Here is a 212,313-nt window from a genome sequence, read left to right on the forward strand (position 1 = left end):
GCACGCAGCCATGGGAGTCTGTGCATCACTATACCTTGTGCAGCGGCTCTGGATGCAACATCAAAAGAGTCGTAAGCACCCCTGGACAGGAATTTACAACACACCTTCAGCTGCCTGACCACCTCCTGAAAAGGCCTGGCATGCTCCGGAGGGAGCTTGTCCACCAAGTCCGCCAGTTGCTTGACATTGTTCCGCATGTGGATGCTCGTGTAGAGCTGGTACAACTGAATCTTAAACACGAGCATGGAGGACTGATAGGCCTTCCTCCCAAAAGAGTTCAGAGTTCTAGATTCTCGTCCCGGGGGAGCTGAGGCAAAATCGCTAGAACTTTTGGCTCTTTTGAGAGCAGAATCCACAACCATAGAGTCGTGAGGTAACTGCAACTTCATCAACTCAGGCTCTCCATGGATTCGATACTGGGACTCAACCTTCTTGGGGATGGTGGGATTAGAGAGTGGTTTCGTCCAGTTCTTCAGCAATGTCTGCTTAAGGACATTATGCAGAGGAACAGTGGACGATGCCTTAGGTGGTGAAGGATAGTCAAGGACCTCGAACATCTCGGCCCTGGGCTCAACCTCAGATACCACAGGAAAGGGAATAGCCACAGACATTTCCTGTACAAAAGAGAAGAAAGAAAGCCTCTCCGGGGGAGAAAGCTTTCTTTCAGGCGAAGGAGTGGGATCATAAGGAAGACCACAAGACTCCTCAGAAGAGAAATATCTGGGATCCTCCTCTTCTTCCCACGAAGTATCCTCCTCGGTGTCGGACAAGAGTTCGCGAACTGCAGTCCGAAACCGGGCCCGTCTCAACTCCAAGGAACCACGTCGATGACGACGTTGAGAAGTCGACTCCTGTGCCGTGGCGATCAAGCTCCCTCCAGCGATGTCGACGGGGAATCGACCTGGGTGGCAGCCGAGGTCGGGGGACCTCACCACAGGCACAGAGCCAGCTGCCGCTTCTATCAACGGTACCGAGGGTGCAAGCACCCCCGGTACCAGAACAGACTGACGCAGCAGCCCCTCCAGGAAACCTGGCAGAATAGCTCGGAGGCGCTTGTCCAGAGCGTCTGTCAGGAAAGGCTGTGGGGCTAGTGTAGGAACCGGAGGCAGAACCTGTGCAGAGCAGGGAGGCGGTACCGGACTGTCTGAAGACCGACGCATTGACACCTCTTGGATGGTGGGTGAGCGGTCCTCCCGGCGTCGACGCTTCTCGGGTGCCGAACCCCTCGACGCCCCGGAGCTCCCGGTACCGTGTGTGGAAGGCGATCGATGCTGATGCTTCTTAGACTTTGTTTGATGCACGGCATCGGTACTCCTCAGTACCGACGAGGAGGACATGAAATCCACACGCCTCCTCGAGGTCGGGTCCGAAAGTAGTCGGTCCCGATGGACCTGCACTGCAGGAGCCGTCAAGACAGGTGGAGACCCACTCGATGGCTCACTGCTCCCAGCGCGTAGTGGTCTCCGGACAGGTATTACCTGCTCTCCTGATGTCAAATGCCATCTCCCGTGCCGATGTCACCGACCTTGGTACTGCTGTTGATGTCAACGTGCCGGGCAAAGCTCCAAACAGACGTTCCCGCTGAGCTTTTCTCGACGCCTCTGTCTGCTTTTTAAGGCTAAGATACAACTTACACACATCTGGGCGATAGTCGGGCCCAAGGCACTGGATATACCACGAATGGGGATCGGTACCCGAGATTGCCCGGCTGCACCGACCGCACTTCTTGAAACCACTGGGAATCCTCTATGTCATGGACGGAAAAATAGCGGCGGCGAGGTCAAAATTCTCGATGGTGCCAAGAAAAAAGGGCACAAAAAAGGGAGAAACGCGAACGCGCAGCCCAAAAGGGGCTGCGACGGCAGCGAAAGGAAGCTTAAAGAGGGTTCAACTATTAACTTAAAGAAACTTTTTTTTTTTTTTTAAATAAGAGCTCAACAGAGCGCAGAAGAAAAAAAGAAAACGAATAAAAAAGCGTGAAAACTCGCGAAAAAACCAAAGGCTCTTTCTCAGGGGCACAGAGACGGGAAAAAAACAACCGCTCCCTACTGCGGAAAGAGAAAAAACTGACGGGACTCGCGGGAAGCGGATGGCCGCGGTGTGCGCGCTCAAAGGCTCTAGAAAACGTTTGTTACTAGGAATATTTTCTGGTCATCGGGAGCTGCCGTGGACGTCACCCATCACTGAGAACAAGCAGCCTGCTTGTCCTCGGAGAATGAAAGTGCCAGCACACATCTGCATATGAATCAGAATGTTGTTCTGAACATATTAGCCTCACAAATATTTCTTCCACAAAGTTTTTGAGAGGTTAATATTTATGAGAACTACATGCGCAATTGTGTGCTAGTACATTTTTCTTTGGACATGTGCACAGTGAAGCTGATGCTACTTCCCTTCTTGTATTTTGAAGTTGCAGGAACTAGCTATGGTTGCAGAATAAAAGAAAAAAAAGAACTGACAGTAAATCTTCTCGACTAACCTTTCTACACTGCTATAAGCGAGGCTGCTGAGATACACAGCCAGGCCTGGGCCAGGCCTGCAGCACGAAGGCCCCCCCCCCCCCCCCCCCCCAGACCCACCTCTGCACCTTTCTATCTCCAAGTTACTGCTGTATTACTCCCTCGCTTTGTCCTCTCCTGCTCAAGTGCTCATGTGTGCTGGGAGTCAGGACCCAGATGATTGCATTAACACAATATTGCGTTAATGTAATCATCTGGGTCCTAGGCGGCATGGCACACAGGAGAGGGCAGACCTGGAAGCAGGCAGGAAGAAGCTTGCCCACCCCAGGCCACAGTCCGGACCCCCTTTGGAGGCCTGGCCCTTGGAATTTTGCCCCCCCCCCCCCCCCCCCCACACACACACACCTCATCGGCCCTGGTTATAGGCTTGGCAGTGAATTTCTTCAATAACCCCCGTTTACTTCTAGTCACTGTATAGAGGAATATCTAATGGTCTCATTACCATTCATTGCAATATACTGTGCACCCATGTATACTACACAAGTTAGCTGATGTGCTAAACCACTTTCTCCATTCTACAGCCAATAACATGCACACATACTTCTCAGTAACTGATGTGCACTTCTGCTTGTGGTGGCTTTCTGCATTGCTCCCTCAGTCTGATTCAGACTTCCTTCTGAAGGGGTAATGAGGCAACATTTGAACAGTACCTTGCACTGGTGAAGAATAAGCAGCTTGCTTCCTCTGGTTTCCCTGTTATCTACCAGCAGGTTCTAGGCAAACAAGCATGATGAATTCTCCACTTTAATAAGCAGCACTGCTCATGGAGCTCTCCTGCTGACTGGAGGATAATGCAGACAGGGAGGCAGAGTAGACAGACCTCTGCAGCCAGTGGTGGTTCTGGCCCCCTGCCCCTACACTTCCTTTTGTCAGCAGCTGACTTAGCAGGGTAAATTTGCCTTGGGATCCATTGAATTAGAACATCTAAAGAGGTTCCACCTAAATATCTAAGCTCTAAGCCAGTGCCTAGTTTGCCTATGCCATAATCATGCCCTGTCAACTAGAGGTCTTGGCTGAGTTATATGGAAAAATTAGTTAATTACCTGATAGTTTTCTTTCCTTTAGTGCCAAAGGTTCAGTCCAGACAAATAGGTTGTGACCATCCACCAGCAGGTGGAGATAGAAAACTCTGAGTTGTGCCTCATAAGCTCCTAAGCATAGCAATCAAGGCAGTATTCGATAACAAAGCAGTGAGAGTGACTTCCAGAGAATAAACTCCAGCCTCTAGACAGAAAAAGGAACTATGAAATAAAGAGCAAAACTTGTGCCTTAGAAATAACAGAGCCAGAACAATACAAACACCCGAAATTATAAAGAACCCGGAAAAACCGAAACCATCATAGAAAGGCAGGCTCTGGACTGATCCTTTGGGACTAAAGGAAAGAAAACTATCAAGCAATTAACTAATTTTTCCTTCCATTACGTCCCAAGGATCAGTCCAGACAAATCCTTATGAGGGGAGAGTCTGTGATATCCTTGCAGCGAGAACTGTGACCCTGAATGAAGCATCTGCTCGAGCAGACACATTCAAAGGGTAATGCTTAACAAAGGAATGAGAAAAAGACCACGTCGCTAGCTGATAGATCTCTGCCAACGAAACTGCCCTAGACTCTGCCAAAGAAGTTACTAAAGACTTGGTAGAAAGAGTCTTGATGTGCATGGGAGCAGATCTACCCCACAGAATGTAAGCAAAAGAAATAGGCAACTTAAGCCATCAAGCCACCATCGCTTTGGATGCCGGAGGAGGAGTAGCCTAGTGGTTAGTGCAGTGGACTTTGATCCTGGGGGACTGAGTTTGATTCCCACTGCAGCAAGTCACTTAACCCTCCACTGCCCTTGGTACAAAATAAGTACCTGAATATATGTAAACCGCTTTGAATGTAGTTGCAAAAACCTCAGAAAGGCAGTATTATCAAGTCCCATTTCGCCTTTCCCCTTCTGGGATTCCGCAAAGGGGATAAAACGATAATCAGACCACCTAAAATCGTTGGTAGCAGTAAAACAGCACATAAGAATGCACTTCACACCCAACAGTCACAAGGATGCATATTCTGAATAATAGACCTCCCTGGAAAAAGAAGGAATAAACACAGTCTGATTGACATGAAATGGAGATACAATCTTTGGAAACTCCCAAGTCACAAAAGCTGAGAAAGGGATCCCTGCAAGAGACAGCTTGAAGCACTGAAACTCTCTGGGCCAACAAAATGGCAACTAGAAATACTGCCTTTAAAGTAAGATCTTTGATCATTGCCGAACTAAGGGGCTCAAAGAGGGCTGACTGAAGAGCCCTAAGAACCACTTAAAGACTCCACTGAGGAAAAATATTGTGGAGAGGGGGATGTAGCTGAGCGACTCCCTTGAGGAATCGCACTGTATCAGGGTTAGCAGCCAATGAGGCATTCTGTATCTTGCCTCTATCACATACCAACGCCACCTAAACGTTGAGCGAATTGAGAGCCAAGACTTTTTTGAATCCCTCCTGAAGGAAGGATAAAATTTGAGACAAGGAAGCATGAAATGGAGAAACACCATTCTGTGCAGAACAGCTCTCAAAAGTTCTACACACTCTAGCATAAGGAGAAGTGGACTGCTTTTGGGGCTTGCAGCAAGGTAGTAATAACATAATCTGTGTAACCCTTCTTCCTCAATCGCACCCTCTCTAGAGCCAGGCCTGTAAAACCAAAGCGGGAGGAATCCTCCATAAGTACTGGACCTTGGTGCAATAAGCCCGTCTGTGGAAGAAGTCAACCAAGGAACAATTTGAAGATGGATGAGGTCCGCATACTGAGGACATCTGGGCCAGCTGGAGCTACAAGAACGACCTTTCCAGGATGACATGCAATCATGTGCTACTAAGTGTGTCAAAGTGGTTTATGAACAACATGGTAATAATTCTTATATGTAACGAAGGAAAAAGCCTCTGTAACCCTGGTCAAAATTTATAATCTTGTAACACACGAGGTGAATTCTTCATCGGCAAAAAACCTCCAAATTTTCTTTTCATTTACAAATTAATTTTCTGAGTCGAGTATCTAAGTTATACATCTGTCATTATTGTATTGAAGCATAAGCCTGTAGCACTTATCTTAGTCGTCCGACGGGGTCCCGTTTTGAAGTATGGGCTTTGTCAAGGAGACCAACTTCGTGCTTATGCTGATGTTTGGATGCAGCTTAAAATCTCTCCGTTTTGCCCACTGAAAAAGAAGACACACCTCCTGGGCTAGAGAAGCACTCTTTGTTCCTCCTTGTATGTTGATTTCAGACACGGCTGTGACATTGTCCGAGAGTACGTAACCTGGCCTCTCGCAAAGAAGAGGCTCAAAGTTCCAATCTGTTGATGGACCAGGAAGCCTCCACTTTCAACCGGTGGCCCTGTGCATAGTAGTGAAGATAATGGGTTCCCCATCCGAAGAGGTGGGCATCTGAGGTGAGAACACACCAACTGCAAGGACAACCCCAAGCCACCAAGTCAGAATCCATCTGGCTTGAGGTGTCCCTGGCACCAGGTTGTCGTAAGTCCCCGATACCAGAGACTTACGGCTCAACAGGGACAACATGTGGAACTTGGGTGAACATCCAAAGTTGCTGCCATAGAGCTGAGAACCCAAGTATAATCCCATGCCCGCGAGCAAGGAAGAGAGAGAAGCCTGAGAATTTGCTGTTTGAGCTTGAGTCGACAATGCTGAGGCAGGAAAACCTTCCCCACCTGGGTACTGAAGCACACTCCCAGAAACTCCAGGATCTGGGTTGGGGTGAGATGACTCTTGCTGTAATTCACCACCCAACCTAGCGCAAAAAGAAGAGAGGATTCTCTGTGTACTGTGAAGGCTCTCTTGATAAGAAGGTGCTCAAATCAGCCAATCGTCCAGGTAAGGATGTACCTAGATCCCTTGCCGGTGAAGAAAGGCTACCATCACCATCATAACTTTTGAAAGAGTGCGAGGTGAAGTGGTGAGTCCAAAAGGCATGGCCTTCGATTGAAAATCATCTCCCAGGATCGCAAAACCGGAGAAATTCCCATGAGGTGGCCAAATTGGGATATGAAAATAAGCCTCCTTGAGGTCCAATTAGATGAGAAACTCGCCTGGCTGGACCGAGGCTTTGACAGAACGAAGAGTCTCCATGAGTTAGTGCAGCACTTGTTCACCCCTCTGAGATCCAGAACCGGGCGAAGACAGTCTTCTTTCTTTGGGATGACAAAAAGATGAAATATGGACCCATATCCCTCTGCTGGAGGAACGTGCTGAATGCCCCCCCTCCCCAAATTAACACTGCCCAACTCTTTGCAGAGCTGCTGCATGGTGACAGCATGAAAAGATCTGCAAGTGGCTTTGAAAATTTCAGGTTGTTGCTATGACGAAGGATATCGAGGACCCACTGATCTGCAGTAATGGTGGTCCGCTCCTTGTGAAAGCGGGAAAGACGCCCATTTGTCTACTTACAAGGAGTGAACCTCGACCCAGTCATTGCAAGGGCTGCGAAGAGGGGGAGGGTCTTGAGGAAGCGGAAAGGGGCTTCTTGACTCCTGAAAAGGAAGACTGAGTGAGAAAAGTGAGATTTTTGAGGGAAGTACTAGCCTTCCTTGGCCTATACCTCGAAAATGCGAGCCTTAGCCACCTGGAAATGAGGCTTAGGCTTGTCCTCAGGTAGCTGCTGAACCTTGAAACCTCCTAGGTCTAACATTCTTCTCCAAATCTGCACCAAAAAGTAGTTTCCCCCGAAAGGGAACTTCACCAGACAAGATTTAGACACATCAGTGGCCCAATGCCTCAACCATAGCCAGTGTCACACCGAAACAGCCAAGGCCATATCCTTAGCTGACGCTCAGAGAATATCAAAGAGGGATGGACAAATAGGACAACCCTGCCTCTAAGGTAGGGAGAAAGTCTAGAGGTGAGTCCAACGTGGACAACTGTTGAATCCACAATTAAAGTAGCCCTGGCTAGAAGAAGAAATTACTACATGAGAATTTAACACAGCTAGTTGAAAGGCAAGCTTCAAGGAAACCTCAAGCTTGCGGTCATGCATATCCTTTAATGCAGGGCTGCCTTCAACAGGGGTAATGGTAAGTTTATTAACTACCGTAATAAGGGCACCCATCTTAGACAGAGCAAACTGCTGTAAATCAGATGGCAGAAGAGGACGTAGTGCAAGCCAGCTGACAAAATGGCCACCGAAGTCTTGTGGAGTGCAAGAGCCGTTGATGCTGAGCCCGCCAAAACCATCATCAGAGCGGGACCAGACAGAACTCCCAGAGATGGAATACTGATGGCCAAAGTAGGCAAAAGCGGCATGTCCACAGAAGTAAAACAAAACTTGCATGAACTGGTAGCCAAGAGCTTACCCCCCCCCCCCCCCCCCCCACAGTGCCCACAAGACTGAATAGGCTCAGACAGAGAATAATACTCACAAAAAACAGCCAGTCTCGTGACCTCCAAGGCAATGATGCCCCACAATCTTCCCACAGCACATGTGATCTCAAAAAGAACCGCAAAGGGAAATGGGACTTGATATACCGCCTTTCTGTGGTATACAGGTACTTATTTTGTACCTGGAGCAATGGAGGGTTAAGTGACTTGCTCCCAGTCACAAGGAACAGGTAGAAAGTGGCAACGGGGGAGCAGGGAGGGATCTAGATCTCTAGATTTCCACCTGAGGCATAGGATATTCTCAACCTCAAACGAACCTGCAAGCAGGACAGGAGGCCACACAGAAGTCACCACAGAACGCAGGAGCTGCTATTCCACCTGCTGGAGATAGAGAATACCGGCTTGGTTGCTAAGTGCAAGACCTTATAAGGCACAACTCAAAGTTCTCTATCTCCACCTGCTCGCAGATGGTCGCAACCCATTTGTCTGGACTGATCCTTGGGACGAAATGAAAGTAAGATTTACTTAAATGGCCATTTCACTATATATGAAAACATGATTAACTGAGAAGGGCTTCCTGGGCCTGATGCAAGGCCTAAGCAGCCATGCTGCACACTGTTGTGCAGAAGACCCATGTTTGATGCTTGGACTCGGCGTTTTGTTCCCTGGGTGTGCTTCAAATGTAACATTCACAGCCCATGGTGTAAAGGGAGTCTCAGTCATTGTAAAAAGTGAGGCTGAAGTTTGAGGGGTCAATAATCAGCTGGTGGCCCTCAGCATTTTGCTGACTGCTGTCTGTGTTATGCCTGGAATTCAATGTTGGGCCACATCTAAGCTGTAGCACTGAATTTCAGGGTTTACAGAGGCAGCTAAACCATAGCCAATTAAGTGAGATATTCAGCTCTTAACCAGCTATGGCACACCACATAACAACAGGACTGACTTTTATGCAGTCACCTTATCTGGTTAAGTGCTAAATATGGGCACTTAACCAGTCAACTGCTGACTCTACCCCCAAAATAGCCAAATTGAGCTGGACACCAACTGCTTAAGTGCTGCTGAAAATGAGCGGTTAGCCACAAATAAGCAACTTAACAAGCTAGGAGCCATTTCTGGCCAGTTAAATTGCTAGAGTGAATATGTACCAGGATCAGAATCTGGAGGAAACTACATTGTTTGTCTCCATGCCAAGGACTGTTAACTGCTATGAGTTGAATGAGGTGAGGCATATGCATAAAACAGGGGTAAAATCATGGATAGTTATGAAGGCACACAAAGCTGTAACCCAAAACGTTGGAGGAAACCTATAAAAAAAAAAAAATTCTTGTTGCCAGTACTGCTAGCTCTCTCTGAGCTGGAGAAGCTTTTCTAGATATTCAAAATATCCTTTCTCCTGAAGTCAAAAGTTGTTCTATTCATCTATGTAATGCTACCAAAAATATTTTCTTCTTTTCTAAATATGGATATGCTACTCTGCTCTCACATGATGCTGGAAGGGATTCTGCATCTTTGGATGGTTGCAAAGGACTTGACATACTGTCTCTGCTACTGCTCTACTCAACATGATTTGCTTACAATGCAATGGTCCATTAACAAAAATCACAAACACCAAAATCTGAACAGTAACCATGAATAAACAAGGAAGTCACTAAAATGACTGAAGCTCCTGTCAATTAAAGCAACAAGAGAACTTTTCACTAAGAACACGACCTGTCCTGCCAGAGGTGCCACAGCATCAGATGTGCTCCATCATTCTAGCTTCTGCTGCCGCTCACTTCTTCTCCTCACTGGATCCTGTTCTCTCTATTCACACTTCTTGGACAGTCTGTAAGATAGCTACTCAAATACTGTTACTGCCAGGGATCTGTCTGTTAGTTAGGGAATAGGGTTCAAAAGGTTAAGAAGAAACCCTCAACAGCAAGTGTGTGGGGTAACTGATACCAAATACCCAAAAGGTCAGGCAAAGGGAGGAAGCAGTAGCTGCCTAACCGATGGGGAAAACAGGGAAAAGCCAAAACGTTATCAAAAAGTCCGGATACCCTAAAAGGTGAAAAAGCATGACAGCATGTAAAAAGTGGAAGCTGGATTTTGACTACCACCTTTAAGTAGATGAATTTTCAGCTCACCTAGCTTTTAACTTTCATCCTCTTACCAAAAACTGCTGGAAAGTTAACTACTGAGCATCTTTAATATAATACTGTTTAAAGAAGATTATTCTACCAGGGAGGTGAGGATGGTAAAGCCTGGGATAGAAAAGGCATGCTTTCTACAGGTCTCATTGCTATATTCAAAGGACCAGCTAATGTCATTGGTGTTGGTAGATTCATAGGAGTTGTTATAGTAACCGGATGCGCTATATTGACTGGAGTGGTGACTGGGGTGGGTAAGTTGACAGGTGATGCAAGTGATAACGGTGAGGCCATGGATATGGGAGATGTGATAGTTACAGGATGCCCAAGATTCATAGGAGAAGCTAGATTGACTGCACTTGATACATTGACTGGACTTCTCATGCTCATTGCGGCTGCCACAGTGACTGGATTCGTCATTGTCCCGGACACAGCCATAGAGGAGGTAATGCTGAAGGGAGATGTCAGAGTTGCAGGTGTTGTGGCGGCGGTAGAAGTTTGGCACATGTTACCAGAATCTGGGGATGGAAAAAAAAGTAAAAGGTAAACAAATTTGTCATGTCGCAGTCAGTCAGTATGTACAATCAGAGAATGGACCAAGTGGTCACAATTTAAACAGACCCAACTCTCTTTCACAGACCAATATTTCCAAAAGAACCTTGCAATGCCAAGCACGGAACTCAGGGTTTATTTGCTTATTTCACTTTCCAAGGATTCACCCCCTAAGATACACCAATATTCTGGCAAGTAATATTAAACAGTGCTCTGAAAATAGCAGTTCACTTGTGCTTTTTATAGTTTAAAAACAAGAGATGTATACCCCCACTCTCCCATGTTGAAAATTTAGTTCCATATCCAGTATCACTTTATGCCATTATCACATTAATATAACATAGTAGATAACAGCATATAAAGATTTGCACGGTCCATGTATCAGTGTGGTACCTGCTTAAAGTTCTGGTAAAGATAAACATGTAGTTAGATTCATTTTAATTTACTAAAACTTTTACCCCACCTATTATATTAGTACTAGGCATGCTACAATATAAAACACACATAGCAACAAAAATACAAAAAAAAAATCAACAAAATATCATTCAATAAAAACTAAGACAAAATTCAAATTAAAACCTAACCAGACAAATCTTCAGGTTTTACCTATGGTTATTCTTATAACAATAGCATAAAAGGTTTCTCATTTAAAAGCCTCACTAAACAGGAAGTCATAATAAAAAGCAGCTAAGCAGGACATTCCAGAACCATAACTCTTAAAATCTCTTGAGAAATTAAAAAAAAAAACCCCAGAAAGTTAAAATATGATTTTAATGATCTTCCTTCTGACAGCTGAACTACTTACCAGGACTGCTGCTTTCATATAGAAAAATATCAGCTTATCTCATCCAAGTGTTGTGTATCTGTTTTTTGTAAGAACATGAAATGAAGGAGAAAAGGTGGCTGAGGGGAGATATGATAGAGGTCTATAAAATAATGAGTGGAGTTGAATGGGTAGATGTGAAGCATCTGTTCACGCTTTCCAAAAATACTAGGACTAGGGGGCATGCGATGAAGCTACAATGTAGTAAATTTAAAACGAATCAGAGAAAATTTCTTCACTCAACGTGTAATTAAACTCTGGAATTTGTTGCCAGAGAATGTGGTAAAGGCGGTTAGTTTAAAAAAAGGTTTGGACGGCTTCCTAAAGGAGAAGTCCATAGACCATTATTAAATGGGGAAAATCCACTATTTCTGGGATAAGCAGTATAAAATGTTTTGTACTCTTTTGGGATCTTGCCAGGTATTTGTGATCTGGATTGGCCACTGTTGGGAACAGGATGCTGGGCTTAATGGACCTTTGGTCTTTCCCAGGCAATACTTATGTACTTATGTAAGGTAAAATGAGAACAGAAAAAAATGTACATGACATTTCCTTAATGAACATTATGAATCTACAAATTTCCAAACATGCAGGAACCTGAATTTCAACCAGTGACTTCCTGTGCCTTCAGGAGCCAAATATTTCATACATCAGCTAATGAGGTTTACAATATATGCGTTCCAGCCAACAATACTGCATTTTAACACAATCACTTAGCATTTCCAGCACACGTGTAGTTACCGCTGGGCTGAACCACCTTGCAAAACAAGTCAATTTCCTGGAGGGAAGGGATGCCATTACTGTATTAGCATTATTACACAATTTCAGTTTGGTATAGAGAGGCAAGGGAGGTAGGGAGGTCATGCTTCCAATGAAGCTCAAACTCAACCACATCCAGGAAAGCTGAATCTTTCTAGGTTTAGCCATTACTGTATTAACATTATTATATAACTAGTAAAAAAGGCCCGTTTCTGAAGGCAAGGAAACAGGCCCTAGGCAGGCAATTTCTCTCCCCCCCCCCCCCCCCCGGTGCTACGGCCTCCTCGACCCCCCCCCCCCGTGCCGGCGAAAACCGCCCCCCCCCCCCCGCCGCCATTGTGGACTACCTGTGCTGACAGGAAACCCAAACCCCCGACAGCCGAGGTGCTGTTGTGCTCTTCGCGTTGCTTCCTCAATCATCTTCTCTGGAAGTTCCTCTGCAAGTTCCTCTGCGTGCGTCTGACCCCCCCCTTCCGCGAACCTGTCGACCCCCTTCCCCGGCCCGCCGAAAACCGCCCCCGCCGCCGTTGTGGACTACCTGTGCTGACGGGAGACCCAAACCCCCGACAGCCGAAGTGCTGTTGTGCCCTGCGTTGCTTCTTCAATCATCTTCTCTGCAAGTTTCTCTGCATGCGTCGGACGTCAGATGCACGCAGAGGAACTTCCAGAGAAGATGACTGAGGAAGCAACGCGAATGGCACAACAGCACTTCGGCTATCGGGGGTTTGGGTCCCCCGTCAGCACAGGTAGTCCACAACGGCGGCGGGGGGCGGTTTTCGGTGGGCCGGGGGTCGACAGGTTCACGGACGGTCTCAAGCACAGAACGTTGGAGGTGAGAATTATTATATAGGATTTCAGTTTGGTACAGAGGCAACAGAAGTCAGCAATAGAGATGCTTTCAATGAAGCTCAAACTCAACCACATCCAGGAAAGCTGAATCTTTCTAGGATTAGCCATTACTGTATTAACATTATTACACAATTTCAGTTTGGTACAGGGAGGCAACAGAGGTCAGCAACAGAGATGCTTCCAATGAAGCTCAAACAACAACATTCAGGAAAGCTGAATCTTTCTATTATTAACATTTGTATAGTGCTACCAGACGCACGCAGCGCTGAACACCTGACATAGAGAGACAGTCCCTGCTCTATAGAGCTTACAATCTAAAAATACAGACAAGACAATTAAGGGCGAGGGAAGTACTGGGTGAGAAGGAACAAGGGGAGAGGCAATTGAGTAGTAGCCAGGAGCTAAAAGCAGTGGTGAAAAGGTGGGTTTTCAGCATAGATTTGAAAATAGGTAGAGATGGAGCTAAACGTACAGGCTCAGGAAGTTTATTCCAGGCATAGGGTGCCGCGAGGGAAAAGGGACAAAGCCTGGAGTTAGCAGTGGAGGAGAAGGGGGACGACAAGAGAGATTTGTCCAGTGAGCGGAGTTCACGGGGAGGAATGTAGGGAGAGATGAGAGTGGAGAGGTAATGGGGAGCTGCAGAATGGATGCACTTAAAGGTCAGTAAGAGAAGTTTGAATTGTATGCGCAGGCGGACAGGGAGCCAGTGAAGTGACTTGAGGAGTGGGCTAGTGTGAGTATAACGATTTTGGCGGAAAATAAGTTGTGCTGCAGAATTTTGGACAGACTGGAGAGGAGGGAGATGGCTGAGAGGAAGATCAGTGAGAAGTAAATTGCAATAATCCAAATGAGAGGTGACAAGAGTTTGGATAAGGGTTCTGGTAGCGTATTCAGAAAGGAAGGGGTGGACCTTGCTAATATTGTAGATAAAGAAATGACAGGTTTTGGCGATCTGTTGAATATGTGCAGAGAAGGAGAGAGAGGAATCAAATATGACTCCAAGGTTACGAGCCGAGGAGACAGGGAGGATTTCAGAGCCATTAACAGAGATAGAGAAAGGGGAAGAGGGGAGATGGAATTAGGGGGAAAAATGAGAAGTTCAGTTTTAGTCATATTTAGCTTCAGATGCGTTGAGACATCCAAGCAGCAATGTCAGATAAGCAGGATGAAATTTTGTCCTGGATTACTGTTGAGATTTCAGGGGTGGATATGTAGATTTGAGAGTCGTCTGCATAAAGATGGTATTGAAAGCCATGAGATGAAATCAGGGCACCAAGGGAACAGGTGTAGATGGAGAAAAGGAGGGGTCCAAGGACAGGATTAAAATGTTCAAGTATCTAGCCAGTTTCCATATATTACATGGCAGCAGCAATTTAGAAAAAAAAAAAATCAGCTCAAGAACAAGGGGTTATAGTATAAAGCTAAAAAGATACTTCCAGGTTTGACGCTGGTTACTTGAATGTGCTGGCATTGATTAAAAGTATACCGAGACTTACGAGTAATGCAAGTTATAGAGAGTGCTACTTTCGGGTCCTGTACAGAGCCTATTTCACTCAGGTGCAGATGGCTCGAGTTGGAAAACTGCCCTCAGCGGTGTGTTCCAAATGTAAGCTATCAGATAATACATACTATCACGCTTTTTGGGGGTGTGAAAAGATTCAACGGTATTGGAAACAAATTATTAGATATCTCTTCAACGACCGCTGGCTTGTACCCCAGACATACTGGTGTTAGATAATCCTGGCCCAGGAGTGGGACGGGCAGCACTGCATACGTTGCTGCTTCGGAAAGCTTATTTATTGGCACGGAAATGCATCCTGCAAGCTTGGTTATTAGAGGGGCTGCCAGCATACTGGCACTGGCGCAACCAACTCCACCAAGTAATGGTCTGGAAGGCGAGGGGCTCAGATAAAAGAAAGGCGCACTTCTTGAAGCTTTGGGACCCATGCTTGTCAACCTTATCTTCTAGGGGGAGGAGCTTGGTGCTAAATGAGCTATGATTGGATGGGACTCTGTGTAATATGCTGGGATAAAGGAGGCATTTAATTATCATTCTTCATGCTGGGTAGGAAACAGGGAGGTGGGGGGGGCAATAGATATCGGTGAGGGGACTTATAGTTTAGGTCTCCTAAGGTTAAGAGAGGGTTATGTCAGGCACTGGGTTGAGGGTTGTGGGGTGAGGACCGGGTGCTAGTCCACACATTGGTCTTAAGCCGTCTAATCATGGGGAGTGGTGGGTGGGGGTGGCTATCCACCTTCACTCTTAGTAAGATGGGTGTGTCTCAATTTGATGCAATACCTCACTCGTACAGATGGCACACATGTAGGGGGGGCGGGGAAGGTGGGTTGGGGGGGCATGGTATATGTGGCCAAGTACTAGGAGAACTTAACAGCTGATTGACCTATTTCTTCTCATATGCTGTTCCATGAAAAGTAAAATGGGGCAGGTGTGGGAGGGTAAGTAATTAAATATAGTTGGTTGCTACCTGTTGGATGTTATGAGGGCTTGTTAATCACTTTAATTAACAGTACTATGTCTAATTTGAGGGGGGGGGGTTATTAGCGTAAGTTGGGGAGGGGAAAACATGGAAAAAATTTATTGATGGTGGAATATCATTTTGTCTCTGTTTGACATGTAGTATGTAACAGTATGTTGTGGAGTTTGTTGGCATGTTCACATGCTATATAATCAATAAAAATTGTTGAAACTAAAAAGATGCTTCCATCCTCTCACTAAAAAAGAAACCAAAATTAAAACAAAATTCAAGCATGACTGAGGCAGATACAGATGGCATTGGCAAAGGCAAAGAAAGGAGAGACACAAAGGATTTCATGGACTTTATTTCATTTACCAGTCTGAATTATGTGAATGTTATTGGTGGGAGACATTAATATTAATTTGGAAAAAGTAAATGATCCAGAGTCTAGAACTGATCTGTTACAAAATTTGGAATATGCTCTTTCTCCTACTGCAATCACTCACTAAGGGTCATCAGTTTGTAACCTGTATGCAAATAAATCTATCTTCAGATGGCAACTGTTGATGAATGCAACTGACAGCATATGGTCAGACCACTGTAGACTGCAGTTTACAGTTAAATGTAAAAAAAAAAAAAAATGTTAATACCTAGAAACAGGTTGTTAAATATAGGCGTTTTGCTACTGTTCAATTTGTCAAATTGCACCATTAAATCTTCCAGGTTTATAGAGATTTCATTCAGTTTCTCTGACTCATCAGTTTTGAATACCATTTCTGGTATTGGTATTTCTTTTTATACAGTGAAGACCGAAGCAAATAATTCATTTAATCTCTCTGCTATAGCTTTGTCTTCTCTGAGTTCCCCTTTTATTTATTTTACCTACTACTACTATTTAGCATTTCTATAGCGCTACAAGGCATACGCAGCGCTGTACAAACATAGAAGAAAGACAGTCCCTGCTCAAAGAGCTTACAATCTAATAGACAAAAAATAAATAAAGTAAGCAAATCAAATCAATTAATGAGAACGGGAAGGAAGAGAGGAGGGTAGGTGGAGGCGAGTGGTTACAAGTGGTTACGAGTCAAAAGCAATGTTAAAGAGGTGGGTTTTCAGTCTAGATTTAAAGGTGGCCAAGGATGGGGCAAGACGTAGGGGCTCAGGAAGTTTATTCCAGGCGTAGGGTGCAGCGAGACAGAAGGCGCGAAGTCTGGAGTTGGCAGTAGTGGAGAAGGGAACAGATAAGAAGGATTTATCCATGGAGCGGAGTGCACGGGAAGGGGTGTAGGGAAGGACGAGTGTGGAGAGATACTGGGGAGCAGCAGAGTGAGTACATTTATAGGTTAGTAGAAGAAGTTTGAACAGGATGCGAAAACGGATAGGGAGCCAGTGAAGGGTCTTGAGGAGAGGGGTAGTATGAGTAAAGCGACCCTGGCGGAAGATGAGACGGGCAGCAGAGTTTTGAACTGACTGGAGAGGGGAGAGGTGACTAAGTGGGAGGCCAGCAAGAAGCAGATTGCAGTAGTCTAAACGAGAGGTGACAAGGGTGTGGATGAGGGTTTTGGTAGAGTGCTCGGAAAGAAAGGGGCGGATTTTACGGATGTTGTAAAGAAAGAAACGACAGGTCTTGGCGGTCTGCTGGATATGAGCAGAGAAGGAGAGAGAAGAGTCAAAGATGACCCCAAGGTTTCGAGCTGAGGAGACAGGGAGAATGAGAGAGCCATCAACAGAAATAGAAAACGGGGGGAGCAGGGAGGTGGGTTTGGGGGGGAAAATGAGAAGCTCGGTTTTGGTCATATTTAATTTCAGGTGGCGTTGAGACATCCAGGCAGCAATGTCAGACAAGCACGCTGAAACTTTGGTTTGGATGCAAGGTGAGATATCAGGGGTAGAAAGGTAGATTTGGGAGTCATCAGCATAGAGGTGGTAGGAAAAGCCATGGGATGAGATTAATGAACCAAGGGAAGAAGTGTAGATAGAAAAGAGGAGGGGACCAAGAACAGAACCCTGAGGTACGCCGACAGGCAGAGGGATAGAAGTAGAAGAGGATCCACCAGAGTGAACACTAAAGGTGCGGAGGGAGAGGTAGGAAGAGAACCAGGAAAGGACAGAGCCCTGGAATCCAAGTGAGGACAGGGTATCGAGAAGTATGCTGTGATCGACAGTGTCAAAAGCAGCGGAAAGATCAAGAAGAATGAGGATGGAATATTGACCTCTGGATTTAGCCAGTAATAGGTCATTGGAGACTTTAGTAAGCGCAGTTTCGGTTGAGTGGAGAGGGCGAAAACCAGATTGTAATGGGTCAAGAATAGCATGTGAGGAGAGAAAATCAAGGCAGCGGCGGTGAACAGCACGCTCAAGTAATTTGGAGATAAAAGGAAGGAGGGAGATGGGTCGGTAATTAGAGGGACAAGTAGGGTCAAGTGAAGGCTTCTTAAGGAGAGGTGTGACCACAGCATGTTTAAAGGCAGCAGGGACAGTCGCAGTGGAAAGTGAGAGGTTGAGAATGTGACAGATAAAAGGAATAAGAGTAGGAGAGATGGCATTAAGAAGGTGGGTGGGAATGGGATCAGAGGAACAGGTGGTACATTTTGAGGAAGAAAGGAGAAGTGTAGTTTCCTCAATAGTAACTTCAGGAAAGGAGGAAAGGGAATGAGGGGAAGGAGAGAGAGGGGAACGGACTAGTGGAGGGAGAGCTGGTGAGGTAGAGAAAGCAAGGTTTATCTTTTGAACCTTGTTGTGAAAGAATTCAGCAAGGGTCTGAGGAGATAATGAAGGGGGAGTTGGGGGAGGGGGCACCTTGAGGAGAGAGTTCAATGTGGTGAAGAGAAGTCGAAGATTAGAGCCAAGAGAGTTGGTCAGTTGGATATAATAATCCTGTTTGGCACGTAAAAGAGCAGATTGGAAGGAGGTCAGCATGAACTTAAAGTGTAAGAAATCAGCAAGGGCCCGAGATTTCCGCCAGAGGCGTTCGGCGGAGTGGGTACAGGAACGTAGGTAGCGGATATTAGAAGTCAGCCAAGGTTGGGGTTTTGTACGCCTTACAGGGTGGGTCATCAAAGGTGCAAGAGTGTCTAAGGCAGAGGATAGAGTATTGTTGTAAGAGGAAACAGCCTCGTTGACAGACGTGGATGGTGCCACAGTAGAGAGGAGGTTTGAAACATGGGAGGATAGAGATGAAGGGTCAATGTCGTGAAGATTCCTAGATAAATTAGATAGGATAGGACGGGACTGGGAGGGAGGAGATTTAAGTGTGAAAGTTATAAGATGGTGATCAGAGAGGGGAAGATCGGAGGCAAGGAAACTAGAGGGTGAACAGTTGGAGGAGAAGATGAGATCAAGACAGTGACCATTTTGATGAGTGGGGGAGGTGGAGCATAGTTACCTCTAGGTCATCTAGCGGTTCAACTGATTCTTTTGCCGGCTTCTTGCTCGTAATATCCCTAAAATTGTTTTTACTATATGTTTTTGTCTCCCAATGGATTATTTTTTTTCAAAGACCTGAAGTGGTCCAGAGGATGGTGACAAAAGTGATATGGGGCTTGTGCCAAATGACATATGAGAAGAGTCTGGAAGACCTAAATATGTATTCCCTTGAGGAGTTGAGAGATAGGGGAAATATGATCCAGGCATTTAACTACTTGAGGGAAAATGGTAAAACTAGGGGACATGAATTCAGGTGGCTGTGGGGGGGGGGGGGGGGGGGGGGGGGGGAAGACCTAGGAGTAATGTCAGGAAACGTTTTCTTCATGGAGGGTGGTTGATGCCTGGAATGCCCTCTCAAGGGATGTTCAAAATTAGAAAAGGAATGGTGTAAAAAAACAGAACTTATGGTGTTGCATATATGCTTGCATGTCAAGGGGTGCTTAGGTGGCAACTCTGGCTGTAGCAACTAAGATTTGTGCTGGGCTGGCCTGTACGGTCTGAGTCCTGCATATAGCAATCCAGTTAGGTTGGGCTGGAGAGAGCTTTGTTGGAAACTCCAGTAATTTAGAGCTTGAGAACAGTGCCGGTCAGACTTTTACGGTGTGTCCTGCAAATGATAGGATGGATTTGGTTAGGTTGGAGTACGCTTTGATGGCAACTCCAGTAGTTAAAACAAAGGACAGAGCTGGGTGGAGTTCTACAGTCTACGTCCCAGAAACACTAAAGAAAGACCATGATCAAGTATATAATACCACATTCATTGTTGATTTTAATCTTGAATTGATAATGAATGTGACTGTTGGGCAGACTGAATGGACCGCTCAGGTCTTTATCTGCCGTCACTTACTGTGTTACTAATATGAAACTAGAGGCGAGATTGATGAACAGCAGTTCTGGGATAAGGCTCTTAACCATCAGACTGAATTACAGAACCCAGTAATACTGTGGGAAAAAATAAGTGGAGAGACCCTAGATGATATAGCTGGTTTAATGAGATACTAGGCTGGTTTAATGAGATACTGGTGGAGAAAAAAAAGTGTAGACAGCTGGAAAGGTTGTGGTGCAAAGTATCAACAGAATTACACAAGAGACTATGGAGGAAATCATTTAACAAATATAAAATATCTATCAGACAAGCCAAACTAGACTATTACTCAAGTTATGTAGGTAATGATTATTTAGATGTGAAGAAGCTTTACGCCCTTGTAAACAAAGGAGAAATTAGACCTTGCCTGCTAATTTGCTTTCCTTTAGTCCCTTCGGAACAGCCCAGATTGTGACTGATGGGTTGTGCACGCCTTCCAGCACGTGGAGACTGAGAATTCTGACTCTTTAGAGAGCCAATAAGAGCCCTTGCTAGCCAGATAAAGATCTAGTATATTGTACCAAAGCAGGGAAAGAAAGATCCCGTTCTATGCATCTGTGAACCTGAACAGCTGCCAGGCCACAGCCTGTGCAACAAGCTTTTTGTGCCTCTCCAAGAGGACACTGAAAGGACTGCATGAACATTATAATTTATTTTTCTGTTTTAAATCAAGGAAATAGAGCACGCAGCTTTCTCTGAGAAAAAGAACCTAGGCACATGCCAAAGAATACTTCTAAACAACAAACAAGCATATCCGGGTGGGTTCTGGGTTGGTCCGGAGGGTCTAAAGGAAAGCAAATTAGCAGGTAAAGTCTAATTTCTCCTTCCTTAGTGTCCCTCCAGACTGGCCCAAATTGTGACTGATGGGAGGTAACCGAGCAGTAACATCATGTGTGGGACCCTAGTAACCCCGCTGTGAGGACATACGCCCCAAAACTGCATCTTGACGACTCTGAACATCCAATCTGTAATGTTTAGAAAAAGATTGTGAAGAAGACCAAGTTGCTGCCTTACAGATCTCTAAAGGCAAAACTAGAGAATGCTCAGCCCAAGAAGCTGCCAAGCCTCTAGTGGAGTGAGTTTTCATTCCCGTAGGTACGAGATTATCCGCCAGAAGGTAAGAGGAAGCTATCTTCTCTTTCAACCACCTAGAAAGAGTAGGCTTAGAGGCCACTAACACCTTTCCAGCCCCACCAATCAAGACAAACAGACGATCCGTCTGTCGGAAGTCCTCCGTAACCTTCAAATAATACTTGAGAACTCATCTGACGTCTAAACACTTCAGACGACGCTGCTCCTCTGACCAGGAGGAAGAGCCCAGAACAGGCAAAATCACAGACTGAGAAACATGATAACACCTTGGGAAGAAAGGAAGGGACAGTACACACCACCTTGCTCTTAGCAAATTCCAAAAACGGGGACTGGCAAGGAAGAGCCTGCAACTCCGACATTCTTCTAGCCAAGGCAATGGCCACAAGAAAAACCACCTTGAGTGTCAAGTCCTTCAAAACCCTTCTAAGCAATTGAATATGGTGTCAAACTACAGGCCACTCCATTCCTTTATTTTACGTACAGTATTGTAGATGAACAACTAAATAGCCATCTGGCCCAACATAACATCTTACATGAGTCCCAATTGGGGTTCAGGAGTGGTTACAGCATGGAGGACAGTAGTTACTTCATTTAAAGCTAAGGTAAGGCAAGAAATTAACATAGGAAAAAGGATCCTCCTAATGCAGTTCGACATGTCCAGAGCTTTTGATCTGGTAGACCACGAGGTTTTGCTCTCTGTTCTGGATTATTATGGCATTGGAGGAGCTGTTTTATGATGGTTTAAAGGTTTTCTACCAACTAGATATCACAAAGTGAAAATGACAGGCGAGATGTCAGCTGCATGGAACCCAGGTTGTGGGGTCCCCCCAGAGTTCTATTTCTCCCATGCAATTTAATTTACTAATAGTGTCCCTGGGAAGGAAACTCACAAGTTGCAGCTTTCGGATTCTAATTTACACCGATGACATAACAATATTTAAGGAACAGCGAACGAGACGAGCACACAATGACTGAAGAATCAAAGTGTAGCTGTAGATCAACCAATACAATTTTATACAGCTACACCTCGATTCTTCAGTCATTGTGTGCTCATCTTCTTCACTGTTCCTGTTTTACGTCTGTGTAGTGTGGACTGTTCTTCTTTGTGTTTTGATGATAATATTTAACCCATTTATAGGAGATCTTTTGAATATTATTCCAAAAAGTAAAGATGGGACTGGAGGTCTTAGAATCCTGGGCATCAACCTTTCAGCTAAAACTGAAGAAAAAACACAATTCCTACTGTTTGCCTGTCCTTTTAAAATGACTGATGCTAAGCAACTGTGTGTTGATGGAATCATGTTCCTGACAGAGACCACTCTGAAAGACTGGTTTTCGATGGATACCTTACATTTGAGTCTCAGATTCAAGCAGTAACAACTAAAGTTTTTACAGTACTATGGAAATTGAGACACATGAGATCCAGTTTCACACCAGAAGTATTCAGGATGATTGCACAAACTTTGGTGTTGGCTCACATAAATTACTGTATTATTGTTTAATAGTAAACAAAGGCCCGTTTCTGAGCGCAATGAAACGGACGCTAGCAAGGGTTTCATGGCTGCATGGCTCGCCGCGGTTTTACCTGGTTCATGGCGTGCACCGCTGTTGTTTCCGTTGTAGCTCTGTGTGGGTGGTGGTTTTCGTGCCCCGCCCTCGACATCATCACGTTTTGACGCGAGGGCGGAGCACAGCTACAGTGTGGAAATCCGGAGTTTGTGGCCTGAGTAGATCGTTGGAGGTGAGAATCTGCTCCGCCCTCAATGTCATAACGTTTGATGCGAGGGTGGGGCCCAGAGACTGTGATTTTTTGTGGCTTCAAAGCTTCGAACATACGAACCTTGGCTTCAGTGATGTCAGCAGACAATAGAACGTTGAGGGTGAGTTTTATATATATAGATTTGGCTGTAAAGCGAATGCTACATACCTGTAGAAGGTATTCTCCGAGGACAGCAGGCTGATTGTTCTCACTGATGGGTGACGTCCACGGCAGCCCCTCCAATCGGAACACTTTCTAGCAAAGTCCTTTGCTAGTCCTCGCACGCCGATGCGCACCACGCATGCGCGGCCGTCTTCCCGCCCGAACCGGCTCGTGCCGTCCAGTCTCATATGTAGCAAGACAAAGAGAAGGGAAGACACAACTCCAAAGGGGAGGCGGGCGGGTTTGTGAGAACAATCAGCCTGCTGTCCTCGGAGAATACCTTCTACAGGTATGTAGCATTCGCTTTCTCCGAGGACAAGCAGGCTGCTTGTTCTCACTGATGGGGTATCCCTAGCCCCCAGGCTCACTCAAAACAACAACCATGGTCAATTGGGCCTCGCAACGGCGAGGACATAACTGAGATTGACCTAAAAAATTTACCAACTAACTGAGAGTGCAGCCTGGAACAGAACAAACATGGGCCTAGGGGGGTGGAGTTGGATTCTAAACCCCGAACAGATTCTGAAGCACTGACTGCCCGAACCGACTGTCGCGTCGGGTATCCTGCTGCAGGCAGTAATGAGATGTGAATGTGTGGACAGATGACCACGTCGCAGCTTTGCAAATCTCTTCAATAGTGGCTGACTTCAAGTGGGCTACCGACGCTGCCATGGCTCTAACATTATGAGCCGTGACATGACCCTCAAGAGCCAGCCCAGCCTGGGCTTAAGTGAAGGAAATGCAATCTGCTAGCCAATTGGATATGGTGCGTTTTCCCACAGCCACTCCCCTCCTGTTGGGATCAAAAGAAACAAACAATTGGGCGGACTGTCTGTTGGGCTGTGTCCGCTCCAGATAGAAGGCCAATGCTCTCTTGCAGTCCAATGTGTGCAGCTGACGTTCAGCAGGGCAGGAATGAGAACGGGGAAAGAATGTTGGCAAGACAATTGACTGGTTCAGATGGAACTCCGACACCACCTTTGGAAAGAACTTAGGGTGAGTGCGGAGGACTACTCTGTTATGATGAAATTTGGTGTAAGGGGCCTGAAGCTCACTGACTCTACGAGCTGAAGTAACTGCCACCAAGAAAATGACCTTCCAGGTCAAGTACTTCAGATGGCAGGAATCCAGTGGCTCAAAAGGAGGTTTCATCAGCTGGGTGAGAACGACATTGAGATCCCATGACACTGTAGAAGGCTTGACAGGGGGCTTTGACAAAAGCAAACCTCTCATGAAGCGAACAACTAAAGGCTGTCCTGAGATCGGCTTACCTTCCACACGGTAATGGTATGCACTGATTGCACTAAGGTGAACCCTTACAGAGTTGGTCTTGAGACCGGACTTAGACAAGTGCAGAAGGTATTCAAGCAGGATCTGTGTAGGACAAGAACGAGGATCTAGGGCCTTGCTGTCACACCAGACGGCAAACCTCCTCCATAGAAAGAAGTAACTCCTCTTAGTGGAATCTTTCCTGGAAGCAAGCAAGATGCGGGAGACACCCTCTGACAGACCCAAAGAGGCAAAGTCTACGCTCTAAACATCCAGGCCGTGAGAGCCAGGGACCGGAGGTTGGGATGCAGAAGCGCCCCTTCGTCCTGTGTGATGAGGGTCGGAAAACACTCCAATCTCCACGGTTCTTCGGAGGATAACTCCAGAAGAAGAGGGAACCAGATCTGACGCGGCCAAAAAGGAGCAATCAGAATCATGGTGCCTCGGTCTTGCTTGAGTTTCAACAAAGTCTTCCCCACCAGAGGTATGGGAGGATAAGCATACAGCAGACCCTCCCCCCAGTCCAGGAGGAAGGCATCCGATGCCAGTCTGCCGTGGGCCTGAAGCCTGGAACAGAACTGAGGGACTTTGTGGTTGGCTCGAGATGCGAAGAGATCTACCAAGGGGGTGCCCCACACCTGGAAGATCTGTCGCACTACACGGGAATTGAGCGACCACTCGTGAGCTTGCATAATCCTGCTCAACCTGTCGGCCAGACTGTTGTTTACGCCTGCCAGATATGTGGCTTGGAGCACCATGCCGTGACGGCGAGCCCAGAGCCACATGCTGACGGCTTCCTGACACAGGGGGCGAGATCCGGTGCCCCCCTGCTTGTTGACGTAGTACATGGCAACCTGGTTGTCTGTCTGAATTTGGACAATTTGGTGGGACAGCCGATCTCTGAAAGCCTTCAGAGCGTTCCAGATCGCTCGTAACTCCAGAAGATTGATCTGCAGATCGCGTTCCTGGAGGGACCAGCTTCCTTGGGTGTGAAGCCCATCGACATGAGCTCCCCATCCCAGGAGAGACGCATCCGTGGTCAGCACTTTTTGTGGCTGAGGAATTTGGAAAGGACGTCCCAGAATCAAATTGGACCAAATTGTCCACCAATACGGGGATTCGAGAAAACTCGTGGACAGGTGGATCACGTCTTCTAGATCCCCAGCAGCCTGAAACCACTGGGAAGCTAGGGTCCATTGAGCAGATCTCATGTGAAGGCGGGCCATGGGAGTCACATGAACTGTGGAGGCCATGTGGCCCAGCAATCTCAACATCTGCCGAGCTGTGATCTGCTGGGACGCTCGCACCCGCGAGACGAGGGACAACAAGTTGTTGGCTCTCGCCTCTGGGAGATAGGCGCGAGCCGTCCGAGAATCCAGCAGAGCTCCTATGAATTCGAGTTTCTGCACTGGGAGAAGATGGGACTTTGGGTAATTTATCACAAACCCCAGTAGCTCCAGGAGGCGAATAGTCATCTGCATGGACTGCAGGGCTCCTGCCTCGGATGTGTTCTTCACCAGCCAATCGTCGAGATATGGGAACACGTGTACCCCCAGTCTGCGAAGTGCCGCTGCTACTACAGCCAAGCACTTGGTGAACACTCTGGGCGCAGAGGCGAGCCCAAAGGGTAGCACACAGTACTGGAAGTGACGTGTGCCCAGCTGAAATCGCAGATACTGTCTGTGAGCTGGCAGTATCGGGATGTGCGTGTAGGCGTCCTTCAAGTCCAGAGAGCATAGCCAATCGTTTTTCTGAATCATGGGGAGAAGGGTGCCCAGGGAAAGCATCCTGAACTTTTCTTTGACCAGATATTTGTTCAGGGCCCTTAGGTCTAGGATGGGACGCATCCCCCCTGTTTTCTTTTCCACAAGGAAGTACCTGGAATAGAATCCCAGCCCTTCTTGCCCGGATGGCACGGGCTCGACCGCATTGGCGCTGAGAAGGGCGGAGAGTTCCTCTGCAAGTACCTGCTTGTGCTGGAAGCTGTAAGACTGAGCTCCCGGTGGACAATTTGGAGGTTTTGAAGCCAAATTGAGGGTGTATCCTTGCCGGACTATTTGGAGAACCCACTGATCGGAGGTTATGAGAGGCCACCTTTGGTGAAAAGCTTTCAACCTCCCTCCGACTGGCAGGTCGCCCGGCACTGACACTTGGATGTCGGCTATGCTCTGCTGGAGCCAGTCAAAAGCTCGTCCCTTGCTTTTCCTGGGGAGCCGAGGGGCCTTGCTGAGGCGCACGCTGCTGACGAGAGCGAGCGCGCTGGGGCTTAGCCTGGGCCGCAGGCTGTCGAGAAGGAGGATTGTACTTACGCTTGCCAGAAGAGTAGGGAACAGTCTTCCTTCCCCCGAAAAATCTTCTACCTGTAGAGGTAGAGGCTGAAGGCTGCCGGCGGGAGAACTTGTCGAATGCGGTGTCCCGCTGGTGGAGCTGCTCTACCACCTGCTCGACTTTTTCTCCAAAAATATTATCCGCACGGCAAGGCGAGTCCGCAATCCGCTGCTGGATTCTATTCTCCAGGTCGGAGGCATGCAGCCATGAGAGTCTGCGCATCACCACACCTTGAGCAGCGGCCCTGGACGCAACATCAAAGGTGTCATACACCCCTCTGGCCAGGAATTTTCTGCACGCCTTCAGCTGCCTGACCACCTCCTGAAATGGCTTGGCTTGCTCAGGGGGGAGCTTGTCCACCAAGCCCGCCAACTGCCGCACATTGTTCCGCATGTGTATGCTCGTGTAGAGCTAGTATGACTGAATCTTGGCCACGAGCATAGAAGAATGGTAGGCCTTCCTCCCAAAGGAGTCCAAGGTTCTAGAGTCCTTGCCCGGGGGCGCCGAAGCATGTTCTCTAGAACGCTTGGCCTTCTTTAGGGCCAAATCCACAACTCCAGAGTCATGAGGCAACTGAGTGCGCATCAGCTCTGGGTCCCCATGGATCCGGTACTGGGACTCGATCTTCTTGGGAATGTGGGGATTAGTTAAAGGCTTGGTCCAGTTCGCCAGCAATGTCTTTTTGAGGACATGGTGCATGGGTACTGTGGACGCTTCCTTAGGTGGAGAAGGATAGTCCAGGAGCTCAAACATTTCAGCCCTGGGCTCGTCCTCCACAACCACCGGGAAGGGGATGGCCGTAGACATCTCCCGGACAAAGGAAGCGAAAGACAGGCTCTCAGGAGGAGAAAGCTGTCTTTCAGGAGAGGGAGTAGGATCGGAAGGAAGACCCTCAGACTCCTCGTCAGAGAAATATCTGATGTCTCCTTCGCCTTCCCACGAGGCCTCACCATCGGTGTCAGACACAAGTTCACGGACCTGTGTCTGCAACCGTGCCCGACTCGACTCCGTGGAACCACGGCCACGGTGGGAGCGTCGAGAGGTAGACTCCCTCGCCCGCACCGGCGAAGCTCCCTCCGCCGACGTAGTCGGGGAGCCTTCCTGGGAGGCTACCGCAGTCGGTACCGCAAGCGGCACCGATGTCGGAGACCTCACCCCGGACAATGGGCCAGCCGGCGCGGAAGGGCGCAACAGCTCCCCCAGGATCTCTGGGAGAACGGCCCGGAGGCTCTCGTGCAGAGCGGCTGTAGAAAAAGACATGGAAGCCGATGCAGGAGTCGATGTCAGAACCTGTTCCGGGCGTGGAGGCTGTTCCGGGCTGTCCAAAGGGGAGCGCATCGACACCTCTTGAACAGAGGGCGAGCGGTCCTCTCGGTGCCGATGCTTACTGGGTGCCGACTCCCTCGGCGACCCAGAGCTCTCGGTGCCGACACGGGAAGGGGACCGGTGACGATGCTTCTTCAATTTTTTGGAGCGAAGCACGTCACCGGAGCTTCCCGGCACCGAGGAGGAGGACGTAGAATCCAGCCGTCTCTTCCTCGGGGCCGAGGCCGAAGAGGGTCGGTCTCGGGGGGGCTGTACCACAGGAGCCCTCAGGGTAGGGGGAGACCCCCCCGAAGGCTCACCGCCACCAGCAGGGGAATGGACAGCCCTCACCTGCACTCCAGACGAAGCACCACCGTCCGACGACATCAGCAGACGAGGAGGTCTCGATGCCACCGACGCAGCCTTCCGATGTTGCCCCGATGCAGAGGGCCGATGCCTCGATGCACTCGATGCAATCGGGGGCGAGGATGAAGGTCCAGGCGCCGACGACGTCGAAGCAGTCGATACTCCCGGTGCCGATGCCGACGAAGAGCCCGAGAACAAAATGTTCCACTGGGCTAACCTCGCTACCTGAGTCCGCTTTTGTAAAAGGGAACACAGACTACAGGCCTGAGGGCGGTGCCCAGCCCCCAGACACTGAAGACACGACGCGTGCCTGTCAGTGAGCGAGATTACCCGGGCGCACTGGGTGCACTTCTTGAAGCCGCTGGAAGACTTCGATGTCATGGGCGGAAAAATCGCGCCGGCAAGATCAAAACTCGAAATGGCGAAAATGGCACCACAAAAATAGGGAGAAGAAAAACTTCGACAGAGGCCTAAATAGGGCCTACCCCGACGACGAAAGAAAACTTACCGGGGCAAAAAACTCGAAGTACGGGAAGGGAGAAAACCAAGAGGCCTCCTCCCGACACCTTTTTTTTTTTTAAAGAACAAAGTCGATGAACGCGAGGTCAACTTTTTGGGGCGCGAACGGCGAAACACGACCGTACCGAGCGCGGACAAAAGAAGACTGGCCGGCACGAGCCGGTTCGGGCGGGAAGACGGCCGCGCATGCGCGGTGCGCATCGGCGCGCGAGGACTAGCAAAGGACTTTGCTAGAAAGTGTTCCGATTGGAGGGGCTGCCGTGGACATCACCCATCTGTGAGAACAAGCAGCCTGCTTGTCCTCGGAGAATGAATGTATTATAAAGATACTCCAAACACTGTTAAATACTACAGCCCGCATGATCTTTAGAGTTGCACGGGAACAGAAATCTAACCCACCCCTATGGGAAACTGACCCTCCCCGCCACAAGTAATCTCCTCCATTCCCACCCCCAGCCCACCCAACCCTGCACCCGCCATACCACACCTCACTAGTGCCACCTTGACCCCCCCAAGAAAGCCAGATTCTATAAACAATGATAAAAGTAACCTAAGTGTATTTTCTTCCACACTCTGCTAAATAAAAAATTTTAAAAGATGCACATTTCAAAAAAAAAAGCAAACATCCACGAGCAACATGTCCTGCTTTCCCCCCCATCTATGAACAGCATGTCCCCCTTTCCTCTCCATCATGCTCTAGGTTCCCTTTCCCTTCCCCCTCTCCATGAACGTCCCTTTATCAAAATTTTTTCAGCTGCCTCCCTCCTACCCCCACAAGCACGATTCCATCCATCCACATTCCCTTTCCCCTCCCCTCTAACCCTGGGTGCCCTCCCCGAATATACCTCAGTACACCCTGGTAGTCTAGTGCCCTCTTGTGGGCAGGAAGGATCCCCACTCTTTGCTGCCTGATGCCGCTGATCCTCTCACTGTCTTCGTTTCTTTAAAATGCTTGCGGAAACTTCAAGCAATGGCCTTGCAAGACTTCTGCGAAAGTCTTGCAAGGCCATCACTTGAAGTCTCGGCAGCCATTTTTAAAGAAACAGCAGCAGCAGGCAAGAAAGAGTGGGGATCTTTCCTGCCCATAAGAGGCCACTAGAACACCAGGATGTACTGAGATACGTTTGGGGAGGGTACCCAGGGCTGGAGGGGAGACTAGACTCATCTAGCCTACACTTCCGCAGGATCCCCGTAGGACCCAGGTCCATCCCTGCAGGATCCCCGCAAAAACCGCAGGATTCCCATGAATCCCGTTCCCATGCAGCTGTCTAAGTTTGAAAGAGCTACACCTTTGTTGCTGCAATTGCACTGGCTATGTTATGTTCAAATTGTGTTTGTTGTTGTTGGGTTTTTTTTTTTTTTAAATTTTGCATGGCTCTGCTTTGAGTTACTTAGTTCCTTTTATCCATCAGCTAGGAACTGTACCTCGGAATCAAGGAAGTTTCTGATAAAAATAAAAAAAATATATCAGAAACTTCCTTGATTCCGAGGTACAAGAAGAAGGTACAAGAAGGTAGAAGAAAGACAGTCCCTGCTCAAAGAGCTTACAATCTAATAGACAAAAAAAAAATAAAAATAAAAAAAAATATATATTTTTTTTGTCTATTAGATTGTAAGCTCTTTGAGCAGGGACTGTCTTTCTTCTATGTTTGTGCAGCGCTGCGTACGCCTTGTAGCGCTATAGAAATGCTAAACAGTAGTAGTAGTAGTAATACCGCATTTTCCTAATCCTAAGAGGGTTATTTATAGAAATGATTATAGACATCAGATGAATTATCTTAAATTTTGGAAATCACTGAAGACATTCCTGTTCAGGAAGTACATGACCTAATATTGGGGTTGTGTCTTGAATTTCTATTTTTATTATAATTTTCCTGGGAATGGCCAGCCTTTCTTATGAACTGTATGTGTGGGATGCAAATGTCACATAATATAATGTAACGTCTACAGGAAGGAATTAACTGGGCAAACTGGGTGAACCAAAAGGTCACAATCTGCTGATAAGCAGGTTAGGTTGATAATGGATTTCAAATCTAGATTGTGGAAAGCTCTGTGCACTGAGCAGAAAGTAGGTAACATTATTTCCTCTTATGTGGAACACTCAAAACACTTGAGATGAGCTGAAGACTTACTTTGTTATAATGAATCTCCTTCTCCCTTTATATTGTTTATGGAATATCCTTACAGACCATTTCAGCACTATTTGTATAGCACGGTGGGAGTCTGCAGATGGAGCTGCAGCAGGGTTGACACTTATCTGGTTAATGGCAATATTCAGTCCACTAACCAGATAAAGTCAGGGCAGCAACAAAGCTGGAGAGCAGGATGAATATTGCTGCTATGTGGATAGTGCCGACAGTCAACTTTGAATCCAGATACTAGCACTGAACAACTGGATTTAATTCAGCTGCAGCAGCTGGCATTTAAAAAAACAACAAAAAAAAAAAAACACTGATTGCCCCACCTGAATACCAACTCACTCAATTTCAGAATAAATTATAATCTTTCTTTTTCTGAAAAATAAATTTGCTCATGCAAAGAGGCATATCTAGTTTAAGAGGGCACATCCGAGAAATGTAACTGCAGATTAAGCCCATCTTTACCACAGCCTTTCCTAAAATATTCTATCCTGCTTTGTAAGAACAAGCATGGAGAATGCACATGATAGTCTGACCACTCCAAAAGTTAGTCTTCTGGTAGGGCAGTTCTATCTGATGCAGAGTCCTGGAGTTCTCTTTGCTGATGAAAAGCAATAGTAGTCTCAGTCTATGCAAAATCTGTACCATGAACCTATCTACAAATAGGCCACTAGTATGTAGTGGATCAAGAAGCAGAGATCTGTGCTGCATAGTTTAAGTGCTATAGGTACACAAAGGAACTTGACACGTCATAGTGCACAGTACTATCTGTGTACTCTGTGCAGGCCATTCCTGGATGTGGCTACTTGTGTAAGAAGAGTCTGGGACCAAAGAAATACATGCAGTTAACCGGAGCGGTATGTAGTGGATCAAGAAGCAGAGATCTGTGCTGCATAGTTTAAGTGCTGTAGGTACACAAAGGAACTTGACACGTCATAGTGCACAGTACTATCTGTGTACTCTGTGCAGGCCATTCCTGGATGTGGCTACTTGTGTAAGAAGAGTCTGGGACCAAAGAAATACATGCAGTTAACCGGAGCGTGCACTTACCCGTTGTGACCCAAAGGGATACAGTCTCCGTTAACTGACGTTAGGCTTACTTGAAGTAATCAGTCATAGTCCTCTGTACACTCTTGGGTCTGTGAGTTTCACAGACTGTCTGCCAGACGGTAAAAACTCATAGCACTGACATCCAGTGGCCTCCAGATAGGCCCACACGGTGTTGAAACTCTCCAGCGCTCTTGCAAAAGTGACAGGAGGTTGCTGAATTTCGTCAGCATGTGCCTCGCTGCTCATTTCATCATCATCTGTTTCATCATCAGCCGCCTGCGTGTAGGCGCTGGACATCAGTGCTGTCGTCAGCTGTTTGTAGATCATAATTAACAGCTACATAGTGATGAAACTCCTCTTCAGTAACACCAGCTAGGATGTCAATAGCCTGTTCATCTGACACGTTTGCAACAGCTGCATCTGTTTCGTCCCTCTCCACATCCCTAACAAAGCTTGCTCACTTGTAGCAGTTCACAATGGTTGCCTGTGTAACATGATTCCAGGCTTTTTTCTGCATATGTAGGGAATCCAACAGTGATAGATTACGAGCCAGTTCAACAGCACGTTTATCCTTGCCAGTCTGATCATCCATAACGCTCATCAGACGACGTAGCACAAGAGCCTGATAATGTTGTTTGAAATTAGCTATTATGCCAGAGAGGTAGTGTTTGGTGGCAGGAAGACCACCTTGACGTTAGACAGCCTGACATCATCACTGTGTGCTGCACAATTATCACAAAGCAACAAAATCTGACGCTTTTGTGCCCGCATTCTAGTGTCCAACTTCTTTAGCCACTGCGTCCAAATTTCACCAGTCATCCATGAATTTGAGTTAGCCTCGTATGACACAGGAAGTCGCTTAACATTCTTGAAGCAATGGGAATGTTTGCTCTTTCCAATGATGAGTGGTTCCAACTTTTCACTCCCATTCATATTGCTGCAAGGGAGGATCATCAGTCTGTCCTTCAATGTTTTACCTCCTGTAGTTTAGGCTTGTTTGAATGCAAGTATTCCATCAGGAATCGCTCACCAGTAGAGACCGTTTTCGTCAGCATTGAAAATGTCACGAGGTGCAAACTCGTTCAAAATGGTAGGAAGAACTGAAACAACCCAATTTTCAGCACTAAAGTCATCAGTGTCTTGTTTTTCACCATGCTGTTTCTTGAATTTTATGTTGTTTCTCTCCTTCCATCTTTCCAACCATCCAACAGTGGCTTTGAATTCAGTTAGTCCAAGACTTTCAGCTAGCTGATTAGCTTTCTCCATAAGCAGTGGACCACTGACAGGATACTGCTCCTGACTTGAGAAAACCACCAAAGAAGAGCATCTTCTACCTCCTGAGCTTTTCCCGCCCATTTTCGTTGCTGGTGTGGATTTGTATTGTTTTGCCAGTCTTCCAGAAGCTGGTCTTTCTACTTCAAGACAAGTGAAATTTGACTGGGATTTACACCATATTCTTTAGCAACAGATGCGTGGCTTTGTTTGTTTTCTAATTTTTTAAGAACTTCTATTCGTTCAGTCAGTGTTCAAAGTCTTACAGTTGTGCGATGACTCCAGTGTACACTCTAACAACATTCTTTTGCTCATTCTGCCTGTGGCAGTTAAAGGGGCAGTAAATTTGAAATCTCGTTGGTTGTCACGCCCCAATCGGCTTCCATATTCCGTGCGCGCGCTTATGCTGAATCTTTCCTGCAGAGGAGCGGTCTTAAACCATGCATATAAGCGAATCTTGCACTTATAAGTGGTGCGCTAAACCAGTTTGTCCCCATAGAAATTGATGGCGCCAAAAACGGGACCAAAAAACAAAAAACAACGTTGAAAGAAAAAGATAATTTATAGAAAAAATGTAACATTGGGAGAGCTTTATTTAGCATCTGTTCAGTTGAGGAGACTGCTGTGCATGAAAAAGACCGCACATACTAATAACTTCATACTGAATTTGAGAATGCAGTTCTGTCTCAAAGACAGAAGATACAAGTGGATAATGCTATTTCTGATTCAATCCTGCTTTTCAGACCCATTCCATACACAACTCGGCTTGAATGCCTTTTATTAATTACTTCTGAGAAGTCAGATGCTTCCCAGTAATAGTTTACAATTTTTGTTAAAAATAGATCTGACTGCAACTGCATGGATTGTTCAAAGCTTTGGCTGTGAATCACATCCAAGGTCAGCCCCAAACATCACATGTCATGTTCTTCTTCATGAGAGGAAAAATAAATTACAGCATCTGAAGGTAAGGTAGGCTGTTGTCATGACAAAACTAAAACTAGCCAGATAAGCGCAAAACATTTTTAGCTGCTGTATTTTGGTGTGGAAAATAGAAATATATATATATATATATTTTTTTTAAATGGAAATGACTAACTGCCAAGAAATACAACTTATGAAGGGCTTTCAAACCACACTATTTATCACACAAAAGGACATAACCCTTAAACACCAGTGTTTTCTGAGGGATGTCATAAAAGGTTAGAATACAAGAGAGGGTATTCAAGTGATTTATCTACTTCCTGATTTATTTTTTTGCTAGCTCTATATTGCAGATTTAAGGCTTCAAATGGTAGCTTGCTGCGTAATCAAATGTTTGCTGTTTGAATAGAAAATAAAACAAATTTGCTTAGCAGGAAAAAGAAAGAGCTGTGAGTGATAACCCAAAGGCCTTCTGGTTTGCAGAACATTAATTAGGGAAGAGCATGGTGTACTGGTCTAGTTACATTTTGTGAAGAATGTGAGAACAGTGCAAAATCAGAGATTTTGTTTTGCATTTTTTCAGTGTACCAATACCAATTAATTCATCCAGGCTGCTTTCTGCATACTGTTTAGTAAGTACATTATTTAGAAAACTCCAACTTAGACTTATTTACTTGCCTTTTCCAAATCCGAGGTCAAGGTAAGTGACAAGCAGGGACATAAGTCCTTCATGGACAAGCAGATTAAGTCTGCCACACATGATGACATCATCTGATGGCGCCACAAAAACAGAAGCAGTTCTTCTACAGCTCAGAAAGGCTTGAATTAGCCTCCCTCACGAGGTTTGCCCACCTATTCCCAGATCAGTTTGAAAATTAGCCTCCCTCACCAGGTTTGTCCAACCTGACCAATGGACTGAATTCTCCTGCTCTCCTCACTATTTTAAACTCTTTAAAAATAGAAGAAAATGCACAACACAACTGGTTTTAAAAATGGCTCTCACTGCTGCCACCAATTCACATGATCGCTGCATCTGATGCTTGGTTCTTCCCACCATGTGGATTACTGCCCACATTACATTAAGATGTCCCCACAGGCCCGCCACCTTTGACAACATGCTCTCCGGTACTTTCTCAGTGGGGCTACACCAGAAAATGACTCCTTCTCATACAGTATCACAGCCTGTACCCCAGCAGCAGGCATGGACAGCTCACCCTGAGCCTTATTCTTGCCCTCATGGTGGTGGTGGCAGCAGGGCAAGAATAAGGCCTTCTCTGCAGCCCAGGATATGCCTAATGCAGCCTTCATCCCCTGCCTGGGACCCGTAACAAAAAAAGGCCACTGCTGCAGCCTTACTCCAGGCCAGTTCCCATGACACAGCCCAATGCTCCCCATGGTTTCACCCCGGCGCAGACTACTGGTTGGTATCATGGCACCAAAGGAAGCCCTCTGCACTGAAGATCAGGGATATCCAGAGCAACGGGGGAAGCCTGTAAGGTCCCCTGTAAGTATCTCCCAGCCAGCTCAAACAAGGCAAGAGATTCCTGACATGGCCTAGAGCTAGCACATAGCGCACATAAGGACAAGCACAGAACCAGCTCAAGGGCTGCACTTTTGGAGGACACTCCTAGGTACCATCACACCAGTGAGGAACATGAGCCAAAGAGACCTCATCACCATAACTCTAACCAAATGAATCAGAGGTTCTGCTCACCCTCTTCGAGCCACTACTCCAAGCACGAGCTACACTTTCACCACCAGACTAGGAAGGGGATGCTGCAGCCACCCAACCTGGTGCCCTATACCCCAGTGGGAGGCCGTAACCACACTCCTGGATTTGTTCTTATAATTTATAACACAACACCTTACATCATCAACTCCAGAAGCACAAGCCACCCGGACTCCAGCCCTGTATGACATCACACCCGTGAAGGCAACTCCACAGTCAGCTACACTATCCATATCAGAGACATGGTTGCCTACTCCACCACCCCATCCAATCTTCTAATTAGAGCCCACACTGGATAGTGACTCCGAAGGAGCAGCCTCCATAAATACCTCCTGTGACTTGGAGCCCCTTCCCATCCCCCAACTCAGCATCTCCAGAATCGCAGAACATTCCATCCCATCTGAACTTTCCCTTCTCCACCACAGCTGGCCAAGCATTAGCCTTCCTACTCAATCTGTCGTTAAAATTGTCCATAGTACCTGAAGATTGGGTGGACAATGTGATGCCAATTTTTAAAAAGGGTGATCAGGGAATTGGTAATCCGACTGGTAAGCCCGATGTCGGTGCTAGGCAAAATAGAGGAAACTATTTTAAAGAATAAAATTATAGAACAGGAAGACAAACATGGTTTAATTTATTTATTTATTGGTCCACTTGTATCCCACATTTTCCCAGCTTATGCGGGCTCAATGTGGCTAACAAAGTTACAAAAATTGGCAAGGTAAGAGAAGCTGATGGAAGGGAAAAGAGTGGATAAACTAACAAAATGGGAAAAGAATAAGGGTGTTAAACAGCAATGTTGACTTTGGGGTAGGCTTTGTTAAACAAATGAGTTTTAAGCAGTTTTTTAAAAGTTTGATGATCCGTTGACTCTTTCAAAAGTCTCGGCAAAGCATTCCAGGTTTGCGGACTGATGAATGAGAAGGAAGAGGCGTAGACTGTCTTATATTTTAGATGCCTGCATGAAGGATAGTGCAGATTAAGATAAGTTTAAGATGTTACCAAGGAATTTCTCAACGGCAAATCGATCAAATCACACATGTACACAGGTGCTTCACCGTAAATGATCTTGTGAGTTAAGGCACAGATCTTGAAATCAATGCGGTCCTTAATGGGAAGCCAGTGAAGTTTCACACGAAGAGGCTGCGCACTGTCAAAGCGAGACTTACCAAAAAACAGTCTGGCTGCGGTGTTTTGAACCGTCTGGAGCTTCTTCAGAATATAGTGTGTACAACCAGCAAAAACACCACTGCAGTAGTCGATGTGACTTAAGACCAAAGAGTGAATCAGGGTTCGAAAAATATACTTAGGCAGGAGCTGTTTGATGCGTTTAAGCTTCTACAAAGAGAAGAACATTTTCTTCGTAATTTGCTTAACGTGACAATCAAGCGACAGTTGGCTGTCCAGCGTGACCCCAAGAATTTTCAAGCTGTTTGAGATTGGGAGAGTAGTGTCAGGAGTAACCAGAGCTGTAGGGAGAGACTTGTTATGTTTGGAAGAAAAAACAATGCAATGAGTTTTATCCACACGCATTAGCCCAGGATTCCAAAATGGAAAAACTGGCCTGGATTGTGCCAGTAATTTCAGACAGGGTAGACTTAAAAGGGATGGCGATGGTTACCATCATCTGCATAGATAAAAGGTGTAAGGGCCATGCTTGGATAATGCAGAAGCAAGAGGAATCATCATAATGTTGAACAGCGTCGGAGATAAAGGAGATCCTTGTGGTACTCCACAGATAGGTGTCCAAGGCGGTGAGAGAGTGGAGTTCACTTTGACTTGGTAAGACCTAGAGGAAAGGAAACCCTTGAACCAGTTTAGCACATTGCCGCCAATACCAAATTTATCTAAGATGCTGAGAAGGATGGCATGGTCAACCATGTCGAACGCACTGGACAAATCAAATTGTAGTAAAAGAATATTTTTGCCCACAGAAATGGTGTTTTTAAAATTGGACAACAGAGTAATCAGAACTGTTTCAGTGCTATGCTGAGTGTGGAAACCTGATTGAGATTCATGAAAAATATTAAATTGGTTCAAGTAATATGTTAGTTGAGTAGTGACCATACTTTCCATAAGTTTTACTAGTAGCGGGATAGAAGCCACCAGACGATAGTTAGTAATATTAGCCTTTTTCTTCGGGTCCTTTGGAATTGGGGTAAGCAGAATACTACCATGTTCCTTTGGGAAACTACCTTCCCAAAGCATAAAATTAAGGTGGTCCGTGAGATCAGTGATAAACCAGGAAGGAGGAGAGGTCAGGAGGGACAGAGTCAGCATGGGTTCAGCCGAGGGAAGTCTTGCCTCACCAACTTGCTTCATTTCTTTGAAGGTATGAATAAACATGTGGATAAAGGTGAGCTGGTTGATATAGAGGCATATTTTCAAAGCACTTAGCCTTCCAAAGTTTCATAGGTTTCTATGGAACTTTGGAAGACTAAGTGCTTTGAAAATATGCCTCTTTGTGTATCTAAGATTTTCAGAAAGCTTTTGATAAATTTCCTCGTGACAGACTCCTGAAAAAAATAAAGAGTCTGCAAGATTCTGGTGTGGATTAGGAATTGGTTATTGGACAGAAAACAGACAGTAGGGTTAAATGGTCATTTCTCTCAATGGAGGAGGATGAACAGTGGAGTGCCACAGGGATCTGTACTGGGACCGGTACTATTTATAAATGATATGGAAAATGGAACAACGAGCGAGGTGATCAAATTTGTAGATGATACAAAACTATTCAAGGTTGTTAAAAAACATGCAGACTGTGAAATACTGCAGGAAGACCTTAGGAAATTGGAAGACTGGGTGTCCAAATGGCAGATGAAATTTAATGTGGACAAATGCAAGGTGATGCACATTGTAAAAACTAATCCAAATTAAAGTTACCTAATGCTACCGTCCACCTTGGAGGTCAGCGCTCAAGAAAAAAATCTGGGTGTTGTTGCAGATAATAACGTTGAAATCTGTTCAATGTGCAGTGGTGGCCAAAAAAGCAAACAGGATGCTAGGAATTATTAGGAAAGGAATGGCGAATAAGACCAAAAAGACTATAATGCTTTTGTATTGCTCCATGGTGTATCTGCACTTTAAGATTGCGTTCAGTTCTGGTCGCCATATCTCAAAAAAAGATATAGCGGAATTAGAAAAGGTTCAAAGAAGAGCGACTAAAATGATAAAGGGGATGGAACTCCTCTTGTATGAGGAAAGGGTAAAGAGGTTAGGGCTCTCCAGTTTGGAAAAGAGAAGGATGAGGGGAGATATGATTGGCATCTACAAAATCCTGAGTAGTGTAGAACGAGAAGTAAATCAATTTTTTACTTGTTCCAAAAGTACAAAGACTAGGGGATACTTACATGGAAATACTTTTAAAACAAATAGGAGGAAATATTTTTTCACTCAATGAATAGTTAAGCCCTGGAACTCTTTGCCGAAGGAGGTGGTAACAGTGGTTAGCATATCTGGGTTTAAAAAAGGTTTGGACAATTTTCTGAAATCAAACAAAATAAAACATGGAAAAGAAAATAAGATGATACCTTTTTTATTGGACATAACTTAATACATTTCTTGATTAGCTTTCGAAGGTTGCCCTTCTTCGTCAGATCGGAAGCTAATCAAGAAATGTATTAAGTTATGTCCAATAAAAAAGGTATCATCTTATTTTCTTTTCCATGTTTTTGTTTGATTTCTATTGATAACTTTAAGAGTGGACTAACACGGCTACCACACTCCTGTGCTTATTTTAGAAACTCTATTTATGAAATTCACACACAGAATGCCAGCATTTATACATATAAACTGTGACTTAAGAATGAAAAATATCTTACCTGATAACTTTCTTTCTTTTAGTCGCAGCAGATGAATCTAGAGACTTGTGGATTGTGTCCATCTACCAACAGGTGGAGATAGAAAGCACTGAACTGCACTGCCATATATGATAGGATGCTCCTTTGTCAGTCAGTATTTCTCATAACAAAGCAGAATGAAACATACCTTCTCCACAGGGAAACATGCTAAACCAAGAACTGCAAACACAGAAACTGATCCATCTAAAATGTAAAAACATAAAAAGGTAGCAACATGGTCCAACAGAGAAAACCAACCAAGAACTGTCGCCAAAAACAGGGTGGGCTTCTAGATTCATCGGGTGGGAATCAAAATCTCCTGAGAATAGCACAGATACTCCAAAAGATACATTCAATGTAGCAGAGTATCCAAAAGGGCGCGACTGGAGTAGGCACACAAGGAAGACCCTGTCACTATTCAATTAATGTTCTCCATGGAAAACAGACAGGCTTCTTTCCAGAAAGGTGCCACAGTCCGCAAAAAGAGGCGCCCAGAACTCGGCTGGAAGAGGCTAACTTGCTAGAAGACCCACGGACACGGTAGCTCCCTTGACCTCCTGAGGAAAGCACGAACTAAAGATCAGAGCAAAGAACTTGTTGTCATATCCCAAAACTGTAGAAGTACACATTGAATACCTAAAAAGCAGGGAAAAGCAAAGATTAACAGAAATGAAAAGCAGAAATCCCCCAAAGAAGGACAAGGGGATTGGGCCACCATAGCAGAACTCCGGTGGAGCTTGACAGGGCGAAAACTGGAGTTCCGAAACCCTGCTTGAACTGAGATTGTGATCTCAGAAACCAATCAAGCCGAGCCAAACGATAGCACATGGTATCTCAAAAAACAAAGGCGAGTGAGAACCCCAATGGAAAGAACATCGAGACGTGCCCTCAGGAAGACGCCGAAACCATGAGTCACCAAGATCTACCACCAACTTTAGTAAGTCTGTACCAAACAGCCTGCCCATAAAGGGAGTTTAAACAACCATTATGTTATACTGCAAAAGCTGGCCAATGGTGCAACCAGATGAAACGACAGGCTGTGACTGCCAAAGACATCTTGTTCGGTTAAAACCTGAATCAAAACATACAAGGAACTGGAAAAGACACCAGCCCTGACTTTCCCCCTGGAATCTCAGGCAGAGGTTGAATGTCAGACTCCTGGAAGAATTTGAAATCTATTGCAGCTAGCTAAGGCACATCCTAGCAACATATGAGCTGCAGATAGGCACCTGCCGAGAAAGAAAGAACTTCTGAATTATCTGAGTAAGGAAGCGCTGGAACCACTACCTGTGTTCAAGTTTGGCTTGGAGGCACCAAGAAAGAGAAAAACCAACAACTGAGAAGGAGCCAGGGAAGTGGGATCTGGCCCATGGAAGAATGCTGAAAATAGAGGCTCTTGCCCTCAGACCTTGAACATAATCCCAGATCTGACAATCTGGTAGGGGAAGCAGACGCTGACCTGGGTGTGAATCTCCTGCTGAGAAACAACAGAAAGAAATGTGTTTCCCAAGCCTATGTTGACTATCACACCCAGATAATGCCAGATGCGGGCTGGAAAGAACAGACATGTGGAAAAAATGAACTCAAATCCATAGACAAAGGGAATAACTACCCAGGAAGAACTTGTAGACTATCAAGAGAGAAAGAGTCAGAAATGGTATAGGTGCGAGGCATGGAACATCCCGCAACCTATCCGTGCGAAGGAAGGTTGACAGTACTTCCATGGCCCTGAAAAAATAAATAAATAAATAACCCTGGAGAAGTGGAAATGGTGAATGACCTGGAATAACGAGAAAATGGCCTTGAAGGATTGCAAAGCTCCAAAATCCCGTGTGAAGGTGAAAGGAGAACAGGAAAACCCAATTCCGAGAGATACAGGGAGGACAAAATGTCCCTGCTGGAGAGAAACTATTAGAGAGAGCAACACTGCCACTGTAAAATGGAGAACCATAAACCTTCAGTGGAGTCTTCTGAAATTCACTGCCACGAGGAAGGAATTTCCCTTCTGTGGAACTATCCAGGAAAAAGAATAAGTTCCCGTGCTCCAGTTGCAACTAGGAACAGTCTCAAACGTGTCTAAACAACAAAGCATTTGCAAGGTGGCTATCACAGGCTGATATAAGGACTGGAGCTTGCATGAAGATTCTAAAAGAAATCCATAGAGAAATGTAAGAACTCCAGCATGGAACCATGCTTAAGTATGCTGAAGACACATCGGGCTGAGACAAAGGTGGTTAACTACTCATAAAAAACAGAAAAGTGTTCTGCTACTATGAAACCCGAGAAGGGAACCAGATTCCATCAGCTGGAGGCGAGAAAGACTTAGGGAGACCTACAGCTTGAATCTGAATTTATTTTGTATTTTTTTTTATTCTTAAACAGCATGAACAATGGTTTGTCTTGAGATGAAGTAAGAACCCTGAGTGGAGTGGAGGAGTGGCCTAGTAGTTAGAGCACCGGTCTTGCAATCAAGAGGTGGCCGGTTCAAATCCCACTTCTGCTCCTTGTGATCTTGGGCAAGTCACTTAACCCTCCATTGCCTCAGGTACAAACTTAGATTGTGAGCCCTCCTGGGACAGAGAAATATCCAGTGTACCAGAATGTAACTCACCTTGAGCTGAAAAAGGTGTGAGCAAGATCTAAATAAATAAATAAACCCTGAAATTTTGATTTGCCTGGTCTGGAACTCTAGACCTCAAGACACTAAGATGAGACTGATAGGATTTTAAGGCTTCCTAAGCCTTTAAACAACTGGACTAGATCCACACAGAACAAAAACAAAGTTAACCGAACTATGGAGCTTGCCAAACAAGACTGAGGTATTGGTATGAAGTGGTCTCTAAGCCAGAGGTAGCTGCTTGCTAAGAGTGCCAAGAAGTGGCTGGAGCAGCAGGCGACGGAGTCTCTAGGTGGCCACTGCCCTCTACACATCCACGGGAGGAAACGCAGTTCCACCCAGGACCCAGTGCCAAGATGCCACGAAACAGTCACTGTGCCTGTACCTCTCCCAGTATCGGAAAGGAAGCAGACACTCTCCTATACTTTGCCATTGTAGACTGTGATCCAACACTGCCCATGCGAGGCCTGGTAACCTAGTACATGGGATACCCTAGAACTGTACTCAAGATACTACTCCAGGTGTATAAAGGAGCAAGGACGCCCCACGGCTGTCATTAAGCCACCGAACCAACATGAACTCTGGCACTGCTGCAAGTCCTGAAAAGGAAGGCAGCCGCATAGGACCCTGTCATCTGAGGCTTCCATGAGGTAAAAGAAGTGGGCAAACCTGAAAAGGGCTGTGAAGCAAAACTCAGGCAACTGCTTATGAGTCCCCTGCGATACGGATGCAACACTGAGCACCTCTGGAAGATGTCACCGTCCCTTGAGCCCTGCCGCAGCGGGGCCGAGATAGTAGTCCTCCTCAAACACCCCCTCTGAAAGCAGCGGTGTACGAAAGACCAAATAGCTTCCACCTGATAAGAGTCGGCAGAAAAAAAGGCGGAAACCCCAAGGGCACTCCCTTTCATGGGGAACAGGCAATGACAAGGACCCCCCCCCCCCCCCTTGCTCTTCTTTTTTTTTTTTTTTTAACAGAAAACCAGGTGAGAAACGGGAGGGGGGAGGGGAAGAGACTCTCAGCTTGTGCTCTAACAAGATGGCCACCAAGGACCTGACAGCTGCCGAAACAGACCAGCCCGCGACCCACTTGAGCAGGAAAACAAACTAGAGGCCTCCGACTACAACAGCTGTATTTGGCAGAAAGCCTGCAGAGCCTGGATAAAAATCCTGCATTGCACGGCACTGCGGATAGCAGGAGTAGTGAGGAATTACCTTGCCACCATTTCAGGGACAGAAAAGAAAACCGGTAAAATATACCAACAACAATAAAATTCCACACTCACCCCGTGGCGCTGCTGGGAGAAGTCTGATGCCTCACAGTCACCGGAGACACACCGCTGCCCTCTCTTTTCCCAGCCCAGATACCAGGGGCACCAGCATCTCTCCAGGAACCAAGTGTAGGCCTTTTTTTTTTTTTTTTTTTTTTTTTTTTAACAGACTTAGATGTTGTGAGGAAGGAGAAAAGAGAGAGGCTGGAGAGAGTAGAAGGGTGGGGAAGGAACCTGGGTGACCAGGTGTACCCCCTAAAAGTGGTACCACTCAGCCGCACACCCCTAGCTCAACTGAACTGAGAAACCCAGAACAGGAGCTGCGTACAGATGAAACCAGAAGCTCATGACAGACCATCCATCTACCTGCTGGAGACAGAGAATACTGACTGACCAAAGAGAATTTCATCCTATAAGGCAGTGAAGTTCAGCGTTCTATCTCCACCTGCTGGTTGATGAACACAACCCACAAGTCCCTACATGTGGATGTGCTAGCTACATTCAGATATCACTGTATACAAAATAGGCAGGTTGTGGATGTGCTTTGGGAAGTGTACAGCAGTATACAAGTGGACAGAGCAAGACGTAGCATTTACAGCTACTATAAATCACGTACAAACATTAACCTTGCTTGTCTTTTGGGACCTCTTGCATTTGTGGTGACTGGAGATCTGATTAGAGGTTGTTGGCCTGACTGTCATCTGTTTCTTTACGTACCTTTACTCCTTTTCATTGTGATTTATTCTTTTTGTTGATCTATCCACATTTCCCAACTCCTTCTCCCCCATCCCATGGCTCAATGTCTATTTGTGTACTTTCCCTGCCCCATGGGGAGTCTGTCTAGGTGTGCTCTGCTTCCTGATAGCTGGCTGGTTAGCTAATGTTTGGTTCCCTGGGTTTGGCTAAGCATATATGAATGTGGCCTGCTACAGTGCTGCTGATGGTCTCACAGAATGATGGTGTAGGGAGCCATGAGTCATGAGTGACCTCAACGAATGGGCTGTGCAGGTCATTTTACACATCTCCCAAAAGCATTGTGAAGGATGCATCTATGACTCCTTTGTTTAATTCTTTATTCTTTATGTCCATAAGGAAATGTGTTAAAAGAAAAAACACATTAGGTTGGTTCAACAAAATAGCATCACCTTATGTTTTCTGCTAACCTTTATTTTTACATATTTAAATTTTGAAACATCAGTTATGGTACCACCAAAACCAAAACTTGCTTACTTGTTTGTTCCAATTGCTGCAACTGCTTTTTTTTGGCTTAGAATATCTTAAAGTCAAAAGACAACCTAAATAACACGACAAGCAACAGCTTGCTAATTACAAGTGACAAGTGCCCCTTCAAGCAATTTAAAAGTGACTTATCTGGAAGCACCACAGAAGTATTTATTGTTAAAAAAAAAAAACACCACCACCTTAGAGCCATGTGCTTACCTTGATACTTTTTACCTTGTTTACAGGTGCTGCAGTTGATGCTTTGGCTCTGCCCATGTGTTTTTAAGTGGCTGGTAATGTATGCTGCACTCAGGAGTTTCCCACAGATATTGCATGATACCTTGCCCTCATGGCGCACCATGTGTGTCCTCAGTCTGTCTTTGGTGGCAAAGGCCGCAGTGCAAGTCTGAAAGAGGGAAAACAAAGTTTTTACAGTACTTCTATAAAGCAAACGTTACTTACCTGTAGCAGGTACTCTCCAAGAACGGCAGGACAATTATTCTCACATGTGGGTGATGACATCCATAGAGCCTGGTGCAGAAACGCTGCCTAGCATACTATTTCTTTAAAAGCTTGAGACAGTGCTCTCATCAAGCATGCGTGGGTTTCCCACCTAACTCACAAGCGTGGGACCAGCAAAGCGAATGCTACATACCTGTAGAAGGTATTCTCCGAGGACAGCAGGCTGATTGTTCTCACTGATGGGTGACGTCCACGGCAGCCCCTCCAATCGGAAACTTCACTAGCAAAGTCCTTTGCTAGCCCTCGCGCGCCCGCGCGCACCGCGCATGCGCGGCCGTCTTCCCGCCCGAAACCGGCTCGAGCCGGCCAGTCCAGTATGTAGCAAGACAATACACTTCAAGGGAAGACTCAACTCCAAAGGGGAGGCGGGCGGGTTTGTGAGAACAATCAGCCTGCTGTCCTCGGAGAATACCTTCTACAGGTATGTAGCATTCGCTTTCTCCGAGGACAAGCAGGCTGCTTGTTCTCACTGATGGGGTATCCCTAGCCCCCAGGCTCACTCAAAACAACAACATTGGTCAATTGGGCCTCGCAACGGCGAGGACATAACTGAGATTGACCTAAAAATTTACCAACTAACTGAGAGTGTAGCCTGGAACAGAACAAACAGGGCCCTCGGGGGGTGGAGTTGGATCCTAAAGCCCAAACAGGTTCTGAAGAACTGACTGCCCGAACCGACTGTCACGTCGGGTATCCTGCTGCAGACAGTAATGAGATGTGAATGTGTGGACAGATGACCACGTCGCAGCTTTGCAAATTTCCTCCATGGTGGCTGACTTCAAGTGGGCTACCGACGCTGCCATGGCTCTAACATTATGAGCCGTGACATGACCCTCAAGAGCCAGCCCAGCCTGGGCGTAAGTGAAGGAAATGCAATCTGCTAGCCAATTGGATATGGTGCGTTTCCCTACAGCCACTCCCCTCTTGTTGGGATCAAAAGAAACAAACAATTGGGCGGACTGTCTGTGGGGCTGTGTCCGCTCCAGATAGAAGGCCAATGCTCTCTTGCAGTCCAATGTGTGCAGCTGACGTTCAGCAGGGCAGGAATGAGGACGGGGGAAAGAATGTTGGCAAGACAATTGACTGGTTCAGATGGAACTCCGACACAACCTTTGGCAGAAACTTAGGGTGAGTGCGGAGGACTACTCTGTTGTGATGAAATTTGGTGTAAGGGGCCTGGGCTACCAGGGCCTGAAGCTCACTGACTCTACGAGCCGAGGTAACTGCCACCAAGAAAATGACCTTCCAGGTCAAGTACTTCGGATGGCAGGAATTCAGTGGCTCGAAAGGAGGTTTCATCAGCTGGGTGAGAACGACATTGAGATCCCATGACACTGTAGGAGGCTTGACAGGGGGCTTTGACAAAAGCAAACCTCTCATGAAGCGAACAACTAAAGGCTGTCCTGAGATCGGCTTACCTTCCACTTGGTAATGGTATGCACTGATTGCACTAAGGTGAACCCTTACGGAGTTGGTCTTCAGACCAGACTCCGACAAGTGGAGAAGGTATTCAAGCAGGGTCTGTGTAGGACAAGAGCGAGGATCTAGGGCCTTGCTGTCACACCAGACGGCAAACCTCCTCCAATGAAAGAAGTAACTTCTCTTAGTGGAGTCTTTCCTGGAAGCAAGCAAGATGCGGGAGACACCCTCTGGCAGACCCAAAGAGGCAAAGTCTACGCCCTCAACATCCAGGCCGTGAGAGCCAGGGACTGGAGGTTGGGATGCAGCAGAGCCCCTTCGTCCTGCGTGATGAGGGTCGGAAAACACTCCAATCTCCACGGTTCTTCGGAGGATAACTCCAGAAGAAGAGGGAACCAGATCTGACGCGGCCAAAAGGGAGCAATCAGAATCATGGTGCCTCGGTCTTGCTTGAGTTTCAACAAAGTCTTCCCCACCAGAGGAATGGGAGGATAAGCATACAGCAGACCTTCCCCCCAATCCAGGAGGAAGGCATCCGACGCCAGTCTGCCGTGGGCCTGAAGCCTGGAACAGAACTGAGGGACCTTGTGGTTCACTTGAGATGCGAAGAGATCTACCAGGGGGGTGCCCCACGCCCGGAAGATCTGTCGCACCACACGGGAATTGAGCGACCACTCGTGAGGTTGCATAATCCTGCTCAACCTGTCGGCCAGACTGTTGTTTACGCCTGCCAGATATGTGGCTTGGAGCACCATGCCTTGACGGCGAGCCCAGAGCCACATGCTGACGGCTTCCTGACACAGGGGGCGAGATCCGGTGCCCCCCTGCTTGTTGACATAGTACATGGCAACCTGATTGTCTGTCTGAATTTGGATAATTTGGTGGGACAGCCGATCTCTGAAAGCCTTCAGAGCGTTCCAGATCGCTCGCAACTCCAGAAGATTGATCTGTAGATCGCTTTCTTGGAGGGACCACCTTCCTTGGGTGTGAAGCCCATCGACATGAGCTCCCCATCCCAGGAGAGACGCATCCGTGGTCAGCACTTTTTGAGGCTGAGGAATTTGGAAGGGACGTCCCAGAGTCAAATTGGAGCAAATCGTCCACCAATACAGGGATTCGAGAAAACTCGTGGACAGGTGGATCACGTCCTCTAGACCCCCGGCGGCCTGATACCACTGGGAGGCTAGGGTCCATTGAGCAGATCTCATGTGAAGGCGGGCCATGGGAGTCACATGAACTGTGGAGGCCATGTGGCCCAGCAATCTCAACATCTGCCGAGCTGTGATCTGCTGGGACGCTCGCACCCGCGAGACGAGGGACAACAAGTTGTTGGCCCTCGCCTCTGGGAGATAGGCGCGAGCCGTCCGAGAATCCAGCAGGGCTCCGATGAATTCGAGTTTCTGCACTGGGAGAAGATGGGACTTTGGGTAATTTATCACAAACCCCAGTAGCTCCAGGAGGCGAATAGTCATCTGCATGGACTGCAGGGCTCCTGCCTCGGATGTGTTCTTCACCAGCCAATCGTCGAGATATGGGAACACGTGCACCCCCAGCCTGCGAAGCGCCGCTGCTACCACAGCTAGGCACTTTGTGAACACCCTGGGCGCAGAGGCGAGCCCAAAGGGTAGCACACAGTACTGGAAGTGGCGTGCGCCCAGCTGAAATCGCAGATACTGTCTGTGAGCTGGCAGTATCGGGATGTGTGTGTAGGCATCCTTCAAGTCCAGAGAGCATAGCCAATCGTTTTGCTGAATCATGGGGAGAAGGGTGCCCAGGGAAAGCATCCTGAACTTTTCTTTTACGAGATATTTGTTCAGGGCCCTTAGGTCTAGGATGGGACGCATCCCCCCTGTTTTCTTTTCCACAAGGAAGTACCTGGAATAGAACCCCAGCCCTTCTTGCCCGGATGGCACGGGCTCGACCGCATTGGCGCTGAGAAGGGCGGAGAGTTCCTCTGCAAGTACCTGCTTGTGCTGGAAGCTGTAGGACTGAGCTCCCGGTGGACAATTTGGAGGTTGAGAGGCCAAATTGAGGGTGTATCCTTGCCGGACTATTTGGAGAACCCACTGATCGGAGGTTATAAGAGGCCACCTTTGGTGAAAAGCTTTCAACCTCCCTCCGACAGGCAGGTCGCCCGGCACTGACACTTGGATGTCGGCTATGCTCTGCTGGAGCCAGTCAAAAGCTCGCCCCTTGCTTTTGCTGGGGAGCCGCGGGGCCTTGCTGATTCGCACGCTGCTGACGAGAGCGAGCGCGCTGGGGCTTAGCCTGGGCCGCAGGCTGTCGGGAAGGAGGATTGTACCTACGCTTGCCAGAAGTATAGGGAACAGTCTTCCTTCCCCCGAAAAATCGTCTACCTGTAGAGGTAGAAGCTGAAGGCTGCCGGCGGGCGAACTTGTCGAATGCGGTGTCCCGCTGGTGGAGAGACTCTACCACCTGCTCGACTTTTTCGCCAAAAATGTTATCCGCACGGCAAGGCAAGTCCGTAATCCGCTGCTGGACTCTATTCTCCAGGTCGGCGGCACGCAGCCATGAGAGCCTGCGCATCACCACACCTTGAGCAGCGGCCCTGGACGCAACATCAAAAGTGTCATAAACTCCTCTGGCCAGGAATTTTCTGCACGCCTTCAGCTGCCTGACCACCTCCTGAAAAGGCTTGGCTTGCTCAGGGGGAAGAGCATCAACCAAGCCCGCCAACTGCCGCACATTATTCCGCATGTGTATGCTCGTGTAGAGCTGGTAAGACTGGATCTTGGACACGAGCATAGAGGAATGGTAGGCCTTCCTCCCAAAGGAGTCTAAGGTTCTAGCGTCCTTGCCCGGGGGCGCCGAAGCATGTTCCCTAGAACTCTTAGCCTTCTTTAGGGCCAAATCCACAACTCCAGAGTCATGAGGCAACTGAGTGCGCATCAGCTCTGGGTCCCCATGGATCCGGTACTGGGACTCGATCTTCTTGGGAATGTGGGGATTAGTTAATGGTTTGGTCCAGTTCGCAAGCAATGTCTTCTTCAGGACATGGTGCAAGGGAACAGTGGACGCTTCCTTAGGTGGAGAAGGATAGTCCAGGAGCTCAAACATTTCAGCCCTGGGCTCGTCCTCCACAACCACCGGGAAGGGGATGGCCGTAGACATCTCCCGGACAAAGGAGGCAAAAGACAGACTCTCGGGAGGAGAAAGCTGTCTCTCAGGAGAGGGAGTGGGATCAGACGGAAGACCCCCAGACTCCTCGTCAGAGAAATATCTGGGATCTTCCTCTTCCTCCCACGAGGCCTCACCCTCGGTGTCAGACACAAGTTCACGGACCTGTGTCTGCAACCTCGCCCTGCTCGACTCCGTGGAACCCTGTCCACGATGGGGGCGTCGAGAGGTAGACTCCCTCGCCCGCATCGGCGAAGCTCCCTCCGCCGACGTAGTCGGGGAGCCTTCCTGGGAGGTGGCCGCGGTCGGTACCGCACGCGGGTACCGACGTCGGGGACCTCAACCTGGGCGATGGGCCAGCCGGCGCCACGCTCGACGGTACCGGTGGCGCAAGCACCGCCGGTACCGGAGGGGTAGGGCGCAACAGCTCTCCCAGAATCTCTGGGAGAACGGCCCGGAGGCTCTCGTTTAGAGCGGCTGCAGAGAAAGGCTGAGAGGTCGATGCAGGCGTCGACGTCAGTACCTGTTCCGGGCGTGGAGGCTGTTCCGGGCTGTCCAGAGCGGAGCGCATCGACACCTCCTGAACAGAGGGTGAGCGGTCCTCTCGGTGCCGATGCCTGCTGGGTGCCGAATCCCTCGGCGACCCAGAGCTCTCGGTGCCGACACGGGGAGGAGACCGGTGTCGATGCTTCTTCGATTTCTTCCGAAGCATGTCACCGGAGCTCCCCGGCACCGACGAGGAGGACGTCGAATCCACCCGTCGCTTCCTCGGGGCCGAGACTGAAGAAGGTCGATCTCGGGGGGGCTGTACCGCAGGAGCCCTCAGGGTAGGCGGAGACCCACCCGAGGGCTCACCGCCACCAGCAGGGGAATGGACAGCCCTCACCTGCACTCCACCCGATGCACCACCGTCCGACGACATCAGCAGACGAGGTCCTGGTACCACCGACGTCGATGCAGCTATCCGATGTCTCGGCGCCGATGCAGAGGCCCGATGCCTCGATGCACTCGATGCAGGGGCGGCCGAGGAAGATGGTCTGGACGCTGACGACGTCGATGCACTCGAAGATCCCGGTGCCGATGCCGACGAAGAGCCCGAGAACAACACGTTCCACTGGGCTAGTCTCGCTACCTGAGTCCGCCTTTGAAGCAGGGAACACAGACTGCAGTTCTGAGGGCGGTGCTCGGCCCCCAGACACTGAAGACACGACGAGTGTCGATCAGTGAGCGAGATAACCCGGGCGCACTGGGTGCACTTCTTGAAGCCGCTGGAAGGCTTCGATGTCATGGGCGGAAAAATCACGCCGGCGAAATCAAAAGCCGAAATGGCGAAATTCGAAGCACCAAATTTAGAGGGAGAAAAAATCTCGACCGAGGCCGAAAAAAGGCCTACCCCGACGACGAAAGAAAACTTACCGGGGCAAAAAAGCTGGAAGTACGGGGAGGATTTACACGAAACCCGGCGGGGGGTTTCCGGAGCACTTCCCGACAGGACAAAGCTTTCCCGAAGGAAAAAAAAACACGTTCAAACAAATTGGACGCGCCTGAGGTCGACTTTCCGGGGCTCGACACGGCGAAAACACGACCGTACCGAGTGCGGACAAAAGAAGACTGGCCGGCTCGAGCCGGTTTCGGGCGGGAAGACGGCCGCGCATGCGCGGTGCGCGCGGGCGCGCGAGGGCTAGCAAAGGACTTTGCTAGTGAAGTTTCCGATTGGAGGGGCTGCCGTGGACGTCACCCATCAGTGAGAACAAGCAGCCTGCTTGTCCTCGGAGAATACAATTACATAGCTAAAAACTGAATTCAACTCCAAGGGGAGGTGGGAAAGTATGTGAGAATAATTGGACTGCTGTCTTCAAATACCTGCTACAGGTAAGTAACTTTGCTTTCTCAGAGGACAAACATGTCATAATTCTCATATGTGGGAATCCCTACCTACCAGGCTTTCTGAAAACAGGAACATTAAGACAATAGGGATTCACAACAGCGAAGGCAATTAGATCAATTAACCTGAAACCATACATACACTGTTTGTGAAGGTGCAGCTTGGAACAGAATAAACTGGACTTAGGAGGGTGGGAATTGGATTCTAGACCCTAAACAAATTCTGCAGGACTGTCAAACCAGCTACAAACTGGCTAAGGACTGCTGCCTTACAAATCTCTTCAATGGAAGCTGATCTCAAGTGGGCTACCGATACAGCCATGCCTCTGACATTATGAGCCGTGACCTGGCCCTCTAGAAAGAGATGTTTGTTAGTCTATTGGAAAGAATGTGTTACCAATAGCTATCCCCATCCTATTGGGTTCAAAAGAAACAAAAGACCGGGTGGACTGTCTATGGGGCTTAGTCCGCTCTAGGTAGAAGGCCAAGGCTCACTTGCAGTCCAAGGTGAGCAGTGTGGTTTCGACAGGATAGGCATGCGGTTTGGGAAAAAATGTTGGCAGGATGATTAATTGACTGATTAATATGAAATTCTGACACCACCTTAGGGTGAGTGTGGAGAACTACTCTGTTGTGATCAGATTTCATGTAAGGTGGATCCACTACTAGGGCTTGAAGCTCATTGCCCTGTGAGTAGTGACTGCTACCAAAAATAAGACCTTCCAGGTCAAGTACTTCAGAAGACAGGAATCTAGTGGCTGAAAAGGAGCTCTCATCAGCTGGGTAAGGACGACGCTGAGGTCCCATGACACAGGTGGTTTGACGCAAACCTTTAAAAATAAAATCGAACTAGAGACTGTCCAGAGATGGACAAGAACAAAAGAAAACAAGGATAGCCATACTGGGTCAGACCAATGGTCCATGTAGCCCAGTATTCCATTTCCAACAGGGGAAAATCCAGGTCACAAGTATCTAGCAGAAACCCAAACAGTAGCAACATACACGGTGATGGTAAGCACTACTCGCACTGAGGTGAACTCTTACAGAGTTGGTCTTGAAATCAGACTCTGAGAGATGCAGAAGGTATTCAAGCAGGTTCTGTATAGGGCAAGAGAGGTTCTAGGGCCTTACCCTCACATCATACAGCAAACCTCCTCCATTTGAAAGTATAACACCTCCAAGTAGAATCTTTCCTGAAGCCAGTAGGACCCTGGAGACACCCTCCAGACTATGCTCTCAACATCCAGGCTGTGAAGGCCAAAGACTGGAGATTGGGATGCAAAAGAGACCCCACATTCTGTATGATAAGTGTCAGAAAACAGTCCAATCTCCATGGTTCTTCAGAGGACACTCCAGAAGAAGTGGGAACCATATCTGCCTGGACCAAAAAAGGGCAATCAGGATCACGGTTCTCCAGTCGTGGCCTGAGTTTCAGCAAAGGGGAGGAATGGGAGGAAACGTATAAAGAAGACCTGTCCCCCAATGAAGGAGGAAGGCATCCGACCTGACTGAAGAAGTACTGAGGGACTTTGTGGTTGTATTGACTGGTGAAGGAGATTCACCAAAGGGGTGCCCCACTCTTGAAAAAAAATCTTGTGGGCAACATCTATGCTGAGAGACCACTTGTGAGGTTGCATCATCTGGCTCAGTCTGTCAGCTAGGCTGTTCAGTTTCCCTGCCAGGTATGTGGCTCCGAGAACCATCCAGTGTTGGATGACCCAGTTACACATACAGACAGCCTCCTAATACAGACAGTAGAAACCCACACCTCCCTCCTGGCTGATGTAATAAATTGCAACCCGACTGTCTGTTTGAATGAGCACAATTTCGTTGACAGCCAATCTCCGAAAGCCTTCTGGCGTTCCAGAAGATTGATCTGAAGATCTGTCTCTTGGGCACATCAAAGAACAAGTGTGAAGCCCATCTACATGAGCTCCCTATCCCAGGTTAGTTTCATCTATTAGCAGCACCCTCTGGGGCAGAGGAATTTGGAATGCCAATCTGAGGGTCAAACTGAACTGATTTGTCCCCTCCTATAAACTTTAATTCTGAACTGGTGGTAAATGGAACTTGGAGCAACTGATGACAAACCCTAGTAGTTCTAACAACTGAATAGTTCTTCACTTGGACTCCTGATAACCTTCCTTCAACATGCTCTTGACCCACCAGTTGTCCAGGTAGGGAAGCACGTGGAATTCCAGTCTGCGTAGCAACACTGCAAGACACTTGGTAAATACTCTGGAACCTGATTCAAGGCCAAATGGCACAAAGCGATACTGGAAGTGGTGTTTCCCCATATGGAATCAGAGATACTTCTTGTGACTGGGAAGTATAGGCATCCTTTAAGTCCAGAGAGTATAGCCAGTCTTGTTCCTGAATCATGGGGAGACGTGAGCACAGGGAAACCATCCTGAACTTTTCTTTACCAAGTATTTGTTTAGGGCCCATAGGTCTAGGATGGGACACACTCCTCCTGTCTTCTTTGGCACAAGACGTACCTGGAATAGAATCCCTTCCCTTCTTCCCCTGGTGGGATGGGTTCAACTGCACGGGCCTTGAGAAGGGCAGAGAGAGGAGGTAAGACACTCTCAGAAAGCAATTTGGTGTTTCTTTTTCCAATGCAAAGCATAACTGAGACGGACTATTTGAAGAACCCACCACTGGCTGGAAGTTAAAAGGGGCCCCCCTTTCCTAGAAAAAACACAGCTTCCCCCTACCAGAAGGGTGTCCGGAACAGTCACTTTGATGGCGGCTATGCTCTCCTGAAGCAATCAAAAACTCATCCCCTGCTTTGACTGGGGAGCCGGTTGAGCCTTTTGCACACGTTATTGACAAGAACAAACATGCTGGGGATGAACTGGTTGAACAGGGCAAGAAGAATTAGTGTACCCTACACCTTTGAGAGTAATAAGCACCTCCGACTTGCCAGAAAACCTCCTGGAGGAGGAGGGTGGAGGTGGTGTCTGCCGGGAGAGGGTATCGATGTTATCAGTGTGGTTCTTGACAAAGTCAGTGATCTCTTCCACCTTTTCCCCAACAAGGTTGTCTCCACTGCAAATGGCATCTGCCAACCTCTACTGAACTGCCAGGTCCGAGACACACAGCCATGAGAGTCTACTCATTGCTATACTCTGGGAAGATCCTGGATGCTATATCAGAAGTGTCAAAAGTCATACAGACTGCGCATCAAGGACCGCAAGTAAGGGCTCACATAGAGCTGGTACAATTATATATGAGAAGTGAGTATCAACGCCTGGTACGTCTTATGCCCGAACAAATCCTACCTAGGAAAGGCAAGTCAAAATCCCTGGAACTCTTGGCTCACTTGAGCACAGATTCAACCACTAAGAATTGATGAGGCAACTGCTGCCTATCAAATCCAGGTGAAATTTGAATCTGATACATGATGTCAATTTTCTTGGGGAGAACTGCAACAGACAGAGGGGACTCCCCATTCTTCACCTGAATGCCTCAAAGGATCTTATGAAGAAGGACAGTCGCAGCCTCTCTAGGTGGTGAGTCGTAGTCCAGAACCTTGAACATCTCAGCTCTGGGCTCAACCTCCTTTTCTAAGTTAATGGGGACGGCAGCTACCATCTCATTAACAAAAGCAGGAAGAGAGAGACTTTCAGGTGGAGAATTATGTCTCTCCTCAGGAGGAGAGGAGTCTGGTGGAATTCCATAGGACTTCTCCTCTGAGAATTACCATGGATCATCATCACCACACTCCCATGAATGAGCCGAGTTGGAGTCAGCAAAATACTCCGCATGAGAGGGCAGAGTCTACGTCTGCCTTGGACAAGAGGAACCATGGACACTCCTGAAATGGTGCCAAGATGCAAGTTCGCCTCTAAACTCCAGCAAAGCTTCCTTCACAGAGGTTGAAAGCATGCCCGCATGGACAGGTGTCAATGCTGGTACCTCGTGCAGCACCAATGTCGGTGACCACTCCACAGGTTGAGAGGCCTGCAGGGCAGGCAGAAGTCGAGTCACAGCTGGCATAAATGCTCCCAGTGCTGATGGACTCTGCTTCTGAAGGAGCCTCGCCAAGTGCTCTTGGAGTATGGCACGGATCCGCTCATCGAGGGCACCGGTTCAAAGGCAGCCTGCAGAGTTGTCAAGCGGGAAGGCACCCACCCACACATGCACACTGGGAGCACTGCCTCAAGCTTTTAAAGAAATAGTATGCTAGGCAGTGTTTCAGCACCAGGCTCCATGGATGATGTCACCCACATGTAAGAATTATATGGCTTGCTTGTCCTCTGAGAATTATCTTTCTAAATATATTTGAGGCACTTAATTCAACTGCATCACCTAATCACAGCAGCCCAAAATGAAGGCAATGGTTGCATGCTGATGGCATATGCAACCTGATGTAGAACAACCCATGATGCTACCAGCTGTGTAACATTTCCTTCTAATAGCACAGGAGAACAGCTTTAAGCACTGTTTATAAAACTATTGAAAACTCGCTGCATTGTTAAAGCTTTTTTAGAAGAGCAAGTTCTTCTGGGCTTACTGTTTTTGCATGTCCCTCTCTGAACACATAGGGATTTTCGGGTGTAATTGTATTAGATTTGTTATTCATTGTATGTTTATATTGTTTATGTATGTATATTTATAACCTGCCTTGTTAAAGGAGGGATATAAATTTTAAAATAAATCAACTGTACAGTCTTATACAACATCCATTCAGTAAACAAAACTGATCTAGGCTGTTAACAATACATACAGAGTCAAAAGTAAGACAATATACAATAAAGGACAAAATACAGCTGATGACACCTGAAAAAATTATTCCCCCCCCCCCCCATTCATAAAACCATACAAGAACAACGCATAACCCAGTACAAACAAAGTGAAATTTAGTAATACCTATTCATTTCCTTTCCTTTAGTTGGGCTGTACCATTCATAACAAGTGGGTGCTGTCCCTTCCTGACAGAAGATGGAGGTAGAGAAACTGAACTTTCTGAGTGACATCACCAGTATAACCTGCTGATGCTCAGTGGAAAGCTCCAGTACGTCTCTGCCAAAGCAGCGGAAGTTCCCCTAAACTACACCCCTTTATCCATCAACCACTGCAGCTATACTGAATCAATTTTCTTAATTTGAACTTTTTTTTAACTATCACTGGACAGAAAGACAGAGATCCCCTAAGAGTCCAGACAGAGAACTGTCAACTCTGCTCAGTTGCTGGCTCTCATAGGTCTTATAGCACCTGCCAGCTAGACCAGGATCTTGATGTTGCAAAAGCAGCCTTTTTTTTGTCTGTTTGTTTGCCTACAGCTGTGGGGGAGCCCAGATGAAAAGCACTCAAGGGTAGAAAAAGGTGTGTGTGTGGGGGGGGGGGGGGGGGGGGGGAGAACCCACTTCCCCTGTGGCAGAGCCCCACAACTCACCCAGTGGTCACCATCACAAACGGCAGCCTATAAGCTTGAAGCACCTGAGGCAATAAAAAACCAGCTTGAACAGCTGCTCCATCTTCTTCTCATGCACCTCCTCGAAAGCTGAGCCCTGGCAGAAGAGCTGAAGGCGATTTTGAACCTGGTCCCTTGGTTCTCAGCCTGCTGCACTAACTATTAGGCTACTTCTCAACTCTTCTTCTCGAAGTGTCATGAGAAAGCCATCCATATTGGATACTCTAGCATCTATCCACCTCCTCTGGCATGAAAGGATATAAACCTGTCTGAAACCTTGGATCCTGACAGCGCTATCCAGGGTCTTCCCCCTCCACCAACATCATGAGAAAGAATGCCTTATGGAGCGGAAAATGCTTCAGAGGCCTTGACAGAACCTTCAGAATAGGGTCTCCCCCGTGAATCACAAGCCTAATCCTGCCTTAAAAGCACTCTGAGAAGTTTCACTATTGTTTCCCCCGCCTCCCCCAAAGCTGGGAGGAGAGAGGAGCTCTGACATGTGTGTCACCTGATGAAATATTAACAGTGAAGAACTAAAGCAGTACAAGCGCTGTCATACCCGAGGATAGATACACAAACAGGAAAGTTCACGAAAAGAAAGAGAGAGAGAGAAAAAAAACCCAGCATGGTTCACAGTTTTTCGTTTGTTTTTTTAAATATGAAGCCGAAGCACTAATAAAAAGGCTAAAGAAACAGTGCCAGGTCTTATACCCCATACAGGCCACAGTCCAATACAGGGAACTTCTCCAGCCTTACTTTTTGGCTGGGTACTAAAGTCCCACTCTTGCACATTTGAAGAGAAAGAAAACAGAGTTATCTCCCTCTAAAATCTTCATCCAGAAGTGCACCTCCTCCACCAAGGCCTGCACCCAGAAAACTACCTCAGGTGTGTGGGCTGAGCTGCGAGGAAAGACCAGTGCTTCAATCTAGTCACTCTGAATACTGCAGAGTTTTCCTGTCTTAAGATGAGGAAGAGACTTCCCAGTCACTTATTTAAACCCCTTTCAGAAGGAAGAAAATGGCAAGGTACTCACACAGGCTTTGAAGCGTCAGTCTGTGGGCGTGCCTGGCCATATGTCCGCTCTTCCAGACCAACTGTAGCCTAGGACCCCAGTGATCTTGCCTCTCCCTGTCTCACTCTGTCTGGTGAGTGGGGATATTTTTTGTACTTGGCTGTTTTCCATATGCTACGGAATAAAGCTAAACCAGGCAACCCCACTCTAATTCTGTTTGCCTGAAGCTAAGGGGGAGCATCCAAAAAGTTGCAAGGAGGGAGGAGGGGACCCCCCCTCCCAATAGTAGTGGTCACCAACAGGTAATGACTGGGGACAGTGGAGCAGTACTCCACCCTCAACCAGGTCCGGTCCATTGATCCGGGAGCCTTGAAGCCAGCCATTGGGCTCTGAAAAGCTGTCCGGCACCTTCCTGCACTGCTGAGAGCTAGGCCTGAACAATCTACCATCTGATGGAGGTAGAGAAATACTGAAGCTTTCCAAGTTTATTCAGATTTTGATATACCACTCATTAGCAGCTTTTCTGAGCTGTTATACTGGTGATGCCACTAGGCAAGTTCAGTTTCTATACCTTCATCTGCTGGCAGAAGGGAAAACACTGCTTGTTAAAGATTGTACTGCCTAGATGCTAAGGAAATAAGATTTCATAAACTGCAGAAAGCCCAAGTAATCTCTTTCAATTCAAACTGTTACTGATAAAATCACTCCATATTAAAACCACCACCACCATATTCCTGAATTCCTATAGCTTTCTACATAAGGGTCAAAATTAGCATAATCCCTCTACTAGCATTTACAATGGAGTTTTAGTCTCTCTCTACTCAAAGTCCACTAAAAAGAACACAGATCACCCTATTTTACCGGCTTTTTTCCTACCATTATTACTGCAAATGTTTTTTTAACCTTAAATATCTCAGAAAATGGAATGATTTTAGCTGTTGGCAATTTATAATTCAAAGGGCACCCACTCAAAAATCAGGCTGATACTTACATAGTCAAGAAAAATGAACACATGAATAGTCATTTTATATGGAATTTGGAGTTGATAGGACGTTATTTGCATGTGTGGAGTGCCCTATTGTCCCTATCTCTGTATGAAGTTCTTCTGAGGATGCAGGTAAGCTCACTGCTATGTTGGTATCTGCTGGGTTCTCATGACCTCAACTGGCCACTGCCAGAGGAAGGATGCTGGGCTCAATGGACCTTCAAATGAATATAATACATCACATGATATTCAAACAGGGTCACATGATAAATTGAAGGCTGAATGATTGCCAAGAGTATTAGGTGTCATCCTTGATGCAAAATTGTCTTTTGAACCACAGATAGATAATTTGTTTCAGAGGGTGTTCTGGCAATTAAGGCAGCTTTCATCAGTAAGATCATATTTTCACAAAGATAATTTCAGACTGTTGGTTCAAAGTTTCATACTAGCCCAATTCGTCCTGTATCTGGGAATATCAACTAAATTAGAAATCATCTGCAGTTATTTCAGAATATGACAGCCTGTATGACATTTATGAATAAGTTACGTTGCTACATTGTATGGATCTTGTTAGTCCTTCGTTTAAAGGTGTTAAATTCCAAGCGTTTTTACAATCTTCATTCCTTTATCAATACCCTTGTGTATGGAATATGTTACCATTAGGTCTTAAGTATCAAGCTACTTAAGACTTGTTCAAAAGGGATTTGAAAACTATTATTTGATAGGAATATGAATTAAGCTTTCAGTATGTATAGTTTTTAGTCTATGATTTGTAAACTGCATTAACTTGTTATTGTTACCCGCTTTGAACCTCTATAGGGAGTAGGTGGGCTATAAATGTCAATTTAGATTAGATTAGATTTTATTCAGCACAGCTTTTCTCGTGTTAAGTTCCACAACAGCAGTTGGCCAATCCAAATATATTTTGCCGAAACTTTGTAGATAGTTTTTCTAACGGACCATCATCACCTGATGAAGACTGAAAAGGGAGGTAGAATACACTTTGCAGTTTGAGGATTGTGGGTATCTTAACCTGGCTGCAGGGTTATGATCATTATCAGTTCTTCTCTGAGGATGCTGCTGGAGTTAACAAGCTGGCTTCATACATTGCTCTGTTATAATCCTGTTTATCATGGAGGTCTTGAGCAAGAGGATTTTACAGAAAGGCAGATCAATAAAACAACGTGCACATTAAATGTTCAAGGGGTATTTGCTGTTCAATGCTTGCTCTGCAGTATGAGTCTGAATCACTAGGGTTTATCTCCCATTCTGTGGCTATGAAAAAACCCCCAAAAGTCTCCAATTAATAAAAGCTAGAAAATGTAAAGTCTGAATTCTGCTTCAGTAATAAAGTTTACCCATATTACTAAATTAGTCTTAACCATTAGCTATAGCAAGGACAGCAATTCTAAAAGTTAGCCTGAATCATTACATTCTTAAAGATTTTTTATTGCTCAAATTTTGCCGTCTGACCCCTTTTTTTTGCCATCTGTTAGCAGGGATGTTCAACACAAAATGTGAATAACTTTACAGGCAACCGTTGGTTTCTGATTTTGGCTTTTTATTTGGTTGCTAACACAACACTGGAAAAACTTATTTTCCTCCTTCAGTGTTATACATTAGTACACTTGCCCTACAGTGTTGGCAGCCAGACGATTACAGTCCTCATGAATATGAACCATTAAAAGTTCTAATAGATGTCTTTATCATGTAGTGCAAGAAGGAAAGCATTTCAGACAAATGTCATCAGCTTAAAAAAATACACACACACACACCAGCAACCCCAGCAGCCACCATATTTTTAAAGATCAAGATGAAGGCTTATTCATTTCTGATATGGTCTTGTTGCTGGAAAATGCTGACAAGATCATTAGCATAGCTGGGATTGAAAACAATGTAGACAAATTTCTGCAGAAAAATTCCATAAATTATCATCATTAGCCATGTATACTCGTGAAAGCCATTACTTGGGAGTGAGCAACAATGAATGATCTACTCTTTGGGATCCTATTGGGTATGCCTGACCTGAACTGGATACTGTTGGAAGTAAGATGCTGAGTTTCATGGACCTTTGGTCTACCCAGTATAGCAAATCTTATGTTATAACTTAAAACTGGTGCTGTAGTGCATACTGGGTATGGCCAGTGTTCCCCTTACTTGGCATTTGAAGGGTCTCTCTGTAGAATGGACATGCTTCACGTGACAACTTAAGTGGTCAGGCCTGTGAAGAGAGGGAAAAGAAAGTCACATAACATTTAAGTTAAGCATCAACTCTGCATCTACAAAATCTACATTTTTGATTTGCAAAATAAATTGCTACAAGCATCTTACCTGTCCAGGTATGCTCATTAAACTCAAAATAAAAGCTTGAATAGCTCAAAATGTATGCTAGACAAACCCCTGGTAATGTCACTATAGTGAGAAGAAATTTTACCCCAGTGTTCACAGGCTAATGGGAGGAATACGATAAAGTATCTGTGGCCTGAAGAACAGCAAGTAGCTTCAGCAGTCTATGCAGGTCAATGGCTGAGTAGGCATCACTGGCTCATATGGCCAAAAGGAAGGCATTGTCACTGGCCCTAACAGGCCAAGACAGCCCTGTTCATCATCAGGTCAGAGGAAGTGAGCTACTATTTCGTTCAGTGGTGGAACAAAAGAGTTAGATATAGCTAGAGAGGGGGTGGGTTTAAGAAAGACTTGGCTGAGGAATGTGGAGTTATTTGAGAGGGAAGAGTGGAAGTTTAGGGAGCTCCGAGCACTGGTTCTTATTTAGGCTGCTTTCCACCACAATTTACAAAGTGATCCCCTACTCAAGTACCTCTGCACCCTGCTTTTCTGACACTACTACACTTACATTAACAAAAACACACTGACTCGGGTAGGGCAGGCAATGTGGAAACTGAGAGGACTCATTGCCAAAAGGACTACAGAAGCACTGGAAGGAGCGGAAAGATCAAGTAGTACCGTGTGCGGGCTCCTATAGTTTGCTGGGAAGGAGATGTATGGGTTAATACACATGTTCTCAGAAAGGAGCTCCTGCATATTTAAAGGTCAGTGATGGTAACCCTTGTTGACAGCAAAGATGTGCTAATCTGGAACTGAGCATCAAGCAATGGTGATTTTTCCATGACAGGTCTAAAGATGCACTGGATGGGAAACGCTGCTCATCACAATGTGCACTAAGCCCACAATGGAGGCCTAGTAAGTAGTGACATTTTAGGCAACAATTAATGTCTTATTTTATTAACAGCACTAGTATTACTCAACTATTCTCAAAATGGCGTTCTGTACCTCTCTCTGCCATGCAGTATTTTCACAGAGCTGCCAAGGGGGCCGACCTTCTGAGCAGGAGATTTAAGGGCCCGTCCACAGCTCTGACCCACACCGTCTATAGCCCTGCCTACAGCTCTGCCCCTGGCAAACACCAATTCGAAGCCAGGGGCACCAGAAGTAGCCTCCCTTTCCAGTGGCAGTAGATGACGACATTTTAGGAAGGCATTTCCTGCTTTTGCTGGAAAGGCTGTTGAGTGGGAGATCCCAGCTCCCCGGAAGGACTGCAGGAGACAACCTGCAAATGCGGGAGGCTCAGCAAGTCCATTTTCAATTCTGTAGTCTTTATTGATTCATAGCTAGTCTATTTTTTCAGTTTATTAAAATAAAAAAAAAAAGGGGGGAGGTCACATGATGTGTTAGAGGGAGCAAGACGCGTGATTTGCTCTCTCTGAGGCGCCTGGGCCTTTTTGCTTAAAAATCTATCCCTAAATCTGGTCGAAATTGCCCGAAATTTGCTTCGAGGAGAGCAGAAAGACTATGGACAAATTTGTGGAGGCAACTCCAAAAATTATGGCCACCAGAACTAGCAAACATGAGAAAGAGAAGCCCCGGCAGGAAGAGTTACCGGTGGAACAAAAATGGCCACAGAGCGGGAGCGTGGGTTTTACTAAAGAACAACTTGTGCAGTTTACTACAGCAGTGGAGGCGGCAATGGAGCCAAGGCTGGAGAAACTTTCAAGTCAACTTACTAATTTTGAGACTACCCAACTCGAGCTGTTACGGCGTGCTGGTGAACTCGAGCAACGAGTGTCAGACCTGGAAGATGCTACCGCGCTAGCACCCTCACTTCTCAAACAATTAAAAGGATAAGATCGAGTCACTCAATGTTAAAATAGATGACCTCGAAAACAGGTCAAGGAGGGCTAATTTAAGGCTGATCGGTATTCCGGAATCGGTGGGAGATAGAACTCTGGCTACAGAGCTGGAAGCTTGGCTCAAAAACGAGTTTGCCTTGTCAGACCATGCAGGGACATTGAGCCTAGAGAGGGCCCATAGGCTGGGACGGATAAGAGAAGGCCGCCAATCGCCTAGGGCAGTGATCATGAAAGTCCACAATTAATTACATAAGGTGGAAATACTGAATGGCTATCGCTTGAAAAGGGAGTCCACAAAGTTTAAAGGCTGCTCAGTAAGGATTTATCAAGACTACTCGGTTTCCCTGCAAGAGAAAAGGAAGGCGTTTACCCCATTGTGTAGCCGACAGCATCATCTGAAAATTCAGTTCATGCTAATTTATCCAGCAGTGCTCAAAATTAAGCAGAACGGGACCTGGCGCTCCTTTACTTCGGAATCGGCTGCCAAGGGTTATGTGGAAAACTTAGAACGGAGCGGAAACAATAGTAGTCCAGGCTAAAATGCTGGCCTAATGACCGCATGGCTTGGAACCAGGATTGGTATATGTGGTTATAAGAAGAAGTTTGCGGGACTATATATATCTGGTAGAATGTAGGGTATTGTATGTTGATATTATGGGGCTCGGGGGGTCTCAACATGTAGGTGACTCCAATGATGTTTGCAAGGGGAGGGCAGGAGAGAAGGGAGGAGTTGAGTAAGGGGAGGGGGACGAGACATTAAGGATGGGGGCTGTAAGTGGAACGGGGGGGAGTGAAAGGGCAACGTGGTGTCTGTGATACGATCAAGCCAAACCACCACAAGGGTGGAGGTACACAAATTCCTACGAAAAGTAGAATCTGAGGAAAGGGGGAGTAGGAGGAGTAGGCTCTTGAGCAACACCAGTAGGCGACGTAGATAGGAACAATCTCTTTATTTAAATATACACTCGACTCAACACAGCCGTGTTTCGGCGCTACAGACGCCTTCTTCAGGAGTCTATGAAATAAAACCAAACAATGGTAATATAACAAACATGCAGAACAAAAAGTAAAATAAATGTAGAACGTTAAATGTGTGATAAACATAAATTCCATATAGAATTAAAAAAATAATAAAAACATTTTTTATTAAAAAAAAAATTAGTATTGCAGAAATGCTATAATATATATACAAATATACATATACAGTGGGGGAAATAAGTATTTGATCCCTTGCTGATTTTGTAAGTTTGCCCACTGACAAAGACATGAGCAGCCCATAATTGAAGGGTAGGTTATTGGTAACAGTGAGAGATAGCACATCACAAATTAAATCCGGAAAATCACATTGTGGAAAGTATATGAATTTATTTGCATTCTGCAGAGGGAAATAAGTATTTGATCCCCCACCAACCAGTAAGAGATCTGGCCCCTACAGACCAGGTAGATGCTCCAAATCAACTCGTTACCTGCATGACAGACAGCTGTCGGCAATGGTCACCTGTATGAAAGACACCTGTCCACAGACTCAGTGAATCAGTCAGACTCTAACCTCTACAAAATGGCCAAGAGCAAGGAGCTGTCTAAGGATGTCAGGGACAAGATCATACACCTGCACAAGGCTGGAATGGGCTACAAAACCATCAGTAAGACGCTGGGCGAGAAGGAGACAACTGTTGGTGCCATAGTAAGAAAATGGAAGAAGTACAAAATGACTGTCAATCGACAAAGATCTGGGGCTCCACGCAAAATCTCACCTCGTGGGGTATCCTTGATCATGAGGAAGGTTAGAAATCAGCCTACAACTACAAGGGGGGAACTTGTCAATGATCTCAAGGCAGCTGGGACCACTGTCACCACGAAAACCATTGGTAACACATTACGACATAACGGATTGCAATCCTGCAGTGCCCGCAAGGTCCCCCTGCTCCGGAAGGCACATGTGACTGCCCGTCTGAAGTTTGCCAGTGAACACCTGGATGATGCCGAGAGTGATTGGGAGAAGGTGCTGTGGTCAGATGAGACAAAAATTGAGCTCTTTGGCATGAACTCAACTCGCCGTGTTTGGAGGAAGAGAAATGCTGCCTATGACCCAAAGAACACCGTCCCCACTGTCAAGCATGGAGGTGGAAATGTTATGTTTTGGGGGTGTTTCTCTGCTAAGGGCACAGGACTACTTCACCGCATCAATGGGAGAATGGATGGGGCCATGTACCGTACAATTCTGAGTGACAACCTCCTTCCCTCCGCCAGGGCCTTAAAAATGGGTCGTGGCTGGGTCTTCCAGCACGACAATGACCCAAAACATACAGCCAAGGCAACAAAGGAGTGGCTCAGGAAGAAGCACATTAGGGTCATGGAGTGGCCTAGCCAGTCACCAGACCTTAATCCCATTGAAAACTTATGGAGGGAGCTGAAGCTGCGAGTTGCCAAGCGACAGCCCAGAACTCTTAATGATTTAGAGATGATCTGCAAAGAGGAGTGGACCAAAATTCCTCCTGACATGTGTGCAAACCTCATCATCAACTACAGAAGACGTCTGACCGCTGTGCTTGCCAACAAGGGTTTTGCCACCAAGTATTAGGTCTTGTTTGCCAGAGGGATTAAATACTTATTTCCCTCTGCAGAATGCAAATAAATTCATATACTTTCCACAATGTGATTTTCCGGATTTAATTTGTGATGTGCTATCTCTCACTGTTACCAATAACCTACCCTTCAATTATGGGCTGCTCATGTCTTTGTCAGTGGGCAAACTTACAAAATCAGCAAGGGATCAAATACTTATTTCCCCCACTGTATATACATACATGCATATATACATACATATATATATATATATATATATACACACATATACATACATATAAAATCCATACATGTAAAAATACATATACTCAAACATACATGCATATATAGTTTTCAAATGTATAATAAATACTTAAATTATTAAAAATATTAGATTATATATAACATACGATAAAGGTGTTGTATATTACCAATCAAAGAAGGATGACATCTAAAAATTAGCAGAAAAAACATCAAAATGAAGTATAACGAAAAAACTCAAAATACAGTGAAATAAATAAATAAAACACACTTACAACCAATTATAAATAATATATGATATATATGATGTAACCATATAAGTTAAGTATCATAGCTAAACTGACCTTGTGATATATATACGAATATTAAGCTCAAAGAGAATGAAAGCAAGGCTTCTGCTACAATTGTAATCCTATAGATAAAGCAGAAAACGCTCAGTTATTTATGGCAACATGGCAGGCTTAAAGAATATGTCTTTAAGCCTGCCATGTTGCCATAAATAACTGAGCGTTTTCTGCTTTATCTATAGGATTACAATTGTAGCAGAAGCCTTGCTTTCATTCTCTTTGAGCTTAATATTCGTACATCTATATATCACAAGGTCAGTTTATCTATGATACTTAACTTATATGGTTACATCATATATATCATATATTATTTATAATTGGTTGTGTGTTTTATTTATTTATTTATTTCACTGTATTTTGAGTTTTTTCGTTATACTTCATTTTGATGTTTTTTCTGCTAATTTTTAGATGTCATCCTTCTTTGATTGGTAATATACAACACCTTTATCGTATGTTATATATAATCTAATATTTTTAATAATTTAAGTATTTATTATACATTTGAAAACTATATATGCATGTATGTTTGAGTATATGTATTTTTACATGTATGGATTTTATATGTATGTGTATGTATATGTATATATATATATATATGTATATATGTATATTTGTATATATATTATAGCATTTCTGCAATACTAATAATAAATTTTTTTTTTTTTAATAAAAAATGTTTTAATTAATTTTTTAATTCTACATGGAATTTATGTTTATCACACATTTAACGTTCTACATTTATTTTACTTTTTGTTCTGCATGTTTGTTATATTACCATTGTTTGGTTTTATTTCATAGACTCCTGAAGAAGGCGTCTGTAGCGCCGAAACACGGCTGTGTTGAGTCGAGTGTATATTTAAATAAAGAGATTGTTCCTATCTACGTCGCCTACTGGTGTTGCTCAAGAGCCTACTCCTCCTACTCCCCCTTTCCTCAGTTTGTGATACGATAACATGTGGTACATGGTGGTTCCCTGCTCGGAGCGACAGTAGCATTTTCCTGGGGGAGGGGCTGGGCCTCCAGGGATTCTGTTGGCGGGATTTTGAGGGCGCTTTTGATGAAGACAGGATAGGAGATTAATAGATCTAATATAAAGATATTATCTTGGAACGTCTTCAGTGAAGCGTTACAAGATTCTGTCTCAAGCGTAAAGGCGCAACTATAGCTTGTTTGCAAGAAACAAAATTGTCCGATACTGACTATGGGAAACTGCGACAACAGTGGGTGGGTGAATGCCCCTTTTCCTCGTCAGGTAAAAGAAAAAGTGGAGTGGCCATATTATTGAAAAAAGGATTACCCTGTCAGTCAAGGCTGGTTTATAAAGACTCAGAGGGGCGTATTGTGTTGCTTCACCTTAATTATCAGGGACAGAAGTTTTACTTGTGCGCGGTTTATGGTCCTAACACCTATTGCCCTAGTTTTTTTCAATCTCTTCTAGCGTTAGGATTGCAATACGCAGATGCCCCCTGGGTATGGGCGGGAGACTTTAATCAAGTACAGAACCCGGCCTTGGACAGGTTATCTCCCAAGACCATCCCAGGAGTGGGAAGAGGGAGGGTGATGCCGGCGTTATGAAAACATCTCCATTTAATAGACCCTTGGCGGGCGCTCCATCCCACCACAAAGGATTATACACACCAGTCAAAAGTTTATCATTCCTGGTCAAGAACAGACTACATATTAATCTCCCAGTCCTGGTTCTTTAGAGTTAAGAAAACTAATATTGGCTCAATGGAGATTTCTGACCATAATATGATATGGATAGATTTGGATCTGGCAGTGGGAAACCCTATGGGCAGGCTGTGGAGTTTCCCCTCCTATTTGTTCCAGGATAAACACTTTCGGGAACATATTCATATGAAGTGGCAACTATATGTGGATACCAATATCTACTAATGCGAGTCACCACTATTCTGGGAGGCTTCCAAGGCAGTCATGATGGGAGAAGTGATAGCTTTTATGAGTGCAAGGGCGAAACATCTGGCAACAGGTATCTTGAGGTTAGAGGAAGCATATAAGACAGCGAAGAGAAGGTACCTTGCCAGTCCAACGTGGTAAACAAAGAGCTGATGTCATCGGCCTTGGTAGCGTTAAATTCACTTATTCACGAACAGGCTATGAAACAGCTGTTGGCAAGGCGACTGAACTTTCAGCGTTTTGACAATAAAGCGGGAGGGCTCCTTGTGAGGGTGGCTCGGGCGAGCTCACCCTGCCAATTTATCCCCTCGGTGGTGACTCCCTCAGGGGCTCGTGCCACTAAGTTGCAGGAAATACTAGATACTTTTCGTGCCCATTTCACAGAAATGTATTCCCCTAGGGATAGAGTCCCAGGGCCTCTGATGTGGGATTACTTGGAGGATGCAGGAATGCCAAAATTAACGGATGAGGCACAGCGGGCATTGTCAGCCCCTGCTCGGGCGCAAGAAGTGCAAAAGGTCTTGAGGGCTCTGCCGTTGGGCTCAGCACCAGGGTTCGATGATTTTTCAAGGGAAAATTAGGTTCTTACCTTGGCAATTTTCTTTCCTTTAGTCACAGCAGATGAATCCATTACGAATGGGTTGTGTCCATCTACCAGCAGAGGGCAATAGAGAACACTGAAAACCATAGTGCCTCTAGGACGGCTAGCTCCATCTGCCTCTCAGTATTTTGAAGCTTCCAAAGCAGAGTTAAACCGCAAAGTAGCATAACATGAACTTTCCTAACAGCAAACAAACACCCCAGAACAGGAGCAATAACAAAAGAGGGACGAACTCAACCTCCTGTAGTAGAACAGAAATCCTGAAGACTGTTTTCCAACTTCTCCCAATGAGGGAACATATCTGCAGGAAACAAAACAGAGTCAATCAGGGAGGGATCATGGATTCATCTGCTGTGACTAAAGGAAAGAAAATTACCAAGGTAAGAACCTAATTTTCCCTTCCTTGTCATCAGCAGCAGATGAATCCATTATGAATGGGATGTATCAAAGCAATCCCTAGATAGGGCGGGAACAAGCCACACCACGCGCCAGCGCTTGTGCTCCAAAACACGCGTCCCTCCTGGCAGCCATATCCAGCCTGTAATGTCAGGCAAAAGAGAGCTTCGAAACCCAAGTAGCCGCACCACATCTCTCATGAAGAGAGAGTGCTCTAGTTTCAGCCCAAGAAGAGGAAATCGCTCTTGTGGAATGTGCCTTAAAGGCGTCAGGCGGAAGCCAGCCAGCCAACAGATATGCAGAAAAAATAGCTTCTTTGAGCCAGCGGGCTATAGTGGCTTTAGACGCTGGAGACCCTCTGCGAGGACCTGATAACAATACAAAAAGATGATCCAAGGTCCTGAAAACATTAGTCATTTGCAGGTACTGCAACCGAGTCCTGCGCACATCCAAAAGGTGCAACTGCCCAAAGGATTCTGGAAACTCCTCCCTAGAAAAGGAGGGCAGAAAAATAGGCTGGTTTAGGTGAAACGCTGAAACCACCTTAGGCAGGAAGGAAGGCACAGTATGTACCGTTACTCCGGACTCCGAAAATTGCAGAAATGGGTCTCGACAGGACAGCGCCTGGAACTCAGACACCCGTCTCGCCGATGTGATGGCTACCAAGAAGACTGCCTTTAAAGTCATATCCTTCTTTGAAGCCCGCCGCAGCGGCTCGAAGGGCGAACCCTGCAGATCCTTCAATACCAGCCCCAGGTTCCAAGCTGGACAAGGTGCCCGCACGGGAGGACGGAGCCAAAGCACCCCTCTAAGAAACCGTGCAATGTCTGGATGCGCAGCTAAGGAGAGGTCAGTGACCTTCCCTCGAAAGCATGCCAATGCTGCCACTTGCACCCACAGGGAATTATAGGCCAAGCCTTTTTGTACACCATCCTGCAAAAAGTCAAGAATCGGCGAGACAGAAGCCCGCATGGGTGTGATCGCCTTTGAAACACACCAAGCCTCAAACTGGCGCCAAATCTGGGCATACGCAACGGAAGTGGACCGCTTGCGGGCCTGCAAGAGAGTAGAGATGACCTTGTTAGAATAGCCCTTGTCTCTCAATTGCGCCCTCTCAAAAGCCATACCGTAAGACCAAAGTGGCAGGGATCCTCCATGGTTACCGGGCCCTGCGTCAACAGGTTCGGTACCAGAGGCAAAGGAAGAGGAGCCTCCACCAGCATCCGTCAGAGGTCCGCATACCAGGGCCGCCTGGGCCAATCCGGAGCAATGAGAATCACCACTCCCTGGTGCAGCCGAATTCGGAGTACTCGCCCTATCAAGGGCCAAGGCGGGAACACATATAGGAGGCCCAGAAACCAGGGTTGAGCCAAGGCATCAAACCCCGTCGAGCGAGGATCTCTCCGTCTGCTATAAAAGCACGTGACTTTGGCATTTGTGTTTGACACCATCAGATCCGCTACGAGCGTTCCCCATTTGGCACAGAGTTGAAGGAACATTTCGTCTGCCAACTCCCACTCCGATGGGTCGATGTGGTGTCTGCTTAGATAATTGGCTTGCACGTTGCTCTGACATGCAATATGAGCTGCTGACAGGAACTGTAGATGCAGCTCGGCCCAGTGGCAAATCTGAGTGGCCTGTGCGGTCAGTGCTCTGCACTGCGTTCCGCCTTGACGATTTATGTAGGCCACTGCCATCGTATTGTCCGACAGCACTCTGACACCCAATCCCTCCAAGGTCAATTGAAAGGCCAGTAATGCCTGTAAAATTGCTTTTAACTCCAAGCGATTGATGGATCACTTCGATTCTTCAAGTGTCCACAGACCCTGGGCATGCCTCTCCTGGCAATGAGCTCCCCAGCCCTTCAGGGCTGGCATCGGTTACCACCAGGCAACAGTCGGGGAGCGCTAACGGCATTCCTTGCTGCAGCTTGCTGTCTGAGAGCCACCACTCCATGCTGAGTCGGGCCGCAGGGAGCCAACTGAGTCTGCACTGATAATCCTGGGAAATGGGAGACCAACATTGTAGCAGGAAACACTGCAGCGGTCTCATGTGCGCTCTCGCCCAAGGCACCACTTCTAGGGTGGCCATCATCGACCCCAAGAGCTGGACAATGTCCCAAGCTCGCGGGCGAGGCATCCTCAGGAGCAGACGGACCTGGGTCTGAAGCTTGCACTGCCTTTGCTCAGGTAAAAATACCAACCCCGAGGCCGCGTCTAACCGAACCCCCAAATACTCTAGAGATTGAGAGGGGGGTCAGGTGACTTTTAGGTATATTGACGACCCAGCCCAGAGATTGCAGTACTGAAACCACTCTAGCTGTTACATGACGACGCTCTTCTGCAGAGTCCGCTCTGATGAGCCAGTCGTCGAGGTACGGGTGAACCCGGATACCCTCTCACCTGAGAAAGGCAGCTACTACCACCATTACCTTGGAAAAGGTTCGGGGAGCTGTGGCGAGGCCAAAAGGCAAGGCCCGAAACAAAGTGTTTTCCCAACACCGCAAACCGGAGAAACCGTTGGTGCGGGGGCCAAATAGAAATGTGCAAGTAAGCTTCTTTCAGGTCTAGATATGTGAGAAACTCTCCTGGCTGTACCGCCGCAATGACGGAGCGCAGGGTTTCCATGTGGAAATGCCGTACTTTGAGTGACTCGTTGACTTTCTTCAAGTCAAGAATGGGCCGACAAGACCTACCTTTTCGCGGCACCACAAAATAAATGGAGTAACGACCGCAGCCGTGTTCGGCAGGAGGCACGGGGATCACCGCTCCCAGGTGCAACAAGCCTTGCAAGGTCTCCTCTACCGCGCCGCCCATTTGACGGCAGTGCCACATCGGGACTCCAAAAACATGTCTCTCACCGGGGCAGTTAATTCCAATCTGTAGCCGTCTCTGATCAGGTCCAAAACCCACTGAGCTGAGATAATCTTGACCCACTCCTTGAGAAAGAGGGAAAGACGTCCTCCAACTGCAGGAATCGAGGAGTGGGCCGGCGCACCATCATTGACAGGGTCGCCCATGAACTCCAGGTCTTGAATCGGCCGCTGCGGAGCGTTTGTCCGAGCGAAAGGAGTACTTCTGCTGAAAACGGGCACGCGAAGTAAACCCAGCAGAACGCCCCGGGCGGTACCTTCCAGCTTCACGGAAGCGAGGTCTGGAAGAGGAGGGAACCGCCTGACCCTTGGAAGAAGGCCGCGGCCTATCCTCGGGTAACCGCTGGGGTTTAGCATCCCCCAGGCCCTTGACAATTTTCTCCAACTCCTCACCAAATAGGAGAAGGCCCTGGAAGGGCAACTTCACCAACCTTTGCTTAGAGGCCATGTCAGCCGCCCAATGCCGTAGCCATAGAAGGCAGCGAGTGGCCACCGCCACAGACATCTGTTTAGCCGAGGCTCTGACCAGATCATAAAGGGTGTCAGCCAAAAATGACAAGGCCGACTCCATTCGCGGTGCCACCTCCACTGCCTGTTGCAACCAAATGAGGCAGGCTCGAGCAGCATAACAACTGCACACAGACGCCCGTAAGGCTAGGCCTGAAATTTCAAAGGACCGTTTCATTGCTGATTCCAGCCGTCGGTCCTGCATGTCTTTCAGAGCGACCCCTCCCTCTACTGGGAGGGTAGTCTTCTTCGTCACAGACTAGGGATCTACCTTAGGCACGGCCAAGTGTGCCAAGTGCTCCTCACTAAGAGGGTATAAGTGCCTCATTGCCCTGGCAACTTTCAAAGGAACCTCGGGGTCAGCCCATTGACCCAAAATAAGCTCTTGGATGGAGTCATGCAAAGGAAAGGCTCCAGCAGGCTTCTTAGTACTTGTCATCCTCGGATTACCAGAGGAGGCCTCGCCAAGCACAGGATCTTCAATAGAGAAGGCCTGCAAGGCGTCAGAAATAAGCGCTGGCAGCTCCTCGCGGTGGAAAATCCTAACCGCGGTGGGATCATCTGGATCCAGTGGCAATCCGGCACCTTCCTCTGGCTCCTCAGACCACTGAAGGGGAATTTACCCTTCTACGCTTGTCATGCGGCCAACTGTCTGGGGAAAGAATGCCTGATGGCAATCCCGGGCCGGCCTCCACCGGAGGGGAACCAGGTAGCAACGCAGAGTCAAACACCTGCGGCAGAGCCCTCTTTAACATGAACGCTTTAAATAAAAGCAACACAAACTCAGGGGAGAAAGGCTCACCCTGGTCTCCCAGTTCCAATCCGGGGCAAGCAGCTCCTCTGGTAGCCTCCCTCCAAGACTCCCCTCCGGCCTCAGACCCCTCCGCTCCTGCAGGGATCGGGCCATGCGGCGCATCCTAGATGGCGCCCGCTGCCAGCTCCACCGAGCAGGAAGAGACATCGTTCGCCATGCTTGTGCCGGCCCTGACGTCTGAAGAGCACATTTACAGAATCCCGCTGCTGATCTGCGCTTGCCACAATGTGAACAGCGCTTAACAACCTCTGCAGCCATCGCCAAAAACGGCGGAAAATTTCAAAATGACGGATTCGCGCCAAAAACGCCCCGATCACAGGCCCTCCCCGGAGGAGCTACAAGACGCTCTTACCTGAACAGACCAAGTCCCAGAGGTCCGGTCATGCTGCATAGACAGAAGATAGCCTCAGAATCGCAACGCTAACAAGCGCGTTGTGTTTTTTTTTTTTTTAACGCTGTGAGAAAAGTTAGAGGTAACAGCTACAGAGGCACTCCGGAGGTCCAGGAGAGTGGGAAAGGCAGGGAAACGAAGAACCAATATGCCTGCATCCACATAGGGGGAAGGGTAAGGCAGGGAAAGGGCTAACCTATGTGCCTTTAAAGTGGAGCTGCAATAGCCACAACACCCCTGCTACAACTGGCAAAAGCACAGGAGCCACCCCAGGCAGATTCTTGAAGGAGCTGAATAAGCTGCGTCCAACCCTGCTGGGAGATAGGAGTGGAGGAGTGGCCTAGTGGTTAGGGTGGTGGACTTTGGTCCTGGGGAACTGAGGAACTGAGTTCGATTCCCACTTCAGGCACAGGCAGCTCCTTGTGATTCTGGGCAAGTCACTTAACCCTCCATTGCCCCATGTAAGCCGCATTGAACCTGCCATGAGTGGGAAAGCGTGGGGTACAAATGTAACAGAAAAATAAATAAATAAATACTGAGAGGCAGATGGAGCTAGCCGTCCAGGAGGCACTATAGTTTTCAGTGTTCTCTATCTCCCCCTGCTGGTAGGTGGACACAACCCATTCGTAATGGATTCATCTGCTGCTGATGACAAGGAAGTTCTTATTATGTTGAATACATTGTTTTAAAACCTGGCATTAAAATAGCCTGTTTTTAAGTTTAGCTTAATATTAAAAGCAACTATACTATTACAAACACTTTTCAATGAACTTGGATCAACATAACAAAATTAAGATCTCCCTTTTCGAGTTCTATTTTTGTATCACTCTCTGGAAGAAATAAGTGTTTAGGGTTTAGAAAACTACCCTGCTAGCTACTTCCAGCATTATAAAGCCAATTAAAACAGGATATTGCTGGGCTGTCCATCATCAAAACCATGTGTCATTCACCTAACATTCAAATACAATACAAACAGATTATGAATGCCCATGAGAAAGATGCTTTATAGTAATTAAAATTTAAAAAAAATTAAAGGTAAAAGATAGATATTTACACCCATAACAAAATAAAAATACCACCAAAAATAACTTCTATGAAGTAAACTCTCTGTATAAAGAGAAAGCACAAGAACAATAACAAAAGATAAACAGGCAGGTTCTTATCAATGCCATCTTATAAAAAAGCCTAAGGCATGGGTTCTCAATGTCAGTCCTCGAGGGCCACAACCCAGTTGGGTTTTCAGGATTTCCCCAAGGAATATATGTATGAATCTATCTGCATACAATGGAAGCAGTACATGCAAATAGATTTCATGCACATTTATTGGCGAAATCCTGAAAACATGACTAGGTTGCAGCCTGCGAAGACTGACATTTAGCACCCCTGGCCTAATATGTATAATAAATATATATATTTTTACTTATTGTTACCTGGAGAAGCCTTTTCCACAAACACTGCAGGTGTATGGTTTGGTTATGCCTCCCTCATGAGATCTCACATGGTAGGTCATACGGTCCTTTCTCTTGAAGCGTTGATTGCAAATATGACATTCAAACGGCTTTTCATCTGAGTGAGACAGCTTGTGCCGATTGAGATGGTATACATCACGGAATGCCTTCCCACACATCTCACATGGATGATTCTTTTTCACTGGTTTGCTGGGCTTCTTCACGGTCTGTGTCACAGGCATGGTGGCTGGGGTGCTTGTAATACTAGTACTGCTGCTGCTGCTAGGATTAGTAGCTGAAGAAGATGTAGTGACAGTCGACAGGATTCCTGCAATAGTTGACACCAATGAAGTTCTGCTGTTGTCCCCAGCAAGAGTTGACATAAGGGGTACCACCGTTGTGGGTGTTTTCTTTGGTTGGGACACTAATTTTATTCCAGTATGGCAGGACTCGTGGCGTCTTAAATGGTAACTGTCCCTGAACGCTTTGTTGCAATAGGTACACACAAAAGAGGTTTTGGGTTTCTCCTTTTTCACCACGACCATTTCCTTAATTGGTTCTGCTGGCGGCTGCGGTTTCTGAGTTATAGGTATGGGCAGTATGGGTTTCTGGTCAATAGGCTCAATGGGAGAACCCAGGAGTGGCAGCAGGCTGTTCTGAGCTGTCTGCTGTTGATGGTGATGGTGGTGGTGATGGTGAGAGGCTTCATGTGCCTAAAACCAAACATTCAAACTTAAACACAAAATATGCTCACAGGCAGCATTCAAACATTTAAGTCCACATTAAGTGTTAAAAACTCAGAGCCTCCAGGCACATCTTCCAAACAAAGACCATTATGCTTTGAGTAAAAGAAAGTTGTATACCATTATATATCCTCCTTCATGTGCTAAAGTGCTGATCATTCACAAGCCCGTTTTTCTGATACTCATATGATCTGTTCATAGTTTTTCATTTTATACAAATATAGCACAGCTTATTTTTGCCAAAGGTGAAAAACAGGCTGATGTTTTAATCTCGGTGGCAATTTCTCCAAATGTGTTTTACTATGAGAAAAATCTCTTCTGTAGGGCTGCCAATGTTTTGATGCTATTCTCTCAGTCACCAATCATGTGTGTGTTCTACTGAAGGAATCACCATAAACATTCATGTGCCAAGAATGACCAACCTTTCATCCAGAAAGAGCCAAGGAACCAGTATCTCCCCCTCAATCCCTCTCTTTCCTTTCAATCCTTCCTTGTCTCATATTGCACCTTCATAAGTTCCGAACTTGCATTTTGGAATTGGCTATTTAAACATAAATTAAAAGATTATGGTGTTTCATAAAAAGCTAAAAGAACTGGTTATTTTGTATTTTTGAACATTAATCGAGAAAAGTTTCAGAAAAGTTGACTATGGGAGATATCTGGACTGTAAGAGAAAATAGATAAAGGGGGTTCACTGTTTATGGATCTGAAGCAAGAGAGTAAATGAACAAACGCTCAAATGTGTTTTGGTTTAAACTAGGTTGTTATTTTACTGATGTTTTATTACTGATATCTTTTAATTATTGTTTTTAATTGCTATAATCTGCCTTGTACCGATGCATGTTTGAAAAGCATAAAGTATAATCAAGGTATTCTCTATCAGTCCTCCCTCTTCCTTCAAACTCTATTCATAACCCCCTCCCTCCACAAGAAAGATGATAGCTTAGCCAGCCCAACACTTTGCACCAGAACAACAGAGGCTCAATGGAACTAATACATAACCCATCCTCAAGAATTACAGGGATTTGGTGGCTCCAGCCCTCGTGCTAGTTTGCCTTGCCAGTACCTTCTAATTTCCTCTTTCCACTTGCCCACCCTCTTTTTCCCTCCCTTTACCCACCTCACCCATTCCTTATGTCCAGCATACCTACCCACTCCCCCATCTGTCTCTCAGTCTTTAATCATTTCCCCCCATCTAATCACCATTTCTGGCTCTCTACCTCCTCTTTCATCCTCATCAGACCTGTGGCTTTCATTCTCACCCCTCCCCATCACAACTTCCAGCTCTGTTACCTGCTTTCTCCTTCTTTATAGTCTCAAGCTCTATCACAAATTCTACTTCTGCCTTTGTCTCACCTATCACTCTGTTTTTTTTTCCAGCCCCTCAGAATCCCCCCCCCAATTCTCAATTCCCCCAGGTTTAATCCTTTTTCATGCCACTGCCCCCAGAAGTATTCACCCACTGATGCACCATATCCTTTTCTACAAACGCTACTTCCTGAACAGTCCCCTCACCTGTCACTTATCACACTATCCACCCCTCCCAACACGTCACTTTTCACACTATTCCCCCCCCCCCCCAAAAAAAAAAAAAAGCAGCACACACTTCAACATTCCCCTCCCTTCCTTCCCTAAAAATCAGTATGGCTTGACTAGGCCTTTTGGCGACTTCCTCCTCCCCACATCTGTTCGCTGGACCCCATGTCTTGACAGCGCAATGATTTCTAGTCCCTTCCACCTGGAAAGCAAATAAGAAAGACCCCTCTATTTTGAGCAGTAGGCAGGCTTGGAGGAAAAGAAGACAGGGTTGCTGCAGCAGGGAGTTAATTGACTGCACTTCTTTCCCAATAGCTCTAACTTTTGATTCCTCTTCTTTCATCCATTGCTACTGGTTGTGAGAAAGGAGGAAAGGCCGACAAAAGCATTTACTCCCTTCTCTAGTTCCTTCATCCTGTCTCGGTGGCAGCCAGGTTCCAGGAGAAGGGAAGGGAGCAGACAGTAACATAGTAAGTGACGGCAGATAAAGACCTGAACCATCCAGTGACCAATAGTCACACTCATTACCAACTCATGATTAAAAATCAACAATGAATGCGATATTATAAACTTTATCACTAGTCTTTCTTTGGCATTTCTGGGACATAGACTGTAGAAGTCCACTAGTCTCTATCCTTATGTTCCATCTACTGGAGTTGCCATCAAAGTCCACTCCAGCCTATCCAAATCCGTCTTGTCATTTGTGAAACCTAGACCATAAAAGGCTACCCAGAACTGTCTTTGATTCCAGCTACTAAGTTGCCACTGAAGTCCTTTCCAGCTTATCATAAACCAGATTGCCATATACAGACACAGACCTACAAAGTCTGCCTGGCACCGGTCTTAGTTCTTTACAACAGGAATAGCCAGTTAAGGTTTTTGTTTTAATTTATTTTTGTTTTCTACCAACTATTTTCTAAATAGAGTTCCTCTGTGCTCAACCCACGCCTTTGTAAATTCCATCATTGTTTTTGTCTCTACCACCTCCCTTGGGAGGGCATTCCAGGCATTGACCACCCTCTCCATGAAAAAGAATTTCCTGGCATTACTCCTACCACCCAGCAACCTCAGCTTGTCCTCTAGTTTTATCATTTCCTCTTCCAAGTATTTAAACGTCTGTATCATCAGCTTTGTCCCTTCTTTCCATATTTAGGGCTTCTAATCTTCTCATACATCTTATGGCACAAGCCCCATATTAATTTTGCTGCCTTCCTCTGGACCACTTCTAGTGTTTTTACATCCTTAGCATGATACGGTCTCCAGATGGCAGAGATGGTGGACACTATGACTATCTGAATTCAAGAAAGCATGGGGCAGGCAAACAAGATTTCTGAGGAAGAAGGATTGACTGTAGAGCTTATTAATTGCTTGAACAGTCTCCAAAAAATCCAGGAGGTCCATCAAAAGCTGCTGCCGCCAACGCAAACACAAGGCCAGGAACTATGCAGGTCAAATATGTCTAATTATGGAAAGCTTATATAAATAAATGAGCCTTCACAAGATCCCAAACCAAAAATAAGAAAGCTTTGAACAAATATCAAGGGGGAAAGAATTCCAGAGAAAAAAAGGTGCCAAAGAGAAAGGCTCTTATTAATTGCTGGAACAGTCTCCAAACCTCCACATATGCCAGAGAAATGGCTGGTCCACATGTCAGCATGAGATGGGAGAAGAAGTGTGACCACTGGACCACTCTAAGACTTGAGAGCAATTAAATAGCTCTTGGCATAGTTCACTACCCAGCCTAGGTTCTCTAAGAAAAATCATCAATCATGGATGTTGCCATGTGAATCCATTTCCACTTGAAATCAGTCAATTGTCCAGAAATACACCAGGGGTTGCCAAGAAACATGTAGACTATAGCTGGTGTCCCAAGGGGCAAAGTTGCTCTGCACATGACTAAGCAAAGACCCGCAGACTCTCAGCCAAAGACTCAACCCTCAGCCCTGCAGCCTAGGGAGTCAGGCAAATCATCAGGGGCAACCAGGAAGCAGAAGATCATAGTGGACAAAATAAATACGATTCTTTCTTTCATTCTTTACCGAGGAGATACTCATGGTGATCAATCAGAAAAACAAATTTCAGTGGACCTGAAAGTTCTAATAGGGACAATCAATTAACTAAAGAGTAGCAAATCACCTGGACCAAATAATATACACCCCAGAGTACTGAAAGAAATAAACTGGAGACTGATTAGTAATTTGTAATCTATCATTAAAACCACCACACCTTAAGAATGAAAGGTGGACAATACAACATCTGTGTTTAAAATGGGTTCTCGGTGTGATTCAGGAAAACTACAGATCAGTGAGCCTGATATCAGTGCATAGCAAACTAGTACAAACTATTATAAAGAACAAACTGATATTAAATCTGCTATACTTTTTAAGGCATAAATAAATAAGTAGATAAAAAGGTGAGCTGGTTGATACAGAGGCTCACTTTCAAAGCACATAGACTTACAAATTACATAGGTTACTATGGGGCTCATTTTCAAAGCACTTATTATTATTAACATTTGTATAGCACTACTAGACGCACGCAGCGCTGAACACCTGACATAGTCCCTGCTCAATAGAGCTTACAATCTAAAAAGTAATACAGATAGACAAGACAATTAAGGGCGATGTCAATTAAGGGCCCAAGAGACAGGCAGAGCTCCAGAGTCTCAATGCGTGGATGAGACGATGGTGCAGGGAGGAGGGCTTTAGATTTGTTAGGAACTGGGCAACATTCTGGGGAAGGGGGAGCCTATTCCGAAAGGATGGGCTCCATCTTAACCAGAGTGGGACCAGGCTGCTGGCATCGGCGTTTAAGAAGGAGATAGAGCAGCTTTTAAACTAGAAATGGGGGGAAGGCCGACAGTCGCTCAAAAGAGCATGGTTCGGGATAAGGTATCTTTCAAAGATATCACCATAACAGGGAAGATAGAGTATCCTGATAGTGAGGTTGCAAAAGAGATTGTAGTAGATCGGGTATCTTTAAATAACAATAAAAATCAGACAAAAGATTGCCAATTAATACTGTCAAGTACTAAGCATGATGTACTTAGGAACAACAAACATAGTTTGAAATGTCTATATGCGAATGCCAGGAGCCTAAGAAATAAGATGGGGGAGTTAGAATATATTGCACTAAATGAAAAATTAGATATAATAGGCATCTCTGAGACCTGGTGGAAGGAGGATAACCAGTGGGACACTGTCATACCGGGGTACAAATTATATCGTAGTGATAGGGTGAATCGGATTGGTGGAGGGGTAGCATTGTATATTAACGAGAGCCTTGAATCAAATAGATTGAAAATTCTGCAGGAAGCAAAACACTCCTTGGAATCACTGTGGATTGAAATTCCATGTGCAAAGGGGAAAAGGATAGTGATAGGAGTGTACTACCGTCCGCCTGGACAGGACGAACAGACGGATGCGGAAATGTTAAAGGAAATCAGGGACGCAAACAAACTGGGCAACACAATAATAATGGGGGATTTCAATTACCCGCATATAGACTGGGGTAATGTAACATCTGTACACGCAAGGGACATAAGATTTCTTGATGAAATCAAGGACAGCTTCATGGAACAGCTAGTTCAGGAGCCGACAAGAGAAGGAAAAATACTAGACTTAGTCCTTAGTGGTGCTCATGATCTAGTGCAGGGGGTAACGATACGAGGGCCGCTTGATAACAGTGATCATAATATGATCGGTTTTGATATTGGCATTGAAGGAAGTGAAACTAGGAAATCAAGTACGCTAGCGTTTAACTATAGAAAGGGTGATTACGACAAAATGAGAAAAATGGTGAAAAAAAGACTGAAAGGAGCAGCTCGCAGAGTAAAAAACTTGCATCAGGCGTGGATGCTGTTTAAAAACACCATCCTGGAGGTTCAGGACAAATATATTCCACGTATTAGAAAAAAGGGAAAAAAGACTAAACGTCAGCCGGCGTGGCTAAACAGTAAGATAAAGGAAATCATTAGAGCCAAAAAACAATCCTTCAGAAAGTGGAGAAGAAAACCAACTGAAAGTAACAGGATAGATCATAAGGAATGCCAAGCCAAATGCAAAGCGGAGATAAGGAGGGCAAAAAAGGACTTTGAGAAGAAATTAGCGTTGGAAGCAAAAATACATAGTAAAAACTTTTTTAGATACATTAAAAGCAGGAAACCGGCCAAAGAGTCGGTTGGGCCGCTGGACGAAAATGGTGTTAAAGGGGCGATCAAGGAAGACAAAGCCGTAGCGGAGAAATTAAATGAATTCTTTGCTTCGGTCTTCACCGAGGAGGATTTGGGGGGGACACCGGTGCCGGAAAGAATATTTGAAGCGGGGGAGTCGGAGAAACTAAACAAATTCTCTGTAACCTTGGAGGATGTAATGGGTCAGTTCAGCAAGCTGAAGAGTAGTAAATCACCGGGACCTGATGGTATTCATCCCAGAGTATTAATAGAACTAAAAAATGAACTTGCGGAGCTACTGTTAGAAATATGCAATCTGTCCCTAAAATCGAGTGTAATACCGGAAGACTGGAGGGTAGCCAATGTTACTCCGATTTTTAAGAAAGGTTCCAGAGGAGATCCGGGAAATTATAGACCGGTGAGTCTGACGTCGGTGCCGGGCAAGATGGTGGAGGCTATTATTAATAAAATTGCAGAGCATATACAAAAACATGGACTGATGAGACAAAGTCAGCACGGATTTAGTGAAGGGAAGTCTTGCCTCACCAATCTAATGCATTTTTTTGAGGGGGTAAGCAAACATGTGGACAATGGGGAGCCGGTTGATATTGTATATCTGGATTTTCAGAAGGCGTTTGACAAAGTGCCGCACGAAAGACTCCTGAAGAAATTGCAGAGTCATGGAATCGGAGGTAGGGTATTATTATGGATTAAGAACTGGTTGAAAGATAGGAAGCAGAGAGTAGGATTGCGTGGCCAGTATTCTCAGTGGAGGAGGGTAGTTAGTGGGGTCCCGCAGGGGTCTGTGCTGGGTCCGTTGCTTTTTAATGTATTTATAAATGACCTAGAGATGGGAATAACTAGTGAGGTAATTAAATTCGCCGATGACACAAAATTATTCAGGGTCGTCAAGTCGCAGGAGGAATGTGAACGATTACAGGAGGACCTTGCGAGACTGGGAGAATGGGCGTGCAAGTGGCAGATGAAGTTCAATGTTGACAAGTGCAAAGTGATGCATGTGGGTAAGAGGAACCCGAATTATAGCTACGTCTTGCAAGGTTCCGCGTTAGGAGTTACGGATCAAGAAAGGGATCTGGGTGTCGTCGTCGATGATACGCTGAAACCTTCTGCTCAGTGTGCTGCTGCGGCTAGGAAAGCGAATAGAATGTTGGGTGTTATTAAGAAGGGTATGGAGTCCAGGTGTGCGGATGTTATAATGCCGTTGTATCGCTCCATGGTGCGACCGCACCTGGAGTATTGTGTTCAGTACTGGTCTCCGTATCTCAAAAAAGATATAGTAGAATTGGAAAAGGTACAGCGAAGGGCGACGAAAATGATAGTGGGGATGGGACGACTTTCCTATGAAGAGAGGCTGAGAAGGCTAGGGCTTTTCAGCTTGGAGAAGAGACGGCTGAGGGGAGATATGATAGAAGTGTATAAAATAATGAGTGGAATGGATCGGGTGGATGTGAAGCGACTGTTCACGCTATCCAAAAATACTAGGACTAGAGGGCATGAGTTGAAGCTACAGTGTGGTAAATTTAAAACGAATCGGAGAAAATTTTTCTTCACCCAACGTGTAATTAGACTCTGGAATTCATTGCCGGAGAACGTGGTACGGGCGGTTAGCTTGACGGAGTTTAAAAAGGGGTTAGATAGATTCCTAAAGGACAAGTCCATAGACCGCTATTAAATGGACTGGAAAAATTCCTCATTTTTAGGTATAACTTGTCTGGAATGTTTTTACGTTTGGGGAGCGTGCCAGGTGCCCTTGACCTGGATTGGCCACTGTCGGTGACAGGATGCTGGGCTAGATGGACCTTTGGTCTTTCCCAGTATGGCACTACTTATGTACTTATGTACTTAAGGTAATTAAGACAATTAAGTCAAGACAATTAAGGGTGCGGGAAGTATTGGGTGAGAAGGAACAAGGGGAGGCAAATGAGTAGTAGCTAGGAGCCAAAAGCAGTGGTGAAAAGGTGGGTTTTCAGCATATATTTGAAAACAGGTAGAGATGGAGCTAGATGTACAGGCTCAGGAAGTCTATTCAAGGCATAGGGTGCCGCGAGGGAAAAGGAACGAAGTCTGGAGTTAGCAGTGGAGGAGAAAGGGGACGACAAGAGAGATTTGTCCAGTGAGCGGAGTTCACAGGGAGGAATGTAGGGAGAGATGAGAGTGGAGAGGTAATGGGGAGCTACAGAATGGATGCATTTAAAGGTCAGTAAGAGAAGTTTGAATTGTATGCGGAAGCGGACAGGGAGCCAGTGAAGTGACTTGAGGAGTGGGCTAGTGTGGTGGGTATAACGATTTTGGCGGAAAATAAGTCGTGCTGCAGAATTTTGGACAGACTGGAGAGGAGAGAGATGGCTAAGAGGAAGACCAGTGAGAAGTAAATTGCAATAATCCAAACGAGAGGTGACAAGGGTTCTGGTAGCGTATTCAGAAAGGTAGGGGCGGATTTTGCTAATATTGTAGATAAAGAAACGACAGGTTTTTGCGATCTGTTGAATATGTGCAGAGAAGGAGAGAGAGGAATCAAAGATGACTCCAAGGTTACGAGCCAAGGAGACAGGGAGGATGTGAGAGCCATTAACAGAGATAGAGAATGGGGGAAGAGGGGAGGTGGATTTAGGGGGAAAAATTAGAAGTTCAGTTTTAGTCATGTTTAGTTTCAGATGGCATTGAGACATCCAAGTAGCAATGTCAGACAAGCAGGATGAGATTTTGTCCTGGATTACGGTTGAGATTTCAGGGGTGGAGATGTAGATCTGAGAGTCATCTGCATAAAGATGGTATTGAAAGCCATGAGATGAAATCAGGGTACCAAGGGAAGAGGTATAGATGGAGAAAAGGAGGGGTCCAAGGACAGAACCCTGGGGGACACAAACTGAAAGCGAGATGGAAGTTGAAGAGGAACTGCCAGAGTGAACACTGAAAGTGCGAAGTGAGAGGTAAGAGAACCAGGAAAGAACAGGGCCCTGGAATCCAATTGAGGATAGCGTATCAAGGAGTATGGTGTGGTCAACAGTGTCGAAAGCAGCAGATAGGTCAAGAAGGATGTGAATAGAATATAGACCTCTGGATTTAGCCAGCAGCAGGTCATTAGAGACTTTGGTAAGTGCAGTTTCAGTAGAGTGAAGAGGGTGGAAACCAGATTGGAGTGGGTCAAGAACAGGTCGAGAAGAAAGGAAATCAAGACAGCAGCAGTGAACAGAGTGCTCAAGTAATTTGGAGAGGAAAAGAAGAAGGGAGATGGGGTGATAGTTGGAGGGACAGGTAGGGTCAAGTGAGGGTTTTTTAAGGAGTGGAGTGACAACAGCATGTTTGAGGCCATAGGAACAGCTGACATGGAGAGTGAGAGATTAAGGATGTGACAGATGACAGGGATGATAGTAGGAGAGATAATGCTAAGTAGATGACTGGGGATGGGATCAGATGAACAGGTAGTACATATAGAGAAGGAAAGAAGGCGGCTAGTTTCTTCAGTAGAAACTTCAGAGGAGGAGGAAAAAGAAGGAGAGGAAGGAGAGTAGGGGGTACGGATTAAGGGAGAGAGAGGTGGGGAGGGTTTGGATGAAAATTCAAGGTTAATCTTACAGATTTTATCGTGGAAGTGCTCAGCTAGGATCTGAGGAGAAAGAGAAGGGGGAATTGGGGACGGAGGCACTTTGAGAAGAGAGTTCAGTCTGGCGAAGAGAAGTCGAGGGTTAGAGCCAAGGGAATTTGTCAACTGGGTGAAGTAGTCTTGTTTGGCCTGCGAAAGGGCAGACTGGAAGCAGTTAAGCATGAATTTGAAATGAATGAAGTTGGCAAGGGTGCGGGATTTAAGCCAAGAACGTTCAGCAGCGCAGGCACAGGAATGAAAGTGGCGGATTTTAGGGGTTAGCCAGGGCTGGGGTTTGGTACGTCTAGTAGGACGGGGGATGGCAGGGGCAAGAGTGTCTACAGCAGAGGAGAGAATAGTGTCATAGGAAGAAACGGCTTCATTGACAGATTTAGATGGAGTTGTGGAACAGAAAAGGTTAGAGACACAAGAGGACAGAGTAAGGGGGTCAATAGCTTGAAGATTCCTAGATGTGGGGGTTGAGATTGGGTGGGACTGGGGAGGAGGGTGCTTAAGTGTGAAGGTTAATAGGTGATGGTCAGAAAGGGGGAGAGCTGAGGAACAGAAGCTGGAGGGGAAGCAGTTGAAGGAGAGAATAAGGTCGAGACAGTGACCATTTTGGTGGGTAGGAGCAGAGGAACATAGCTGAAGATTGAATGAGGACGTTAAGGCAAGGAATTGGGAGGAAGTTAGAGGAATCATCAACGTGGATATTAAAGTCACCAAGGATAATGGAGGGGGATGTAGGTTCAAGAAAGAAGGAAAGCCAGGCGTCAAAGTCAGTGAGAAAGGATGAAAGAGCTTTATCAGGGGGTCGATAAATGACTGCCAATAGGTTACTATGGAACTTTGTAAGTCTATGTGCTTCGAAAATGAGCACCATATTGTGTCGAATATTTTCAGAAATTTCAGATGAAGTCACTAATGAGATACTCCTGAAGAAATTTAGGGCATTGTATTCCTGATAGAATACAATGCGCTAAATATACTTTACTACTTGTTAAAAGTACACTACAGAGAGCTGGGCTAAATGGTCAATTTGCTCAATGGGGAAAAGTAAGTACTGGAGTATTCGAGGGATCTGTACTGGGATGGAATATATATGAGAGGTTAAAAAAATACATATATAAAATATACAGATTATGAAAAATTGCAGGAGAGCCTTGCAGGACTGAAAGACTGCAAATCCAAGTGGCAGATGACTTTTAATATGAACATGTGCAAAGTAATATAGCTGTACTTTGGATTCTTCTGTTTAGTGCATGATGCTAGGGTTCCATATTAGGTCAACTCAAAGGAAAAGTACCCAGGATTCGGCGCAGACAATACACTGAAACCCTCTGTTCAGTGTCCAGCAGCAGCCAAATAAAATGGCAAATAGGATGTTAAGAACAAATGGAGAACATATGACTGCTGTATTGTCCATGGTGGACCTATACCTTGAGCACTGTGTGCAATTCTGCTCATCACATCAAAAATTATATTTAGGTAGACACAAAACTATAAAAGGTGACCAAAATAATGATAAAAGTAGATGGAACTATGAGCAAAGGCTAAATAGCACATAAGCACCGCCATGCTGGGAAAAGACCAAGGGTCCATCAAGCCCAGCATCCTGTCTCTGACAGCGGACAATCCAGGCTTCAAGAACCTGGCAACCCTCCCCCCCCCCCCCCCCAAAAAAAAAAAAAAAAAAAAATTAATAATGTTCAATGGACTTTTCCTTCAGGAATCTGTCCAAACCCCCCTTAAACTCCGTAAGGCCAGCTGCTGCCACCACATTCTCCGGCAACGAGTTCCAGAGTCCAACTACACACTGAGTAAAGAAAAACTTTCTCCTATCTACCATATTCTAAATTCATTTCTCCTCTCTCCCCTCCCCTCCATGTGCATCTCCTTCCTGTCTTCCCTTCCCTCCATCCATGTCCAGCATGTCTCCTCTCTCCCCTGCCCTCCCTTCCTATTCATGTCCAGCGATTCTCCTCTATCCCCTGTCCTCCATGTTCAGCCATTCTCCCCTCTCCCCTGCCCTCCACTCCTATCCATGTCCAGCAATTCTCCTCCTCTCCCATCCATGTCCAGCAATTCTCCTCTCTCCCCTCCATGCCCAGCGATCCTCTCCTCTCTCCCCCTTCCTTCGATGTCCACTGACTCGCCCCAGCCTCCACCTGCCCCCGAGATCATTCAAACCCCAGCCCCACCTGCCCGCTCCCCTCCGCTCACGCACCCGGCCGTGCTCCCCGCGCCGCAAAACCTCTGTTGTAGCGAACCGGCAGTGAAAGCAGCAAGGTTAGAGTTCTTTAGTTCTGATAAAAGATGGCTATGGGGAGATATGATAAGAGGTGCACAAAATCCTTGGTGAAGTGGAAAAATCAGTTATTTATCCTTTCAGAAAGTATAAAGACTAGGGGACAAGCACATTTAAAACAAATTGGAGAACATTTGATTTCCACTCAGTGCACAAAGTTTAAAAAAGGATAGCGCACATTCATAGAGGAAACATACATGTTAGCAAAGCAGACTTGAACAAAACCACTGCTTATCCCTAGTGCAGTGGCATAGCCAAAATGTGCAATTTTGGGTGGGTGAGTCCATAGTGGGTGGGCACATTTTTCCTCCTCCCTTGCACCCTGCAATCTCCAATTGCTATGACTAGTGGAGATCCCCAAGCCCCACCAGCTGGAAAGGTCCTCCTCCAGAAGCCAGAGCATTCCTCTATACCTTACAATAAGCAGCACCATACACTGGCTGCTGCGCTGCCCCCCCCCCCCCCACCCCCACAAGCATGTGCAAAACACAAGCATGTACAGGGAGGCCACTGTACAGCCAATTGTTGCGTATAGGGGAGTGTTCTGACCACCAGAGGACCACCTCTTTGCTGGCGAGGCTTGGGGATCCTCACCAGCCATAGTAAGGGGAACTGAAGTTTTTGGTAGGCCTGAGTACAAAGTGGGTGCCACCAGAGGTTATACCATGCCCTGGAGATATGCAACACGGTATTTATTTTGGGGATTCTACAAGGTACTTGTGACCGAGATTGGCCACTCTTGGATGCAGGATACTGGGCTTGATGAACCTTTGATCTGGCCCTATATGGCAGTTCTTAAATTCTTACATGTAATCACTGCAAGTGCATACTGCCAGAGGGACAGGCTGGGTGAGAAAGTTTGCATCTTTTGACAGATGTTATGCATTTATTATACCATACAGACTTAGGGGCCCTTTTACTAAAGCTTAGCGGCACTAAGTGCTAAGAAGTTAATTATAAACCTATGGGCTTCTTAAAATTTAGGAGCAATCCCAAGATAGCTGCCAGGACCTCCCATGGCAGTCTTGTGAGGCTGCCGCAGGACATCTCTGAACTAGAGGGCACAAGAGCGACTAGGGATCATTCTTGTCCTGAAGACCCACTAGACCACCAGAAGGTTTAAAGGTAGGCTCAGAGTAGGCTTTCAGGTGGTGGGAGGGGCAGGGAGAGGGTTTCATGTCAGCTGAAACTCGAACTGGAAATTTCGGGTCGGTTTTAGAGCCAAACCCGAAACTCAGCCAGGCTCTAATAGATATCTTCTTGTTTTCTACTCCCTCTGGGGTGCCCACTCTGTTAACAATCTTCGCATCATCTGCAAAAAGGCAAACTTTTCCTTCTAAGCTTTCAGCAACGTCACTCACAAATTTATTTGTGACATTTATATCCCACATTACCCAAAACAAGTTTGAGTTCAATGTGGCTTACAATAAACAGTATAGGATACATAAAGAATAATGCATAAGAAAGTAACTTGTTGCAAGAATCCAATTTTACAATACAGTATCATAAACGTACTGAGATAGCTATGGATGTTTAACATTTAGAAAATCTATTATGAATGAGAAATTGTACATGAAGCAAAGAGAAGGTTAATGGTAAACAGAGTAATAATAAATTCAGGTAATAATTAGTTGTTTGAGATATGATTGTTCTTTGTGAGGGTTTGTTTGAATAGGAACAATTTGAAGATTTTGCTGAATCTAGTATATTCCTGTATATTTCTTATTTTGTGTGGTAAAGAGTTTCACCATATGGTTCCTAGGTAAGTGAAGTTTGCAGAGTGGACAGTTTTGTAGATCACGTTTTTGCAATGTGGGAGGTGTAAAACAAATAATTTGATATTTAGTTCTGAATTCTAAGGGAGCTGTTGTGTGCCTAACTCAATCCTGCTTGTCAACAGAAAACCCTTACTACATTGGTATGCAACATTTACTCAGTATTTTCCTGCACTAAATCACCATGCTAAAGTACAGTGCCTCTTACTCCATTGGTCCTGTGTTTTCTTAGCAAAAGCATCAAAGAGCCTTTTCAGCAGCCAAACTTGCTGCAGTCTTGGCCTGTCCTTGGCTTTGTAACAAACTAATTTGCAAGCAATCTGAAGTACAGGTCCATGAAAGCCTTGATTAAAACCAAATTCCTTTTATGTTCTGTACGTATATGAAAACTATTTCTCAATCTGATATTTAAGATATTACTGTGTAAAGAAAATGTGCCAGGCACAAATTCCTATACATTCTGTACAATGTTTGGAAAATCTGATTTGAAAGACAAAAAAAAAGCTACAAATTTCTTCACTGGCTAAGAAAGAAAATACAATGTTAGGTATTAGGAAAGGAATGGAAAACAAAAATGAAGATGTTATAATGCCTTTGTATTGCTCCATGGTGCGACCGCACCTCGAATATTGTGTTCAATTCTGGTCGCCACATCTCAGAAAAGATATAGTGGAATTAGAAAAGGTGCAGAGAAGGGCAACGAAAATGATAAAGGGGATGGGACGACTTCCATATGAGGAAAGGCTGAGACCAAGTCAGCAGGGCTTTTGTGTGGGGAAATCTTGCCTGACCAATGTACTTCAATTCTTTGAAGGAGTAACCAAACATGTGGACAAAGGGGAGCCGGTTGATATTGTGTATCTGGATTTACAAAAGGCGTTTGACAAGGTACCTTATGAAAGGCTACAGAGGAAACTGGAGGGTCATGGGATAGGAGGAAAAGTCCTATTGTGGATTAAAAACTGGTTGAAGGATAGGAAACAGAGAGTGGGGTTAAATGGGCAGTATTCACAATGGAGAAGGGTAGTTAGTGGGGTTCCTCAGGGGTCTGTGCAAGGACCGCTGCCTTTTAATATATTTATAAATGATTTAGAGATGGGAGTATCTAGCAAGGTAATTAAATTTGCTGATGACACAAAGTTATTCAAAGTCGTTAACTTGCGACAGGATTGTGAAAAATTAGAAGGACCTTACGAGACTGGGAGGCTAGATGGCAGATGACGTTTAATGTGAGCAAGTGCAAGGTGATGCATGTGGGGAAAAAGAACCCGAATTATAGCTACGTCATGCAAGGTTCCACGTTAGGAGTTACGGACCAAGAAAGGGATCTGGGTGTCATAGTCGATAATACACAGAAACCTTCTGCTCAGTGTGCTGCTGCGACTAGGAAAGCGAATAGAATGTTTGTACGTTTGGGAAGCTTGCCAGGTGCCCTTGGCCTGGATTGGCCGCTGTCGTGGACAGGATGCTGGGCTCGATGGACCCTTGGTCTTTTCCCAGTGTGGCATTACTTATGTACTAAAGGCTAAAGCAGCTAGGGATCTTCAGCTTGGAGAAAAGGAGGCTGAGGTCTATAAAATAATGAGTGGAGTTGAACAGGTAGATGTGAAGCGTCTGTTTACGCTTTCCAAAAATACTAGGACTAGGGGGCATGAGATGAAGCTACAATGTAGTAAATTTAAAACGAATTGGAGAAAAGTTTTCTTCACTCAATGTGTAATTAAACTCTAGAATTCGTTGCCAGAGAATGTGGTAAAAGCGGTTAGCTTAGCGGAGTTATAAAAAGGTTTGGACGGCTTCCTAAAGGAAAAGTCCATAGACCATTATTAAATGGACTTGGAGAAAATCCACTATTTCTGGGATAAGCAGTATAAAATGTTTTGTACTTTTTTGGGATCTTGCCAGGTATTTGTGACCTGGATTGGCCACTGTTGGAAACAGGATGCTGGGCTTGATGGACCTTTGGTCTTTCCCAGTATGGCAATACTTACGTACTTATGTTACTGGAATGGAAGGCCCGCCTGTCCCCTCGAAAGGGCTGAGGCCTCTGAGAAGACCTTGCTCTCTGAAAAGAGGCCCCATGACCTGGATGGTAACGCCGTATATCCCTAAACTTAGGTCTAGGTCCCGCCGGTCATACAAACTTGGACCTGTCCTCTGGGAGGCGTTGGCCCTTAAGAGTCACCGAGGTCCTTCACAATCTGTTCTAAGTCTGTCCCAAACAAAAGCTTTCCCCTAAAAGAAAGCCTTGCTAAACGTGACTTAGAGGCCACGTCTGCAGCCCAATGCTGCAACCACAGCCAGCAACTAACGGTGACCGCTAGGGAAACCTCCTTCGCCGAAGCCCTCAAAATAATCATAAAGAAGATACGCAAGGAGGGCTAAACCGAATGCCAAGGCTGGCAAAACAGCCATGAGATCTTCTGGAAAGGAGGCTTTCTGTACCCACGATAAGCATGCCCGCGCCGCATAGGAGCCACAAACTGAGGCCTGCAGGGAAAGGGCCGCTACTTCAAAGGACAGCTTCAAGCAAGTCTCCAACTTACGATCCTGAGGGCCCTTGAGCGCTGTGTCACCCTCCACAGGGAGAGTGGTTTTCTTAGTGACCACTGTGATTAAGGAATCCACCGTAGGGACCTTCAGCAAGTCTAAGTCAGGAGCAGGTAGCGTGTAAAGACGCGACATAGCTCTAAGCAACTTAAAGCCCACTGTCCGGCGTATCCCACTGCGCCGAAATAAGGATCTTCATGGCCTCATGCACATGAAAGGAACGAGGTGGGCATTTGCTACCAGACACAATAGAGGGCACCGGACCTGCTCCCCCTGACGATTCAGGGGGGAAATGGCCAAAACCTCAAAAGCCCTAACAATCAGCGAGGGAATTTCTTCCCTGCGAAAAAGGCAGGCAGCTGTCGGATCATCACCCTCCTCAGAGGGCAGGGTGACCTCATCTGCCAAATCCAAAGATTCTGAGGGAGAGCCCGGAGACAAAACTGGGTCATTGTGTCAGATAGCTCCTCGGGATACAAAATCTCCACCCGGGAACATTTTGACAGGAAAGACTGAGAGGATGCAGCAACCGAAGTTTGCTGAGGAAGAGACGGGGCTTCCTGAAGAGAAGCTCCTGACTTCTTCAAAAGAAAGGCATTGTGCATTAATAAAACAAAATCCGGGGAAAAAGGAACTGAAAGGGACTCCCCTGCTTCCTGTACATCGCTTCCCTCCATCGGAGCCTGTGCCACAGAAGTGTGCTGCGCCTCTTGTCTATCAACCGCCATGTGCAGAGCGGGTCGCGCCTGAGAGGAAAAAATGGTGCCCGCCAACGCGCGCTACACTAACTGCTCTGAGGAAACCGCCAAAACTATCTCCTGCGTGTCCGACTCACCAGACGCCTGAGGGAAACCCCTGTCGCGCTGAACACCCGCTGCGGGCTGTCAGCAGCAGGGCTCACACTCCCCCGATGCTGCTCTCTGGCCCCCCAAACCGGGAGCAGCGCTCAGCCGCCTCAGAAGGCACTGACATACTCCACAAATGCCTGAACCAAAACTGACTCGGCAGAATGTCTAGTTTCTCTGTATTCTGTATGATTAAACAAAAACAAAGTCTCTTACCTTTTTTTTTTTTTAGTCAGGAGAGAAAGGAAACACCCGATCAGGCCAATAGCCCCGGGCAACGGAGGAAAGGTAGGGGGAAACCGGGAGGGACTTGGCACCACTAGGTGTACACCACAAGCTGCAAACAGCCACTCAACCCCTGTCTGTGCTAAACTAGGCCCAAAGGACACCAGTAGCCAGATCAAACCAGAGCTGCACAGAGATGTCCCTCCACCTGCTAGACAGAGAGAATACTGAGGTTCAGCTGGCTGCACAGGTCCACATATAGCAAACCTCGGAGGTTCTCTCTATCTCCACCTGCTGGTAGAGGGACACAACCCACAAGTCTCTGGATTGATCTGTGGGACACCATGGAATAAATAGTTAAACTGAAATCTCCCCTATGTCATTAAAAAAATCTGAAGCTTACGTTTTACCTCATTTTAGTTTCTGCGTACAAGTCCTGAATACAATCAAAGCGGTTCACATACTGTATCACAGAAAGGTGGTATATAAGTTTTTTTTAATGAATTCTGTATTGCATTTAAAGCAAAATACTTGTTCCTTTATAATCTTTATAGAAAATCTTGCATAAGATTCTCCCTTCAACTACAATTACAATTGTGAGACTAAAAGACACAGCGAAACGCTATGTAGATCATGATGAAGAAAAAGCCAATTTGCTAAATAGATACTTTTGTTCTGTTTTCACTGAAGAAAATCCTGGAGAAGGACCACGAGGGACTAGCAAAAGTACACCTGAGAATGGAGTGGATAGAGCACCGTTCACAGAAGACAGTGTGTATCAACAACTTGGAAAGCTAAAGGTGGACAAAGCCATGGGACTGGACGGGATCCACCCCAGAATATTGAGGGAGCTCAGAGAGGTTCTGGCAGGTCCTCTTAAAGATTTGTTTAATAAATCCTTGGAGACGGGAGAGGTTCCGAGGGATTGGAGAACGGTGGAGGTGGCCCCTCTTCACAAAAGTGGTGATAGGGAAGAAGCTGGAAACTACAGGCCGGTAAGCCTCACTTCAGTTATTGGAAAAGTAATGGAAGCGATGCTGAAGGAAAGGATAGTGAATTTCCTGGAAGCCAATAAGTTGCAAGTTCCAAGACAACATGGTTTTACCAGAGGGAAATCGTGCCAAATGAATCTCATTGAATTCTTTGATTGGGTAACTGAAGAATTGAATCATCGACATGCTATAGACGTAATCTACTTAGATTTTAGCAAAGCTTTTGACACGGTTCCCGACAGGAGGCTCTTAAATAAACACGATGGGCTGAAGATAGGTCCCGAAGTGGTGAACTGGATTAGGAACTGGTTGACGGACAGACAACAGAGGGTGGTGGCAAATGGAGTTCACTCGGAGGAGGGAAAGGTGAGTAGTGGAGTGCCTCAGGGATCGGTGCTGGGGCCGATTCTGTTCAATATATTTGTGAGTGACATTGCCGAAGGGTTAGAAGGTAAAGTTTGCCTATTTGCGGATGATACTAAGATTTGCAACAGAGTGGACACCCGGGAGGGAGTGGAAAGCATGAAAAAAGATCTGAGGCAGCTAGAAGAATGGTCTAAGGTTTGGCAATTAAAATTCAATGTGAAGAAATGCAAAGTGATGCACTTAGGGAGCAGAAACCCACGAGAGACTTATGGGTTAGGCGGTGAGAGTCTGATAGGTACTGAGGAGGAGAGGGATCTTGGGGTGATAGTATCCGAGGATCTGAAGGCGACGAAACAGTGTGACAAGGCGGTGGCTGTAGCAAGAAGGTTGCTAGGCTGTATAGAGAGAGGTGTGATCAGAAAGGAAGTGTTGATGCCCCTGTACAAGTCGTTGGTGAGGCCCCACCTGGAGTATTGTGTTCAGTTTTGGAGGCCGTACCTTGCGAAGGATATTTAAAAAATGGAAGCAGTGCAAAGAAAAGCTACGAGAATGGTATGGCATTTGCGTTCCAAGACGTATGAAGAGAGACTTGCTGACCTGAACATGTATACCCTGGAGGAAAGGAGGAACAGGGGTGATATGATACAGACGTTCAAATATTTGAAAGGTATTAATCTGCAAACAAACCTTTTCCGGAGATGGGAAGGCGGTAGAACAAGAGGACATGAAATGAGATTGAAGGGGGGTAGACTCAGGAAAGATGTCAGGAAGTATTTTTTCACAGAGAGGGTGGTGGATGCTTGGAATGCCCTCCTGCGGGAGGTGGTGGAGATGAAAACGGTAACGGAATTCAAACACATGTGGGATATACATAAAGGAATCCTGTGCAGAAGGAATGGATCCTCAGAAGCTTAGCCGAAATTGGGTGGCGGAGCAGGTGGGGGGAAGAGGGGTTGGTGGTTGGTAGGCGAGGATAGTGGAGGGCAGACTTATACGGTCTGTGCCAGAGCCAGTGATGGGAGGCGGGGAATCCTGCTGGGCAGACTTATACGGCCTGTGCCCTGAAAAAGACAGGTACAAATCAAGGTAAGGTATACACATATGAATTTATCTTGTTGGGCAGACTGGATGGACCATGCAGGTCTTTTTCTGCCGTCATCTACTATTACACATTAGGGGGTTCGTTTTTGAAACAGAAAAAGTCCAAAACGCAGCACAAAACAGCAGATGGAAGTTTTTGTTGCCAAAACATCCAAATCACTATTTTCGAAACCCATTTTAAGACGTTTTTCTATGCTGTCCGTTTGCACTGCATCCAAATCAAAAGAGGGTGTGTGTCAGGGATGGGATTTGAAGATTTCCAAAACTTGGACATGTTTTTGCCATAATAGAACAAAGCAAAAACATCCATGCCTAAAAGTTAGATGTTTTCGTCTAGACCTATTTCAAATCAGGACTAAGCCACAAAAAGGTGCCCTAAATTACCAGATGACCTCTGGAGGTCCCAATTGTGTTCTGACACTGATACCGACCTTATCATTGGCTTTACTTACCCCACCTCCCCATTCTCCCTATACTCATCCCAATCTTTCTTCTCCATCTCTCCTTTACTATATCCCTCCTTACCCTATTTCCCCAACCTATACTATCCTATCCTGTTTACTCTCCCTTATCCTAATAATTCATTATCAAGCTTCAACTTTATCATGTTTCATTACAGTTTGAAATTTTTTCTCTCCTTATTAGACTCTGTATTTCAAATTACTATGTAAGCCGCATTGAACCTGCATTTCATAGAAGTTTTGTAGACATTTTCTGCCAGATTCTATATATTGCTCTTAGCATTTTGTGCATAAATCTAAGCGTATTCCATAACACATGTAATTTAATTGACTTAAGCCAATTAGCATTGTTAGCAGCACTTATGAGCATTAATTGGCAATAATTAGAATTTACACACATAACTCGCTAAGCATATGCTGTAACTCACTGTGCCTAAATTCTAATTCACACATCCAAAAACGGGAATGGTCATGGATGGGGAAATGGGCTTTTCGTGGGTGTGCCCAAATTTACCCGCGTTGTTATAGAATATGGCTCATTTCGCGTAAATCTACATGTAGGGATTTACGCCACGTTTTTGGTGTAAATGGATGTGCTTAGTTTTAGGCATTGGGATATCAATTAAGCATATTCTATATACCCCGCCTAAATCTTATAGAATACGCAGGTGAAAATGATTTCCAGCAGATTTTCCAGGTGCCAAATATAGAGTCTCCCCCTTTGTGCTCTGTGCATTTTTCTTTTGTGACCATTTTTGTTTCAATCTATTGGAACATATGGGGTTGTTTCTCTATGTCAAGTGTTCAGCGCTGCGTGCATCTGGTAGCGCTATATAAATGCTATTAGCAGTAGTAGTAATGTTCACCACTTAATTTTTGGACTTTTTAAGCAAAACATCCAAAATCTGTTTTAGGCATCATATCAAAAATGCCCCTTCACGTCTGTTTTTCCATATAATAAAATTTAAATAAAAAGAGCAGATCTGTCGGAAGAATTGAAAGTTGTCAAACCTTGGCTTAAACTGTGGGGAAGTTTTGGTAAAAAAATGTTTCTTATAGTTTAAGAATTAGTTGTTTTTGTGTTAGTAATATTTTGATTTTATGTTTACTAAAAATTTGATAAAAATCGCTCATGTTGCAGAACAAATTAGAGCAATGTATTAAAAAAAAAAGAACAAAATCTAAAAGATAGAAAGGAACTATAGGACAGAGACCATCATTCATTACAGTCATTCAGAAAGAAAGAAAAAAAATCTCAGTTTTGCTAGCTTATCGCTTCGTACTCTTCGAAACTAAAATTAATCAAAAGGGATGGGTTTTTATGTAAACTGCTTAGATCATTCATTTGTACTGTAGAGCAATATATAAGAATTTTAACAAAAACAAATATTTGGATTTATAAAACTTTATATTGATCTGCTTCAAATTTCTGATCTCAAATGCACCTATAATGTACACACCATGTATTAGAATGTAGTTTTTTCATCTACAAAAATAAAAGGAATATTTTCAAAGCATTTTTAGTAAAAGGTTCCTTAGGGTTACCGTGGGACTCATTTTCAAATCACTTAGTGGGCCTTTTACAAAGGAACGCTAGCGTTTTCAGTGTTCGTTAAATGCTAGAGACACCCATATATTCCTGTGTGCTTCTCTAGAATTTAGCACAAGTTAAGCAATAGCGCAAGCTAAAAACACTACCGCGTCTTTGTACACGATCTCCTTAGACTTACAAAGTTCCACTGGTTAAAACAAAGTGCTTCGAAAATACACCTATAGAACTTTGTAAGTCTAAGGGGGGGGGGGGGTCTTTTACTAAGCTATGCTAGCATTTTTAGCACTACCTAAAAATAAGTGTGAACTAAAAGCTACAGCAGCTTAGTAAAAGACCCTCTAAGTGATTTGAAAATGAGCCCCTTAGTTTCTAAGAGCTTGCATTAGCTTTTTAAGCCTTCAAAGGCATCAGGAGAAATCAAACATCTGTATAAACAGAGAGAGCACTTGTATGCTTTTTTTTTTTTCCCTAACTATAGATAAAACCATGAGTTTATACAGTACAGAGTAGTTACTTACCTGTAACAGGTGTTCTCCGAAGACAGCAGGCTGCATATTCTCACAAGTGGGTGATGCCACGTCGGCCCCGGAGGATTTTAAAGCAAAATCTAAAAATCTCTTCTACGGCGTTCCGTCGCGCGAGCGATCGCACTGCGCATGTGCGCACACCTCTTCCCGCTCGCTGTGCGGACACGCCCCTCAGTTAAATCCAAAAGATGGAGGAGACAACTCCAAAAGGGGAGGTGGGAGGGTTTGTGAGAATATGCAGCCTGCTGTCTTCGGAGAACACCTGTTACAGGTAAGTAACTACTCTTTCTCCAAAGACAAGCAGGCTGATATTCTCACAAGTGGGGTATCCCTAGCTTCCAGGCTTACACAACACAACAAACAGTGGTCAATTGAGTCTCGCAACGGCGAGGCCAGAATAAAAATTGACCTGAAAAGAAGAAACATCTAAATGAGTGTAGCCTGGAACAGAACAAAAATGGGCTTAGGAGGGTTGGAGTTGGATTCTAAACCCCAAATAAGTTCTGCAGCCCCGACTGCCCAAACCGACTGACGCGTCGGCTATCCTGCTGAAGGCAGTAGTGAGATGTGAATGTGTGGACTGATGACCACGCCGCAGCTTTGCAGATCTCTTCAATAGTGACTGATCTTAGATGAGCCACCGACTCAGCCATGGCTCTAATTTTGTGAGCCGTGACATGGCCCTCTAGAGTCAGTCCAGCTTGGACAAAAATGAAGGAGATGCAATCTGCTAGCCAAGAAGAAATGATGCGGTTTCCGACAGCAACTGGCAGTAAAAGAAATAAATAACTGGGCGGACGTCCGAGGGAGCTCGTCTACTCCACGCAAAAAGTGCGCAGCTTGCTTTCGCCAGGGCTTGTAAGATGAGGGAGAAAGAATGTTGGCAAGACAATTGACTGGATCAGCTGGTACTCTGATACCAGCGCCAGTAAGATCTGCATGCGGAGAACTACTCTGTTAAGATGAGAAGTAAGGTAAGGCGCTTGAGCTATTGGAGTCTGAAGCTCACCGACCTTACGAGTTGAAGGAACAGCCACTAAGGAAAACGACCTTCCAGGTCCAATACTTCAGATGGTAGGAATCCAGTGGCCCGAATTGAGCTTGCAGCAGCTGGATGAAAACGACATTGAGACCCCAAGATACTGGATAAGGAGTGATAGGGGCTCTGACCGAAGCAGAAGAGCCAATTGTCAAAATTATTGGGGGTGCTAAGCCCAACAGAAAGAATCCCCCCTAGACACATACAAGGAATTCTCTCAATATTGGGGGAGAAATAAACCTGTCATGAAGTGGACAGCTAAAGGCTGACCTTTTACACGTTGATGATAAGCTCTTATTGCACGAAGATGAATACTGACAGAGTTGGTCTTGAGACCAGACTCAGACAGGTGTAGAAAGAACTCAAGCAAGGTCTGTATAAGACAAGAGGCAGGATCTAGGGCCTTGCTGTCACACCAGACGGCAAACCTCTTCCATGAAAAAGAATAACACCTCTTTGTGAAATCTTTTCTGGAAGCAAGCAAGAGTCGGGAGACACTCTCTGGAAAACTCAACGAAACCCACACTCTCAACATCCAGACCGTGTGAGCCAGAGATTGGAGGTTGGGATGTAGAAGTGCCCCCTCGTTCTGCGTAATGAGAGCTGGAAAACATTCCAACTCCAGAAGAAGAGGGAATCCTATCTGACGCAGCTAGAAAGGAGCAATCAGAATCATGGCTCCACAATCTTGCTTGAGAATCAGCAAAGTCTTTTCCACCAGATATATGGGAGGATACGCATACAGAAAACCTGTCCCCCAAAGAAGGAGAAAGGCATCCGATGGTAGCCTGCCGTGAACCTGCAGCCTGGAACAGAACTGAGGGACTTTGCGATTGGACTAAGTAGTAAAAAGATCCACTGAGGGGGTATCTCACTTCCGGAAGATCTATCGAAACTATAGGCATGCTCAACAACCATGACTGTAGCATTATCCTGCTCAGCCTGTCGGCCAGACTGCTGTTTACGCCAATTAGATAAGTGGCTTGAAGAAAACATGCCGCGTTGCGGGCCCACCGCTACATTTGCATGGCATCCTGACTCAGAGGGCAAGATCCAGTACTCCTTTGTGATCGAGTACATCACAACCCAATTGTTTGGTTGAATTAAAATAATTTGGTTGGATAGCCAGGATGGATGCAACCTTCGTCAGCAGTTGGATTATTATATCCAACTGACCAACTCTCTTGGCTCTAATCCTCGACTTCTCTTCACCACATTGAACTCTCTCCTCAAGGTGCCCCCTCCCCCAACTCCCCCTTCATTATCTCCTCAGACCCTTGCTGAATTCTTTCACAACAAGGTTCAAAAGATAAACCTTGCTTTCTCTACCTCACCAGCTCTCCCTCCACTAGTCCGTTCCCCTCTCTCTCCTTCCCCTCATTCCCTTTCCTCCTTTCCTGAAGTTACTATTGAGGAAACTACACTTCTCCTTTCTTCCTCAAAATGTACCACCTGTTCCTCTGATCCCATTCCCACCCACCTTCTTAATGCCATCTCTCCTACTCTTATTCCTTTTATCTGTCACATTCTCAACCTCTCACTTTCCACTGCGACTGTCCCTGCTTCCTTTAAACATGCTGTGGTCACACCTCTCCTTAAGAAGCCTTCACTTGACCCTACTTGTCCCTCTAATTACCGACCCATCTCCCTCCTTCCTTTTCTCTCCAAATTACTTGAGCGTGCTGTTCACCGCCGCTGCCTTGATTTTCTCTCCTCACATGCTATTCTTGACCCATTACAATCTGGTTTTCGCCCTCTCCACTCAACTGAAACTGCGCTTACTAAAGTCTCCAATGACCTATTACTGGCTAAATCCAGAGGTCAATATTCCATCCTCATTCTTCTTGATCTTTCCGCTGCTTTTGACACTGTCGATCACAGCATACTTCTCGATACCCTGTCCTCACTTGGATTCCAGGGCTCTGTCCTTTCCTGGTTCTCTTCCTACCTCTCCCTCCGCACCTTTAGTGTTCACTCTGGTGGATCCTCTTCTACTTCTATCCCTCTGCCTGTCGGTGTACCTCAGGGTTCTGTTCTTGGTCCCCTCCTCTTTTCTATCTACACTTCTTCCCTTGGTTCATTAATCTCATCCCATGGCTTTTCCTACCACCTCTATGCTGATGACTCCCAAATCTACCTTTCTACCCCTGATATCTCACCTTGCATCCAAACCAAAGTTTCAGCGTGCTTGTCTGACATTGCTGCCTGGATGTCTCAACGCCACCTGAAATTAAATATGACCAAAACCGAGCTTCTCATTTTCCCCCCCAAACCCACCTCCCCGCTCCCCCCGTTTTCTATTTCTGTTGATGGCTCTCTCATTCTCCCTGTCTCCTCAGCTCGAAACCTTGGGGTCATCTTTGACTCTTCTCTCTCCTTCTCTGCTCATATCCAGCAGACCGCCAAGACCTGTCGTTTCTTTCTTTACAACATCCGTAAAATCCGCCCCTTTCTTTCCGAGCACTCTACCAAAACCCTCATCCACACCCTTGTCACCTCTCGTTTAGACTACTGCAATCTGCTTCTTGCTGGCCTCCCACTTAGTCACCTCTCCCCTCTCCAGTCGGTTCAAAACTCTGCTGCCCGTATCATCTTCCGCCAGGGTCGCTTTACTCATACTACCCCTCTCCTCAAGACCCTTCACTGGCTCCCTATCCGTTTTCGCATCCTGTTCAAACTTCTTCTACTAACCTATAAATGTATTCACTCTGCTGCTCCCCAGTATCTCTCCACACTCGTCCTTCCCTACACCCCTTCCCGTGCACTCCGCTCCATGGATAAATCCTTCTTATCTGTTCCCTTCTCCACTACTGCCAACTCCAGACTTCGCGCCTTCTATCTCGCTGCACCCTACGCCTGGAATAAACTTCCTGAGCCCCTACGTCTTGCCCCATCCTTGGCCACCTTTAAATCTAGACTGAAAACCCACCTCTTTAACATTGCTTTTGACTCGTAACCACTTGTAACCACTCGCCTCCACCTACCCTCCTCTCTTCCTTCCCGTTCACATTAATTGATTTGATTTGCTTACTTTATTTATTTTTTGTCTATTAGATTGTAAGCTCTTTGAGCAGGGACTGTCTTTCTTCTATGTTTGTACAGCGCTGCGTATGCCTTGTAGCGCTATAGAAATGCTAAATAGTAGTAGTAGTAGTAGTACTTTTGACTGAGTAAGGTGGACGGGACGCCTCAGAATCAAAATGGAGAGAATTAACCACCTCTGAGGGGAATTCCGAAGACTGGCGAACAAGTTGGGTTACATCCTCTAGATACCCTAAACTTGATACCACTGGGAAGCTAGGATGCACTGAGCGGATGTCATGTGCAAAAGTGCCATGGGAGTTACGTGAACTGTGGAAGCCATGTGTCTAGAAGTCTCAATATTTACTGTGCTGTAATCTGTTGAGACGGGCAATCATTGTGTTAAGGGAACACATGCACTCCCAGTCCATGAAGATACGCTGCAACAACAGCTAGGCACTAGGAAAAACATACTCTGGATGCAAAGAGAGTATAAGTATCCTGTAAGTCCAGAGAGCATAACCAATCGTTTTCCTGAAGTATGGGAAGAAGGATGCCCAGGGAAAGCATCCTGAACCAAAATCTGTTTAGGCCCCTTATGTCTATGATGGGACGCAACCCACAAGGAAGGACCTGGAATAGAATCTCAACCCTTCTTGCCCTGGTAGAACGGGCTCGACTGCATTGGCGCTGAGAAAGGCAGAGAGTTCCTCTGCAAGTACTCACTTTTGATGGAAGCTAAAGGATTAAGCTCCCAATGAACAATGTGGAGGGTTTGATTCCAGATTGAGAATGTATCCTAACCGGACTATTTGAAAAAACCCACCGGTTGGAGGATAAAAGAAGTCACCTTTGGTGGAGAAAATTTAAACTTCCCCCCCCCCCCCGACAGGCAGATTGGCCGGTACGGACATTTTTTTTTTTTTTTATAGTGGCTATGCTGAATTGGAGCCAGTCAAAAACCCCTCTCTGGTTCCTGCGGAATAGCTGCAGGGGCCTGATTAGGTGCACGCCGCTGACTAGAACGAGCGTGCTGAGGCATAGCCTGAACCGGCTGTCGAGAAGTAGGAGTATAGGTACGACCCCTTAAGGCACAAGGAAAACTACTCTTCTCTCTAAAGAACTTCCGAGATGAGGAAGTGTATGCACAGCATATCTACAATTTTCTGCTGAGTCTCCCCCTCCAGGTGAGAGGCACACAGTCATGAGAGTCTGCGCATCACTGTACCTAGATCAGAAATCTAGGTGTTACATTACAAGTGTCGAAAATGCCCTTGGACAGGAACCTGCGACACACCGTGTGCTACCTGACCACTTGGTGAAAAGGTTTAGCCTACTCCGATGGGAATGCTCGTAAAGATCTGGCAGGACTTGATTGTGGACGCGATCATGCCAGCCTGGTACGCCATTCTCCAAAAGAGGCTAAGGATGTATGCTCTGGCCCCGGGGGCGCCGAAGCAAGTTCTTAGAACTCCTATCTGTTCTGAGTGGCAGAAGACTCAGGAGAAGATGGTAGTCCAGGACCTCGAGCATCTGGGCATTGGGCTGGTTCACAATCTCCACTGTAATGTCAAGACAGATAGAAGATCTAGAGGATTCTCAGCAGAGAAAACCCCATGACCTTCATGTTCATCAGATGAACCATCATTGAACTGAGCTAACTACTCAAACCGAGCAGCTCAGATCCAAACGCGTCCGATATGGAGGCGCGGTAAGGTCTACGACGGGGTCGAGAAGTTGCCCCAGTAGGCCGCGAACACCCCTACCAGAGGCAGCATCGGTGAAGGAGACCAGGTGAAAAGCTAGATGCCGCAGGAGGCGGTAGCACCCATGGCATCCAATGGTATCCATGGTCCCGAAGCCAAGGACAAAATCTGGAAATGCAAGGGAATCGAAACCAGACTGCCAGATGACTTCCATAACAGAGATGTGACCGATGGTACCGATAGTACCCATGGCATCGACGGTACCGATGATACACATGGTACCGATGACCCCCGGTACCAATGGTACCCATGGTACTTGGTACCGATGATAGTCATGATACCTGGTACCGATGGTACCCATGATACCTGGTACCGATGGTACCCATGACACCCATGATATGTGGTACCGATGGTACCCATGATATCCGGCACCAACGGTACCGATGGTGCTCATGACACCTGGTACCAATGGCACTGATGGTACCCATGATATCCGGCACCAACGGTACCGATGGTGCTCATGACACCTGGTACCAATGGCACCCATGGCACTGATGGTACCTGGTCATGATATCTGGTATCGATGGTACTCATGTACCGACGGTATCCATGATACCTGATACCCATGGTATCCATGGTACCGACGACACCCGATACCGATGGTACCCATGGTACTCGGTACCGATGGGCGATGATACCTGGTACCGATGGTCGATGGTGCCCATGATACCTGGTACCGACGGCACCCATGCCCCGATGACATTCGGTACCGACGGCACCCATGGTACTGATGATACCCGGTGCCGACGGGACCCATGGTACCGATGATACCCGGTGCCGACGGGACCCATGGCACCGATGATACCCGGTACCGACGGGACCCATGGCACCAATGTTCCTGGTACCGATACACCGATGATATTCGGCACCGACGGTACCCATGGCACCGATGGTACTCGGTACCGACGGCACCCATGGTACCGATGATACTCGGTACCGACGGTACCGATGGCACCGATGATACCCGGTACCGATGGCACAGATGATACCCGGTACCGATGGCACCGTTGATACCTGGTACCTGTGTATCGACGTCCAATGCCAGGATACCTCCATAACAGAGGGAGCAACGCTCTCGGCACCGACTGATGTCTGAAGCCCGGATACCTCCATAATAGAGGGAGCAAAGCTCTGGGCACCGATGGTACCGACACCCGCTGATGCGCCCGAATGACCTGCCAAGCAGGAGGCGCCGAGGCAGGTGGAGACCTACTCGATGCATAACTATACCCAGCGTGCATCGGTCTCTGTCGGACTCCAGAATTGATCTCCTTCGGGCATCCCTGACAAGTAGCATACGTCTCGTCTTTGAGACACTACTTGCGCTTCACAGGGAGATGATCCGGCCCAAGACACATCCGCCTATGCGCCCGAATGACCTGCAAAGCAGGAGACGCCGAGGCGGGTGGAGACTCACTTCAAAGGTTACACCACTGATTTTGTGTCACCAGATTGCCCATTCACCAGGGTTGCACCTGCTTAGGCTCCTGCTTTTCTCCTGTGACATACACCTTCACCACTTGTGAGGCTTAAAGACAGTGGTGTGCTGAAGCAGGCTCTCACAGCTCTCAAGAGCCATTTGTTAAGTTTTAATAAATGGATCCTAAAAATGTGGGCTTGTTTTATTTGCTGGCGAGAGAGAGCCCACAGATAACAATATACCAGCACTTTATAAGAAAAAAGAAAAAGAGAAGCTTAAATGCTTTGTTTTCATTTCAGGCACAGCCCCTTGTGACTCTGGCAATTACTTAACTTTTCCTTGCCTCAGGTACAAAAAGTACCTGTATATATAAGCCACAATGAGCCTGCCATGAAAAAGTATAAATGAAAAAATAAAAAAAGAGATTTTACTCCGAGGACCTGAAGAAAACACGAAGCACTAACGAACTCCGTGTCTCCTCAGACGCGGAAAAAGAAAAACTGAGGGGCGTGTCCGCACAGCGAGAGGGAAGAGGTGTGCGCAGTGCGATCGCTCGCGCGACAGAACACCGTAGAACAGATTTTTAGATTTTGCTTTAAAATCCTCCGGGGCCGACGTGGCGTCACCCACTTGTGAGAATATCAGCCTGCTTGTCTTTGGAGAAATGATAATTATCCTAAATCAAGATATTTGATTTCAAAGACACTGCTAGAAACTATATATATGTACGAGAAAAACAAAATTTTCTGGAAAAAGATTCAAATTGTGAAGATTATAGCAACTTATTTTCTGGCACTTAGAAATCTTCTGGATGAAAAAGTAAGAAGCATATGGCTCAGCTTCTCCTGTCGCACCAACATACATTTGCCTACCACACAGCACATACAATTTACATATATGAAAGGCACCTCTAATACAGAATCATCTTGTATTACAAAAGTCATTTTTCTTAACTCCCAACAATTTTGAAGCAAATATCAATACTATCTTTGGAACTTTTTTTGTATCAGTGATCAAAATTGCTGGTTTTGTAAGATACAAATATGCAACATTAAAGCTTTTAAATGAGAAAGCATTTGAAATTTCTTCTGGCCATCAATTGTGGGTGAAACACAGAATGTTTGCAATTCATTTCTCTTCCCACTGCAGATTAATGTTAATTGGCTTGGAAATCCATGTTTACAATTTTATATTCTGCAAAGAACACTTTCACGTGGTTTGTAGCACAGTATGAAGTTTGCTTCCATGCAGTTGGCAAGACAAAACAAAAATATACTATTTCATCACCTAGGGTGGCAAGATGTGGTGCCGGCAATCTCTGGTGCCAGAGGGTAAAGGATTTTGCACGGAAGCCTTAATGTCAGAGCAGCAAATTAGCATCAATGAGTCATGAACCTTAAATGCTCCGCTGGAAAGATGCTTCCTCCTAACATTTAACAGACACTTTCTCTAGCAATGCAAGATAATATTAGGATAGCAAAACCATTGCTACAGAAAATCTAGTTAACTGAAAATGCAACTAACACTGGCAAAGACACCACAGCCATAAACTATGGAGATGTACTATTTTCATTTTCAGAAAACAACCAAATTTCTTCAAATGATATGCTATACTATTATATTAAATGCCATTAACCATAAATTTCAATGAAATATTTAAAAAAAAAAGGAGAAGCGGCCATTTAAGAAGCTATGAACAACAATAGCATACCAAGCGCTCTGTTTACTAAGTCGCGCTAGAGTTGTGTTAGTGTTTTTAGTGTGCACTGGGTAGGTGCCCACAATATTCCTATGGGTGCCTACACAGCGCACACTAATTTTGTGCACACGCTAAAAACATGAACGCACCTTAGTAAACAGGGCCCAAAATGCTTAGATCCAAGTTTATTCTATAATACAGTTATTTGGGAGGCTATGATTGCTCATATCCACAAGATTATGCCCAAGGAATAGGAGACATCCATTGCTCTTTAAGACTCTTAACTCAGGGGTTCTCAGAAGGCATATTTTGATAGCATTTTTCTAAAATATTTTGTTAGCTGATTTCACCCTCTGTGGTGACTACGCACTCGTAAACACTTGTGACCATATGTGGCTCTTCTTTACAACTCTTATAAATGCAGAGAAAAAATGATTTCTAGTATACTATTGACACATGTATACTTCAGAAGAGAAGACGGACCAAGGTAGGGGGAGAGGGCTTTATGACAGATACACTGGCATACCTCAAAATGGTATAAACAGAACACAACATGTGGTAAACCTTTTTCAGCAAAAAGGTATAAACAGAACACAACATGTGGTAAACCTTTTTCAGCAAAAAGGAAGTTCCAGAACCAGAATCCATGTATGAGACTTCAAGGTGTGGAAATCAAGATCATCATCAGAAAAACAATTTTTTGCCACATTCTGTCTCTATGTTGAAGAAGTGGACGACATACAAATGATTATGAGACATGACTTATGTAAAGTATGATACTGTGTAGTACTAAACACAAAATATAAAAATAATAAGTCACACACCAATAATGTGCCTTTTTTAAATGACAAGGGTAGAGGATCATGGTGTTATTGACAACATTATCAACAACGTTTAACAACGTATAATATTTTGGTGTCCATGGAACAACCTAAACCAGGGTGCTTATGGTCAGTTATATGGTCTTCACATACCTTGTTTCTATAACCATCTAATTGCAGTACCATCTATAAGCTAAACACTGAACTGAATGCTTATGACACTGTCAGAAAATGCTTTATGTAGTCCAACAGCAAAAATAGCCCCCAGAAAACTAATTCATTACATTGTGCCTTAAAATCTGAAGTACTAAAATCAAGATTATCTGTACATCCTAAATTATTTTCTAGCACCTGCCTGTCAGTAAATAACTTATCTACATTTAACATTAAAACTTACAGCCAAATATCTTGATAATTAAAAAGTAAAAAGCACAGTTAATTCATTGCCAGATTATTTAATCAAATATTCCAAATAATGGGAGGCAGTTTAAAAATGAGACCTAACAAACATTCCGATTAAAAGGTTACAACGGATATATCAACAGCAGCCACATTTTTTACAGAAGATATTAAGTGTTCTTTGATTTCATTGACTAGAAAGTGTAACCGCTTGTTGGAAAATATTGATTTTTTTTTTTTTTTACGTACTAAGGCCTACTATAGCTTGTCTCACCGTTGGCAGTTAAAACTAATATAACAAACAAAATCCCAATATTGCTTTCGCCTGTCCTCAAATAATGAAATCTTAAACACCACGACTTTCCGTGTTAGGATTTGGGCTCGTAGCCAGATGAGGAAGAAAAACTAGCAATAAAAAGCTTTATTTTAAAAAAAAAATTGCTCGCAAAAACTTTTCTATCATATAATCCAATTTTATAAAAGACACATTCTATGCATCTTTATTTATTTTGATTTCTTTTGCCTAAGAATTTCTATGGTTCCATCTTGAGCCCAATGTTTAAAAAAATCCCGCTTTAATTTAAATCGCCAATCTGTTAATATGTGCAGTGTTTGACTCCTAATTCGAAAACACACACAAAAAAAGGCTGCCTTACATCCATTACACCGAATAATCGATAATACTAGGCCAAATAATACCGGATATAATTATGATGATCGTTGTTGAGTTTAACCATGCATATTTACCCAACAGAAAAAAAAACCAAGGAGATCTAAAGAACGAAAAAAATGGACATATATAAAATTCTCTCGATCACAGCAGGTAATAGAGTGCGAAACTCATCACAGACAGGCAGCAGCATATGGAAGAGTATTATTATTTTTTATGATGCCGGGGGGGGGGGGGGGGGGGGGGGGAAGCAGTGTTTCTCTTGCATCAGGGTCCACGCACAGGCACAGCTGGTGGCACAATATCTGTGCACTATTGTTGTGCTCTCGGCAGAGATTTCCCGTCGCTCCCAGACAGAAAGGGTTGCGCTCAGTCCCCATCAAATTAAGGTTGTTTCCTGCTCCCCCTCCCCTTATCCGGGCCAGCCCAGGCCGCATAACCGCAAGCTGGAAATGTCTCACCGGCCCGGAGAAGCCCTTTTACCCCACCTCTCCCCCTCCCCCCCCCCCCCAACCATCTTCCTCCTCACCCCCCCCCCCTTCTCCGCCACAGCTTCCCGCGCCGCTCATTTACCTGGAACAAGAAAGCGGTCCAGTTGGCCTCCATGGCGAACTCGGGCGCGCATTAGAGGTACACCACCAAAAGGGAGGGGGAATAAGCACAGTCCTCTCTCCTGTGAGAAAACCTACATGAAGCCTACAACAAAGCAACTCAACATGGCAGCGCCGACAACTTCCGGTAACCTCCGGAAGCTACTACTGTCCCAGGAAAAAAGAGGGGGGGGGGTTGACCAGAGGAGACTTGGTCCTACTGTAGCCTTGTACTTGGGCTCGGGGATTCCGGTCCAGAAGAGGTTGAACAACCGTATCGTCCGAAAGTTCTTCGGAGGAGAAGCGGAATCTGGGGTTTGTCAGTTGGAAGTACATGTACTTTTCTTTCTCCCTGAATCCTCTTGTTCTTTCCCGTGTTGCCCGATTCTTTAGGAGGGAAGATGGCCCCTGTCCGCGCGCACGGCTCTAATGAGCGGAATTACCTCATCGCTCACATTAATCTTTGGTCGCCGACACAAAGGAGCGCATTTCTTAATATAATATATATTTTCGTATTGACTGTTTTAGCTTCATGTTTCTACTTTCACACAAACTCCCGATAATATAAAAAAAAAACCCAACCTGAATATAACTTGAAAGATTCCTTTCTTTTGATGAAAGGGACAGTTTTTCTTTAACTTGGTGTGCGGAAATTTTCCGACTGTATGATCCTGTTGTACTTCTCCCCCACCCTTTCGAAATAAAAATTGCTGGGACTGCACCCCGAGGGGTAAATGTTCGTGAGCATGCGGACACAGGCAGGGTACGGGACGCCACACATACTAGGCCCAAGAAAGTCAACAATGGAGCTTTCTCTCCAGTCAAGAGTCTCGGTCTCCTGATTCCACTTTTCTGCCTTTTTTTTTGCCACCCACCCCATCCTAGGCTACCAGAATATTAGAATACCAAAACTTTGAAAAGCACTTTAATTTGATCATACAATTCAAAATATGTTCTCTTCATCAGAATAGTAAAAAAAAAAAAAAAAGTAGCTGCAAATGATTCCATAAAAACTTATTTCCAGCAACTACCCACAGAATGCTTGGGAAAATATATACAATTATTTGACACAAAAATGTTATTTCCCTGCCTTCCTTGTACAGGGGAAATAGGGAACCTAAACTATTGCAAGATTTAACATATGCAATTCAGATATTTATTAAACATATCAAAGAATAATACTGACTGAATACACTTAACTGAAAAAAATATTTCAAGCATCCCAGTGGAATCTTTGTTTTATACAATTGTTAGCTGTAAAATGCAACTACATACTTTTTGAAGAAAAAATATCTTTAATTATATGAATGTATTACCAGGTTTGGAAACCTTTAAAGAAGGCTAAATTGCAGCTACAAGCCTATAATTCCTGTAGATATCAAGGGATGCTCTTAGGGTTTTTTTTTTAATCTCTAAAAATTTTATATCTTATTATCCAAGCGTTGTTTTACATTTTATTAAGCCTTTTTACCTTACTGTTGTAAACCTTATTTCAAAAGTTTGATTTTAAGGCCACTATTTTTCTTGTCACATGGTGTTTGCTGATCGGTTGGCTGTTCTTTTGTTCTCTCTGTGGATTAACTTGCATACATAAAGGAATTATTCAAGCCTATCAGCTTCTTCTCAGAGACAGTTGATTATGACCCAAGGCAGGTGCTTTGGCGCCGAAACATGGACCGTGTCGGGTCCTTGATATGAATATTCTGAATAAACTGGTTTTTGATATTAGCTCCCTATTGTTTTGCGCATTTGTCAGCCTCTACTTTTGCTGTTTTGCTTTGACTTTCCGTGGAGGCTTCCCCTGTCTTCTTAGTACCATTCTGGTGCAGCATTAATAATACAGAAATTCAGGCAGTCAGGCTCACCAGCTGCTCAACACACACATGACTACAGAAGGAATTGATCCTGTTGCTTCAATGTTTCTGTCCTCCCATCTCATATAGGTTTTCTTTTTTTCCCTTAGCTATTATAGCTGTGTATGGTATTTATTTCTGTTGCCTAACAAGGCTATGAAACTGTTTACAGAACAAAGTATACAGCCACGCAGATAAATCCTTAAAACCTTCACACTTCATGACCCATAAGCTGATTTAAGCAGCCATGCCTTACATTTTTGTGAAACAATAAAATGTTATTTGTTAGGTTTAATTCCTTATGGAGCACATTCCAGCATACTGGGCCTATATATGAGACAGAACGTTAATTTCTTTCACTCAAATTCATAATAAATCTGCAAAGATGAATGGAGAGCTTTTGATGGGTATCATTGAACACTTAACTGCCTGACTTTGAGGCACCAAGCCACAAAATTAAAAAAAAAAAAATTAAATTCTACTTATCACTCTCTTCCCAACCAATGAAGAGCCTTAAACAGCTGTATTCTGTATCAGCTGCCATCTGTACTACTGTTTTTTAGGCAAGCCTGCATCTAAAGAGTTACACACGCTACTGTAACTAATTCAGCTTTTCATAAATATGGGCACATAAATCAAATGTTCCACAGATGATACCAGCATATTTAGACCACCGCACTAGATTGACCATAATTCATAGAAACCCAATCTCTTCCTTGGGCTCTAACCTCAGATCAGACAAAAAAAAAATCTAGGGCAAGTGGTTTGCTATCAAGCAATAAATCTGTTTTTGAGTGGTTAAGCAATTTCCTCAGACCTAACCAAACAATCACTTAGTCCTCAATTCACAAAAATCTGTATATCCTCTGCATAGATATAATGCAAGAAACCACAGTGAATTACGTGAGCTAAGATTGCAAGTACACCTTAAATAATAACTGATCTCTGTGACATCCCAGCTGAAGCCACCCAGGAAGTACAGTTTCCCACTCATGTGTTCAATTAGATCCAAATAAAACCAACCATTTGGAATATTCAACACACTGTAATCCTTCAATCTTGTGATTTACTGTATCATATGTTGCCATTAGATCTAATGCTACCACCACTCCCTCCTTCCTGCACATATGATATACCAGGGCCACTACTGGGTATTCATTGTATCCATATATCGAATTGCCTTGCACTGCATTGCACAGTCAATGCTATATAATCACTTTGATTCTGTACAGTCCAGGAAACTGTTTATTGTGTGAAACACATTAAAAAGAGCCTTTACAAAATCATCCTGTGGGAGTAGCCTAGTGGTTAGAACAAGAGACTGAGAACCAAGGAAGCCAGGGTTCAAATCCTGCTTCTCCCAGTGATGCTTTTTTATGACCTTAGACAAGTCAGTCACTTTGCCTTCTATTATGTTAGGTACCAACTTAGGGCGCTCCTTTTACAAAGCGGTGATGCCAATTAGCTGCAGAGTGAATGCAAAGAAGCCCATTCAATTCCCATGAGTGTCTTCACATTCAACACACGCTAATAGGTAGCGCCACTTTGTAACAGGAGCCCTTACTTTGTAAGCCCTCTGTAGCAGGGACTACCCTTCGAGAAAAACTACATTGGCTCCAAATCAAAGAAACGTATTACTTTCAAAATTTGCACCCTGGTCCACAAAATTATCTATGGCGATGCCCTGAGATATATGATTGACCTCATAGACCTGCCAACCAGAAACTCAACCAGATCATCACGAATATACTACTACTACTATTTAGCATTTCTATAGCGCTACAAAGCGTACGCAGTGCTGCACAAACATAGAAGAAAGACAGTCCCTGCTCAAAGAGCTTACAATCTAATAGCACAGTGTCCCATACCTAAATCTTCACCACCCTAGCTGCAAAGTACTCAAGTACAAATCAATTTATGGATCCGATTTCTCCTGTATAAGCACGCAACTCTGGAATGCACTACCAAAAACCATAAAAAACAACGTAAGACCACCTCAACTTCCGGAAATCACTAAAGACCAACCTGTTCGAAAAAGGCATACCCTATAGACCCAACTTAACGCCTGAACCCAGCGACACAACAAAACCAAAACTTGTAATGAACACTATACAACTCCTCATCTCTATGATTCCCTAATATGTCTGGAACACATTTATCTCATTGACCGGAGGTAGCTAACGCCTCACGGTACTAAGTAAGCCACATTGAGCCTACAAATAGGTGGGAAAATGTGGGGTACAAATGTAACACATAAATAAATTATATCTAGCCTTCGATATTGGTTTGGAAAGGCAAATAGTTAAATCTAAAGACTGCCTTACACAAGTGCCAGTTTCTAGCAATGTTTTTCCATATTATGAGGGGACTTCAGCAAAGGTCACCCAAATTTAGCTGCTGGGAAAATATGAGTTAAATTCTATAATGGCAGTTCCATGTGGAACTGCCTCTATGAAATACTAGCTTAAGTCTGCATTCTCATTCCTATTTTTGGGCTTGTGAGCATTTATGACAGCCTAATTTCTAGGCACGCCCCTCCTATGGCCACACCCACATTGGAGTTGAGCATGATGGAAATTAGGTGTGTGGGTTATAGAATAGGATGTAAGGCATTTCTGTTCATAACTACTAATTGGCCGCCATTGACGCTTATTAAGGTAACTTGATTGTTCCATAGCATCCCACAGATCAATCCAGAGACTTGTGGGTTATGTACATCTACCTACAGGTGTAGATAGAGAACTCCAGAGCTCTGCTATGTAGGACCCTGTGCAGCAGCCTCATAAGAACAGCCGTACTGGGTCAGACCAATGGTCCATCTAGCCCAGTATCCTGCTTCCAACAGTGGCCAATCCAGGTCACAAGTACCTGGCAGAAACCCAATTAGTAGTAAGAAACATAACGGCAGATAAAGGCCATATGACCCATCCAGTCTGCCCATCCTCTGTAACCCCTAATTCTTCCTGTTCCTAAGCGATCCCACATGCTTAAACTCTGGAACAGTCCTCAACACCACCCTTTCTATGAAATAATACTTCCTCAGGTTGCTCCTAAGCCTATTCCCTCTCAACTTTGTTGTATGCCCCCTCATTCCAGAGCTCTCCTTCATTTGAAAAAGGCTCTCCTCCTGTACATAAATGCCCTTGAGATATTTAAACGTTTCTATCATGTCTCCTCTCCCTCCTCTCTTCCAGCGTATACATGTTGAGGTTCATAAGCCTGTTCCTATTATTTTTGCATTCAAGACCGCTTACTAATTTTGTAGCCACCCTCTGGACTGACTCCATCCTGTTTATATCTTTCCGTAGGTGCGGTCTCCAGAACTGCACGCAGTACTCCAAATGAGGCCTCACCAGAGACTTACACAACGGCACTATCACTTCCTTTTTCCTGCTGGTCATGCCTCTCTTTATGCACCCAAGCATCCTTCTGGCTTTGGCCATCACTTTTTTACCTGTTTGAAAGCTTTAAGGTCGTCAGACACAATCACCCCAACTCCCGCTCTTCCTTCACACACTGAAGTACTACACCCCCTATACTGTACCGTTCCCTCGGATTTTGCGACCAAAGTGCATGACCCTGCATTTTTTGGGATTAAACCTTCGTTGCCAAAATATCGGTCCATTCCTCTAGGTTCGCTAGGTCCTTCCTCAGGTCATTCACACCCTCCAGGGTGTCCACCCTGTTGCAGAGTTTAGTATCATCCGCAAAGAGACAAACCTTACCAGACAGCCCTTCCGCAATATCGCTCGCAAAGACGTTAAAAAGGGCCGGCCCTAGAAAAGATCCCTTCGGTACTCCACTGACTACCTCCTTTTCTTCAGAGCAAGTGTCACGTATACAAAGCAGGAACCTGGGTTTGTGAGCCCTTGGGCCACTGCTGAGGAGCAGCAGCGGCAGGAGAATCACCCCAACACCAGATAAGGCAGACCAGAACTGGAACACAGTGGACTGGAGTAAGGCTTCACCTAAACTTGGCCACCTTTCACCAAGAGTTGAGCTCTGGGCTTCAGGCAGCTGGTAGGACTTGCAGGACAAGGTAGGACACGTAACAGGCTGACAAATAACAGGAACACTAGAAAGACGCTGGGTTCCAGGAAAAACAACAGGCAAACGAACAATCCAGAAACAAGCCGGGTCAGGGCAGGCTATAGACAGAAGAATAGTCCAATAAACAATCCAGGTCTGGGCAGGCGGCAGGCAGAAGAATAGTTCAAAAAACAAGCAGAGAAAAAGTCACCTACACGAAAAGCACAAAGGCACTGCAACACTTCACACCAAAGGAACGCCTCTGAAGAACACTGTTGCAAGGCAACTAGGAACCTTACCAGGTGGTTAATAAAGGCAGGTCACAAGGGAGTTCACCAGGTATGGGTGCTGCTTGGTTCAAAAAAAACTCCCAAAACAATCTGGAGAGCTGGAAGATCCGGACCGGACCAGCATATCTTCTGGAACACGAGAAACGGTAAACCATCACTTCGCAGCATTCCCCAGGTCTAAACCCCGGGGACTGAGGTGACTGCGAGCCAGGGACCTGGGCACAACCGTGACAGCAAGCTCCATTTACCACTACCCTCTGTCTCCTACCATTCAACCAACTTTTTACCCAATCAGTTACTCTAGGTCCCACACCGAGGGCACTCAATTTATTTATCAGTCGCCTGTGCAGAACTGTGTCAAAGGCTTTGCTGAAATCCAAGTATACCATATCAAGCGCCCCTCCCACATCCAACTGTTTGGTCACCCAGTCGAAGAAGACAGTCAGATTCGTCTGACAGACCAGCCACTAGTGAAGCCATGCTGCCTCGGGTCCCGCATTCCATGTAGTTCAAGAAATGTCACAATCCTTCCCTTTAGAAGCATTTCCATTAGCTTACCACCGAGCTCAGACTGACAGGTCTATAATTCCCAACCTCCTCCTCACTTCCACTCTTGTGCATCCTCCCTTCTCCAGTCCACCGGGACCACTCCAGTTTCTAAGGAAGCATTGAAGAGGTCCGTCAGCGAAGCCGACAGAACTTCCCCGAGTTCCTTAAGCACCCTCGGGTGTATCCCTTCAGGCCCCATCGCTCTGTCGTAGGCAAACAAAACCTGATTTATTAATATAACCCAATTGTAATATATGTATACACGTACAAAAACAGCCCGGCACAGGGCTGCTTCAGGGGCTACACAGTAATCCTTTACTGTCAAGTATAATAGATATGTGCTCAATATACTGTAATGGCTAGAAAAGAATAAAAAAATAATAAAATGTGCACACAGAAGTAGATCTTCAAAGTTAGTTTATATATATATATATATATAAAACTCACATATAGAGAAGACCATCTTGATTAAAAAAAAACAGCTGGATCAGAGATGCCGCAAAGCAGAATGCTGACTTAGAGTCAATCCGACAGTCATGTATCTCTGAAAACTTTTGTACGTGTATACATATATTACAATTGGGTTATATTTTTGCCTACGATCTGCTCTGTTTGTTTTCCATCTTGGAGTTCACAGACCGTCTGCCTCTGTGCTTTCTTGGACCCCCCCCCCCCCCCCCCCCCCATCGCTCTGTCTACTTTTAGTTTGGCAAGCTCCTTACGAACACAGTCCTCTGTAAACAGGTCTTGGTCTACCATACATCCATCCCCTTTAGCCTTTGTTTTCTGCAGCCCTACCCCCGGTCTTTCATTCGTGAACACAGAGCTAAAAAGCGAATGCTACATACCTGTAGAAGGTATTCTCCGAGGACAGCAGGCTGATTGTTCTCACTGATGGGTGACGTCCACGGCAGCCCCTCCAATCGGAACACTTTACTAGCAAAGGCCTTTGCTAGTCCCCGCGCACTCATGCGCACCGCGCATGCGCGGCCGTCTTCCCGCCCGAACCGGCTCGTGTTCGTCAGTCCCGTATGTAGCAAGACAAAACAAGGGAAGACACAACTCCAAAGGGGAGGCGGGCGGGTTTGTGAGAACAATCAGCCTGCTGTCCTCGGAGAATACCTTCTACAGGTATGTAGCATTCGCTTTCTCCGAGGACAAGCAGGCTGCTTGTTCTCACTGATGGGGTATCCCTAGCCCCCAGGCTCACTCAAAACAACAACCATGGTCAATTGGGCCTCGCAACGGCGAGGACATAACTGAGATTGACCTAAAAAATTTACCAACTAACTGAGAGTGCAGCCTGGAACAGAACAAACAGGGCCCTCGGGGGGTGGAGTTGGATCCTAAAGCCCAAACAGGTTCTGAAGAACTGACTGCCCGAACCGACTGTCGCGTCGGGTATCCTGTTGCAGGCAGTAATGAGATGTGAATGTGTGGACAGATGACCACGTCGCAGCTTTGCAAATTTCTTCAATAGAGGCTGACTTCAAGTGGGCTACCGACGCTGCCATGGCTCTAACATTATGAGCCGTGACATGACCCTCAAGAGCCAGCCCAGCCTGGGCGTAAGTGAAGGAAATGCAATCTGCTAGCCAATTGGATATGGTGCGTTTCCCCACAGCCACTCCCCTCCTATTGGGATCAAAAGAAACAAACAATTGGGCGGACTGTCTGTTGGGCTGTGTCCGCTCCAGATAGAAGGCCAATGCTCTTTTGCAGTCCAATGTGTGCAGCTGACGTTCAGCAGGGCAGGAATGAGGACGGGGAAAGAATGTTGGCAAGACAATTGACTGGTTCAGATGGAACTCCGACACAACCTTTGGCAAGAACTTAGGGTGAGTGCGGAGGACTACTCTGTTGTGATGAAATTTGGTGTAAGGGGCCTGGGCTACCAGGGCCTGAAGCTCACTGACTCTACGAGCTGAAGTAACTGCCACCAAGAAAATGACCTTCCAGGTCAAGTACTTCAGATGGCACGAATTCAGTGGCTCAAAAGGAGGTTTCATCAGCTGGGTGAGAACGACATTGAGATCCCATGACACTGTAGGAGGCTTGACAGGGGGCTTTGACAAAAGCAAACCTCTCATGAAGCGAACAACTAAAGGCTGTCCTGAGATTGGCTTACCTTCCACACGGGTAATGGTATGCACTGATTGCACTAAGGTGAACCCTTACAGAGTTGGTCTTGAGACCAGACTCAGACAGGTGCAGAAGGTATTCAAGCAGGGTCTGTGTAGGACAAGAGCGAGGATCTAGGGCCTTGCTGTCACACCAGACGGCAAACCTCCTCCATAGAAAGAAGTAACTCCTCTTAGTGGAATCTTTCCTGGAAGCAAGCAAGATTCGGGAGACACCCTCTGACAGACCCAAAGAGGCAAAGTCTACGCTCTCAACATCCAGGCCGTGAGAGCCAGGGACCGGAGGTTGGGATGCAGAAGTGCCCCTTCGTCCTGTGTGATGAGGGTCGGAAAAGACTCCAATCTCCACGGTTCTTCGGAGGACAACTCCAGAAGAAGGGGGAACCAGATCTGACGCGGCCAAAAAGGAGCAATCAGAATCATGGTGCCTCGGTCTTGCTTGAGTTTCAACAAAGTCTTCCCCACCAGAGGTATGGGAGGATAAGCATACAGCAGACCTTCCCCCCAGTCCAGGAGGAAGGCATCCGATGCCAGTCTGCCGTGGGCCTGAAGCCTGGAACAGAACTGAGGGACTTTGTGGTTGGCTCGAGATGCGAAGAGGTCTACCAAGGGGGTGCCCCACACCTGGAAGATCTGTCGCACTACACGGGAATTGAGCGACCACTCGTGAGGTTGCATAATCCTGCTCAACCTGTCGGCCAGACTGTTGTTTATGCCTGCCAGATATGTGGCTTGAAGCACCATGCCTTGACGGCGAGCCCAGAGCCACATGCTGACGGCTTCCTGACACAGGGGGCGAGATCCGGTGCCCCCCTGCTTGTTGACGTAGTACATGGCAACCTGGTTGTCTGTCTGAATTTGGATAATTTGGTGGGACAGCCGATCTCTGAAAGCCTTTAGAGCGTTCCAGATCGCTCGCAACTCCAGAAGATTGATCTGCAGATCGCGTTCCTGGAGGGACCAGCTTCCTTGGGTGTGAAGCCCATCGACATGAGCTCCCCATCCCAGGAGAGACGCATCCGTGGTCAACACTTTTTGTGGCTGAGGAATTTGGAAAGGACGTCCCAGAGTCAAATTGGACCAAATCGTCCACCAATACAGGGATTTGAGAAAACTCGTGGACAGGTGGATCACGTCTTCTAGATCCCCTGCAGCCTGAAACCACTGGGAAGCTAGGGTCCATTGAGCAGATCTCATGTGAAGGCGGGCCATGGGAGTCACATGGACTGTGGAGGCCATGTGGCCCAGCAATCTCAACATCTGCCGAGCTGTGATCTGCTGTGACGCTCGCACCCGCGAGACGAGGGACAACAAGTTGTTGGCTCTCGCCTCTGGGAGGTAGGCGCGAGCCGTCCGAGAATCCAGCAGAGCTCCTATGAATTCGAGTTTCTGCACTGGGAGAAGATGGGACTTTGGATAATTTATCACAAACCCCAGTAGCTCCAGGAGGCGAAAAGTCATCTGCATGGACTGCAGGGCTCCTGCCTCGGATGTGTTCTTCACCAGCCAATCGTCGAGATATGGGAACACGTGCACCCCCAGCCTGCGAAGTGCCGCTGCTACTACAGCCAAGCACTTTGTGAACACCCTGGGCGCAGAGGCGAGCCCAAAGGGTAGCACACAGTACTGGAAGTGACGTGTGCCCAGCTGAAATCGCAGATACTGCCTGTGAGCTGGCAGTATCGGGATGTGTGTGTAGGCATCCTTTAAGTCCAGAGAGCATAGCCAATCGTTTTCCTGAATCATGGGAAGAAGGGTGCCCAGGGAAAGCATCCTGAACTTTTCTTTGACCAGATATTTGTTCAGGGCCCTTAGGTCTAGGATGGGACGCATCCCCCCTGTTTTCTTTTCCACAAGGAAGTACCTGGAATAGAATCCCAGCCCTTCTTGCCCGGATGGCACGGGCTCGACCGCATTGGCGCTGAGAAGGGCGGAGAGTGCCTCTGCAAGTACCTGCTTATGCTGGAAGCTGTAAGACTGAGCTCCCGGTGGACAATTTGGAGGTTTTGAGGCCAAATTGAGGGTGTATCCTTGCCGGACTATTTGGAGAACCCACTGATCGGAGGTTATGAGAGGCCACCTTTGGTGAAAAGCTTTCAACCTCCCTCCGACTGGCAGGTCGCCCGGCACTGACACTTGGATGTCGGCTATGCTCTGCTGGAGCCAGTCAAAAGCCCGTCCCTTGCTTTTGCTGGGGAGCCGAGGGGCCTTGCTGAGGCGCACGCTGCTGACGAGAGCGAGCGCGCTGGGGCTTAGCCTGGGCCGCAGGCTGTCGAGAAGGAGGATTGTACCTACGCTTGCCAGAAGAGTAGGGAACAGTCTTCCTTCCCCCGAAAAATCTTCTACCTGTAGAGGTAGATGCTGAAGGCTGCCTGCGGGAGAACATGTCGAATGCGGTGTCCCGCTGGTGGAGCTGCTCTACCACCTGTTCGACCTTCTCTCCAAAAATATTATCCGCACAGGAAGGCGAGTCCGCAATCCGCTGCTGGATTCTATTCTCCAGGTCGGAGGCACGCAGCCATGAGAGTCTGCGCATCACCACAGCTTGAGCAGCGGCCCTGGACGCAACATCAAAGGTGTCATACACCCCTCTGGCCAGGAATTTTCTGCACGCCTTCAGCTGCCTGACCACCTCCTGAAAAGGCTTCGCTTGCTCAGGGGGGAGCGCATCCACCAAGCCCGCCAACTGCCGCACATTGTTCCGCATGTGTATGCTCGTGTAGAGCTGGTAGGACTGAATTTTGGCCACGAGCATAGAAGAATGGTAGGCCTTCCTCCCAAAGGAGTCTAAGGTTCTAGAGTCCTTGCCCGGGGGCGCCGAAGCATGCTCCCTAGAACTCTTAGCCTTCTTTAGGGCCAAATCCACAACTCCAGAGTCATGAGGCAACTGAGTGCGCATCAGCTCTGGGTCCCCATGGATCCGGTACTGGGACTCGATCTTCTTGGGAATGTGGGGATTAGTTAGAGGCTTGGTCCAGTTCGCCAGCAATGTCTTTTTGAGGATATGATGCATGGGTACTGTGGACGCTTCCTTAGGTGGAGAAAGATAGTCCAGGAGCTCAAACATTTCAGCCCTGGGCTCGTCCTCCACAACCACCGGGAAGGGGATGGCCGTAGACATCTCCCGGAGAAAGGAAGCAAAAGACAGACTCTCGGGAGGAGAAAGCTGCCTCTCAGGAGAGGGAGTGGGATCGGAAGGAAGACCTTCAGACTCCTCGTCAGAGAAATATCTGGGGTCTTCTTCCTCTTCCCACGAGGCCTCACCCTCGGTGTCAGACACAAGTTCACGGACCTGTGTCTGCAACCTCACCCGACTCGACTCCGTGGAGCCACGTCCACGATGGGGGCGTCGAGAGGTAGACTCCCTCGCCCGCATCGGCGAAGCTCCCTCCGCCGACGTAGTCGGGGAGCCTTCCTGGGAGGCGACGGCACCGACGCCGGAGACCTCACCTCGGGCGATGGACCAGCCGGCGCCGCACTCGACGGTACCGGTGGCGCAAGCACCGCCGGTACCGGAGGGGTAGGGCGCAACAGCTCTCCCAGAATCTCTGGGAGAACGGCCTGGAGGCTCTCTTTCAGAGTGGCTGCAGAGAAAGGCATGGATGTCGATGCAGGCGTCGACGTCAGAACCTGTTCCGGGCGTGGAGGCTGTTCCGGGCTGTCCAGAGTGGAGCGCATCGACACCTCCTGGACAGAGGGTGAGCGGTCCTCTGGGTGCCGACTCCCTCGGCGACCCAGAGCTCTCGGTGCCGACACGCGAAGGAGACCGGTGACGATGCTTCTTCGACTTCTTGGGACGAAGCATGTCACCGGAGCTTCCCGGCACCGACGAGGAGGACGTAGAATCCAACCGTCGCTTCCTCGGGGCCGAGGCCGAAGGAGGTCGGTCTCGGGGGGGCTGTACCGCAGGAGCCCTCAGGGTAGGGGGAGACCCACCCGAAGGCTCACCGCCACCAGCAGGGGAATGGACAGCCCACACCTGCACTCCAGACGAAGCACCACCGTCCGACGACATCAGCCGACGAGGTCCCGGTACCACCGACATCGATGCAGCTGTCCGATGTCTCAGCGCCGATGCAGAGGGCCGATGCACTGGCGGCCGAGAATGAAGCTCTGGACGCTGAAGACGTTGATGCACTCGATACCCCCGGTGCCGATGCCGACGAAGAGCCCGAGAACAAAACGTTCCACTGGGCCAATCTCGCTACCTGAGTCCGCTTTTGCAAAAGGGAACACAGACTACAGGCCTGCGGGCGGTGCCCAGCCCCCAAGCACTGAAGACACGACGCGTGCCTGTCAGTGAGCGAGATGACCCGGGCGCACTGGGTGCACTTCTTGAAGCCGCAGGAAGACTTCGATGTCATGGGTGGAAAAATCACGCCGGCGAGATCAAAAGTCGAAATGGCGGAAAAGGCACCCGAAAAACAAGGGGAAGAAAACTTCGACCCGAGGCCTAAAAGCGGCCTACCCCGACGACGAAAGAAAACTTACCGGGGCGAAAAAGCTGGAAATAGCGGGGGGAAAAAGACTAAAGAGTCTCTTTCCACACACAGAATGGATTTTTTTTTTTTTTTTGGAAAACAACACGAAGAACGCGCGAGGTCGACTTTGCGGGGCACGACACGGCGAAAGCACGACCATACCGAGCGCGGACAAAAGAAGACTGACGAACACGAGCCGGTTCGGGCGGGAAGACGGCCGCGCGTGCGCATGAGCGCGCGGGGACTAGCAAAGGCCTTTGCTAGTAAAGTGTTCCGATTGGAGGGGCTGCCGTGGACGTCACCCATCAGTGAGAACAAGCAGCCTGCTTGTCCTCGGAGAATAATCGTTAAGCAGTTCAACTTTATCCATATCATCTTCCACATATTTCTCTCCCTCAGCTTTGAGCCTCACAATGCTATTATGGCATTTCCTCGTCACTTACATATCTGAAAAAGGTCTTCTCCCCCAGTTTTACCGTATTAGCTATCTTTTCCTCCATTTGCCGCTTCGCTTTCCTGATAGCTTTTCCAGCTTCTCTTCGCTTATTTAAGTATTCTCTCCTGTCTTCATCTTTCTGAGTCTTCTTATAACGAGCAAAGGCTAGCCTCCTTTCCCTTATCTTTTCAGCTACTACATTCGAGTACCAGAGAGGCCTTCTTTTCCTCTTACTTTTATGTAATTTTCTAACATAAAGGTTAGTTGCCTTTAATATAGCTCCTTTCAGTCTTGCCCATTGCTGTTCTACATCCTTCAGCTGTTCCCATCCCACTAACTGTTCCTTGAGAAATTCCCCCATCTCGGCAAAGTTAGTTCCTTTGAAATCCAGGACCTTCAATCTCGAGTGAGCCCTCTCTTCTGTTTTAATATTGAACCATACCATACGATGATCACTAGATGCCAAATGGTCCGCCACCTTGACATTAGAAACGTACTCTCCATTCGTAAGCACCAGGTGCAGAACAGCTCCATCCCACGTCGGTTCCGTTACCCACTGCCGGAACAGTTCTTCCTGTAGGGAATAAGATCTCTTTGCTTCTAGGTGACCCCACAGTCGGGACACCCCAATCAACATCCGGCATATTGAAGTCACCTATCAGTAGTACTTCCCCTTTCCTAGCTATCCTGCGGATGGTCTTCAAGTCCCTGTCCAGTTCCTCCGACTGTGTGGGAGCTGTATATCACTCCGACATAGATACATTTTTCTTTCCCTCTTTCCAGTTTAACCCACAGCACTTCTTCCCTACCCCACGCGTCCTGCAGTTCTGTCACTTGGATATCATTTTTAGCATATAATGCCACACCGCCACCCTTTTTACCTACTCTGTCCTTCCTGAATAGATTATAGCCAGGTATAGCAACATCCCAGTCATGGTTCTCCATGAACCATGTCTCCGTGACCGCCACTAAATCCAAGTCTGCTTCCATCATTGTAGCCTCAAGTTCTAGAAGTTTGTTTCCCATACTATGGGCGTTGGTATACAAGGTTCTCCAGATTTTACTCTTTTTATTCACTTCTTTAGAGGCATTAGATGTCCTACCTTCCTTGGGGTTAATTATGGCTTCATGGCCTTTTATACCCATCCCCATCAATTTTAGTTTAAAGCCCTATTTAGTACCTTAACCAGCCTGTTGCTGAAGACACTCCTTCCCTTCCTTGACAGATGGACACCATCACCGCTCAGTGCCTCTTGGAAAATCATCCCATGGTCTACGAAACCAAAGCCCTCTTGTCGGCACCAACCACGCAGCCATGCATTCAAGATGCGAGCTTCTCTCATTCGACCTTTACCTTCGACAGGGAGGATCGATGAGAACAGCGTCTGCGCACCTAGATGCTTCACCCTCTGACCCAAAGCCACAAAGTCTCGTACGATACGTTCAGTAGGATACTTAGCTGTATCATTTGTGCCAACATGGATGAGTAGCATAGGAGAGTGGTCTGTAGGCTTGATGAGTCTAGGCAATATCGCGAATCTTGGCACCCGGCAGACAGCACACCTCTCTGGACAACATATCTGGCCAGCAGATGGACGCTTCGGTACCCCTTAGAAGTGAAACTCCAACCACCACTACCTTTCGCTTTCTTAGGGCCAATTGTCCAGCTGTGATGGTCATTGTTTCCTGGTTTTTTTAGATGTTTCTAGCTCTACCTCCAGGGCTGTGAACCGATTCTTTAGCTGAATAGAAGGTGGAGTTGGAGGATTGATCTTGTGGGACTTGGTGACCTGCTTCCAGCTATGCTCTGTCAGCCCAAGATCTTCTCTCCCTTTGCTGGAAGTCCTTAGTGTTTTGACATGTGTCTCTGGGTCAAATTTCTGGTTGTCCCAGATGTTTCTTAGCCTTACCACTTCTTCTCTTAGTTCTTGTACTACTTTCACAAGGGATTCAATGTATGTACATTTATCACATGAAACCAGAATCTTGACTTGGTCCAAGGGTTTGGTCTTGACAGTGGTAGAAGCTGTACTGAAAGTAGTAGCTTTAGGGGTTCTTTGTTTCTTTACCATAGTTTCAACTGTAGGGGCTGTAGTACTTGTGATAATCAAATATGTAGCCTGTCACACAACTACCTGTTATTTCTCCTACTCCTGTTCTATGGGATATAGGGGGTAGGTAGTTAATGTGTAGTTTTAGGGTAAGAACTGAGAACCTAACATAGTAGCATAGTAGATGACGGCAGAAAAAGACCTGCACGGTCCATCCAGTCTGCCCAACAAGATAAACTCATATGTGCTACTTTTTGTGTATACCCTACCTTGATTTGTACCTGTCCTCTTCAGGGCACAGACCGTATAAGTCTGCCCAGCACTATCCCCACCTCCCAACCACCAGTCCCACCTCCCACCACCGGCTCTGGCGCAGACCGTATAAGTCTGCCCAGCACTATCCCCGCCTCCCAACCACCAGCTAAACCTGTTAAGATTTACTGTGTGGGTTGAATTTAATGTATGTGTCTGACTATTTGAAATTCAGTAATCGAGCTTTTTCCTTTGGGGGTATTTGTTTTGGGGTTTTTTCTGATTACTGGTTGGTTGTAGACCTAATTCAATAGATTAATCTTGCAAAGTAGACCTATATTTAGTAACATTCCATGCTACCAAATGTGGGGCAAGCAGTGGCTTCCCCCGTATCCATCTCAATAACAGACTATGGATTTTTTTCTCCAGGAACTTGTCCAAACCTTTTTTAAACCCAGATACGTTAACTGCTGTTACCACATCCTCTGGCAGCAAGTTCCAGAGCTTAACTTTTCCAACATGTTAAGGATAGACTGCATTTTGTCTGTTTCAGGGTGTCCCATAGGACCTGCATCATGAACCCAATGCCTCAGTATCAGTATTCTTTCTAGCAGGTGGACATACATATCCTATGCAGCTCTGTATGGGTGCTGGCTCCTGGCCTTTTCAGTGGGACAGTTGAGCTTCAGAGTTGAGAGGCCTAGGTAGGCTTCAGGGTACACCTGGTGGGTGCCAGGTCCTTCCCTTATTTCCCCCCTTTCTCCTTGTTGCTGTATGGAAACCTTTGGGTGCCATGTATAGAATCTGGGGGTGTATGACTGCTGTAAAAAGAAATTTAGATGTTTTCACAATCACATTCTACTTATACTAACAAAGGTTGGGAGAACCCGAGACAACTTGGTTTAAATACAGGTTTGGTTCTTGTAAAGATTTGAATACAGTTTAATTGAATAGTCAAACCTTGTTTAAATCAGTTTTTCCCCTAAATGCATAAAGATTGGTTTGGATTTATGCAGATATTCAGATTCTAATTATTCAAAGGATTTGAAGAAACAGAAAATAAGAGGGTGGCCATTCTCTGGGAGTCTTTTACCTTGTGAAATGTTTCCTTCTTCAACAACCATGGGCAAGAGAAAGGGCCATACTTGAGGTATTCCATGCCTCCCACCCAACCCCAGTCACTGGTTTGATTGATATCAAAGGATGGCCACTGGGAGGAGAGCCAGCTTCTCCCCATGTCTCAAAGCCATCATTATCACCCAAGGAACCCAGACTCCCTCTGCAACCAGTTACTTTGGCGTTTGGAATTAACAGAGCAGTGAAGCCAGATGTACAGGGCAGTGTCAGGCTGCTTGGGACCTCGGAAGAAGCACGCTCGGTGCTACAGCCCACTGAATTGTAATACCAAGGTTAGTACCTAAGACCACAATTAGAGCCTTTATTCAACGATCATTAAGGGCCAACCCCCCTCTACAGGAATAGACATCTTCTTGGTGAATGCCATCACCAGACCATCCACTCTAGGAACTTGGAAAGACTCCAGGTCCACCAAAGGGAGCTGATAAAGCCGAGCCATTGCCCAACCAATGTGCAAGAGAGAATCTGGCATCTGCCACTCACCCTACACCAGCTCCCGCAAATATGTATGATATGGACAGCCCTTTTAACAGTGGGTCGCCTTTCATAGCCACTGGAGGGTAATCCTTTAGAGCTCATAGATCCTCCACCAACAAAGTTGGCAACTCCTTTTGACTAAAAATCTGCACAATGGAAGGCTCTTCCCCAATAGGCACCTGAGAAGGCTCGCCCAGGCTTTCTGCGTCCCAGGGATCTCCCTGATCCATATGCTCAGACAGCAGAGGCTCCGACTCAAGGAAAAGCACCTCCTCAAGGTCCTCCTCAGACGTCATACGGGCCTTCTTGGCCCCAAGGGCCACCCCAGGAGCCCCTAGAGACCCCTCCAGGGCACTGAGGTTTCCCCAAAAGCATCCACTGAGAGTCCCCTCTTCAGGTAATAAGTCTGATTAAGCAAGAGGACAAATTTGGGGCAAAAATGAGAGGAGACAATAGAGGCATCATGCCTGGTAAGAACCAGTGATCCCTCTCCTGAGTCCAGACCCTTAGCATTTGGGCTCAAGATGGCAGATGTTCCCACCAAAATGGTGTCTGGCATGCCACATCCTGGGAGTGGTCTCTTTACTCTGACAAGGGGCCTTTCCAGAATCACTCCCAGCCGCTGGGACATCTGATTCTGGCTCAGTGCTACCCTCTGGCTCTGCCTTCTCGCACATACAGCAAAGACCGCTGTGCACAGAGATCACCCGAGTGGAACAGGCCGCACACCAGTGCGCCTTCTTGGACCGAGAGGCCATGTCGTGCTTTGCCCCAGTGGAGCCCAGCCATAAGTTTCCCACAGCAAGAAGCGCACCCCCACATAATAACCTGCTGCAACAGGCAACCTGTCTTATTCCTTATTTTCAAAATGATACACCTTTTTTTTGTTTTTTTGAAGTACCAGCGGTTCACCTCAAGGAACTCCTCCCAGTCAAGCAGGGGAGAAGGCCGAGGCACTATCAGTCACAAAGGGAGGGCGGGGGGAGGGAACCGGAAGCCAGAGTATACACCCCCAAAGGCACAGGGGCCCAAAGCCCGAGACCAGAAAGAGATCTCTCCAAGTTATTTTTCTGTTTCTCTTTGTCCCAAGGTTTTTTTGTCCTTTTAAATGCACCAGTAGCAGAGATAACAAGTCTGTTTCAGGACACTCCTGAAGAATCCGTTTTGTTTTTTCTTTAACGCGGCCAAAACAGCACACCCAACCAAAGAAGAGCAGGGCCGCACAAATTCACCTACCTCTGATGGGAGACTGAGAAATACTGAGGTCAGGGTTGCACACTTCCTTATACAGGTGTCAATATTCAATAGTTCTAAATCTCCCTCTGCTGGTAGGAGTGCATATTATCCACTGGTCAGGGATGGTCTGGAGCAGACGATAAGGAAAACCGATTTTTAGAAAGGGTTCCAGGGGTGATCTGGGAAATTACAGACCGGTAAGCCTGTCTTTAGTGCCAAGGAAAATAGTGGAAACTATTATAAAGAATAAAATTACAGAACACGTAGACAAATATGGTTTAATGAGACAGAATCAGCATAGGTTCAACAAAGGAAAGTCTTGCCTCACCAATTTGCTTCATTTCTTTGAAGGCGTAAATAAACACGTGAGTAAAGGTGAGCCAGTTGATGTAGTGTATCTAGATTTTCAGAAAGCTTTTGACAAAGTTCCTCATGAGAGACTCCGGAGAAAATTAAAAAGTCATGGGATAGGAGGCAATGTTCTGGTGTGGATTAGGAATTGGTTATTGGTCAGGAAACAGTGGGTATGGTTGGCCATTTTTCTCAATGGAGGAGTGTGAATGGTGGGGTGCCGCAGGGATCTGTATTGGGACCAGTGCTATTTCACATATTTATAGATGATCTGGAAAACGGAATGGGTGAGGTAATTAAACTTGTAGATGAGACAAACTATTCAAAGTTGTCAAAACACATGCGGATTGTGAAAAATTGCAGGAAGACCTCAGGAAATATTTAATGTGGACAAATGCAAACTGATGCGCATTGGGACGAATAATCCAAATCACAGTTACCTGATGCTAGGGTCCACCTTAGGAGTCAGCACTCAATAAAAAGATCTAGGTGTCATTGTAGACAATATGCTAACATTTCTGCCCAGTGTGCAGCAGTGGCCAAAAAATGCAAACAGGATGCTAGGAATTATTAGGAAAGGGATGGAAAATAAGACCAAGAATATTATAATGCCTCTATCGCTCCATGGTGTAACCTCACCATTAGGTATTGTGTTCAATTCTGGTTACAATATCAAAAAAGATATAGCGGAATTAGAAAAAGTTCAAAGAAGAGTGACCAAAATGATAAAAGGGATGAAACTTCTCCCATATGAGGAAAGGCTAAAGAAGTTAGGGCTTTTCAACTTGGAAGAAATGGCTAAGGGGGGATAGGATTGAGGACTATAAAATCCTGAATGGGTAGAAGTGAATCAATTTTTCACTCTTTCAAAAAGTACAAAGACCAGGAAACATAAGAACATAAGAGTAGCCATACTGGGTCAGACCAATGGTCCATTTAGCCCAGTGTCCTGGTTTCCAAACAGTCACCAAGCCAGGTCACAAGTACCTGGCAGAAACCCAAATCATGGCAACACTCCATACTACCAATCCCAGGGTAAGCCGTTACTTCCCTTGTCTGTTTCAATAGCAAACTATGGACTTTTCCTCCAGAATTTGTCCAAACCTTTTTTAAACCCAGTTATTTTATTTATTTTTATTTTATTTACATTTGTACCCCACGCTTTCCCACTCATGGCAGGCTCAATGCGGCAGGCAATGGAGGGTTAAGTGACTTGCCCAGAGTCACAAGGAGCTGCCTGTGCCCGGAATTGAACTCTGTTCCTCAGTTCCCCAGGACCAAAGTCCACCACCCTAACCACTAGGCCACTCCTCCACTCCACCGCTGTTACCACATCCTCTGGCAAAGAGTTCCAGAGCTTAACTATTCGTTGAGTGAAAAAATATCTCCTCCTATTTGGTTTTAAAGTATTTCCATAAAACTTCCTTGAGTGTCCCCTAGTCTTTGTACTTTTGGAACAAGTAAAAAAATCAATTTACTTCTACTCGTTCTACACCACTCAGAATTTTGAAGACCTCAATCATATCTCCCCTTATCCCTTTTCCAAGTTGAATAGCCCTAACTTCTTTAGCCTTTCCTCATATGAGAGGAGTTCCATCCCCTTTATTATTTTGGTCGCTCTTCTTTGAACCTTTTCTAATTCCGCTATATCTTGAGATACGGCAACCAGAACTGAACGCAATACTAAAGGTGCGGACGCACCATGGAGCGATACAAAGGCATTATAGTATTTTTGTTCTTATTCTTCGTCCCTTTCCTAATAATTCCTAGCAACCTGTTTGCTTTTGTGGCCGCCGCTGCACACTGAGCAGATTTCAGTGTATTATCTGGAACTCATTGCTGGAGGATGTGATAACAGCAGTTGGCCTATCTGGGTTTAAAAAAGGTTTGGACAAGTTCCTGGAGGAAAAGTCCATAGTTTGTTATTGAGATGGACATGGGGGAAGCCACTGCTTGCCCAGGAATTGGTAGCACGGAATGTTGCTACTAATTGAGTTTCTGCCAGATACTTGGACCATTGGTCTAATCCAGTATGGCTATTCTTATGTAAACCTAATGTGAATCTCCCAGGCCCATAACATCCCTGTCACTCTTGGCTATAGATGCCGAGAAGCCTTGATAGAGTTTGTTGTCCCTTTCTTTTTTAAGACCTGCAACAGTTGGGCAGTAACTTTAGCCAATAGGTGCAGGCCCTCTACAGCAATCCCAAAGCCATGGTGAATGGTGCATACTGCTGCCTCCTCTCAACCATATTCTGCTCTTTCATAAAAGCTGTTGGATAACAGGGTGAATGTGTATTTTATAAGGGCAGAGTGGAACAACATACAAAGTTATCGTTCTTTGGGATTATATAATCTTTGTAGTAATAATTTAGGGAATGTAACTACCATATCATTACCAAGGTCTACTTTTGCAGAGTGCAGGTTCATTATACTGGCTGTACTACGTTCCCTATTTGCTCAAAGTGTAAGGTTCAGGAATGTATGTTTTCTCACACATTATTTACTGCCTTTTTGAAGGCATTCACTCAAGGCAGTGTACAGTAAGAATAAGTCAAACATAAGCCAATAGACAACAGCTGTAAAAAATATTTAAATTACAATAAAGTATGGCATAGTATGCTATGTTACAACGTTCAACACAAGATAAAAACAATTTAATAGATAGCTTTTAATGGTCTTGCTCTACTGTACAAAGATTTTGGAATATGATTATATAATTTCTGGGCAGAGTTTTGAGGAAAACACTACATCTACTTCTTGGGGTGTACTGTTGGAAAGGAAGAGATGTGGGTCTTTTGTTTATTTATTTGTTACATTTGTATCCAACATTTCCTTGTCATCAAGCAGATGAAGCCATTACGTATGGGTTATGTCCATCAACCAGCAGGGGAGATAGAGAGCACTCAAACTTTCACAATGCCCTCTTGGCCAGCTAGCTCCACTGTCTCTTCAGTATTCTCTATCTCCCCTAGCAGGGTGGCTGCAGCTTGTTCGAGCTCCAGAAAAATCTGCCGGGAGGTGGTTCCTGGCTTGCCAGTTGTTAACCGGGGTGTTGGAGGCTATAGCAGCTTCACTTTAAAGGCACATAGGTTAGCCCTTTCCCTGCCTTACCCATACCTCTGTGGATGTGGACATATTGCCTTGCTTTCCCTGTCCTTACCCACCAACAGTGGATGCAGGCATATAGGTTCGCCCTTTCCCTGCCTTTCCCACTCATCTGAGCCTCCGGAGTCTTCAATACCTCTGCTTTCCTCACAGCTTAAAAAAAAAGTTGCGTCGCGTTTTTAAACGCAGAGACGCTGGAAGAGGTTTTTGACCTGATTTTCTGCAGGATCGTAGTTGTACACTAGATCCTTTGAGATAAGAGTGTTTTCCAACTCCTCCGGGGTGGGCCTGCGATCGGGGCGATTTTGGCGCGAAACCGCCATTTTGGATTTTACCGCCGTATTTTGGCGATGGCTGCGGACAATGTAAAGCGCTGTTCCACTTGTGGCAAGCGCAAATCAGCAGCAGGGCTCTGTAAATCGTGTTGTACTGGCGTAGGAGCAGGCCCGAGCATGGCGAGCGATGTTTCTTCCCGCTCTGAGCTGGCAGCGGTTGCCATTTTGCTTACACCGCATGGTGCGGCCTCCGTGGACACGGAGAGACCTGAGCCGGGTGGGGCACCTCGAGATGAGGTTATTTCAGGAGTGGCTAGCACCGGACAGGATTTGGGTGCCCAGGGTGAGATTTTCTCCCCGGATTTTGTGCTTTTGCTGCATAAAGCATACATGATGAAAAGAGCTCTTCCTCAAGGGTCGCCTGAGGCTCCTCTGATTGCCCCCCCCGATGGATTCTTGCCTGGGACTGCCCAGTGAGGCTTTTTTCCCGGATGCTTGGCCTAAAGATAAGCGCAGAAGGGTTAATTCCCCTTCAGATTGTGGTGCACCTTTTTCCCCCCCGTGGTCGGGGTGTGAGGATTCGGAGAACTCTGACAGACGTTCTTGGTCTGAGGAACCAGAGTCAGGTGCGGATTTACCACAGGATCTGGATGATCCCTCCGCGGTGAGGATTTTCCACCGTGATGAGCTGCCAGCGCTTATTTCAGATACCCTGCAGGCCCTCTCGATTGAAGATCCTGACAGTGGCATGGCCTCCTCGGGTAATCCCAGGATGGCTAGTACCAAGAAAGCTGCTCGGGCCTTCCCTTTGCATGACTCCATCCTAGAGCTTGTTTCGGCTCAGTGGGCTGACCCCGAGGGACCTTTGAGAGTTTCCAGGGCTATGGGGCAGTTATACCCTCTGCGTGAGGGACATATGGCTCGTTTTCAAATGCCTACAGTGGATGCCCTAGTCACTGCGGTGACAAAGAGAACTACCCTCCCTGTTGAAGGAGGTGTTGCCCTGAAGGATGTTCAAGACCATAGGCTGGAAACAGCATTGAAACGGTCCTTTGAAATTGCAGGTCTCACTGTTCGGGCCTGCCTAGCTTGGCTGCAACAGGCAGTGGCTCAGCCCGGAGATGGAGCGGAGCCCTTCTTGGATGTGGCTCCGCGGATGGAGGTGGCCTTGTCCTTTCTGGCTGATGCCCTTTATGACCTTGTCAGAGCTTCGGCTAAACAAATGGCAGTAGCAGTGGCGGCTCGCCGTCGTCTGTGGCTACGACACTGGGCAGCGGACATGGCCTCTAAGCAAAGGTTGGTGAAGTTGCCTTTTCAAGGACTTCTCCTATTTGGTGAGGAGTTGGAGAAAATTGTGAAAGGGCCTGGGTGATCCAAAACCCCAGCGCTTGCCCGAAGATAGGCAGAGGCCTTCCTCTAAGGGTCAGGCGGTCCACTCCTCGTACAGACCTCGCTTCCGTGAAGCTAGAAGGTACCGCCCGGGGCGTTCTGCTGGGTTCACTTCACGTGCTCGTGGTCAGAAGAGGAACTCCTTTCGCTCGGACAAGCGTTCCGCAGCCGGTGGCTCAAGACCAGGAGTTCAGGGGCGACCCTCTCAATGATGGTGCGCCGGCCCTCTCCTCGATGCCTGTCATCGGAGGACGGCTTTCCCTCTTTGTCGAGGAGTGGGCCAAGATTTCGTCAGATCAGTGGGTTCTGGACCTGATCAGAGATGGATACAGAATAGAATTCAACGCCCCAGTAAGAGACGTGTTTGTGGAGTCCCGATGCGGTTCTGCCGTCAAACGGGCGGCGGTGGAGGAGACTTTACAAGGTCTGATTCAGTTAGGGGCAGTGACCCCGGTGCCTCCCGCCGAGCAAGGCTGCGGCCGATACTCCATCTACTTTGTGGTGCCGCGAAAAGGTGGGTCCTTTCGCCCTATTCTGGACTTAAAAGAAGTGAACAAGTCCCTGACAGTGCGGCATTTCCACATGGAATCCCTGCGCTCCGTCATTGCGGCGGTACAGCCAGGAGAGTTTCTCACGTCTCTAGACCTGAAAGAAGCTTACTTGCAGATACCGATTTGGCCCCCGCACCAGAAGTTTCTGAGGTTTTGCGGTGTTGGGAAAACATTTCCAGTTCAGGGCCTTGCCTTTTGGCCTCGCCACAGCTCCCCGAACCTTTTCGAAGGTAATGGTGGTAGTAGCTGCTTTTCTCAGGCGAGAAGGTATCAGGGTTCACCCGTACCTAGACGACTGGCTCATCAGAGCAGCCTCTGCAACAGAGAGCTTACAAGCTACAGCCAGAGTGGTCTCAGTACTGCAATCTCTAGGCTGGGTCGTCAATATGGCCAAAAGTCACCTGACCCCTTCACAATCTCTAGAGTTTTTGGGGGCCAGGTTCGACACAGTCTCAGGCTATGTGTTCCTACCCGAGCTAAGGCGGTGCAAGCTTCAGAATCAGGTCCGTCTGCTCCTGAGGATGCCCCGCCCGCGAGCTTGGGACATTGTCCAGCTGCTGGGATCGATGACAGCCACGATGGAAGTGGTACCCTGGGCGAGAGCGCACCTGAGACCTCTACAGTATTCCCTACTCCGGAGATGGTCTCCTATTTCTCAGGATTACCAATGCAGACTTATTTGGCTCCCTGCGGCCCGACTCAGCATGGAGTGGTGGCTCTCGGACAGCATGCTGCGGCGAGGAATGCCGCTGACGCTCCCCGTTTGGTGCCTAGTGGTAACAGATGCCAGCCTGAAGGGCTGGGGCGCACATTACAAGGGGAAGCATGCCCAGGGTCTATGGACACCCGAGGAGTCGGAGTGGTCCATCAACCGCCTAGAGTTGAAAGCGGTGTTTCAGGCGCTTCTGGCCTTTCAAGTGACCCTGGAAGGATTGGCTGTCAGAGTGATGTCGGACAACACGACAACGGTGGCCTATATAAATCGACAAGGCGGAACAAGGTGCAGAGCACTAGCCGCGCAGGCCGAACTGATTTGCCACTGGGCCGAGCTGCATCTTCAGTGTCTGTCGGCAGCTCATATTGCAGGTCAGAGCAATGTGCAGGCCGATTATCTGAGCAGGCATCAGATCGATCCAGCAGAATGGAATCTGGCAGACGAAGTATTCCTGCAGATCTGTGCCAAATGGGGCAAGCCCGTGATGGATCTAATGGCGTCAAGTGCCAATACCAAAGTCCCGTGCTTCTTCAGCAGACGGAGAGATCCTCGCTCGGCGGGGTTGGATGCCTTGGCTCAACCCTGGCCTCCGGGTCTACTTTATGTGTTTCCCCCATGGCCCGATAGGGCGCCTGCTCTTGCGGATTCGGCTGCACCCAGGAGAAGTGGTCCTCATTGCCCCGGATTGGCCAAGGAGACCTTCGTATGCAGACCTCCGACAGATGCTCCTGGAGGCTCCTGTGCCGTTACCTCTGGTACCGAACCTGTTGACTCAGGGACCGGTAGCCATGGAGGACGCCGGCCGCTTTGGTCTTACGGCATGGCTATTGAGAGGGCGCAATTGAGGGATAAAGGTTATTCCAATAAAGTTATTTCCACTCTCCTGCAAGCCCGCAAGCGGTCCACTTCCGTGGCTTATGCCAGGATTTGGTGCCTGTTTGAGTCTTGGTGTGCTTCCAGAGCCATTGCTCCAATGCGGGCTCCTGTCTCGCCGATTCTGGACTTTTTGCAGGAAGGTGTACAAAAAGGCTTGGCCTATAATTCCCTGCGGGTGCAGGTGGCAGCATTGGCCTCCCTTCGTGGTAAGGTGGAAGGCGTGTCTTTGGCTGCTCACCCAGATGTGGCACGGTTTCTTAGAGGGGTGCTTCGGCTCCGACCTCCAGTGCGCGCACCCTGTCCAGCTTGGAACCTGGGGCTAGTTTTGAAAACCCTGCAGGCATCTCCTTTTGAGCCGCTTTGGCGAGCATCGGAGAAAGATTTGACACTGAAGGCCGTTTTTCTGGTGGCCATTACCTCGGCGAGACGGGTGTCAGAGCTCCAGGCGCTGTCCTGTAGAGACCCATTTCTGCAATTTTCAGAGTCCGGAGTCACGGTTCAGACCGTGCCTTCCTTTATGCCTAAGGTGGTTTCAGCCTTTCACCTAAACCAGCCTATTTTCTTGCCCTCTTTTTCAGAGGAAGAGTTTCCAGAATCTTTTGGGCAGCTGCACCTTTTGGATGTGCGCAGGACTCTGCTGCAGTATCTGCGAGTTACTAACTCTTTCAGGACTTCTGATCATCTGTTTGTTTTGCTATCCGGTTCTCGCAGAGGGTCTCCAGCGTCTAAAGCCACTATTGCCCACTGGCTCAAAGAAACTATCTTTTCAGCTTATCTGCTGACCGGCAGGGTTCCGCCTGTAGCCTTTAAGGCACATTCTACTAGAGCGATTTCTTCCTCTTGGGCTGAAACTGGAGCACTCTCTCTTCAAGAGATTTGCAGTGCAGCAACATGGGCTTCTAAGCTCTCCTTTGCCCGACATTACAGGCTGGATGTGGCTGCCAGGAGGGATGCGCGTTTTGGTGCACAAGTGCTAGCGCGTGGTGTGGCTTGTTCCCACCCTATCTAGGGATTGCTTTGTTACATCCCATACGTAATGGCTTCATCTGCTTGATGACAAGGGAAAATTAGGTTCTTACCTTGGTAATTTTCTTTCCTTTAGTCATAGCAGATGAAGCCATGAGCCCTCCCTGTATGATTGTCTGTATGCTGTGAATCTGTTTTTCAGGTTCTGTTCTAATTTCCTGAAGTTCCTTTCTTGGGAGAAAGTTGGAAAACAATCTTCAGGATTCATGTTCAGTTTAAATTTAGGAGGATGTGTTCATTCCCTCCAGTGTGTTGGGAGGATGTGTGATTCCCTCCAGGAGGCGCGTGTGTTCCCCTCCAGTTCTATAAATAGGAGGATGAGTTCATTCCCTCCAGTGTGTTGGGAGGATGTGTGATTCCCTCCAGGAGGCGCGTGTGTTCCCCTCCACTTATACAATAAGGAGGATGAGTTTATTCCCTCCAGGAGGATGTGCATTCCCTCCTTTATGAGTTCATGCCCTTGTGATGGGCCATCGTTCGCTGTGAGGAAAGCTCTTGTGATTCCCATTGCGGTTTGCCATACTGCTTTGGAAGCTTCAAATACTGAAGAGGCAGTGGAGCTAGCTGGCCAAGAGGGCACTGTGAAAGTTTGAGTGCTCTCTATCTCCCCTGCTGGTTGATGGACATAACCCATACGTAATGGCTTCATCTGCTATGACTAAAGGAAAGAAAATTACTGAGGTAAGAACCTAATTTTCCCTTTCCCACCTGTTTGCAGGCTCAATGTGGCTTACATTATAATGTAGGTGTATGCCAAGCCGGTAATGAATACAGAGTGGTATCATGGTAGAATAAGATACGTGTTACTGACACATTTGTGAATCGTAGAGAGGAGGGGTTGCGTTGGGTCCAGTACTAGCTTTAGGTAATTGTGTTGCAGGGTTCAGTCATTAGGTTGTCAGTAAGTTTTGCTTTTTTGAATAGGTAGGTTTTTAATGATTTCCTGAAGTTTAGATGGCCATATACTGTTTTCACGGCTTTTGGTAGCGCATTCCACAGTTGCGTGCTTATGTAGGAAAAGCTGGTTGCATAAGTTGATTTTGTATTTAAGTCCGTTGCAGCTTGGGTAGTGAAGATTGAGGTATGATCTTGTTGATACGATTGTGTTTTTGGTAGGTAGGTCTATGAGGTCTGTCATATATCCCGGGGCTACGCCGTAGATAATTTTGTGAGCCATGGTGTAGATTTTGAAAGCAATACGTACCTTGATTGGGAGCGGAACATTTTCTTTGTTGTATTTTTCACTTGGCTCTCTAGGGTGTGGTTTCGGTCGATTGTAACGCCGAGAATTTTCAAGCTGAGATATGGAGGGTGTGGTCTGGGGTCATTATATTTATGGGTTTGTTCACCAGTGGGATAGATGCTACTGGGCGGTAGAGATTTTGTTTGTTTTCTTCTTGATGTCTTTGGTATTGGGGTGAGTAGGATATTGCCATTTTCCTTAGGGAAGAGACCTTCTTGGAGCATGTGGTTTAGGTGTGATGTGAGATCAGCTATGAAGCGGTCGGGAGTGGATTTTAATAGGTAGCTGGGGCAGGTGTCCAGTTTACAGTGTTTGTCGGAGAACCTTGTAAGCGCTTGGGTAACTTTTTCGGCAGTGAGGGCGAAGTTGGACCAGGTTCAGTCCGCTGGGTATTCTCTTGGGGTTGGGTCCAAGCCATTAATGAAATATTCGATATTTGTGGTGGTCTGAGATAACGTGTTGCATAGTTTTGCAATTTTTTTCATAGAAGTATTTGGCAAGTTTGTCAGCCAATGGGATGTCTGTGTTGGTTGTGGTGACTAGGGTAGGGTCTAGTAATTTGGTCACGAGTTTATATAGTTTCTTCGCATCTCTGTAGTCTGGCCCTATTTTAGTTTTATAGTATGACCTTTAATTCTGTCTTATTGCATATGTATATTTTCTTTGTATTTGTTTCCATTCGTTGAGTGTTTGTCTTTTGATTTTTTCCATGCTCATTCAAGTTTTCTGGATTGTGTCTTTAGGTTTTTCAATTCCTCATCGAACCATGGTATCGAGTTTTGTCTTCGTGAGGTTCTTGTACATAAGGGTGCTAGTTCGTCAAGTATGCTACTGCATCTTTTATCCCATTCTGAGAGGTAGTGTATGGAGTCTGTTTGTGCTGTCAATGCGTTATCATAAAATCTGTTGCCAAAATATTTTCAGGTCAATTTGGTCTCTTTTACTGTAGGTTGTGTGTTCCTGTATACGGCGGGAACCCTTCTTCCGCCATTTTAGAGATAGATTTAGTTTGTAGTGGTCTGTCCATGTGATATCATTTATTATTAGATTTTGGTCTGTAGATAATTTGTGTGAGAAGAGGTCAAGTGTGTGTCTTTTGGCGTGGGTTGCTTGTGGATGTGGCCATTTGAGGTCCCATAGGTTGAGGAATACTTACATTCACGTGCAGTGGCAGAATATGGGTCTTCAAGGTGAAGGTTAATATATTCTAGTACTAGTATGTTGGAGTTGGTTACGCAAATGTTAGAAATGAAGTCCATGAAGTTTGACTGGCTTTCATTCCAGTCACCTAGTAGTCTATAAAACAAGACACAGTTCAGGTGGTCAACCAAGATTTTGTTGTGGATTCTGATTGAGGCGATTTCCAGTGCAGATTGTATGGACTCACTAGTGGTTTTGGTGGTAAAGTGGGATCGGTGGATTAGTGCTATACCTCCACCTTTTTTTTTTTTTTCTTTCCTGGTCCAATGAGTGATTTTGTATCCTGGGGAGCATAGGTCTAGGATTATGGGGTCATTTTTGGTCATGGATCCATGTTTCAGTAATGAAAAGTAGGTCAAAGTTATCTGATGTAATACAGTCGGTTACTAGTGTTGTTTTATTTACTACGGATCTGGCGTTGATGTAGCCCAATTTAAGTTTTTGGTATTGGGTCTTCTGAGTTTGGTGTTGTGTGGATTTTTATTAATTGTTAAGGGTGAAAGTTTGTTCTCTCATAAAGCCTACACAATCAAGAAATGCATAATGCAACATTGGATCCAGCATAACCCTCCCATGTATTGTATGTTGCACTCCTTGATTACATTAGGCTAGGGATGCTGGTCTCACCTTTAAACATGGGAAACAATTTTTGACTGTTGTGGAGGCTAATTTTCAAAGCACATAGACTTAAAGTTCCATAGGTTACTATGGGCTCTTTTTCAAAGCATTTAGACTTACAAATTACATAGGAAGTTTGTAGTACTTTGACAATACACCTCATAGTATGACAAACTACACATTTAGTCAATTTCATTTAGATATCTGATAACTATGTATTATGGGGAGGGGGTTTCCCCTATGGGGATGGTTGAGAGGAGATGGGACTGTAGGATTGATATCAGATGGCAAGGTCTTCCCCATCATAATACGTTTAACACCTATAACAGATAGTTCCCATGTCTGCGGTCCTTCTCCAGAGTCCAGCCCTGCAGCAGTCGGATCCAAAATGGCAGATGTTCCTGCCAAAACAGTGTCAGAAGCACAGTTTCCCTGAGTGAATCCTCCTTACTTTGCCAAGGGGCCTTCCCAGCACTCCCCAGCATCGGGACACCCGATTATGGGTTAGCACCCATCACCGCTTCTTTGCATTTGCAGCAGAGACCACCTGCTGATCAGAACAGGCTGCACACTTACGTGCCTTCTCCACCTGGGAGGCCATGCCAAAGTCTACCACAGCACAAGATGCTCCCCCACCTGATAGCGTGCTGCAACCGGCCCAGAGTGTTTATTTATTTTTTTAATACTGGCAGTGCTCTCTTTCCCCATAGACTCAGGCAATTAAAATAAGCAGCTCAGGTCATTGCAGCAGGAGAATTTTTTTTTTTTTGGGGGGGGGGGGGGGACCCAGCCTTCAGACTGTGACACCCCCAAGGCTGAGAGACCCCCACAGGCCTCAGCCTCTACAATCAGGTAAAGACAAACTAGGAGAATTGGGGGGGGGGGGGAGTGTCTGGGATTGAATGCCAAGATTATCTAGTTGCTGGGGTTACCTTTACATACACAATTGTTAGCTTTATAATAGCAGCTCTAAGGAATTGGTAGCTTTCTGCCTTATTTAGCAAACCTTAGTAAAAGGAGCCCAGAGGGCCATGACCCTATGAGAAAATGAACATACAGACACAATGTTCACACGTGTGGAACACAGATAGGAAAGAATAAGCAGTGGTTAAGCATCTGGTACGCTGGCACTGCCTCTTCCCTGTGCTTTGTCGTTGGTGATTCTCACAATTTTATTGTTTTATCCTCTCATATCAGAATCATCAATTTGATAAATTAGCAACTAAATTTTGAGATCCTACAAACTTTCTTATATCAGAACACAGTGGTCTGGTATTCCATGGTTAGATCACAGTAGACTACTATTCAAACTTAACTGAAAAGCTACAAGTTTTCCCAATATAGCCAATAAACTTACCTTTAATACCACACGCAAAATTGATCCAGTAAGATCAAATGACTAACTTGCTCATCTCAGCTCCTGTCACATGCTTTATACAAGAATGGAATGATACAGTGGGGGAAATAAGTATTTGATCCCTTGCTGATTTTGTAAGTTTGCCCACTGACAAAGACATGAGCAGCCCATAATTGAAGGGTAGGTTATTGGTAACAGTGAGAGATAGCACATCACAAATTAAATCCGGAAAATCACATTGTGGAAAGTATATGAATTTATTTGCATTCTGCAGAGGGAAATAAGTATTTAATCCCTCTGGCAAACAAGACCTAATACTTGGTGGCAAAACCCTTGTTGGCAAGCACAGCGGTCAGACGTCTTCTGTAGTTGATGATGAGGTTTGCACACATGTCAGGAGGAATTTTGGTCCACTCCTCTTTGCAGATCATCTCTAAATCATTAAGAGTTCTGGGCTGTCGCTTGGCAACTCGCATCTTCAGCTCCCTCCATAAGTTTTCAATGGGATTAAGGTCTGGTGACTGGCTAGGCCACTCCATGACCCTAATGTGCTTCTTCCTGAGCCACTCCTTTGTTGCCTTGGCTGTATGTTTTGGGTCATTGTCGTGCTGGAAGACCCAGCCACAACCCATTTTTAAGGCCCTGGCGGAGGGAAGGAGGTTGTCACTCAGAATTGTACGGTACATGGCCCCATCCATTCTCCCATTGATGCGGTGAAGTAGTCCTGTGCCCTTAGCAGAGAAACACCCCCAAAACATAACATTTCCACCTCCATGCTTGACAGTGGGGACGGTGTTCTTTGGGTCATAGGCAGCATTTCTCTTCCTCCAAACACGGCGAGTTAAGTTCATGCCAAAGAGCTCAATTTTTGTCTCATCTGACCACAGCACCTTCTCCCAATCACTCTCGGCATCATACAGGTGTTCACTGGCAAACTTCAGACGGGCCGTCACATGTGCCTTCTGGAGCAGGGGGACCTTGCGGGCACTGCAGGATTGCAATCCGTTATGTCGTAATGTGTTACCAATGGTTTTCGTGGTGACAGTGGTCCCAGCTGCCTTGAGATCATTGACAAGTTCCCCCCTTGTAGTTGTAGGCTGATTTCTAACCTTCCTCATGATCAAGGATACCCCACGAGGTGCGATTTTGCGTGGAGCCCCAGATCTTTGTCGATTGACAGTCATTTTGTACTTCTTCCATTTTCTTACTATGGCACCAACAGTTGTCTCCTTCTCGCCCAGCGTCTTACTGATGGTTTTGTAGCCCATTCCAGCCTTGTGCAGGTGTATGATCTTGTCCCTGACATCCTTAGACAGCTCCTTGCTCTTGGCCATTTTGTAGAGGTTAGAGTCTGACTGATTCACTGAGTCTGTGGACAGGTGTCTTTCATACAGGTGACCATTGCCGACAGCTGTCTGTCATGCAGGTAACGAGTTGATTTGGAGCATCTACCTGGTCTGTAGGGGCCAGATCTCTTACTGGTTGGTGGGGGATCAAATACTTATTTCCCTCTGCAGAATGCAAATAAATTCATATACTTTCCACAATGTGATTTTCCGGATTTAATTTGTGATGTGCTATCTCTCACTGTTACCAATAACCTACCCTTCAATTATGGGCTGCTCATGTCTTTGTCAGTGGGCAAACTTACAAAATCAGCAAGGGATCAAATACTTATTTCCCCCACTGTACATGTGAAGTATTAGATGAGTTGGCTCCACTAAACGTAAAAACTAGACCCAATTATTTGGTGGCCAGGGGATTGCCGGTCCTTTCTGAATTGCAAAAAAGGGAGCTTGATGAACCGGTGCAGGTGGAGGAGGTTATTAGGGTTGTAAGAGCCTTGCCCACGGGGAAGGTGCCAGGGTTAGATGGCTTCACAAATGAGTTCTTTAAGGTATATGTGGGTGAGCTGGCACCTTACCTGACAATGATAATCAACTCTGTGAGGGAGGGGGCACCTCTTCCTAAGAGCATGATGGAGGCTTGGGTGGCGGTAATACCAAAGCCAGGCAAGGATACAACTGAGTGTTCCTCATACAGACCTATATCTATTCTAAACACGGACGTCAAAATTTTGGCAAAAGTGTTGGCGAACCGATTGGGCACTGTACTTCCTAACCTAATCCACCCAGACCAGGCAGGATTCATAGCTAAAAGACAGGCCATGGACAACATACGCCGAACAGTGGACCTTTTGTATGTCACTCAGCTTAAAGCCAGGCCCACAGTGTTGCTCGGATTGGATGCTGAAAAAGCATTCGACCGGGTACACTGGGGATACCTGGACAAGGTCCTGCATAGAGTGGGGATTGGACAGCTTTTTAGAACCTGGATACAGGCCCTGTATTCCTCCCCGCAAGCATGTGTGAGAGTAAATGGTGGAAATTCGGAGGCATTTGTGTTAGGACGTGGAACTCGGCAGGGCTGCCCATTGTCCCCTTTACTGTTTGCCCTGGCGATGGAACCCTTGGCGACAGCTATTAGGGAGAACGAGGATATTGCTGGAGTAAGGGTAGGGGCGCGGGAATATAAAATTGCATTATTTGCAGATGACGTGCTTCTGACCCTGACGAACCCACTGGTCTCTCTACCTAACTTATTGAGAGAGATAGAGGACTACACTCGGGTATCGGGTTACAAGTTAAATGCTAGTAAATCTATTGGATTGGCAGTGGGAGTACCTCAGGGTTTGATGGAGACACTGAACACTTCCTTTGCATTTAAGTGGGAAGCGCGTGAAGTAAGCTACCTTGGAGTTAAGATTAAGGAGTAACCTGTCTGAGTTATTTGAGGCAAACTATCCGGCAATTAAGAAGGAAGTGCAGGAAGATCTGAATAAATGGATGTCTATGGGATTATCCTGGTTTGGGAGGATAGCGGCGATAAAAATAAACATTCTGCCTCTTATTCTGTACCTATTCCAGGTCCTTCCTTTGCGTCTATCTCGCACTTTTATCTCTGGACTGCAGGACTTATTGATTCGCTTTATTTGGAATCAAAAGAGACCGCGATTGCCTCGTGCCTTTCTCTATAAAAGCAGGCGTGAGGGAGGGTTGGGGGTACCAAATTTGTTTTGGTACTATTGTGCGGCGCAGTCCAGAGCGGCGATAGACTGGTTCAGGAAGGAAGATCATAAATTGTGGGTAGATATTGAACAATCCTTGGTGGGAACTCGAAAGCTAGGACATATAATGTGGTTTGCTAGTAAGTATAGAGGAAGGGTAGATAGGTTCCCGCCTACGGTACAGGCTACTTTCCATTACTGGGACCTTATGTTTCCGGAACGTCAACCACCAGTGTCGGGCTTAGCCCCGATAGTAGACAACCCTATGTTTGAGCCCGGCATAGGGAACACTACATTTAGCAAATGGGCAGATTTTGGGTTGGACCTGTTGGGACAGTTGCATGTGGGAGGAAATCTGGTACCCTTTGAAAAGTTGGTGGAAGATTTTGGGCTACGGCCTGGTGACCGTTATGCCTATATACAGTTGCAACATTTCTTGCTAGGACAAGGCTATATAGGGTGTATGAAGCGTGACATCCATCCAATGGAACAGCTCTGTGTAGACTTGAACATATCGTGTGGAATGATATCTCGTTTATACGCATACCAGGTGATAAATATTAAACAATATGTACTCCATAGGAAGAGGTGGGAACAGGAATTACAGTTTTCTTTATCAGATGCAGGGTGGCAGGCGTAGGAAAAACAGACCTTGAAATCATCCTTAGCTGTGGCAATGCAGGAAAATGCTATTAAGGTATTTTACAGATGGTATCTGACTCCGGTCAGACTGCATCATATGTTCGCGGAATTGTGGTGGAATGGGGACCATGGGTCATATTTGGTGGTCCTGCCCTAAAGCTCAGGCCTATTGGAAGGGGGTGCAAGCGCGTCTTCAGGTCTGGGTTGGCAAATCTGTACAGTGGCATCCGTTAGTTTTCTTACTTGGGTAGCGGCCAGTGGCCATCACGTCTGACCAGTGGCTCTTGTTGAGAGGATCCCTGCATGCAGCTCGCATAAATTTAGCGCAGAACTGGAAATCACCTAAGGTTCCCTCAATGGTGACTTGGCTCACCAAGGTGAGATACATATGTGAAATGGAGAGATTAACTGCAGTAAGAAGGAAAACTGCCCCCATGGGAAAGGGTTTGGGAACCCTTTCTACAACAGTGTTCTGGTTAATTGGTGTGTACATGAGCGCAAGGAAGGGGGGGGGGGGGGGGGGGGGGGGGAGGGGAGGATAAGGGGTAGGGAGCTTTTCTGTAAAAAATATTCAAAAATTTGAAGTAGCAAATGCCTCTGTTTTAGCATTGTTAACTGATGTTTCTTTTGTCAACTACTCACTGAATGATTGTGTGGATATGTAGATAACTTTATTGCACCAATTTGAGTAGATGATGTATTGATTTTGCAATGCTCAATAAAGACTTCTATAAATTAAAAAAAAAACTAGACCCAATAAAAAGTTAGCCCCCTGGTTTAATGACTCTTTTAGAAATGAAGCATTTCGTGCAGACAGCAAGAAAGAGTCTGGGCTAAAACAAAACCCATGGACCAATGGATTCTTTGGAGAAAAAACCCTCAAAAGAATAGAAGCAGATAATTATTAAGGCTAAAACTACTTATTACTCAAAGTATATAGGTGAAATAAAATTAAACTGTAGGAAATTATATTCTTTGGTTCATAACTTATTTAATGCTCAATCTGTTTCTAAAATTAATTAATCCCTGATCTTCAGTAGATCAATTGGCAAACTATTTCAAACAGAAAATAATTATCAGACGAACTACAGTATATAGCTCCCCCTCTTCAACTGGGCATTTCCTGAATTGACATGATTAGACATCCTCATGCAGGCAGGCAGACAGAATCAGTTTACATTTCATTTTTTCAGTGGATCGTCAATTATGACTATGATAAATCGCACTTGACATTTGTCCCATCTGCTTAGGATAGCCCCCACACTGTTTTTAATTATCTACACTCCTCTCTTACTTTAATGTTATCTATGGGTCTATTTCCTCTAAAAAGTGGCAATATTACCCCGACTCCTATCCCTAGAAATTACTAAACAAGCCACAGCACTGTTTCCAAATACAGACCAGCAGCCTTTATTTGTCGTCAAGATCATTAAAGGACGTCTTTCCAACAACTAATGGAATATCTCCAACTCCATTCTGCACAAATCACAATCTGTATTTAGATCTTCCTACAGCACCAAAACTGTTACCTCTCAACCAGCTTTAAACAGGAACTCAGTATTGGTAATAAAATTATAATACTCCAATTAGGTATGTCTAGCATATTCAACACTGTCAACCACAATATATTCTTGATCCATCATGATATTTGTCCATGATTGGTTCTCAGGATTTTGAAAATCTAGATCATACAAACTTAAATAAGTAGGCACTCTCCCTTCATCCTGGCTTTCTACTTATGAAGTAGCACAGGGTTCTTTTCGATGTCCCCCATGGTAATCTACTTGAGAGCAACAGTCTTTCTACTTTTATTTATGCTGATGGCATCACTATTTACATCCCACTTTCCAAAACTTTATATCATTAACAAAATCAGATTAAGTATCACACTAACTGAATCCTCAGCTTCTAATTTTAAATTGAAACTTAATACGGAGAAGACAACATTTTTATTAATAAATCCTTATCCAACTAATCTCAAAGACTTTACAATTGATAAAATAACTTATCCTCTTGTATCCTCAATAAAAATCTTGGGTGTTAACAAATGGTAAAATTATGTCTTACCTGATAATTTTATTTCCTTTCCATTAACGCAGCAGATGAATCCAGGAACTAGTGGGTTAAATCCACCTACCAGCAGGTGGAGATGAGATAAACTAAAGGCAGTGATGACAGACGGCCCGCTCCTTCCTCAGTTAGTATGTCATTTGTAAGCATTTGCCAAGGCCAAAAATAGGAAACCAATAACAACCAGAACCCATCCTCACTATGAAAAACAGAGAACCAAGAACTTTGAAATAAACTGCAACTTGATCCAGAAATAGGAATCCTTTCCGTGTTCCCATATCTGTCTGAATTCTGCAAGAGAACCCGGAAGGAAAAAATAGCCACACCGCAGAAAATGAAAAAAAAAAACCGCCGGCTGAACTAGGTAGGGATCCTGGATTCATCTGCTACGTTAAAGGAAAGAAAATTATCAGGTAAGACATAATTTTACCTTCCTTCTCACTTGCAGCAGATGAATCCAGGAACTAGTGGGATGTACCAAAGCATTCCTTAAGTAGGGTGGGAAGCAGACGTTCCCCGCACCAACAATCCCGCCCCAAAACTCGCATCCTCCTGAGCAGACACGTCTAGCCTGTAATGCTTCGCAAAAGTATGACAGGACGCCCAAATAGCCGCCCGACAGATCTCTTCCAGAGACAAAGCCTCCGCCCAAGAAGCCGCCTGTGCCCGAGTAGAATGCGCCTTCAGGGCCACTGGAGATGCCCGCCCTTGTAGCAGATACACCGCTCCAATGGCTTCCCTAATCCAGCGAGCAATGGAAGCCTTAGAAGCCGCCTCACCTCTTTTCGATCTCGACAAGAGCACAGAGATGATCCGAGCGTTGAAACCCGTTAGATATCTGCAAGTACCGAAACAAGGCTCTCCGCCCGTCTAGGAAACGTAGCGAGAAACTCCCCTGGATAATCCTCTTTTCGAAAAGAGAGGATAAACCGCCTGACTGACACGGAAAGCCAAAACCACTTTAGGTAGAAACGATGGCACCCTCCGGATCGACACCCCTGCTTCCGAAAACTGCAAAAAAGGATCTCTGCAAGACAAAGCCTGAATTTCAGAAATCCTCCTAGCCAAAGTAATGGCCACCAAAAACACTATGTGTTAGATCCTTCTCAGAAACCTTTATTCAATGGCTCAAACGGTGGGGCCTGGTGGACTCGCAGTACCACATTCAAATGCCACGCACGGCTGCCGCAGAGCAGGCCGAAGAGCCCCGCGTAGGAAACGGACCACATCACAGTGAGCTGCTAAAGAGGAACCGTCCAGTTTGCCCCTAAAACAAGCTAGTGCGGCCACCTGCACGCGAAGGGAATTATATGCCAATCCCTTTTGAAGACCATCCTGAAGGAACTCCAGAATAACCAGAAAAGGTGATTCAGCACGCAAAGCACACCATGCCGAGAAAGCTTTCCACACTCGCGAGTACGCTGCTGAAGTACACTGCTTCCGTGCCCACCCCCCCCCCCCCCCCCCCAAAAGACTGGCAATGACTGGTCCAGAAAATCCCTTCTTCCTCAGCTGCTGCCTCTCAATAGCCAGGCCGTAAGACCAAAGCGGGAGGGATTTTCCATCTGAACTAGCCCTTGATGCAGCAGATTGGGAGTCACCGGAAGTCGCAGTGGTGGCTCAGAGTGCTCGAACGAGGTCCGCATACCATGGCCTTCGGGGCTTGTCTGGAGCCACTAGAACGACCGGCCCCCGATGTTGCCCTATGCAACAAAGAACTCTATCAGAGGCCATGGAGGAAAAACATCAGTGGCTGTTGCTCCGGCCATGGCTGGAGAACAGCGTCTAATCCTGCGGATCTTAACTGCTGTTTGCGGCTGAAGAACTGGGGAACTTTGGTATTGCAAGCCATGGCCATGAGATCTATTACTGGTCTTCTCCAACGTTGACAGATCAGCTGAGTCCGACAGCGTCCATTCTGCTACGTCCAAGGGAGTCCAAGCTGAGAAAATCCTCTTGAACATTATCTTGACCCACAATGTGCGCTGCCAACAGACTATGAACATGAGCTTCCGCCCACACTAGAACACGAGACGCTTCCACTGCCAAGGGAAGACTGAGTGCCCCCCCCTGCCAATTGATGTAGGCCGTCGTGGTGTTGTCCGAGAATACATGAACCACCTGCCCCTGCAGAAGGTCATGAAAACTCCGCAGCGCATTCATGACCGCTCGCAACTCCAGACGATTTATCGGCCAAGTCGCTTCGAGAGGGGTCCACGATCCCTGGGCTCCCCAGCCCATAAGGCTGGCATCCATCACGACTACCACCCAATTGGGAGACACCAGAGAAACACCCTTCTGCAAATTGGCTGACCAGAGCCACCACGCAAGACTGTCCCTGGCCCAGCTCGACCAAGGAAGGCGCCGTTGATTATCCAGTGACGTCGGCAACCATCTACTCAAAAGGAATTTCTGACGAGGCCGCATCTGAGCCCTTGCCCATGGAATGACCTCCAAGGTTGCCGTCATGGAACCGAGGCGCTGAACATAGTCCCACACTCGGGGAGCTCAACAACTCAATAAGGTCTGTACGTGAAAAAGCAATTTGATCCTTCGCCCCTCGGGGAGAAACACCTTCCCCCGCTTTGTATCAAACTGCACTCCAATATATTCCAGACTAAATAGGAACCAGATGACTCTTGTCCAGATTGACCACCCAACCTAAGGATTGCAACACTGCACTCGGTCGGTGACCACGACTCTCCTCTGCTATAGTCGCCCGAATCAGCCAGCCGTTGAGATATGGATGCACCCGAATCCCCTTCTTTGCAGGAACGCCGCCACCACCACTACTACTATTACTTTGGGAAAAAGTGCATGGGGCAGTGGCCATCCCAAAAGGGCCCGAAATGAAGTGCTGACCCAGCACTGCAAATCGGAGAAATCGCTGATGGGGCTGCCAATGGGAATGTGTAGGTACACTTCCCTCAAATTGAGAACTGTCAAAAACTCGCATGGTTGAACAGCAGCAATAACTGCCCTCAACGTCTCCATGCGGAACTGACAAACCCGCAAAAACTGGTTTACTTTTCCGAGATCGAGAATAGGCTGAAAAACCCCTCCTTCCTTTGGCACCACAAAGAAAATGGAGTACCAACCTGTGCGCCTTTCAAGAGGAGGAACAGGCATGATAGCCCCTATCCTTAGCAGGTCTCACAAACACTTCAGAATCGCTGTCCTCTTGGCCCGTGATAAACAGCAGGACTCCAGAAAAAAATCTGTGACGGGACAGAAGAATTCTAAATTGTAGCCTTCTCGCACTACATCGAGGACTCACTGGTCTGAAGTAATTCTGGCCCACTCTGGAAGACAGAAAGCGATCTGCTCTCTTCCCGAGTGGACCTGCGCTCCATCATTGGGAGGATCGAGCCGGAGCCCCCTGACGAGAAGGGTGGAAGGGTGCGTTGGAGCGCCCCTGGCGATACCGTCGCAACTCCCTGAACCGTGACCTTGAAGCTCCCTGCCTGGGCATAGACTTGGTTCTATCCTCTGGGAGGCGGTGAGATTTGGAATCCCCTAAATCTTTAACAATCTTTTCTAGGTCTTCCCCAAAAAGCAATTTCTCTCGGAAAGGCAAATTTATAAGCCGATGCTTAGAGACCATATCCGCGGCCCAACGACGGCGCCATAGAAGACGTCGAGAGGAAACGGTCAAGGCCATGAGTTTGGCCGAAGCACGGACCAAATCATACAAGGCACCCGCCAAGTACGCCAGCCCAATATCCATCAGGAGCAATTGAGGAGCGTCTGACATATCAGACTCCGAAATCGAATCCATGACAGAATGTAGGCAACTGAGACAAGCTCTAGCCGCATAAGAACTACAAACAGAAGCTTGAAGTGTCAAAGCGGCCACCTCAAAGGCACATTTCAAAGAGGCCTCCAGCCATCTGTCTTTCATGTCCTTGAGTGCCACACCACCTTCCACTGGAAGAGTAGTCTTCTTAGTGATCGCCCTCACCAGAGCATCCACCCTAGGTAGAGCAAACTTCTCTAAACGATCCACTGAAACCGGAGACAGCCAGGCCATAGCCCTGGCCACTTTCAGCCCCCCATCCGGATCCGCCCACTGGGCCGATAGCAACTCTTCAATAGCTTTATGTACCAGAAAGGCCTTAGAAGGTCGTCTGGTACTAGCCATTTTGGGGTTGACCGCCTGAGAAGCCGCAACCTCTGGGTCCTCTATACTTAGAGCTTCCAGCGCCTGAGAGATAAAGGAGGACAACTCCTCCTTATTGAAAATCTTCATGGCAGAAGAGTCCTCCGGTTGGTCAGAGATGACACCGTCCTCCACCCTTGTCCTCTACCCGTCTGCTCCGAGACAGCCACCACGGAGGGAGCTGCAGGCGACTGTATGCAGGACCCCTCTTCAGACCCCCCCCCCCCCCAAAAAAAAAACCTAGGCTTTTTAAGGGAGGAGAAATCCTCTGGGGGAAAAACCCAAAATCTCGTTACCCCCAGACCCCCTGAGAGGATCAAAGGCCGAAGCTGTCACAGCCGGGGGGGGGGGGGGGGGGCACCGCTCCATCAAGTCCCACCAAATCAGCGCACCCCGCGCTGCAAAGGCCCGCTGTCGGGAACAGCATTTTACCGCCTCTGCTTCCATCGCCTCTCCCCGGAACCCAGCAGGACTTACCCCGGACCAGGAAAGCGTGGGAACTGACAACTGAGCTGAAGAAAAAAACTCTGACTCCACTTCGAGGCAGGCTGACAAGCAGGCAACAGAAAACAGGACTCGAACAGCAGTAACACAAACCTGCTCTCAGCAAAAACACACTTCCCTATGCAGAAACAAACAGGGAAGGAAAGGAACAGCAAAAGCCTGTTCAGAGGGAATTTGAGGTACAGCAGCGACCCAGCAACTGAGTATGCTGCCAAAGGGGACACCACCAGTCCGCCACCCTCGCCGGAGCACCCTCAGCCCAAGAGCTGGAGAAAAAGCAGTCCACCACCTTCTGAGATAGAGACATACTAACTGAGGAAGGAGCTGGCCGTCTGGCATCACTGCCTTTAGTTTTTCTTCTCTATCTCCACCTGCTGATAGGTGGACTTCACCCACTAGTTCCTGGATTCATCTGCTGCAAGTGACAAGGAAGATCAGTTTTTATCCTTAGAAAGTCAAGTCTCGAATGCTGTCTATTTACAACTGATAATATAACCTACCCTCTTGTATCCTCAATGAAAATCTTGGGCTACAACTGATCAGATACTTTGCTATCATTTTTCACAAGACCAGTATTCCATACCTTAACCCAATCTCTTGTTCTAACAAAAATGGACTATATAATTCCATCTATATTGGAATTAAATGCAGCCGCCTTTAAAAAAAAAAAAAACTGTTCAAAACACTGCTGCCCGTCTAATTTTTAGATCACGCTTTGCTAATGCTACCCCACTCCTTCATAATCTACACCGGTTACCTATAAAGAGAATTTCATTCAAGCTATGTGCAGTGCTCCATCAAATTCTATTTGGTATGTCACTGTCCTATACAAACTCATTAATTTACCTCCACACAATGCTTTCATGTCATCCAGAGAGTATCTCATTTTACATTTCCTAAATTGCAGAAATGTATCCTACAAACAATCCACAATGCTAACTTTTATCAATGCACCAAAATCTGGCATTCTCTTCCTAAACAAATTAGATATTTTATTTGTTGCATTTGTACCCCACATTTTCCCACCTATTTGCAGGCTCAATGTGGCTTACATAGTACCGTCAAAGAAGTTTGCCCAGTCGGTGGATAACAAATACAAAGTTATAATAGTGATCTACTAGTGATTATGGGTTATTTCATAATTTATTAAAACTTACTGTTTTAGCTCAACCTTCAACAATGTTAGAATTCAGTGCTGAACATTTAGTTCCTTATTTCACTTCTTCATGACACCCCACTGAATTTTCCCCTATCACTTCCCATATTATGTTTTTATGATATATTCTTTAAATGTAAAGAATTTAATTCTTTTATGTTTAAATTATAAGCCACATTGAACCAGAGTTCTGTTCCACTTGGGCTAATGGGGGCTAGAAATCCCATAAATAATATTCATCTTAGGCCTACAGCTCCAGAGAACAAGTAGCATCCAAACACATTTCTGGTCCTGCAAAACCCATATACACCAGAACCCCATTTCACCAAAAGAAGGAACACCCCCTCCACTGGTAGCAATAACTAGTTCATAACAGGAAGCTATGTACAATCATAGGGGATCCGAGGTAATTGGGTAGATTTAGTGTTCTCACCTTACAACTTGAACTTTTTACCGAATTCTCAGCAGAGAATAGTTAGTTATTTTTAAGTAGCAAAAATGCTTAAGAGGAAGGAAACGAGAAGCAGCCTGAGATTGAAGGTAAGTTGCTCACAGTTGGCTAAAACATCCAAACTGTAGGAGTATAAACAAATTAAAATTTACTCCACTAATGGCAAGCTCCGATTTGGGCTCGCTTCCTACCTGCTAGGAGACTGAGAAAATACTGAGGCTCGGGTCACATGACCAGGGCTCTTATTGGCTCTCCAGAGTCACAAGTTTTTCTCAGTCTCCACCTGCTGGTAGGCGAGCACAACCCAAGAGTCCAATTCTGGTCCGGTCCGGAGGGACGCTAAGGTGAAATTAGGCCTTACCTGCTAATTTTCTTTCCTCTAGACCCTCCAGACGCGTGGGTTATGCTCGCCTACCAGCAGAGGGAGACTGAGAACACTAACTTCAACTATATACATATAACCTGTGCCCATCCCACAAAAGCCAGTATACACTTAGCAAAGCAGAGAAAACCCCCTGCAACCTGAACTCTGAATCTAGAAAACCCCTGTACATGGAAAACCAATAGTCAACACCAACAGTGTGCTCAGACAGACGGAACGTCAAGCACCCCGCTCTGTCAAGTAGTATGGGCGAAGAAAACTCTCCGGCCCAGTGAAAGAAAAGGAATAGTCATAGCAGAACACGGCTCAAATACTTCTGATACGATAAATATCTCTGAAAATCCATAGGGCGGGCTCTTGACCGGTCTGGAGGGTCTAGAGGAAAGAAAATTAGCAGGTAAGGCCTAATTTCACCTTCCTCAGCCACCCTCCAGACCAGTCAAGACGCGTGGGAAGTACCAAAGCAGTAGAAACTTAAGGGTGGGACCCTCGAAACGCAGAAGACAGCACAGCTGCTCAAAAACATGCATCCTCTTTTGCCTGAACATCAATCCTATAATGCTTCACAAAGGAATGAATGGACGACCATGCCGCTGCCTTACAAATATCCTGCGGAGGAACAAAACTACTCTCCGCCCAGGAAGCAGCAACCCCCCGAGTTGAATGTGCCTTAAGTAACGGGGGCACCGAATGCCGCCTCAACAAATAAGTCGAGGCAATAGCCTCCTTCAACCACCTAGCCAGAGTCCCCTTGGAGGCCGCAGCCCCTCTCTTGGGACCTCCAAACAAAACGAACAACCTATCCGAAGCCCGGAATTCTCGCGTTCTGCTCAAATAGGACCGCAAGGCGCGCCGAACATCCAACTTAGCCAACCGATGCCGAGAGGCATCCCCCAAACGATCCCCCAACACCGGTAACGAAATCACTTGATTCACATGGAACGCTGAAACCACCTTAGGAACAAAGGAAGGAACCGTCCTCAAAGTCACTTTCTCATTCACAAAGGACAGAAAAGGCTCCCTACATGACAAGGCTTGCAACTCAAACTCTACGAGCGGAAGCAATGGCCACCAGAAAAACTGTCTTCAAGGTAAGATCCTTACATGTGATGGACGCCAATGGTTCAAACGGAGGACACACCAGAGTCTCCAAGACCAAATTCAAATCCCAAGGTGGAACCATCGGACGACGGGGCGGCCGAATCAACTTCACTGCCCTCAGGAACCGCCCTACGTCCGGAGAAGCTGCCAAGGAGATTCCTCGAATCTTACCTCTGAAACAAGACAAAGCAGCAACCTGCACCTTCAGGGAAGACAGGGAGAGCCCCCTGTCCAAACCATCCTGCAAAAACTCCAAAACCTCCATCACCGAAGCCCGCAAAGGGACAACATTCCGTTCAAGACACCAACTCTCAAAGATGCGCCACACCCGCACATAAGCCGACGACGTGGACTTCTTACGCGACCGCAACATTGTATCAATGACTCTGGCCGAGAAACCCTTCTTTCTCAATCTGTGCCTTTCAAGAGCCAAGCCGTAAGCAAGAATGGAGAGGGGTCGGCCATCTCGATCGGCCCCTGCACCAGTCTCACCCAAGACCCCAGGGGAAAAGGATCCTGCACTAACAACCGCACCAGATCTCCGTACCATGGCCGACGAGGCCAATTGGGTGCTATCAGAATCACTAAGCCGGGATGATGACCGATCCGCTGTACCACGCGGCCCACCAGCGGCCACGGCGGAAACACATAGAGCAACTGCTGAGTCGGCCACGGCAGAACCAACGCGTCGAGACCCTCGGCTCGAGCATCTCTTCGACGACTGAAGTACCGCGCGACCTGCACATTGTCGGCCAATGCCATGAGATCCAACACCGGCCGACCCCACTGCAACACTATCCGCTCGAACACTGAGTGATGGAGAGCCCACTCTCCGGGATCCAACATGTACCTGCTCAGATAATCCGCGTCCACATTGTCCACTCCTGCTACGTGGCCTGCCGAAAGAGCCTGAAGATGAGCCTCTGCCCACCCCAACAACTCCGCTGCCTCTACAGCTAATCCTGGGCTCTTCGTCCCCCCCTGCCGATTCACATAAGCGACGGCCATGGCATTGTCGGAAAGAACTCTGACCGCCTTGCCCTCTAGCAGACTCTGGAAGGACCGAAGAGCCAACCAAATTGCTCGAGTCTCCAGGCGGTTGATGGACCACGACCCCTCTTCCGACATCCATCGCCCTTGGGCCACCTGCCCTAGACAATGCGCCCCCCAGCCTAACAGACTCGCATCCGTGGTCAGTACCACCCAATTCGGCACCTCTAGCAGCATACCCTTCGTTAGATTCGGAGTGTGAAGCCACCAGCGGAGGCTGCGCCGAACCCTCTCCGGCAGCGCTAACCGCTCCTCCAACTCCTGGGACTGAGGGGACCAACGAGTCAACAACGAACTCTGCAACTGTCTCATGTGGGCCCTGGCCCAAGGTACTACCTCTATAGATGCAGCCATCAAACCTAACACTTGAAGATACTCCCGCGCCGCAGGCGCCCCCTGAGCTCGGAGCTGACGTATCTGAATCTGCAGTTTGGAAATGCGAGGAGCCGTCAAAAACACCCGGCCTCGCTCCGTGTCGAACCAAACTCCCAGATATTCTAGAGACTGTGACGGAACTAGGTGACTCTTGGCCAGATTGACAACCCAACCCAGCGACTGCAAAAAGGTCACCACCCGGGCGGTAGCCTCCTCGCTCTCCGCCTGCGTTTTGGCTCAAATTAACCAGTCGTCGAGATACGGATGCACCAAAATGCCCTGCAACCGTTAAGCCGCTGCCACGACCACCATCACCTTGGAGAAAGTGCGAGGAGCTGTAGCCAGGCCGAACGGGAGCGCACAAAACTGAAAGTGACTCCCTAACACCACAAAACGAAGAAAACGCTGGTGCGCCTCTAGAATGGGGATGTGTAAATAAGCTTCTGTCAAATCCAATGAAATCAGAAATTCCCCTTCCTGAACCGCTACAATGACCGAGCGCAATGTTTCCATCCGAAAGGAAGGAATCTTTAGAGCCGCACTGACCCTCTTGAGGTCTAAAATGGGCCGAAAAGAATCCTCTCTTTGGCACCACGAAGTAAATGGAGTAACAACCGGTACCTCGTTCTTCTAGCGGAACAGGCACCACAGCGCCTAAATCTACCAGACGTGACAGAGTGTCTCGCACTGCCCTTGCCTTGCGCCTTGAATGACAGGGAGAGACGAGAAAGAAATTGGACAGAGGACCGTCGAACTCCAGCGCGTACCCGTCTCGCACTATCTGCAGCACCCACTGGTCTGACGTGATTTGGGCCCACCTCTGGTAAAACAAGCGTAAGCGAGCCCCCACACGAACCAGAGGCTGGACCCCCAAACCATCATTGCGACACACGGGACGTGCTGGCCGCTCCCGAAGAGGCAGCTCGCCCCCCCCCCCCCCGGCGGCCCCCACGAAAGGGCTGGGTTCTCTGAAAATAACGACCCCGGAACCCCCCCCCCCCCCCCCCCGAGGACCTACCCGGCCGATACCGTCTAGCTTAGCCTTAGGCCAAAGCTCTGGAAGCCGCGGGATCTTAGTATCACCAAGACCCCTAACCAACTTATCCAATTCTTCTCCAAAAAGCAAAGCGCCCTTAAAGGGAAGCGAACACAACTTTGCCTTGGACGCGGCATCTGCCAGCCAGCCCCGCAACCACAGGGCCCTTCGAGCCGCCACTGCGAGGGTCATGTTCTTCGCCGATGCACGCAACAAATCATATAGCGCATCTGCCAAGAAGGACGAGCCCATCTCCAACTTTGCCAAATCCTGCACTAAGGCGGCTCTATCAACCTGCGGAGCATCTAGCAGCCGCTCAGCCCAGCGGAACCATGCTCGAGCCACCAGACCTCCACAAACTGAAGCCTGCAAAGCCAGCGCCGATAAATCAAAACTGCGCTTCAGAAATGTCTCCAATTTCCTGTCCTGAGGGTCCCGCAAGGCAGCCCCTCCATCTACAGGAATTGCAGTAGCCTTAGTCACCGCCGTCACTACGGCATCCACAGTCGGAGGCTTTAAAGAATCTTCCTGCGGAAGGGGATAGAGCTTAGCCATGGCCCGTGCCACCTTACACGGCGCCTCCGGCGAGAGCCACTCCTGCGTTACAATCTCTCTAAGATCCGCATTCATAGGAAAAGTCCGAGAGACCCTTCGGATCCCCTTAACCAGCGGGTCCTGCTTTTCAGAGGGAGCCGGATCTACTGCCGGGTCAAATTTGAGCATAGCAGACACCTGCTCAATAAGATCCGCCAATTCGTCCCTGTGAAAAATGCGGACCACCGACGGATCCTTCCCGAGCACTGTCTCTCTATCTGGTCCGGACAAGGACCCCTCCTCCTCCTCCAGGGGACTAAAGTCGCCCTCTGACTCTGGAGGAGAAAAACTGTCCAAGTCCTCAGCCCACTCAACACGTGGCCTCTTAGCGCTCAAGCCCGCCCCCACACTAAGGGGCTCCGTGCGCGACGGTCCCGCCTGCCAGGCCTGAAATAAGGACCAAACAAATTCCGGAGGGAAACCCATCCTTCCCAAAACGTCCCCTCCAGAAGCACCAGCCACCGGGCTGTCCTGAGGGCTGCTGACTAAATCCGGAATTCTCAAGCCCGAATCCAAGATGGCGGCGGTTCCCGCCAAAACCGGGACCGCTGCTGAACCGCTAGCCGAAGCCCCTGCAACCTCCTGCAAGGCTGGCGCGGGAAGCTCCGCCGCTAACACTGGCGGAGCAGAGGACCGAGTCTTCGGTTCCCCGCAAAAGTGGCAGGAACCGCCAATCGCATCGACCCCCCGACGCGCGCAAAAACGACAGCGAAGCGGCTTCGTGGACATCTTCGCGCCAAATCCTCCCCAAAGGAAAAAAAAATGGGAACTCACCCCAAAGAAGCCACTCACAGCTCACCTCGAACGGCTGCCCAGCTCCGGCACTCCGGAGTGCAGCTGCACAGCTCTCCACACCGTCTGGGTCTTTTTTTTTTTTTCAACTTTATTGCAGCACAATTTGAGCCCTGCTGCTATTAAATCCCTGGCACTCAAGGCTGCAATATAAAAACTGCAGCCGAGGCACAAAGCTTCCCAAACTGGAGAGCTAGGTCGGGGGAGGGACCCGGCCACCCGGGTGTGACACCCCAGGGGGGACAATGGCAGGCCCCACCAACCCCCAGCACATAGAGTACTCCAGGCACAGGGATGCTCCTCAGGAATGACCAATAGACCAGCCTAAAACTCTCAACTGATCCCTGACTCCTACCAGACCGGACAAGCTGCACAGGCTGCCTGTCTACCCTCTGCTGAGACTGAGAAAATACTGGCTTTTGTGGGATGGGCACAGGTTATATGTACATAGTTGAAGTTAGTGTTCTCAGTCTCCCTCTGCTGGTAGGCGAGCATAACCCACGCGTCTTGACCGGTCTGGAGGGTCGCTGAGGAAGGAATTAAAATTTACTCCACTAATGGCAAGCTCCGATTTGAGGACAAAATCATGGAACAATAGAGCCACTTACTGGGAGTTATATAGTAGGGAAACTCCTTAAGATCTCCACACCTTTCTTCCTTACCCTTTAAAGTTCCTCTACAGCTGGAAACTCATCTCAGATACAGAATGAAAGAAGGAAAAGGTTGAAGTCTTCTTCCCCCCCCCCCCCCCCAAAAAAAAAAAAACAAACTTTAAGCCATTAACTAATTCCCAACTGGCAATCCCACCTACAAATAAAAATTTGTTTTCAAAATTGTGGTGATCTTACTAAGAATTGATCTTGGATTAAGCAAATTTTACTTTCACAAACTGTTCTCACTGTGATTCAGTAGCTCAACATTATTTTCTTGTGTAGTACAAGAGATTTATAATCTCAAAGTGGATACAGCAATATATTGCAAAATGGAGTGGGTGGGGAGAGGGGTGGCTATTTTCACTTTTAGTTGAAATTGGATCCAGTGCTGTGATTCTGGTACACTAAGCCTTCATGCACAAGGAACTGGGGATATTTTTCCTCGATTGTACAGATTCTCCCCACTGTTCCTGCTCTATAAGCATAATGAACACTCTGAAGACAAAGAGTGACTACTACTACTACTACTACTAAACATTTCTAAAGCGCTACTAGGGTTACGCAGCGCTGTACAATTTACATAGAGGGACAGTTCCTGCTCAAAGAGCTTACAATCTAGTAGACAAGTGAATGGTCAAATTGGGGCAGTCTGGACTCCCATTGGATCCAAGCGTATAACTTATGTTTCTCACTATTTCAGACACAGGAATTTTGAAGCAGAACTGGTACATTTTTTACCAACTCTGACTCCACCCAAAATTCCTTCTGAATCTCCAACTCCACAGTCCTGCCAAACACCCTACATCATGAGCTCAAAATCCAAATCAGGCAGCAGAGGTTACCCAAAAAAGGAAATGTAAGCGTCCCGATTGTGTTCTACTATTCCATCATCCCAGTCAAAGATAATACAGTGCTGTATAGTAACCTGACCCCCCCCCCCCCACACACTTTAAAAATGTACTTTAAGATTGCCATATGTCATTCCTAATAAATTGGTTAGCTTACCTTAGTATAAAAAAGGGTTTTGGATTCCTTCATGGCTGATTTACTGGTACAAAGTATTCGCTTCGGTAAAGAGAAAGACAACCATAGCTTATATTTTTTTAAAAATTTTTATTTGGCAAAGAAAATTAAACTGCAATAGCCAATTGAAAACCTACTTAATCAGCTCCAATTTATTCTGTCAAATTTAGACGCAGCTTATTGATATATATATATTTTTTTTAAACAAAACCCCCCTTTTCCCTTTATGTTTACCATCTATTGTGCTGAATCCTTCCAAGGAGACTGCTCCAGCGTACCTCTCCAGGTCCTCGCCTTGCTCCTTTTACAAAATATGAAACAAATTCCTTCGTGCATCCTAAGGGGTCCAATCCTCAAAAATAGGAAAAAAATATCTTTGGAATAGCCAATTAAAAGTTGTATATATATATATAAAAAAATAAAAAAAAATAAAAAAAAAAACACTCCACATGAATGCGGTTTGGTTGGGGCAGGATTCCACACTCCTGTTTTCCTGGTTATTTGATCCCGCTCCATGAATCCTTGCAATTCATCCTCCCTATCCTATTCACATTATGATTTGAATCCAATGATCCAGCTCCAAGGATTGGGATCCAGTGAGCCCTCTCCAATCCAAACCTTTATAACCAGCAAAACCAAAAAAGAGGAGGCAAAAAGTTAGATACTGTTACAAAAAAAGATCCTGGGGAATGATCAGTTATCTCTGCCACTTACTAATATGATGTGGCACCAATAACTATCAGTTCCCCAAATCAAAATGTTTGAATGGTGAAGCAAAGGTAAAATTTAGAAATTTACTTAGCACAGCTATTCATTCAGGGAGGTAACATACTTACATAAATGCCAACATTCATTACTTTAATGTCATAGGTTTTGTGGTGGTAATTTTTTTTTTTTTTTTTTTTTAATGAGCTTGAAAGTAAGTTTACAGCTAATGTTAACTGCCTACATTCTAAACTAAAAGCAAGTAATCTAGAACCTATGCAAGATAATGAATTAAGCTAGTTGGGGAGTTTTACCATTCCAGTAAGTCAACTGTGCAGATTAGTCTGAAAGGGGATAAAGGGTCGAGATGAAAAAAAAAAAAGGTATAACCCACAGCTACATTATAGAACAATTCCTCATACATTACTATAGAATAGTTTACTTGTGTTCTGACACTGAAAAATGAAATACCAATGCTATATCAGTCACACAGAGGACATGCAGACTTAGCAGTATTGATATTATACTGGTCCACCAAGCTTTACAGATTACAAGTATACTAATTCTCATTAACAACTCTAGCTAAATGATCTGTAACAAGTTATATCATTCCCAATCCCCCTACAATTGGAAGTATACAGTCAAAATGGAGCAAAAAAAATAGAGGGAGGGGCCAAACTGATAGCATAACTTGTACAAATTTAGTTTGTTCTAGTAGTTAATAAAAAAAAAAAAAAAAGTTATGCCACGACTAAAATCAGTCAGCCATCTCTTTTCAGTATAAAGTCAATACTGCTGTTTTGATCTGTGACAATAGCACTTGGAGTCATACCATTGCCTCCATTATTGATCTGATCCTCCTCAATCCTCCTTTTGACAATCCTAAAATGATTGAAATGTGCTCCACAATCCTTTAATCCAAAGCATTCTTAATCCATCTCTTCAGATATGTCTACAGAAAGACACATGAAAAGGCAAGGTAAAATATAAGATCCCCCAGAAAGAGAGGCATGTTATCCACAACCATCCAACATCCCCACTTCTAACAAACCACAACAAACATTTACACAGGAATATCACAGTCTGAAGAGCACAGTTAACTACCTTAATTTTAAACAAACCTGTCTATCAGTTAAAATACAGTCTACCAAAACACACAAGGGGAATGTTGATGTTAAGGAGTAAACACTCACTAGGAATATCACATAAGAATGTAATTCAACATGTTAGCCAACTTGAATAAAAGTGAATTAAAAAAAATTAAAGACAGTATGGTGTAAAGGAAAATGCGTACAACATGAGGTCTACAAAAAGGCTCCACTAAATCATCATTTAAGTACGAGAACGTGATCTGCTATGACGGGGAGAATAGCGTGGTGATCCTCGGCTTCTTCTAGGAGAGTAACTGCGACTCCGGCTGTTGCTGCGACTACGGCTTCTGCTACGACTACGGCTTCGGGATCGAGATCTTCCATAGCTTGGACTTCTTGGACCATCAACTTTAACACGAATGTAGGCAGTTTCTCCCTATTAAACAGACAGAACTTACGATTGAAAGATCTAACCTTTGTAGCTATCTTTTCAGGCATGCTGACACTTCAATATACATTACTAGATGAGGCTCACTGACACTTGATGTCTTACCTTTATTGTCCCACTGTTAAACCCAGTATCCAAATCTGGCCAATATATGTATATAACCTACCTCATGAGATCTAAATTTAGTGTTATCCAGTTTTCGCACTGCGTAGGTCATATCTTCTTTCCGTACAAACTCCACGACACCAGTTCCATCTCGATAAACATCAGCATAACATACATCACCTGCTTCACGCATGTGATCCTTTAAATCCTGCCAACTTCCACTTGGAGGCAGCCCTGAATTATAAATAACTGAATGTTAGCCTTTTAGAAACCCCTTAAACAAAAAAAAAAAATCACTAAGACGCATACATTTCAATATAGATATTTAAAAAAATATATATATATATAAATATTTGACAACATTGTAGCAGTATTTATATTAAACATACACTGAAGCGAAGATACTTACTTGTAGCAGGTTGCCCAGCTTGGAGCTTATATCAAGCTAAAAAGAGCGTTGTGGAGCAAGGGACTCCATTGCACATGTGTGAGGTACCTTCCTGCCCAACATGAGAGCGCAGGACTGCCAGTCCAATACTACAGCATATGGAAAAAAAAAAAAAAAAAAAGACGACAATTTCTAGGGGAGGAGGGAGGTTTTGTGAGAATACAAGGCCTGCTGTCTTCAGAGAACACCTGCTACAGGTAAGTATAATTGCTTTCTCCAAGGACAAGCAGGCCTATAATTCTTACAAGTGGGGAATCCCTAGCTACCAGACTTCACTGAAAACCAACGTAGGTCAATTTGGCCTTGCAATGGCAAAAACATAACAGATCAACGTGAAACTATGCACACTGTGCGACAGTGCAGCCTAAAATGGGACTAGGAGGGTGGGATTGGATTACAGACCCCAAACAGACATCGCGTCGGGTGTCCTGATCAAGGCAATAATGAGATGGGAATGTGAGACAACCACGTCCATGACTCTGACATTGTGAGAGCCTTGACAAGAGCTGCTACGGTCAGCCCAGCCTCTTCAACGTAAGCAGTTTTCTCCGCTATGTGGGCACTTACACAAGTTGCAAGTATGCTTTAACTTGACGTATCCGGCTAAGGGAAAATTAGGTTCTTACCTTGGTTGTGTCCATCAACCAGCAGGAGGAGATAGAGAGCACTCAACTTTTCACAGTGCCTCATGGCCAGCCAGCTCCATTGCCTCTTCAGTATTTGAAGCTTCCAAAGCAGTATGCCAAACCGCAATGGGAATAACATGAACTTTCCTCACAGCGAACGATGGCCCCTTAACAAGGGCATGAACTCAAAAGGAGGGAATGAACATCCTCCTGGAGGGAATAAACTCATCCTCCAAAACAAACTGGAGGGAATGGACTCATCCTCCTATAAGTGAACATGAATCCTGAAGACTGTTTTCCCAACTTTCTCCCAAGGAAGGAACTTCAGGAAACAAGAACAGAACCTGAAACAGATTCACAGCATACGGACAATCATAAAGAGAGGGCTCATGGCTTCATCTGCTATGACTAAAGGAAAGAAAATTACAAAGGAAAGAACCTAATTTTCCCTTCCTTGTCATCAAGCAGATGAAGCCATTACGTATGGGATGTAACATGCTGAGTCGGGCCGCAGGGAGCCAAGAAAGTCTGCATTGATAATCCTGAAAAACTGGAGACCATCTTTGAAGTAGGGAATACTGTAGAGGTCTCAGGTGCGCTCTCACCCAGGGCACCACTTCCAATGTGGCTGTCATCGATCCCAGCAGCTAGACAATGTCCCAAGCTCGCGGGCGGGGCATCCTCAGGAGCAGACAGACCTGATTCTGAAGCTTGCACCGCCTTAGCTCGGGTAGGTATACATAGCCCGAGTCTGTGTCGAACCTGGCCCCCAAATATTCTAGAGATTGCGAGGGGGGTCAGGTGACTTTTGGCCATATTGACGACCCAGCCTAGAGATTGAAGTACTGAGACCACTCTGGCTGTAGCTTGATAGCTCTCTGTTACAGAGTCTGCTCTGATGAGCCAGTCGTCTAGGTACGGGTGAACCCTGATACCTTCTCGCCTGAGCAAAGCAGCTACTACCACCATTACCTTCGAAAAGGTTCGGGGAGCTGTGGCGAGGCCAAAAGGCAAGGCCGGGAACTGGAAATGTTTTCCCAACATCGCAACCCTCAGATACTTCTGGTGCGGGGGCCAAATTGGTATGTGCAAGTAAGCTTCTTTCAGGTCTAGAGACGTGAGAAACTCTCCTGGCTGTACCGCAGCAATGATGGAGCGCAGGGTTTCCATGTGGAAATGCCGCACTCTCAGGGATTTGTTCAATTTTTTAAAGTCCAGAATAGGGCGAAAAGACCCACCTTTTCGCGGCACCACAAAGTAGATGGAGTATCGGCCGCAGCAGTGTTCGGCGAGAGGTACCGGGGACACGGCCCCAAACTGAATCACACCTTGCAAAGTCTCCTCTACCGCTGCCCGTTTGGCGGCAGAACCACATCGGGACTCCACAAACACGTCTCTTACTGGAGCGTTGAATTCTATTCTGTAGCCATCTCTGATCAGGTCCAGAACCCACTGATCTGAGGAAATATTGGCCCACTCCTCGGCAAAGAGGGAAAGACGTCCTCCGATGACAGGAAGCGAGGAGGGGGCCGGCGCACCATCATTGAGAGGGTCGCCCCTGAACTCCAGGCCTAGAGCCAGTGGCTGCGGAACACTTGTCCGAGCGAAAGGAGTTCCTCTGCTGAAAAACGGGCACGAGAAGTGAACCCAGCAGAACGCCCCGGGCGGTACCTTCTAGCTTCACGGAAGCGAGGTCTATAAGAGGAGTGGACCGCCTGACCCTTGGAAGAAGGCCTTGGCCTATCTTCGGGCAAGCGTTGGGGTTTAGGATCTCCCAGGCCTTTAACAATTTTTTTTTCCAACTCCTCACCAAATAGGAGAAGGCCTTGAAAGGGCAACTTCATCAACCTTTGCTTAGAGGCCATGTCCGCTGCCCAATGTCGTAGACAAATAAGACGGCGAGCCACCACTGCTACTGCCATTTGTTTAGCCGAAGCTCTGACAATATCATAAAGGGCATCAGCCAAAAAGGACAAGGCCGAGTCCAGCCGCGGAGCCACATCCAAGAAGGGCTCTGCTCAATCTCCGGGCTGTTCCACTGCCTGTTGCAACCACGCCAGGCAGGCTCTAGCAGCATAACAACTGCATGCAGACGCCCAAACAGTAAGACCTGCAATTTCAAAGGACCGTTTAAGTGCTGCTTCCAGCCTACTGTCTTGTATATCCTTCAGGGCAACTCCTCCTTCCACAGGGAGCGTAGTTCTCTTTGTCACCGCAGTGACTACGGCATCTACTTTAGGCATTGCAAAGCGAACCAAATGCTCCTCACGCAGAGGGTATAACTGCCCCATAGCCCTGGAAACTTTTAAAGGTCCCTCGGGGTCAGCCCACTGAACGGAAATAAGCTCTTGAATGGAGTCATGCAAAGGAAAGGCTCGAGCAGGCCTTTTGGTACTAGCCATCCTAAGATTCACAGAGGAGGCCGTGGCACTGTCAGGCTCTTCAATAGAAAGGACCTGTAGGGCATCTGAAATAAGCGCTGGCAGCTCATCACGGTGGAAAATCCTCACCACGGAGGGATCATCCAGATCCTGTGGTAATTCTGCACCTGACTCTGGCTCCTCAGACCACGAAGGCCTGCCACAACTCTCCGAATCCTCACAGCCTGACCAAGGGGGGGGGGAGAAGGTGCACCACAATCTGAAGGGGAATTAGCCCTTCTACGCTTTTCTTTATGCCAATTATCAGGGAAAATAGCCTCAGCGGGCAGTCCCAGGCCAGAATCCACCGGGGGGGGGGGACAATAGAAGGGGCCTCAGACAACCCTTGAGGGAGAGCTCTTTTCAGCATGTATGCTTTATGCAGTAACACAAAATCAGGGGAGAAAAACTCACCCTGGGCACCCAGATCCCGTCCGGGGCTAGCCACTCCCTGAATAGCCTCAATTCGAGGTCCCCCCTCCCCCCCGGGCTCAGGGCTCTCCGTCTCTACGGCGGCTGCGCCATGCGGAGATTTCAAAATGGCGTCTGCTGCCAGCTCTGAGCGGGAAGAATCATCGCTCGCCATGCTCGGGCCGGCTCTTACACCTGTACAGCACGATTTACAGAGCCCCGCTGCTGATTTGCGCTTGCCACACCGGGAACAGCGCTTTACATTCTCTGCAGCCATCGCCGAAAACGGCGGGAAAATTCAAAATGGCGATTTTGCGCCAAAAACGACCCGATCGCGGGCCCACCTCGGAGGAGTTAGAAAACACTCTTACCACACCGGACCGAGTATCACAGCTCCGGTCCCATAGAAGAATCAAAGGAAAACCTCTGTTCCATTTTTTTTTTTTTTTTTTTTTTTTTAACGCTGTGAGGAAAGCAGAGGTAATAAGAACTCCGGAGGCTCAGATGAGTGGGAAAGGCAGGGAAAGGCGAACCAACGTGCCTGCATCCACTGAGTGGGAAAGGACAGGGAAAAGCAAGCTAATATGTCCACATCCACGGGGGCATGGTTAAGGCACGGAATGGGCTGACCTATGTGCCTTCAAAGTGAAGCTGTTATAGCCTCTAACACCCCGGCTAACAACTGGCAAGCCAGGAGCCACCCCCAGGCAGATTTCTGATGGAGCTTGAAGAAGCTGCAGCCACCCTGCTTGGGGAGATAGAGAATACTGGAGATGCAATGGCACTGGCTGGCCATGAGGCACTGTGAAGAGTGCTCTCTATCTCCCCCTGCTGGTTGATGGACACAACCCATATGTAACGGCTTCATCTGCTTGATGCCAAGGAAGTTGCGGATTCACCACAATGGAACTATCCACTATTACGATACACTTGAAACAGCCCAAGCTTTTGTGGCTCCGCTGGAACAAGAGAGGCTGAGCACATCCAAATGACTTCTGAGACTCACAGTATTCCGCCTGGGAGTTTTGTGGTTGTGAAATACTGCATTGCTCCTGTGGTAGTGTATATATATATATATTTTTTTCTTTCCACAAGTTAGCAAGTTAGGTCTCTGCTGACCGTACTGGTATATTTGATTGGGAGGGAGATAGAGCCAATAGACATTTTTCCTTTTTATTTTACAAGATGGGGGTCTGCAGTTGGGGGCCTGAAAGTCATGTACCATATGGTGCCCTTTAGGAGAAGGGAGGGATTGGGGGAAGGGGAGGTAAGATGGGCCAGGATGGGAAGGGAATCTGTTGTGAGGGTTGGGAGTTTGGAAGAAAGCAGGGAATCATGGAATGTTGAATGGGAGTATTTGCATCAGATGATGGTATGGTTGGGGTGGAATGCCCTTATTGCCTTATTAGAGTGGTTATCATCTTTTTGTACCATTTGTATAATGCAATCACGTTATGTTCTTCAAAATAGTGACCTATAATATGGGAGGTATTTCTTCCCCAATTAAGAGTCAGAAAATACTTTAAGCGCTAAACCAACAGAAGATGTCCATTGCCCTCCTCCAAGAAACACAGATGCATGGGAGCACCAAAAGCTTTGTCACTGGTGGGTTGGTTCCCTGGCACGGGTCAAAAAAAGCGGGTGACATATTAGTCTGGAAAGGGATCCAGCTCACTACTCACAAAATTATTCACGATGAGGCTGGTCGATTTTTGTTGGCTCATGTAACTGCTGAACGCCAACCACTACTCCTTTGTAATGTTTATGCCCCTAATACTTCTACAAGCAAATTCTTCATAATCTTCAAAGTATTGATGGGTTCCTTTTTTGGTAGGATGGGATTTTAATGAAGTTAGGCATCCAAGGTTGGATAGATCTCATGAAGAGTTGAGTGGCCCTTATCATGACTCCCAAGTTATTTCACTGTTGAGCGAAATCCTGGATTTCAGAGATGTTTGGCGCACCTTGCACCCAGTAGAACGTGACTATACTCACTTGTCTCTGGCGCACATCACCATGGCCAGGATCAATTACATTTTCATTTTTTGCTGTCTATTCAATGATACAGGAATCGTAGATTGGACCCATTAAAATCTAAGATAATGCTATGGTATCATCTTGCTTGGAATTTCCCGGTGAGGTCCCACGACACTATCAGTGAAAGTTCCCTGTACAGCTCTACTGAAATATCAGATATTTAAGGACGTGAATGCTGCTCCTATGGATAATCCTATTTTATACTGGGATACTCCTAAGGCAGTGGTTAAGGTGGTGGACTTTGGTCCTGGGGAACTGAGGAACTGAGTTCGAGTCCCACTTCAGGCACAGGCAGCTCCTTGTGACTCTGGGCAAGTCACTTAACCCTCCATTGCCCCATGTAAGCCGCATTGAGCCTGCAATGAGTGGGAAAGCGCGGGGTACAAATTTAACAAAAAAAAAAAAAAAAAGGTCAGATAGGGAGCTGCTTCAGTTGGAAGGAGAAATTAGACCTTACCTGCTAATTTGCTTTCCTTTAATCCCTCCGGACCGGCCCAGGATTGGACTGATGGGTTGTGCACGTCTACCAGCAGGAGGAGACTGAGAAAAAAACTTTGACTAGATAGCCAATAAGAGCCCTGGTCATGTGACCCTAGCCTCAGTATTTAAATAACAAAGCAGAAAGAAGAACAGTCTGTGCCCCAAGGAATTCAAGCAACCAGGGAGCACTGTTGGAGACGTGCTCAAAGGCTCACCGACAACTCTCACCAGAGCAGCGGTATGGCCTTGTCATAATGGCTCACCGAAAACTCTAACCAGAGAATCGGTATGGCCTTATCATAATGGCTCACCAAGTACCCTAACCAGGGCATCGGTATGGCCATAATAGAAACTGTTTGTTTTTTTTTTTTTTTTTTTTTAACCCATATATTTATGGTTTAACTTGCAAACAAAACAGCTCAACAAACAAAGAACTTAACACATCTCTGCAAACCATGGAACATAGAGAACTAGACAGAAATATATCACACGGGAGGGGCCTGGGCCGGTCCGGAGGGATTAAAGGAAAGCAAATTAGCAGGTAAGGTCTAATTTCTCCTTCCTTAGCATCCCTCCGGACCGGCCCAGGATTGGACTGATGGGACGTAACAAAGCAGTAGTCCTACGGGAGGGACCCCAGCAAACCTGCTGAGATTACCCGCGACGCAAAGACCGCCTCTTGCCGACATTGAACATCAAGCCTGTAATGCTTAGAAAAGGAATGGAGAGAAGACCACGTAGCTGCCTTACAAATCTCCGCTGGCGGAACCAAGGAACACTCGGCCCAGGACGCTGCCTGCCCTCTAGTTGAATGAGCTTTAACCGAGTCCGGGACTGCCCTACCTGCCAAAAGGTAGGCTGATGCTATCATCTCTTTGATCCACCTAGATAACGTGGGCTTAGAAGCCGACAAACCCTTACGGTGACCGGCCAACAGAAGGAAAAGACGGTCTGTGCGACGGAAATGCTCAGTAACTGCGAGATACCGTTTAAGCACCCTCTTAACATCCAGCGTATGCAACCGTCTCTGTTCCTGCGTCCCTGAGGCCGATCCTAGAACCGGCAGAAACACTGACTGGGACAGATGAAAGCGAGACAGTACCTTAGGCAAAAAGGAAGGCACCGGACGAAGAACTACTCGTTCCTTTGAAAATTGCAGAAATGGAGATCTACATGAGAAAGCTTGCAACTCCGAGACTCTCCTAGCCGAGGCAATAGCCACCAAAAACACTGTCTTAAGAGTCAAATCCTTCACCGAACATGCACGCAATGGCTCAAAGGGAGGTTTTGTCAAAGACGAAAGGACCAGATTAAGATCCCAAGATGGGAACACTGACCTAACCGGAGGACGAAGAAGACTGACTCCCTTCAAAAAACGTACTACATCGGGTAGCCTAGCGAAAGACCTACCCCTAATCCTACCTCTGAAACAGGAAAGAGCTGCCGCTTGCACCTTAAGAGAAGAAAGAGACAGCCCTTTATCAAACCCTCGCTGTAAAAAATCTAACATCTGAGCCACTGACGCGCCGAAAGGACGAATGTCAGCCTCTACACACCAAGCCTCAAAAATTCTCCAAGTGCGAATATAGTTCAGAGAGGTGGAACGCCGACGAGAACGAAGCATGGTGGAAATCACTGGTTGCGAAAAACCCCGCTTAGCTAAACGGGCTCGTTCAAGAGCCAAGCCGTAAGACAAAATCGAGCCGGATCTGGATGTGGGACTGGTCCTTGTACCAACAGAGCCTTGTGCACCGGGAGTCGAAAAGGAGGCGCCACCGACAGACGTTGCAGATCCGCGTACCAAGGACGCCGAGGCCAGTCCGGTGCCACCAGAATTACCGGTCCTCTGTGTTCCTCGATCCTCTGCAGGAGACGACCTATTAGCGGCCAAGGAGGAAACGCATAAAGAAGGTCGAGGGGCCACTGCTGCAAGAGAGCGTCTACCCCTGCCGCTCTTGCATCCCTTCTTCGACTGAAGAACTGAGGGACCTTTGAGTTGAGACTGGTGGCAAAAAGATCGAGGACTGGAGTGCCCCAGCGCTCCACTATAACCTGAAACGCTTGAGCGCTGAGAGCCCATTCTCCCGGATCGAGAGTGTGGCGACTGAGGAAGTCGGCTTGAACGTTCTCTACTCCTGCTACGTGGGATGCTGAAATGGCCGTTAGATGAACTTCCGCCCAGGAAAGGAGACTCTCCGCCTCCCGACACAATAGTCGGCATCTCGTTCCTCCCTGGCGGTTGACATAGGCCACTGCTGAGGCATTGTCCGAAAGGACCCGCACCGCTTTGCCTACCAGAAGAGAACTGAAGTGTTGCAGAGCCAACCGAATCGCCCTGGTCTCCAAAAAGTTGATTGATTGAATGGCTTCCAGTTGAGACCAGAGACCCTGAGTCCACTTGCCCAGACAATGCGCTCCCCAGCCTCGGAGACTGGCATCTGTTGTTAACGGTATCCACCGAGGAGACTCCAAAGGCATTCCTACCGTCAGATTCTTCATCCGCAGCCACCAGAACAGGGAGCTGCGTTCTCGGTTGCGGAGAGGTAATCGCATCAGTAGAGAATCCCTCTGAGAGGACCACCGGGAGAGAAGGGACCACTGAAGAGGCCTCATATGAAGCCTGGCCCAGGGTACTGCCTCTATAGTGGCTGCCATGGAACCGAGCACCTGAAGATAATCCCGAGCACATGGACGGTGGTGCTGAAGTAACTCCCTTATCTGGACCTGAAGCTTTACAATCCTGGCCTGCGGCAGAAAGACTCGGCCCCGCGCTGTGTCGAACACAACTCCCAAATACTCCAGCGACTGAGAAGGAACTAACCGACTCTTGGCTACATTTACCACCCAACCTAGAGACTGCAAAAACTGCATCACTCGACCTGTGACTTGACAACTTTCCTGATAAGACTTCGCTCTGATTAACCAGTCGTCTAGGTATGGATGAACCAGAATCCCTTCTTTTCTGAGGGCCGCTGCAACCACGACCATGACTTTGGTAAATGTGCGTGGAGCCGTCGCAAGACCGAAGGGCAATGCTCGAAACTGGTAATGCCGTCCTAGAATTGCAAAGCGCAAGAACTTGTGGTGAGCTGGACGAATAGGAATATGTAAATAGGCCTCTGTGAGATCCAACGCTGTCAAATACTCGTCCTGGCGCACTGCCACTATGACTGACCGCAGTGTCTCCATACGAAAGCTTGTGACTCTGAGAGCGCGATTGACAGCTTTGAGATCTAAGATAGGTCGGAAGGCATCTTCCTTCTTTGGAACTACAAAATAAATGGAATATCGGCCTTGCCTGTACTCGGAAGGAGGGACTGGAGAGATAGCCTGAAGATCTAAGAGCCTCTGTAGAGTGTCCCGAACCACCCTCGCCTTGAGAGGAGAGCGGCAGGGAGACTCCAGAAAGGCATCTGAAATAGGTCTTGCGAACTCTAAGGCATAACCGTCTCGAACAACCTCCAAGACCCACTGATCTGAAGTAATGTGGGCCCACCTCTGATAGAACTGAGAAAGACGAGCTCCGACAGGGACCAGAGGAGAGGCCCCCGCACCTTCATTGGGACGGACGACTCTGGGATCGAAAGCCTGGATTGGAGAAACCGATAGCCAAACCTAGACCTCTGAGGCTGAAAACCTCGACCAGCCTGAAACTTCCGGAAACCTCTCACAGAACTCCTACCAAACAAAGAACCCCGAGTGGACAGACGAGGTCTATCTTGCGGAAGGCGAGGAACCTTAGCATCACCCAAGGAATTAACCAACTTATCCAATTCTTCTCCAAACAAGAAAGAACCTTTAAAAGGAAACTTGCTCAACTTTGACTTGGAGGCCGCATCCGCCGACCAACCTTTCAACCACAGAGATCTGCGAGCAGCAACCCCCAAAGCCAAAGACTTAGAAGATGCTCTCAGCAAATCATAGAGGGCATCAGCCAGAAAAGCCGCCCCTGTCTCAATTCTAGCTACGTCCACATCGATAGAATGAAGATCATCCGAAGTCCTGTCCAGGACTCTCTCTGCCCACCTAAAGCAAGCTCTAGCCACCAAGGAACCACAAATGGCAGCCTGAACTGCCAAGGAAGAAACATCAAAACTACTCCTGAGCAGAGAATCTAGTCTTCTGTCCTGAACATCCCGAAGAGCCGTGCCTCCATCCACGGGAACCGTATTCCGCTTATTAACCGCCGACACCACTGCATCCACGACCGGCACCTTAAGCATAGCTTTATCTGTTTCTGGAATCTGATAGAGCCGAGACATAGATCTAGTCGGACGGAAAGCTGCATCTGGAACCTCCCATTGCGCTTTAATAACATCCCAAATATCCTGATGCATGGGAAAAGTTTTGGGCGCGGATCTAGACCCCTTAATCAAGAAGTCCACCTTACGGGTTTGTGAAACCGGCGTAACATCTTCAAAATTCAAAATAGAGGAGACCATAGAGATGAGCTCCTGCAAGTCATCTTTGTGAAAAATCCTAGCCATGGCGGGATCATCCCCCTGGGCAAAAGCTGCCGCCTCCGGATCTGAGAGGGAAAAATCAGGATCAGTACCGGCATTGTCTTCCTCCTCTTCCAGATAGGGCATCTCCTGATCGCGATCGGACCAAAAATCCCCATGGAACACATGTTCCCTAACTTTTTTAGGAGGTGGAGGTGTAGGTGTGACAGCATCTGCTGTCCCAGCTCCTGCATCGCCTCTGTGCATCAAAAACGCCTGGTACATCTGGAGCACAAACTCAGGAGGAAAACCTCCCGCCTGAGTGGCCCCAGAGTGCACCAGAGCTCCTGAATTAAATGTATCAGCATCTGGAAGACCTAGGGCCGCAGGCTGCTGAATACGCGAAGGAGAAGACGGAGTAGGAATTAAAATGGCCGCCGTTCGCGCCAAATTCGCCGGGACGGCCTCCGGAGGCGCGCCTGACTCCTCAGGAGCTGCAGACGAGGACCGCGACGGCGAGGGACCCGATACCGCCAACAGAGAGCCCGACGTCGTAGGCAAAACAGACGAAGACGCTGCTCCTGGCGAGGTACAATATTTACATGCGCCCGTAGAAGAAACCCCCCGACGCTGGCAAACAGCGCATCGTTTAAGTTTCTCCGACATGGCGGGAACGCGCGTGCACGCGCGTACGCGGTTCACGCCTAAATGCAATTATTATTTAAACCTTAGAAAAAACACTCCGCTCTGCAGTGCTAGTAAGAATAACCTAGCGAAATGAAAACTAAGCACAATACCAAACTAAACTTGTGCTCTATGGTTCGTTCTTTTTTTTTTTTTTAAAGAGACACACAAGACTGACACCCCAAAACGTAAACAGAGCTGGCTGCTCGTTAAAACAATGGGGAAAAAACAGAGCTTATATACTTTAATCTGGCTGCCTCTCCCAAAGGTAAGACCTCTTTGCTAACCAAAAGAGGAACCCTTCCCTTAGAGATTTGTAGAATAGAAGGGAGATGGGGAGGAATAGGGGGAGTGACCCGGGGCACCCGAGTATACCCCCCTGAGGCTTAGCTAATCAGCTGACCAAACCTAACCAGCCTCAAAGAATTCCTGTGGCACAGAGAAAGATATAATAATAAAACAACTAGATATTTAGAAAGAGACTAATAGGCTCACTTCCTACCTGCTGGGAGACTGAGAAAATACTGAGGCTAGGGTCACATGACCAGGGCTCTTATTGGCTATCTAGTCAAAGTTTTTTTCTCAGTCTCCTCCTGCTGGTAGACGTGCACAACCCATCAGTCCAATCCTGGGCCGGTCCGGAGGGATGCTAAGGAACAAGAGGTTACCCGTCTGAGACGTCTTTATGGAATCCATCATAACGTAGAGATTAAAATTCAGCTTTTACAGTTGCAACATACTCTAAATGAATTCACCACAATACCCAAAAATCAAACAGTTCTTTTCAGCATCAACTATACAAACATGCAAATATGAGTGGTAGATTACTAGCTTGCTTGGCTCATCCCTGCCAGGGTCCATTTAAGATTGATGCTCTTTACTGTTCCTCCGGGGTTTTGGAAAATAACTGTTCAAATCAACCGCATTATGAGAGACTACTAAGCCCAACTATACTCGCCTCCGGATCCTCCTCCACTGGAGAGTTCTATGTATCTTTCTGGTTTGGATCTTTCATGTTTGGTTCCAGACAGTTTGGCTATACTAAATGCTCCTTTGGAGGCGGTATCTTGGGCTATACAAGGGGGACCCTTAGGTAAGGCTCCTGGACCTGATGGCTATAGAGGAGAATTCTATAAGATGCTGAGAGGGGCGGTTGTACCCCAGCTGACTTCTCTGTTTAACACTATAGTGAAAGAGGGCCAGCTGCCAAAATCCATGCAGCTAGCCTCCAGATAGTCATTTTGCTGAGGGACGGTCGAGATCCACAGAAACCAGAATCATATCGACTTATTTCACTGCTTAATTATTTGCAAAAGTTTTGGCAAACTGTCTCTCGTATACTTCCCGATATGCTTTGTGGGCTTTGTGCAAGGTCGCAATATTACTAAGAATGTGAGAAAGATTCTTACTACTCTAGAGTTGGCTGCTGATCAGGATGTTCCCTCAGTGTTGATCAGCTTGGACGTTAAAAAAGCCTTTGACAGGGTGGTATGGGATTTTTTGTTTGGGGTATTGCTTATGGTATACAGGGGTTTTTTCAGGAAGCAATTCGAGCTCTGTATTTTCTTCCTCAAGCTCAAGTGTGGGTGAATGGATTGCTTTCCTCTCCCTTTTCAATACACCAGACAGGGTTGTCCGCTCAAGACTTTTGTCTGTCCTTACTCTACATATCCTCCCTATGTAACATTCAGAGGAATCCAGACATACTAGGCTTTCAATTAGGTACAGATACTTTTAAAATAGCAGTATTTGCTGATGAATTGCTGGTCCATGTGATTAATCCCCAAATATCTGTAGGTGCTTTGTTAGAATGCATGAATGAATTTGGGGATTTTTCAGGCTTTAAATTGAACCTCGACAAGTCAGAGGTGTTACACAGGGAAGGGGATCAGGGTAGGGTTTGGCAGGGACATCTGTTGAAATGGGTCAGAGAATCTTTTCACTACTTGGGAGTGTTGGTGGCTATGGAGACTGAGTCTGTATCGTTTAACTGTTGATAGGTTGTGAAAAGACACTAAGCTTCATTTCAAGAAATGGAGTCACTTACCTTTATCTTTAATAGGCAAAATAAATCTCTTTAAAAATTATTACTTTTCTTCACTGGCTCTATGTTTTGCAAGTTTTACCATTGTACTTTCTGTGGACAGATCTCCAGCAATTAAGATGTATAGAAAATTTTTGTGGGTGGGAAAGAAATCGATAATGCGCTTAGTATCTTTATGACTTCCTGGCTGCAAAGAGGTTTAGGTTTACCTTAGGCGATATAATCAGGCCTCGCTCTGGTCATAGGAGTGTCTTGCTGCAACCATTGAGAAGCATTTGGTGGACTCTTTTGAAGTGTTGAAATCAGAATGTTAGTGATTTATTGCCATGTAGGGGTAATGCTGATTTTCCACCAGGGTTGGCGTCTGGACAGTTTAAAAGATGGTTGGACACGGGAATTGTCTTGATCAAGCATTCTCAATGAGGAAGGGGTTTTCTATTCTTTTCAGGATTTACAGCAGAGGCTTTCCTTACCTAACACAGATAATTTTGCTTATCAGCAACTGTACCACTATTATACTAGCTTAGATCACAGGCGGTGCATGTGAGGCTGGGTCGTAAAATTCAAGAGTTTTTGCAAGGAGATGCTTTTGGCCAGGTTTCTGTATCAGATTTGCATAGAGCTTTGGTTTCTTTTCTCCTTCCCAGGAGTATGGGCCTCTTCAGGAGATAAGAGTAGTGATCTTGGGTATGACCTGCAGGAGATAGATTTTCAAAAATTAATTAAAGCTATTCCAAAGCAGGTTGGAGCTGCTGAAATTCAGGACAGTCAACACCAAATACTCCATAGGGCATATATATCACAATATCAGGCTGCTAGAGCGGGTTGGGTAAATGATGGTCAATGCCCCAAATGTCAGCAGGAGGACAACACCTCTTTTTCATGCCTTTTGGCGATGTAGTGGCATTCAATCATCTTGGAGGTCGCTTCCACAATATTTAGGGATTCTTCTTGGTCATCATGTAGTCTTTTTGAATAAATGGGAAGCATATGGGACCTAGGACAAAAACTCACGCTTTACTGTGTAAAGCTTATGCATTGTATGTATGTATGTATTTTTTTTGTACTCTGCGCTTTCCCACTCATGGTAGGCTCAATGCGGCTTAGGTACTTATTTGTACCTGGGGCAATGGAGGGTTAAGTGACTTGACCAGAGTCACAAGGAGCTGCCTGTGCCTGCAGTGGGAATTGAACCCAGTTCCCCAGGACCAAAGTCCACCACTCTAACCACTAGGCCACTCCTCCACTCCACTTGGGGAAGAAGTGCACACTTAAGCACTGGATGCAGGAGGAGCCTCTTTTTTGGTACTGGAGAAATAGATTGAATGCCTTTATGTTATGGGAGGCAAGGGCTGTTAGGAATACCCCTAAAGGAAGAAGGGTATTCATGTCTATCTGGAACTGATACTTGCAAACTCATATAAAGCAAAAAGTGCAGTATTAAAGATTTCAGAGTGTTTAAGTTAGTACTGTTCTATTGGGGGTACTTTTGTGGTTCTCTGCTTGGGTAGGGGAGGGTGGAATGGGATTACTAGATATTATCCTTTCACAGATGTCCTGGAGTCACAAGAGTTCAGGCGCCAGGTCATCTCAGCATATGTTTAAGTTATGGGTAATGCAGGGTTGGGCAGGGGGAGAGGGGTGATCTTGTGTGTAATTATTATATTTGTAAGGAAATTAGGTAATGAGGGGGGTGAGTGCAGGAGTTTTCTCATAAAACAAAAATGGGATCATGTGTTATCCAACTTTTTGCTGTGTGGTGTTTTTTTTTTTTAACAGCAAAAGGAAGTGGAAAACACAACTTCAAGAGATCAATCCGAGACACCAGGGTGAGATGCGCCAGAAAAAACTTTATTAGGACCCTACACGGTCTGTGTTTCGGCTTTTAAAAAAGCCTTCATCAGGGGTCGATCAGTGGGTGCACAAAGTATGTACTGATTGACAGTGGAGCACATGAAATGTTGTCTCTGTTTTCCTCTTGTTTCTCTTTCTTTTGCTACTCTTTCTTTCTTTGGAGTAATTTCTGAGAAGTGAAATCAAAACTGGAGAGGAATGGGAGTCAGAAACACAAAGAGGGTTGCCTGCTTTCCGGTTACTTGCACAGCTCGATTCTCCGTCCCTCCAGGATTGATCTCTTGAAGTTGTGTTTTCCACTTCCTTTTGCTGTTGAATTTTTGTGGAAACTGCGAACCCCATTTGTTTCTGCGGGGGTTTTTTTTTAAGCCTTGTTGATTAGTTGTTTGATCCTGAATAAAAATTGTTAAACATTAAAAGGGTGGGGTGGGAGGGTTTAGGTTAGAAATGAAAATTGTTAAAATTGAACACATTTGTTTTGAATTTCTGTATTTTTATTCATTTGGTCAATAAAACTAGTTTACAATTAAGAGTAATACCTTTTAGTGAAATCTTTCATGAAAGCCAGCAAGACCTGGGCGACATCCTCAGGAAGAAGCAAATTCTAGTATCTTAACATCCAGACAGTAAACTCCAGAGACTGGAGGTTAAGATGTAGATTAGAGATCCCTCATTCTACAAGATGAGGATCGGAAAACAATCTCCACGGTTCTTCGGAGGATGGTAACTCAAGAAGAGGGAAGCAGATCTGATGGTGTCAAGAGAGAGAGATCAGAATCATGGTCCCACGGTCTTGCTTGAGTTTCATCAAAGTCTTCCCATACGTCACGGGCTTGAGGCCTGGAACAGAACTGAGGGACTTTGTGACTGATCTAAGTGGCAAAGAGATCCACAGAGGGAGTGCCCCGCGGTTTGAAGATCTCCCAGTCAACATCCATGTTGAGAGACCCCTTGTGCAGTTGCATGACCCTGCTCAGTCTGTCAGTCAGGCTTTTATTTTTGCCTGCCAGATAAGTGGCGCGAAGGTATGTTGGACAGCCCAATGCAACATCCAAACGGCCTCCTAACACAGAAGGCATAATCTGGAGCCCACTTGCTTGTTGGTGTAATACATCGCAACCTGATTGTTTCAATGAGTACAATTTGATGAGACAAAAGATCTCCGAAAGCCTTTAGAGTCCCGAAGCTCCGGATTGATCTGGAAATCTGTTTCCTGGGTGGACCAAGTAAAAAAAAGTGTGAAGCCCGTCTACATGAGCTCCCCATTCCAGGCGAGATGCATGTCAGCACTTTTTGTGGTTGAAAATTTTGAAATGAAAGTCCCAGAGTCAAACTGGATCAAATGGTTCACCACAACAGGGAGCAAGCTCCAGAGACACAGAGATGACTCGATTCCCCATGGCTTGGTCTGAGAAGCTAGGGTCCATTGGGCAGTTCTCATAGGACGTGACTGTGGACACCATGTGGCCCAATAACATCAACTTCTGCCACGCAGTGACCTGCTGAGAGCTTCAAAACCAAGAAACCAGTGCGACTAAAGCATCTGCTCTGGGCCCTGGGAGGAAGGCTTGAACCTTCTGTGTATCAAGCAGGGCTCCAATGAATTCCAATTGCTGGACAGAATACAGATGGACTTGGGATAGCTTAAAACTAACCCTAGTAGCTCGAGCACCTGAATAATCCTCCGCATGGAATCCAGAGCACTGTCCTTCAACGTGCTCTTCACCAGCCAATCATCCAGATAAGGGAACACATGGACTCTCAGAGTCTGCAAAACAATGCTATGACTACCGCTAGACATTTACCGCTTGGAAAAAAAAAACCCTGGGAACCGACTCAAGGCAACATGTGGTACTGAACGTGATGTGTTCCCAGCTGCAAATGCAGATACTTCTATCAAGTATAGGAACGCATATGTGTACGCATCCTTAGCCCAGAGAGCACAGCCAATCGTTTTCCTGAATCATGGGGTGCTCTTTTACATAAGGAAGTAAAGGGAAAATAAGCTCCACCCTTCCTCCCCTGGTGGAACGGGCTCAACCGCATGGGCCTTCAGAAAGCTGAGAGTTCCTCTGCAAGTACTTGCTCATACTGAAAACTGAAGTGATGAGCTTTCGGTGGGCAATCTGGTGGTCTCAATCGCCCAAGTCCTGCAAGAACACGCTTATGAAGAGCTGGTAGAATTGAATATAGCACACAAGCATAGAGGCCTGAAACATATTATGCCCAAAACCGTCCAAGGTTCTAGCTTCCTTGCCTGGGGGTGCCAAGTATAGTCTCTAGACCTCTTGGCCCTTTTGAGAGTGGTATCAGGGAATGATGAGGCAGCTAAGGGTTATTAAACCCAAGGGTGTTCTGAATCCAGTACATGGTGTCAATCTTTTGGGGACATACCGGGACAGAGAGGACTCCCAATTCCGCACAAGATAATGTAAGATCTTGTGAAGCAGGATTGTCACACCCTGTCCAGGAGACTTTTAGTCCAGGACCTCAAACATCTTGGCCCCGAGCTCATCCTCCACCTCCAAAGGAAATGAAATTTAAGCCATTTCCTTAACATAAGAGGGGAAAGGAAGACTTTCTGGAGAAGACTTTCTCCTTTCCTATGGAGGGGAGGGAGAAAATGGTATCCCATAAGACTCCTCAGAGGTATCAAGGAGTGGCCTAGTGGTTAGGGTGATGGACTTTGGTCCTGGGGAACTGAGTTTGATTCCCACTTCAGGCACAGGCAGCCCCTTGTGACTCTGGGCAAGTCACTTAACTCTCCATTGCCCCATGTAAGCCGCATTTGAGCCTGCCATGAGTGGGAAAGCGCGGGGTACAAATGTAACAAAAATAAAATAAATAAAAAATAAGGGTCATCAGGCTCCCAAGAGCGCCCTTCATCGGTATCAGTCAAAACCTCCTCTGGAGAAGGCAGAGACCAAGCGTGCCTCGACCTAGATTAACCATGTCCCCAAGAGGAGTGTTGAGGAGCTCGGCTCCTGCAAAGCTTCCTCCACCGACAGTTTGGGTAGCAGTTGATGCCGGGGCAACATCTGCATCAGAGGCCTCACTGCAGGCCTGAGGGCCAAGCGGGGCTACAACTAGATGCATGGCAGGCGCAAGCACCCTCAATGTCGATTCACTCTATTGCATGAAGCCAGGGAACCAGGCCTGGATGCGCTCATTGAGGGTTGACACCGAGAAAGGCTGGCGTGCCAGCTCAGAAACAGCCTGCAGAACTGCTGGGGTTGAGACGGGAGGCTGGTCCTCCCAGCGCCAACACTTCTTGGATGCTGAATCCCTCAGCGCCCCGGCACTCCCAGCACCATGTTTCAAGGAGAATCAATGCTGATACTGCTTGGCCTTTGCCTGAAGCCAGTCATCGAGGCCCCTAAGTATCAACGACATTGAATCCTCCCCGCCTCCTTGGGGTTAGGTCCTACGGAGGTGGGTCTCAGAAGCTCTGCAAAGCAGACAACACCGAGGCAGGTGGGACCCAGGGGCTCTACAAAGCGGACAATGCCAAGGCAGGTGAAGACCCATTCAATGCACAGCTGCTCCCAGCGTCAACAGGTCTCGCAGCCATACAGACCCATGCCAATACAACATCCAATGACGAGGATTCAGACCAGGCTCCAAAAATCTCACGCAGAGCCTCTTTGTCCAACCGAGTCCTTTTCTTCATATGAAGACACAGGACACAGTTGTAAGGGCTATGATCAAATCCCAAACACTGAAGATGCCAAGAATGGGTGTCCTTACCAGAGATGGTCCCAGTGCACCAGGAACAGCACTTAAAGCCACTGGGAACCTTCATGGACATGGCAGAAAAGATGGTGCCAGAAAAATGGGTAAAGCACCAGAGAAAAAAAAAAATAAAATGAGACAGTGACTGAAGTCCAAAACGCAGCCTACAGACACGGAAAAGAAATGAATAAAAACGGAATGGGGGGGGGGGGGGGGGGTTAAAAAAAGGGAAGGGAAGAAGTTTTGGACAAATTCCTGGAGGAAAAGTCCATAGTCTGCTATTGAGAACAGACATGGGAAGCAACTGCTTGCCCTGGGATTTGTAGTATAGAGTGTTGCCGCAATTTGGGTTTCTGCTAGGTACTTGTGACCTAGCTTGGCCACTGTTTGGAAAACAGGATATTGGGCTAGATGGACCATTGCGCTGACCCAGTATGGCTACTCTTATGTTCTTAAGAGAGCATGAACATGGGAACAAAACAAAAAAAAAAAAAAAAAGAACACACAGAAAGACACAAACAAAACCGCTTCTGAATTGGGCTGCTTAGAACTTAAGAAATTGATGTCCCTTCCCCACCATGGCAAAAAAAAAAACAAAAAACTAGCGGTCCCGCACTCTCGTGGCAGGAAGGAAGGTCTTTGCACATGCTCCACAAGACTCCATTCCCGGGCCTCAACAAGGAGCACAGGAGGAACCTCCCACACCTCGTCACGGAAAAAGAAAAACTGAGGAACGCGCTCACGCAGTAGTCCGCGCGGTGAACGCAAGCCAGAAGACTCTAGCAAAGATTTTTGTCTTTGCTATGGCAAAAGGCTGGTTCCCAGGCCAACGCGGATGTTGACCCACATGTGAGAATAATGCAGCCTGCTTGTCCTCGTAGAAAGCTCTTTTTAGTTTAATATAAGCTCCAAACTGGGCAAAAAGGATTGTGTTACCCACTTGTGAGAATTATAGGCCTACTTGTCCTCAGAGAATAGATATTACATAAGCAAAGCAAGTCAAGTGAAACTTTAGAATTAAAGACTAGTTTTTATGGGTGCGTTAACGGCTGTACACTGCAGTATGCTGAAATGCAGTCTGTAGAGGGCAGAACAGGCAAGAGTAGACCAGAGATGATACACCACCTAGTCCGAAGAAGACAGACTAGTCAGGAGTCACCACAGTGATGACAGTGCAGAGGTTTGCTTTAGAAGCAGCATCCTTCCAGTACATAACAAAGCCAGGTTCCCCTCTTATGCTTAGGCATGCTGAGGAGGTCCCACCAGCAAAGATTACTGAGAAAAACAGTCTAACTTATATGAAAGTACTTACAAACAAATCTAGTATATGAACATATACAAGTGCAATTTTAGTTTTTTATCACAGAGAGCCCAAAGAGGCTTGTTATTACATACCAGAAACTGTCACTCTGTTCTCTGAACGTCTTGATGGAGGTCCGTATCTACCCCTTGGGGCACCACCACCTCCGCCACCACCGCCTCCACCTCCTCCTCCTCCTCCTCCTCCACCACCACCACCTCCTCTTCCAGCCCCTCTGCCACTACGAGGAAACTCCACCCGCAATCTGTAGCCATCATAATCATAACCATCGCGCCCATATACAGCATCTTCCGCATCTCTAAAAAGGGGGAAAAATATATACAAAAATATAAAAGATTAGGCTCAAAGCAATTTTTCACAATCTTTTTCTCACAAATCATGCTCCACACAGCATCATTTTGAGCTACATAATTGAGCAATGTAATATTGTATATTTTCATAACTTGCTGTACGCCACATTTTGCCTGCATGAGTGGGAAAATGTGGGATATAAATGAACCGTAAATAAATAAATATATTTTTTCACTGTGCTGCTCCTTAACCATGCCAAAGCTTTATCAAATCAACTTACTACAGTAATGGAGTGGAATACCCTATACACATACTTATAAACAAAACTTGTCTCTATACACAGTTTTAAAAAGGCACATATAAACGGAGCCTTTCACTTGTTTGAATTCACTGCCTGTGCACCTGGGAAATGTCTGCCTAAAACCCTGTAACCAATAGTGGTTCTCTAGTGCCTAGTGGTTAGGGTGGACTTTGGTCCTGGGGAACTGAGTTCAATTCCCACTTCAGGCACAGGCAGCTCCTTGTGACTCTGGGCAAGTCACTTAACCCTCCATTGCCTCATGTAAGCCGCATTGAGCCTGCCATGAGTGGGAAAGCGCGGGGTACAAATGTAACACACACAAAAAAAAAAGTACATGTGAACAGAGAAAACATTTTATGAACATTAAAATTATGCAAGAGCTGGGGGGGGGGGGCATCGGTTCCTGTATTTTGTCGTCACTAGTTATTGGATTGACTGCATTGGTATCTGGTTCTTGGTTAAGGTAATTTGACTTGCTGAGTTGGCATATTCTGCTGTAGTGATGCAATAAATGTATTCAGAATAAAATAAGCAGAATTGAAAGGAGTAGAATACTCTAATGGTTACAGCAGCAGTCTTGAAAATTGGAGAAGCCAAGGTCCAAATCCCAATGATGCTCCTTGCGATCTCTAGGGACAGGAAAATACGTACTGTACCTAAAAATGTAAGAATTGCCAAATTGATTCACACCAAATGTACATCTAGCCTAGCATCTCATTTCCAGCAATGACTAATCCAGGTCACATGTCTTTGGAAAAAAAAGGTAAAAATCAGATCTGGATCATCTCAGTACCACCTTAAAACGGAGTGCTGCTCTATTTTGACTGCTGCTACTACTTTTGGTATGGTGTGAGCTGTGCTAAGGTGCTCTATGCTGGGTTTCACCCCCACAGGAAGTGGTGGATCAAGATACAAGCTGCCTTTCCTGGTGGGAATGAGTGATGAATCCGGGTGATCCAGCTCTTTTGGAGGGATTAGGTGCTGGAACCAGCCCTTTTGGTGGGATTGGGTGCTGGACATGGGTGGATGCTGCCCTTCTGGTAGGAATGGGTGCAGGATACAGGAGGATACAGCCTTTTAAAGGAGAAAGTGTTGATCTGGGTGGATCCAGTCCCTCTAAAATGGCTATAGCCATTCAGAGGGGAATGAGTGCTGGATCCAGGGGGCGGCAGCCCTTCTGAGAAACCAAGAGAAAACAGTGCTGGATACATGGGGACAGGGAGCTGCAGTAACAGAAAGGGGGAAAAAAAACAATTTGGCCCGGTTTACCACAGGAGCAAAACTTTTTACTGCCCCATAGCAGTAGTAAAAACTTTGCTCCCGTGATTAAAAAAAAAAGTTGCCAACTAAGTAGACACCGATCCCCACAGGCTTGCTGCAGGATGTTCTGTCCGCCAGGTCCAGCCTACTTCCAATACAACTTCCTGTTTAGCAGAAACAAGAAGATGCATCAGAAGGTGGGTTCCAGCAGAGAGAAGGCCCTAGAGTAGGCCTGTGGAGATTGCTATTGGATCAGCTGGCTGCTGCACAAGAGAGCTACTGTGGTAGGAAGGGGTGGGTGGGGAAGACAAAAGTGCTGGACCCATAGCGGGGAGGGGCAAATGGATACAGAGGGAATATGCTGGACATGGGAGAGAATAGGAATGCAGAAGGAAGATGCTGGATTTGTAGGGAGTGGGCACAGGGACACAGAGGAGTAGTGCTGGACGCAGGTGGAGGACATAGCGGTTGTGATGAATGTGGGGAAATGAACCCAGATGATGCTGGAAAGGGAAGTATAGAGAACACAGAGAAAAGAGAGATGCAGAATGGGGAGAGACAGGTACACAGAGATGGAAGACGGGTGGCAAGAATGAAGAGAAAAAATGTCAAATGAGCAGGAGATCCTGGCAAGTGAGTTAAGACAAAGGGAAACAAACCAGAGCCTGGGACAAACATGATTTTAAAAATAAAATGGACAACGAAAGGTAGAAAAAAATTATTTTCTATTTTGTGATTACAATATGTCAGGTTTGAAATGTGTATCCTACCAGAGCTGGTGTTAGACATGGCTAGGGTCCAGGGCAGACATTTGTGAGGGGACCTCCCAAGCCCACTACCAGGCCATGCCACCTTCAGCAGGTTTAGGGCTCTCTGGCATGTGTGATCTTTATATTTTGCGTGTATAGGAGTAAATGCATCTCTCTATTTTCTGTGGTGTGGCTTCTTGTGGTATTAGGTTAATATATGTTTATCATTTTTGGTGCTCTTACGTATTTGGCATTTGTGTTGTGTGTGACCGCGGTACTCTATGTTTCATTCTGTAGTAACTTAGATTGTTCAATCCTCCCAATAGTAGAGGAGATATGTGTGAGGGGAGACAGGGATTTTGTTGATCCTTGATCTGTATTGTTTGTGATTTATAAAATGACAGTTGTACAGAATATTGTTTCTTTTTATGTTTTAATAAAATTACAACTGTTCAAGGCTTGTGCGGATGTGATCCAACAGATGAGGACAGCCAGGGACAGACTTTGTCACGCGTCACTCTCTAGTGCTGAATCCAGGTGGTTTTAGATTGTAAGCTCCTTGAGCAGGGACCGTCCCTCTATGTTAAATTGTACAGCGCTGCGTAACCCTAGTAGCGCTTTAGAAATGTTAAGTAGTAGTAGTAGTAGTTCTAGCCCTTGAGAAGAATGTTTGCTTGATCCAGATGTATCCCGAGAACTGTACTTGAGCCAGATGTATCCAGCTGTTTTGAGAAAGTGTGCTGGATACAGCACTTTAGAAGGTTATGAGTGCTGGAGTAGGAAGGATCCCGCCCTTCTTTGGAAGACTGCTGCGTTCTAAACAAAATAGGAATTCCTTTTCTTTTTTTTTTTTAAGGTGGTAATCTGATGATTGGGGGGGGGGGGGGGGGGGGGAATCTGGGTTTTACTCAGGACTGTTTATAGACCTTCCTACCAAAAAATATACCCAAACTATTTTTTAGCCCAGCTATACAAACTGCTTTTACCACATCAAGCAATAAAGCCAGAGCTTACGTGTTGAATGAAAACAAAAACGTTTCCCCAGTTTTAAATGTACTATTAAATAGTAACTTAATGGGGTATCCCCTAGTCTTTGTACTTTAAAAAAAAAAAAAAAAAAACTTGTTTTACCCCTCACACACCAACCACTCAGAGACCTCCATAGTCTAACCTCTCTACCCTCTTTTCCAAACAGCCCCGACCACCCTATATTTTGTAAGCTAATTACCAAAAAAGTAGTAGAATTGGATGCAATATTCAAGGTACAGCTTGCAGCATGAAATGGCATATTTGACTAATTCTTCCCAATAGACATCACTTTGTAGCATCTTTACATTAAGAATGCCATCTGGTATTTGGATGCCCATCTTCCAATCTCCTAATGTTCTCCAGCAAATGCCCACAATCTGCGTACAATTCCACAACTTCGACTAAGGAGAAATTAGATCTTGCCTGCTAATTTGCTTTCCTTTAGTCCCTCCCGACCGGACCAGTCTCCACCAGCTGGTAGGCGTGCACAACCCATCAGTCCAATCTTGGTCCGGAGGAACGCTAAGGAATTTGTTTTCATATATTCCTATTTCAAGATGATTTACAAACATGTCAAGCACTGGTTGCAATACCATGTTATTCATTTCCCTTCATTGAGAGAATTGGCTGTTTAACATTACTTAGTTACCTTGAAAATATTGAAAAGGTATGACAAATAAATAATAGAAATAAAAAATGCATGGGTTGCCACCTAAGCGCCACCTTGGAGCTCTGTACATGCGTCGGAGACCTCCCCTTGACAAACGCGAATTCCCCCAGCCATTTAAGTGCGTGCAAGCCGCCACTCTATCAGCGCAAATAGCTACAGGACTATAGGAGCTGGGTAAACCCACGCACGCAATGGAACAAAAGTGCGTACGCAGACTCAGTCTCAGAGCGGGACCGAGACACCGCCTACTCCTCTAAATACTGCTGAAGCTCCATCTCTATTCCTGTGCAGCGAGTCCGCCATTTCTACAGAGCGTGCACGTTTTCCCGCCTCCAACCTCAGCGCCCCTAGGAGTTAAAGTACAAACCCCCAAACCGCACAGTGAACACATTCACCACATAAGTTTTAGCCGGTACGTCCCACCATGATCTATGCAAGTCACAAAGAAAAAAATATATAACACGAAGCCACCTTATGTGGGATTGGAATAACGGGTAAATGCATGCACCAAAGCCATTCTTATTACTTTACATACCTTGGATCCTCGAACTCCACAAAGGCAAACGGAGGCCCCCCTCTGCGGTTCTTCAAGTCGATATCCCGGATCGCGCCGTATTTATAAAATACATCTTCTATGTCTTTGGTGCGGATGTCTGGGGGGAGATTGCCCACGTAAATCCGGCAATCATTGTTACCAGCAGGGCCTCGGATCACACCGCCACCGGACATAGGTGTACGGGGACGGCCGGAAAACAAAAGATCCAGTGGGGCGATAAAGATTCCACGCACCACGCTACTTCTCCTCCTCACACACCTCTCCAAAATGGCGGCACCACCTCCCTAGAGCTGCGCTGCCTACCACCGCGTACTGATACTACTCTCGCTGCGCTTTGTTATGTAATTCTTCCGCACAAGTCAAAGTAGTTCCTAGCGCAGTCGCTACTAGAATAGGGCCACGCCGAAAACTCTGAACGTGCTGCCAGTGCCAACGGAACGCATCCACAGAAAAGTAGAGACAGCCGAATAATCTACTATGAAAAAAAGAAAGAATGCATGAAAGCATTTCACGTAATATGATACCTGTCGGTTTAGAAAGGCGCTTTACGCCTTCCGACGTAGTTTCCGGCGAAGCTCTGCCAGCGTAAAACGGAACTTGTTTGACATGTACTTTCCCAGGATGCTTCGCGGAATAGCAGTTGATGAGGGGGAGGGTTGAGGAGGTTTTAGGGCGGGGTAGTTTTAAATTTATTTTAGGATATTATGAATGGGATTTCGGTTTTAGGACAGGAGGGCCTTTACTAAAGATTACAGTACAGGATTATGCCACCATTTTATTCCTGCTTCAGATAACACCTAGTTAATCGTTAGTAAAAGACCCCATTTATTTGGCATTTTCTGCTTTGGGAAAATTTAATCGTATATTGGACACGTGGTGAGCTGAGAGCCGCTCTGAGCATTTAAAATACAAAGCATAAGAACAAAATAAAAGAATGCATAAACTTTGCTTTTTTTTGTTTACATGGGGAAATTTTCTCTTTAACTGGTCATGTGTAGTGAATTTCTTTTCTTGGGATTAACATTTTGGGCCCTGTTTACTATGATGCGCTATCATTTTTAGCATGTGCCTAAAATTAGTCAGTGTTAAACGCTAGCGACACCCATATGTTCACATACACACAGACTGCTAAGTCTCCCGCATTCAGCAGGTTATCTTTGCCAAAGCGGTGTGTCCCACTGAGACACACTGCGACAATCCGCTGGTGCTGCTTGGCTCTTGATGAGCAGCCACATCAAAACAAGAAAAAGTGCGGGGCTGCAGCAGCCTTCAGGCATGCGCTGTTGGCTCTGCTGGTCCTCTGCCCCTGGAACAGAAAATTGACGTCAGCGGGGGGGCAGAGGACAGCAGAGCCGACAGCGCATGCCTGAAGGCTGCTGTGGCCCCGCACTTGTTTTTCTTATTTTGCCAGGGCCACTGCTGCAACATCAGGAGAAGCAGTGGCAGCCAGGAAACACGGGGTACTGGATGGAATGGGTGTCGAGAGGGCTGCAGAAGGTGATAAATGGAGAGAGCAAAGGAGAGAAAAAGAAGAGTGGGGGACACTGGATGGAAGAGGGGTACGGAGAGAGAGAGATGAGTGGAAAGAGGGGACATGGAAAACAGCAGGGGAGACACAAGCTGCTGCTGGGGAGAAGGAAGGAGAATAAGGGGGAGACCCTGGCTGGTCAGATGGAGAGAGAAAGAGAAATGCTGGATGAAGTAGTAGTAGTAAAGAAGGGAGAGAAAGAGGAAAAATGCTAGAAGGAGGGGGCAGAAAGAGGGAAGATGCTGGATGGAAGGAAGGATGGGGAGAGAAAGAGGGATGACACTGTTGGGGTGTTTGAAGTCTGAGTTGTGGTAACAAGATTCCAGAGTTCCGGACCCCGCCCGGAACTGAAAAGATGGATCATCTTGTGGTATCAAAAACGATTTCTCGGAAAAAGAGAATGATGAGTCGGTTTTGTTGTAATGATCTAAGTGTTCTGAATGGGCAGTATATATCAGGCAAGGAATAGGGGTTCATACAGCATGTATTTCAGAGGTTTTCAACCCAGCTCTCAGGGCACACCTAGCTAGTCAACGTTTTCAAGACTGGGTTGAAAACCTCTTATCTATTTGAATGCTGGGGCACTCTAAAAATAGACTGTTTCTGCAGAAAATGCAAAATGTGCGCTTTTTGCCTTCACCCAAGTCCATACAGATTGCTCATGATTCCTTTTCAATTTCATGGAGCCAAGGACTCCTTTATGGCTCCCCTCCATTCCTTTTGATTACAAGAGTTCTTTACAAAATATGTAGAGACAAAAACCCAGTTTATCTTAGTCACTCTGCAGTGACCCAGGTCCGACTACTTGCTCTAGCAATGAAACCAACTGATATCCCTCAGACAACATCCTTCACTGCTGCCACAGCAACGATGTCTACTGTCTGAAGAGTCTGTCCCTCACTGTTTGGATGTTGAATGGGATATAGTTGATCTTCCTGTCTTGGAGGAAATAAAAGAAATTTTACTAGTCCCCAGAAGGCGCACAAGAAGGAAATCCTACCATCACAGATGGTTCCGCTTCTCCAAATGGGCAAAGGTTACAAACAAGATTCCTTCTCATGTCCAATATCATAAGATCTTTTGCTTTGTTTGGGGATTAAAGAGTAGGAGTTCAGATTAGTAGCTGGGAGGGGGGGACTTCCCCCTCACCTCCTGTTCTGTCCCCATATTCATGGATTCACAAAATAACCAGGAAAAGAAGACATACATAAAATGTAGGAGTAATGACCTCAGATTAGTAATACACCCATGAGGAGGTCATAATAAACAACCGCTAATAGGGTAAAAATTTACACTTCATTCACTGGGCAAAAACTTCAGGTGGAAATAGTGAAACCACATGTGTAGTTTATTTGCAGGATCATGTTTAGTCTATTTACTTTGAGTTTCATCTGATTGATGTTTGTGAGTTTGTTCATAAAGTTTTCTGTAGTGACATCATCCTGCAGGAAGCACGTTGTTGCCTGGAGCCCATAAAATGACTTACAGTGGAAGAGCAGCTTTAGGTTGGTGACGTTCTGTACAAGAGTTTGTCTTCACCTGCGTCCCTAAAGAAAGATTGAACCCGTGGCATCCAGCGCTAATACGCTTCCATCTACTGCAGTCTGTTTTTGCCAACCGGCGAGTAGCTTCAAGACTTAAAAGCTAAGTAGCACGCCATTGCTTTGAAGTGTTTTGTGCCACACTCTAATCTGGAGCTACCGCTGGCCCATCGCAGGCACCGATGGTAGTTCCATCTCCAGTGTGCACCATTTTCCATACTAGGAAAATCAGCTTGTATTTTTTAGGGCGGCGCTAACCCGGCGGTAATTGGGCAGCACCGCACTGCCAAAGTCCAGAGATGGGCAACCCACCCCTCTTCTTCCTCCTTTCCTTCTTCCCTTCTGGCATTCTGGATGTGTGCTTAAGAGCTCTGCTTGATTCACAACTCTTCAGCGCATGTGTCAGACACTACCCTCCCAACAAACTCCCTAATGCTCAATGCTATGAGCGCATAAATTTGCATCTCATTAGCATTGAGCATTAGGGAGTTCCTGTCCCATGCTGATCCAATGTATTTTTCTGGCACTTGATTTTTGAGCGTCTGCCTATTAGTATCTTAACACATAGTTTGTTTAACACGGATGTGAATGTGGGGGGGGGGGCATGGGTTGGTCAGGTGCTAAGGTTATACAATACTGTCAGTTCTGTGCATAATTGACACAATTTTGGCATGATCATTTACACCAGGTTTTGGCATCCTTAAATGTGTAAATGCACATTTTCACTAGTATTCTTTAACGGCAATTATGCACTTAATTGCCATTATAGAATTCACACGTGTACATATTTTGGGCACCTAAGACTTGGCAACCTGTACAGAAATACTCCCATAAAAAACAGTAAATACAAAAAGGTCATTCTTCAGAGAATTGCACGCACAGATGCGTGTGCAAAGCTAGTTATTGATTGGAGAACAAGGCCAGTGTTGGGCAGACTTCTACAGTCTGTGCCCTGAAAATGGCAAGGACAAATCAAGATCAAGTATACATCATACCTTATGCTATGAGTTTATCTTTTTGAGCAGACTGGATGGACTGCCCAGGTCTTTACCTGCCATCATTTACAATGTTACTATGGGGCTCATTTTCAAAGCACTTAGACTTACTAAGTTTCATAGGCTACTATGTAAGTTTGTAAGTCTAAGAACCTTGAAAATATGCCTCTATGTAACTAATTTATTTGCATGTTTCATTTCCTACTGGGTCAGACCAATGGTCCATCTATTCCAGTATCCTGCTTCCACAGTACCTGGCAGAATCCCCAAAAGTAGCAAGATTCCATGGGATAAGTAATGACTTTCACCATGTCTATCTTAATAGCAAACATTTTCTCCAGGAACTTGTCCAGCCCTTTTTTTAAACCCATGTACACTAACTGCTTTTACCACTTGCTCCAGCAAAGAGTTTCAGAGCTTAACTGTTTATTCACTGAATGAAATATATTTTCTCCTATTTGTTTTAAAAGTATTACCATGTAACTTCATGGAGTTTCCCCTAGTGGTTAGTGCAGCAGTCTTTGATCCTGGGGAACTGGGTTCGATTCCCACTCCAATTCCTTGTGACTCTGGGCAAGTCACTTAACCCTCCATTGCCCCAGGTACAAATAAGTACCTGTATATACAATGTAAACCACTTTGAATGTAGTTGCAAAAACCACAGAAAGGCAGTATATCAAATCTCATTTCCCCTTCCCCCTAGTCTTTGTACTTTTTGAAAGAGTAAACAATCGATTCATCTTTACCCGTTCTACTCCACTCAGGATTTTGTACACCTCTATGATATCCCCCCTTAGCTGTCTCTTCTCCAAGCTGAAAATCCCTAACCCCTTAAGCCTTTCCTCATAGGAGAGAAGTTCCATCCCCTTAATCATTCAAAGGCGTTTATCCAAGTACTATAGGAGCAGCTCCTATCCAGATCAATGTCAATGAAAGTAAGATGGATAGTCAGCTGTTTAGTGTTACTGAATATTTCTCTTATTCAGGTAGTGCCAGGGCAGTCTGAGGATGAAGCTGGAGATTATGAGGTTAGCAACAATATTTAGTGCTGTTACCCAAATAACAATGTGAGAAACTCCTGCCCATTTAAATCACCTGTCCGGGTCTAATCAGTTATATTCAGCAGCACTTATCTGAACAGTGTCACTGAAAATGTCTGGTTAATGCCCAAGCCAAAACTCTATTTTAGGGATTCTGGGGGAGGAGTCAGCACTTGGGCGGTTGTGATATTCAGCACTTAACCTGCCAAGGTAACCGTTTAAATAGAAACGTAAAAAAATCAATCCTATCTTTATGCGGTTCATCATAGCTGGTTAAGAGCTGAATATCACATGTAGCCAGATATGTTTTTGCTGCTCCCATATACCCAGAAATTCAGTGGTGGAGCATGGACATGACCTGGCATTGTCCTTACCTGGCATTGTCCTTACCTGGCATTGTCCTTACCGAAGTTGAAAAAACGAAGAATGCACTAAAAAAACAAGTCGCACATGTTCGCTGCGGTATTCTAAAGTCGAATGCATTAATGAAGTGTAATCCCCGTCGTTAATCTGCCCGTAAAGCATGTGCAGAGCAGCCAAGCGTTATGCTGGCTGCTCTGCACATGCCAAAAAACGTAAAAAAAAACCCAAAATGTCTTTTACCAACGTCATTCCCCACCCGCCCGCCTGAGGTTGCCGCTGCTCCCCGCTCGTCAGGAGCGTCTTTTACTGCCTCGCTTCCCCCCCCCCCCCGCCCAAGGTCGCTGCTGCTCCCCGCTCCCCCCGCATCAAAATCACAAGTTAAGGCAGCCCGGCCTTCCTCCCTCCCTCCCTCCCTTGACAGCTCCCACCATCCTCTACCCCCGTGCCCCGCCGCCCTCCCCTGAGGTCGTCGCCACCGCTCCAGCCCTCCACCGGCCCCCCCCCCCCCGTAGGTTACTTACGTCAAAGGAGGGCGGGCCCAGGAAGAACGGAGGGACGTCGGAGGAGGCATCACTGATCGCCGATCAGCTGTTCTTGCCCGTGCAGCGCCTTCACACAGAGGTGAGAGGCACTGCATGGGCCTGGTAAGACGGAGGGGGGGGCAGTGGAGGGGGGAGCGGCGGTGACGACCTCATGGGGGGCGGCGGGGCATGGGGGCGGAGGATGGCGGAAGCTGTCAAGGAAGGAAGGGAGGAGGGGGGCCGGGCTGCCTCAACTTGTGTTTTTGATGCAGGGGGGAGCGGGGAGCAGCGGCGACCTCGGGGGGGGGGGCAAGGACATCAGTAAAAGACGCTCCTGGTGAGCGTTTTTACTCTCCCGATTTTTTTTTGTTTTTGTTTTTACATTTAAAGACACTCCTGGTGAGCGTTTTTACCCTCTCCCGATTTTTTTTTTGTTTTTACATTTAAAGACGCTCCTGATGAGCGTTTTTGTCCCCCCGCAATTTTTTTTTTTTACGTTTTACTTTTTCTCGTTAGCTTTCCTGGAGTTTTCCTGCGTTAGGGCAAGCGGAAAACTTTAGTGCATCTCATTCCAGTAGGGTTTCTAAACAATTTGCTCATCTGCATTCCGTTTTCGTTAGCTGCTGTCGTCTTCGGAAAAAGGCCTTTAATGCATGTCTCAGTTTAAAACTTGTTAGTTAAAGGGTTGTAAAAGGGTCGTTAAAGTTTAGTGCAACTAGCCCTTAGTTCATATCTTTTTCAGTTGTGGCTCAAGATGAGTTATATTCAGATGCAGTAGGTATTTTTCTGCCCCCAGAGGGCTTACAATCTAAGTTTTGTCTTAGGCAATGGAGGTTTAAATGACTTGTCCAAACCTTTGTCCTGACCTGAGGTCAGTAGACCAAGAACTATGAAGTATCTGAAGCATGAAGGTAAGAATACAATGGATGACAAAGAGCCAGGAGATGTGTGGCAAACTCCATTGCTTTGTTTCCAAAGCGGCTCCTCAACATTCTCTTTACTTGCTGCATCACAATGAATAGCACTCGCACACTGTATCCAGGAACTTAACCAGATCTTTGTCAAGTTTCACATTCTTTCAGTCGCCCTGGAAAATTTGTTCCATACAATGTTTGCAGTCCTCCTCTTAGGATATGACCTACTGCAATCTTTTCAAATCTCTTCAACGGGCAGCATAGATCTTGGTTTAAACGGAGCTGCTTCTGTGTGATCGATAGACAGTCAATATATCCTGGTCCATTGGTAAGTCTCAGTTTTTTGAGACAGCTGAATGAAGTGTTTCTCTGATCCTCTTACCTATACTAAAAGTTAATGCATCCTCTAATTAAAAAAGAAAGAAAAACAGTATCTCTCAACCCAATGTAATGTCCAGAATGCAATACAGACTAAGACGAGTTTTGTCCACATGAGTGCTCACTAAAAGGCCATTTGCCTCGAAGAACAGCTCAGCTGATGCCTTCGCCCAGTCTTCTCGTTCAGGTCTCTCTCCCCCTGGGCGTCAGATGGGGGGCGGGCCCAGGAGGAGAGAGACGCGAACGAGAAGACTGGGCAAAGGCATCAGCTGAGCTGTTCTTCTTGCCCGTGCAGCGCCTTCACACAGAGGCAGACGCGCTGCATGGGCCCGGTAGGAGGGGGGCCCGGTGGAGGGGGGGAATGGCGGCGACGACCCCAGGAGGGGGCAGAGGGGGTGGGGCACGGGGGCGGAGGATTCGGGAGGCGGGGCTGGGAAAGAGACAGGAATGGAGGGGGGCTGGGGCAGCCTTAAAAGTTAGTTTGATTTTTATTTTGGTTTTGAAGCGGGCGGGGAGTAGCGGCAAACTCGGGCAGGACGGGGGCAAGGCCGTCTGTGAAGGACACTCCTGATGAGCGCCTTTGCCCCCTCCCGATCCATTCAACCTGGTTTTTTTTTTTTGGTAGTTTTGACATTTGTGGCATGCGCAGAGCAGCCAGCATAATGCTTGGCTGCTCTGCGCATGCGTTAGGGGCCGATTACCGACGGGGATTACACAGGTTTGATGCATTGTACTTTACAGTACCACACCGAACATGTGCGACTTTTTTTTTGGTGCATCCTTCCTTTTTTAAAATTCATTAGGGACTTTAACATTTGAGATTTTTTAACGTTTGGTTGATGCATCTGGCCCTTTGTTTGCTTATTATTATAATGTAATAGATTGATGACTCTGTTTAGAACTGTTGCTTAGCCGTTTGCTGTATGGTTATTTTGATCCTGAATAAAAACCGTTAAACCATAAAAAATCATACTGCTCGTAGGGCATATTTCTCCCCCACGGGCGTACAGAGCAGAGCAGGTTTTATTTTGTACTCATGAACATTTTAACAGGGTGGATTAGGATTCCTTGGGGAAGTAGAAGTCAGCTATTTTTGGAATTGGAAGGGTAGAAGGTGGGAGGGGGTTATTATAGTTGCTCATTACTATTGCTTTCTATTTGTGATTTTTAAACAATACTTGCACATAATATTGTTCCTTGTTATACTTTTTTTTAAACTTTATTTATACCAACAGCAAAAGGCCAAACAGTAGACAGAAAAATGTTAGAAGTAACAAGCACAAGCAAAACAGCAAAACTCCAGAGTATAAAGTAAAACTCAAAACTCGGCTCCCACTCGGTTGTTTCTTATCTGAGAGACAGACTAGGCCTAGGCCTCTTGCCATTCAATTTTATCCCCTTTTTTATCCCCAAGAAACCAAACACATATAACCCCCCCAAACACACACACACATGCACCACACACACACCTCCTTCTCCCACACTAACCCCCCCTCAGGTGAGAGAAACCTAAGGGAAGAAAAATAAATAAATAAATAAATAAAGGGTGCACAAATGTAGAGCAATATGCCACACAGGGCCTTATAAATCTTGACTATAAAACACCTCAGGAATCATTGTCATCAGGATCCTGTACACCAGATGATGTAAGGGACAATAGTTTGTTCCACAACAACCTCTTGTACACTATAGACAGCTCGCCATGATGAGATAGGTATCAGAGTTCAAATTTGGCCACCTTATAAGCTGCTAGTGTTCATAAATTGGGGGCAGTTCATGGGTCCAATATTGCAAGATACATTTATGCAATGTAAAAATGGCACACATAACAATGCATTTTTTTGTGGTGGGCACCCAAGAATGATCCTCCTAACCAGGGCCGCCAAGAGACAAAGCTGGGCCCGGGGAAACAACCTTCAGGGCCCTGCTGCTGCACCACTGCCACTGCTGCTCCCCTCACTGCCACCGCCGCTGCTCCTCCCCACTGCAGCGAATTAGAGAAAGTTCTCTGATGGATACAGGTCCTTCTTCCTGCTGTGTCCTGCCTCCTGTGAGGTAACTTCCTGTTTCTGCATAGGCAGGACATGGCAGAAAGAAGGATCTGTGGCCGGCAGAGCAGTCTCTTTTGATCATTGGTGTCGGGGCCTCATTGGAGGCTGGGTCTGGGGAATCTTGCCCCCCTGCCCCCCCCCCCCCCAACATCCAAGAGGTTCAGGTGTGAAAGTGTAAAATTGACTCCTCTACTAAAATGGGCAGAAAAAGGTGGACGAGATGGTTGGCAATTCACTAAGAGGTTCACCACTAAGTTGAAGTCCCCACCCAGCAACAAAAAATAACCCTCAAACTGATAAATGAGCCCCAACAACTTAGAAAGGAAAGCATGATCATACACATTAGAAGTGTAGATATTAGCCAACAACAATTTAACCCCTGTAACCTCCCCTGCCACTACTACATATCGCCCCTGAACATCCAGCAAGACTTTATGGGTCACAAAATCAACTCCCTTCCATAATAAGATAGCCCCCCCACACACACTGCTTTCCATTAAAGGCAGAGGCCCAAACCTTCCTTACCCATTCTCTACCCATCTTTTGGTGTTCTAAATCAGATAGGTAGGTTTCCTGGAGAAAAGCAATCTCCAAACTAAACAGTCACAACAAGGGTGACAAAAGAAAGAGCAGCAGATGATGTCCAAACTAACACCTTTATTAAACATCCAGGACTCGACATGAGTCATGTTTTGGCCCACGAGGGCATTTCTCAGAAGTCTTTGATAGGATGTGTGCTGATGTAAAGCTAAACCCAATACGATGCAGGTAATGTTCAATATCTTGCTGTTTTCTTTCCAATTAGCCTAGTAGAATGCTTGAACTCTCTGGAGTACAAACCTCCACCTAATTTTTATAAGGAGTTTGAGTATTTTAGTTTGTTTGACAGGAGAATGGATCCCATCTACATTCAAATATAAAACTTTCAAACAGCTCATAACAACAGGTCAATATACCGTACTACCCAAATAGGAAAAAAGAAAAGCCAATAGGAGGGCCCCAGCTCAAACCGTCCCACCACCAGCACCAAGTCACAGTAACAGATCCCCAATATCTCACTCACCACTACCCCTACCCCCACTCCCAATACATCAACTACCTACACTCCAATCACACCATACCAGTTATCCCATATTCACACACCATTCCCCATTTCCACAGCCATATCCATCCCCCACCCTTCCTCCCCCTCCCTTTGTCCCCATAAGCAACAAATTCCCAGAGCCTCCTCCATAAACCTATGGCCCAGGCAGCTCCCCCCTCCCACTCTTTCACACATAGAAAACAGGAAATTAAAAAAACAACTCAAAGAACCAAATCAGGTGAAACAAAGCCCAACGTTAGGAGCCAGCCAGGTTCCACACAACTTGCACTAAGAGCGCAACAATGGTATCAGATGAAAGAGGGCTCACAATGTCCAGGTCCAAGGGTTAGTACTGTATCAGTACAACAAAGTCCCCTCCAAAGGGGCTCCAAAAGGAGACGGCAACCCAGCAACAAGTTTCACAGTTCACCCCCAACAGGGAGAAACAGGAAACTGCTCACGCAGGGTCTTCAAGTCGGTCCAAAGTGCTAAGAAAATATCTCAAGTCAGCCACAGTGGAATAAAACTTCACAATGCCTTGATGGAACACTCAGACTCAAGCGGGATACGCAGTGCGAGCCACACACCAGAGTTAAAGTGTTGGGAACAAGAAGGGGCAAACTCTCTCCCCTGAACTGAAGCTGTCTTAGAGAAGTACTCAAACAGCAATACCTTAGAGCTGCGCAGTTCAAGGCTCTTCTAAGCATGATAGGCTTGTAGAATTGCCATCTTGTTAGCGTAGTTCAAGACCTGAAAAATTACTGGCCTAGGCCTGTTAACCTGAGCCACATGCTGTCCCAATCTGTGAGCTCGCTCCACCACAATATGACCACCTTCACCGACCAGGCCCAGGCTCACAGGCAGTTCCTGCTCACTCAAAGCCATAAGGTCCTTATCTGGCACAGAAAGTTATTCCTCCGACTATGATTCTGTTGCTCATCAATGCAATCTGACAATTCAGCATTACGCCGTTGCATCTGTGCCAGCTATTCTCAAAGTTGATCGGTGGCCATTTTCTATGCCTCAATGCGGTGTGTATTATCAGCAATCTTAGTGGCCTGTGTAGCCAAGCAGTCCAGTTCCTGCACAGTAGTTTGAAACTGCGAAAGTTTGTCCTCAATCACTACTGTGACACTGTATGAGCTGTTTCGCCACTTCATCCGATATAATAAGAATTGGCTGGTTTGGGCCTTCCGCCATCTTGGTCGAGGTCAGCTTTCTATTATCTGAGACCAGCCACCTCATTTTTACACTCATCACCCACAAATCACACAAAGAGAAACTGTTCCATCACAATCCAATTGGTTTTCCTCTATAAAAGATGGGTTTTATGAGTAGGAGACAAGGACCTGCCCCAAGCAGAATCCGCTCGCTAATCGGTCATCACATGACTCCTCTGTTCCTATTTATACTTTAATAAAAAGATTTATGTATAAAATCAAAAGTGTTCAAGGCTTCTGCAGATGAGGACAGAGCCTGTGGGGATGGGGCACGGATGGGGACAGAGTCCGTGGGGACCCTGTGTCCTTCTCTAAGAGGGAGGTATGATCATGGGTTGGGGGTCATGATAGGGGGTTGTATTGGGGGTCGGGGGCAGTATTCCCTCTAAGCTGAACAGGAGTCCTCCACCTACAGTCCTGCCAATGGGTGGTGCTGTTTCACTATCACATGTAGGACAGGCAAGCTCTGCAGGACTCCAGGGAACCTGTCTGTCCCTAGCAATTGAAAATACAATATTGAAGCACCACCCTCCATTGGAAGCAATGCAGTTGGAGGACTCCCACTCAGCTTAGAGGGAACAGTGGTCAGGGGGTCATAATAGGGGTGTTGGATCAGGAATTGGAGGGGTCATGAAAAGCGGTGCTTTCCAGCAGCCCCGCTGCTCCATTAAGAGCCAAGTCCAGGTCACTTTCATTGCATCCCATTTCACATGCTTAGGGAGGGGACTCTGGCTCATTAAAATGCCAATATTCCTGAAGTGCAGATTGTACTGCAAGTTTAAAATCCTCCTCCCGCAAAAGAGCATTGTTAAATTGCACCGTGGTTGTGTGTATGTGGGGGGGGGGGGGGGGGGGGGGGGGCCTGCAGGAAGTCTAAATAAAGGGCTAATTCATTTCACCAGCGTAGTCTGAAACCAAGATAGTATCAATAAACACATTTTGTAGCATGAGGGTGAGACCTTTAGAAATTAAAAAAATAATCTATTCAACTAAAAGGATGATGTACATTTCAATAAGTATAATCTTTACCATTGAGATTACATAGGTGCCACGGGTCAACCAAACCTTCTGAAGAAAATAAGGTGCATAAAGTTTGGTGATCTTACTTGGAACATGTGTCATTTTAGGCTGGCAACCCAGAAGGGGGTCTATAGGCATATTAAAATCTGCTATGCCCTTGATCGAAAGACATTAAGGATCAGATTTAGTAAATGGTACTGAAAAGTAAGCATTGAGAAAAATTTGCATTCAGCACTATTCTATAAAGGGCACTCTGGGCAGAGCACTCTTTACAGGATAGTGCTTAGCGTATATTCTGGTGCCCAACTTTGGGCACAAGGACTTATATCAACTGAAACCTGGTGTAAATCCTGGCACACAACTGAGGTGTGCAGCCCCAAAATTCTATAATACTGCATGTAATTCTTTAGAACGCTCCTGACCAGTCCATGCCCTTCCCATAGCCATGCTCCCTTTTGGGTTGTGCACAAGAGGATTTGGGTGTGGATCTTTATAGAATCGCACACAGCCAGATCCACACATAAATCCAAATTAGAGCCAATTAATGTTCATAATTGATTAACTTCCAATTATTGATTGTTAATGGCTCATTAATTTATTTGCGTGTAGAGCAAGGGATCACATGCGATTGTGGGTGGCCAAATTTGAGTGCCATTTATAGAATCCAGAGGTAAATGTGTAGTGATCTGCTGAAAAAATGCAGATGAGGAAAAAGTCAGAGGGTACAGATTACACAATAGCAATATTCCATTTCCTACCCTAGTATGTAATTAAAGCCAGCAGCCCTCCACATCAGAGGACTGGGATATAGCTACAAGAGGGACCATTTATGAATTAAAATGGCCACTCTGCTTTCTTATGAGGACTAGAAGAGAAATAGAAACCCTATATTCACTTGGCCTTTCATCCAAAATAATCTTTAAAAGTCAAGTGAGTTTCTTGAAGGACACAGACATCAGCCCCCTGTTTATGCAGCTAATCCACTGTCTTCCTTCTTTAATGGGATGATTTAAACCATTCATATTCATCAATTATATTTTCAATTCAGCCACAGCAAACAAACAAAAGTAGACAGAATCTTCCTAGCTAGGTCGAGCAGCAAGCTACATACATTAGCAGTGATGTTACACATATCTCATAATGGTTGTCACAATGAACATAACCAAATCATACAACATCTGGAGTGAGAGCACTGCTTCAGGCCTCTCATAGACAGCTCCATCTAGGGGAGACAAAAGAAAAAGAATGAAGTAAACATATGCACCCATAGACTATAGCATGTTATAATAGCACATGGTCTACAGTTGTCATAGAATAGAACGATGATGCAGGTAGGTGGAGTTTTGAGCTAGTCCAGGAAAGCTCTTAGATCAATTTTTGGGTTGTCTTAGCGAAAGGGGGTCTGGGACCATGATATTTGACCTTGTCCCATGGAGACTTCCTCTGGTGCTTAACTTTCTAGACAGCTCAGAATTTTGCAGTATCCAAGCCTGTGTGACGACACTGGACTGTTATCTGCAAAATGTATATGTAGACTGAGCTCGTAGTGTAACTGAGTTGGTGTTTCTTGATAAGAATAGAGGAGCTCATTTCATTCTCCCTTACATTTTGATAGATTAGCATTTGACATAGATTTCTGCCACGTATTACAGTGCACTCAATTTAAGTGCACGTCAGATAAGCGCAGGCTCTGTTTAACTGCATGCCGTATTTTGGTCCCGTTTTTGGCGCCATCAATTTCTATATGGACAAACTTCGGTTTAGCGTACCACTGATAAGTGCAAATTCGCTTATATATTGGTTTAAGACCGCTCCTCTGCAGGAAAGACTCCGCATAAGCGCACACAGAATATGGAATCCGATTGGCACGTGACAAAGGAGCAATAAATTTGAAATCTCATTGGTTAACTGCCACAGGCAGAATAAGCAAAAGAAAGTTGTTAGAGTGTACACTGACTGGAGTCATCGTCGTCATCGTGCAACTGTAAGACTTTAATACTGGCTGAACGAATAGAAGTTCTTAAAAAATTAGAAAACAAACAAAGTCAAGCATCTATTGCTAAAGAATATGGTGTCAATCCCAGTCAAATTTCACGTGTCTTTAAGCAGAAAGACCAGCTTCTGGAAGACTGGCAAAACAATACAAATCCACAATGGAAATGAAAACGGGCAGGAAAAGCTGAGGAGGTAGAAGATGCTCTTCTTCGGTGGTTTTCTCAAGTCAGGAGCAGACAGTTTCCTGTCAGTGGTCCACTGCTTATGGGGAAAGCTAACCAGCTAGCTGAAAGTCTTGGACTAACTGAATTCAAAGCCACTGTTGGATGGTTGGAAAGATGGAAGGAGAGGAAGAACATAAAATTCAAGAAACAGCATGGTGAAAAACAAGACGCTGATGACTTTGGTGCTGAAAATTGGGTTGTTTCAGTTCTTCCTACCATCTTGAACGAGTTTGCACCTTGTGATATTTTCAGTGCTGATGAAAACGGTCTCTACTGGCAAGCGATTCCTGATGGAACACTTGCATTCAAACAAGCCGAAACTACAGGAAGTAAAATGTCAAAGGACCGACTGACGATCCTCCTTTGCTGCAATATGGATGGGAGTGAGAAGTTGGAACCACTCGTCATTGGAAAGAGCAAACAGCCCCGTTGCTTCAAGAATGTTAAGCAACTTCCTGTGTCATACAAGGCTAACGCAAATTCATGGATAACTGGTGAAATTTGGAAGCAGTGGCTAAAGAAGTTAGACACTAGAATGCGGGAACAAAAGCATCAGATTTGGTTGCTTTGTGATAATTGTGCAGCACACAGTGATGATGTCAGGCTGTCTAACGTCAAGGTGGTCTTCCTGCCACCAAACACTACCTCTCTGATCCAACCTATGGATCAGGGCATAATAGCCAATTTCAAACAACATTATCGGGCTCTTGTGCTACGTCATCTGATGAGCGTTTTGGATGACCAGACTGGCAAGGATAAACGTGCTGTTGAACTGGCTCGTAATCTATCACTGTTGGATTCCCTACATATGCAGAAAGAAGCCTGGAATCATGTTACACAGGCAGCCATTGTGAACTGCTACAAGCGGGCAAGCTTTGTTAAGGATGTGGAGAGAGACGAAACAGATGCAGCTGTTGCAAACGCGTCAGATGAACAGGCTATTGACATCCCAGCTGGTGTTACTGAAGAGGAGTTTCAACACTACATAGCTGTTGATTATGATCTACAAACAGCTGACGACAGCACTGATGTAGAGATATGCGCCTACACGCAGGCAACGGCTGATGATGAAACAGATGATGAAATGAGCAGCAAGGCACATGCTGATGAAATTCAGCAACCTCTTGCCATTTTTGCAAGAGTGCTGGAGAGTCTCAACACCTTGTGGGTCTATCTGGAGGCCACTGGATGTCAGTGCTATGACAGTTTTTACCGCCTGGCAGACGTAGTTTATGGAACTCACATACACAAGAGTGTACAGAGGACTATGACTGATTCCTTCAAGTAAGCCTAACGTCAGTTAACGGAGACTGTATACTGTACATATAATAAACAGTACTGTACATATGTTTATCAGATGTCAAGCTTCTTTGGGTCACAACGGTTAAGTGCACGCTCCGGTTAACTGCATGTATTTCTTTGGTCCCAGCCCCTTGCACTTAAGCGGATTGCACTGTATTTAGATTTGTGGATCTTAGACTGAAAGTTGAAAGAGGCAGGTTGTGCAGCCAGGAGACTACTGTACTGATGAAATATACTTAAGTCAAAAAGTGTTTTACTATGTAATTGAAAAGTTAAGGGCGTGTTTACTAACGTGTTTACCACACAAATTAGCATGTGGCAACAGTTACCCCAAAGCTGTGACACCGCACACTGATTAACATAAAAACTGCTTACTGTGTCAGGGGACATGAAAAGGGTGGGGAATGGGTGGGTTATGGGTGTGCACAGTGCTGTCTGCATGCATTTACTGCAGCCCACTGCTATAAGAAAACCCTCCACACCCATCCCTAGTTAGTATTCCCACCCATCACCAATCTCACCCAGGCAGTTTGTTGTACTTGCAAACCAATTTTCAAAGAGAAGCTTCCATATAATTTTCCTTATATATTATATTACATTTTAGTGAAGTTACTCGCCTGTAGCAGATATTATCTGAGGGTAGCAAGATGTTTATTCTGAGTGATGGAGTTGGCACTGATGGAGCCCCAGTGCGGCGACACTCCCCAGTGTTGTAATTTTCTAGAAGCCTTTGGAAGCGGCTTGCTGCACATACACGCATCTTCCTGCCCATTGGCATCACGGCCCAGGGACCAGGTCAGTCTAATATCATAGCTGATAGAATGCAATTCCAAGGGGAAGTAGGCGGGGCAGTCAATAAACATCCTGCTGTCCTTGGAGAGCATCTATTACAAGTATCTTCACTTTCTCCAAGTCAAACAGGATGTGGTATTTTAACTGATGGGAATCCCTAGCTACCAGGCTGTCCAAAAAGAAAAAAAAAAGGGGAGAAATAGCCTGCAACAGGCAAGGCCTAACAAACGATAAAAGACTATAAGTAATTTTTATATGTTGTTTTTTTTTTTTTTTTAAAGAATAACCTGAAATTAAAGCAAATGGACCTAGAGGAGTAGAGTTGGTTCTAGACCCCCCAAAAATTCTGAAGAACTGTCTGACTAAACCAACCGTCATGTTGGGAATTTTGTTCAAGACAATAATAGGATGTGAATGTGTGGATAGAAGCCCACTTTGCAGCTCTGCAAATATCCTCTATAGAGGCTGATTCCAGGTGGACTACTGACACAGCCATGGCTCTGATGTTGTGAACTATGACTTGACTCAATAGAATCAGCCCAGCCTGGGTATGCGTGGAGGAAATTCAATCTGCCAACCAACTGGAAAGAGTGCATTTACCGGTGGTAGCCTTCATCCTATTGGGGTCAAAAGAAACAAAAAGATGAGTGGACTGTCTATGGGTTTTAGTCTGCTCCACATAGAAGGCCAAGGCTCTCTTGCAGTCCACCAGGATGGTGGGCATGAAGTCTTGGGAAAAATGTTGGCAGAACAACTGACTATTTAAGATGGAATTCCAACACTACCTTAGGGAGGAACTTAGGATGCATGTGCAGAACCACTCTGTTATGATGAAACTTTGTGTAAGGTGGATCCACTACTAGGGACTGAAGCACACTGGTCCTATGGGATGAAGTAACTGACACCAAAACCAGAACTTTCCATGTGACATACTTCAGATGGCAAGTATCAAGTGGCTCAAAATAAACTTTCATCAGCTGGGGAGATTGATCAGAGGTTTAATCAAAAGTAAGCCCCTTACAAAGTGAACTAAAGGCTGAGCAGAGATGGGCTTACCCTCTTCATAGTGATGATAAACTCCAATTGTACTGAGATAAACCCTTACAGAGTTGATCTTGAGACCAGAATATGACAAGTGTAGAAGGTACCTCAAGCAGTTTTTGTGTAGTACAGAAAAAAGGATATAAGACCATGCCCTCATACCAGACAGCAAACCATCTCCACTTAAAACCATATGACCTTTTAGTGGAATCTCTCCTGTAAGACACCCTTAGGCAGATTCAAGGAGTGAACTTCTAGCCTCTCAATATCCAAGTCATGAGGGTTAGGAACCGGAGGTTGGAAACTAAGAGGGACCCACTCATTCTGAGTGATGAGGGTTGAAAAGCACTCCAGTATCCACAGATCTTTGGAGACTAACTCTAGATGTAGAGTGAACCAGATCTGCCTCAGCCAATACAACATGAACAGAATCATGGTTCCCTGATCCTACTTGAGTTTTAGGAGAGTCTTTGCTGTAGAAGGCATAGGAGGATGCTTGTACGGAAGGCCCTTCCCCTAATTGAGGAAAAAGGCATGCAAGGCTAGGCTGCCACATGACTTCCATCTTGGACAGAACTAAGAGGCTTTGGTATTGAGGTGAGTAGTGAAAAGATCCATTGAGGGTGTTCACTGCCATTGCCTTAACTTTCTTTCATCTCAAGCTATTCTTTTTCCACTTCAATCTGGCTTTCGCCCCCTTCATTCAACTGAAACAGCGCTTGCTAAAGTCTCCAATGATCTGTTCCTGGCTAGATCCAAAGGTCTCTATTCTAGCCTCATCCTTCTCGATCTATCTGCTGCTTTTGACACTGTTGATCACAGCTTACTCCTTGATACGCTGTCCTCACTTGGATTTCAGGGCTCTGTTCTTTCCTGGTTTTCTTCTTATCTCTCCCAGTGTACCTTTAGTGTATACTCTAGTGGATCCTCCTCTACTTCTATCCCACTGTCAGTTGGTGTACCTCAGGGATCTGTCCTGGGACCTCTTCTTTTCTCCATTTATACTTCTTCCCTTGGTACTCTGATCTCATCCCATGGTTTTCAGTATCATCTTTACGCTGATGACTCCCAGATCTACCTCTTCACACCAGAAATCTCAGCCGAAATCCAGGCCAAAGTATCAGCCTGTCTGACATTGCTGCCTGAATGTCTCAGCGCCATCTGAAACTAAACATGACCAAGACTGAGCTTCTTATCTTTCCCCCTAAACCAACCTCTCCTCCTCCCCCATTCTCTATTTCTGTGGATAACACTCTCATCCTTCCTGTCTCATCAGCTCGTAAACTTAGGGTCATCTTCGACTCCTCCCTCTCCTTCTCTGCACATATTCAGCAGACTGCTAAAACCTGTTGTTTCTTTCTCTATAATATCAGCAAAATTCGCCCTTTCCTTTCTGAGCACACTACCAGAACCCTCATCCACACTCTTATCACCTCTCACTTAGACTATTGCTGTCCCGTTCCGGGTCTTTTCCACTGCTCCCGCGGCGGGAAGCGAGGATCCACGGGGGCCGCAGGCTCCGGTGCGGCAGCAGCGAGCCGCCGACGGGGCCAGCGAGTCTGCGGGTCGGCCCGAAGCGGACAACCCGCGAGACCGAACGCCGGCTCCAGGAAAGGGAAGACGCCGGCCAAGATGGCGGCACCGGCGTCGTCGTCTCCTCGGCCGGAGCTGAGCAACGCACAAGCTCCGCCCACTTGCACCGGATTGGCACAGGGAGGGAGGAACTCCGCCTGCAAGGCGGGTCCTCCAATCCCAGCCCTCCTTGTCGGTCAGGACTAAAGGTATTGGCTCATCTCCTAAGAGGGGATGGACTGACGGGGAATTTAAACCCCGGAACAAGGAGGACTCGGGGCTTCCATTTCAATTATCAGAAGCCGACGCCGTGGAGCTCAGAGACTGTGTTCCTTCAGCTAGCCGTCCTTGCTAGCCACCTTCAGAGACTGTGTTCCTTTCGCTAGCCGTCCTTGCTAGCCACCTTCAGAGACTGTGTTCCTTTCGCTAGCCGTCCTTGCTAGCCACCTTCAGAGACTGTGTTCCTTTCGCTAGCCGTCCTTGCTAGCCACCTTCAGAGACTGTGTTCCTCCAGCTATCCGTCCTTGCTAGCCACCTTCCGAGACTGTGTTCCTTCAGCTAGCCATCCTTGCTAGCCACCTTCAGAGAGTGTGTTCCTTTCGCTAGCCGTCCTTGCTAGCCACCTTCAGAGACTGTGTTCCTTTCGCTAGCCGTCCTTGCTAGCCACCTTCAGAGACTGTGTTCCTTTCGCTAGCCGTCCTTGCTAGCCACCTTCAGAGACTGTGTTCCTCCAGCTATCCGTCCTTGCTAGCCACCTTCCGAGACTGTGTTCCTTCAGCTAGCCGTCCTTGCTAGCCACCTTCAGAGACTGTGTTCCTTTCGCTAGCCATCCTTGCTAGCCACCTTCAGAGACTGTGTTCCTTCAGCTAGCCGTCCTTGCTAGCCACCTTCAGAGACTGTGTTCCTTTCGCTAGCCGTCCTTGCTAGCCACCTTCAGAGACTGTGTTCCTTCAGCTAGCCGTCCTTGCTAGCCACCTTCAGAGACTGTGTTCCTTCAGCTAGCTGTCCTTGCTAGCCACCTTCAGAGACTGTGTTCCTTCAGCTAGCCGTCCTTGCTAGCCACCGTCAGAGACTGTGTTCCTTCAGCTAGCCGTCCTTGCTAGCCGCATCCAGAGACTGTGCTTTTGCAGCGCTAGCCGTCCCTGCTAGTCACTCAGTCGGGACTATGTTGCTGGTGTTCAGCCAGGCCGGCCGTCACCCCGCGGTTCCAGCAGTCCCGCTGGCCGCCTGCAGCTGGGGGCTCAACCTCCGGTGAACGGCGGTCGCTGCGGGTGAAGATCCGGGGTGCGCGGCAGTCCTCTGAGGTCCTATGGGCTTCAGAGAACCTAAGGGCTCACCACTACCTAGACCGGACAGGAAACGGAAGCCATGAGCTCGCCGACGCAGCCTGATCTACGGGACCTGGCCAAGGTACTCCAGCAGCAGCAGGAGCAGTTGAACGCCCTATCAGGGGCGCTTCAGAACGTATGCTCTCAACTGTCAACGCTTCAGGTACAGAACCAGGCCGCTGCAGTCCAGGGGGCCGCAGCGGCTCCCCGTTCGGGAGGGTTCCGCACGGGACCTCGGTTCCCTGAGCCGACACGATATGATGGGGCCCCCGGAGGTTGCCGGGGATTCCTCAATCAGTGCAACTTGGCCTTCCGGATGCAACCGGAGACATTTGCTTCAGACCAAAGTAAAGTGGGATATATCATGGGCCTATGTGAAGGGAAGGCCCTGGCCTGGGTGGCCCCACTGAATGAACAACAGGACCCCATCCTGGATGACTATAGTGAATTCCAGCGCCGATTCCGTATGGTGTTTGACCTTCCGGGGAGACCATCGTCTGTGGCCTCGGAACTGCTGCGAATTCATCAGGGGGAGGGGACGGTGGCCGATTATGCCATCCGTTTCCGGACTTTAGCCACGGAGCTCCGTTGGAACCCTGAGTCCTTGATGGCAATTTTTATGGAAGGGTTACAAGAACGAATCAAGGACGAATTGGCAGGACGAGAGGTCCCAGGCCAGTTGGATGCCCTGATTTCGCTTTGTATCCGAGTAGATACCCGATTCCAGGAGCGAGCCAGAGCCCGGGCAGAACGGCAGAAGTGGACGCGGGGAACGTCCCGGACTGCTAAGGGGCTGTCTCCTCGCCGTGGGAACCGGGATGGCAAGGAGAGTGGGGAAGAGCCGATGGTGATGGGCCGGCAATGGCTGGCTTCCTCCACTAGGAAGAAACGCCTGTGGGACGGACTGTGCTTCTATTGTGGTGAGGCTGGACATTTTATTCGAGCCTGTCCCTCCCGGGCGGGAAACGTCTCCCCCAAGGCACCTTGAGGGGAGGGGTCTTGGGGCATTCCGCTCCCCTGCCGGAGGCCTTGATCACTCTGCCAGTAACCCTCCGATGGCATGAGACCATGATTCAGACCCGGGCCCTGGTGGACTTGGGGTCAGGGGGCAACTTCATCGGGCACGAGCTGCTGCAACAGATGGGCTGGCCCACGCTCCCGCGGCGGCCAGCACTGCAAATAACCTCCATCCAGGGGACGACGTTACCGCAGCCGGTCACCGAGATCACCCCCTATTTGCAACTACAGGTGGGGGAGGATCACCAGGAGGAGGCCCGATTCCTGATTCTATCCCGGACCATTCATCCAGTGGTCCTAGGACTGCCATGGTTACGGAAACATTGCCCGGTTATTGACTGGACCAGTGGAAGCATCCAAGCTTGGGGTAGTGCCTGTCGGGAGAACGGTTGTAAGGGCCGGACCGGCAGCTGCTCTGCCCTGGCGGTGGTACCCGGAGGGGCACAGGTAGAGCTGGGCTCCCTGCCTATGGACTATAGAGACTTTGCAGATGTGTTTAATCCCAGGGAGGCGGAGGTTCTACCGCCTCATCGGTCGTTTGACTCTGCCATTAACTTGATGGCAGACACCGTGCCGCCCCGGGGTCGCCTATATACCCTGTCCCGAGGAGAGTCCAAGGCGATGCAGGAATACATCCGGGAGAATCTGCGGAAAGGTTTCATCCGGCCCTCTGCGTCCCCGGCCGGGGCCGGATTCTTTTTTGTTACTAAGAAGGACGGCTCCTTAAGGCCCTGTATTGACTATCGGGGATTGAATGCCATCACGGTAAAGGATCGTTTTCCTCTACCGCTCATCCCCGAACTCTTCAGCAGGTTGCAAGGGGCCCAGATGTTTACCAAGTTGGACTTGCGGGGGGCCTACAACTTGGTTCGAATTCGGCGAGGGGACGAGTGGAAGACGGCTTTTAACACCCACGAGGGACATTTCGAGTATTGGGTGATGCCCTTTGGCCTGTGTAATGCCCCTGCGGTGTTCCAGAGACTTATCAATTTTGTGCTTGAGGATTTTTTGAACTCCACAGTGATTGTGTACCTGGACGATATCTTGGTGTTTTCCCAAGACCCCACCAACCATGTGAGCCATGTTCGCGCCGTGCTGCAACGGTTACGGCAATACCGCCTGTTCGCTAAGCTAAGTAAGTGCGCTTTTCATCAGAGGTCGCTACCATTCTTGGGACACATTCTGTTACCCGGGGGCCTACAGATGGAGCCGGACAAACTCCGGGCTATTCGAGAGTGGCCCCAGCCGCTGGGATTGAAGGCCCTACAATGTTTTTTGGGATTCGCGAACTACTATCGCCAGTTTATTCCTCAGTATTCTCAACTGACTGCGCCGCTGACGGCCCTTACTAGAAAAGACGCCAACGTCCGGGACTGGCCGCCCGAGGTGCAAGTGGCCTTTCGCCAGGTGAAAGAGGCCTTTAAATCAGCGTCCATTTTGCTAGCCCCGGATCCTGAGAAACCCTTTATTGTGGAGGTGGACGCGTCTGCGTTGGGAGCCGGGGCGGTCCTCTCTCAGGTAAATCTCAAGGGCCGGCGTCAGCCTTGTTCGTTCTTCTCTCGTAGATTCTCCCCGGCAGAGTGTAATTATACCGTGGGGGATAGAGAGCTCTTAGCATTGAAATTAGCCCTGCAGGAGTGGAGACATCTGCTGGAGGGAGCAGAACATCGGTTCACGGTGATCACGGACCACAAGAATCTTCTATATCTGCAGGAGGCCCAGCGGCTCAACCCCCGACAAGCCCGATGGTCATTGTTTTTTGCTAGATTTCATTTTCAACTGTTTTTTCGGGCGGCCGCTCAGAATACCCCCGCAGACTCTCCAGAGCATTTGAGGTCCCAGAGGAGACAAGGGAGATCCATTCCATGTTAGACCCGGCATGCCTCAGCGCGGCCGTAGGGGAGGTCGCGCCGGTGAAGACCCTAGTGCCGGCCACGGATCGAACGAAGGTAATGCAATGGGGACATTCGTCTAGGTGGGCGGGGCATTTTGGGTATCACAAGACCTTGCATCTCATTGCCAGACAGTATCGATGGCCTCAGATGAGGCGGGACATTCTTCAATTCGTCACCACCTGTCCTGTGTGCGCCCGCACTAAACCAACAATCGGGACCCCTATGGGCGAGTTGCAACCAATGTCTGTACCGACAGGTCCCTGGATGGAGCTCTCCATGGATTTTATCACCGATCTCCCCAGCTCCCACGGACACACGGTGATCTGGGTGGTGATTGACCGTTTTTCCCGGATGGCCCATTTCGTTCCCCTGCTGGGCCTTCCGTCGGCGGCCGCGTTGGCCCGACTTTTCATCCAACACATTTTTCGACTCCATGGGCTGCCTCTTCAGATTATTAGTGACCGAGGTCCACAATTCACCTCGCGTTTCTGGAGGGCCCTGTGCTCCACGTTAGGGGTGAAGACCCATTTTTCCTCAGCATACCATCCCCAGACCAATGGCATGGTCGAGAGAGCGAACCAGACCTTAAAAGGGTTCCTACGAGCGTTTGTCAACAAACGCCAAGATAACTGGGTCT

General features: G+C 46.6%; 2 protein-coding genes across 2 annotated transcripts; both read right to left on the minus strand.

Annotated features, from left to right (window-relative positions):
- Positions 1–2,853: 2,853 nt before the first annotated feature.
- On the minus strand, positions 2,854–127,114 carry VEZF1 (vascular endothelial zinc finger 1). Its single transcript, XM_030222125.1, has 6 exons — positions 127,013–127,114; positions 75,258–75,988; positions 61,166–61,229; positions 44,848–45,034; positions 8,057–10,538; positions 2,854–2,864 (listed from the first exon to the last, which is right to left on the minus strand). Exons 1-5 carry the CDS (start codon positions 127,112–127,114, stop codon positions 10,108–10,110), a joined length of 1,515 nt encoding a protein of 504 aa, XP_030077985.1. The 3' UTR covers positions 2,854–2,864; positions 8,057–10,107.
- Positions 127,115–161,008: 33,894 nt separating this feature from the next.
- On the minus strand, positions 161,009–188,283 carry SRSF1 (serine and arginine rich splicing factor 1). The gene is made up of 4 exons (XM_030222644.1): positions 187,835–188,283; positions 183,074–183,297; positions 162,562–162,734; positions 161,009–162,383 (listed from the first exon to the last, which is right to left on the minus strand). Exons 1-4 carry the CDS (start codon positions 188,026–188,028, stop codon positions 162,189–162,191), a joined length of 786 nt encoding a protein of 261 aa, XP_030078504.1. The 5' UTR covers positions 188,029–188,283; the 3' UTR covers positions 161,009–162,188.
- Positions 188,284–212,313: the final 24,030 nt, after the last annotated feature.

Source organism: Microcaecilia unicolor, chromosome 13 (genome assembly GCF_901765095.1).
Source record: "Microcaecilia unicolor chromosome 13, aMicUni1.1, whole genome shotgun sequence".
Lineage (NCBI taxonomy): Eukaryota > Metazoa > Chordata > Amphibia > Gymnophiona > Siphonopidae > Microcaecilia > Microcaecilia unicolor.

Excerpts from the sequence above, each read along its gene's own strand:
- SRSF1 (XM_030222644.1), bottom strand. The coding sequence starts at position 188,028 with ATGTCCGGTGGCGGTGTGATCCGAGGCCCTGCTGGTAACAATGATTGC. Across the intron at positions 183,298-187,834 it reads GTGGAGTTCGAGGATCCAAG|AGATGCGGAAGATGCTGTAT; the intron begins GTATGTAAAGTA and ends CCCCCTTTTTAG. Across the intron at positions 162,735-183,073 it reads GAACAGAGTGACAGTTTCTG|GGCTGCCTCCAAGTGGAAGT; the intron begins GTATGTAATAAC and ends TTTATAATTCAG.
- VEZF1 (XM_030222125.1), bottom strand. The coding sequence starts at position 127,114 with ATGGCTCGGCTTTATCAGCTCCCTTTGGTGGACCTGGAGTCTTTCCAA. Across the intron at positions 75,989-127,012 it reads CCAAGAAGATGTCTATTCCT|GCACATGAAGCCTCTCACCA; the intron begins GTAGAGGGGGGT and ends GTTTGGTTTTAG. Across the intron at positions 10,539-44,847 it reads ACAAGGTAAAAAGTATCAAG|ATTCTGGTAACATGTGCCAA; the intron begins GTAAGCACATGG and ends TTCCATCCCCAG.